The following is a 288358-nucleotide window of genomic DNA, read 5'->3' as shown; positions in this document are numbered from 1 at the left end:
ATCCCAAAATCCTACCCAATCCCATCCCCTTGTATCATCAGTAATATGTTGCCTCATCCCCCTACACCCCACATATGTCTCCCTTGTCACCCGACTTACCTTTTCTATCATAATCACTCATCTTCCCCCTATTTTTCTTCATCACTCACCTTGGTTGCATTATTTCTTTACATCTCCCCTCTTCTTCACCCTTTGGATCCTTCCATCATTAGAATTTCTCAATTCGCTTTCCTTATCCTCACACATTGAGTTCATTTTAATTATCACACTCTTACAAATCATACATCTCTAGGCTATGGTTTCATCACCATCGATTGCATTCTTTATCCTATGATTGCCATCCTTGATTGAGTTTATTTCTCATATTTCTACATTATAATTTTTAATTCCTTTAGCATATTTTAGCATCATAGCTTATGTTTATTTTTCCTATCCACCATCATAGTGTTGAATTTTTTTTTACCATATTGCATTATCATAGATTGTGTTTATTTAACATGTCTATTATCATAAGTTTGAATTTATCTCCTCATATTTCACCATCATAGATTAAATTCATTCATTAGATGTTAGGTATGTTTCTCATGGTTCATTATCCTAATCTGTAGTTCACTTAACATATTTTCTTATCATAGCTTTGAGCTCCTTTATCACATTTTATCAGCACAATTGGCATTCATTTTTATTATCTTTTCATCATCGTAAATCTCATGCTCACTTTATCATAGTTTGTGTTCATTTCATAACAAAACATCATCCTAGTTTATTTTCTTTTTATCATTTGTTATCATAGTTTAAAGTCTCTTTTTTAGCATAACCATCATCATAAGTTTGCATCCACTTTTATTCCTTTCTTTATCTTACATTCATATTTCGTTTCTTGGGTCATGTTTTTTTTAATATCATTATTCTTTTCTAAAAACATTCATTTCCAATTATCTTTTTCGAAAGTCAAAACACATTACATCCCTCTCTTAGGTTTGTCTGTTCATTATTTTTCTTTGTTATCATAAATATCATCATAAGTACATTTTTTTTAAAAAAAGAGCTCATCATAAAGCACATTATGTCCTACATCACAAACATATCAATACTTTCCAACCAAATCACATCATGAACACCACATCCTACATTGCAAACATATCAACACTATCCATACACATCACATCACAAAACATCAAAATCCCACATCACAAACACATTAGCACTCTTTAAACAACTCATCATAAATGACATATCTTGCAGCATGAACTATTAGTAACATAATGTATCTCATAAACATCACATCCTACATAACAAAACATCAGTCTCTCATCTACATCTAATCATATAAAAACATCCACATCATAAACCAAATCATGACATCATAAATCTATGCATCCATATCCCCCCCAAAGAATGATCCAATATATATATCTCTAAAACCCAAAGAATAAAGAATAAACCCCACATCCCTACAAAAAACCAATGTCCATTGTTCAGATATCTAGTATCCATATCATACAAAATAAGTCACAACAATACATTGGGTCTATACCTATAGCAACATACATCCAATGGTAGATCCAAAAATAATATATCAAAACTAGCATATAACTAATCTCCCTCATCTACAGCATCCTCATCATGGGACTCATAGGTGTCCCTCTCTGCCCTTGACATTGCTGGTGGTGGAGGTGGTGGCCTCATCTATCCTCCTCCCATACCTAATCTCTTTGCCTCATCCCTCCTCCAACTCATCCCCCTATCTTATCTCTAACTCTGCCCTATCTTGTGGCTCTTCCCTATGCAATGAGACCCACCTATCCTCTGCAAGCCCCTAGTGCTCCATCCACTCTCTCCCCCTCCTCCCTACATGCATGTGTGGATCCCAGCTATCCTTGACTATTTCAGTCATATGTAATGCTCAATTTGATCCACTAGAATTTCTACATGATACCTCCCCCAATAAAATCTTGCTCTCTCCCTCAACTCCTCCAACTCCCCCTGCAACCTCCTCAACTCATCCATCCTTCCACCCACTACCATTTGTGCCCTTAGGGTCAGCAGCTTCACCACCAACCTATCTCTCCCCTCCTTGATCATGTCCATCCACACCTATAATGCCTATCTCTCTAGAGTCACCACCTCCAACCTCCCCTCCAATTGCCTACCCTCCACTTGTAGTGTCCCCATCTTTATCCCTACTCTGTCTTCCTATCCCTACACCACATCATGCTCATGATGTAGTTGATCATGCTCTAACCTGAGTTGATCTCTCTCCTAATAGGTGTCTTGTAGCAACTAGTTGGTAGCCTCATGTATTTTCTATAGGGATGTGTATCAGCCCACTAGTCCATCATCTCCTCCTCCTGATAATGAGCCCCCTCTCCCACTCCCATCTCCTCCACCTACTAGCCCCTATGGCCTTTACTCCTCCTCCCCCTGTGGTCTCCTCTATATTGCTATCCTCTCCTCTCTCCTCTCTAGCTATGCCTCTCTCTCCTCTTTCCTCTCCTCTCCCCTCTACCTCTACCTCACTGGCCCCTCCTCCTATACCACAACCTCTACCCACTATCACAATCCTCTCACAATATATGTACTATGTCTAGCTGCTTAGACTATCTCTCCTGCTTCCATTATGGCTCTCGTCACCTGTGCTCAACCTACTAGCCTCAACTGCTCAAACCAATCTCAGTGCTCCTATATAGAGCTTGCATCTACTACTTTTGCAAACCAATCTCACTATTGTGGCACTAACTCTCGCTAGGCGTGTAATAAACCCTCTCTCTAGAGCACTAGCATAAACATAGACACTAGCTTATGTGTGGCTTGTTTATACCAGTTTGGCTCCCCTAGAGGCAGCTGCACCTATCCAAATTGCCACAGAGCCTTATCTGACTAGTATTGCTTAGCTATATACTCCCACCACCCAAAAATGAAATATGGTGATATGGTGTATGGGAGATGTTGTCCCTCCTCCACCCATGGTCCTAGACCCATATATGGTCTCCATACCACTGCCTTGATCTCATCTAACTAGACTCACTAGTAGTCCACCTCCTCCATATAATGGTGTGTCAAAGGCTCTCCCTAGCTATAATTCGTTGGCTCCTCTACTTACCTGTGTCTGTGCCCAATCAGCCTGAATGACGTGATGTGCTCCCATGCCCATACCTATAGCAATGTCAGGAACCCTATGCTCCTCCCCTATCATCCTACCCCCCGATACACTATCTAGTGTAGATCTTGGTACAACTCTGCCAACATCAAAGGCCCACATGCCATAGGGACTCCTGCATCCACTATCTGCATGATGGTCAGTATCAATGCCAAGGTAACTCCTATCCCACCTATATATTGGGCAATGTACCCTGATACTAGTTCGTATACATAAAAATATATCTGGCTCTCCATAGCTACCCAATCCAAATTCTCATCTAATGAGAACTAACCCCTTTGTATCTAATATGCTACTCTCAGCCCCACCACCCCCTGCACTATTGCCTCCCCAATCATCTCTCTCATTGCTATAACTGACATCCCTCGCACCAGTAATTTGAATATCCTATACACATAATCTAGTGTCACGGTCATCTCTCTTGTCAACAAGTGGAATGTGCCTATCTCACTATGCCAATGCTCACACAAGGCAGTCACCATTTCCATATAGGTCCATGTATGGAGTAATCTTGCCATGTACCCTAGGCTGATGGCATCAACCCTCACCTAGTTTGCTAGTGTAAGCTACTCTCTGGCGTGTAGTATGGCCACCCATCACTCACATGACACCAAAGCATCTAAGGACCGCTGTACACAAACCACTCACATGTTAGTTTTCCTTTTCATATTTGCATTTCCTAACTTCTACTCCGCATCCTTCTACCAAATCCATCCTTTTCCTATGTACTTTTACCTTTTTTCCTTTTTTTTTCCTACATTCCCGTCATTGTGTTCTTCTGACCCCTCAAAACTCATAGTCCCACTAACACAAGTTATTACGAGATCACTCTTTAACACTTTGACACCCCAAACCCTAACCCACATTCCCACATGATTTGAACCCTAACAATCTCATTGACCCCACTTATCATAGGATCACGCTTGGACTTTACCCTCCAAGTCAACCCCTCACTCATTCTCACATTGACCTTATCCGTTGTAATGAAATCATGTTTTCGCTGTGTGAAGCACATTTTTTCTTATGGGATGACTTTCTTGCTACAATATCCTCAATCCCACAAAATTTTCCTACCCAAATTTGCAATCTCACAAAAGATTTTTTTTGAGCCTTTTTTTACCCCTCCCCCTAGCCATTTTTTTCCCTGCCCATCCCTATAGCGATCTTGTCGGACCCATGTGTGTGGGATCATGTTTTCTACATTGTGGGAATGCTAAAAATGCTATAAAATAAAAATTTAAAGATCATTTTTTTGGCCCTACCAATCAATCTAGAGTCTATCACACCTGTACTCATCATACTACATTCACTCAATGCTTTGGTCATTCAAGTGCAACCATCGTATCCTCCAAATTAGAGCTCCTTTTAGTAATATCTCATTGTCTGTATGAAAGAAAATAACCCTTTCTACCCCCTCAAGCCCCTTATAGGCCCCCTAGGGTGCCCTATCTTTTTCTCCGACTTCTCCAACACCTTCCTTTTCCCCTAGCCTTCTTTTTAAATTTTATCCTCCTTGCCCTTATTATTCCTTTTATGTCCTTCTGCTTGCCCTAACTTACTACAACTTTGCAAGAAGTCATCAAGCCTCGTGTTCTTTCCCCATTGACTTCTTGAGGAGGCATCACATGGTCCATTCTATCCTCTTCTACTCAAAACTAGGGCAACCATGTTGCTTTAAAAGTCTTCTTCATGTTGTTTATATTCAAACTTCTTTGAAATAATGTTGTTGCAACACTATGTTAAAGAGGGGCAAAATGTACACACCTAAATCTAATTACATCACTAGGTAATCTTATTTATTCATCTCCTAAGACATTACTAATTACATATTTATTATTTAATTAATTAATCGTCATACCCTAGTTAATTAATTAATTTAATTAATTATAGTCCAATTGATAAAAATCAATATTTATCAATTAAATCCCTATTCCTCTATTAAATTAAATAAATCCTCAAACCTATTTAATTTAATCCCACATCCCCCATTTGATTAAATAAATCATTTAATAAATTATCCAAACCCCTAAAAACATCCCTAAACCCAACCTTTAACCCTAATCCAACCCATTCACCCATACTAACTCACTTAGCTACCTAACTAACCCATCCCATCAAAGCTAAGCCACTTTCCCCCAACCCCCTTTCTAAACTAAGTGTAATCCCCCTCCTAAACATGTGCACAACTTTAAGCAAGGCTTAAGACTTGCTAACACAAGCCAAAGTCAAAAAGTCTCCCTTATCCTCTTCCATCCCTATCCAAAAGCATTTATGGCTCTTACATACCATTAATACCTCTTACATGCCATTAAAATCCCCTTACATCCCTCTTACACTCTCATCCTCCCTCATTACTCCCTTTAACCAATCATTATCCCATCCCCTCACACTCATCCTCCTTGTGACAAGTGCCACTTTCCTATTGGCTCTAAATAAGCACAATCCATGTGCTTCCCTTTGAAAGCATATTAGCCCTTCCTCACCATTATTCCATCCTTGCATCTTGACCCTCCATTTCACTATCCCTTAGCCTATAAATAAAGCCCTTCCCTCTCACAATCTATCATCCACTTTTATGAAAACTTATAATGCCCCACTAACCACTACATCACAACCATTTTACACCATCACCATGGTGAAATATATCCACACCTCTATTGTTAAAACCCTCACCCATCTACACACTTCGTGAAAACACCTTCCCATTGAAAGCTTGAGCACAACATGAGCATACATCTCCTAACCACCAGGGACATATCTACATCATCATAGGTTACACCTAAGGAGCTTACCATTCTTGGCTTTCCTTCCTTTTGGTGGTAACCTTGTCTTATCATAAGTGTTTACTTATTTAGTTTTTTGAATGTTTATATTAGTTAGTATTCACTATTACACTACTAAATTAGGTGATATAATTGGAAGTAGAGACAAAGGTGTGATGATGAGAAGCAAAGTCAATGAAGAACTATGTTTGCAAGAATGCAAATGAAGCATGTAAAGATGATTACTAGAAAAAAGATATGAAGGAGGAATTGGATCAAATACTAAAGAATGAGACATGGGAATTGGTCCATAGACTAGTAGACAAGAATGTGATAGGAACTAAATGGGTATTCAAGAACAAGATGAATAAGCAAGGCAAAGTTATAAGGAATAAAGCAAGATTGGTATATAAAGGTTACTCATAGAAAGAAGGAATAGATCATGATAAGACCTATGCTCCTATGGCTAGAATAGAAGAAGTAAGATTATTCTTAGCTTATGCAACATGAGATAAATTCAAAGTGTATCAAATGGATGTCAAATTAGAATTTTTGAATGGAAAACTTGAAAAAGAAGTGTACATTGAGTAGACTGAAGGTTGTCCTTTGACAGATGAAAAGGACATAATATGCAGAATTAAGAAAGCATTATATAGCTTGAAGCAAGCACCTAGAACCTAGTATGAAAGGTTGGACAAGCACTCCACCAAGCTAGGATATAGCAAAGGTATGGCAGATTTTAATCTATACTAGAAAGAAATTGATGATGGTTTGATGATTTTGGTAATATTTTTTGATGATATTATATTTGGAGGAAATGATGATGAAGTGACAAATTTTCTGAAGAGATGAAAAGGGAATTTGAAATGAGTATGATAGGAGAAATGAAATATTTTTTAGGATTACAAATTGTACAGAATAAAGAAGGAATCTTTATTTCTTAGACTAAGTATTTGAAGGATTTATTGAAAATGTTTGATTTGGAAACATGCAAACCCATTGGCACACCTATGGTAATTGGATAGAAGTTATCTACAAAGGATGAGACACCTATTGTTAAGTAGAAGAAGTATAGATCTATGATCAAAAGATTGCAATATTTGAATCACACAAGGCCATATATAGCAAATGTAGTTGGAATTTTTGCAAGATTCCAAGCTGATCCCAAAGATGCACATTATGTAGCAATCAAAAGGATATTTAGATATCTGAAAGAAATATTTGATTTGGTATGATAGATCTAATAATTTCAATAGATCTAATAATTTCACTTTATGTGCTTATAGTAATGCTAATTAGGCAGTTAGTATGGATGACAGAAACTGCACCAATGGTGGAGTATTCTTTCTTAAAGGAAGATTGGTTTCTTGGCTAAGCAAGAAATAGGATTGTACCTCACAAAGTAAAATAGAAGCAAAATATGTTATAGCGAAAAACAATTGTAATCAAGTTGTTTGGATGAACTAGATGTTGAAGGATATAAGGATAGAAACCAATAAACCTATTTTCATACATTGTGACAACACAAGCACAGTAAATATGTCTCAAAATCTAGTTTTGCATTCAAAGACCAAGCATATTTTTATTAAGTATCACATGTTGAGAAGAAAATTTATAAGAAGAGAAATTATATTGGAATATGTGAGCACTAAAGATAATATTGAAGATATATTCACTGAGCCTCTTTCCAAAGAGACTTTTGAGTATTTGTGAGGTATGCTAGGGGTTATGCCCCTTCCTACATCAGAGTAGAAGATGCAAGAGTCCAGTGTAATAGAGCACCATTGTTTGTCTAGACTAAATGTTGATGCTTCCTATATGGGGGGAGTATCTATGATGGAAAAAGTCATCTAGGACTCTTGTTTGATGTTGTTTTGAATAGTGTCTTTGGACACTTGAGCTAGTAAGAATCAATTATCGTAGAGTTTGATAGTTGCTAAAACCTTTGACATTGATGTCAATAGGGGAGAAGTTTGGCATGAAAAAAATTATGATAAAAAAAAATCATGAGAATATCATGAGGAAGAACAAAATATTCACAAGATGTATAGCATGGAATGATAGTTTGACAGAAAGCACATTGAGTTATATCAATGGGGAAGAATGATTAATGAAGAGGATTTGAAAAGAAAGATGAATATTCTTTTGTTGGTATTCTTGGAACTAGATTTTTTTCATCTACGTTACCATCAATGCCAAAGGTAGATATTGTTGGAAGCATAAATGTTGATGACATTCCTATGAAGAAGTATTGTAAATATGTTACTATGATGATATGTTACATTTATGATTGAGTTTTTCATTGATGTCAGAATAGTAGTTTTCTATGGTATCTAACAAAAGAACAACTGAAAGATCAAGTTGGTATGGATGGCTAGTTGAGTATTATCACTATCCAAGATTATGGGAGATACTTTTCAGTATCTAGCATATGTAGTTAATGTAAAATGAATAAATGATAAGTCTAGAAGAAGTTATGTAAGTTTTGGTGATGTATGTTTTAAGATAGAGCTTACATAGCCATGTTCTGGTAAACTTGTTATATCTCTTAGTAGAGTTGTTATTCTAAGAATCAAGGTTGAGGATATGAAGAAGACATGTTGGTGATGACATGGCTAAGTTTTCTTGTCATAATATTGCGTGTACAAAAAGTTATTTAAGTTGCAAGATGGAAGATTAATGTTATCACTAAGTGTAACGTGTTCTTAATTTGGTCCTATAATGATTAATTGAGAAGGTATAATACCTGAATTAAGGAATTGTTTTATGGACTCAGTATAAAGGAAGGATATTTTCCTTTATCATGGAGTATGGTAATGTAACCAATGTGAAGTGATTATAAGCAGCTAAGAGAGCAGAATGCAAAGATGAGTAGAGCTGAGCTAAAATGAAGGAAACTTCATTGTCGAGGTTTTGTTGAGTGATTCAAGGTTTGTTATTTGGATCTAAGGTTTGTGATTCGGTCTACAAGGTCTGACAGTGATTGGTTTGGTTGATAAAACAAAGGAAAGAAGAATATAATAGTAAATTACTTATTTGAGCAGTGTGCTCTTCTTGTAGTTGAAATTTCATGTTTGGGCAGTTGGCTCTTCTTGCATACATTGTACTACAACTCCTAATAGGGTTAAAATTTTCTAATAGGGATTTAAAGTCTCCTAATAGGGACTTGTATGTACTAAATTTTGTAATAGACTCCTAACAGGTTCCATCCTCTAACAAGGAATATCTATATTAGTAAATCATCTTGTGGGCATCATTCCCACTAGGGATTTCCCTCTGATCAAGGGTTTCCCTAGTTAACTTATATGGTGTAATTATTTATGTGCATCTTTGTATGGTTTAATTTTACTTTGGTTGAATGGTTAAGTTTATTTAAGGAAGATAAATGTTGTATTTGTTGGATAACTGATTCACACCTCGCCCCTCTTAGTTATCTTGGTGGACTATTGTTTCTAACAATAGAGACAAAGGAAGGAAGTACATTTTAGTTCTATTATTCTATAAGGAATAATAAAGAGATCATTTGGACAGTGAGTTCTTTTATCTTAACCTTGAATCTATTTGGGCAGTAGGTCCAGCTATCATCCACAACTCCTAACATAGTTGGCACAACTCTTAATAGGGTTGGAATCTCCTAACAGGGATTCAAAATCTCTTAACACAAACTCATATGTACTGAATGTTGTAACAGACTCCTAATAGGATCTATCCTCTAACAAGGAATATTTATATTAGTACATCATCTTGTGGTTACCATCCCCACCAGGGTTTTCCTTCTAATCAATGGTTTTCCTAGTTAACATATCTGGTGTTAATTGTGTATGAGTATCTTGTTGTGGTTTTTGTTTATATTACTCACATGGTTAATTTTTTTAAGAGCATTGATTGTGATAATAGTTGGATAACTTATTCATCCCCCCCCCCCACCCTCTCAATTATATCCATGGGCTATATATTCTAACAATTGGTACCAAAGCATCAATTCCTTGAAGATAAGGCTTAATAGCTTTGGGAGATCAATGGTGACTATGTTTAAGAAATATAGTCCAAGATTTGATGGGGCCAACTATGATAGTTGGAAGGAAAAATGAAGACTCGTCTATTGTGCATGGGTCTGAGTTATTAGCTTTTGATGAAAGCTAAGAAGGCAATTGTTGAAGAATCAAAGCTAGAGGAAGGTAGTGAGGGAGAAAGAGATATGTTCATGTGTAACATGAGAGCTAGAGAAGCCCTACTGTCAACTATTCCAGAGAATGAATAAAATGAGGTAAAGACATTTCGAACTTCTCATGAAGTTTGGAAAGCATTAGAAGTTACTTTTGAAGATGATGATCATGCAAAAAGAATGAAGCTACAAATTTGGGTTTGTGCATTTAAAGATGCTAAGATGATGGAAGATGAATCCATCAGAAATTATGTAGGAAGAATATAAAAAATTGTTGTAGCTATTCGATCTCTTGGTGGAATTGAACATGATGATGAGGTTATATGGAAGATCTTAAAATTTTATCACTGGTATTCAAGAAAACAACATAGATGATTCAGCTAGTAATGCCCTACACCAAAGATTTCACAAAGGAAAATTTGCTTGGAAGATTAGAATCTGTAGAAGCGGAAATGAGACAATCTAGACAATTAGCCAGAGTTGAGATAGCTTTCAGTGCTATGCACATTAGACCTAATCTGTCAAGAAGTACAAATGTAAGAGGATATTTTTCTAGTAATACCATATTTGAAGAAGATAAGAAGATTGAAGAAGGAATCGCCCTTCTAGTAAGAAGAGAGAAAGATGGTAAGAAATATTTAAGTGTTGGACTTGTAATGAATATGGTCATTATGCATCTAAATGTCCTAAAAGAGAGAAAAAGTTTAGAGGAAAATTTAAGCCTAGAAGAGATAAGGATAGAAATTTTTTATATGCTAATGAGGATGAAGAATCTAATGAAAAAGATCAGAGTGAAAGTGATGATGAATTAGGATTTGTGGCCATTAAGGAAGATAACCTTGATAGAGAAATTAGAGAAGAGAGAGCTCTAGTTACCCAAGTTGAGCAAAAATCAAATTGGATAATTGATAGTGAATGTTCACATCACATGACTGGTGATATGAAATTTTTTGTTAAGTTCAAAAATCATGATGGAGGTGTTGTTAGAGATGGTAATAATGCAGCCTATCATATTATAGGGATTGGATCTATTACTCTTGATGGTAAAACTAACACTAACAATGTTTACTTTGTTTATGGTTTGAAATATAATCTATTAAGTGTTGGATAGTTGGTAGACAAGGGATATCTATTGCAATTCATAGAGAAAACTTGCATTATAAAGACAAGGATGGTAAGTTGATTGGAATTGGAACCAGATCCAGAGGTAATGTATTTCAGTTGAATCCCATTGAAATAAAATGTTTGGTTGCAAAGGTTGATAACAATTGGTTATGGCATAGAAATTTTTTTCATATAAACTTTAATAATATTGTAAAAGTTAGCAGTAAATTTGCAATGAGAGATCTAACTAAGATTATTAAGCCTACTAGTGTTGTCTGTAAGGAATGTATTTTGGCTAAGCAGAGAAAAGTGTCTTTTCCTAGCAATAAATTCTGTACTACAGGGAAAATGGAAGTTTTTCACATAGATTTGAGTGATCCTACAAAAACCAGAGGATTCTATGGTGAAAGGTACTTTATGATTTTTTTTGATGATTTCACTAGGATGATGTGGGTAGCATTTCTTAAAGAGAAGTCTGAGGCTTTTGAGAAATTTAATATATTCAAGAATAGAGTTGAAAATGAAACTATCATTAAGATTAAGTGTTTAAGATCAGATAGAGGAGAGTTCACTTCTAGAGAGTTCAACATGTTCTATGAAGAGAATGGAATCAAAAGACAATTGTCTTCATCTAGAACACTTGAATAGAATGGGATTGCTGAAAGAAGGAACAAGTCAATAGTAGAAGCAACAAGAGCAATGTTATTTGAGAATGGAATCTCAAAGACATTTTGGAGAGAAGTAGTTAATACTATAGTATATACTCTAAATAGAGTAAAGATTAGAAAAGGTATAAGCAAAACACCCTATGAGTTACACTTTGGTCACTCACCATTAGTCAAGTATTTCAAAATATCTGGAAGTAAGTGTTACACAAAGAAAGATGATGATATAGGTAAGTTTGATCCTATAAGTGATGAAGGTATGTTTCTTGGTTACTCATTGAAAATTAAATCATATAGATGTTTCAACTATAGAACTAAGACAATAGTTGAGTGTACAAATGTAAGGATTGAATGAAAAGTTTGGTACTAAAGAGAAGATGGTAGATTATAATTTTGATGAAGAAGAGGATAATTCTAGATTTGTTAGATAGAATTTTGAAGTTTTTTGAGACTAACAATGATTTGTATAATGAAGTATCTATTGAGCATAAAGAAGAATAGAGATCTGAACCTAGGGAGGAGATTAGAGTTGAGATGTCAACTCCTACTTCTAGCAGAAACATGATAAAGAATCGCCCTCCAGAGAAAAAATTTGGAGGCAAGGATAAAGGTGTGATGACAAGGAACAAAGTAAATGAGGAATTGTGTCTAATTTCTAAAGTGGAACCTAAGAGAACAGATGAAGCATGTAAGGATGATCATTGGATGCAAGTTATAAAAGAAGAACTAAATTAGATTGTGAAGAATGAAACATGGGAATTAGTTCCTAGACCTAAAGACAAGAATGTGATAGGAACCAAATGAATATTCAAAAATAAGATGAATGAGCAAGGAGAATTTGTGAGAAACAAGGCCGGACTTGTTTGCAAAGGTTACTCATAGCAAGAAGGCATAGATTATGAAGAAACCTATTCACCCAATGGCAAGAATGGGAGCAATAAGGATGTTATTGGATTATACAGCAAGCAAGAATTTCAAGATTTATTAGATGGATGTCAAGTCATCTTTTCTTAATGGAGAACTTTAAGAAGAAGTCTATACTAAGCAAACTGATGGATTCCCTCTGACAAAAGATAAAGATTTTGTATGCAGATTAGAGAAAGCATTATATGGTTTGAAGCAAGCACTTGGAACCTGGTACGCAAGGTTGGACAAGTATTTATCAAAACTTGGATTTATCAAAGGTATAACAGATGGTAATTTGTATTTGAGGAAAATTGACAATGGTCTATTTATCATTATAATATTTTTGGATGACATAATATTTAGAGGAAATGATGAATAAAGGGACAAGTTTTCTAAAGAGATGAAAAATGAATTCAAAATGAGCATGATAGGAGAAATCAAGTTTTTCCTAGGATTGTAGATTCGTAGAACAAAGATGAGATATTTATTTCACAAACTAAATATCTAAAAAAATTGGTTTGGAAATTTGCAAACCTATTGGTACACCCATGATAACTGGTCACAAGTTATCCAGTAAAAATGAGACACCTATAGTTGAGTAGAAGAAGTATAGATCTATGTTTTGAGGATTGCAATATCTAACTCACACTAGGCTAGATATAGTTAACACAATTGGGATTGTAGAAATATTTCAAGATGATCCAAAAGAGTATCATTATTTAGGAGTAAAGAGGATATATAGATATTTGAAGGGTACATCAGATTATGAAATATGGTATGATAGATCAAGTAATTTCACCTTGTGTACATCTAGTGATGCAGATTGGGTAGGCGGTATAGATGACAGAAAGAGAACCAATGGTGGATAATTCTTTCTTGGAGGAAGATTGGTTTCTTGGTTGAACAAGAAACAAGATTGTATATCTTAGAGTACAGCTAAGGTAGAGTATGTTGCAGCAAAAAATAATTGTAATCAAGTTATGTGGATGAAATAAATGTTGAAGGATATTTGAATTGAGTTTATAGAATCTGTTATCATTTTTAGTGATAATACAAGTAAAATAAGTATGTCTAAGAATCTCTTATTGCATTCTAAGACAAAGAATATATCCATAAAGTATCATGTTCTGAGAGAAAAGGTAGCAGAGAAAGAAACAAGGTTAGAGTATTTAAGCACTAAAGATAAAAATGCATATCTTTACAAAGCCTTTGCCTAAAGATATTTTTGAGTACCTAAGAGGTATGCTAGGGGTTATGACCCTACCTACTTTAGAGTAGTTGATGCAAGGAGTGCATTAGTCTAGTGGTGCAAAGAATTATGGTTAGACATGACTGAATGTTGATGCTTCATGTATGGGTGAGTATCTAATATGTACTGAGTCATGAAGGACTCTAGGTATTTGGTATTGAATAGTATCTTTGGACACTTGAGCTAATTGATAATTTGAGCAGCTAATTAGCAATTGGTATGTAACAATTGGTATTGTGATTGATACCTTTAACATTGATGTCACTGGGGGAGAGAATGTACATGAAAAACATATTGAGTGAATGTACATAAGAAGAGAAGTACCTATTGAGATGGAAATGGGGGAGAGTTATCTCTTTAGGGAGATTTAGAAAGATTCATGTAAGTGTGCAGAAGGATGTGTAAGTGCACATATGCAGCCAAAAAGTATTGTAAGTTGTTTACTGTGAACAATTGCTACCAATCCTAAAAGAAGAAGAAGAATAGTACAACACTCTAGAAGATCTTAGATTGATATAGAGGATTTGAGAAGCAAAAATAGTAGAGTACAATTTGGTATTCTTAGAATTTAGATGTTTTTCATCTATGTTTCCATCAAAGCCAAAGTGGGAGATTATTAGCATGAATTTTGATGATACTGCATTAGGGGAGTTTTGTAAGCATTGAAGAATATTGATATGTTGCATTCATGATTGTATTTATCATTGATGTCAATAATAATTCAATTAAGACTGGAAGAATAGCAGTCAGTAATATTAGTATGCATAGAAGCTGAGGAAGTTTTAGATGATGCACAGTGGAGGACATATTTCTAAGGTTTTCTTGATGAAGTGGTTCAAAGGACTAAGTCTAATTCTATGTTGTACATACGTTACCCCTATTCTACTAGAAGCTATGTAGAAATAGAGTATTGAAAAATAGAGTTCTATTGATCTATCATAATCTTTCATTTGACATGTAATGAAGGTAATGTGTAGATAATAATGATAGAAGAAAATTGTATGGTGATCCTACAATATGCACATGACATGGTTTCACATGTGTAAAGTTTGGTATAAACTATGAGCTGACAGTGTTATTGTAATTCTAAATTAATTAATTATTTTATTTTAATTAATTGGGAAAGCCTCAAGGCTAACTCAAGGAATTATTATAAAGATATGGTATAAAGGAAAGATGTGTTCCATATTTGGAAATGGAATTGGATTTAGAGGATCAAGTGGAATGCAAAGTATTAGTGCATAGTGCAAGAAAGAGCAGAATGCTTACTAAATGTGTGTAAGTGATCCAAGGGATCATTGAATGCACAGTATTAGATCTGGCTACAAGATTTGAAGGAGAAAAATTTTGGTTGAAAAGATAGAGATAGTGGAAGGAAGTTCATTTCAGTTCTATTATTCTACAAGGAATAATATAGAGACCAGTTGGACAATGGGTTCTTTGATCTTAACCTTAAAGTTGTTTGGGCAGTGGGTTGTCTTCCACAACTCCTAATAGGGTTGGAATCTCCTAACAAGGATTCAAAGTCTCCTAACATGGACTCATATGTATTGAATGTTGTAACAGACTCCTAACAAGGTCTATCCTTTAATAAAGAATATTTATATTAGTACATCATTTTGTGGGTACCATCCCCACTAGGGTTTTCCCTTTGATCAAGGGTTTCCCTAGTTAATATATCAAGTGTTAATTGTCTATGAGTATCTTGTTGTGGTTTCAGTTTATATTACTCACATGGTTAAATTTTTTTTAAGAGAATTGATTGTGATAATAATTGGATAATTTATCCACCCCCCCCCTGTCTTAGTTATATCTATGGACTATATATTCTAATATGCACTTACTATGGCTCAGTTGACACTAGCATCACTCAGCATGTACATCAAAATTATTTTTTCTTCTACTTTTGTTTCTTGGTAAAGCCTATGTGTTTGATCTATCTTTATTCAAACTATCAAGACTTAAGAATTATTGTCTTATCCACTTGTAACATGATCTAAACAATCAATTTTGTCAAAGTCCAATTAATCAAATGTCCATTGGTAGTTCCACTTCATAACTCAATATTTCCTCTAGATTCTTTTGTTATGAAGAACTTCTCAAATCATCTTGATCAATCAAATAGATATGTCACTTTGATCATATAGAAAACTATCTCACCAATAGGTTTGACATCAATGACAACATAACAATAATTTTAATTATAATTTCAAACAATCAAGTATGAGAAAAGGTTCTATTCATTTAGGTAGATATTCCTTAACTATTTTCAATGTGCTAAGATCCTATCAAAACTCAAGGTGATGGAAACATCTTGCTAGAACATACACATTATGAAGTCATATTTTCCAAGATGGGCTTAATTATTACTATCATTTGAATCCCACAATATTTCTTTGTTCCTTGTATGACTATTTTGATAGATATATTTTCTTCATATTTGTAGGAATCTTAGTGTAGTCACTGCCATGCAATGCTTGAAAATTGTTTCTTTTCATTAAACACAAAATAACTTTAAATCAAAAAAATCTACTAAGATAGATAAATCAATTCAAAACTGTCAAATCACACTCTTATCATCTCTAATCTGGGATTTTCATATCCACATATTATCTCTTGTTCTTAGAGACTATCATCTCCACTAAAAAATAGAGAGCCATCAGATTTTTCCAGAATATTAGACATCCAATATTCTCAGGGTTTCGAAATCATTTTCCCTAAACACAAAAATGCTAGATCAAAATTGTAGATTCCTCTAGGAAATGACTAATCCCACAAATCACAAGAAATCAAAACTCTTATTTTCCCTCACTTATAAGGAGAAGAAAACCATTGATAAGATAATCGTACATGAACAACATACTATGAAAAGAATACAACTTTGTGCAAAAGAACTACAACATTATGAGATGATGAAACTTAGTTTTCGTGTCACCAACTTCATCTCTTTCATTAAAATCAATACAACCTTCATAGACCCTTCTAGAGAGACTTACAATGAAGAGTGACCTTAATCTTTCACCCATCCTTAATTATTTTCCTTTTTCATCAATCTTTGGTCTTCCATCATTGTTATAAATCTTAGGATCATTATCATTGAGCCTTTATCATATAGTTCCTTGATTGACCCATATCTGATAAATTCAAGACCAATCCAACTAACATCTTTCTCCTTTATCAAGATTATATCCATAATCCTTAGGTAAAAAGATTCATCTATCTACTAAATTAGATCTTCATCAATAGATTTTTTATTTAATATAGTTTACATTTCTTAATTGAGATCATTTGTCAATCATCAACTATTGAGATCATCCATCCATATCCTATTCTTACTTGGCATCGACAATCCATCTCCAAATAGTAGAAAAATTTAATCACTGAGTCCAATATCCAAATTATTTGCAAAATAATAAGATCTTTGTTTCATCAAGGGTGTCTCAAACCTTTATCTTAATCAAACCAAAATATATCCTTGAGACCTTTCCTTCATCATCCTAAATATGAATCAATAATTATTAAAGCTTTTTCCTCTCAATCCTAGACCAATTAATCTCTTAGTAAACCCCATCCATTCCATTATCAACTTCATCCTTTCATGAATATTTGGCCATACTTGTATCATCTTCACTCAATCTAGTAAATCAACATCAAGCAATATGTCATAATATGATTCAAATATAGAAGCATAAAATCCCTTTCCACATTCATAACCCATTGTAGACAACACTACTCATCAATACATGGTTTATCATCAAGAGGGTCCGAATTATTTTCTAGACATGACTCCATATTGAAATAATTTCTTCAAGACCCTTGTAATGTGAACATGATGGCTAAACTCATTAAATCAAATTGTACAAACATTTTTCTAAATATCATAAATGGTGGTGCTTCTTTCCCTACAAAATTTGATGAGATCATCCTTGTAAATGCATCAGCAAGGTTGGGATTCCTATACAAGATCCACCAAATCCTTTAACTTCACAAGGAAGAAATAAGAAACCTACTAGTAAATCTTTCATTTCTACATCAACTTCACAACCAAAGACCTTTTCATTGACTGTGAAGAATGATCATCATATCATTAGGGCACTACCCAATACAATATCACATAATAGTACTCTACATACTACATAAATTGGTGTAGATGTGAATTTCTCAAACATTGGGAAAACATCTCTTCATCCACCATTTTTTTCACAACCCACTACTCAATACACCCCATTATTTCTTAATATTCAATCTAGTGTATTGAAGATTTCCATTCCACTCATATCATAATCATATAATAACATACCTCCTTCTCCTATATTTTCATCACCTACCACCAATCAAGCCCAATTTAGAGGAGGGACAAAAAACATCCCATTGAGACACCACAATTCTCTAGACTTAGGTCCACAATTTAACAATCTTAGAAGATATTTCTAAAGCATGACACGCAAGGGTAAGAAGGGATTCTCTTTTGAGGAGATGTTTCCTTTTCACTTTGACAAATCTATAAGCATGGTACCTTTTTGTATAGCTTTTGAGATACCCAAGTTTGAAAATTACTTGGGAGATAAATGTTTAGTCCAACATCTCAAAGATTCCTATGTAGCATGTTAAGAGGTCACAGTTCAATGAAAATTACTTAAAGTGACTCTTTTCTAGGAGCCTAAGTGACACTTTACTTAAATGGCTATGAGTCTTCATCATGGGTCCGTATCCAATTTCTCTAATCTAGTAGAGAATTTAGTTGATATGTAATTGTATAACATTAAACAAAAAAAACTATCAAGTGGTCTATGTGACACAAAACAAAGAAATGGAGAATTTTTTTCTCATTTCTTACAAAGGTACAAACACCTTGTAAATTGTATGCCTTAGAATGTACTAGAATCATACCTTATTGATGTTTCCATTAAAAGCTTAGACATTTGTGAGATATCATTCCAAGTAATGATGGAATTTTCTAAAGACTTTGAAACCTTGGTTGAAGGAAAAAAAAAATAGAAGATGGATGCTTGATAAAAAATTCTATTAAACACTATACTTTCTCATCATCTAGAAACAATAACAAAAATGAAAAGCCTAAGTTTGGTCCAAGAAAAAGGCATGTTCAAATTTTCCAAGGTGATAAAAATAATCAAGGTAACCAAAATGAAAATAATCCCAAACAAAATCACAATAGAAAACAACCACCACAATAATAAGAACCAAAATAATCAACAACAATCACATAATTAATCATATTTCTTTTCACAAAATAATAAAATCAATAATGATAACAACAAAAATAAGTGCAGTAATGATTATAAGCATCAATTCACTTCTCTTAAAGAGCCATTATACATCATCTTCAAATGACTCATAGACTAGAGCATGATGGTGTTTCAAAATACTAGACCCTTTAAAAACAACCAATTGAAGCCATACTGCTATAAAGAAAATGAATACTATAATTATCATTGAATCTAGGGATATGATACTAAGAAATGCATGAACTTGAAGCACTTTATTTAGGATATCATATTTAATGAACATAGTTATGTTGAAGGGAATGCACCGTCTACCATTGCTAAACTGAAGATCCACAAAAAACCCTTCCTTGATGATGACAATAACACCAATAAGCCCTTGACATTGAATTCAATTTAATATTATTACTCTACCAACCTTATTAGTTTTTATGTGTTGCATGGTAAAATAAAGACCAATGATGTTTGTGTATTTGACTCTTTGTATGACCACATTGAAGAATTTGACACTCATGTTAATATGATTTGGCTTAAGATTGTAGATTGTAATGTTACTATACATTGGGTAAGAGTTATTTTTTAAGATTTTGGTCTTCCTAATCTCTCATCCTAGAAAGCACCAAATACACTGTCCACTTCAAACCCACTAGCATCCTTCTACGATGTTCATTAAAGGAAGACTAGTGCAAAAATATCTATTCTTGATATTCTCCAAACTTCACTTCTCTACAAATAAATCCTTAAAACTTCTCTCTTAGAGTCTCATATTGTCAAAAATATTAATGTATCACAATTCATATCAATAATTAGAAAGTGTGTAGACCAATAACACCTTGTGTTAACCAAAAAATATTTTTGTGCACAAAACACCCATCATAACATGCCTCTCCATATTGAAGTCTTGATCCATCGATACAAAGTAAAGAGAGTCCTTATACATAATGGATCCAAATTGAATTTTTTATCAGAAAGATTAAAAAATTGTGGGGCTCCCTGGATACCTTTTAAATTTTATTTTTTTATTTTTTATTTTTTTGAATTGGTAAGAGGCCAAAGCCAAGATTAATTATTATTATTTATAAAGCATGCTCGTGAATAGATTTGAACCCAAGACCTCTTCTAAGAGGCTCACAATTTACCATTGTGTTGTAGGCTCTTTCCTAATGCCTCTTAAATGTTACAAAAAGGTTCATAATCAAATAATTTGATGAGAAAGAACAAGAATTAAAGGGGATGATAATTTTCTCACTCTAAGTTGGTTCTTCTTTGATAGAAACATCATCTAAAAAACTTCTACAATAGAATAAAATCTTCTACAAGTGAACCACCTAAGAGTGATATAGAGAGAAGCAAAAGGAAGAGAAGGTTGATGAAGATTGGACCCTTCACACATAGAAACAAGTTAGACATAGAGACATTGGAAAGGAAAAGCATAAGTTTAAAAATTCTTAATCTCAGATTGGTTTTGACAAGTGAGTGTCTATACACATAATTCATTTACTTATTTCATGTCGAACAAGTAACATATGTTGAGCACAACATATAAGTTAGAGCATACCAAGTAAATAGTGAGTGTCAAGTCACTCAAGTGTCGAGCAAATAGTATGTGTCAAGTGATTCAAGTATCCAACAAGTAGTGCATGCCAAGTCATTTAGTTATCAAGTGATACTATTGAAGTCATAGTTAATTCCAAGCACCAAGGACTTCAGATGTCAAGTAGCATAGCTTTGACATAGTTGTTTGTATTGGCACAAACTAATATACAAACTATTTTTGGGCCAACTTAAGGATTAAATTACAATATTTTTTTGATAAGAATGAATCCTATATGTGAATCCCTATGTATTACATGTATCCAATCATATAAAGGGAAGGTTTAAGCGACAATATGGATAAATCACAGTCATTGATTCATACCTAACCTTAAGTCACCTAATTCTTCTTAAGGAGGACAAACCCTAAACTTTTATGAATGATTAGAGATAGAGAAGGAGAGTTTGCATGTGCAAATAGGACATTCATGGTGACCAAGGTATTATGATCTAAATTTCATTGCAGAAGTAGTTCAAGGAGAATAGAGGAAGGAAATAGTGAATAACAAAGAGACATCTAATCAAGAAGGATCAAATACACATTAGTACAGAGGTGATCTATCATCAAGCAATAGAGTGCTAATAATAGGATCATTGCTGAGACATTCTAACAGGTGAATTAGTCAAATCTCTTAATAAAGTGGTCCTAGTAGGCTATATTGAAATCTCTAACAAGGTGCTTACTTAATTGTGAGTTGAAGTCCTTTAGTCAAACACACTTCTAATAGGGTGTTGAAATCTTTTAACAGGGTAACACCTAACAATCTTTGTAAGATTTTAACAGGGCAAACCTTTTACAGGGTAGATCATGTTTTATGATCAAACATTGTAACCTTTTATTGGATACATTTTATTACTGTAGTAGTGAAGATTTGTGGGTATCATCCCCACCCTAGTGTTACCTTCTCATTGGAGGTTTTTTGGGTAATCATATCTTGTGTCAAATATGTGTGAAAGCTCACTTGTTTACATACTTTAGATGTATATGCTTTACATGGTATTTCAGTTTACTTATTGAGTTATGAGATGGATGTATGGTGAATATTTTTATGGGTTAAAGTTTAAAGCATTGATTCAACAAACCACCCCCCCCGCACCCTCTTAGAGTTTACTTTTCCTATTGTAATTCTAACAATTGGTATAAGAGCCAAGTTCTCTAAAAGTAAAGTTTTACAACTTTGAGGAAAGATCTTAGAAATGAAAGTCTACAAGTTGGGAAAAGTCATTGAGAACTAGGAGATTGAAATAAAATTCATTCTACATCAGTTGAATGAAGTAAGAGAAGATCTAAAGATATCATTGAGAAGAAGGAAGGGGGTTGCTATTGAGGAGAATGATACACAATACCAAGAGATGGACACTAATAAGCTATTTGCAAATAGAGACTGCAATGAATTTGATGTAGAAATTGTAGATCTAATGGAAAAGAACATACTCCTAGTTGAAGAGATTAGAAATCTTAAGATAGAGCAAGAATCATAAGCCATATTACTATGTGAGGTGACCAAATAGAAAAAGAAAGCTATGGAAGATAAAGTCATGATTGAAGATGACAAAATATTTTTGACCAATACACTAAAAGAGAGATCATCAGAGGTAACTAGGATTGCTAACATGCAATTAGAAACTTTGGGTCAAATGATGATTGCAAATCATGAATTGAATGCAAAGGATATTGAGATCACAAAAATGAAGTTGTAGAACGAATAGTTGAAGAATGATCTAAAAAGGGAAAAGGAGTTTGTTGAAAGCTTCAATAAACCTAGTGAATCCATCAAGTACTTTGAACAACTGATGAGATCACCTAGATCTAAAAATGATACATCTAGACTGGGATACACTAGTACTCAAGAAAGAGAATCATCCAAAAGTGCTGAAGAATGAAGTAACAAAGGTAAGAACTCCAAAACTACTTGTCATAATTGTGGAAAGATAGGACATATTGCTAATGTTTACAAGAGCAAGAAGCAAAAGAACATGGGTCACCACCACAAGTGCAACAAACAAGGTCATCAAGCACATGAATGCAAAACCAAGACCATGCACACTCAAAGATTTGAAGGATACTATTAAACTATTAAGTGCATATCCAAATCCAACTGCTCATCAAACAAGTAGACAAAGGTAAAGAACAATGAAAAATCTTATAATTGGGATTATAATACAAGGTATAGTTGTCACTAGTATCAAGAGTAAAAAAAATATTCCAAAAAATTGTATTAGAACACATTTCAGAAGTGATTACAAAAGATGGTTGAGTCAAACCACATGTTTTAGCTATTTGAAGACTGGTCACATCAGAAGATATTGTCCAACAAGGTCAAAGGCACCAAGTTGTGAGTTCAACAAAGGCAAAGGCAAGGTAGATATTGAAAATGTCAGAGATGAGATGAACAAGACATGGAAGAGTAAGGAAGATTGTTACACATCAAGTGTAGATGGGACCACTTCACCCAATGGGTCAGGTGATCACACCTCATCAAATTAAGAAATCAAGAGGTATGTGGGAATAATATTTAAAAGGTATAACATACATCAGTTCTAAGGATTTAGTTTTGAAAAGATTACAAATACATGAATAAAGATGCAAAGTGTTGTTAGAAATCAAGGATAAATCTTTAAGTTTTGCCAGTTTTCATCTGAGCATGAAAAAGTTTCATATGGTTGCCAAGTAAAATGTTAGTGGATGCTGAGCTAGAAAATGTGTTAGTTAATACTAAGCTCATAGTGGTTTCCAAGCATATGAAAAGACATGTGGATGCTAAGTGAGCTAGAAATTCAATTGATGTCGAGCTTACAGTTGTGTAAGCACTTAGCATTAAATGCAATGTTTAAAAGGGCTATTTGATCAATTTCTTGTTCATTTGACATCATTAAAATTTGAAGAAAAACATGAAGAGCTAAAGGAAATCTACAGAATTTGATCTGAGCATTTGTAGGAGATTCTAATAGCTATTCAACACCATTTTAGTAGGATTTATAAGGTATTTACCGTGTGCCAAGCTAAACAATTTCAAATTTTGCAAACCCTAGACACATGAAATGGCATCTAGTTCTTCTAAAGAAAAAGATGTAGAGGGAAAAATAGGTTTTAAATGTTTAATTGATTAGAAATGAAATCAAACAACCTATTTTAAAGGTTATCCCAGATATAGCTTATAAATAGGATACTTCTAGTGTGTTATCTAGGATACCACCACAAGTCTTGATGACTCAAGATGTTAGGAATTGTTACTCATACAAGATTGGAAGCATGGGAGACATGGAAATCAAAGAAGTATATGGGAAACTCTACGAAAATGGAGTGTTGAAGGAAGAATTCAAGATTGTTGAGAAGAAAGGGTTAACTTGTAACCTAGATTTCCCCAACATCTTCAAAATAGAGTGGATTAAGATTTTTTTAAGTAGAATTCATGATAGCTTTATATGGTTAAAAAATGGGCTAGTAAAAATCATTAAGAAGATTTTTCACAAGGTAATAGGGTATCCAGCCCTAGATCGGCCAAAGACCATGAGAAGTGAATCAAAGGAAATTATTGAAAAGAACACAGGGGCTGTATGGAATAAAAGGGGAATAACCACTGATACTATCACAGATCCCCTTATACCTTTTGTAGTGAGGGTAATAGAACACAAGTTTTATCAATCTAGTAGATTAAACAGTGTACCTTTCATTGTAGTGGATATGACCTACAAAATTATGAAGAAGGGTCATACCTATGATCTTATCAAGTTGCAATTGCAACAATTGATTGAGAATTTGGGAGCCATAAGGAAAACCAAGAGTGTACAATGTAAATCTAGATCTATTCTGGTATGCATTTTCTTTTATGTGTAGAATACATTTCCTACATTTGGTAAGGTTGAATGGAAGGTGAATAGATCAATTGTAGTTCAAATAGGAGAATTTATTAAGCAATTAGGTGATAAATTTGAGTCAATGATGACTAGTTATTTTCAAGATTTTTAGCAATCAATGAAGAAGAGATTAAGGATACCAGTCTCACTAGTGGAGGAACATTTTGATGATGTTTGCTTCCTAGTTGATATTGATTTCACTTATGTACAAGAAACAATTCCCAGGGTGAGATGGCTAAGGCCATTAGGTTATGAAATCAATGTTGATGAGGCCTCTGCAACAATCACAACATTACTTGCAGAAGAAGTGGATAAGGAAGCCAAAGCATTTGGTAATTATGACTTGGCCAAATAAAAGATCACTATGGAGTTAAAGATTGCTTATGTGATAAGAAAGAAGAACAAATCAGTGAAGAAACTGAAAGAAAAATTTGGTGAAGGATCCGAGGAAGAAGAAGAGGAAGATGATGAAGAAGAAGAGGACACTTAGGCTCAAGCACCATTAGCACTAACACAAGGTCAGGGAGAAGATCAACAAGAGGAGGAAGTAGAAATTGTAAAAGGTGCCAAGGAAGACGAAGCTAATGAAGCACCTATAACTAATAATAAGAAGAAAAGAAAGGAAAAGAATCAAGCAGTGAGAAAACCAAATAAAGTTGCAAAACCTAATCAGCCCAAACCTACAACACCTACCACAAGGGCTAGTACAAAAGTCACTGCACAAGGCTAAAGGAGTAGCCAAGCTAAAGAGAAGGAAGCTGGAGCATAGAAGAGACCAAAGAGGAAGTATGTTGCCCAAGCTGAACTTGATGAGGAGATGACTAAATTAGACAACAACAACCAATTCTAAGTGGTGGGTCATAGTCCCTCCTCAGACCTAGACAATTTATTTGAGAATGTCAAAAATAATGCTGATTTATCAGGCTTCACTCACATTGAGTTTGATAATCTTGGAAAGATTGAGAAGAAAAAAGTAGAAGAGGAAGTATATGTCATGATGGCTATATTTAAAAAGACTCCTATAGAACTTTCCAACTCCATACCTAAAAGTTTATATGATAGAGTTGAGTAGAAATGACATTATTGTTTAGACATTGAGAGACAAATTAGAGAGACAACCCTTTCTCAAGTTATGCTAGAACTTAGTATGGTTGAATTGTCTAAATCAATTAAGAAGTATGTTGTAAGAATTGTGCCAAAATACAAGGAATTTACCATATTGCAAAACAATATAGAGGATTTTGTACAAAAGTCAAAACAAATGTGGAAAATATATGGATTGTCAACATCAAAAGAAGTTGACCAGAGAACTATTGAGGTAGGAAAGGATGAAGAAGAAGATAAAGAACAAGGCACGGTTGAGGGATGCATTGATATGAATATTCATAACTAGGCACCAACTAAGGAAGAGTATCAAATAGAATAGAGTGTACAAGATGCAAAAATGTTTAGTGCCAGCCCTTCTTAGGTGACAAGTGTAAATATTGAAACTGTCAAAGTAAAGGATGTTTCTGATACTACTACTCAAAACATAAATCCCCTTACAAAGAAAGATTTGAAAAGGATACTTATCAAATCCACTTTCTAGGCCAAATTATGTGAAAACCTTGTACTGGTAAGTGTGGATAAAATTTAGAAGATAGAGACTATAACTCCAGGGGAGAAAGTGAAAACACAAGAAACACCTATAATCACTCCTCAATTCACAAGTGTGCAACCTTCACAACCCATAGTTGCATATCAAAGGAAGGAGACAACAAGTTTCACTATTAGTACACTCATGCAAGACACTCTAGTCTTAGGAAATGAACAAGAAACTGAAAAATATAAGGTTGAGATAGTTGGAGAAGACAAGGTGGAAACACCAAAAAATGATGGGACTCAAAGACAAATAGGTTAGGTAGATACACCTACATCTCTAGCACAAGATCAAGGTACAACTGAAAACAAAGAGGCAAAAAAGGACAAGTCTGAAGAGACAAGTTTGACACCCAAGCCAAAGGAGCTAGTAGCAATCCAAGCACTAGTGACACTACCAGAATTTGGTACTCCTAGTCAAGCTCTTTAGAGGCCGAGCACAGAGGCAACTCCATTAAAATTTTCAGTGTCGATTCCTAGCTCATCTAAGGTCAAAGAGGTAATTACTTGTGGAGATATTATCCTAGAAGAAGAGATTGTATTGCCTAAATTTGATTATGCAACAATCACAATTGAGCATATGGGTATATTACAAGAGGCCTTAGCAAAGAAGAAACATCAAGAATTACTCAAAAGGGAGCATACACAAAAGCAAGTTGTGATTGACATCAAAGAGATTTTCTTAGATGCATTCAGTCTGCTTACTTTAGATGAAACAAAGCCCATCATTGAATAATTGACCAATATAGTGGAAAGAGTTAGTGATGCAAACCTAGATACTAATGTCAAACTATTAGAATGCTCTAAAAAGAAGTTTCAAAATAAGGTAAATGAGAAGATATCTAGTGGTATTGCACTAACACTGGTTGAGCTAACAACCAAGATAGAGTGTGAAGAAGGTACTAGAGAACATTTTCTCTCTGTATACCAAACTATGTAATCCTACACTCTTCACACAAGAGGTAAGGAATCACATTATGAGTTTGGAGAGCCAAATGCAGTCATCTGGTGCAACATTGCCCAAGTCTCCAACTCAAAATGAGAAATACTTTAGGAACATCTTGCAATCCCAGAGTCAGTTAGCATCATTACAAGCAGATAAAGACAACATCAAGGCTAAATTGATCAACATCCAGTTGACATTGAATCCTCACATGAAGATTTTACACAAGGAGCTAGGCTATGCAAAAATACTTATGATAAAAGACCCCAATCTTTCTAGGTTAGACAGCTTGGTCCACCTTGCTGCCAAGTTGGCCATCCAAATTAAGTCTTTGGAGGTATCTTGTGATAATTGGGATGCCACTCTTAAAATTATAGTTGAGGATTATAAATCCTTTTTGGAAAAATACAATATAGGTGTATAACCTATTGACAATAGTGTCAAAAAGGGGGAGTAAGATCAATGGGGGACCAAGCAAGTAGAACAAAGAGATATCTATATATCTATACCCAAGTAGGAGTAAGAAAAAAAGGAGTAAGAGAACAACAAAATGAAAAAATTAGTTCAGACAGGAATAGAGAAAGAGTATCAGTTGATACAAATCTACTCAACAAAAAAAAGATTTTGATACAGAGTATAGTATAGAATAGGTTAAACAACACAGAGGTAGTTATGAAATTTTAAGGTATAAGTCATGTTGCAAAATTTTGATATTTTGAAAATTTGTATAGAAGCTGAATAGACATCTATGTTATGCTCATAATAATAAGATTATTAATATATGCCCAAGTGTTTTTGACACTCATGTCAAAGGGGGAGATTGTTAATCTCAGATTGATTTTGACAAAAGAGTGTCTATACACTTAAGTCATTTACTTAGTTCATTCTGAACAAGTAACATATGCCAAGCACAACATATAAGTTAGAGCATGCTGAGTAAATAGTGAGTGTCAAGTCACTCATATGCCGAGTCACTCAAGTACTGAGTAGATAGTATGTATCGAGTGATTCAAGTTCCAAGAAGGTAGTGCATGTAGAGTCATTCAAATTTCAACTGAGAGTATTAAAGTCACAGTTAGTGTTGAGCACTAGGGACTTCAGATGTCAAATAACACAGTTTTGACATAGTTGTTTGTATTGACACAAACTACTATGTAAACCATTTTTGGGCTGACTTAAAGATTGAATTATGATCTTTTGTTGATAAGGATGAATCTTATATGTGAATCTCTATATATTACATGCATCCAATCATATAAAGGGAAGGTTTAAGCGGGAATATGGATGAATCACAACCATTGATTCATACCTAACACTAAGTCACCTAAGTCTTCTTAAGGAGGAAAAACCCTAAAAAAAATTATGAATGATCAAAGAGAGAAGGAGAGTTTGCATGCACAAAAAGGACATTCATGGTGACCAAGGTATTATGACCTGAATTACATTACAGAATCAGTTAAAGGAGAATAGAGGAAGGAAACAATAAATAGCAAAGAGACATTTGATCAAGAAGGATCAAGTACACATTAGTATAGAGGTGATCTAACATCAAGTAATAGAGTGCTAATCATAGGATCATTGTTGAGACATTCTAGCAAGTGAATCAGTCAAATCTCTTAATAGAGTAGTCCTAATAGACTATATTGAGATCCTCTAACAAGGTGATTACTTGATTATGAGTTGAAGTCCTTTAGTCAGGCACACTTCTAACATGGTGTTGAAATCCTTTAAAAGGGTAAGACCTAACAGTCTTTGTAAGCTTTTAACAGGGAAAACCTTTCATAGGGTAGATCATGTTTCATGATCAAACATTGTAACCTTCATTGGATACACTTTATTACTGCAGTAGTGAAGATTTGTGGGTGTCATCCCCACCCCAATTTTACCTTCTCATTGGAGGGTTTCTAGGTAATCATATCTTGTGTCATATATGTGTTAATGCTTACTTGTTTACATACTTTAGATATATATTCTTTACATGGTATTTCAGTTTACTTATTGAATTATGAAATGGATGTGTGGTGAATGCTTTTATGGGTTAAAGTTTACCCCCCCCCCCCCCCCTCGCTCTGCAAAGTTTACTTTTCCTATTGTAGTACCAACAAAAATGCCTTGTGCATTAGAAAACTTCCACTTTCTCCATGATCCTATGGAAAAATACTTAGACTTATTTCCAAAGAAAGATAAGGGTACAATGTACTATAAATAAATAAAATTTGAGCATCAGGTTTCTCCTAGAGACAAGTATATAGGATCTAACATCCTGTATTGGCTCTATAAAGATTGTCAAGATGATCTTGTAGATATTCCCAAAGGTAAATATGTCAAGGCCCCTCCACTATTGAAAGCATGGGATATCATGGCACTAAGCTTGGCCCAAAGAAAAATGAAATAAGGAACCTACTTGAGGTGACAAGCTACCCTTGTGGAAAAGGATTGGGCTCCATTGGACTGAAGACAACCTTCATTGACAATTATTGTTTAGTGGAAACTGGGTAAGACAACGATGAGGAGGAATTTCTTGAAGTTCATTTCAAATACATTAAGGATGATCTTGATAAATATAACCATGTCTAAACCTTAACCACCACTTATCTTAAATCTCCTAAACTCCCCCTCATAAACCGTAACTTGATAGATTGGTACCTACAAGACTCACCTTTGACTCTATAAATTTGTAAAATGGATGGGTCCATGTTGGCCCTTTTTAGCCTATGAGATCTCTAAGATAATGAGCACCAAATAGAATACATTTTTTTAAACATTGGTACTAAATTCAAATATTTCAATCACAAAAGTGAAAACCAAAATAAAAATAAAAAAATCAATAAAATATCCTTCCGTGAAAACCTCTTCTAGGTATCTTTAGATAAAGAAAAAGAGAAAATAAAGGATTTATCTTCAAGTGAAAATCTCCTTAAGGTGCCAAAAGAGAGAGAATTTGAATTCCCTTTCATGTCATTTCCACCTAAGAAGTCTTCTATCATGATAGAGGAGACTGCTGAAGTGAACCTTGATACAACTAAGAATCCTAAGATCACCTATACTGCAGCTACATTGAATGAAAGCAAACAAAAATACATGATTTAATGCCTCCACAAAGGAAATATTAATTTTTCATGGACTTATAAGGACATGTGTGGACTAGACACATTATGTATTGTACATCACCTTTTAGTTTCCCCTAGAGCAATATTTGAGAAATAAAAATTACACAAGACAACCCCTCAAGTAGCACTCTTGGTAAAACTAGAGCTACAAAAGATGTTAGATGCTAAGTTCGTCCTTCCTATCAAATAACTTGAGTGGGTTTCTAACATTGTATAGTAGGGAAAGCTACCGGGGAAACCTATATATGTTCATATTTTAGAGACCTCAATTTAGCATGTCATAAGGATGATTTTCTATTTCCAAACATAGACATAATAGTGAATTTGATAGCCAAACATGAAATGTTATCCCTCATGGATGGTTTCTCAAGGTACAATCAAATCAAAATTGTAGAAAAATATCAACACGACATGAAACTCACCACCTCTTTGGGTACATTCTATTATCAAGTCATGCCTTTTGGCATGATAATGTCATAGCCACATATTAGTGTGAAATGACTACAATATTTCATGACCTACATGTTATAATGGAGGAATACGTAGATGACATCTTAGGCAAATATAGAACATGAGATTCACATATTGTTATCCTTACCACAATATTTGATAGATTGGAGAAGTACAAGGTATGATGTTAAATCCTAAGAAATGTGACATTAGTGTACAATCAGGAAAGCTACTTAATTACATCGTGTCTAGAAGAGGTATTGAGGTAGACTCCATGAAAGTGAAAGATATCTTGTATGTTCCTCCTCCCACATTACTAAAACAATTTGACAACTTACAAGGGAGACTGCACTCTATTAGAAGGTTCTCTTTGTATCTTACCGAAAAGGTTCACCCTTTCTTCCATCTCTTAAAAAAAAATCAAGTTCCTTTGCAATTTATTTTGTCAGAAAGTATTCAAGAAAATTAAACTAGTATCTAACCAATCCACTAGTGTTAGTGCTATTGATCCTAGGCTGACCTTTGATCTTATATATCCCAACCACTACGATTTCCCTTAGTGCTCTTGATGCAGGAGCATCTTGCATGGTAAATTTATTGAAAAAAAAAAAAAATCTGGAGGAGAGAGAAAAGTGACGAAAATTAGAGGAGAAATAATAAAATAAATGGAAAAAAGGAGAAAAGGAGAAATTTCTATTTTCGAGGTGCATAGGTGGTATAATAGAAAAAATAAAATTAAAATGGTTGTCATTCCATTTATCGAGGTGTGTGGGTAGAATTGTAGAAAGTTGTGGATATTGTAGAAGGTTATGGAAGTTGTAGAAGGTTGTGGATATTGTGTAGGTGGAATTCTAGAAGGTTGTGGATAAGTCATGCATTGGGTGGTAAGTGCCTATTTAAGCAAGGCATATGAGCATTTCTAATCAAGCTCAAGGAGAAGCTCGAGGAGTAGAAGCTTGAGAAGTGAAAGCTCGAGAAGAAGGTGAAAGCTTGAGAAGGAGAAGCTTGAGAAGTAGAAGCTTGAGAAGTGGAAGCTCGAGAAGGAGAAGCTCAGGAAATAGGAGCTTTGGAAGGAAAGCTTGGAAAGGTGAAAGTTGTGGAAGGTGAAGCTTGGAAAGCTTGGAAGGCTTCAAAGTGTGAAAGAGAAAGAGGAAGTAAAGAGTGAGATTTCCTGAGTCTGTGGATAGAGTGCCGAATGTGAGGCAGTTTACAGCAAGATTGTGGTAGAATTGTGAGTGTGTAGACAGTGCGCCAAATGTGAGGCAGTTTACACTTGGATCTTGGATAAAGTTGGAGAAGAGCTAGTGACTGCAGTTTAGAAACAAGGAGGTTGCTTGGTGGCTTGCGAGCACAAGTTGAGATCTCAGAGGTTTCTACCAGAGTGTGGATCTAGACTAGCTTAGGCTTGGATTGGATCTTGAGAGATCTTGGAGAAATGTTATTGTAATTGCTAAGGATTTTTAGGTTTAATAAAATTTCTTGGGAAGCATTTTATATCTCGTTGCCTTCATATTGTTGCATTCTTGGTTGTGAGTTGGTAAGGGTGGTGTGGCCCTTCGTTAGTGGTATCAGAGCGTACCTTCATCAGCTCTCCTAGCGTAACTAGATGATAATGGAAAGGAAAAAAATATTTACTATCCAAGAGAAATACTAGTTGGTTATGAGTTGAGCCATTATTTCATTAAGAGAATGCTTGGATGTAGTTTTATATACCTAGAAACTCTATTGTTACATGATTAATTATACAACTCAAGTCATCACCAAGGTAAACTATTTGAAGCATTAGTTATCCAAAGCTACACTCACTGGTTGTGCTACTTAAGTGGGTTATGATTTTACATAAATTTGATATTGTCTATGTAGACTAAAAGGTTATCAATGTACAAGTTATAGTAGATCAACTTGCAAAAGCTCTCATCCCAAGAGATAGTCCTATTGTCTGTAACTTTCCAAATGAATCGATAATGACTATCTCACTCAATCTGTAGTGAAAAATCTATTTTAATGGTTATTTCATGTAGAAAGGATGTGGGGAAGGAATCTTGTTTGTTTTTTATTAAGTAAGATAGGTTTTAAAGGGTTCTTGAAACCCTTTACAAATTAAAAAAAATTGTTGGAGCCTAACCAAAAGATACAATAGACCAAAGGTGAAACAGGTCACCAACCAAAATAAGCTAACTAGGGTGGCCTCACAGATATCAAAGTACACTTCTGCCACCAATTAATACTCAATAAAACCATTTAGGACCCTTTAATACCAAAGGGGTGAGATCTAAGTAGTTGATCAGAGGATTGCTGGGAACATTTGAATTTTTTCCCTTTAACCTTTGTCCAACCTTCCTCCACTAGAGAAGCCTCCTTCTCCCAAACCAAAGCATCGACATCTAACCCTATCAGAGAGAGGAAAAACCTCACTAGATAAAATGCCCAAGGAAACTGACCCACAGAGGGAGGGGAAATTGCAACATCCACATTCAACAACAAATCAATAGCTAGGTTAGATGGGGCAAGGCCACCAGCACTAACAACAACCATAGATGTAGGGGAATCCATAGGAGTAGAGTCTTTAAGGACAAAGTAATGTTAAACCAAAGCCCCAGACCACCAAGAAGATCTTTTATTTGATTTCCTCAATTCTGCAAGACAACGTTTAACAATATGTCCAGTCTCGGAGCAGACCCTACAATGGAAAGGAATTCCTTCATAGTCTAGAGTCTGAATCTAGGAACCATTAGGGACCTCAAGTTTTATCTTCTTAGGGAGGCCCTTTGAAGTATCAACCACAATGAGGATGTGAGCATAAGTAGTATGCATAATATTAGAAGATTTAGAATCCACCATTTGGAAGTCACCAATGGCATCACCTATAGCTTCAAGATTCGAATCTAGCCATAGGTAAAGGGGAAGATTCAAGAGCCTAACCCAAAGAGACATATGAGAAAAAGATTCAGATGCAGGGTCAAAACCCTCATGCTAGGGTTTGGCCAACAAAGGGTAATGATCCTCCCAATTGAAGTGACTACACAAAATAGCCCTCCTATCATCAACAACATCAAATTTGACTATGAAAAAACCTCTAGCCACAGGGTAAATCTGGACAGATTTAAAAATCAATGGGTTTAAGTGCTTTGATATCCAAACATGAAAAGCCTAAAGGGAAGGCTAGAAGCCTCAAAATCTGAAAATAGCAACCCTCTCTAAGAAGAATGCAATCGTATGAGCAATTTATTTAGCGATATCATCCTCTAACTCCAACCGAATAAGCTTGCTAACGAAGACAAGAGTCACAACCGAAGAAAAAAATTGAACGATCTGCAGATGAAACCCCCAAACCATGGGCATCAGCTTTGAAAGCTGCCACATCTACAAAAGAGGCAGCATTGCCACTAGTAGCAAAGGCAAAAAACCTAACCCCTGATCTACCGTTGGATGAAATAGGCTAGGTAGCTCTAACAACCATATTTGGCCCAGACGATGGAGGGAGCAGCGAGAAGGAAATGGGAGTAGCAAGCGGGAGCAACAAGGAATCTTGGTTTTTACTCCCTAAGAAGTGTAATAATAAAATGAGTAGAAAAATGGAACAAAAACAAAATAAAGAAGATGGAAGACAATAACACAAGTATCTATTGTGGTTCACCACAACTATGGCTACATCCACACTCAAACAGGAAATCAATGTATTAATCAATAATTGATGCATAGTACATGACAATCTATCTCTATTCATAAATTTACATATGGCCTTCAAGCGAAGAGCCAAAAAAAATTGAACAGTCACAATGACCATTGGATCTCATATCCCAACAATCTCCCCCTGAAAGCCAACCAGCTAGTTTCCTACATTTCAACTTCAAATCTCAACTAAACCTTGAGAATATCTCAAGATTGCCAGACTCTATTCTAGGACAATTTAGATGAGTCTCCTCCATTTTTTGCAAGATACATTTATTTGTCCTCAAAAGAACTCATAGCATTCTTCACTTTACCAAACATATTTCGTGCACCCATTTTCTTAAGTATTTTTATAAAATCAGTTAACTCTATGATAGTATGCTCCTCACACATGCTCTCCATATGCAGTTGGTCCTGAAGAAGCAAATGTAGCTGGTGGATAGCCAAATGATATGTTGTACATTTTCTTATCTTCTCTACAAGTTCTAATATGAGTACAGTCACGTACTCCTTTAACCTTACATTTTTTTAATTCCCCCATGGAACAAGCCTCTGTCCATTCTTGAGTACTTACGGAATTGATAGTACTTTCTTCATCGTTTGACCAAGCTGAAATCCTTTTGTCCGACTGTTTATCGTACATAGGTTGTGTAGAGTGTTATATCACTTTATGCCTACCATCGCATGAAGTATTGTGGGATGACAATGTTTGCAGAGGAGTTGGAAAGGAGTTACCCAAAGTTCTTCGGTAGACCACCGTGCGTTGATGTGTAGCAGAGCGCATAGGAATGTGAGGACTATACCCATTGTGGGCTGATTCATTGGAATTTCCAGTCGTGTGGGTTCCCAATTTAGGATACAGATGATTCTTACCGCGGTCTACAAACAATGGCACAATACCTTGCATCTCGTACACTAAACCATCATCATGGTGGCCAATATTAATTGAATTTGAATCCCCAAATTTGAATCTAAACAATGGTGTTTCTGCCATGTCCATTGACCTCCTGTGGCTATCCTCAATCTTGGAATTTTCCCGATGGTAAAGTTGTCCAACTGTTGTATTTTGTATCAATGGTGGAGAATGTGAAGGGCCCCGGTTTGGAGGTCCAAATAATCCATAAATATTATTGTTAACCATTCCTTTTCTAACATCTGCAGACACTTGCGATAGATTTTGTGGTGAGGAAGGGCATATATGCTGAGTTTGAGCATGTTGATTACAGTGGAGGGAGAGCATAGCGTGCGTGTCCAGGAGAGACTAAGGACACTCATTTTCTACAGGTTTTGTAAGCCCCTTTTCACAACTCCTTGCCACAGTATACAAAGAGTCTCCATCGTGGCTATGAGCCACGTCCTTTGGTTGTGCAGAGATTCAAATTACCTCGTCAAACAGACCTCCATTTTCGCCAAATAAACTGCCACTTTCACCAAACATACCGCCCGTTGGATTTTGCTGTGGGGTGTAGTGCATAAATTCATTATGTTACCAAATCTCTTTTGTGGCATCTCTGTCAATGTCTTCTAATGATTGAGTGGATAAAGGATGTATGTGTTGGATTGGTGTGAGGTTAATCATATCCCAATTCTATGTCTGCGGTGTTGGAGAGTAACTTGCAATCAATGTATTTCATTTTGCTTCTATTTTTACAAACCTTAACAATAAATCATCAGAGTATTTATTCTTTGACATGCCAAAGGCTTTTGGATCATGCAGAGTCTTGAGCTTCCGGCTCTCACTGGTCATTTTGAGCTTTATAATCCCCCACTCTTTACATGTTTAGTTGCCATGCACCCAAAATGTTCTTGTGATTTCTTTTCACTAAGAGGAAACTTCTCTCTCAATGAGTCATACATATTTGCAAGATAAATGTCATCTAAATTGCCTTTCCCACTATCCTCTTCTTCTTGAAACAAAATTTCTTAAAAAAATTCTCACTCTTTTTCAAAGATATCTTTCTCAATATTCACTATGCGACACAAAACCTCCGACTTATAGCGCATACAAAACAACTCATCTGTCAATATGAAATTTTCTTCCTTCAACCTCATAAATTTTTCTTCTTGATACTCCTCCTCGGTCATATAAGCACTAGCTTCATCAAGTTCATCCTCGCTTTCTTCAACATCCTCCTCTTCAGCCTCAACTTCATCCTCGCTTGCTTCAACACCCTTCTCTTTAGTGGAATCTAAATTTTCAAGAAATTCTTGAATGGTAAAATGAACATCATCTTCTTTTCCCTCCATCTCTGCTCAATCTCACCAGGATCTTATACCAATTTTAAATAAAAAAATGAGCAAAGAAATGGAACAAAAACATAATAAAGAAGATGGAAGACAATAACACAAGTATTTATTGTGGTTCACTACAACTATGGCTACGTCCACACTCAAACATGAAATCATTATATTAATCAATAATCGATGCATAGTACATGACAGTCGATCTCTATTTATATATTTACATATGGCCTTCAAGCGAAGAGCCACAAAAGATGAATAGTCACAATAACTATTGGACTTCATATCCCAACAAGAAGACCTCATTTTGAAGTAGATTACACATATCGTTTTCTTGTGCAAACACAATTTTTGAATACGAAGCCTTAGTAATAGGACTCTATTAGTCTATTCGTTGGAAAAACACATATTTACTTATTTTTGGTGACTCTCAATTAGTCATTAGATAAGTGATCGATGAATATCAATCTAAGGATGATAAGTTGCTACTATATCATAAAACAATACAGGATCTTAGGAAGCATTTTGTAGATAAGATAAGATAAGATAAAATAAATTTATTAATGTCCAACAAAAGACCACAATGTGGGTCTATGGGACTGGAAACTTACAACAAGGAAAAAGCAGACAAACAGAGCACCAAACGGTGTCCAAAAAAGAAAGAACAAGCACAACAAAAGAAGAAGAAAGCAAGAAACATCACGAAAAATATTAGGTATCCATCTTCACAGGAAAAAAGTCCAACAGTGACTGATCTGTGCGGCTACTAGAAGCCCTATGATGAAGCTGAGTGCCACGAGAGGAGTGTCGCTAGCAAAAAGGTCCCCTGCGGGGTCTCACCGATCTGGAACAGCCCGTGTTAGGGAAATTGTACGGTCGCTTCATACCCCGAGCTGGAGTTAAGGGTGAGAAGAAAGTCGTAATAAGCTGTGCTTGGGTCTGACTCTTGGGAAATGAAAGCTATAAAGTATGGTCACGAAGCTGTAAGGACTTGCGGAGATAGAGTGCAATGCAACGCTAATCAGTGTACCTGAAAAAATTTGAGAGAGATCTGTAATCTCTAAACAGACAGTAAAATCTCCCTCTAATCTCGTAGTATATGGGGCATTTGAAAAGAAAATGAATCTCAAATTCTACCTCTGCTAAGGTGCAAAGTGTACACACCCGATCCTCTCTAGCAATATGGTGATCGACCTGAATTCGGAGTTTGTGCGAGCCCACCCTAAAGGAGCCAAGGGAGATATGTAGGGCGTGAGTCCAATATCTATGTAAGTACTCAGGGTGTACAATAATCCCATCTTGGAGAACTAAGAAGTGCTCAGCATAGAAAGCCATCCTTAGACGTAGTCCCTCTGGAGGATCCACCCAGGTCCGTGTGATATACTTCCAGTAAATGTCAAGTCTAACATGCCCCTTCAAGTCCTGCCGAGAAGGGAGTAGATGAGTAGGGGCATCCAATGAGAACTGGTAGGGAGGAAGATGATCAATGTCGATCCCCACTAAACTCAGCAAGATAGTAGCCTGAGCATACCAACCGCGGGCTCTAGTGGTAGGATAAACGTCAGCAATAGCAACTAAGGAGCAGTACGCTAAATAAGGGTATCTGTGTTGGCCTTCCTCCAAGTGAGAAAAGCCACGAAGATGGTGGAGAAATTAGATCAAGTCAAAAATGGTTGCAAGTCTGAATGGGTGAGCACTGAACTCGGCCAAAATAATACTGTGGGGGGTAGAACCGTGACATCTGATAATCTGACAGAGGAGCATAATCTGGGCACGCTCGATCATGGCCCAATCCGAGTCTAAAAGAGGAGGACCCCAAACCACTAAACCATAGAGCACTGCGGGTCTTACTAAGGAATCCAGGAGGGATAGCTTAGACGATGTATCCTGAAAGTGGTGTCTAAAGCACCGTCTCTCGAGCATGGCAAGGGAACCCAACCCTTTACTGATCCGAGGCTGAATAGTTGATCTCAAGCTGAAATGAGATCCAAAATACTTAACCCTAAGGTATGTGTAAGATGATGTAATCTCAACTTCTCGACCCTGGAAGTGAAAATGGAGATGTGAAGTCTTCAGACCGTTGAAGACCATAACCCGAGTCTTCTCAAGGTTTACAACCAGTTGTCTCATATCACAAAAAGATACAAGTCTATCTAAAAGCCTCTGAAGACCCTCAAGAGAGGAAGCAAGAAGAACCAAATCATCAGCAAAGAGAAGGATGGAGATCAATACCTGGTGTAGATGACAACCATCACCTGGAAGTGAGGATTCACTAAGAAAAGCCTGGAGTTCATCAATGTAGATCTCGAACAAGGTGGGCGAGAGAGGGCAGCCCTGCTTCACCCCAATGGTGCTCTGGATAGGATCAGAGAGGCCCTTTGTGGTCTTGAGTCTACCAATCACAGTCTCATATAACCTCATAATAGCTGTCAATAAGATCTCAGAAATACCAATATCTCTCAGTCTCTGAAAAAGGGCTGCTTTGGGGATGGAATCAAAAGCCTTACAAAAATCCCCAAAACAATAGTAGAGTTTCTTCGAGTGATGTTGAGCCTCCTTGATAATAGCTCGTAGTGTAAAGATATGATCTATGGTCTAGTAGTATGTCCTGAATCCGGGTTGACCCTTAGCCCTGCAATTCCTCCTATCAAGCTCACTGGATAAAATAGTATTCAGAGCTGTAGCATAAAGTTTGGAAAATGTATGCCCAATCATGATGGTCCTATAGTTTTCGAGATCAGAGGTCAGCCCAGACTTATGGATTGGGTGAATAATGTGTCTCAACCAAGAGTCCGAAAAACCAAAACAAACCACTCTATTAAAGAGCATAGAGAGATAAGGGCCCAAGATTGTGGTACCGAGTTTGAAGAGCTCTGCCTGAAAACCCTCCTCATCAACCGCCCTGTTGCATCTCATAAGTTTGATGGCCTCGTAAATGCTGGAGGTGGAGAATAAGTGACAATGGGGGAGTGGGCTGGGAAGGGGGGCGAGCTGACCCGGGATGTCATACAATGTGGAGATATGGGAAGTAAGGAGATGAAGGTCGGGGGTGGAATGGGGTTGGCTACGCATGGGGAACATGATGCGCCAAAACAACTTAGATACTGAATAAGTGTGTCTCAGAGGGATCTGCCCTGTAAAGCAATAAATAATCGCTTCTTATGGCGAAGAAAGCATTTGTAAGAGAGCTGTAAATTGGTGAAAGTGGGGGAATGAGTATCAAAAGCCAAGCACAAGGAGCAGTGGAAAGTTTTACAGTCATCATCAATCCACTAATTCATGGGACAAGTATTACATCGAGCCGATCTATGAGTGTTGGAAATGGAGCTGTGAGGGATAGAGAGGAGAGCTGACTCCCAAATCGTGGTAGCTAGTGAGTGAAACATGGTGGACACCTGACTGTGATCCATGAAGCTAGCTGGGCAGAGGAATCTTCTCAAATGAGAAATGAAGAGGTCTTGATCACTATCCTCGAAACAAAAATGAGTGTGGGGGCGGAACCGGGCAGGGTGAGTAGAGATGGGTGATAAGGGTGGCAAGAAACACAGATTGAAAGGCTAAGAAGGGCATGATCAGCCAAGGGAAGATGAGAGATAGTAAAATTTTGGATGGAGGGGAGGAAGGAAGCAACAACAAGGATGTAATCCACCACGCTCGTACCCCCACTATGAGGCCAACACGTAAAAAGCTAAGAACTCGAGAAACAAGAGAGGCCATTCAGAATCACCAAGTTGGAGGACTCACAGAGCTGGAGAAGGTGACAACCATAACAAGTTAGAGGTCCACTATGATCCTCAGATAAATGTTGAAGCCCCATACTAGTAAGATCCCTCTCAGTAGTACAAATCAAATTGGACCCACGGTCATATTGAGGGGTCTGGAGATCTTTAGTCCGTGCATTAAAATCTCCTAAGATGATGATGTTGCCCATAGCACCAAACTTGGAGATGCTCTCGAAAAGGTCTAAAAAAGGGTTCCCATCCTCAACACTATGAATGGCGTAAGGTGAGGTAGTCAGCGGGAAGTAACAAACAACAATGAAGATATCTTTTTGACAGTGATTGGTACCTCCAACTCGAATCCACATAAATCTAGCATAAGTGTCAGAAATAACCAATGTGGTATTACTGAATAGATCATCTCTAATCAAACAAGCAACTCCATTGAAACCACACACACCACCTAAAGCTCGGACCTCCTCTCTGCAAACTAAAAGCCACTTATACCCTGTATAACCTGGAAGGGGCCGAGCAGGACTCTCATGAGTCTTGGTAACAACTAACAAATCAACATCCTCAACTACATCATGAAGTAAGCCTGGCAAAGACCACAGGGAACCATTGCCATTCCAACAGTTGACAAGAAAAGAGCCAATGGAGGGTTTAGACTTGCCAAACTGTTGGTGCTCAAACTGTCATTTGGCTTGGGTATGTCTCTGATCCCAACCCTTGGGAGGTGAGTCACGAATAACTGCCTTTAGATTCCTTATAACTGCCCCTTTCCCGTTACTCCTTGCTTCTACCACAAGACTCCTAGAGTGCTTTACTTCTGCTACCTATGATTTTGTGAGTTCCTCATCAAGAAATATCTTTGTGGGAAGAAGAAAGAGCTTCTTCTTTTCCCCGAGAGCTTGTAGTTGATCAACCAGTGAGAGAAACCTAAGAAAAAGGGTGCCATCGTGTCCAAACCATGCTCTGTCTAATGTAATATCTGAAATACCCAGTTGCTTGTTGAGAAATGAGTAGCTTGTGGGGAGAGGATCAATGGAGGACGAAGGAAGACCTCTAACTCGAAGGTTGAGTTCCCTGAAGCACCTAACTCGGTCTTCTGCCAACTTCTCTTGGACAATTTTTTCAACCACTGGCAGAGGCGTAGTGCTGGAGTTTTTGCAAGTAGAGGCCCAAGTTTTAATTTGTTTCTCTATTTCAGTCAAAAGAGATGATTGTTTTTTAATAAGCTCGGTCTTCTTATCCTTGAGGTTTCCAATGTCTCTGAAGTCTTCAATAATGGAGCTGATATCTTTTGTAATGCCTACCGTTTGTGTAGTAAAAGTTTCAGAAAGGTCCTGGATGCGTGAAGAATTAGCTACAACCTACTGGTTCAAGTCATTTAATGATTGAGATAGGGAGTGAATAGTATCCTGGAGAGTTTGATTCACTGATTCAAAATTCAAGAGCTGCACTAAGAGACCTTGGGAAACTGCTAAGAGAGAAAGAGTTGTGACTTTCAGAGCTGCATTATCCTTCTCTAATACTGCCAAGCGGTCAACTATTTGTTGTAATGTTGTTGGATTGGGTGGGGGTCCATGATTCAAAAAAATACTAAACAATATATGAATAAACAATACTAAGTCGTATTTGAATAAAACAAAGCAAAAATGGTACCGGACATTCTGTCAAATAAATCATGTATGAACTGTCTTGTGGGTCATAATCTGTCTTGTAGTGTAGGTACGGACTGATTATGACTTCTCCATACTTTACTTTCACGTTCACTACAGGGGGATGCTTACTTTATGTCAAAATGTATCCAATCTTGCACATGCCATGAGACCCTGTCACTGGATGGAGACTACCTGTCGTAACCTCCTTGCCTAACGTGAAGTTCAGAAAACTCTTGGGATTGCAAAGCAGAGATTCACAACTTCGTTCAAACCAACGATCTGCCCAACGATGATATGGATCTGAATAAGGAACTGGCGATACTCTGCCATTTTATTTGTCCAAGATCTTAAGAGTTGTTTCCTCAGTCGCCTCCGGCTCAGGTTGTTCTGCAATTTAAAATTTACCTGATTTGGGTTCTTCTCCTAAATAACGCCGACAAAGAGATGGAAATCTGCTGCAAATTTCTTCCAAAATTTCAAGGCTTCAAAAGATCATGCCGAAGATTTTAAATGAGTATATAATTAACCCCTATTATGCAAATGGAAGCACACAACTACTTATCTGTAATAAAGGATACGAAAGCCACAATAACAATAGAAGACCATGGCAACGAAAGCCACAATGACAACGACAATTGATGAACACAAGCGGCAATGGAAGACCACAACAATGAAAGCTACAACGACAATGACAAATGATGAACGCAAGAGACAACGGAAGACCACAACAACTGATGAACGCGAGTGACAAACCCCAAATTCAGACCCGAAGACCACAATTCTTGGAATATTAAAACCCTTACCTGATGCAAATAGAGAGTATTTCAATTGATCCCCTACACAATCAATAAATTAGTTGACACGATGACCAGCATTAGGTATTTTATAGAAATGTGTAGTCCTATGTGCAAGTTTCTTGTTGAGAATCATCTTGCTCCTTCTGATGAATGACTATAATCTAAGCACGTCTGTGAGATTGCTTGTATTGAATCCCCCATGGTATGCCACGATTTACTCTTACCCTTTCCACGATATCATTCCCATAACCTTCACACCAAATTACTATAAAACCTTCACTCTATGCACTTAATGTTATACTATCCTTAGAGATACACTATTCTGAAAACACTTTGTTGGTGTCATGCCCAAACTACGAGGGCAAAAACACACAATTTTTTTTTTTTTTTTTTGAATAATAATTAATAATTAAACATGCTCTAAGTTTGAAATGATTGTGATAGTAGTTTTAGTAAAGGTTCTCTCCATTATGTCTTAAGTTACATAACATGTGAAGGCATACATCATTAGAAAGAAGCTCTCGTGATTAAAATAATATCGACGTTTATGTTGTTTCATATAAATCTTAAAACAATAGATTTAAATTTTCTCTATAACAATATATGAAAATTATTTAAATAACATTTCAAGTGAGTTCGTTCCAAGTTATTTGAAAATATCAGATCAAGAACTCATTAAAGGAAGGAAATATTACATCTACCCATACACCTATATAAACTATTTAGTTATGATCAATAATCAACCTATTAAAGTAAAACTAAATAATATTCAAAGACTAATTTATCATTGATATAAAAATTAACTAATCTTTTAACTACTCAATAAGTTATAACTTTCTAAGTTATTTAAACAACTAAATTAATAATTCCTTATAACTTTGATAATTTAAACTAATTACTAAAATAAACTGACCTTCTTAACTAACAATACTATTAACAAAATCAAAACACAATAAAAAATAAACTAACTAACATAACATAACTTTAACACTAATACTAACAACTAATACTATTTTAAATCAACTTAACACTACAATTTTTTTAAAAACTTAATATTAAAATTAAATTAACTTAAAACTAACATGCTAAAAATCCAAAATAACTTACAATTTAAATAAAATAAACTAAGTTAAACTAAACTTAAACTAACATAAAAACAATGTATCAAAATTCAGTCTTTTAAAACAAAAGTCATAATGATTAAATTATATATGAAAGTTAAAGTTCCTAACTAACTAATATTAACTAAACATAAATTTAAAACTAAACTAATCTTCAATAATAAAACTAATACTAACTAAAAATTACTAAACTATCCTATACTTACCTTCTAACATACATTAACTAAGACTACTAAATAATAAAAAGAAAACTATATACTACCCCCCCCCCCCCCCCCAAACCTAACACCACCCACGTGGCCCCACTAACTAATAACTACCCCTCTTAAAGCTAAGCGCTTCCAAGTGCTTTTTCAAGGCACACTGCCCCATTTACCAAGTACAGACCCTCCTAGAAAAGTGGCGACCAAAGTTATGAAGAGGGAGGGAGATTAAAACAGAGTCACATAAAGTGCCATCGGTCAATGGAGATGACAAGTTGCACTTTCCTATGGAGGGAAATAAGATGATGTCACCCTCAGCTAAAGGACTGATTAGATGTTTTCTATTAAAACATGGCATGGATTGGTTTTGCTTTATAACAAGAATGGAGAAGGGACTGCGTAGACTGATATAGTATTAATGCTATTTGAACTTGATGCCAAGTATGACACCCTGTCCCCTTCTCATTTTCTTAACATTAAAATCATGTTAGTCTCCAACATAAATCAATTATGTTTAAAATAAAAAAGGTCAAAAAGGTCTGCGCCCATTTTTGGGGAAGAGTTAAGTTTCAAAAGTTAATTAGGTGATTAGATCATGCAATGATAAGTTAAGATATTTTGTTTGTTTGTTTTTTTTTTTTAAAGTTTAATGAATTATATATATATATATATATATATATTTATTTATTTATTCAAAAGTTGATGTCATAATCTAAATTCAAAAGGGAATATCTAGAAGAATCCTTATAGATTCTCTGTTACAAGAGGAAAATTTAATATGTTCCCATACAAAAATCAGAGAGTTTTTGCTCTCTTGGGAAATTTATTTTAAAACTTTATTTTTCTAAGTCCAAATTTTGAAGTTGATTTAATTACCAAAAGGGATTGATTTTTTTTTTTGTAAATCTAATAGGACCATTTGCAAATTAATAACCCAATAGATTTAATTATCCATCTAAGCCAAAATGCAAAAATTGATTTAATTCCAATAATCACAAAAACTAATCTTTCATTCATAATAGAATTTTTGTTTCCAACATATAATAAAACTTGAAATTTGCCTAAATGAATCAACATCATTTTCATCCTATTTTTAAAGTGCAACCATTTAAATTTAATTCAGGATTAAATCACATGATAACCAATTATACTCAAACACCAATTTTATTGGCAAACCTGATTCAAGGGCTCAGTCGAGAAAGAATCAAGAAGAAAACCCGATTTCGTTGCCAATCCAACAAAGTTTGAAATACCAATTTACATAGGATATCAATCCCAAATTTCAACAATATAATTGAATTTTCTTCATGACCTTCATCAAGGGATTTATAACGATTTCTACAACACACTTCAAGAACCATAGATGGAACAAAATTCTGATCAGGTGACAACAAGCATGACCAAGAAACATTCAACCATGCATATTCACGCAAGGCTATCACTATATGATTCACAATGAATCAACACTAGGGAAAGGTGGATTCTTCCAACTAGGAGAAGTCAAGCAAAACACCAACAGATGCCCAATCGGGGCTATAAACCAAGAACTTCCGTTCTTCCATTTCAACATACCATAATCATACAAGGTTTGTGCTGACAGGCAGGGGCCCATAACACCCTACCCTTTCTCCCTCTTCTCATCCTGAGAAGAGACTCTACACTGGTTGGAGTCCGACTAAATAGACCTTTCCCAAAATTGGTCACTTCTGCCCTATCCAAGGGTGAGTAATACCAAAACTCCCATGCAAGAAAATCTTAAAATTTCAACATAAACATAAAAAGAAATCATCCAAAATAATATGGTTTTCAAATCTTCCCAACATACCCACAAACATACAAACATTCAAACAACAACAAGGTAGCATAAGCATGAAACAAGAATGAAATCTGAACAAGGGAGATGCGAATTCCAACCTTCACAAAGAGGTAATGGCAATGAACAAGTTTGAGTAGAGCTTTCCCCTTCCTTGCTCCAATCTTCCAAGACTCCTCTCTAAATGTAGAGATTGGGTAACAACCTCCACTAGTCCAAGAAAGGCCTCTAAATAAGCCTCAAACTCAACCACCCAAAAGGATCAATAACTTCTCCCACCCACTTGCAATTCTAGAAACTCCTAACTCAACCCACACCATGGTTAAACACTAAGTGGAGGTGGGGTGATGAAACTCATGGTAGCCATAGTCAATTTTCGCACAAAAGCAAAAAGAGACTTTTTGAGTGGCCTCAAAAGTCAATAAAAGGGACTTAGGGGTTGGAAAAGACCCCTAACCCATACCCATACCCCTTGGGTATAAATATTCCATGTTTTAAAGCCTTAGGAATAGGTTTAGAGCCAAACAAAAGTTAAGAAATAATTAGGACCAACTAACAACTCTTAAAAAAAAAGATTAAGCACTAATCTGGATTAAGGATGACTAAACTCGATTAAGAACCCAATTAGCAAACTGACACTGACTTAATCCGACTTAGGTCCAAAGGGTACATAGCTAACCCAAATCAGCACACTGAAGAACATACACAATTCACGAGTGTCAAGTGACACTAAAAGAACATAGTTACGAACATTAACATTCACTGAACATAGAAAGAAAATACATACATCTCATAGTACAATACTTGAATTATGAACAACAAGGTTTACATAGAGATCAGTTTTGTTCCTCCGTCAGTTTCCTCGACTAAAATATCTGCACACTCATTGCAGACATCAGTAGTCCCGAAAATCACATGTACATATGTATATATACGTATCAGGAATCATATAAATTAAAACATCCATCTATAACAAAAATCAGGGTTCCTCTCATCCTATTCAATTCTTAACCATTTAAAATATCTTAACAAAAATGTTAATCCTACCTTTTTCTTAATTCATCAACATTCATATACATAAAACATTAAATGACAAACATGAAACATCTGAAAATAACATCACACAACATGAAATTAATATAGTATGTTCTAGCATCAGATAATGTCTCAACATCTCGAGTCATGAGTAACAAAAGGATAAAGTAACAACTAAGGGTACGAAGGGTCGGGGCAAGACCTCACAGTTGGAACCCTCATCTAATGTCATGATTCAAAGGAAGGCATGATAATGTTAGAAGAGGTACACCTGCGGGGCTCATTCCAATGGACTCACTTTGGTGAAGAAGATACTTTGAATAGGATACTACTAATTGTCCATGGATTAAGATGCATATCATTTTCTGAAACTTTGCATTCCTTGTCAACAACATGGCGTTTTGATACACACCCCCACACAAGACATTTAACCCACCCTCTCACCTTGGGCCTTCTTCAACTAGGTTTCTGACATTATTGGACAAATATTTCCAAGTTCTTCCAATGGTCACAAGTATATCATTTGGACCAATGAGTAATTCACAAAATGGGCCAAGGATATGTCACTTACTTATCCTACAATAAAACACATTTTGAAATTCATTTTAAACTACTTTATCTATCATTACGACATACCTCATGACATATTAACTAACAATGAACCTCCTTTCACGAACAAGGATGTCACTAAGATTGATAAGAAGTTTGGAATTAACCAACACTTCTCGTCAAAGTATTTCACCCTACAAATAAGACTATCTTGAACATCCTTAAATATATCGTTGATGATGTTGGCCACAACTAGCACCATCATCTTTCTTTTCCTCTCTAGGCCTAACAAATCTCCATTTGTACTCCCACAAAAGCCACTCCATTTACCCTCCTTTCTAATATAAAGGTTTTCCTTCCCATTGAAATTGAGCTCCCTTCCCTCAAAATCCCCCTCAAGAATCCGATGTGTGAAAAATATTGAGTTTCTCACTTGCAAGAGTTGCAACTCCTCAATGAGAGATTACTCAATGCTAGTGCTAGTGAATATGCACTTTAACAAAACCGTCAATTTTTAGCCCTTCAAGATGGATCCATCCTAAGTTTTCTTATCAAATTCATCATTACAATCTCGTTCATGGAAATTTTTGGAATGAATGATTGCTTGCTCATGAGGGTTTTTTGTTGATTTTATTTTTGTGTCAATAGAATTTACTCACAACGACCTCAATAATATTTTGAATGGTTTATATTGATACATGGCATTTATGGTATAATATGCTTTTTTATACTTCATTGCATTTTTGTTGATTAACAATTATGATTATTTGTATCTTACTAGGGACATTGGTTCATACACTTCCACCAGCGTCCCTAAAAATACTTAGGTGTATCCAAGACCTACCTACTAAGCATATGACATTTGTTCCATTGTGACTATGTGATCAACATCTATGTTCTTAAATCTACTTATAGCTTATTTAATTTTTAGCTGTGAAAAAATATTTTGTGGATTATCTTTTATGTTGTTTTAACTATACAACTAAATTGTGTAAAATAGTAATTGGTACCATGAAATTTTAGTTATTTCACTACTTGATTAGGTTTTTTTTAATGACTATTGTGTATTTTAAAAATATATATCCTAGCCAACCCTTTATGGGCCTGTTCACTCAAGTTAAAGGTCATTTATGTGCACTAATTAAGGCAATTTTGTGTTAAGGGCTATTGACTTTTTGCCAACCTATTTAATGGTATTTTTATTTTGTCACAATCATTAGAAATCATACATAGACACATTACTTTTAATACTTTTTTGGTACAATATTACAATTTGCAATAATGAAAGACAAAAAAATCATTTTTATTCTCTTTTAAAATCTATTAGAACAAGAGCTTTGGAGGAGTTAAGAGTCTCTATCTTTTGTGAGAAATAGAATATGAATTTAATTTTTGTAGAAAATAAAAGATGTTCTATGCTTAGCATTTGTATCTAGCTATTTTGATCTAGAGAACATTTTTATTTGTCTATGGCATTTGTATTTACTCGATTTGATGGTCATTTCCCTTTGTTTGTAGCATTATTACCTTGCTATTTTGATTTAAGGCTATTTCTTCATTTGTTACATCAGTATCTAGTTATTTTGATTTAGGAGTTTATATAACTAGCATAAAAGTTACCATTACCACTTCACACTCCACAACCTCTACAAAGAGATTGAGTCATTTGCGGAGGTATAGTGAAAATTTTGACATAATTCAACTTACAGTTTAGGAGATCTAGGTGCACAATGTAGGCCTAGGCAGTTATTAGGATTTTTCCCCTAGACAAATTTCTTCAATAGATTCTCTTCTCTTCGAAACTACTCTTCAAACAAGTGTTGAAATGCACTATACTTCTCCTTTAATCAAAATTTTATCAATAATCAAAGATAGCTCTTAAAACAAAAACGTAAATATAACTATATAAGTTTGAAACTAATTTAAATTTCTAGCCACTCTCTAGTTTTTTATGATAAATTAATAATTATAATTCAATTAAGAAGATAATCTACACCACTAAAAAAATAATCCAACTTAAAATATTTTCTATTTGGACACTAAACTATTATTATAATTATTTTAAGATTTTATTTTGGATTTTTTAATATAAAAGTTAAAATTAGAACTAAAAATATTAAATTATTTTATTATCAAATTAAAAGTTGTTTGATATTTATATGTTAGTTATAAATGTAAATAATTGTACAAATGTATCAGAACAAACAATTTCCTAATTTAAACATTAAGTAGTAACCATTGCAACTTCCATGTATCCTTTATTTTATAAAGAGCCAGAGCCAAGTATAATATAAATGGTATAATTCAAGAGGTGAAGACTTTGGAAAAAAGTAAATAAAGAACTAAAATCAATAAAACATTGAAAAAATCTATATTTTATTTGGTGACCATATGTTGCATATATTTTAATACATTATATGTGTGTGTAGGTGCAGGTACATGTACATGTACATATACAAGTACATATATACATATATATGTATATATACACACATGCACACCCACACACACACACACATATGTATTTATACATACATACATGTATAAATACATATACACACATATATAGATATAGATATATATGTCTGGGTGTGTGTGTATGTATAGTTTATATCAAATACAAATTCTTTTAAGTTTATACATGTGGATGTTAACTCCATATATATTAGGCGGATACTCACACACACACACACACACACACACACAATTTCTTTTAATTTTATACAGATGGATGTTAACTCCATATAAATTAGGTGGATACTATTAAAAGTTACATGGATAGATTGAGTGTATAGAAAAATAGAGCCATGTCAAGTCGACTACCTAGAAAAATTTAATAGTTATTTGCAATTGTGATGTGAAAAAGTTCACATCCCCTACATAAATTGTTAGTCAATTGCTTGCAAACATGTTATTCACCAATTAAAAAAATAGAATTTCTATAAAGAAATTATTTTTCAAATCAAAAGACCCCAAACTTTATGAATCTAGAATTTTGGCATTGGAAAATTTAATTAACATGTGCAACCTAGGACATAAGTTCTCTTCTATATAGATAACGTAGGGACTAATAATCAAAGATTAATAATTAAGAAAATATAACTATTTATAATTCAATTTAATTACACTACTTTATGGAATTATTTTTTAAATAATAGGGAAACATTACATTAAAGCATTGAGTTGCAATTATTTTTTAAATAATAGGTAAATGTTACATTAAAGCATTAAGTGAGTTGTAAGAATCTTACTTTTGTAATTAAAATAAAAAGTACTCACCAAAATGTTGTGCCAACAAGGAGAGGTTGAAATCGAAGGAGTAGAGTGGGACCAATATTGTTAACCAACACATTATTGAGGACCAACCAAAGGGAGGCACTATAAAATGTATGTGATTTTCACATAAAGGATTAAATGACTAGTTAGTGAGCCTGCCATAATCCTCACCTTATCTATTATCTATTACATCTTCAAAAGATTCAAATCTTATAGAATAACATAATCAAGGAACATTTTATCAGCCTCCACCAATAATGCCCAGTTAATCAAGCTACAATGGTCTTGCTAGAAAGATTATCAAATAAAGGCAATGATGCAATTAGAGTAGCGCAAAATAATATTATTTATAGATCTTACTTGTGCATATAAGTTGTGACTTAATTGTATCTCATACATTGTTAGATCTTTTCTATTTCTTTCTTTTTCTTTTGTAGATTTATATTTGTTGTTCTTATACTATATTTTAATTGTCAAAATTAAAAATGGATGATTGCAATACAAAAAGGAAAAGCAATTGGATCAACTATTCTTTAAACTCTTTTTAAACTCATAAATCCTAAAAACCTTTCAATTTTATTTTACAAAATTTTGAAATAATTTTTCATTCTTCATATTTGCTTAATATACATTAAGGGAAATGACCAATTTCACGATCGACAAATTTTAGTTTTAGGAGTTGTGTTGCACAAGGGGATGAGAGTAAATTACCATTCTTAAACCTTATAAGTTCTTATTGTTTCACTTCCCCTCATCAATCCATTTATGCTTCTCAAGCTTGAATCATTAGAAAAAAAATGGGCCATCAACAATTAAAAGAGAATTGCCCATGCAAGACAAAGCTCCTTTAATGATGCAGTCCTCTTGTTATTGATAACGTTATATCTAACAATTAAATGCAAATTTGATTAATAAAGTAGAGGAATAAAAAAAAAAAAAATAGAACAAGACAAAAAAATTTAAGTTGGTTCACCCAAACTTGGATTACATCCACTAAACAAAGAGTCCAATATTATTATGCAATAAATCAAACCAATTACAATCAGCAATCCCCTTGCAACTTAATGTTGTTGCAAATGCTACTATCATATGAAAACCCTAGTCCTAAGTCATTTTATCAAGACTTATGACAGTTACAAAAAATAGGGTTAGAACATATTAGACAATAAAAAAAACAACTTGCAACACCTTTGTAAACCATTGAAAATCCCTACAAGGTTGTTGCCTCTCTAAACCTCACAACAAAGAGTGTGCTAGCAGTGCTACCCCTAGGTCCCACAAGGGGCACTACCCCAAACCCCATTGAATAATTTGGGGGAAGTTGCATTGATAAATGCGGGAAAAAAATAACCTCAAAATTTGATTGGGCTCCATATAACAACACTCACTCCCACTTTGAGACTCATTAGAGTCTACCACAACACTTATTACCATGTCAAACAACAAATAGTCCAAGAATATTTATTCATTGAACATTATCATGTAACCCAATGCTTATTCTAGTTAGTGTTTTCCTTCTAGATGAAATATGCAATCATCTTGATTTGTTAAAATTAATTAAATGCAAATTTGATTAATAAAGTGGAGGAATAAAAACACAAAAAATTGAACAAGACAAAAAAAATTAAGTTGGTTCACCCAAACTTGGGTTACATCCACTAAACAAAGAGTCCAATATTATTATGCAATAAATCAAACCAATTACAATCAGCAATCCCCTTGCAACTTAATGTTGTTGCAAATGCTACTATCATATGAAAACCCTAGTCCTAAGTCATTTTATCAAGACTTATGACAGTTACAAAAAATAGGGTCAGAACATATTAGACAATAAAAAAAATAACTCGCAACACCTTTGTAAACCGTTGAAAACCCCTACAAGGTTGTTGCCTCTCTCAACCTTGCAACAAAGAGTGTGCTAGCAGTGGTACCCCTAGGTCCCACAAGGGGTACTACCCTAAACCCCATTGAATAATTTGGGGGAAGTTGCATTGATAAATGCGGGAAAAAAAAACCTCAAAATTTGATTGGGCTTCGTATAACAACACTCTCTCCCACTTCAAGACTCATTAGTCTACCACAACACTTATTACCATGTCAAACAACAAATAGTCCAAGAACATTTATTCATTGAACACTATCATGTAACCCAATGCTTATTCTAGTTAGTGTTTTCCTTCTAGATGAAATATGCAATCATCTTGATTTGTTAATTTTTTTTTCCCACTAATTTTGCATGGCCTTGATTTTGATTAGTGTTATTTATGAGTTATTTCATGGACTATAGCTTAATTGTGTTGTCATGGGTTTAGGCTTCATTGTAGCTAAGTGAGTGAAGAGCAAGATAACTTTTCTAAAATATATTGAAATCCCTATTTCAACTTGCATTCTTTAAATCTCATTGGTTAACTTGTATATTGACCAATGTCACTGTCAATATTACAACTTAATAAACTTAGGAGTATTGTGGATTTTTCTTAAAGAATAATACCAAAATTTTGTATATTTGACTATATTACAAAAGCCAAAAATTGATGTAAGGTAATGTTCTATATATGGGCTTACGAATTCTTAAACAACCCCAGTCTCCACGGCTGCTTAACTCCAAGTTTTGCTTCAATTTAAGCAGTTATAGTGCTGCCATGCATATTTTAAATCACAGAAAAATGATAAAACAAAATCTTCTCTTATTTTAGTGGAGCAGCCACTACTTGAAAAATAAAAATAAGCATTTAAAAAAGTGGGGCAGAGAATACGCAGCCACTACTAATTGGAAAATATAATGGCTTCACAATTTGTTTTCCCTCCTTTTATTTATTTCCAGTTTTTTTTCTTTTCTAAATCATTTTTATTAATGATTTTATTTTAAAATAACTTTTAAGCTAACTCATCAAACAATAAGCAACCAAAATTCATAATCATGGGGCCACCAGCTCCGCAAATAGCTGCTAAAAAAATTTAGCAGCAGCTGCTAGCCAAAATAAGCTTAGGAGTGCATGGGGACCTACCCTAAAACATGCTAATCTCTACACATTGGATAGCGACACAAAAAAGGTGCTTACAAAAGCAATCCAGAAAAACAATGCATCCAGTGACTATACATGAAATTATGTATATCAGAATCTGAGTTAGCTATGCATTTGATTTAATCTGTGATAATTGGTCAGAATCCAAAGCAGGCTTCTTTAACAATATTGAGATCACTCTGTTTAGCTCATCCAATGCATCTTCATTGAAACTGAAATCTGATTTCCATGCGATATGTTCATCTGGCCTAACCAAAATTGCACCTTGATTTGGCATTTTGCATAATTCCCACCATGATCCTGTGATGTCCTCAGCATCGATCAGAGATTCTCTGTTCATTCTGCTCCAGTCCTCTGCAACCACAGAACCTCCCTTGACTACTGATTGCCTTTGTGGTGTCATCAACATTTCATTGTCATGATATTCATGTATGGATTGGTTACAAAGGGCATTGAAAAAAGACTCTGGTGGCCACATTATACACACCTTCAAAGGAAATTTGCATGCCTTTGCAATTTTAAGTGCAGCATGAGCCCAACAATAGGTTCTTTTATTAGGTGCAATTATAAGAAGAAACTCAAGCATATGTCCGGGAATCAGATCCAAAGTTGAACAAATGTCCTGTCAATGTAAGATGGAACTGCAATAATGTGAGAAGCAGAAACAAATTTTAAAATGGATACTGCATTGACTATAATGGTGGTGCAACAACCTCTCAACCCTTTAATAATTCCACAAACAATCCCTGATATGCAACAATAAATTAACAAGATAAAAACCTCAACAAATCAAATAGTTCATTTTCTGCCTACTTCCTGCCATTTTAAAATATCTGCTTTCTGCCGTATGTATGATTCTTCAATTGTTGCAAATCAAATCTAAATAAGAAACCCAACCTATAAACTACTATATAGAGGAGATAAATCATCAATTGTCTACTTTAAAATCTTAGTGTAGGACAAAAAAGATGAAAGGCACATTGTGGAAGGAAAGCAGAGCAGAGTAGCTAAAGAAGTTGTCCCAATCCTAATTCTAGATCCTGTATAAAGTTGATTTCCCTCAGAACGTAAAAGAATACTGTATATTGATCAATGGCAGTTTGTTTTGAATTGACGTTCCATTACCAGCAGATCAAAATTATTACAAGGCCATATATTCTTTACATGTAGCTGTGAAATGATCATCAACATGCTATCATACAGTTGAAACAGACCATGTGTTGCATTTTATGAAGTTTAGGAAAAGATTGGAAGTATTTTGAAATCAAATGCAATGAAGTAGATCAGACAAATCTAGGCCAAAGAATGAAGTCTAGAAAACCTTCTAGTCAAAACAAGGGAACGTTGTACCCCCTTCAATGCCACCCATGACAATAGAATTATGACAAGGAAAATGTTTACCATATTATAAAACATTGAACAGATATTTACCGTGGTCAGATGAAATTTGTTTTGACCTACAATCCTTATTTGAGTGTGTGGCAAGCGTGATCCAGGCTCAGATGACGGAATATAACCTCGACACCTTCCTGTAGGGTTTTCCTCTAATGTATCATTTGACATGTTCCTTCCAGGAACCAGACAACCTCGTTCATATCTGCACAAAACAAAAATTAGATTTACTTTTTTACTAAACTTTAACAACACCTAGGCAATGCTTTCAAGATATACCATTAACAGACACATCTTAAGATACAGGTACAGCTTACATAATACTTACGTTTCAAACTTGTGAATCGATATCCCATATAGAAGCAGCAGAAGGTAAAAGAGAAGACAATCATGCAATGTTAAAAGTTGTTTAGGGATGTAAGAGCATACCTGAATCCAAGATCTTCTGCAGGAAATTGGAGCTGAAGACTCTGACCATCTTCTAAGATACGTTTCACTCTTTCAAGCCTTGCAGATCCTAATGGATTATACCTGCTGAGGAGAGGAGCTGACAGTTGTGCACGCCCTAGTGCAAAAATGCTCTCCAAAAGTACTGTTTGTAACCGACTTGGGAGAATGGAACCAATCCCATTCACTGTCTGATGCACTATCCTAATTCAGTAGAACCACACGTTTAAAGAAATCAAGCAATATAGTTATGAATTATAATTATATATTTCCAAATGATTCAAACAGGTGAGGAGACTATTAAAACTCTTCAATAAACTAGAAGGTTTGCGGCTACCTGAATTTGCAATTTTTGGGTTAAGACCCAATGCTGAAGGAATCGAAATTGCTGCCTTGAAATTTGCCACACTGAGTGCTGTGTTAAATTCTGCTATCTGATCTCAAAGGAAAAACAGAAACATTTTGTAATTCTTTTCTGCATTATTGAGGTTCCAATCACACATGGTAAAGTGAAAACAGTGAAATAAATAATACATAATTTCCAGAATGTCTCCTGTACCGGTTTGCGCTCCATTTCATATGTTGTGAGTAAGTCAGGGGAGGCAAGCCCATTCAAGACAGCAGCTAACTTCCAAGCTAAATTATGAGCATCCTGTATGCCTGTGTTCATTCCTGCAATTGCAGTAGATCAACATAAGCAAATGTGGAACATAACAAATGTCATGGAGAATAGCCTGGTAATATAAAACATAAAGCTAAAATGTTGTAAATAATAACAGGATAATAAACATAGTTCTTATAAAAACGGACAAAATTGGAAATTACTATCAAAAGTGACAAAACATTAGATGCAAACATATCACACCAACCACCATAAGCCTGGGAGATGAGCACAAAGACCAAATCAAAATAGAAGCAAAAGCAGGTCCAAATAAGTACTGCAGTTTCCTGTGAGGGCTATGAAAAACTACAGAAGAATTCTTATTCTAATTGAGAAATACATTAGACATCAAGATTATTAAACTACCTTGGGATTGATCCTCTTTCAGAAGATGTGCCTCTAACCATATGAACCACATTTTGGTTCTTCTATCTTGAATTTTAGGTCTAATTCCACATTAAAAATGTATTCATCAATTTTAGCACAAACCTTTAGTAGCAGACTGTACTGTCTTCTATGTGCAAAGAGACTTTTTCTAGACCCCAGCGAGTAGGAAAAAAAATAACAATAATTTCAAGATCTCAAGACATAAAATTTACTTCCTAATGATATGCAGATAAATTCTACTGACCAGATCCCAGAATACGGACTTTACATTTCAAGCCTCAAGAAGAAAGATAGCAAAATTGGCATTATGTAGAGGCCACATTATTTTTTAAAGAACCCTTGAAACAAAGTCACATAAAAAAAAAAGTAAATGGCAATAAGCTAGGATTTTAACTTCTCAAAGGCATTGGTAGTTTAGATTTTCCACTTTCCAACTTCTTTCCAGTGCAGATCTAAAGGAAAAATCTAGTCAGAACATAAAATATATTAGACACAACAGAAAAAGAATTTTGATGATTGCATGCAAAAATACTATGACACCAGGTCCTCCTGGAGAGGTTTTCAAACCTAGGAAATATGAGTTTGATATTAGTTCAGAGCCAAGAGGCCCTAAGTATCACCCAAGACTCACCCCAAGCCCACTGGGGGCGTCTTTGGGTGGACACAAGAGGGACCCATAATTCACTAACTAAAACTGGTAAAAATAATTACTCCTATTTTACACAAATTATAGTTAACTAATATTTCCCTAGAGTGCATTCTATTGACTCCTTTAGCATAGAGTCAGTGATTCATGTCCTCATTTCACAAGCAGAAGAGCACAAAGTAGCATTTTGCTTCCAAGCTGCCATTTTTATTGTTGTTGAAAACTTGAAGGCCAAATGAGAGAGATCTATCAAAAATGAGTTACTTGTGATATTTTGAAGATCTTTAGTGTCCTTTCAAATTCTTCAAGTTATTTTAACTTTTTGAAAATGATTTTAATCTTTTCTAGAACTTTTGGAGACAATGATAATATAGATGTTCTAAATTCTAATGCCTCATTTTTTTCCTTAATGCAGTGTAAGGTTGTAATTTCCTTTTGTTTTGTTTCATTACTCGTGCAGAAAGAATGGTGGTTTTTTCCAGTTGTCTCAAAGGTAGCCAGCCCATTTAAAATTGACATGTCACTCTTCAGCAACATGCATGGCTGAGTGAGGGGCTTATTGTTTGGGTTGTGGCCAGTACATGATCAAGTATAAAATCTCACATGGTCAAGTCAGAGCTCAACTATGTGCTACAACCAGCTTAATGATAAGCGTTTCTCCAAAGTCAACTAAAAAAGAGTTGCCAGAGGAACAAATTATTGAATATATTAAGGACACAAAAGGATGTCAACATTATAAATAATGAAGCAAGGCAAGAGCACGTCCTCTTTCAAGGAAAGCACCATGCAAGCCTACTAGTAGCTTAATAGCTAAGTTGCCAGTTCTGGTGTGAGATCGGGTATGGGTATGAGATTCTGGTATGCAAGTACAGGAAAATATTCTTGGGTACAATATGTTTGGGTACTGGTATTGTGTGTGTAGGTGCGAGTGCAAAAGAATTTAAAAAATACAGAATTGTGGATACATTTGATAGTATGATTCACCATCATTGATCAATAGTAGCAATAACGGTAAATGTCAACTGATAGTTCAAGATTTCAATATTGTGGCATATATTATGCCTATGACAATTCAAATGAAAATCATTGCAATTACAAATTTTGAAACAATTAGAATCAGACATTTGTATGCTCATCTTCAATCTTCACCAAAAGATCTAAATCAAGGCCATCCGTTGAACCACAACCAAATGAAGTGCCACTCTCACTAGGTACATCATGTGTGTTGATATTTTTCAGTGATAATCTACAATTAAAGATTTCACTGTTAATGTTGGACAATCTATTCTATTTGGACTGTGTCTACAAAATCATATGTACAAGTGGCTGCAAGTGTCATAAATATTCTCTATTATTTGGACTGTGTCTACAAAATCATATGCACAAGTGGCTGCAACTGTCATAAAGATTATCTAATCTATTTGGACCGTGTCTAGGAAATCATATGCACAAGTGGCTGCAGCTGTCATTAAAATTCTCTACTTGAAAAAGACAAAACAAAGAATGTCTTAGAATTTAACTGTCAAATGTCAGAGAATGTATTCAGCAAGCTGACAACAGTAACTGATAAAATGGGAATATTTTTTTGATGAATATGTTTTTAGGGGATGTGGATAAGTATATATATAACAAGTGTTGAAAATTATAGAGTGAGTTCAATGAAACGAGGCTGAATGGTGCAGGAAGAGATCTTTTCTGAAGTTTTTAGGTGGTAGCATTCAAATAGGGGGTTCGTCACTAAAGCTCTATCAGTGATATACACATTGAAACAAAACTGAAAACTGGCACCTACCTTCTCCATGGCAAGATCAGTTCAAATAAAGGGACTGGCCCTATTATTTGAAGGCGTTCCTATCAGTGATGTGCCATTAGTATGGTTGTGATGCTCCCGTTGTTTTTGGTGGCTGTAAGAAAATAAACATGGGTAGCGTAATGAACTAAGAAGGCTGGAAGTTATCCTTAAATCTGAATAGTTTAAAAGGACTTCTCTGAGAGAAATGACAGAGTTCCACATTTTAAAAGGCATTTAGTTGAAGTACATGCTGTCATAGAGTTCTCTGAAAGGTAGTCAATGATATGACTGTTGTTAGCTGTGTTTCTAAATAATATTTTCTTATAGTAACATCGAGTTGTATCTATAAGGATTGAAGCCATGCAATGAGTTAGAGTTGTAGCTCTTAGAAAGGTTGGAGCCTGAGATTGAGTTGTGAAGGTTGAAGCCTTTGTTGTCTTGGGTTGCTGTCCATCATTGACTGATTAGTGAACCGTGGTTTTTACCCTAAAAGGGTTTCCACGTCATGTCCCTTTTTTTTTGGAGGTAATTTGATTTAATTAATTTAATTAATTAAGTTGTCCAAAATAATGAATATTTTATGAGGATGACTAATTAATTATTTTAATTAAATAAATAAGTGGTATTAAGTTAATTATTTATAAAGTTATCAAATAAACAAATATTAAAAGGTAACTTTATATTTAATTAATTTAATAAAGTGACTTGAATTATAGAATATTTTATAAAGTCACTTAATAAATAAAATAATGTTCTAGAAGTTTCTGGAGAAAGTGGAGAAAAAAAATAAATAGGCATCCTGGGCTTCATTCTCATCAGGGCAGATTTGATGTTGTTGTTGTTGTTGTTGTTTCACTTTGTGGAGCCTCGGGTTTTTGCAAATTACTTCTTTGTCATAGGAAACGAAAAACTTCCTATTGATAGCAATTTTGAGGGTGTGAAATATCACTTGAATTATTGCAGCTGGGAGGAAGATACTTCAGTCTTCTATTTGTGTTACATTGAGAAAAAAACAAATCCGAAAAAACAGATCCAAAAAAACAGTCCAAAAAAGCAGAGCGAAAAAGCAAAGCGGAAAGGCAGCATTGGTGAAAATTATTACAGCCATCTATAATCAAGTTCCTTTGGATATTTCATGCATTTTTCTTATCATTTAGATGAATATTAGAAGGTAAGGCTGTAGATGAAAGTTTGTAACAAGATTTAAGATTATTCTTGCGGATGTAAGCCAAGAGTCTTGGACATTTCATACTAGCATTGTAGTTGACATTTTATGTGCAATAAAGGAGACATAAGTTGCTGGTCTGATATAGTGTAATTGAATATGTATTTATCATTCATGATCAGCTTATTAGTTTGCATGCGAATTGTTTGACAAAATGCCAATTGGCTGTAGGTTCTCTTTTTGGCATAAATAATGTTATAATTCTGCATATCAAATGTTTGTATTAATGCCACTTGGCTATAAGTGCATTAACGTCATCATAGGTTGCATCCAAAGTGTTTGTCATAATTACTATTTGCTGTAACAGCATATTGCAAGTATTTTTTAGTCATAGTTCCAAAAATCGCCATGAAATTGCCGAAATCGCGATAAGATTCATGGCTCCCGATTTTTTTGGAATCGGAAATCGTTGGTGGTGATTTTTTCTTGTGAATCGCCAAAATCGCTATTGTGAATCTCCAGAAATCGGCCGTTGCAGCAAGGATAGAAAGTTCAATTTAAAAAAAAAAACACATGTTTTATTTGCTTTCTAAGTTGACTTTCCTCTTTGTTATAACCCTAAAGAGCCTTCTATTTGCTTAGTATGAGTAGAAAAGAGGAAGAGTGAGAGAGAAGAAGAGAAAAGAGAATCCATAGGTTTCCAACCAGCAAGAAAGAAGAGCACCAAAGAGATCAGAAGTCCATTTGGGGAGGCCATAAATTGCATTGGGAGCATTAAGGAGTCAATATCAACACTCCTCAACTCATTTGCAAGAGGTAAGTGTTGGTTTTTTTTTTGCATGTTAGTGTAGTATGCATTTTTTGTTAAATATTTTTAGTGTTCATTTGCAAATCTTGAATGTTTTTTATTTTTACTAAATTGCAAACTAGGGTTTGTTGTTTTGTAGTTTTTGTTTATTAGTTGCAAACTTTGATTTTTTACATGAATTTTTTTATTGCAGCAGCCCTTTGCTTTCATTTTCCAATTTCCACAATGGGTAAAAAAGATGAATGCTGGAAATATAATGAAGAGTTTCCTAGGAGAACCAAATATCAAACAAAATGTATATTTTGCAAAGAAAAAATAAATTCGGGAGGTATCTATAGATTGAAATACCACATTGCTGGCATACCTAGCCATGATGTCACAGTTTGCACTCATCAAACCGCTGAGGCAAAACGCTCTTGTTTAGTGGCATTAGAAAAAATTGAACAAGACAAGTTGACTAAGAAAATGCAACTTGAAGGGTTAAGAGGTATTGGCTCCCGTGCTCCCACATCCGCAACCGCATCTACATCTGCAAGTGCATCTGCATCAGCTTCCGCATCCGTAGGTTGTGTTGGAAAGGGTTCTTCTAGGCCTCCTTTTCATCCTAGTGCTAGTGCTCATGTGAGTGTTAGTGGTAGTCAGTCTCATACTGAGACAGAGTCCAACACCAACCTATTGCGGCCTAGAGTGTGGAAAAGCAGAATGGATAGTTACTTTGTGCCCCGCACTACTCCTGGCTCCCAACCCACGCTTGAGGGCATGGGTTTGAACAAGGAGATTCATGATGCTGCCAGAAAAGAGATTTGCAAATTCTGGTACTTTTGCAACATTCCATTTATTGCAGCCAGGTAATTGATTCTTTTTTCTTTGTTATCTTCAAAGTTAAAGTTAAAAGTAAAAGTAAAACTTTAATTATATCTACTTGTTTTATGATTTTAGTTTTTGACATCTAAGTTTTTAATCAATATCATTATCTATTTGTGACAGGAATCCTTATTGGCAGAACATGATAGATGCAGTTACCATTTGTGGTCCGGGGTTTAAAGCCCCAACTGAGGCTGAGTTGAGTGGATAACTCCTGGAGGAAATGGTTGAGAATATGAGGCATGAGCTTGAGGACAACCGAAAGGAGTGGATCGAAAAGGGTTGCACCATCATGACTGATGGTTGGACAGATAGGAGGGGAAGAACACTCGTCAATTTTCTTGTATCCTGTGGAGGTGATTGATCATTCTACTTTCCTACATACATAATTTTGAATCGTGATTGACTATTTCAAATTTTGATTTGTTGATTGCTAATAGTAATTATAATTCGTTATTTTGTTACTTGTAGGATAGACCATGTTCCTCAAATCCATTGATGCTTCTGCTCATGTAAAAAACGCCACATACTTATGTGAGGTTATTGAGGAAGTTATAGCAGAGGTGGGGGAACAACATGTGGTGCAAGTGGTGACGGATAATGCAGCAAGTTATGTTGCTGCAGGTAAACTTTTAACTTTTTAAGTTTTGAAAATAAATTTATTTGAATTTTGAACTTTTTCTAATTCTAACTTAGAATTTCTAAGTTTCCTAAGTTCTAACATGTTTGAAATTTGAATTTCTAATTATCTTAAATTGTTGTAGGCAAACTTTTGATGGAGAGGCACCCCACCATATTTTGGTCCCCTTGTGCAGCACACTGCCTTGACCTCATGTTGGAGGAAATTGGAAAACTTGAGTGGGTCAAGTCATGTGTGGAAAGGGCAAAAAACATATGCAAGTTTATTTATAATCATTCATTTGTCCTTAGCACAATGAGGAAGTACACAGGAGACAAAGAGTTAGCTCGTCCAGGGATCACGAGGTTTGCCTCGAATTTCATCACCTTGCAGTCCTTGTTGACATCAAGGGATGATTTGAGGAGCATGTTTGTTGGGCGGGAGTGGATTTCATCTTCCCATGCTACGACCACTACAGGGATAGATGTGGTGGATTGCATATTTGATGATGATGGTTTTTGGAAACCTGCTAGAGAAATCCTTAAGGTAATTTTATTGCAATTTAACATTTAATATTTTACAATTTACTATGCTAATTGTTTAATGATTTAGTTTTACCTTAAGTTATATTATTGAATTATTCTATGTTTAAGTTTTGACTCAAATTTTTGTTTTACTTTATATGTAGGCCACTGAGCCTCTTGCATCTCTCCTACGAACTGCTGATGGGGAGAAGCCCTCTATGGGCTACGTATATGAGGGCATGGATAGGGCCAAGTCGGCCATTAGAGCTCAGTATGCAGGAGTGCAGGAGAAGTATGCCCCTATTTGGGACATCATTGATAGGAGATGGCAGAATCAACTCCACAGACCCATCCATGCAGCAACTTACTTTTTGAATTCGGCATTTCGTTTCCGTCCTGACTTCAAGGCGGATGAGGAGGTTCTCACCGGATTATATACAGTGATCCAGAGGTTGAGTACTGATGAGGATAGCAGTGCTGCAGGGTAGCCATAGATGCTCGGGAAACAATACAGCCAGGTAAAAATTAAATAATATATTCAATGTTCATGAATCTAGATTCTAAACTTAAAGTTGATTATGTAATTTTAGAGTTAACTTGTAATTTGTAAATGAGACTAATTATTTTTATTTTCCCTTATTTCAGATAGATGGTGGCAAATGTTTGGGGCCACAACCCCAAAACTTCAAAAAATTGCCATTCGTATTCTGAGTCAGCCAAGCAGCGCTTCTAGATGTGAGCGCAGTTGGTCCATGTTCGAGCACATCCACTCGAAGAGGAGAAACAGGTTGACAGTGCAGAGGTTGAATGATCTTGTCTTCGTTCATTACAACCTCTGTCTTAGGATCAGACAGATTTTGGGCACTGACTCCTCTCCGATCATTCTGGAGGAGATTGATCCAGAATCAGAGTGGCTCACAGAGGTTGTAGATCCAGTCTTCACTGAGGAAGACCGTGCGTGGATTGACCAGGTGGATATAGAGGCTGAGGCAGCTAGAGCACGTTCTTCAGGCATTGGTAGACGCACACGTGCACGCACAGACACAGGCCCTAGCGACATTCGTGAGCCCATCTTATATGCGGGAGATATGGCTCGACAGTCCTCTAGGACCTACATTAGACGCCTTGCTACTAGGCAGACTGGATACTCAGAGGCTGAGGCTAAGGCCGTAGCCGAGCTTGAGGATGATGATGACTATGAGCCTGAGGCTTGAGCTGGAGCCTTGTTTTTATATTTTGTTTACAGATATTGATACTGAATCATTGATAGACATATGTTTCAAACTTTCATGGATCTTCATCTTAGATTCTTACATAAATTTATGATTTGATGTCTTATGGATCATCTTACATACATTCTATGATTTAAATCATTATGATCATTTGATTTCTATTTACTTCAGCTAGCCTACAATTTACATTTTAGATAACATAGTTACGTATGTGATGGATTTTATGTTCCATGTTTATGTATGTTAAGTTTTAACTTCTATTTGATGATGTTATAGTGTGCTTAAGTTATATTCAATAAAGGGTGCATGAAATAAGTTTTAAATTGTTAAAATCTTTAAATTTAAAGGGTTTTTTCAAATTTGCCGATTCATCGCCGATTCATTGCCGATTCACGATTCGATTCGGCCTTGCCGATTCCGATCCGATTCCGATTCACGTTTCTTTGTTTTTAGTACATATATGCATTGAATATTGTCAAAATAAGTTGCACATTCATGTTAGGTCATTGTGTAGTCAATTTTGAGTCTTTTTCCAAAAGATTTTCATTGATGCAAATTGAAGAAAAGAGTCATTAAAGTAAATTGAAATACTGTATCAGTCATATGACCCTTGTATGCAAAGTGTTTTCTTGAGCTTTTATCAGTATTTTGGGATCAGATTGGAGCAGGGACATTACATTCCATGTGATAAATTGTGTGTGTCATTATCTCAAATCATTTCGTGTGAATCTGTTCTATTTGTTAATAAATTTTAAAATACCGATCACCTCCTCTCCCTTTCAGTATTTTTGTGTTTTCAATTGGTATCAGAGCCAAGCTCTCTCTTCAAAAGCTTAAATGCCTAAGGGTAGGTCTGTCCTGTATCACCATGAGTGCCTTAGAAGGTCTAGCCACAAATTGTGCTCCTCTATTTGATTGGAACAATTAGGCTTTCTGGAGTGTTCGTATGAAAACCTACATTATGTCTCAGTTTTGATGTTTATATGAGTGTGCTCAATGGATATACTATTCCAGCTTTAGCCCCCCATGGATGCTGATGGAAAGATAAGTTTGAAAACATTGCTTAAGCCATGAATGCTCTTTTATGTGGTTTGTCAAAATCTGGGTTTGTTAAAGGGACACATTGTACTACAGCCAAGGAGGTTTGGGATAAGCTGTTCAATGCTTATCATGGAGATGATAAAGTCAGGAGCCCAAAAGGTTCAAACTCACAGAACTGTTTCTAAAGACATTCCCATGAAAGAAGATTAAAGTATTGTTGTTTATTTTCTCAGGGTTGATGAAGTTGTTAATGCTCTAAAAGGTTTGGGTGAAACAGTTGACGAGAAGACTATAGTTCAAAAGATTCTTCGCACTCTTCCTTTGAGATTCACTGCCAAAGTTTCTATTGTAGAAGCAATGACTGATTTGGATATTCTTACCGTAGACAAATTGCATGGTATTTTAACAGCCTATCAAATGAGGACAAATGTTGAGAGCACATCTCAAAGAGAAACAACATTTAAGGATGCAAAAATTGGCAAGGAAAAGGAGCAAAAACAGAGTGAAAGTTTAAAGGAAGGCTCAAATGATGAAATTGCAGACCTTGTGAGAAAACTGAAAAAAGGTCTTGGAATGCACAAAAGTAAGCTAATTTTAAAGTGTTTTAACTATGGTAAACTTGGCCTTTTTGCATCAAAATGTCCTTATGAGAAAGAAGATGATAGTGCTGATGAAAGAAATTATATGTCTAGGAGGTCTAGAAAATTAGAAAATTTGTAATAGGACATTGGAAATCTAATAAAGCTAAAAATATTCTCTACTCTAAGGATGGCAGCAATGCTTCTTTCAGAAGTGAGGATGATCCTCAAAATGATGAAATATTGTTCACGGCAATAGATGATTTAAATTTGGAAGAGCATGAAAAAAGTGGGGTTCCTAAGTTTGATGGGATAAACTTTACCATTTGGAATTTTTGGATGATAATTTACATTAAGTCTCTTGGTCTTGATGTATGGAAATTATTTTAGCTGACTATGTACTCCCCTTCGAACTCACACATCTTGAAAATAAGAAGTCACCCAATGCAAAGGCAATGAGTGCTATCCTAAGTTGTTTACACAGTGTGACAATTACATGCATTTTAGTACAGCCAAAGAAATTTGGGAGCAACTACATATAACTCATGGTAAAGAACCTAAAAGTTGTAATGTTCCATTTTAGGTACGTGAGGCAAGTTTCGTAATGTTCCCCTTTCCGGATATACACCCGAAGGTTGAGATGCTGTACAAACCAATGGAATGCCATACAGTCAGAATTGAGACACTGTACGCTGGCAGCAAGGTGTCGTATGATCAAGAAGGGAGGTCATATTGTACAGGCCAGAGATGGCCGTACGAAAAGCAGTCCGTATGGTGGGAAAAATCCCTATATGGTGAAGGGATGAATCTGTACGGCCCTATTTTGAAACTCCTCTCTATTTGGTGTCTATCAGCGTACTTATTTTGTTGATTCTGTGCCCATTGCAAGTTTTCCTTCAAGTAATGTAGGATGTCTTGTCCCTCCTGAAGCCAATCCCTCGCCCTTGGTGCGCAGTTGTCTCCCAACACTGTATCGATGAAGGAGAGGGGTTCATACTCGTACAGAGCTTTGAATGGTGCCATCCCAATGGACATGTGATATGTGGTATTTTAACAATATTCTCCTAAGTGTATCCACTTGACCCACGCCCATTGTTGTGTCGAGACATAGTTTCGAAGGTAACCTTCGAGCCATTTGTTCACAATCTCCGTTTGTCCATCTATCTAAGGGTGGTAACCAATACTTGGTGACAATTCTATCCCTGCCAATTGAAACAGTTCCGTCCAGAAGATACTGATGAATCGCCCATCCCGATCACTGACAATGTTTCAAGGTAACCCATGCAGACAAAAGACTTCTCTAAAAACCAAATCGGTAACTTGTGCGGCCTGAAAATCTGAGGGGATGGCAAAGAAGTGTGCATATTTTGTCAATCTGTCAACAACCATGAAAATACAATCCTTTCCATTCACCTTGGGGAGCTCTATTATGAAATCCATTGAGATACTTTCTCACTTATGTTCTAGAATCGACAGAGGTTGCAGTAACCCAACAAGTTGAGTATGTTGGATTTGCGCACACTATCTTACATATTGCAACACATCCCCTTTAAGTCCTTTCCATGAAAACCTCTCTCGGAGACTTCCGTAAGTTTTGAAGAAACCCAGGTGTCCTACCAAGGGTGAGTCATGTACTTCCTTTAAGATTTTCTGCTTCAATTTGGATTTTGGCACTAAAAATATCCGATTCCTATAGTAGATGATGTAATCCACCACTTTGTACCGATAATTCTGGGCGTTGCCATCCATTAGCTCATAGGAAAATTTGTTTTTGGAATATTCTACCAACAGATGTGCCTTACAGTCAGCTGAAATTTGGTTTAGTGAACATATGGCGGGTTTCCTGGAGAAGGCATCTACAACCACATTGTTCCTTCCCTTTCACATATTCAATGTCAAAATCAAAAGCCTAAACCTTGCTTACCCATTTTTGTTGCCTCTCATTCAAATCCCGTTGCTCCAGAAAATATCTCAAATTGTTGTGATCCATCTAGACAACAAACTTGGCACCCACCAGATACTGCCGAAACTTGGTTAATACATGTACGATGGCCTACATTTCTTTGTCGTAGATGGAATATAAGCATTCCATTTGTGTAAGCTTCCTGCTCTCCTAAGCTATGGGGTGTCTATCCTGCATCAATACCACACCAATGCCTTCTCTAGATGCGTCGCACTCCAGAATGAATGGTCAAGTGAAATCAGGTAATGCAAGTATGAGACAAGTGCTCATTGCCTCTTTCAATTTATCAAAAGCAAGTTGTGCCTTTTCGTTCCACTGGACAGATCCCTTCCTTGTCAGATCCATTAAGGGTGCACTGAGCTAAGAGAATCTTTAACGAACCTTTGGTAATAATTGCATAGTCTGAAAAACTTTCACAAATCCGTGAGTGATTTTGGGGGAGGCCAATCAAGGATGGCCTAAATCTTTTCTTTACGAACTTGAACTCCATATTTACTAACAAAATGCCCCAGGTACAATATTTTTGTCATACCAAATTCACACTTGGATTTATTGGTGAACAAAGACTGCTCCTTCATGATCCTTAAGACTTCATCCAAATGCTTCAAGTGCTCCTCCCATATCCTGCTATAAATAAGAAGATCATCAAAAAATACCAATAAGTACTTGCGCAATTGTTTGTTGAAGATGTGATTCATGCATGATTGAAATGTAGCAGGTGCATTTGTCAATCCAAACGACATGACTAGAAACTCATAATGCCCATAGTGACAACAAAAGGCCATCTTTTTTACGTCTTCCTCTCTCATGCAGATCTTATGGTATCCAGAATAGAGATCTATTTTCGAAAAATAGATTGCGCCATGTAATTCATCCAAAAACTTATCTATCCTTGGAATGGGATATCTATTCTTTTCTTTTTTTGTTCGACGCACGGTAGTCCACACACATGTGCATCGTCCCATCCTTCTTTTTGACCAATACCACCGACGACATGAAGGGGCTAGAACTGGGACGGATCCATCCTTCCTCTAACAATTCCTGAATCGTCCTTTTAATCTCATCTTTGAACTTCTTGGGATGGCGGAACGGTGTGGTTATGACCAGTTTGGCTTCTGCTTCTAACTCGATAGTATGTTAAAACCCTCGATGTGGTGGTATGCAAGCAAGAATGTCTATATAAACTTTATTGTAGTTTCTCAAAATCTTCTGGAGATCGTCATCCTGGAGAGGTATCCATTGCCCTTTTATAGGTTCTATCGAAACAAAACAATGTGCAGCCCAAGCAACATCATCACGCCAAAAAATTGTCTTCAACCGATGCACAGAAACTTCCTTCGGACCCTCATTTGCCATTCTGAGAAGAACAACCTTCATTCTATCGACAACAAAGGTGATATCCATCCGTTTGAAACTATAAGTGTATTCATCAAGTGTCTCCATCCACTGTATGCCTAGAATAACCTCCATATCATCAAAGTCCACTATGAAGAAATCCTCTGTCACCATGTGATTTACCATTGTGATACTTAGCTGAGGAACAAGGTGCGTGCATGGCAAAAGAGTCCCTCTGGCAACCTTGACTTGAAATCCTACGTGCGTCTTCGTAGGTAGACCTCTTCGCTTCACCAAAGATAAGTTTATGAAATTTAGAGTGGCTTCGCCATCCAGCATCACCATAATCCTTTTTCCTTGGAGGGTTCCCCGTACATGAAAAACTGTGCACCTCGAGCTATCGGCTAGGGCAATAGTTCCTCCGCACCGTACCAAAGATGCGATTCTTTCCATATGGTTTAAACTAACCATGTTGTTGTCATGAGGTTGGTTGTCTTCGACAGGTATTTCTTCCTGTTCATCCTCATCATCGAACATGACCACAATGTAATGGATCTTCCCTTTTCCGAGGCATTTGTGGCCAAGCTCCCAATGTCCCTTGCAATTGAAACATAGTTTCTTCCTCCAAAGTTCCTGTCTGGTGGCTTTGTCCAACGACGACTTTTTGGGCGGAGGTTTATTATCTCTGTCCCTCGGAAACATCAATGGTTTGGAATAAGGGTAACTTCGCGAGGATGATGTTAATGATGATGCCATACTTCATGCCTTCTTAATGGCCTCCGACAGGGTGGTAGGATTAAACCCCTTTACCCAACCTTTCAGTAGTTCTGTTAATCCATCCATGAAGAGCACTACCCGTCGTCTTTCAAAAATGTCTATGACCAAAACAAAGAGTTTCTGAAATTCCGCAATGTACTGGTCGACCGATCCAATTTGCCTCAGCTATGCCAAATCTTTGAAATTGAGTTCCAGATCTTTGCCATCAAATTGATCTATCAATCTCTCAGTGAATTCCACATAAGTATTTATTTGATCCTGCCCCAATGTGATGGTGCCATGATGCCACCATTCATGCGCAACTCCCTCTAAGTGCAGCGCCGCAAATTTAATTCCTTCTAGTATGGGATTAAGCTGGAAGTAAGTATCGGCCTTCATTACCCACGCTTGTGCAGATATGGATCCAGATCCGTCAAATGGAGACAAATTTACTTTACTCAACTTTCTTCTGAGATCATCGTTAAAATATCCTTGATTTTCGCCTCCGAATATCTCATTCTTAGATCCGCGTAGTCTTTGTAGAATATATCTTCCTCAAAATTCACATTCTTCCAGTCTTCTCTCAGTTGTTCTTGCATCGCTTCAAAGGTTGGTTGTTTCCCTCCATGTGGTGCCTCCGTCCGTGGGGGAAAAGAAGGCATGGAAGGTCAAGAGCATGTTGGATTAGGGTTTGAATTACCCGACACCGAGTCCGCACTGTGACCATTTTGTTCTCCGGATATTTTATTGTCTACCAACTTCTTGAGTCTCTTCCACGAGTCGTTGAATATCAATGACCTATACCTGATTTCTGGCCAGTTCTCTCAGTAGTTCCATGAGTTCGGCAGCTGTAGGTTCCAGTTCGGCAACCATTCTATCAACAGAAGGGATTCTTTGTCTCTTCCGACTATAAACTCTCGTTCACTATTCAAAGGCTAGCAAGATCGAAACGCTTTGATACCACTATAATATTCCCAAGTGCAGAGGTCTAGTGACGCCCAAGTTCTTGGTCGTACAAACACCTAGGATGAGGGTCGTAAAGAGTGGGGATCACAATAGTGGTTGTACGGAGGCTGTATTATAGTTGTACAGTGGATGGATTGCAAGGGTGCAGTCCAGGAGGCTGTACGATGATTGATGTGTTTCGTACGATGGTCAAGGATGACCATACGGTGGTTAGGGTTGACGTACGATGGAGGGGGAGAGAATGGCATACGAGTGAGGCTGAGATGGATGTGCGGCAAGCTGTACGTTGGATTGATGGAAGACAGGAAGGATGTATGAAGGTGTGGGTGGAGGGTGAAGGCCGTATGACCAAGGAAGAAGTAGTTACGAAAGAAACAAAAAGTGGTACAGATAGATATCTGAGCCCTACGGTGAAAACATTCTTGTTCATTCACAAACACAAAGATTTTGATGGAATCTAGACGAGACTTGAATATAGATAATTCCTTCAAGAAATATATATGCCGAAAGATGATGCTCCGATTTGTCAAATCCGAGCGAAGTATGACATGCAACAATGGAATAGGGTGAGGGTTGAATCCCACCGAAACTGCACAAGCCAAATAGTGAAGATCTTTTAGTTTCAAAATGGCGAACAATACAGAACTCCAACAGGAATTTGTAGTACATAGAACTAATCCTAAAGCATGCTTAAAGACTACCTACAAGCCATGCTTAAATACCCGTTGGGAAACTTTTTGAGGGTGTACAAAGGTAGCCGACGGCGACACAAACTATGGATCAAAAATAAAATGAGTCCAAGATATATTAAATCAATTGGCCCATTAACAATAGGTTGATAAATGATTTATTTTATAATGGGAACATTACATCCTAAATTTTATGAACTCCCCCTAAAATTTAAGAACCTTGTTCAAACACTAGAAACTCCTCCAAAGACCTTGGCTCTGCTCTATAATCCCTTGGAGGACTCTCTTTTCATCTGTCCATTCTCCCTAAAGTAGATTGCCCTAAATTTTAGGAACTACTCAAAATGACTCCCAAAGTCCCTGCAACACTCTATGAGTCCCCTAATCATCTCATTGGCCTATGGGAACTCAAGTGATAGGTCAACCTGCCACTTATGTCCTATCACCTAGAAAGAGGATGCTACATTGGTGAAATGTCTGTGTTAAAATTGTGAAATTGTGAGTCCAAAACAACAAATTTTGGTATGGATTATAAAATGTCCCCATTTTTGCCAGTATCAAAGTTTGAGAGATTAGCCTTATTGTCAATTAGGATTGCGCCTATAGCAAGATGCAGAATCTAGCCATCCTGTTGAAACATGGAAACTCTCTTGGGTGGTGGGTTGTCCTAAAACGAGAGATGAATCTCCGAAAGCTAGGCCGATTCCTAAATAGTGATCACCTAATCCTAAATTATACGTGAGATAAGGGATGAGAAGTGAATGACAAACAATGAGTACTAACCTAAATGAGGTGATACACCGATGGTTTTGAATGTAACTTTAATCAAATCAACACGAATTATGAAAGACACAATTGATTCACAATACTCAAACAAACATGCAACCACAAAAATGTTTATATGCAAGGACCAGGATCTTCTGCTTTGAAAGGGAAACCTAGGTTTCACCAATTTTCTGCATAAAAAACAATGATCACAAACAAAGACCTGTAATCACACGTATCAAGATTCAAATTTGCAATAAGGAATGTAACTTAAATGAAAGCGAACACAACATTAAAGTAAAAAATTCACAATATTGCACGAGAATCAATGAGAAGGAACCACTGAATCTCTATAACCAATGCTGAAAAAATCTCTGCTACAAATTTGCTCTTGCAATCAACTCAAAATTTACAATGTGCAAAAAATCTGAATCTGAAAGAAGATCCTCATAATGAGGTTAAGGTACAATATATAGAACTCATAACCCTAATTCGGATTCCAAGATCATGCCTAGAAAAAATCAGTCAAAAATGATGGAAACTATGAAGAAGCCTCTGAAAACTACTCTCAACCACCTACCCAACTGATAGATAACTGGAAAACTGCCTCTAGCCCCTCAAAATCATGCATAAAACCCAAACTCGGATCCCTCAAATAACCCAAAAATATAGCATGTAAAACTCATAATTTTATGCAAAATATGCATAAAATAGGCTCTCATCACGTACTGCATGCATAACTGGTCTTAACTGCTCCATAAATCACCAAAAATAGCACTATTTTGCTCCATTACTGCATAAGAAACTAGAACTGCCCTTAGCCTCAAAAATAGCTCCATACTCAACTCCATTACTACATGTAACGTTCAGTTAACTCAAACAATTCACATTTGCTAAAATAGAACTCATCTTTGCATGAAAGAGTTAACTAAACGTCTCTAAAGATATCCACTAAACACTCTCCTTGCATTTAGGCATTAAGATATTTGAAACTCCTCTTAATTCCCTTCATTTAATTAATAAAATCAATGGTTTTATAACTGCACCCATTTGATATATTAATTTTACAATCATATCTTCTTTTTATTATATTTATTAATATTAATGTGTTTAACGTTATTTTTATTAATTTTAAACACATTAATCTTAATAGATATAATAAACGGAATATATAAAATATATCTTTTATAAGTTTTATATATATTAAATGATCGATAATATATCACTCATTTAATATATATAAGGCTTTATAAAAGATCTTTATTCTAGATTAAGTTTTATATGCATTTTATAATATTTTTATAATGTTTAATGCATATCAGACATAAAATAAATAAAGAATGGACTTTTCAAATGATAAAAGTGTTTAACTCCTATGTATGATAAAATTAGAGTTTCAAATTAAAAATGCCTAACTCCCATGGATCCGAAATTTTATGAAATGTGACAAAGGGCGACCAAAAAGGGAGGCATAAGGTTATTTGCTAAATTTTTTGTTTCATTTTGGTGTTCACGCATAGGAAGAATGAGGGTTTTCAAACCCTAGCCGCATGGATGATCTTGCTGGTTCGATTTTCCTAGCTTACTTGGACGCCATATTTGCTCTATCTCTGCTAGCAGTGGTCTTTTTTTGAGCTTCCTGTTTCTTCCATGCTTTGGACGTTTTTATCTGTAGTTATTCTCCATGCTTTGGACGTTTTTATCTGCAGTTTTTCTCCATGCTTTGGACGGCCTCTTGTGGTTTAGACACCATTATGTTTTCCTGCAATTTTGGGTGTGTTTCTTGCTTGGTAAACGGCTCAAATTTGAGCTTTTAACTATGAGTTTGATTCTCCTATTGGACGCCATATTTGCTTGGACGGTTGTTGGTCTAGTTTGCAGTCTTTACGTCGTGGTTACTGATAGCCATTTTTCATTGTGAGCTCACGAGTTGTTGTTGGATGAAAATGGCTTCCTTTTCGTTAGTTTTACAAAGGTAAATATGAAGTTTTCTTGTTGGCTAGGTTTCGAATATATTGATGGCTATGACATTTTAACATGCCTATCCAAATCTGATATGGGTTTTACTTGGAAATAATATTACTACTGTAGATGAACTTTCCTTTCATGGTTTTATCTTTTATTCGTCTTCCTGACCAAATATATCATTAGATTCATGTGTTTCTTGTTTGCTCTCTTGAATCCATCTAAGCTCAACTAGAGTCAAGGCACTGGCCACCACTAGCATTATATACCAATGGACCACACACAGCCTTTGGATGTATTGTGCCAGGTTAGTACTCAATTGCCATGTCTCTCTGTGCTGGTCATGCACTATATGAACCTCCTGCAGTCTTGCTACTTGCTGCTAACATTATCCTTTATTTCCTCTTCAGTTTCTTCATCTTCCACAAATAGACTTAAATCCTTCCCTATTCATGTCATTCTATTGTCCCCATAGGATGATTATGTCTTGCTTAAGCACTCTAGCCGATATTTAGTTGTTCTATTGCCAATCTACTCAGCCAAATTTGCAAAAAATCATCCTAGTTGTATGTGCACATTCTCTTGACTTCCACATAGGCTCTGCCACTTTCTTCTGGTACACTTGCATGCTATATGCTTCTAGGTAGACTGTACCAATTTCTCCTAGAACACGTACGTGATATATAGTGTATCTACACTCTAGAATCAGAATGTATTCTATAGAGAGCAGTCTGATACTATGCCACCATAGGGGGAGTCCCTTAATATGCCTTATGCTATGTACAAAAATTTGCACAGAAAAGTTGCAAAGCATAAAACCTAGTGGTTTTTGCACAACTTCATCTAAAACCATGCAGCATCCATATAAAGTTGCATTGTCAGCTACCTTCAAACAAAATATAATTGATAAATTGTTTTGCTTGAGCTGCTCTAAATATTATCATGTAACCCACAACCAGAGTTGCAACATCAGAAATCTACAAGCCCATAACTCCAGTAATTGTTAACAGATTCACAAGATTTTCATTTTCAAATATAGTTGAAGGTTTATCTTGCTGTGTTGAGTGCATCATCAGATTTTCTGCAAATGATTGTCATTCAAATGTACTTACACTTGTGACTAGAAAAAACATTTGAATAATTGTAGATTGTCCTTGACTTGATGATTGCTTTGACATTATCATATACATGAAGTGCTACTCCTTCCTTTGTTTAAGCATTAAAGTTACTTGTTATTTTTCTATGTTTATTATCTCACATCTATTATACTTTAACGTTTGATGCTTGCTTACAATTTATTTGTTGATTGAGTATCTTCCCCATCATAAGATTCTAATATTTCCTGATCGCCTGCTGCTATAACTGGGTTTTCATGAGTTGTTTGAACCTTTTTCTAACTTAAATAATAGCAATGACCATATGAATGCCTATATTAAGTTTATCAGCAAACTCCTTTGTCAAAAGTAAAAGATCATCTATTGCATTCATGATTTGCCTCATTCCAAACCAAACCTTGATACGCCAATCGGCAGTGTTATGCAAGTTCTTGTACAATTCCTCTTGAATCTTTAAGCCTTATGGAGAAACTATAATACATGTACGTCCCTTTAACAATCTCCTTGTGTCTTCAATCTCCTGCTATGGTTCAACTAGAAGGTCCCATACTTGTAATTTATGTATGCCCCCTCAACAATCTTCCCATGTCTTTAATCTTCATCTCTACTTGATTTGACCAGAAGGTTTCACGCTTGTAATTTATGCATGTCCCTTCAATAGCATCCTCAGTCCTTCAGTCTTGGCCCTGACATGATTCAGTCGAAAGGCTTCAAGTGTATAATTTATGCAATATCCTTCAACAACCTCAAACATCATACCTGTATTTGCACATGGAACAAACTCATTAGCATAAACATGTTTTATTTTTCAGATTTCTCTATTGCCTTCTTGTCTTTTAATATAGTTATCTGAATAACCATATTATAGGAACAGTAGAGTATAGATGATTGGAAAGATCTACATTGCTTAGTTCATATGAACTAACCCTCTTCTTCTTTTATATTTTGCAGGGCTATTCCCAAACGGAGATGCGGGCTCAACCCTTCGACATTCAACTCAACAAATCTTTCATTCAGATAGTTGATGCCTTTCCTCTTATCTTTTTCAGTACTTTTCTGTTTATACAATGTGTTTATTCAGATATTATGTTAGGAGCTGAGAATGCTTGTGTGATATTTGAATGCATTGTATTTAAGTATTGTGTAAAACTTGAACACTTTGTACCTTATCAAAACAATTTTGAATATTTCCATAAAAATGTACTATTTTGGTACTTGTATTTTGAATAAAAGTGATCAATTTTCTTGTTTATTGATTCCTGTACTTTACTTTCTGCATTCTTTTCATTCTGTAATATGTATTCTTAGCAACTAAAAAAGACTTAGTCAGCAACTAAAACACACTTAGTTCAGCATATAACATAGCAATTTAGGAGGTATGTTAAATTGGTAACAAGCCTATTATTGTGAACCTCGTAGGCTAATTATTGTGTATAGAGGGTCTTCTGATGCAATGGCTTGGCTTGGAAGGATCTTATCCTCTCCAGAATTCATCAAGTTACAGGTTGGTCTTCGTTTGGCTCATATCATACTTCATTTGGGCTTAGTTTTGTGTACTTACTATTTGTGGTAAGCTGGGTGTTAATTGAGATGGACCCTTTCTATTTTTGGATAGTGCATTTGGTCACATAGAGAAATAATAGGCATGACTCTTATTTCAGACGACATATTTAAATGATGAGTATTTTGGGAGTTATAATATTTTTAGTGGCCACATTATTATTAATCATTAAATGATTTATTATAAAGTTATAATTTAACTTTATAATATCACTTAAGTTGAGGGTTGAGTACTCATTGGAAGGGGCCATTAATATTATTAATATTATGCCAAGCTAAGTATTAAATGTTGCCAAAAGAGTCAAGTTGGAAAGTCTTAAGAGTTGAGTTCTTTTGGGAAACTTTCAAAATTTCAGAAGTTGAATTCTTTTGGAAACTTTTGTCAACAAAGGCATTATAAATATGAGCTCATTTCATTGGGAAAAGCATGCTTGGATATTATATTTTCTTTTGATGCTTTTGTGGCTTTTTTCTGAGGTTCTGAAGTTTGTGCCTTTGCTGAAGTATAAGGGTTTGTTCTAAGGATTTGTTATCCACTACTGAAGAATAGTGGAAGATTTTTTGAAATTGGTAGTGCAACTTGCTGCTGAAGTACAGCAATTTGATTTGTCTTCTTAGCTATATTAACTGTGCAAAAGAAGTTAATATTTGTGAGTGAATTGATCTGATTCGTAAGGGTTTGGAGATGGAAATTATAAGTTGCAGACCTGCATTTTCGTTTGGAGTTTGATGTTTTCTTTTATTGGGGCAGCGTCTATTAGATGCTAACTGCGATCTGCCTTAAGTTGGAGGAAGCATACTGTTGTATGTTGTTCCTCATACAAATCTGCTGCAATTTGATATCTACAGCACTCACCTACAGGTTCTTAATTTAATTGCAAATGTCGTGAGAGTTGTAGTTATGTGTTTCAGTCATTAGATTGTATGCCAAGTGTTTGTATAAATATCTATTGGCTGTAGATGCACATTTCACAGGATGAAATCATATGTATGTATTTGAATGGTCAAAAAAAGATAGCATTTGTACTTCAGCTTCTTTATTTGGACATCTAACAACCATTTGCATGCGTCTAAACTAAATTTGAACCATTACAAGCAAGTGGAAATAATCTAAAGATAAAAGACAGCAAGATAGAGATTTCATGCAAAATGTTTGACAAAATGTCAAACCATTAATCTTGTGAAGGAAAATTGATGTTTAATTAAGCTATCACCTATTGAGGGTTATTACAGATTATTTCAGTGGTATCAAAGCATACAACACACCGTCTAGTAGTATGATATGAAGAGTTGTTGGCATTTTTGGATAGCGAAGAGTTCCTATTTGTTCATCCAATGAATCATAGCGTAAGAAGAAATGCAGGCTAACAATTTCATCTCCCAATGCCAAACAAGTTTAATATAAAATGAGGAACAAGACAACTGATGTCATTGGAAAAGTTGTCTTTTCTAATATCGATCCATTCCATGTTACTCACAATCCATATTATAAGAAGATTGTAGACGAGATTATTAGAACACAACATTTGCATGTGCCACTATGATAAGAAAACAAGGATTAAAATTTCAGATAACTATTTCAAGATAAACACTCCTATTCAAAAAATAAAGGCCACATGGGTTACAAATGGATGTAGCATTATCATGGTTGTGTGAATGGATATCACACACGCCAACTCATCAATATTGTGGTGACATGGTTATAGGGTACTTGCTTAGGGCTATTGACTATTTGAGGCATCACTAGTCAGAGGACTTTTAGTTTCAAATCCTCAAAGATGCTATTCGGGACATTGACCTCAAGAATGTGGTGCAATCATGACAGATGCAACCTTTATGTAGAGGGCTTTGAAGCAATTGGTCAAAGTTGCCTACAAATATATGTATTGGACCCCTTGTCTGTATGGCATGAACAAAGCATTTAAAGAACTGGTTAAATCTGCCAAGGTCAACCAAGTAGTACTTGGCGCAAGAGATGTGTAGATATTTATCTACAATCACTAAACAATGCATGTACTATTCTAGACCCTCTCCAAGAAATTATTTCTCAAAATTGTTGAGACTAGATATGTCTCATCCTCTTAAAGAGTGTGATTGAGTTGCAAGAGTTCTTGCAAATAATGTTTGCAATCATAGTTAAAACATTTAACATTCCGACTTGGCAACTTCTCACCAAGGCCTAGAAAGAAACTCGAAGAAAACTTGGAAAAAAACTCAGCAACTTGAAAATTTTGTTAAATTTAATTACAAATGCAATTACTTTTCAAAACTCAATGATGAATATAATGCATTAGTAAATGAGAAAACAAAAGAAACAAGTTGAGTCTAAATATATTTAAATACAAATTGGTTACAAAATGGCATCCGTGGAATGTAGATGACTGGTACTGTGATATTCTAAAGCAAAAATAAAATAGCAAATTGTCTTTGTAAAACTAAAAGTAAATGCAACATCAAAACAATTTACATCTTGCTCTTCCCACCTCTAGTAAAAGCTAGGAAAGAGGTAGAGGGTCTAGTCCTAAGAGTATGTAATGTGCCCAATATTAAATGTAATAATTTAATTTAATTAATTAATTAACTAGTCCCAGAATTTAAATAATACAGTGAAAGGACCTTTAATTAGTTTAATTATTTAATATGGGGTCCAAGTTAATATTTGTATGTGTGGTTCCGATTGATTTAGTATATCTTGGACTCATTTTTGTTTAAGTATCAATTGGTAAGTGTTGCCGTCGGCTATCTTCGTACACCCTCAGAAAGGTTCCCCAACGGGTATTTAAGCATGGCATGTAGGTAGTTGTTAAGTATGTGATTTGGATTATATTTCTTTGGACTACGAATTCCTGTTGGGATTCTCTATTATTTGTCATTTCGGAAGTGAAAGATCTTCCCTACTTGGCTTGTCCGATTTCAGTGAGATTCAACTCTCACCCTATTTCATTGCATGTATACCTCGCTTGGATCTAGCAAATCAGAGCACCATCTATGTTCCATCTCCATTCATGTTTTGGCTTTATTTGATGAATTTGGATCTTTAAGTTCTAGTTGCATTATTAGTCATTTTCCTACAACCTATACACCATCGACTTCACAACTTGATCTTCACTCTGTACCCTCCACTCTACAACGTACAGGTATACACTCTACTGTACGGCCATCAAGGTAATACTGTACGAGCCTGAGGCACTAGCCACCCGAAGCACTAGAACCCAAAGCATTGAGGGAGAACTACCTAAAGCGTTGACCTGAAGCACTGGCCACCCGAAGCATTGAGGGAGAACTACTTGAAGCACTGGCCACCCAAAGCACTAAAGGAGAACTACCTGAAGCACTGGCCACCCGAAGCATTGAGGGAGAACTAGCTGAAGCATTGACCTAAAGCACTAGCCACCCAAAGCAGTGAGGGAGAACTACTTGAAGCACTAGCCACCCGAAGCACTGAGAGAACTATCTGAAACACTAGCCACCTGAAGCACTAAGGGATACTATCTGCAACACACAACCAGACTATCTGAAGCACACGACAAGACTACTTGAAGCATACTATGGGACTTCACAAGGCAACTCTAGAACAGAACATTAGAGAGTCCACTATGGTTGTGCCTCCTCATTCAAAACGACTAGTTGTGGCTCAATCTCTATCCTAGTAAAAATGGGATTAAATCTTGTTAATTAGACTCTAAAACAATTTGGAGTACTAAAGAAATGCCATTAGAGAGCTTCAACAAACCTAGATGCGACAAAAAGGAGATGAAATAATGTTCAACACCCATTGGGGGACGAGGGGACATGGGGCAACTCAATAGAATGACTATAAAACTATCAACTTAATTCAACACAGTTTTACCCATCAATTTCTTCTTTTTTTGTGAATTCAAAAGTGGGGGTCTAGGGGCAACAGCTCCCCCTTGCAAGGTCCTAGGCCAAGCACATTTTCCTTATTGCATGGCCTTTGGATTCTTCATTTTTGAAGCATTATTCTCCCAGAATTTGTGCGTTTAGACTCTCTTGGAAATTCACTTTAAATTTGCTTCAATTCCACTTCAAATGTGCTTCAAATCTGCTTCAAGTCAACTAAAATGCTTGCAAATGACCTTGCATAAGCTTGAGGGGGTGTTTTCTGGCTCAAGCAGCAAACAAGAACTCGAAAAATAAATGACTGTAAGATCAAAATCCTTATATGCTGCTGCAGCCGAGTAATTGGCGCAGACTTGCTGAGTTTTTACCGACTTCTCTGCGAGTTTTTGCCAATTGCTCAGCGATTTTTCTGTGAGTTAAAGTGGTAAAGACTCACCCACTAAAACTACTTGCATAGTTTTTGATTACTTGCTGAGTAGTCTACGAGTTTTTCAACCATGGTCATGATATAGGAGTGTAATGAGTGGGTCAAGTCCAAGTAAGGATTAGTGAAATGGGTGAAAAAAAAATGTGAATGAGCAATACTTTTTGGGTTGATGCCAAATATATCATTTGCATCATATCTACAAATTTCAGGGGAATCAAATTTATGGACTCAAAAAATCTAAATGTCAAGGCATTGTATGAGGAGACCAACACCATGTATATCCAAATTAAGGCCATTGTACAAAAAGAAGACCCCACCTTTCAGTTTTATAATGAACACATTCGTCATATCATTCAGCAGAATTAGGAGACGTCGCTTGCACATTTATAATAACTAACTATTAAAGTACTATATCTCATTTGCATTGTCATCCCCAAATTTTGGTCCATAGTTGCCCTATCCCCAAAACCCATCCTGATATCCCTTATACCTTTATTTCAAAACTCCATGGAACTTCAGAAATTCTCTTTGTAAAAATTTTGTTTAACTGATGGATACTTCCTATTTAATTGTTATAATATGTCATTGAACTTGCTGCTAAAGAAAATATATGTTAACAAAGATTTAGATTTCTAGTCAAACATATCATATATTTTGATATCGCTAGGTAATGTTTTGTGTTCCAATGTTTAGAGTCTGCCTCTGGACCCCTTTTCAAGAAAAGTACAAGATTAATATTGCTCTTCAATAATACATACTATGTCTTTAGACCAATGATTGATTGCCTGTACTTGTTAGTCAAACGACAAAAACACATTTAATGCTAATTAATTATTATTGATTCACATTGTCATTGGAATAATTGCTAATGAAGACATGTTTTATTGTTCTCTTGTCTTTCACCCATTTGATTAATTGACAAATTTGTCATTAACAGGCATTAAGATTATTTATTTATTTCTTATAGATATAACTCCATTGATCTTTGCTAAACCACACAAGCTCAAAATAAGCTATATCAAACTCAAGTTCAGCATCTATTTGATAATTAAAACATTTAGCTTTCAACCAGTTTTAAGGTCATTTTATGTATATATACGGATGGTGTATGGTCTATGAAATTACCAAACCCCCCTGCAGGAGGAAAACGATGAGCAGCATCACCAACAAGCATGACGCGACAGTTGCCACAAATAAAATTTTCAGCAACTTCAGCATTCATAACCCATTGCTTTATGGATTTTATTTCCAAGTCTACATGGTCATAGCCAACCAGATTGAAAATGTGTTCCCTGCATGCCTGCATAGAATACAAAATCAAATACACCATATGTTGAGCCCATTCATTTTGTAACTTTGCTACTTAACTTAACAAAATGGTGTTTTGATTAAAATAAGAAAACAACAATAGCAGTCTTTTGGCTATAAACTTGTGAAAAGTAAGCTAACAAATCCATCTGAATCGAACTTTTGAGCACAGGTACAACTCTATATTAAGTTATAGTTCATGTAGCGGTATGTTGAGTTCCATTCAATAATACAAGCCGTCTGAATTACATCTGTAGGTGGCTATTATGCCATAATAATACTTTTGTTAATTAAAGGGGTAGAAAAATAAAATACTTGTTTCCAAGCAATGCTAGCAAAGGTTGGCAAACTTAACCAACCGTCAGGCCTATTTGTATCCAAGCTGGAGCAATGTAAGGTTGTTGGGTATTAGAGATTATTATGCTATGAAAAGCTGTGATATCCCCACTAGTAAAAGATTTATATAATTAAATCAATAATTACTATATAAAGAGAGATAATATACCAAACAATGATATAATTAAAATCATATTATAATATGATACAATATATTACATAATAACAATGTAATGTATAATGAAATAATAATTAATTCTATAATATGTAATTTACATAATAGTTATATTAAAATCTAATTGAAGATTTAAAAAATTACATATATACATAATATAAATATTAATCAAACATTATTACTAATAGTAAATAACAATTATAATACTAATATTAATAAACAAATATAACAAATTAAATAAAAGGACACACCCCCTCTCTAAATAAGATGCATAATAATATTACACACCAAAAAATGGAAACATCAACGAAAGAAATGGGCAAAAAATTGAAAAGATCAAGTAATGGCAGACAAGAGTCATTACAATTGGTATTAGAGCTAGCATCCTGCCAGCCTGTAAATCATGAAGATGTCTATTAATATATAGCTATCCGCACACTTATTAAAGTTAATTCTAAAAATTCAGCACCTACTTGTGAGGAAAGGTTAGAAGAATAAAATGTTGCAGAGTTAAAGGTATTGCTCCAGTGGGTCTGTTTGTAAGCACCCAAAGAAATGCAAATATACAACCATTCAATCAGTATATGAGACGACCTCCATATTAGATGCATTCGAGACTTAACAAGAACTTGATTCTACTCATGATGGAGGTCCAATACCGCAAGAAAATCAATAACAATGTCAAGAGCATGATTTTGGATGAAGACAAGCACTCCATGTACATTATTTCAACAAAAATTATAAAAAAGAAACCGTTCAATTTCCATTTTACAGTCAGCCGCAAGTAGTGCTTGACGAACATTTTGCAGGATACAATCAATCACTTTATTAGCAATGGAAATAAGAAGATAAATAAAATTTGTGACTTCGAACACTAAGGAAACCATTCCATTGCAATTTGTTTAATATTTGACTAAACAAGCACAATGAGCATTTTGTAAGGAATAAAAAAACTATAGCAAAGGAACGAATTACAAATAACTGTAGCAACGCTATTAAGAAACTCATCGCATGGGCAAACAGATTTTCAATAGAAGAGCTGCAAGGATAATTACTGAAGAGTTTGGCGTGTTCAACGTATTGGTTTTACTTGATAAAGCGATTAGGGGAATGACTCTTGTCTTAGCAGAAAACATCCAATACACAGACAAAGACCACTGAATATCATTCAAAGACAGAGTATTAAGGATTAACAATGATTAATATAAACACTAGACATTGCAAAGTTTTTATTTGTCATCTTTGGCACTAATGTAAACGAGTGGAGAAAGGATATATATATGTTTCACAATGGAGAATAAAGGATGCAATGAGAGGGATTGAATATGAAAAGCACAACTATTGTATCTTATACGACAATCAGAGAGGCAATCAGTTCAGATCGTTCGCTGGAATTGAGCAAGGATGACTCAAGCACCACAAATAACATTCATTCAAGCTCCTCCAATAATTGCATTATGTATATATAACTATCGACTGATATATGTTTACCGCACAGGGTAAACGGTTTATTAATGCATTCAAAAAATAGACAAGAACATGTAACACAAAAGTATTCCTTTTATTACTCGCATATATACAAAAGATACTACAATATTCGATATGATTCATTACAATGATGATTCCAAAGTCCATTCCGGCTGATGTACATATACCTTCCTGAAGAGGTGACTCAACCGTCACATGCCCTTTTGGATACTATTCTACCCATCAGCTACAATATAGATTTTACCGACAACATCATCCCCCCCAAAAGAAAAGTCGTCTCCAGACAACAATTACAAAATATCCAAGACAAATTAACAAAACAGAATACAGTAACTGACTAACTATAACAAGATAGATTTGTTTCCATCACATCACTTTCACATTCTTCTTGTGCCTGCACCAAACTAGTCTCCAAAACACATTGCATATGTAACCTCCGCTAACACAATACTATCACCTTAGCCAAGCTGACCTTGATAGCCACCTGTGTCGCCTTCTCTACTTCCAATGCCTAGGTACATTGACCCAAGTATCGCTCTATTGCCTCCAACTAGATGATCAGCTCCTCTCGAGCTCTCTATGCATCCACGAAGACAGCCTCACGTCAAACACCTACTCCGAGTGCCTCAAAGTGTAGCATCCCTCTCGAAAGGCTTGCTCTAGTGCTCTCTCGACCTCTGGCATACAAACACTCCATGCCTGCAGCAACTCTAGGTCTCATCAACTGGTCACAGTTCCCACGACTGATAACTAAACTGACTAGGGGTCTAGGGGGCATCGCACCAGCGAAGTCGAGGGGCAATGCCTCGCAGGGTCCTGAGGTAGAGCCCCTCACTACCAAGACCAAATTAGTAATCTCAAACCCACACAAAAGTCTATGGAACACACCATTTTTGTGATTTTCTTCCAATCCCACACTCTTTCTGCCAACCGCTTATGTTTTCTTCATTACCTATTTATATTTGTCCCTCCAGTACTATACGTTTTCCATTCTCAACTGTTTTGATCTGTTGTCATTTTTTTTTTTTACACTTCCTATCCCCTTTGATCAATCACCTCTACCCCTGTTTTAATAATGGTCGTTCTGTCTTTTGCAACCCTCTAACTGATCATACAATAATGCTTCCTTCATTCTCCCACTGATCCTGCAAGGGCCGTACAGCCACTTCTTTCAACTCTTGGGCGTACAGTCCAACTTTGCTTTTTCAATTATTCAGGTCGTACGGCCATATGGGGCTCTTATAGGCTTCTTCCTCCAATCTCCTAGCCGTGTGCACTGCATGGGTGTACGGTATTCTCTTTTTTCCTTAAGCCATATGATCATGTCCATACGGTTGCCGTACAGCTCAATAACCCCCTTGTCTTTGTTTTCGTACGATCCATACAGTGTTGCTCCACATGGTGATCTCCTATTGACTGTACGGTATGTCTTCTTTCTTGCTCTCCGTACGTCTCCCTTCCAATTTTCCCGTATAGCCGTACGGTATCTTCCTAGTGTCCACTTCTCTTTGTTTTGGCCATACCTTTTCCTCTGCTTCTAGTGGCCATATGGCTCTCTGTTTGGCCGTACAGTGTTTTGTGTGGGCCATACGGTGCTCTCCAAGGTTCTCCTATGTCGTACAATCTACTGTCTTCTGCTACCCTTTGAGTTTCGTACGGTGATGGCTTCCTTCAGTATTTTCATAAGACCTTTCCCAATGCAAACTTTCAGCTGTATAGTCTGAGCTCTCCCTTTGTTGTGTGTTTGTACGATCTTCTCTCATCATACAAAATGTCATACGGTCCTAGTGTTTTAGCTTTTTTATGTATAGTGCCTCTTTCCCTTTGTCCATACGGTCGTACGGTCAAGCCTCCTATTTACACATGTCCATACGGTGAGCTTATATGCCTTCTTTGTTTTAAATGTTCTCAAGACCGTATGCTTTGAGTCCATATTTCCTCATTACATATATTAATATTTATCTCTTTTCTTCAACTTACTTCTTAAAAAATATATATATATTCTATTTTACACTTTATTTTACATATATACACCAATATTTACTATTTTTAGACTCTCTCAGTTGCTCATCCACGGAGGTGCATTATTTCTTTCATGATAACTTTCAACATCGACCCATTCACTGCATCGGCTACTTCCTTCCCATCGAGCATCCATAATTCTATTGCTCTGTTATTGCCCACTTCGCGAATTTTATATGACCCAACCCACTTTATTTTAAATTTGCCTAGTTCGATCTCGTTGCACCCATTATACTTTAGCACTAGTTGTCCCGATTGAAATCTGTTCAACTCAAGTGCTTGTCATGCCATGCCTTATGCCTGTTTTGTATAACCTTCATGGCCCATTGTGCTTGTAGTCGTCGCTCATCAAGTTTATTCAGGTTGTACAATCTCTCCCTTTGGCTCAAAGTAACAAGACTCGGACTTGGCTCAGACTCAGCAAGGATAACTTGACTCGTAACCCGGCTCGGACTCGACAGTGACTCGGTAGTGACTCGGCAAATTGATAAAACCCTTAAAATTTAGAGATTTTTTGGATTTAAATTAATTCCATGCACCCATTATTGAATAAAGATTAAAGACACAATAACATTATAAAATAGAAGGTAATTTGATCACATACATAACATATATCAATTACGTAACTACAAAGGTTAAAAAAAAAAAAATCAGCCGAGTCAGATGAGTCAGCCAAGTCACCTAGGTGAGTCAACCAAGTCTGCCGAGTCAAGTGAGTCAGCTCAGTTCACCCGCCGAGCCAGGGTTGGGTCATTTTGACTCGGCTGAGGCAACTTGACTCACCGACTCGGACGACTCGCCCAACTCGCGGCGAGTCTCATTACTATGCTTAGGCTTCCCATGTCGCCCAGCTTGTTCTCAATTGCTATCCTCAAACTCGGTACCATGAACTCCATTAGGTGCCACTCCTTGTTGTCAATAATTATATTCTTGAATTTAGAAGCTTTACTCTGTGTTGCTGAAGTTTTTATTAAGCCCTTCCTCTTTGTTTCCTGTGCGGACCATATGATGTGTTTTCCTCGATACCTTTCTACTAAGTCTGTGGTGTGGCGTAACATTTTCTTTCCGCACAGTTCATTCACTGTGTACCGTATGGTGGAATCTTTGCTTTTTGGGTTCGTACGATATGTTTTTCCCTTCAACTTCCGCCATAACTATCTTTCCTTCTTCTGCTTCTCTATATTCCTTCGAACATTCATTTTCCTCTCCTTTCTCACCTTCATCGACCCTTACCATATTATAGCTCAAAAAGAGTTCGTAATCCTCCATTTGTCAGTGAAATAGACCATTTACCGAATCCAGATCATCGTCCTTCGATCCACCTTCTAACCGTAGGACTCTTCCTCATCTGGTTCCATTTGCTTCTTACCTTTGTGCTCTCCTTCTGAATCGGACAATCCGACTTCTTCTCCCACCATTTGTGTGTAAATCAATAATAAATCTCTGTCCTCTACTCTCCATTGATAGTGTATTCTTCTTCTAGTCATGTTTAACCTTTTTTTGTATGAGCCATCATCGTCCAAGAATGGAGTCATATCCCCTTCTTTTTAGTGTGATGACTACAAAGTTGAGCAGGAACGGCTACATTCCAATAGTTACTAGTTGCGCCATCAAGATCCCTAGAGGCTTAATGCCATGTTGGTCTGCAATTAGCAATTGGAACATGGGTGACCACAACGTCGGCTGTCCCAACTTCTTCTAGATATCTTTTGGTAGGAAATTTACGCCTAAACCTCCATCCACAATTGTGTCTGAGAGGATTGTTCCCAATATACCCATTTCTACAACCACCTGATGCCTTCTTGATGTGAGGGCTAGCAGCATTGGGTCTATTGTGCTTGTTTTGATCCCTTCTCCTTCCTAGGTTCTTCTGGTAGTTAAGCAACCAGAGCCATGTTTATGAGTGTCGTTCGTAGTTGGGGCATTGTGAGCAGCAAATCATTTAATTTTACTGGCACTTCAATTTGTAATATACGCCTTATGATGCTCTATTTTGCATAGTTCCTCATTAAGGTACTCGCAGTGTCCCCCTTCTCCGTTTGTGATTTCTCTGTCTGCATCCCTCTCTCAATTTCGGCCCGTGCTTCTTCCAGTCTCTTCTTTTCTTTCGTTGGGTCTAGGTACAACTTTACCTATTTATGTGTAATTGCCAGGACTTCCTTTTCATCCATTCCTGATTCGGTACTGATCAAATTCACTCCTGGTTTCGATTTCGGGCACTTGGCATCTTCATGGTCTTGAAGACCACACCATCTGCATAACAACTTCGGTGCATTCGCCATTGTACAGTTCTGTGCAAAGTGGCCCCACAAGTTGCATGCTCAATATTGAACCATTGGTCGATCATTCGCATCATACTAAATCCGACTACGACCCCCATTATTATTGTTATTATTGTTGTTGTCGGTGTTGTTTTGTCTCCTATTGTTTCTATACCCACCCGAGGTGGCACCGTCATTATTTGTGTTTCCGTTCCCTCCTAACGTGGAAACTTCCTGTGTCAGGAGCACTTGTTGATGCCCTCTTGTTTTCATATTGAATGGGCATTCCTTTGTGGAATGTCCCGCAATTTGGCAGATATCACAAAACTGATTCTTCTGACAAGATTCCTTAGTGTGACCTTCTCTCTTGCATTTTGTGCACCATAGCTCATTTTCTTTGGTCAGGCTATTCCCTTTCTACATATTCTTAAACTCTTTCATCATCCTGATCATATCCTTCTGGAGGGCTCGGACCTTCTTACTGCCCTTTTCATCACTACTGCTATCCTTAGAAGAAAAACAGATCATCCGAGTCAGATGATCTGTTTTTCTTCTTCTTTTTCTTTTTTTTTATTCACTCTCTAAGTCCATCACTCGATTGTACGCTTCAATGTACGACGATGGCGATACAATCTTCATTTTCCTTTTTAACTCCAGGCATAATCCTTCTATGAACTATCTCTTTTTCAGCCCGTCTGCTGGCTTACTTTCCATTTTATTTGCTAATTCTTTTAGTTTTCTAGCATATACATGGATTGTTTCATTTTTTCCTTGTTTTGTGGTGTAGATTTCTGCTACTATCTCGTTGTCGTCTCATAGCAGTTGAAACTGTGTAATAAATTCCTTCTTTATGGTTTCCCACGTGGTTAGCTTTTCCGGATCGGTGTCCGAAAACCAATTGATTACTACACCTCGTAAGGTGGCTGGAAATTGCCTTGCCCATTCGTCGTGGTCGCTTTCTCCATTCGCTGTCCAAATGGTTTCGCAAGTTTTACAATGTCTAATTGGGTCAATTGTGCCATCCCCGTCAAACTTTGGTAACTTTTCCTTTGGATTGGCCATCGGTACCCTTTCTTTCTTTTGTTGTGCGTTGTTGTCAATACCCGCGTTGTTTTGTACTTCTGTACCGCTCTGTACACCTACGTTACGGACACCTACGTTCTCAAGTGGCGTGAAAGCTTCCTCAAGGACTTGGTTGTTTCGACCAAACTATATTTGCTTGTCAGGTGTATCAGGGATGAAGAGTTCACCCCACGCTTGTGTTCCTTTGACACTCCAAGCCGCGCTGGTCCTTTCCCTTCCGTCCGGATTCCCCCTTGGTGTATAACAGTTTGCCAATTCTTCCTTTGTTCCTTTGATCACCCTTTGCCTTTCTCGGGCTTCTTCTATCAACCTCTCCCTTGATCAACTTGGTGACTGCACTCCATTCATCAATGCTCCCATGGTACCATGGTCACCTCTTGTGCCACCATTGCCATACCCTTCGGCGAGTTGTTGGAGTCTGTGCCTCTGGTCACTTTGTTGTGTGCGGTTTAATATTTCTCGTGCCACACTTATGCAGTCATTTTTTGGATTCTTATTTCTATCTTTAGTCAATGTGTTCGACATTTATAGCACTCGGTTCTTATAGGCAACGGCACCAAATGTTTACCGTACAGGGTAAATGGTTTATTAATGCATTTAGACAGTAGACAAGAACATGTAACACAAAAGTATTCCTTTTATTATTCGCATATATGCAGAAGATACTACAATATTCGATATGATTCATTACAATGATGATTCCAAGTCCATTCCAGACAGTTTACTTATACCTTCCTGAAGGGGTGACTCAACCGTCATGTGCCCTTTCGGATACTATTCTACCCGTCGGCTACAATATAGATTTTACCAACAATAATATAAGCAAAGTAGATATATAAGTATTTGAAGATTACTACCAAAGATAGGAGGCTGCAGCAATCCCATGTGTATGACTACGATCTACGTAATAAACTAAATGATTTTTTGTTCGTAGAAAAGAATTGTTATTTGATGGATGATTGCAATGATGTCACCCGTCCATCTTAGAAAATCGAGATCACTTTGACTTGCATGCAAAGGAGAAGACAAGCAATCGAAAAGTAGTTATGACAAAAGTCAAAATGCATAAAGTGAAGTACAATGGATCAACTTCTAACCGCCAATATTAGTCTGGACAACAATAGGTATTAGTATCATACGATAGCAGTTATGGTAGAATGGAAAGGTAGCTCAATGTTAAAAATAAAGTACGATGCACATTAAATAAAGATATTTTCTAATACTGCCACCAGGAAAAATAAATAGGAAAAAAGTCATATTTGAATAGAGGGACTTCTTATTGGCCAGACCACCATTCGGGTAGAAACAAAAAGAGCCCATCTTACATGGGAACCAAACAATATTATCGGAGCACTGTGACAACCGCCAAAATAACGGGGGGGGAATGTAAAAAGTAAAATATAATTGCCGCCACTATGTCATGTCAAAGGAAGCATGAATTAAATACCAAATGTGTTTACATTTCAAACCATTAAATTATCACTGAATGTGGAGTAAGGGAATCGCATGTTTAAATGAAGAGAGTAACATATGAAGATAACTACAATTGCTAATACCACCACAGGGAAGAGAAATACAAAGTACATACAATACAATATGGAATATATTAAAATAACTCTAAGCACAAAGGCATTAAATAAAAGGGAAGACGATTATTTCCAAATTGCTCCTATTCACCAATGATCAAAACGAAGACTGTGGCCTTTGGGAGGTATATTGTAAACAAAGATAGTTTTATAATATATGGATATATAAAAAGAGATATATTTGAAAGGATTAAACTTATCAAACATATATATATAATGTTGTGGAAATTAAGATAATATTGGATAGGAATCTCCTTTTGTCTTATTACATAATGGATAGGAAGTGTGCACAAGGGGAGGAGTAAATCAATCGCGTTGGGGCAAGAGAATCCCAATATGGATAAAGATCTGAGGGAGCCCCAAGTTGAGTGTGACCAACCTCGAGAAGTACTAAATCTACCATCCACATCAAAATTAAACATGTTCTTAGTGGGTAGGGAGTGTGCACAGGGGAAGGAGTAAATTGGTCGCGTTGGGGCAAGAGAATCTCAATATGGATAAAAATCTAAGGGAGCCCTAAGCTGAGCATGTCCAAACTCGAGAAGCAGTAAATCTACCATCTACTACAGAATTATACACCCTATTATAGTACTAGCTATAGAAACTTGTTAAAATATGCATCTTCAAGAACTTTTGATTTTGAGACAAGGGAAAGGAGCACAACATTCTCGATCAAAGTGGTAAAACACTTCCTTACATTTTCTTATTTTAAATTGTAAGCAAGATTCTAACATGTATACTATGTGTCTACATGGTGTCTTCATGCATTAATATGTTTGCTTCGTGTCTTCTTTGTGTCTTCCTGTATTCATGTGTCTACCTCATGTTTGCATTGTGTCTTCTTGCATTAATGTGTCTACTTTGTGTCTTCATTCATAGCCCATCATATACTAACATGTGTACTTTGCAAGTATTGTAACACATGTAGGCAAAAGAATGAATCAAAGTTATAAATTGCTTGAGGACAAGCAAATTCAAGAGGGGAGGACTGTTATATCCCCACTAGTAAAAGCTCTATATAATTAAATTAATAATTACTATATAAAGAGAGATAATATACCAAACATGATATAATTAAAATCATATTATAATATGATACAATATCTTACATAATAACAATGTAATGTATAATGAAATAATAATCAATTCTATAATATGTAATTTACATAATAGTTATATTAAAATCTAATTGAAGATTAAAAAAATTACATATATTCATAATATAAATATTAATTAAACATTAATACTAATAGTAAATAATAATTATAATACTAATATTAATAAACAAATATAACAAATTAAATGAAAGGACACACCCCCTCTCTAAATAAGATATATAATAATATTACACACCAAAGAGTGGAATCATCAAGAAAAGAAATGGGCAAAAATTGAAAAGATCAAGTAATGACAGACAAGGGTCATTACAAAAGTTATATCATTATGCCATATCTCGCATTATGGTTTTTGTATTCTCTCTGGTTATTTATGTGATGCCATCAGTGATTCAAATCTGGTGTTATTGTTGAATGAACTATAGTTGCATTGTAGTAGTTAATACATCTCGAATTAGGCATCTAACATTTTGGCATTGTTGCCTAAGTTCAAACCTAGAGATTTGAGGATGTGAGGATAGGCGGCATAATGGGTCTCACCTTTGATCAACAAGTAGTGGTAACTAACAGTGACGTGGAGGGCAATACTGAAGTGAATCGAGAAGACCAATTGACATAGGACTTGGTTCACGCATGGGATGTAGCAGTAGACGAGAACATGGAGTGAGAGGCAGAGCAAAGAGCTCTATCAACTAGTACGGTACGTGTCGAACTCATGATGAATGCTTTCGTGTGTGATCTTCTAAGCGGCCTTTCAAGATTGTTAGCTTGCACATCACTAGAGTTCCAAGAAGAGCATGAGGCAAGGAACCTGAGCATCGTAGACAACAAATACTACAACAATACAAAGAAAGGAATAGGAGGGAGGAGGAACCATGAGACACAAGTAGACGTCATACCTCTGGTAATTCCAAAAACTATTGCCCTTTTTGCCAGATAAGGACAGAAAGCGTCCAAAGGAAGAGGCAAAAATAGAGAAGTAGAAATTGTTTGTAAGAACATCACTTCAGATTCAAGAACAGATTCAAAGACAACAACAGTTGCAAGAGTTAATCGAAAGGTATTTCAATCTATCCGACTAGAGTGACACTTGTGCTAACACTCATGCGTCACCCACAAGGCAGGAGTGGGAGGATTTTGCACACAAACTACCACTTCTAGGCATCCTTTGGGTGCAGTAGGGGGACAGTGAAGAGAGCAATTCCCTATGAAATGAACCATCCATACACTTGGAGGATGTCAATGATCAGGAAAAAGATCTTAAAGAGGACGTGGTGGACCAATTTAAGAATGCTCTATGAGGTATTAGAAGCCTTGCTATATCGAAACAGTCGAGGATGGGGGGAACACAACTAGAAACACTCAATAGAAGAGAGTATCAACACTATCAAGGTGTGGACAACAGTGGTGGAACGCAAAAGGACTCATGAGAGCTTGGAAATGCAACGAAAGCACAAGGACACAAAGGAAAAACCAACCCACCAAAATCCAACAAAACATTTCAGAAAAAAAAAGCTTCCCAGATTTAGTGGCAACGGATCTAAGGATTTGGCTACCTTTGCAAAACATCTGACCATATGAGAAGCCAACGTTCAAATGGTGAAGACTATTAATTGAAAGCATATCCAACCACCCTCCAAGGTATAGCAATTGAGTGGTACACAGCCCTCGCAGCAATAGAGAGGGAAAAATGGAATAATTTGAAAATACCTTTAAAAAGGAATTTAGACTACTCCGCAATGATGACAAGGTGATAGTAGAGATCTATAATATGCACCAAGGGAAAAATGAGACAATTGAGCTTACCATTGTAGGCTAAAGGAATTGATTGGTATGCTAGACAATCAGCCAACACATGGTTGAAGAAGTGACAGTTTATAGGACTAGCACCCCCCATCCTAAAGAAAATGAAGGTAGTATCCCCATCCTTCCAGAATGAGGCATTCAATCGGGCAATGGACATCGGAAGCAACAAATAAGGCATTAAGAGGGAAGAAGAGGGTCAATGATGATGACATTAATGATGACATTAATGATGACATTAATGATGGCAAGAGTGAAGGAGAGTTTCAAACAATCCAAGCACTCTACATCCATGATGAGGATGAAGGAAATGAGAGAAGAGAAGGAGACAAAGGAGAGCAAGGAAGTATGGTGCTCATAATACTAAAGTGGGGGACACGTGGGAGCTAATTGTCTAAAGAAATCGTTTTGTGACATCTATCAAGTACTCAAACACTCGGTCAAGGAGTGCATGCACAATATGAAGCGAAGGAGCATTCAAGTTCTATTGACAAGGGAAGAGACCCCTGCCCACCACAACACCAAGACCCATCAATTCTAATGCTTCCCCAAGAGGATACTTTAACATTAAACGAGGGAGCAATAGTAACAGAAATAATAACTCACCAAGAAGTTGCATCCAGTACAATGCAAAGGGGTCACATGTGATACAATCTTGAAGGTGTAGTGAGGGGGGCCACTTTGCACGAGACTGCCAAAGCAAGCAAGGTGGTGGAAGTATGCTATGAAGATGGTGTGGGTTGGGGAAACCATGAGGACATTGACTACCTTAAGGGAAAGGCAATAAACATGATAGGGGTAATAGGTCTAGAAGATAAGGTTCTGGCAATCCCTAGACTCTAGGGGAAGAAAGCCACATACCCCGAACCACTTACAAAGAAAGAAAGATTGAAAGAAGCTAGTAGGCAAACAAAACTAGCCATGGAGAAAGAATGAAGACACGCATGGAAACAAAACTAGTCGAGCAATGAAAGAAGGAACAAGCAGCTAACTAGGAGAGCTAGGAATAGAACCCATAGAGAAAATCAAAGTCGAAAGAATTGAAAGACCAGATAAAATGCTAAAGAAAATAAACAAAGGGTGCTTTAAAAAATTCAAAGGGAAATATGCAAAAGCTAAACAAGAAGAGCGAGGAGCACTAAAGCAAAGAGAACTAAAAGGTATGAGGATTTCCAAAAATATTTATTTAAGTAAAATTAAACAAATTAAAGTAGAACAAAATAAAAAGGGAAAAAGGTTCGGAGAAGCAGAAAGGAAAAAGTCCTTATTAATAGCTAATGAAGGGATAATAGAGGAAGTAAGAAAAAGAAAGTTAATGATTTTTTATTAAAGTTGTTGGTAACCTAACCCTAATGAAAGCCTACAAAAGACCCTTGTGATAAGAAGAGTAACATCATTCTACAAACTCAAGGCAGCATAAAGAAGGAAGGTACTAATAGGGGACCATACAGTAGAAGCAAAGGATGTTGTATGCCTTGTGCAGGTCATACATCCTTTATTGATGGAATGTTGCAGGGTTGGACAAAAGGAAAAGAGAAGGAATTAAGGAAGTTCATAGACAACCTTTCCTAGTCTTGTACGAAGCCTCACCATTTCTTTTGTACAAACTATATGGTTCATACTACACACAGACTTGCCAGCCCTCTATACACAGTGTATGACTTGTTATGCAATCTCTATCCAACAAGAGAAATAGCAAGTTGTGAGTGAGCATATGGGAGTTGGAAGTGAGCATGCAAGGGAAGTGAAGAGTGTCATACGGCATACAACAGGGAGGCCTCATATCATTCGTTCAAGTCATACGACTAGTTGCGAATTTGTCCCTCCAATCCTATCTAGTAAAAGGAGAGAGTTCACCAGTTGGAAGTAAGAATTCACAAATTAAGAAAAGGAGTCACGAGACCTACTCAACATGGTAAGAGGAAGCTTTGAAAACCCTAAAAACGGCAATTACAATATCCACTACAAAGCCACAGGTATAACCAAAATTTCATTACAAGCACAAAGCATGATAGCAACCTCCAATAAGAAGGGAAAGACGCAAAAAGACAAGGATGAGCAAATCATAGCAGAAAATATCATGTTCGAAAGTGTCACTTGAAGTGAATCCAGCGCATAGTGTAAAGGAAATCCAGACAAACATGATTTCAAGGCATCCCTTTGCAAGGCGAAGGTAGACAATGTTACTTTTATGCCCATTCTTAATCTGAGAGGTTTTGAACCAGTATTACACAATGGTGCATGGTTATAATAGGAGCTTACATAGGTCTTCAATAAGGTACTTTGATCAAATAGTAACTGTGTCCTATTCAACAAAAGAATTTAGTATTTGGCGTGCCAAATAAAGAGCATTCAACATCCAAACCCTTCACAAAAATGTCCGTGGAGGACAAAAAGATGTTGAAATATATATGCAGGAAAGATCTTACAGCTAATCAATTAGGTCATCTATGGAGTAGTAACAACAATTGGGAGCTAAACAATCATTCATAACCTCCCCTAAGTGGAAGTACATTTTGTATTTGTTAAAAAGTAAACTTGCATGTGTAAGTAGAGTTTCCAACATCACCATCCGAAGGCTACATATTTATAGCCAATATTTGTTAGATTAAATCAAAACACTTTTTCAACTCATACACAAGACGTTTTATATATTGCATCATGTCATTGCCTTGTTCCTCGATGCACTTCATATACAGGTGGAACCACAACATTGGCATAACTTTGTGCCTGCTAGCCGAGTGGAGCCATAGAAACCTGCATTGCACTACTGGTTGCACCTCGATGCTTTCACAACTAGTAGCTTTGAACCTTAAAAGAAAAGGATTAGAGAAGAACCCGCAACAAGCATAGAAGAGGGAGAGGAAGAGGATGGTATCTTAGAAGAGGAAGGTGAAACAGAAATGGCACAATACACATCATCTTCATCTAGCTTTGAAGATGGAGTGTTTAGGATAACACTATGTCATACCAAAGCACCATAGAAGGCAACACAAAAAATAGAGCTAGGGGAGACATCAAAAGAGATTTATTTTATACCAATGCAAGAAGGGTAGTAACAGAAGAGAACACCTCACTTGAGGTATCGGATACAAAGACCTTATGGAGAGAGGTAGATGCTTGGATGTAGGAGGTGCTTTCCCTTATGGGTTAACAAAGATTAATTGCACACATAAGTAAAGTACTCAACAATGGATCTAAAGAGCATATGACAGTATTGTATTCATCAACTGATTGCTACATACAAGAATTCTCCATATAATTGTGTCTCATTCCAAGAGAGAAATGCATACATATAGTGTCTGACGAGATGCGAGGCAAACCGTCGCATCTGTGTAACTTCCTCAGAAGGACCAACCATCTAACTACCCATTTTCTCGACAACATCATCCCCCCCAAAAATAAAAGTCGTCTCTGGGCGACTCAAAACTTACAAAATAGGAGACAACTATATAAATATATCAAGAAAACAGAGACTAAGGAGGAGGTTGTGTCCCTAGAGTGTTCAACAATTTGCGCAATTCGTAGACTTGATCCATGCGGATGCGCAAATCCTTTTGAGTCCTCGTGTTGACCTCTGCAACCTCTTTCAGTTAGAGTGTGGCCTCTATGGCATGAGCTTCCCTCTGCGTACAGGCTCTTTAGCCTCCTCTAGCTCCTTTTCTACCTACTCCTTATCCAATAAGAGCGTTGCTTGCTCTATCGCCCAAGCTGCATGTTGGCTAGTTAAATGAGTAGCCAGCTCCTCTTGAGCCTTCACCTCAAACTCTCTGGACCTCTCAACCACCACTTTGTCTGCCTCCACACACCGCTAAGCATAGTAGTCGTCTTTTTATGCCACTACTATCTCGTGTGCCAGCCTCTCCATGGTGTTGGTAACTGGTCACAACTCGGGTTCTGTAGCCCAGTCTGCCAGCATCTCCAGCATCTCTACTGCTAGCCACCCTCTTGCCTCAAAGTAAGAGTGGAACCGCTCAGGGCATATTCACCTTATGTAGACCCCGATCAGCTGCATTTTTTGTGTTCTAGTCAAGGCATGTTGTCCAATCACCCGACCTCTTTCCAACACATTCTCCAAAGCTCTAATGTATGCCCTAGATCTCTCCTCATCCAACCCATAGGAAAAGCTCTCCTCATCCTCCTGCCCAATCTGCTGATCTGACTCAACCTCCATAACTCCTATGGCAGAAACTTCCACTTCTGGTTATTGCCTCTCTCGTAACACCCCACAGTAGCCTTCGTGGTCTCCTTCAGTTAAATAGTCAACTAGCCATCCTTCGGCAAGTTGCCTAAACCTTCATCGGCGTTCTACTTGTTGGGCAAAAATTAAAGCATCATGTATGGCTTCTAAGGCATTCGGCTATTGCTCGTTATTCTTATCTTTGTTTAATTGATTTAGCATCAATCTAATCAAACATTATAATCATCTTAAAGCAAAACGTAGAACACTTTTATTGATTCATATTTATTTACAACAGATCAACTTTGTGATCTCATTATTATGAATTTTTCAATGTTCTTTATTCTTCTCCCCGAGGCTTAAAGCTAATGGGTTTGTTCTTCGTCGAATGCCATCAGACTCTTCCTCCTCGCAACGGTTACACTCTCGTTCATAAAAGTCCCAGAGGATTTTTTGTCAGCACTGCTCACGCTCTACTTCCTCACTTCAATTCCTTTATGCTATGGCTTCTTATGCCAACAAACGAGGTAGTTAATGCAACAACCTATTCATCGTAGGGCTAACGTGGAGCATATCCAACTCAAGGTTTTCGTCGACTTCTCATACGGCTTCCCTCCATACGAAAGTTGCAATCACTGTGTGAAGTGAAACAAGGAATTCAATTTTCAGAGCATGCTCTCCGTCAAAGTGTTACGTAATGCCTTCAGCATTGGTCCTCACATTCCGATTTGCCTCAAATGGTAATCCCATTTATCTACTCATTTTGTTGTTTCCCAAATTCGATGGGCAACAACACCAAATGTTTTCCCTCGTGGGTTAATAGAGATTAATGGCACACATAAGTACTTAACAATGGATCTAAAGAGAATATAACAGCATTGTATTCATCGACTAATTGCTACATACAAGTTTTCTCCATACAAGTGTCTCATTCCCAAAGAGAAATGCATAAATAGTGTCTGAGGGGATGCGAGGCGAACCGTCACATCCGTGAAACTTACTCAGACGGACCAACCGTCTAACTACTCGTTTTCCCGACAATAGGAGGCACATCAGAAGATTGTAAGGGCAACTCAGTGGGAGGTAACAGCGGTTGACAACTACAATGCAATTGGTAGTCAACTACAATGCAATTGGTAGTGGCATTCACATGGCAGTTAGCAGTGGCATGGTAGTTAGCAATGACACTCAAATGGTAACTGGCAGTGGTACTCACATGGCACTTGGTTGCGGCAATCACATAGCCTAGTAGTGGCAGGGCAGCTAGTAGTGGCACTCACATAGAAGTGGGTAGTAAGACGACAGTTGGTGGTGAGATGACAGTTGGCAGCAATATGGCATACTACATGATGCGCCAGGAAGATCACCACCCTTTCCAAATTGGGAGGCAAAACAAATACAATTCACAGTGCCACAACTATCATCAGAAGTACACATAGTGCCTATAGAACAACTACTACAGCTGAAGGTATTGGCTCTTAGATCTCACAAAAAACGGAGCCCCCACTATTAGGATCACTACCTCTCATAGAATTGAGACAACACAGTCAATGTCACTTCTAGTCACACTAGCACTAACACCTCCTACTCGAATAAGTACCCCATCCACCATTGTTCATCAATAGTGCCACCTACACCTACTCCACTCTTCGACATGGCAAGAGCAGATCACGAAGGGGGGGGGAGAGTAGACACGGAAGATAACAACCTATTGGTCAAGTTCCAAATGGAGGTACAAGACATTCCCCCACCCCCACGCACCCTCATGAAGAAACTACCTAGGATCATCCAGGAACAGGGATAGACAAAGGTGGTTAACACATAAGGAACAAGAAGTAGGAGTCACAAAAGGTGGCAGTGTTAACATATCAGTCAAGTTTGTTATTAGTGACACACACTTATTCAAATTTTGTATGGCTGCTGAGCTCATTGAACAAACTACAATGTTTTCCATGTAATCCAGTAGCTACAAAGAATTTCAGTGGTTACCATGTATATTCAGTTAGTGTGAAGCTCAGTAGTTCAAACTAAGTAGATTTAGTCTAGCAGTTCAACCCAAGTAGTTCAGTGGTTACCGAGCATTACAGCTTCTATCGAGTTTGCAGTTCATGGAATGCAAAGCTAGTGGTAACCGAGTTGTATGATGATTAGTCTTTACTGAGTGCAGTCATGGTAAACAAGTAACCCAGTTTATGTTGAGTTACACAGTATCTATCGAGTCAGCAGTGTAGACCAAGTTCACGACTACTTTGAAGTGATCATTATGGACCGAGCTTCTACGTCTACCGAGTGCATGATGATGCCAAGTAATGACAATGGACGCCGAGTATCAGAACTTCACCAAGTCAGTCTTCAAAACCTGAGTGTCTTCTTTTGGGTCGACTTTGTAATATTGGTGTGAACCTGTATGATGGCCGACTTTGCAATTTTGTAAATTGGATTGGTATATATAAGTAATTTATTGTATCACATCCATGTGTATGACAATGAACATGTAAGAATGCGAATGTGAATAATTGAAGCTAAGCAGTAGATAAAGAGTAAATTGTGAAGGCCATATCAAAAGAGGAGCAGCAAAGACATATTTATCACAAAAAGGTGATCAGTACAATCAAGGAATCTCTATCAACAATCCAGTTGTAAGTCAGAGATCTACTGTTTCATCCTAACAAGTGAACCAGTCAAAATCTTTTCACAAGGTAGACTTAACAGTCTTTCTTAAATCTCTTAATAGAGTGCATACTTCATTGTGTGTTTGTAAAACCTCTAACAAGGTGGACCTAACAATCCTAATTGCTCCTAACAAGGCAGATCATCAGAAGTGATCAATGTAAGCCTTAATAGGCCAACTTTATGCTGCAGTATTGAAGTTTTGTGGGTTTCATCATGAGCCCAATTTTACTTTCTATTTGGAAGATTTCTGGGTCACCAAATCATTGTGTTCAAGTGTTGTGGATGCTTTTATATTTTCAGTTTCACATGCATGCAATTAGATCAGATGTGATAAATTAAATGTTAAGTAGTTTATTGGATTCATAATTGAAATTGGTGTAGAAATTTTAGAAGTTATTGATTCACCCCTCCCCTCTCAGTAACTTAGCATAGTCTTGAATATTTCCAACAATTGATATTAGAGCTTTGTGGTTCTCAGGAGAAAGTTTAACAGCTTGAGCAAAGATCAAGGATATGGAGATATTCAGACTTGATAAGGCAATTGACAATGAAAAGTTGGATCTAAAAATGGCCATTGCACAACTCAAGAAAGCTAAGGAGCAACTTACCCAATCCATGAAAAAAAGGAACTTGCAAATCAGATGAATGATCATCAGTACATTAAAGAAAGAATTGAAGACTTTTTCCCTTCAAGCAGTTCAAATGAAGCAAATGATGCAATCAAAGAACTTCTAGAGAAGAATGGTTCCCTGCAAGAAGACGTAGGAAAGCTCAAAAGAGAACAAGAAATTCAGTCAGTAAGGCTATGTGAAATCTTGGAACAGAGGAACAAGATAAGACAAGAAATAGATGGAAGAAACAATGAGATCCAGAACCAATCCCTTCAACATGCAGATCTTACGGATCAAATCTCCAATGCAAATGAGGAAATCATGAGCCAAAGACAGATCAATGGAAGATTAAGAAATGATCTAAATTTGGAAAGACAAATCAATAAAAGAATAAGAAATGAGCTAAGCTCTGAAAAGCAAATCAGTGAAAGATTGAAAAATGACCCAAACACTGAGAAGCAAATCAATGAAAGAATGATGAAATCTCAAACAAACATGATTCAACAAAATGAGCAAAATCTCTATAGGCAAAAAGGAAAAGAAGGAATTGGATACAAAGAAGGTGAATCCTCCAAACAAGGTGCTCAAAGGAATCAAAGACCTACTTGCAATCACTATGGTAAGTTAGGTCATACATCATACAAATGTTGGAGTAATAGTAAAGCAAAATTTAATAGAAAATGCTACAATTGCAGTCAGCATGGTCACAAGGCTAATGAATGCAAACAGAAACCAAAATTTGAGGGCAAGTGTCACAAATGCAAGAAAAAAGGTCACAAGGCATCAGATTGCAGAACTAAGTCATTCAATCTAGCAGAGCAAATTGTGAAAGCAATATTTGGTTGGGACTACAACACTTGGTGTAGATGTCATTACTGTGGAGAATATGGACACATTGGCATGAATTGTGTTAAACATCACACGAGGAGAAGAGATACCACCATAAGATGTTTCAATTGTACCGAACTTGGTCATCTAGCCAAAAATTGCATTAACATAGGTAAAATTGAAGATGAAAAGAAGGTAGAAGCAAATAACATTTGAAAGCAGATGAGGCAGCAATGGATCCCTAAATCTACCGAGGATGCTAGTTCAAGTAATGATGGTCATGTTACTCAAGAAGTGGGTGATTCCACTATTTTCAACTAGGTTTCCAAAGGAGAACTGCAACTGCATTATAAGGATCACATTCAAACAGTTCCAATTGAAAGGTGACAAAGATACAAATCAGTATTCAAGATACAAAAGGATCACTGAGGAAGATCAGTAACAATTATCACCGAGTTGTCTTCTCTACCGAGTAAGGTCATAGACTCTACTAAGCAAGGTCGGGAGTAACAAGACACACATGGTTACCGAGTCATGGGGCCTTCACCGAGTAATCAATAGAATAGTGGATGGCAGTGGGTCAAGCATGATGTCAAGCACAAAGTCAACCCAGCTACCTTCATACTGAGCATTAATGGCGAAGTTTTAACAAAAGGCATGAAATCAAATTCATTTCTCACCATGAAATCTATGTGCTATTGCGAAGAAGCGATTTACAGTGCGATCAAGCAACCATAAGCGAATTTGCAGCAGATTATCAAGGTTCTCATAGTTTACCAAGTACAATAGTATCAGGCAGCAGCAAAGTGAAGAGAGGGTCTGAGATGTTGGTTTGAGGAGTCAAGTGGAAAGTGTTGGATTTTAAACTTGTGCCCACAATTGCAAAAACCCTTGACTCAAGCGGAGCTCAATCGCAAATTCCTCCAAAGGTACTCCTTATTAACAATATTCATACTCATTTCAAGTGTTCTATTCAAGAAATTGGAACCCTAGAAATGGATGATGCCCTAGGTGAATTGTGTGTTAATGGAATTCTTAAACCCGAGCATAAGCATTTGGAAGACAAAGATTTAAAACATATTCCCCACATGCCGCAAGGTTTTCAAATTAACTAGATTGGATACATTCTAAGCCGAGTGCATAATGGTCAACTATGGCTTGAACAACCAATTGTGATTACAAAGAAAATGATTCATCGCGTCACCGGCCTTCCCATGCTCACCAAAGCTAAAACTACCAAAACCCTAGGTCAAGCTGAGTTGGAAAAGAAAACCCTAGCTGAGTGGGATGGCAGAGGGATGAAAATTAGCAGTGTAACTGATGCAGAGCTAAAATTTGGGATTCATTTTACAGCACATAAGATATACAATTCGAGTCGTCTCAACAGTGTATCTTGTGAAGATGTGGACTCGGCTTACAAAGTGGTGAAAAACAAATTGTCCTATGACCTCGCCGAGTTGTTGTTGAGGCAATTCAACAAGAATATGAAAAGTATCAAAACCTCAAGAATAACCGCTGTAAATTCGGTTCACTCTTGACATGTTTGTTCTTTTATGTTCAGAAGTTCTTCCCTTCCAAAGGCATGGTAATATGGAGAAAAGATGTGCCTATATTATATCAGATAAATGAATACATTGCAGAAATGGGAGAGAACTATGTTAGCATTATGAACAACTACTTCGAAGTGTTCAAAGAGAAAATGAACAATAGGTTCAGGATACCTAAGAAGTTAGTTGAGGATTACAAAGATAATGTATGTTTTATGGTTGATTGTGATAGAGTTTACATTTAGGCAGTGAAGCCAAAAATTGTGTGGGTAAAACCTCTTCCTTATGAGGTAAATATTGATGAAGCAAAGGATATTATTGAAGCTCTAGTTAATGAGCCTATTGATCCAAAGGCACCATACTTTGGAACCTATAATGAGGCCAAGGCAAGGATAGAATTGGAAATAAAACTCCCTCGGGTAGTTAACAAAGGAAAGAGGAGGATAGCTATACTGAAAACTAGCACACCTCTCATGTTAAATGAAGGCAAAGGAGAAGATGTAGAAGAGGCAGAGGATGAAGAGGAATCAGAAAAGGAAAAAGAACCTGTGAAGAAGAAAGGCAAGGTGATCATCACCAAGCCACCAAAGCCATCCACTATAGTCTTCACAAGGAGGTCTAGGAAGAAAGGAAGTGATATTGTCCTTAGCAAACCTCCTCCCACCTTCCAGATAAAGTTGAAACAAATGGAAGAAGGTGCAAGTATAACAAACTTCAAATCTTTGAAGTATGAAACAAGGATAGAGGCAGAGAAGAAACAAGTTGAAGAACTAGTGTTGACCAAAATGGGAAAATGGAAGTATTCACAAGATCAAATAGCCTCTCAAATCTCTAATAAATTGTTAGAAAAAATAAAGCCAAGATGGGACTTTGCAATGCAAACAGCAAAAGACATTTATGCACAAACCTTGAGGCAATTGCTACTGAGCATGACAGATGCTGAGGCAAAAGAGTCCTTCAAGAAAAATGAAGATAAAATGACTGTTAGATTTAATACATGTTTAATTTTGATCAAAGATATAGAGCATGTGGTTAAGAATGCCACAAACACTTGGAAGAATGTTTATCATTTGCATAAGCCAAGTAAGCAACTAGTGGAAATAAAACATGATGACGATGACAGTGATAATGATGAAAAAGAAACTTATATTGAGCCTACACATTTTGACAATGAGGAAGATGAAGAAGATAAAGAGGAGGAAGCTACCGAAGAAGATAAAGAAGATGATGAGGAAACTGACCCAATGAAGATAGCAACTGCGGTCATTGCCTCACTTCCTCATTCTCCAAGAAAACCAGTAGCTATATCAAGCTCAGAGACAACTTCAGTAGGTTTGGTTGTGACAACCACAGACACTTCAAATGTCCAATCACTCTTCGCCCCCATTTGTCTCAATGTGTCTATAGCAGAAGTGACTTCCACTTCATCTACCGAGTTGCAACCTCTCACTTCTTCAGCTACAGAGTCATCAGTCATGAATACAGTGTCTTCTACAATTTTGAGTTCTTCGGCAGTAAGTACTTCAGTTTTGAATACTTCAGTTATGACTTCTTCAGTTTTGGATTCAACAAGCATTCCTATTAGTATTCCATCGGTTAGTACTATATCAATTTTCACTGCAAGTCTTAGTATATCTACAATTGTTTACATCCCGGATACAAAAGCATTAAGTACAAGGACAGTTGAACCTAAGGCTCAACCAAGTACAAGATTTTTGAGTAGAGGAAAGGAGATAGAGGAGGACATAGACTTCGATGAGAAAATAGAAATTCCCAAATGGGACATTGATAATCTTACTACGGACCAAATGCATATAGTTGGTGAACTCCTCCAGAAGAAGGCAAAATAGCAAAAATTGGGAGAAGAAAGAGATAGAGAGTATACGATTATTGATGATGCTAAAAACATTTTGTCTAAGACAACAGGTATTGAGGTAGATTCTTCTCAACCTATTTTGTTGCAATTCGTAGAAGCAGTCCAATAGTTCAATGAGGACACTAGTGGACAGGATAAGCTAATTGAGAAAGCTGAAAAGAAATTTGATAATAAAGTGCTTGAGCACATTGCTCAGCAAATTGCTATCCATCAAGTTGAGCTTTCGTCAATTTTGACCAATCTTGAATCATCTTGCACCAATGTGACATCACTTTTTGTGAAGTTATGTGATGTTTCCGAGTTCACAAAAGAAATAAAGAGCAAACTGTCAAAAATCGATTAGGATCTGAAAGCCAATGCTCAGCAGTTGCAACTTGACCATAGTTCAAGCTCTGCACATCACATGAAGATCAGATTTTTGTCAGACATGCAAGCAGAGTTGTTAAGAGAAGAAGCAAGGATCCGATCATCACTAATTGATATTCAAAATATGATCCTTCCCATCATGGATACAATGTAGAAACATATTGTTTACTCAAAAACCTTGATCCATGACAACAACTTCTCTATTGCGGATCACATGATAGAACTCTCTACAGAAGTACAAATTGTCCTACATACATGCAAGATTTTGCAAGAAAATTGGGATAAAACCTTGGCACTTATTCTTAAGGTACATTCTGATTTTTTATCTCATATTGGTGTCTCCATGCAGATAAGTTCTGAATAATTCTTTGGCATTATTTTCAAAAAGGGGGAGATTATTGTTGAGACACATGGTATGCTATATATAGTGACACATAGTATGGGGGAGAAACATGCTATGAGGAGAATGTATATAATAGATGATGTATAGTATACCTTACAAAGATAAATTTTGAAAAATCTCACAACAGTATATTCTACTGAGCCAGTATCACATGGTGATGTATATAAGATTTTGGCTAATAAGTGTTTTTGTCACTAATGCCAAAGGGGGAGATTGTTGACATATCAGTCAAGTTTGTTATTAGTGACACACACTTATTCAAATTTTGTATGGCTACTGCGCTCATTGAACAGTCTACAGTGTTTGCCATGTAATCTAGTAGCTACCAACCATTTCAATGGTTACCAAGTCTATTCAGTTAGTGTGAAGCCCAGCAGTTCAAACTGAGCAAATTCAGTCTAGCAGTTCAACCTGAGCAGTTCAGTGGTTACCAAGCATTACAGCTTCTACCGAGTTCGCAGTTCATGGAATGCGAAGCTAGTGTTAACCGAGTTGTATGATGATTAGTGTTTACCGAGTACAGTCATGGTAAACAAGTAACCCAATTTAAGCCGAGTTACACAGTATCTACCGAGTCACCAGTGCAGAGCAAGTTCAAGACTACTTGGAAGTGATCAATATGGATCGAGCTTCTACGTCTACCAAGTGCATGACAATGCCAAGTAATGACAGTGGACGCCGAGTATCAGAACTTCACCAAGTCAATCTTCAGAACCCGAGTGTCTTCATTTGGGCCGACTTTGTAATTTTGTAAATTGGATTGGTATATATATGTAATGTATTGTATCACATCCATGTGTATGACAATGAACATGTAAAAATGCAAATGTGAATAATTGAAGCTAAGTAGCTGATAAAGAGTAAATTGTGAAGGCCATATCAAAAGAGGAGAAGCAGAGACATATTTATCACAAAAAGGTGATCAGTACAATCAAGGAATTTCTGTTAGCAATCCAGTTGTAAGTCAGACATCTACTCTTTCATCTTAACAAGTGAACCACTCAAAATCCTTTCACAAGGCAGACTTAACAGTCTTTCTTAAATCTCTTAATAGAGTGCATACTTCATTGTGTGTTTGTAAAACCTCTAACAAGGTGAACCTAGCAATCCTAATTGCTCCTAACAGGGAAGATCATCAAAACCAATCAATGTAAGCCTTAACAACCTAACTTTATGCTACAGTATTGAAGTTTTATGGGTTTCATCCCCACCCCAGTTTTACTTTCTATTTGAAAGGTTTCTAGGTCACCAAATCATTGTGTTCAAGTGTTGTGGATGCTTTTATATTTTCAATTTTATATGCATGCAATTAGATCAGATGTGATAAATTAAATGTTAAGTGGCTTATTGGATTCATAATTGAAATTGGTGTAGAAATTTTAGAAGTTACTGATTCAGCCCTCCCCTCTTAGTAACTTAGCATAGTCTTGAATATTTCCAACAGGCCGTGCGGAGAGTCACATCCCTTATTTTGGGGACTCAACTCGGAGCTTCCTCGTAGAGTTGAAGGCTATGGCATCAACCATAGAAGACATAAAAAATCAAGCGAAGGAGCTAGATATGGGGTTTGTGACCCTAGCAGTTGGGCATTATTGAGGTTCATGATAGAGAAATGCCATATAGTATTCATTAAGAGCCTCTCAGAGCAAGGATGGCTAGACACCGAGATGGAGGAAAAAATGCAAGAATGGAGCACCCTATAGGTTGTGACAAGACATAGGGGGCATGCAATCATGACGGGCACCCTAGTCAAGATGAAGATGACTTTTAGAGACACATTTTTGCAGCTACAAAAGATTACTTGGTGGGCTTGAAAAGCAAGCAGAGAACAGGTCACTCTACATAGGAAAGTGCAGAAGCTTGACATCAAGTTGGCATAGGAAAGGTCTACACAGGTAGAAAGTGACCATAAGTTGGCCACTGTTGAAAATAACCGCATGGATGCTTTAAGGTTGCCAAAGGAACCTAGGGAGAAGCAGTTGATTGCAGAGAGGGTCTTGAATATTCTTTGACAATAACTTCCACATGCAACCACCTCTACTACTCCAACGACTCCTCTAACCCATCCTAGTAGAGGTTTTTTTTATGTTTTGTTTTCTATTTTCTAGAAGCTTCTATATTGATTTGTCTTCTATAGAAAATCAGCATAGCAGCTTCTTTTCCATCAGACTCTTCATCGATAACACCTTCCACAATGAAGCAGGTCTACTTGTTCTCCTTAGATTTCTTTTCCATATCATTCTTTGCTTCATTAGGACATTTCAAAGCAATATGTCCAATTTTCTTGCAAATAAAGCACTTCAAAGGTAGGATACCCTTGTACTTGCCACTTCCTCTAGGTAGCTTCCTAGCAAGTAGCACCTCTAGTTCTTCTTATTCTTTCTCTTCAGTTAAAACAGAATCATGACCATTAGAACCATAAATAGATGAGCTTCTTGAACCATCCCTTCCTCTTCTTGCAGGAGCAAGAGTTGTAGATGCATTGAATGCAGCTTCTATCCTAGGCATACTATTATCAAAGTTACTTAGCTCAAAAGTTGTCAACTTGCTTATCAACAAATCCAAAGTAACTACACCAATGCCTAAAGATCTGACCTCTGAAATAGTAGACTCTAATAGCATATTTATGCAACTAGTTCTAAGTATTTTTCTTACCACATCCTCTCTCCAAGTGTTCCACCAGCACCTCTTATAGCAACAACTACATCCTTGATACCTTTGGCTATACTACTCGATGTTCTCGTTCTGCATCATTCTCATCTCATTAAACTTTCCTTTCAAGTTGTCCATCTTTTCCTTTTGCACATGTGCATCTCCTCCATACACTATCTTCAATTTCTCCCACATATCATAAGCTATGTCCAAGTCTTTGACATCAATGTATTCTGCATTTGAAAGAGTGATTTTCATTGCATCCATTGTCGTTGTGTGTTCTTGTTGTACCCTCAACTAAACTGCATCAAGAGTTCATACAAGAGTAACATATGATGTGACCACATGATTCAAATACTACTCGCCTCTTCCGAACTTAGGATCCTCCATCATCTTGGATCTTTACCTCAAGCTCTTAAGCTTTCACCACAATTAAGGACCAAAGCTCTGATACAAATTGTTGGTCCTAAATTATTAGATAACTAAGAGAAGGGTGAATCAACAATCAACCAAACAACCAAATTTTTCACCTTTTGACCCTCTAATAGATAACCAACTTAAAGCATCAAATAAAAGCATCCATTGTATGAAATCATTCACACATTTAACATAGATATTTTGGTTACACGAAAACCCAACTTGGATCAAAACCACAGTAGGGATTAGTACCCACAAATAATATGTACTCTTCTGAGTACGCCATATTAGGAGTTTACAAAGACACTCTAAGCTGTCACCCAGCTAGAGAATTTGCCTTTAGCCCTGTTAGGAGCTTTACCCTACTAAAAGTAGCCTTGTTAAAAGACTTTGAACACTTGTTAAAGTATCACCCTATTGAAGGATTTATAATAAGGACCTGTTAGGATCCACCCGATTTAGGGATTTCACCTATTGCAACTGTTAGGGAACAACAAAAAGATTGATTTGTAAAACAACACTACCTCTGACTAATCAAGTCCACTTAAGCTCTCTTTCTCTTCTCAACTCACTTTTCTTCTTCTTGGTTGGACCACACCTTCTACTTGTTCACTTATACAAACTAGACCAAAATAAACAACAAAGTTGTCCTTCATTTACTTATTTATACTAGTTTTTGTCACTTTCACTAAATTAACCAAACCCTAAATGTATTACTATTGGGAAATGCTAAAATCTCGATCAGATCCAAATGCCATAAGATGATAAATTATGTTACAAATCACTTCACATGATCACTTCAACTAATTCTTAGTACTGTGCGCTAGAGGTCAATACTTTTTGAACTGTCATAAGCTTCCTCTAGAATCTTCTCCACAAACACAATCTTAATTAGTGTGATGCTAGATTGTCACTTCCACGTGTACATCCACATCACTAGATTACAATTGACTCACTCCAAATCATTAGAACCTTCTCACTTGTCACCAATTCAAGTTGACCAATCATCACTCAAGAATTTGTTCTTCATTAACCTATCTCTTACGTCTTTAACCTGTCTGTCACAGCTTCACCGATCACCTATCTAACCTGTAACTGTCTCACCTCTCACCTTTCCATCCTAGAAATGCTTTTCCTTTCATGATAATGAGTTGCTATCGTGACTATATCAACTTCACTGTCTAGTGAACATCATTCATCATGGACATGATAAACCAATCAAATCACCTATTGTTTGTCACTAGTTGTTCTAGTAGTTGCAATATTATCTCACCAATCAACTTACTCTTCTCTTGACCGGCAGCAATCAACATAGGCATCTCAAGAGATGGCCCCAAAGATCTCTTCACGATAATTATGTCTCTTCGTATTAAAACCCACATCAAAAGGATGAATCAATATACAGTAATGTTAAAATATCATTCAGCAGTGAGTTGAATATTCAAAGGTTTTTAGATATGTGTCAGGTCAGGTAGACAGGCAAGGAGGAGACTCAATGTGTTATGATGATTGAATATGAGTTGCAGGTCGAGCTAAACAAGGACCAGAATTAACTTTATTTGAAATGTTGGTGTTTTTAACATGAACCAATGCCTCTTTTAAACTATCTAAGATGAAGTGTTGCCACGTCAAACTAATTGTTTGGATTTAGCATGTGCGGATGTATATGTTTAGACTCTTTAGGCATGATTAGTTTACATTGAACGTATTGACGGTAAAATAAACAGAGAATAATTATAATTGTTTGCTCTCATCATTGCTATATAAGTGTAAGACTTGGTGTCTTGAAGGTTAGAAGAACAAGAGAGCGTTCTGGAAATACATGATATTCACCAAATACTAAAAATGTTCATAAAGTATGTGCACACGCATTCTCATAAATGCTTACCATATAAACATCCACCATGCAAAGTATAATCTATCATGATCTGCATAGACATCATAATAGAAAATTAAGTTATTGTAAGATCGTCACCTTTCAATAACTATTGCAAATACAAGTGATGATCATTTGAAAGTTGTCACTTCCTCATGATATGCACAGGGGGTAAGCCCATTAAATCATGCAATCACACACATGATACCAACAGTTAACATGAAGTCAAATACTCCCTTTGATTATTACAACTGAGATCACCAAAGGTTGACTAAACCATATCCTCTATTTGCTCCCTCTCTTGTCAAGGTTACTAGAAATATCAGTCTTGCTCTGAATCTCAATCTCAATCTCCCTCTTTTTCCTGCAAGAACATTCTCAGAGGAAAATATCAAGGCAAATAGCTCTTATAGTGTATATAGAAATGAAAATGTGTGTGTGTGTGTGTGTGTGTGAGAGAGAGAGAGAGAGAGACTACAACAATGCTCAATATAAGATCTTTTCAATAAAATGTAGATAATTGTAACCTAACGCCATTCCCTCTAACCTTACTTTGAGAATGATCTCCATTATTCCAAGATATCTAATTTAAATATATACATTGAACATATATGTACATATATGTTCCATCTTCTATGTATATATCTTTAATCTATATTTTCAATATGATATATATATATCCTTTTCATAGAAACTAATTTGAAATAATTTGCATACCTCCTTTTACCTTGTACGAAAGTCATATACAACGTGGTCTTTATGCTTAGACCAAGTCCCTTAAAAAGTGGTCGTTTGCGGGAATGACTTTTCCCTCCTTTTTTGCATGTTCTTAATGTTGCAATATGATTTTAGACTGTGTACTTACAACTCTTGGTTCAATCCAAATAAGGGTCTGCCGAGGATATATATATATATTTCCATATTTCCTTTTGAGGCCTATGTTTTATAGAACATCGTCTTTTAGTATGAATCTACTCAAGGTATATGGTGGGACCTTCATTACCCATTCACCTGACCTTGAGGTTTGTATTTACTATCAATCACATTCACAGCCATGTGTTCAATCGACATTGTACTTTGTTATATGTCTCCTTATTAGTATAGAACCATTTTCATAAAAAAATTCTTTGATAAATCTGATCTCTTTACTTCCTTTTTTCATCATTTCTATCTTTCATTTGTCGGTTGAGCACTCAAACCAATCACATGCATTTTATCTTGCTTCTAATGCATTCCGCCCATTTCAATATTTTCAATCTTTTCGGCTTGTGCAGGGTTCATGTCACCTTCGTATCAATCTACTCATTAAATTTAATTGTCTTATATATAGATTGTTGCTTATCATAAATTCCTTTTAATATTCTTTTAGAGGTAGCATCTATAGAAATGGCTTGAGTAAACAAGCATATTTGTGACCTCTGCTCTATCTCTGTTCAACATTTTTGTGTGCTTCCATTGACTTCTAATGAAGGAGGATGACCCCAATAGGTTCTTGCAATTTCTGTTAAAGATGTTGGCAGGGGTCACAGGGACTGCCCTTACTAAAAACATGCCAACAAAACAACTCAATAGCTTCATTGTCCGTTGGGCCACTCAGTTGAAGAACTGAATCAACCTTCACGGGATTTAGTATATGTCGGTCTCAGGATGTAATAATGATTTTGCTGCCACATCCAAACCGATCTCCAATGACTGTATCCAAATGGCTACCAAATTCACATTGTCCAAGATGACAAGGGCACCAACTCCCCACAATCGATTTCTCATTCTGCAATGCTTGAATCTTCTCCACCGTAACTTACTAGTCTTCTAGAATTTCCCATTGCAAGTCTAAAAGGATAGTATTTCTCTTTGCAGAGCAATGAACATTTGCCTTCCACATATGCGTGTGGATTCCAATACTGGCGCAAGCTTTGGCAATATGGGTTTCGTTCTTAATATAATTAATTTTTCCAAAATATTCTTACATCTTAAGATATCAATCCATTAGCGAAGCACCACAGACACTAATATTACATGATGCAGTGCATTTGTAGTCATAGATCAAGCTCCAGATGCGAGACGCATTCCTGTCCATAGCAAGCCAAATTGAAGTGTGTTTAAAGTTGTCTTTAAGATCTGTTAGTCTAAACAAACAAGACAGATTCAATAATATCTAATTTTCCACCTCCTATATCCCTTCGGATGATGATCTAATTGCTTTGAGTTTGTATGCCTCCTCTTCTCCTTTCGAAGCCCTGTGACGCATCTATGTTGACTACCAATTATCAAAGTTCATTCCATTATGTTCTCCACAATGATATCCCTATTCCAAGAATATTATAGAGTTGACAAATTTTACTCCTTGTTCTTTTAATCATATACTCGTAACTCATTCTTCTGAGATATTTACTAAAATCTCTTATCCCAAGTATTTGTAGCTGCTCTGATACCATTTTGAGTTTCCTAGAGGATGTAAATGCACTAACACTTTGTAACTTTTGTGTCTTACGATTAACATCCAGAATGCATATGTCTATGCCATTAAAAAGGCATGTCTCCATAGAGACATGTCCCTTTAACTCTCATTAGTAATGAATAACATTTGTTTATTATGATTAAAAAAGTGATAAGAACTCTTACACACACACACACACACACACACATTTATTTTCAATGAGTTTTATCCAACAGAGGCTACAAAACATTAACAAATATTGCTTTGTCTCATTTCATTCAAGGAGATATACAAAGTGCTGACGATGCATTTAATGACAGAGATTTAAGATGGAATATAACCTATTCTCTAACTGATTGTTAAGTTGATGCTCATTGTGAAGGAGTTGGTGCTCTGATGGTAAGAGTTGTAGCTCTAAAAACAAGGAGTTGAAGCTCCTAAGTGTTGTAGCCTTTAGACAGTGTAATTGATTCAGATTTGAGGCTGGATTAGGACAGTGGATCCTAGCAGCCTTTGTGTTGGTGGTTTTACCCGAGTTGGGTTTCCGCATTATATCTTGTGCATAGCATTTTGTGAATGCTTTTGTATTAACTGTTATATGATGCTCACAAAGTAAATCAATCAGTAAATGAAATTGGATAAAGATTTTCTACACTACTAATTCCCCCCCAACCCCCTCTTAGTAGTGTTTGTGTTCTACAATTGGTATCAGGGCCAGTGCTTGTCAATACATTTAACCAATCTAAGCAGATCTTGGTAATATAACACATGGCCAATTTAGAAGGAGCGACATCAAACAAAGCACCCGTTCTTGATGGAACAAATTATGCCTTTTGGAATGTAAGGATGGAAAGTTACATTGTGTCTATTGTATAATGTGTGGATGTCAGTTGAAAATGGTTGTACCTTACCTAAAGCACCTTTAACTGATGCTGCAGAACAAAGAGATTATCAAAGCAATGCAAAAGCAAAAAATGCGTTATTGTGTGGTTTAGCTAACAAAGAATTCAGTAAGGTTATGCATTGTAAAACTGCTTAAGAAATTTGGGACAAACTAAAAGGTGTTTAAGAAGGAGATGATAAAGTCAAACAAGCTAAGTTGCAAACCTATATAGCCAGACTTGAAGAACTGAAAATGAAAGAAGAATAAAGTATTGTTGAATATCTTCTGAGAGTAGATGAAGTCGTAAATGCAATCAAAGGTTTAGGTGAAAAGGTGAAAGAGTTAACTATTGTTCAAAAAGTTTTGCGGTCTTTACCCACTAGATATAATGCTAAAATATTTTCTATTGAAGAAGCTAGAGATTTGACAAAACTTATAATAGATGAAAATAGGGGCATACTAACAGCATATGAAATGAGATTGCTAGGTGAAATAGATGTAAAAAGGGATGTAGCTTTCAAAACTACTAAGAACAAAAAGGTAGATAGTTCTGAATCAGAGGGCTTAGAGGAAAAGTTAGCAAATTCAGTAAAAAAGTCCAAGAAGTCTAATAAGAAAAAATCTCCCATGAAATGTTATAACTGTGGTAAAAATGGTCATTTTGTTGCTAGATGTCCTAAAGCTAATAGCGATGAAGAAGATGTTTTAAGAATTCATACAATTATGAATCAAAACAAAATTTAAAGAAAAAGAAAAGTTCGGTTATAAAAAATAAGAGTACTAACAATGGTGATTCTGATAATGGTAACCGTAAAACATTGTTTACGGCTTTAGGACCTTGTGCAACAGATTCTAGCAATGGTGATTCAAGCAGCGGTTTAGAGGATGAAGTGGATCTTGAAGCAGAACTGGTATGTGCTCTAAAAGAGATCAGCAGGTTGAAGAAAGTTATTTCAGGTAATAAACTTTCAAAAGATACTGACTTTAAGGTAGAAATTATTACAAACTTGAAACTTGAACTTGAAGAGACTAAGAGAAAAGTTGATGTTGTGAATTTTGAACAAGCACTTAAAACTGAAAATTGCTGCAAGTTGGAAAGTGAAGTCGTTGGTTCAAGAAATGAGATTAAAAAACTCAATCTAATATCTGATAAGCAAGTAAAGTTTGCAAAAAGTTTTGAAATGCTTAGTGACATGCTTGCACAACAATGTGATTGTAGTATCAAAACTAGTGTAGGCTTTGAGAAAGCTGAAAGTTCAAACAATGCAGCAAACAAAATAAATTCAGTAAACAGATGGTTTTCTAGGAGGACTTACTCATTCTATGGTTACTGTCATTTTCACAAATTCTTTGGTAATAGAGCAGAACAAATTGCACGATTATGTTAAGACAAAGAATTAACTTTATAAGGCCAAACTCTTTTGGTTTATTGAATAACTTTAATCTAATTTGTTTATCAAGTGCAAAAATCCATGACATATTGCAAAGAACTGTCAAGTGTATAATCAGAAATAAATAAAAGTCTGGAGCAAAAAAGAATACAAATCACTTGTTGTTATAGCGTTGCTGTAATGTTCCCATTATTAAATAAATCATTTATCAAAGTATTGTAACGGGCCGATTGATTTTATGTATCTCGGACCCATTCTTATTTTTGTTTCCATAGTTTGTGTCGCCGTCAGCTATCTTTGTACACCCTGCTCATACTCACCGTACGACCCAATGAAATTGCCCGTACAACCTTGCCTGTACTCACCATATGGCCCTCTGATATCATCTGTACAGACCTGCTGCATCCACCATATGGCTTGTCCAAACACCACTCCGTATGGCCATCAAAACTCTCCATCAGCACCGTATGGGCTGCCCCTTCACACGTATGGTCAAGGCTCTCCCGTACGGCCAAACTCTAACTACCATACGGCCTATTGTGCCCTCCTGTTCGGACTCCCTACCACCCCTCTTCATACCATACGCCATACAGCAATCCGTACGACATTCTCCTGTAAGGCACACACCATTATTTCATTGTTTTGTTTTATCTCAGAGGAGGACAGGAACATTGCAGTTGAATGCAACCAAAGATAACTTATGGATTGCAAACAGTGGATGCTCAAATCCTATGAAAGGAGACGAGCAAGTTCATTAAATTTACTGATTGGAATGGTGGTCCAGTGAAATTTGGAGATAAATCTATAGTGCCAATACGACGTAAAGGTTCGCTAAACATTAATGGTATGTTGGAAGTCAATAATGTTTGGTTTGTTGATGGACTAAGATATAATTTGTTGAGTGTCAGTAAGTTATGTGATCTTGGATATTCAATAAACTTTAATGATCAAGGCCGTGAAATTAGAAAATCAAATTCAGGAGAAATAACAGCAGAGGGTAAACGTAATGACAGTAATGTGTATGACTTAAGAGAAGTAAAGAGTAGAAACTACTTATTAAGTCAAATTAAAGAGAGCTGGTTATGGCTTCAAAGATCGGGTCAAATTAACTTTGACAACTTGGTAAAAATCGGTTCATTAAATTCAGTCAGATACAAGCCTAAAATAGTAAAGCCAAGAACATTGTTTGTAAGGAATGTCAGCAAGGTAAACAAACAGAGTCCGTTTTAAACTTAAATAATATTCAACTTTGCAGCCTCTTGAATTAGTTTGTACTGATTTGTGCAGACCTACCAAACTAAAGGGTCCAAAAATGAAAGATATTTTATGCTATTTGTCAACGACTACTCCACGAGGACTTGGGTGACATTTTTGAAAGAAAAATCTGAAGGTTTTGACAGGTTTAAGGTTTTTCATGCTATGGTTAAAAAAGAGATAGGTTATGAGATTAAATGTATTAGATCAGATAGATGTGCTGAGTTTTTGTATAACGAGTTTATTGATTACTGTGAAGAAGGAATAAGAAGACACTACTGATAGCCAAAACACCTCAACAGAATGGGTGGTAGAACGAAAAAATGGTACAGTAAAAAAATGGCAAGAACATTACTTAATGAAGGAAAAATTTCTAATAAATTTTAGGTAAAAGTTGTTCATACAACTGTTTACATTCTTAACAAGATACATGTAATGTTCCCGTTGTAAAATAAATTCTAATTAAGCTATTGTAATTGGGCCAGTTGATTTAATATATCCCAAACCCCTTTTTATTTTTGTTTCCATAGTTTGTGTTGTCGTCGGCTATCTATGTACACCATCGAAAAGTTTTCTCCGACAAGTGTTTAAGCACAGCTTGTGGGTAGTCATTAGGGATGCATTTTTGGATTATTTCTTTGTAGTGCAAATTCCTATTGGAGTTCTGGTTGTTCACCATTTCAAAAGTGAAAGATCTTCCCTATTTGGTTTATCCGGTTTCAGTGGGATTTAACCCTCATCCTATTCCATTGCCTGTAACATTTCACTTGGATCTGGCAAATAGGAGCACCATCTTTTGGCAAATATTAATTGAAGGTTGTTTGTGTTCTAATCTCCACTCTTGTTTGGCATTGTCTGATGAATTTGGAATTAATAATTTACAGTGTAGTTCTGAAATCATTCTTTCCGCCTCTCACAACACTTTGTGCAACTACCGTTATTCAACTATACGGCCTCCAAGCTAAAGCGCACTGCCTCCCAACCAACTGTACAGCCTCTATATGCTCACCGTACGGCCCCATAGTTCCTACTATACAGCTACTCTGTTCATTGCACAACATCACTTCACTGTACGACCACTTATACCTCCGTACAACCAAACTGCTCACTGCACAATCGTACATCATCTCTCTCCCACCGTACGGCACATTCAGTGTCCAATGACATATCGTACGACCTTTAGCCATCTCCGTACACCTTGTTTGGTATCCATACAAGTGTTTCAAACTTCCATATTGCACTCAGCTGACCACACGACTTCATTCTAGTGGTTGCACATTGCTTTCTAGAGTAGTAGGTACGGGTCATTACAGTGGTATCAGAGCTTCGATCCTAATAGCCTATGGACAGTGAATGAGAGTTTATAGTCGGAAGAGAAGAAGAACCCATTTCGTTGATAGAATGGTTGTCGAACCAGAACTCATAGTTGCCAAACTCGTGGCACTACTAAGAGAGCTTGCAAGGAATCAGGCACAAATCAATGATACTCAGTGACTCATGGAAGACTCTCAAGAAGTTGGCAGACAGTAAAATATTTGGAGAACAAAATGTTCATAGCGTAGAGTCGATGTCGAGTAAAGCAAACCCTCATCCAGTACACTCTCGACCTTCCATGCTGTCTTTTACCCCACAGACGGAGACATCACCTGGAGGGAAGCAGCCGACCTTTGAAGAAATGCAAGAACAACTGAGAGAAGATTGGAAGAAAGCAATTTTTGAGGAAGATATATCCTACAAAGATTATGCAAATATGAGAATGAGATATTCAAGAGGCAAAAATAGAGGATATTTTAATGATATGATCTCGGGAGGAAGTTGAGTAAAGTAAATCTGTCACCATTTGACAGATTAGAATCCATATTTGTGCAAGCGTGGGTAATGAAGGCAGATACTTACTTCCAGCTTAATCCCATACCAAAAGAAGCAATTTGCAACCTTACACTTGGAGGGAGTTGCACATGAATGGTGGAATCATGGCACCATCACAATGGGGCATGATCAAATAAATACCTATACAAAATTTATTGAGAGATTGATAGATCGATTTGATGGTAAAGATTCGGAACTCAATTTCAAAGATTTGGCACAACTAAGGCAAACTAGATCAGTTGACCAGTACATTGCAAAATTTCAGAAACCCTATGTTTTGGTCATAGACATTTCTGAAAGAAGACGAATAGTGCTATTCATGGACGGGCTGACAAAACCACTGAAAGGTTGGGTAAAAGGGTTCAATCTTGCCACCTTGTTGAGGACATTAAGAAGGCAAGGAGTATGGCATCATCAACGACGTCATCCTCACGAAGTTACTCACATTCCAAACCATCAGTGTTTCCGAGAAATAAAGATAACAAACCTCCACCGAGAAAGTCATTGTTGGATGAAGCCACCAGACAGGAGCTCTGAAGGAAGAAGCTATGTTTCAACTGCAAAGGACTATAGGAACCTAGGCACAGATGCCTTGAGAAAGGAAAAATCCACTATATTGAAGTCATGTCTGACGATGAGGACGAACAGGAAAATATACCCTCCGAAGACAACCAACCCCACGAAGACACCAAAATGGTTGGTTTGAACCGTACGGAAAGAATTGCAGCATTGGTGCGGCACAAAGGAACTATCGCCCTAGCCGGTAGCCCAAAGGTGCATGGTATTTCACGCATGGGGAACCCTTCAAGGACAAAGGGTTATGGTGATGCTTGATAGTGCAAGCCACTCTAAATTTCATAAACTCATCTCTGGAGAAACGAAGAGGTCTACCGACAGAGACGCATGTAGGATTTCAGATCAAGGTTGTCGAAGGGACTCTTCTGCCCTGCACACACCTTGTTCCTTAGCTAAGTATCACAATGGAAAATCACACGGTGACCTAGGATTTCTTCATAGTGGACCTTGATGACATGGACATTATTTTCGACATACAATCAATGGAGATACTTGATGTTTACACTTAGAGTTTTGAACAGATGGTTTTCACTTTTGTTGTCGATGGAAAGAAGGTTGTTCTCTGCAAAATGGGAAATGAGGGTCTGAGGGAAGTTTTTGCACATTGGATGGAAGCAATGTTTCGACATGATGATGTTGCTTGGGCTACACACTGTTTTGTCTCAACAGAACCTATAAAAGGGCAACGAAACATCCCCAGGATGATGATCTCCAGGATATCTTGAATGATCCCAATCAAGCTTTTATAAAAATTCCTCCTGGCATACCGCCTCATCAAGGGTTTGAACATACTATCGAGTTGGAAGCAAGAGCCAAGCTGGTCATAACCACACCCTACTGCCATCCAAAGAAATTCAAAACTGAGATCGAAAAGACTATTCAAGAATTGTTGGAGAAACGATGGATCCGTCCCGGATCTAGCCCCTTCACGTCATCAGTGGTATTGGTCAAAAAGGATGGGACAATGCGCATGTGTCTGGACTACTGTGCGTTGAACAAAAAAAAATAAAGAATAGACATCCCATTCCAAGGGTAGATGAGTTGTTGGATGAATTACATGGCGCAGTCTATTTTTCGAAAATATATCTTCGTTCTGGAAACCATCAAATCCACATGAAGGAAGATGTGGAAAAAACGGCCTTTCGTTGTCACTACGGGCATTATGAGTTCCTAGTCATGTCGTTCAGATTAAAAAATGCACTTGCTACATTTCAATCATGCATGAATTGGATCTTCAACAAACAATTGTGTAAGTACTTCCTAGTATTTTTTGATGATATTCTTCTTTATAGCAGGACATGGGAAGACCACCTGAAGCATCTGGACGAAGTACTACGGATCATGCAGGACCAATCCTTGTTTGCCAAGCGATCCAAGTGTGAATTCTGTATGATTGAAACATTGTACTTGGGAGCATGTTGTCAGTAAATATGGAGTTCAAGTTCATCAGGAGAAGATTCAGGCTATCATTGATTGGCCTCCCCCAAAATCACTCACAGAGTTGCGAGGATTTTTTGGACTGTGCAGTTATTATTGGAGGTTTGTAAAAGGATTCTCTCAGCTCAGCACCCCATTAACAAATCTGACAAGAAAGGGTTCCTTCCAATGGAATGAAAAAGTACAACTCACTTTTGATAAACTGAAAGAAGCAATGAGCACTTGTCACGTACTTGCATTGCCTGATTTCGCTCGACTTTTCATTCTAGAGTGCGACGCATCCGGAGAAGGCATTGACACGGTACTAATGCAAGATAAACACCCCATAGCTTATGAGAGTAGAAAGCTTACGCAAACAAAATGCTTATATTTCATTTATGACAAAGAGATGTTGGCCATTGTACATGCCCTAACCAAGTTTCGGCAGTATCTGGTGGGTGCCAAGTTTGTTGTTCATACGGATCACAATAGTGAGATTTTTTCTGGAGCAACGGGACTAAACAAGAGGCAACAAAAATGGGTAAGGAAGGTTCAGGTTTTTTATTTTGACATTGAATATGTGAGAGAAAAGAACAATGTGGTTGCAGATGCTTTGTCTAGGAAACCCGCTTTCTGCTTACTGACTCAGATTTCAGCTGACTGGAAAGCATATTTGTTGGTAGAACATTCCAAAAACACATTTTCCTGTGAGCTAATGGATGGAAACACCCAGGATGATCGGTACAAAGTCGTGGATGACATCATTTACTATAAGAATCGGATATTTTTAGTGTCTGTAATGTTCCGAACCTGCACTGCAAATACCAAAATAGTCGTACAAATAGTTACTAGGAAGGACGTCTTACTTCAATGAATGTTGTGGATTTCAAAGAGTTCGTACGACTGTGTTGAGACTAGAGAAGATGCCAAGATGACTGTACGTGTGGAAGGTTAGCCGTACGGATATTTGAAGATGTTGTACGGTAGATTAATGAAGCAGTACAGACTATACAGAAGGTCGTACGGTTATTGAAGGCCATACGAGATATGGACGTTGCAATTGAGGGTCATACGGTGACTTAGGTGACCATAAAGGGTACAGGGAGGAGTGTGCGGTGAAGGGGAGGTAACTAATGAAATAGCCGTATGGTATATTGTCTGTATGGTGATGTTGCCTAGCAAGGGACTCCGTACGAAAGGTTATGTGCAGCAAGGAAGCCGTAAAGTGCCTAAATGAAGCCATACGATTAGTGTAAGGGGTGTACGGCAGCTCAATTAGAGAATTCGAAGACCAAAGTTGAACAAGAGGGTAAAGGCAGTATGGATAGAGGGCTGGGGTGGAGTAAGTAGAGCGAAAACACACACAGTGACAAGAACACAATGTTGCATGTACATACACAAAATGTTGATTAAATCTACACAACAAGAGAGAGAGTCGAATGCAAATGTTGATTACCACCAGAAGATAATACTCCAATTTGCCAGATATACAGAGATATACACCAACCAAATAGGGTGAGGGCTTAGTCCCACCGAAATCGCACCCGCCAAATAGGGAAGGTCTTTCACTTCCGAAATGGCAAACAATGCCGAACTCTAACAGGAATCCGTAGTACAGAGATATAATTCAAAGCATGCCTACAGACTACCTACGAGCCGTGCTTAAATACCCGTCAGGAAAAGCTTTCCAAGGGTGTACAAAGTTAGCCGACGGTGACACAAACTACGAAAACAAAATAAAAATGGGACCGAGATAAATTAAATCAATAGGCCCGTTACAAAGCTTAATTAAATACATTTATTTTATAACAAGGACATTACAATCCTCCCGTCCCAAAATTTGCTTGTCCTTAAGCAAGTGCAATGCCAGGTGCTGGAGGATATGCTCACCTTCCCACGTTGCGTCATCCAATAGTAGGTGTCGCCAACGTACCAAGTATTCCCTTAGAGTGCGGTTCTATAGGACCTTTTCATGCACTTCGAGAAACTCAGCAAGTTCTAGAATCAACTTCCCTTCCTCATTGAGTGGTGGAAGGTCGGTAGTGACTGTGACATTTTACCCTATAGCCTTCTTCAGACAAGAAACATAGAAGACATTGTGAATGCGGCTACCCTCTGGAAATTCCAATTCGTACACCACCTCACCAATGCGTCGGACAATGCGATAGGGACCATAAAAACATGGCTTCAGTTTCTCCTTTCCTGTTCCCTTTAATGAAGACTGTCGGTATGGCTGAAGGCAAAGATAGACTAGATCCCCTACTTCAAAACTCCGCTCTATATAGTGTCTGTCGGCGTACACCTTCTGTCGATTTTGTGCCTGCTTAGGTTCTCTTTCAAGCTCCTCAGTATGTTTTTCCCCTTCTGAAGCCAATCCTTCACCCTTGGAGCACGATTGTCACCCAAAAGTGTGTCAATGAACGAGAGGGGTTCGTGCCCATACAGAGCTTTGAATGATGTCATCCTGATAGACATGTGATACGTGGTATTGTAGCAATACTCCCTAAGATGTATCCATTTTACCCACGCGTGTTGTTGTGCCGAGACATAGTTCCGAAGGTAGTCTTCGAGCCATTTGTTCACAATCTCAGTTTGGCCATCTGTCTGCACGTGGTAACTCGTGCTCGGTGATAATTTTGTCCCTGTCATCCGAAACAATTCTATTCAGAAAATACTGACGAATCATCCATCTCAGTCATTGACGATGTTTCGGGGTAACCCATGCAGGCGAAAGACTTCTTTGAAAAACAGATCGGCGACTTGTGCAACCTAAAGGTCCGAGGGGATGGCGAAGAAGTGGGCATACTTTGTCAATCTGTCAACCACCACGAAGATACAGTCCTTTCCGTTCACCTTGGGAAGACCTGTTATGAAGTCCATTTGATATAATTTCCCACTTATGTTCGGGAATTGGCAAAGGCTATAACAGACCGGCAGGAAGAGTGTGTTCGGACTTGTTCTGTTGGCAAACCGTACATTCTCTTACATGCTACAACACATCCCCTTTCAGTCCTTTCCATGAAAATCTCTCCTGAATACTTCTGTAAGTTTTAAGGAACCCGAGATTTCGAGACAGAGGTGATTCGTGCACTTCCTTCAGGATCTTTTGCTTCAATTTGGATTCTAGCACTAGGTATATCCTGTCTTTATAGTAGATATTATCCACCACTCTATACATATCATCGTGGATGTGGCCATCCATTATCTCACAGGCAAATGTATTCTTGGAATATTCTACTAACAGTTGTGTCTTCCAGTCAGCTGAGATCTGGTCTAGCGAGCAAATGGTGGGTTTTCTGGACAAGGCATCTGCAACAACATTGTTCTTCCCTTTTACATATTCAATGTCGAAATCAAAAGACTAAACTTTGATTACCCATTTTTGTTGTCGTTCGTTCAAGTCCCGCTGCTCCAAGAAATATCTCAAACTGTTGTGATCTGTACAAACGACAAATTTGGCACCTACCAGATACTGCCGGAACTTGGTTAGAGCATGTACGATGGCCAACATTTCTTTTTCGTAAATGGAATACAAGCGTTCTGCTGGTAAAAGCTTCCTGCTCTCATAGGCGATAGGGTGTCTATCTTGTATTAGAACTGCTCCAATGCCCTCCTCGAACGCATCGCATTCCAAAATGAACGGTCGGGTGAAGTCAGGCATGGCAAGAACTGGGCAAGTGCTCATAGCCTCTTTTAGCTTATCAAAGGTGAGTTGTGCTTCTTCGTTCCACTGGAAAGCTCCCTTCGTCAAATCTGCTAAAGGTGTGTTGAGCTGAGAAAATCCTTTGACAAATCTCCTATAGTAACTGTACAATCCGAAGAATCCTCGCAAATCCGTAAGTGATTTTGGGGGAGGCCAGTCAAGGATAGCCTGAATCTTTTCCTAATGCACTTGAACCTCCTATTTACTAACAACATGCCCCAAGTACAATATTTCTGTCATACCAAACTCACATTTGGACTGCTCAATGAACAGGGACTGTTCCTCCATGATACTCAGAACTTCATTCAGATGCTTCAGGTGCTCCTCCCATGTCCTACTATAAATAAGATCATCAAAGAATACCAACAGATACTTTTGGAACTGTTGTAGAAAGGATGGATCTGTCCCAGATCTAGCCCGTTCACGTCATTAGTCGTATTGGTCAAAAAGGATGGGACGATGCGCATGTGTGTGGACTACTGTGCATTGAACAAAAAATAAATAAAGAACATATATCCCATTCCAAGGATAAATGAGTTGGTGGATGAATTACATGGCGCAGTCTACTTTTTGAAAATAGATCTTCGTTCCGAATACCATCAAATCCACATGAGGAAGGAAGACGTGGAAAAAACAGCCTTTCATTGTCAGTACAAGCATTATGAGTTCCTAGTCATGTCGTTCGGATTAACAAATGCATCTCCTACATTTCAATAATGCATGAATCGCATCTTCAACAAACAATTGTGTAAGTACTTACTAGTATTTTTTGATGCTATTCGTATTTATAGCAGGACATGGGAAGAGCACCTGAAGCATCTGGACGAAGTACTAGGGATCATGAAGGAACAATCCTTGTTTGCCAAGTGCTCCAAGTGTGAATTCGATATGATGAAAATATCGTACTTGGGGCATATTGTCAATAAAGATGGAGTTCAAGTTCATCAGGAGAAGATTCAAGCTATCCTTGACTGGCCTCCCCCGAAATCACTCACAGAGTTGCGAGGATTTTTTGGACTGTGCAGTTATTATTGGAGGTTTGTAAATAGATTCTCTCATCTCAGCGCCCCATTAACAGATTTGACAAGAAAGGGTTCCTTCCAATGAAATGAAGAAGCACAACACACTTTTGATAAATTGAAAGAAGCAATGAGCACTTGTCACGTACTTGCATTGCCTGATTTCGCTCGACCTTTCATTCTGGATTGCAATGCATCCGAAGAAGGTATTGACATGGTACTAATGCAAGATAGACACCCCATAGCTTATGAGAGTAGGAAGCTTACGCAAACAAAATGATTATATTCCATTTATGACAAAGAGATGTTGGCCATTGTACATGCCCTAACCAAGTTCTAGCAATATCTGGTGGGTGCCAAGTTTGTTGTTCATACGAATCACAATAGTGTCAATCTGTCAACCACCACGAAGATACAATCCTTTCCGTTCACCTTGGGAAGACCTATTATGAAGTTCATTGATATACTTTCCCACTTATGTTCGGGAATTGGCAAAGGCTGTAACAAACCGACAGGAAGAGTGTGTTCGGACTTGTTCTGTTGGCAAACCATACATTCTCTTACATGCTGCAACACGTCCCCTTTCAGTCCCTTCCATGAAAATCTCTCCCGAATACTTCTGTAAGTTTTATGGAACCTGAGATGTCACACCAAAGGTGATTCGTGCACTTCCTTCAAGATCTTCTGCTTCAATTTAGATTCTGGGACCGGGTATATCTTGTCTTTATAGTAGATGATATCATCCACCACTCTGTACCAATCATCGTGGATGTGGTGTAATGGGCACCCCTGAATGTCCCAAAAACTAAACCAAATTGCTGAAAGGAATTATGTCAAACAATTTGCATTCAACCTCTTATTTCTCTGTTTAATGTTTTAAACCCCTTATAACTCCAGAAATCAAACGTTTATTTGTTTGTTGTGTTTTGTGCATGGAATTGGTATCATACAACATAAACAAGAAAGAAACTACAATAATATGCAAAGTGGAAATGAACTGCTGCCAATAAAATGTTATTTTCAGAATTCATAAAACCAAATACATGGCAGATTTATCAACTCACTAATTACTTCAGCATTATTGACATAATACTCCAGCGCATGCTTTCGAACTTGCTGCTACAGTACTTTGTCCTTCAATCAGTCCACTACCTTCATAATATCATTCCCTCAAAGCGGCATAAGCGTCGGACAAGTAGTGAAGAAGATATGAACAAAATACCAAATTGGCCTGAAGCCGGAAATGCAACTAAACTGCCTGATAATGAAGCCAATAACAAAGAATTCCAAAGGCCAAACCCCAAGGGAATGATGTCTAGAATGTTACAAGAGAGGAATAACGTCCTCAAATGCCAAGAACAGAGCTGCAACTCACACACCAATTTCTTTTCATATTCAACCTGCCTAATGAAACCAGAAATTCTTCCTTTTATTCTATTTCCAAGGGTCCACTCAACTCATATGGGCAATGTCGGATAAAAGATGTGTAATATATAAAACATATATTAAAATGCCCCTTATGTCTCCCTTGGGTACACATCACCATAAAATAAATATTAAAGTAACACTTTAATATTTTACAATTAAATTAGACGTTACTTTAACAAAACTTCAGGCATTAAAATGTATTAGCAATTGGACTCCGAATAATGCGAGTGATAGCTCATCGGAAAGCTCTCACCGAGGAGTATTGAATCCAATCACCAAAATTGACCTGCACTGTGTCCTGCCGACTCACTAAAAAATAGTAAGTATGCCTAAAACTGAGTAACTCAACTTCATTTTGGCCCAAACTGGAAATGACTACGCCAAAACACTCCAGGATCCCATTAAACACTTCGTTAGCCCTTGGGACCATGTAGAACAAGGCTAACGCACACACACTTGGTCAACTACTAAAAGAACGTGAAGGCCAAAAGATGGGATCATTACATGTGGCCATCCATTATCTCACAGGCAAATGTATTCTTGGAATATTCTACTAATAGTTGTGCCTTCCAGTCAGCTAAGATCTAGTCTAGCGAGCAGATGGTGGGTTTTTTGGACAAGGCATTTGCAACAACATTGTTCTTCCCTTTTACATATTCAATGTTGAAATCATAAGATTGAACTTTGCTTACAAATTTTTTGTTGTTGTTCGTTCAAGTCTTGCTGCTCCAAGAAATATCTCAGACTATTGTGATCCATATATACGACAAATTTGGCACCTATCAGATACTACAGGAACTTTGTTAGAGCATGTACGATGGCCAATGTTTCTTTGTCACAAATGGAATATAGGCATTCTGCTGGTGTAAGCTTCCTGCTCTCATAGGCGATGGGGTGTCTATCCTACATCAAAACCGCTCCAATGCCCTCCCCAAATGCGTCGCATTCCAAAATGAACGGTCCGGCGAAGTCAGGCAATGCAAGAACCAGGCAAGTGCTCATAGCCTCTTTTAGCTTATCAAAGGTGAGTTGTGCTTCTTCGTTCCACTAGAAAGCCCCCTTCTTCGTCAGATCCATTAAAGATGCGTTGAGCTGAGAAAATCCTTTGACAAATCTCCTATAGTAACTGCACAATCCGAAGAATCCTCGTAGATCCATGAGTGATTTTGGGGTAGGCCAGTCCAGAATAGCTTGAATCTTCTCCTGATGCACTTGAACCCTGTATTTACTGACAACATGCCCCAAGTACAATATCTCTGTCATACCAAACTCACATTTGGACTACTTGGCAAACAGGGACTATTCCTCAATGATACTCAGAACTTCATTCATATTCTTCAAGTGCTCCTCCCATGTCTTGCTATAAATAAGATCATCAAAGAATACCAACAGATACTTACGAAACTGCTGGAGAAAGGATGGATCCGTCCCAGATCTAGCCCCTTAATGTCATCAGTGGTATTGGTCAAAAAGGATGGGACGATGCGCATATGTGTGGACTACCGTGCGTTGAACAAAATATATATATATATATATACATCCCATTCCAAGGATAGATGAGTTGGTGGATGAATTACATGGCGCAGTCTATTTTTCAAAAATAGATCTTCGTTCTGAATACCATGAAATCCACGAGAAAGGAAGACATGGAAAAAACGGCCTTTCGTTATCCCTACAGGCATTATGAGTTCCTGGTCATGTTGTTCGGAATAACAAATGCACCTGCTACATTTCAATCATGCATGAATTGCATCTTCAACAAACAATTGTGTAAGTACTTACTAGTATTTTTTGATGATATTCTTATTTATAGCAAGACATGGGAAGAGCACCTGAAGCATCTGGACGAAGTACTAGGGATCATGAAGGATCAATCCTTGTTCGCCAAGCGATCCAAGTGTGAATTTGGTATGATGGAAATATTGTACTTGGGGCATGTTGTTAGTAAATATGGAGGTCAAGTTCATCAGGAGAAGATTCAGGCTATCCTTGATTGGCCTCCCCGAAATCACTCACAGAGTTGCGAGGATTTTTTGGACTGTGCAGTTATTATTGGAGGTTTGTAAAAGGATTCTCTCAGCTCAATGCCCCATTAACAGATCGGACAAGAAAGGGTTCCTTCCAGTGGAATGAAAAAGCACAACACACTTTTGATAAACTGAAAGAAGCAATGAGCACTTGTCATGTACTTGCATTGCCTGATTTCGCTCGACCTTTCATTCTGGAGTGCGACGCATCCGTAGAAGGCATTGACACGGTACTGATGCAAGATAGACACCCCATAGCTTAATAGAGCAGAAGCTTACGCAAAAAAATGCTTATATTCTATTTATGACAAAGAGATGTTGGCCATTGTACATGCCCTAACCAAGTTCTGGCAATATCTGGTGGGTGCCAAGTTTGTTGTTCATACGGATCACAATAGTGTGAGATTTTTTCTAGAGCAACGAGACTAAACGAGAGGCAACAAAAATGGTTAAGGAAGGTTCAGGCTTTTGATTTTGACATTGAATATGTGAAAGGAAAGAACAATGTGGTTGCAGATGCTTTCTCTAGGAAACCCACTATTTGCTTATTGACCCAAATTTTAGCTGACTGGAAAGCACATTTGTTGGTAGAACATTCCAAAAACACATTTCCCTGTGACCTAATGGATGGCAACCCCTAGGATGATCGGTACAAAGTGGCGGATGACATCATTTACTATAAGAATCAGATATTTTTAGTGTCTATAATGTTCTAAACCCGCACTGCAAATACCAGAATGGTCGTATGGATACACTCACTTGGAAGGACGTCTTACTTCAATGAATGTTGTGGATTTTAGGGAGGCCGTACGGCTGTGCTAAGACCAGAGAAGATGCCAGGATGACAGTACAGCTGGAAGGTTAGCCGTACGGATGTTTGAAGATGTCATACAGTGGATTAATGAAGCAGTACGGACTATATAGAAGGTTGTACTGTTATTGAAGGCCGTACGGGATATGGACATTGCAATTGAGGGTCGTACGGTGACTTAGGTGACCGTACGAGGTACAAGGAGTGTACGGTGAAGGGGAGGTAACTAATGAAATAGCTGTACAGTATACTGTCCGTACGGTGATGTTGCCTAGTAGGGGAGTCCGTACAAAAGGTTGTGTGCAGCAGGGAAGCAGTATAGTGGCTCAATTAAGCCGTACGTTTAGTGTAAGGGGTTAATGGAGAAAATTGAGTAAGGAGAAAACAGAGGAGGATACTTTAACGATGATCTCAGGAGAAAATTGAGTAAGGTGAATCTGTCTCTATTTGACGGATTGGGTCCCATTTCAGTACAAGCGTGGGTGATGAAAGCTGATGCCTACTTCTTACTAAATCTTATGCCGGAAGAAGAAGCAACCAAATTTGCCGTGTTGCACTTGGAGGGAGTTGTGCATGAATGGTGGCACCACGGCACCATCACATTAGGGCAGGATCAAATAAATACCTATGCGGAATTTACAAAGAAACTAATAAAATGATTTGATGGGAAAGATCTTGAGCTCGATTTCAAAGAACTAGCACAACTAAGGCAAACCGGATTGGTGGATCAGTTCATTGCGGAATTTCAGAGGCTTTCTATGTTGTTCACAGACATTTCCGAAAGATCGTGGGTCTTGCTCTTCATGGATGGATTGGTAGAACTACTGAAAGGTTGGGTGAAGGTATTCTGTAATGACCCCAACAGGTTATAACTTCTTCAAACACCAAAAATCTTTATACTTCAGTTGTTTGACATTTCGTCAAACACTTTGCAAGCAAGCTCTGATACCACTGTAATGACCGTCCTCAAATCTGCCCTCAAAAATGCTGATGAAAGCTCAAGGAATTTCATAAAACAATTCACATGCAAGGGACGTATGACTGATATAGTATTTCAGCTAGCTTCAAATGACTTTTTCTTCAATTTGCATCAATGAAAATCATGTGCTAGAAGACTACAATGGACTACACAATGACCTAACATGAGTGTGCTACTAATTTTGACAATATTCAGTGCATATATATGAGCTAAGCATGAGAAATGAACACCTACAGCCAACTGACATTTTTACAAACAGTTGGTATGCAAACTAACTAGCTGATAAATAATGAGATTGAATTGCTTAAATGGCACCAGCAACTATTATCTTTTTAATTTGCAATAAAATTTCTAATACAATGCTCATGAAATATGGCCAAAACTTTGGCATTTACATGGATTACAAAATGACAATGTTGGTATAATGCACACTTACAGCTGAAAGCTTATAACACCCTAAAAAGCAATACTAACAAAAGAACCTGGTTGTAGATGGCTGTAATAATTTCCTTCAATGCTGCCCCTTCTACTTTGCTTTTCCAATTTGCTTTTTCGACCTGCTTTTTTTGGTTCTGCTTTTTCGGACTGCTTTTTCGTACCCGCTTTTTCCGCCTGCTTTTTCGGTTCTGCTTTTTTCGGACTGCTTTTTCGGTTCTGCTTTTTCGGACTGCTTTTTCGTTTCTGCTTTTTCGAATTGCTACCCTGTTGAATCTCAAGACCATATCTTTCAATGGCGTCAAGATTTTCAGCTTGAAGGGATTTCGTCCTTCAAACTATTGAGACATAACCTCCAGAAAATTCTCCAATTTTTTTTATATTTCCAACCATCCATAAAAGAAGCTCTTCCATTTCTTTTATAGTGTTCTCACAAGAGCTCCATCCTTTGTTTTCTCAATGTGGGATAAAACATAACTCCCTTTATGTAACTTATGTCTCCAATGTGTTATAAAATGAAGGGGACTTTTAATTTAAATATTTCCCACAAACTATAGTCTATGCATTAATAAAGTTAAATATTTAGATTTAACTTTATAAAATAGCTTTATCAATGCATAACAAATCTTGTCAATGATAAACAAGTCTTCTTGTCGATTTTAAACAATTACCATCGACATATCGTTGCCACTGGATGTCCACCCATGCGCAAGATGACTTACTATAAATAGTAAGTATGCTCAAAGTTGCCTCAAAACCCCTCAGAAAGACCTACAACTGAAACTATCTAGGCCAAATGGCCTCTAAGCCCCTTTAATGTCCTGGTTAGCCTACGGGACTGTGGGGAAATAGGCTAACGACAACATCATGCTATAAATGCTAAAAAGGGGACATTACATATTCAATCCGTACACCTTACTCAATTTTCTCCATACACCCCTTACACTAACCGTACAGCTTCCCTATTGCACACAACCTTCCGTACGAACTCCCCTACTAGGCAACATCACCATAAAGACAATATGTCGTACGGCTATTTCATTAGTTACATCCCCTTCATCGTACACTCCTTATACCCCGTACAATCACCTAAGTCACCATACGGCCCTCAATTGCAATGTCCACATCTCGTACGGTCTTCAATAACTGTATGGCCTTTTGTATAGTCCGTACTGCTTCATTAAGCCACCGTATGGCATCGTCAAACATCTGTTCGGCTAACCTTCCACCCATTCAATCATCCTGGCAACTTCTCTAGTCTTAACACAACCATATGGCCTCCCTAAAATCCACAGCATTCATTGAAGTAAGACATTGACTATATCCGTAATCTGTGCCTGATTCCGAGCAAGTTCCCTCATAAGTGCCACAAGTTCAGTGTCGGTCGGTTCCCTTTCATCAGCCATTCAATCAATGGAATGTGTCCTCTTCCGGCTATAAACTCTCATTCACTACCCACAAGCTGGCAGGATCAAAGAGCACTGATACCACTGTAATTTTCTGAACCCGCACTGCAATTACCAAAATGGTCATATGGATACAGTCACCTGGAAGGACGTCTTACTTCAATGAATGCTGTGGATTTTAGGGAGGCCGTACGGCTGTGTTGAGACTAGAGAAGATGCCAGGATGACCGTATAGGTGGAAGGTTAGCCATACAGATGTTTGAAGATGTCGTACGATGGATTAATGAAGCAATACGGACTATACAAAAGGTCGTACAGTTATTGAAGGCCGTATGGGATATGGACATTGCAATTGAGGGCCATACGGTGACTTAGGTGGCAGTACGGGGTACAAGGAGGAGTATACGGTGAAGGGGAGGTACCTAATGAAATAACCGTACGGTATACTGTCCGTACAATGATGTTGCCTAGCAAGGGAGTTTGTACAGAAGGTTGTGTGCAGCAGGTAAGCCATACGGTGGCTCAATGAAGTCGTACAGTTAGTGTAAGGGGTGTACGGTGGCTGAATTAGAGAATTCGAAGACCAAAGCTGAACAAGAGGGTGAAAGCAGTACGAATAGAGGGCTAGGGTGGAGTGAGCAAAGTAGAAACACACACAGTGATAGGAACACAATGTTGCATGTACATACACAAAATGTTGATTAAATCTGCACAACAAGAAAGAGAGTCGAATGCAAATGTTGATTACCACCAGAAGATAATACTCTGATTTGCAAGACACACAGAGATGAACACCAACAGAATAGGGTGAGGGTTGAGTCCCACCGAAACCGCACCAGCCAAATAGGGAAGATCTTTCACTTCCAAAATGGCGAACAATGCTGGACTCCAACAGTAATCCGTAGTACAGAGAGATATAATCGAAAGCATGCCTACAGACTACCTACGAGCCATGCTTAAATACCCGTCGGGAAAAGCTTTCCGAGGGTGTACAAAGTTAATCGACGACAACACAAACTACGAAAAACAAAATAAAAATGGGATCGAGATAAATTAAATCAATCGGCTCGTTACAAAGTTTAATTAAATACATTTATTTTATGACAAGGACATTATAGTGTCAAAATCCAAATTGAAGCAAAAATTCTTGAAGGAAGTCCACGACTCACCCTTGGCAGGACAATCGAGCTTCGTCAAAACCTATAGACGTCTTAGGGAGAGGTTTTCATGGAAGGGTCTTAAAGGAGGCGTATCGCAGTATGTAAGAGAGCATGCGGTCTACTAGCAGAACATATCCCAACATACTCTACCCGCCAGGTTACTACAACCTCTACCAATTCTAGAACAGAATTGGGAAGGTATCTCGATGGATTTCATTACTGGACTTCCCAAGGTGAACGGAAAGGATTGTATTTACGTGGTGGTTGACAAACTAACGAAGTACGCACATTCTTCACCATCTCCTTAGACTTTCAGGCCACACAAGTAGCCAATCTATTTTTTAGATAAGTTTTTCATCTACACAAGTTACCCTGAAACATTATCAGTGATCAAGATGGACGATTTATCAGTATCTTTTGGACAGAAGTATTTCGACTAGAAGGAACAGAATTGTTGCCAAGTACTCGTTATCACCCTTAGACAGACAGGCAAACGAAGATTATGAACAAGTGACTTGAAGGTTACCTTCGGAATTACATTTTGGCACAACAATGAGCATGGTTCAAATGGATGCACCTAGGGGAATATTGTTACAATACCACTTACCACATGTCCATCGAGATGGTACCATTCAAAGCACTATACGAGTATGAACCCCTTTCCTTCATCGACACAGTTTTGGGTGACAGTCATGCACCAAGGGCGAGGGACTGGCTTCAAGAGGGACAAGACATATTGAGATGTTTGAAGGAAAACTTACAATGGGCACAGAATCACTAGAAAATCTACCTGACAGACATCGAATTGAGAGAACTTTCAAAGTGGGAGACTTGGTCTATCTCAGACTTCAACCATTACTGGCAATCCTCATTGAAGGAAAAGGGAAAAGGAAAATTGAAGCCACGATTTTATGGTCCTTATTGCGTAGTTTGCAGCATCGGTGAAGTTGCCTATGAGTTGGAACTTCCAGAGGGGAGTCGTATTCATAACATTTTTCATATCTCTTGCCTGAAGAAAGTTGTGGGACAGAACGTCATGGTAGTGGCAGACCTTCCACTGCTCAATGAAGAAGGAAAGCTCGCATTGGGACCAGTCGAGATCATCGAAGTACGTGAGAAGATCCTGCAGAATCGCATGACAAAGGAATATTTGGTATGTTGGAAACACTTGCCGTTGGACGACGCGACATGGGAGGGCGAGCACATTCCACAGCATCCGGCATTGCATATACTTGAGGAGAAGCAAAATTTGGGATGGGAGGACTGTAATGTTCCTGTTATAAAATAAATTATAATTAAGCTATTATAACTGAGCCAGTTGATTTAATATATCTTGGACCCATTTTTATTTTTGTTTCCGTAGTTTGTGTTGGCATCGGCTATCTTTGTACACCCTTAGAAAGTTTTCCCCGACGGGTATTTAAGCACAACTTGTAGGTAGTCATTAGGGATGCATTTTTGGATTATTTCTTTATACTGCAAATTCCTGTTGGAGTTTTAGTTGTTTGCCATTTCGGAAGTGAAAGATCTTCCCTATTTGGTTTATCCGGTTTCGGTGGGATTTAACCCTCACCCTATTCCATCACCTGTAACACTTCGCTCGGATCTAGCAAATTGGAGCACCATCTTTTGGCAAATATTAATTGAAGGTTGTTTGTGTTCTAATCTCCACTCTTGTTTGGCATTGTTTAATGAATTTGGAATTAATAATTTAGAGTGTTGATCTGAATTCATTCTTTCTACCTCTCACAACACTCTGTGCAACTACCATTATTCAACCATATAGCCTCCGAGCTAAAACGTACTACCTCCCAACCAATTGTACCACCTCCATATACTCATCGTACGGCCCCATAGTTCCTACCGTACCGCTAATGTGTTCACCGTACAACTTCACTTCACTGTACGGCCCCTTATACCTCTATACGGCCAGACTGCTCACTACACAGTCATACATCATCTCTCTCTCCCACCGTATGGCACATTTGGTGTCCAATAACATACCGTATGGCCTTTAGCCATCTTCGTACACCCTATTTGGTATCCGTACAAGTGTTTCAAACTTCCCTATTGCACTCAAGTAACCATACGACTTCATTCCAATGGCTGCACATTGCTTTCTAGAGGAGTAGTAGGTACAGGTCATTATAGTACAGCTAAGAACTAATAGCAAAAAGACTACTTATGAATTATGCTATGGTAAAACAGCATCAGCAAAGTATTTTAAAAAATTAGGTGTAAATGTTGTATTAAATGAGACGGAGTTGATACGTTTGATTCAAAATGTGATGAGGGTGTGTTTCTTGGCTATTATATTCATAGTAAAGCATACAAATGTTATAATAACAGATTTAAAAAAATTGTGGAATGTATCAATGTCAAATATGATGAACAATTACACAAAGATAATGATGATGAATGTGTAAATAATGCTGAGAATGTATTTGAAAGTTCTTCCAACAAATTGGTCAAATAAAACAACATCAACAATAAGTTCTAATGGTAATGTTCAAGTTTGTTCAAAACATGCTCAAATATCTTTTGATAATATTGATGAAGATAATCCAACTAAATGTCCATCAGAATTTGATAAACGCGATCACCTTGAACAGCAGATTATAGGTAACAAAGATGATGGAATTCAGACTAGAAAAAAGGTTGTAAAGAATTATAATGTAAGATGAACATTTTGAAGAATCATATTTGTCATTAATCTCAAAAATGGAACCAAAATCCTTTAAAGAAGCTAGTACTAATGATTGTTGGATTAAAACAATGAAAGAAGAGTTACCACAAACCGAAAAGAATCAAACGCGACCTACTGATAAGAAGGTAATTGGTGCAAAATGGGTGTTCAAAAATAAACTAAATGAAAATGGTCAAATTGCTCATGATAAAGCTAGACTTGTTTGTAAAGGCTATGCACAAATTGAAGGAGTTGACTTTGAAGAAATATTCACTCCTATAGCTAGACTAGAAGCTATTCCTATGTTTCTTGCATTTTCAACATATAAGAAATTTAAAGTATGGCAAATGGATGTTAAATCAGCCTTTTCGAATGGATATTTAGAAGAGGAAATTTACATGAAACAGCCAAAAGGTTTTGTGTGTGCAGTGTGTGTGCAGGAAAAGAAGGATATGTTTGCAGGCTTAAAAGGCACTATATAGTCTTAAACAGGCACCAAGGGCCTTGTAGTCCAGACTTGATCGACATCTTATCCAGCATGGTTTTCACTGAGGTAATGCACGTAGTAATATGTATTTCAAAACTGTTAATGATCAGATTTGTGTTGTGGTTTTTATGTTGATGACACCATTTTTGAGGGTAATGATAAAATATGTCAAGATTTTGCTACTCAAATGCAGTCAGTGTTTGAAATGTCAATGTTAGGAGAACTGTCATACTTTCTTGGGTTTCAAGTTTCTTAGCTAGATAATGGTATTTTCTTATCTCAAACTAAATTTACAAAAGAAATGCCTAAGAAATTTCATATGGATTCTTGCAAACCTGTTAGTACTCCTATGATTACTAGTTGTAAACTTAGTAAAGATGGTGAATCCCTTGCAATGGATCAAACTCAATACAGGTCAATGATTGGCAGTGTGTATGGTTGTCACGTTTCAGGCATCTCCTAAAGTATCTCATCTAAATGCAGTGAAACATATATTCAAATATTTGCAGGGCACTCTTGAATTTGGTTTATGGTATCTTAATAATAAACAGCTTTCTCTTGTTGCATATATAGATGTTGACTATGCAGGGAGTTTGGATGATAAATGCAGCACTAGTGGAGGAGCTTTCTGTTTGAGTAACAGGTTAGTTGCACGGCTCAACAAGAAACAGGAATCCATGACCCTCTTTATTGTTGAGTCTGAATATACTGCTGTAGTTGCATGTTGCACTGAAGTTTTGTGGATGAAGCAAACGTTGATGGATTTACAGGTTATTTTTGATGGGCCTATTCCTATATATTGTGATAGTACAAGTGCAATAAACATTTCTAAAAATCCTGTTCAACATTCTTGTACTAAACATATTTCCATAAGATATCATTTTCCTAAAGAGTGTGTTGCTGATGGTGAAGTATGTCTAGAATATGTTAGTACTAAACAACAACTAGCTGATATTTTCACTAAGCCTTTACATGCAGCTACTTTTCAACATTTTTCACGAAGCCATTGGAACTCTGGCTTTGCCACATTAAGCTCTTGAATAGAGCATGAATTACAGGGGAGTGTTTATTGTTTTCTCTATTAATCCCCGTCCCTTTGTCATTAATGTTAAAGGGGGAGAAGTGTTTCTGTTTGGAGGACACTGATGTAGACAGTTTGTGTCAGTGATTCACAGGTTTAGATGTTCAGATGTCACAAGATGCTCAGATATGAGGTTTAGATGTGCTTTATCAGAGGTTAAGATGTTACTTCATGATTCAGATGTTATGTTTTCCAGTTTTTGTGTGGTAACTTTCACAGGTTCTCATTATAGCTTAGTGCACAGATATTTTCCAATGTAGATGCTTCACAGGTTCAGTGACAGTAAGATTGCTTTTTAATGTGACTTGGTTCAGCTTGTAGATAGTGTTTTGCAATGACGGGGAGATTGTAGGTGTCATTGATGTCCGGAACACTACTAAGAAAATAAGAAAGTACATACCTGGATATGGTTACAGACTGAATGCAATGAATGATGACACTCACCCATGGATATGATTATCAGAACTATGACTATGCTCTGCCCATGAATCTATTTCCCACTTTCGATAAAGTCATAATGTTAAAGATGAGAGTTGTAAGTTTTCTGCAAATCCTGAAGATATAATACTGATGGAGAATTAATATCTTGCTGCAAATCGATCTACTATAATTCTGGACTGAATGTTATTGTTCTGGAAGTTTGCAAAATATTCTCGAAATTATCTTTTATTTCTGTACTAAATCACCAAGGAGCAGATTGCTAGAAGAGCAGACTTAAGATTGTGTTGTGTATCTCGATCCACAATCTTGCTCCTTCTTATATATTAACCAAGGGTCTTGTCTTTTCATAAGACACAACCCCTTCAGGTCGGCCCTCCATGAAACAACCTACTCTCCACAAATCAGCAGCCTTTGTCCATTAACTAATAGTTAATTATTAATTAACTACAATAGTCAAATACAAGGCATATAAATGTGCCTAGCAAATCGCCAACCTATTCTAGGGAGATGCATTTATCATGAGGCCATATATAAAGGAAATTACATGCATTATAGATCTGTCTAATCTGAATAATCAGAAAATTAATATGGTCAAGTTATCAGGATTTCACACTCCCTCTTAACTTGATAATATAAATGAGAGAAACATATCTAGCAACATTGTTAAGCATAGATTTGTACTCTATTATCTATTTGATTCTTCCAAGCATGTAGTATCATGGTACACATGATACTTTGTCATATTACTAAACCTGTAATATGAATTATCACTAATACTTGTGATAACAGTATTACATGTGATGCAATACACAAGATGAAATTCGGAGAATGATTAATTTCTTCCTTTCTCTAAATTGTGACTCATAGACACTGACAAGCCTATATCACAATATGATCTTGAATTAAGATCTGCAAGTACACAGGATAAAATCTGGAGAATGGTTATATTCTTCCTTTCTCCAAATTGTGACTCGTAGACATAGAAATGTCTATAACACAATATGATCTTTATTTCATCCAGATCTGCCAATAGTTCCCTACTATTATAGAACATTATCTTAGAGATCGTCATCTCATATAATGTCGATTTATTATCGTAGAGATTGTCACCTCTTTAGATACAAAACACAAATGGTGAAGCCCATAACAATCAATAGCCTAACAATAATAATTTAATACAAAATTATATTATTAACAATCAAATAATACAAATGAGTTATAATTCAACCATACCAAGTCCTTTTTTGAAGTGATCTATCTTCACGAGAGAGAGAGGTTTGGTAAGAATATTTGTTGTCTAATCTGTAGTACAAATGTATTTTAACTTGATAGTAATCATGTCTACCATAGCTCTTACATAATGGTAAGGAATTTCAATATGCTTGGATCTGTCATGAAAAACTAGATTCACAGAAAGCTTGATGCAACTCTAATTATCACAATGAATGATAGTGGGATTCATGGGCTGACCAAATAAGCCCACAAGTAACTTTCTAAGCCAAACTGCTTCCCAAGAAGCCATTGCAGCTGCGATGTATTTAACTTCTGTGGAACTCTGTGCTACTGGTGCCTGCTTTCTGCATATCCATGATATCATCGTTGAGGCTAAACAGAAACAACATCCTAAAGTGCTTTTCCTATCAATAACACTTCCAATCCAATCTAAGTCTGTGAATCCATGTAAATCCAAGTCAATTTTCTGATACTTGAGCCTAAGGTTAAGAGTGCCTTGTAAGTATCTCATAATGTGTTTGACTCCCAACCAGGTGAATCTCCTTTGGCTCACACATAAACTGACTTAAGGCATTAAAAGCATAGCAAATATCAAGTCTTGTATTTACCAAGTACATAAGCGACACAATCATCTATCCATAAAGAGTAGAATCTGTGGAGGGTGATTCTGTTGCTACTTCCTTAAGTTTGTGTAGATTAGTCTCCACTGGAGAAGACATAGGTCTACAGTTTCACATTCCAAAACTCTACAAGATGTCTAATGTATACTTTCCTTGATTAAGTATGATGTTGTTAGAGTTTTGTCATACTTCCAGTCCTAAGAAGTAATGAAAGAGTCCTAAATTTTTCATATCAAATTCTCTGATTAGATCTTTCTTGCATTGATCTATAAGATGATCATCACCTGTTATTAGTAAATCATAAACATGTAGTATCAAAATTATCATATCATCTTTATCCTTTTTATAATAGAGATTTGGATCAGCTTCATTCTTGCAGAATCCTAAACTAGTGAGATACTTATCAATTCTTTCATACCATGCTCTTGGAGCTTGTTTAAGCCCATAGATAGCTTTCTTGAGCCTACAAACAAAGACTTTAGGGTTATGAGTTTCAAATCCTTTGTGTTGTATCAAATATACCTCTTCAAAAATCTTTCCATTCAGAAATTTGTTTTCACATCCATCTAATATACTTTCAATCCCTTCGATGTTGCAATAGCTAGGACTGCTCTTACAGAGGTGTATCTAGCAATTGGAGCAAAAGTTTCTTCATAATCAATTCTCTCTTTCTAAGAAAATCCACGGGCTACGAATTTGGCCTTATATTTTTCAATGCTACCGTCAGCAGCATGCTTGATTTTAAATATCCATTTAGAAGAAACACCAAATTTTCCCTCAGGCCTTGGAACAATTTCCCAAACATCATTCTTAATAATGAATTGGTATTCTTCTATCATAGCATCCTTCCAAGCTATATGTTTAATAGCATCTAAAACATTGGTTGGTTTTGGTATTCTTCTATCATAGCATCATTCCAAGCTGTATGTTTAATAAATCACTCATGTTTGCAGCATAGCTAGAGAATCTTTTGGGTCTTTTGCTTTCTCTGAAGGTTCCTTCTGGTGCAGAGAAGTCTTGTGCTTCTTCTATAGTATTAGAGGCCCAAAGTGGCCTTTTCTTAGGATTTTGAGATTCCTCAAGATTAAGATTTTGAATTTCACCTTCAATTTCTTCAATGTTCTCCCTCTGAAACTCAGGTTCGTGATTTTCTTCAGAACTAGGTGTATGTAAAGGATCTTCAGAACTTGGGGCTCTTTTCAATGCTAAATCTTCTTCAAATATTACATCCCTACTAAGTTCAATGTTTTTCGAACCAGGTATGTAAATTCTATATGCTTTGGATGTTTCATTATATCCAACAAAAATCCCTCTTTTGCCTGAAGGTTCAAGTTTAGATCTTTTCTCTTTAGGAATATGAATATAAACAGGACACCCAAATATTATAAGATGACTAATATTTGGTTTAAAATTAGAGAAGACTTCCTCAAGAGTTTTATCTCCGAGGTGGGAGTGAGGTCATCTATTTTGAATATAGACAGCAGTAGATTTGGCTTCTACCCAAAGATAGGATCCTAAATTTTGGTCAAGTAGCATAGCTCTTGCAACTTCCACAATTGTCCTATTCTTTCTTTCTACTACCCAATTTTGCTGAGGATTGCAAGGAACAGTACACTCCCTCTTACTCCCTACTTCTTTACAAAAATCCTTAAACAAATCTGAAGTATATTCCCCTCCATTATCAATCCTAAGAGTCTTAATTTTGTGTCCTGATAAATTTTCAGTTAAGGATTTGAATTCTTTAAATCTTTTAAGGATTTCTTCTAATTCTTTACATTTCAAGAAGTAAATCCATGTCTTCCTAGACAAGTCATCCATAAAGAGTACATAGTACAAAAACCCTCTAACAGAAGGAACAAGCATAGGTCCACAAAAATTTGAGTGGACTAATTCTAAAAGATTGTTAGTTTTTCTAGTGCTATTTTGAAATGGACTTTTGGTGTTCTTACCTAGTGTACATCCTTTGCATATGCTTAAAATAATCTTTATTTAATTTAGGTAAATCAGTAACCATCTTCTCCATAGTCGATAAGGCTTTGAAATTTAGGTACCCTAACCTTCTATGCCATACTTTGTTTATATCAGCAGCTTCATGGATTAAGGCTTGAATAGGTTATATATTTAATTCATACAAGTATCCCTTTCTTTGACCAATCAACTTTGATTTTTTAAATGAAGAGTTCTTAGACCAAGGCATTACTTTACCATCTATGAATGCGACCGTATATCCATCATCTTCAAGTGTTGTAATAGAGATTAGATTCCTATTGATTCCTAGTACATAGAGTACTCTTTTGAGATGAAGAGAAATACTCGACTTCAGTTTCAAGGTGCAGTTCCCAATTCCTTTGACAAAATGAGTCGAATTATCACCTATGGTAACTTCGTCACTAACTTCTTTTGATATTGAGTCCAGTACTTCTTTGTATCCTGTAATGTGTCGAGATGATCCACTATCAATTACCCATGCTTTGCTTGATACTTCATTTGATAGCATTGAACACAGTACATAATTTTTAGGATCATAGTCTTCTTTTGTCTTAGTTACCTCTGTGAAATTTACTTGTTTCGTATTATCAGGGCAGTCTGACTTATAATGTTCAAGTTTCTCACATTTGAAGCATTTGACTTTACATATGTCCCTCTTCAATTTGTTATTGCCTTGAGGGGCCTTCTTCTTCTTAAAGTGTTTCTTCTTTCCTTTGTAGGAATTTGTATTGAGAACATGAAGTTCTCCATCTCCAATTTTCAATTTCAGTCCTTTCTTAAGTTGCCTAGATTCTTCTTGAAGGCAGTCTGTTGATGTCTAGGAGCTTGTCTCTAGCACTTACTCTTTGTGAGAATGTTTCCCATTAATCTGGTAACCCATCTATAGCCATAAATGACAGCTCTTTGTCTTCAATTATGGTCCCTATACTTGCAAGTTCATCTCTTAGACTAGCCACCCTTAGGAAGTATGAATTCATAGATTCTCCCTTATTTTTATATGATTTAGTTGCCTTTTTAGTGCAAGGGTTCTAGTTGCATTGTTAACCTCATATGCATTTAATAATGCACTCATCATATTAAATGTTGTCTGATGTTTCATTAGCATAGGTACTATTTCATTTTTAACTCCATCTAATATGATTTTCATGGCTTTCCTGTTGCCTTTAATCCACATAGTTTTATGAGGATCAACATCAGGTTGCTTGGATTCCTTATCAACAAACTATATTACATCATTGTCTTCAAGAGTCATCATAATTCTTAATTTCCATGCAAGGAAGTGCTCTTTTCCATCAAACCAGTCTTCAGGTTTGATTGCGTTGACCATTGAAGGTAGAAGGATGTTGTTTAGATATTTTCAAATCTGATTGTCAATTTGCAGAGCCTAGGTTCAACAACTTGGCTCTGATACCATGTGAGTTTTCTGCAAATTTTGAAGATATAATACTGATGGAGAATTAATATCTTGTTGCAAATCGATCTACTACAATTCTGAACTGAATGATGTTGTTCTGGAAGTCTATAATAAATTTTGGAAATTATCTTTTATTTCTATACTAAATCGCCAAGGAGCAGATTGCTAGAAGAGTAGACTTAAGATTGTATTGTGTATTCTCTATCCACAATCTTGCTCCTCCATATATATTAACCAAGGGTCTTGTCTTTTCATAAGACACAACCCTTTCAGGTCGGCCCTCGATGAAACAACCTATGCCTCCACAAATCGGCGGCCTTTGTCCATTAACTAATAGTTAGTTATTAATTAACTACAATAGTCAAATACAAGGCATATAAATGTGCCTATCAAATCACCGATCTATTCTAAGGAGATGCATTTATCATGAGGCCATATATAAAGGAAATTACATGCATTAATCTGAAAAATCAGAACATTAATATAATCAAGTTATCAGGATTTAACAAGAGTTCTACAGAGATAACATGAAATTCCTTCATTGAATATGTCAACAAAAAAAGCAGAAACCCTTATATGTGCACCAGGATTCAATTTATGGTGGGCAACATAAAATGCTTGTATGATGTGAAGGTCAGGGACATATAGCAATTAACAAAGGAAATATTATTTGATCCAAGGCAATCATTTGGGAGGCACAACGTCTTTGACATGAGCCAAAGTTTGAGTTGGGCAACCATGCTTTCACATGCAGCTAGTTCCTTTTTACTGCATGAAAATCATTACAGTATTCAGATGGTGGTTTGAAGTTGCTAAGGAGAGGCCAATCATGATGCTCAATTATTCTGAATGAGATTAGGGGTATACTGAAAGACAATGAGGAAATCACAGTAGGACTCAATTTGAGTCTCTACACTGGAGATACAAATGGAGATTCCAAAGTATTATTGACCCTTAACAAAGACAGAAAGAAGCAAGTCAAGAGAAACCAGAAGGTGAGATGATAATGCTGGAGAAAAGTAAGTAAGCTATCTTATGAATCAGTGGAGTAATTAAGAAAAAGTATAAAATCTATGATAAATAATGACAGTTTACTTTATGGTATTGGATGGCTTGCCTAGCATAATATGCCAGCCTCCCCAGCCAAACCTGCAGTAAATTTTACTTAGATACTTCCATGGTTAATACAGTAAAAGAAAAAGGGTTACAAAGATTTATAAATCCTACGAAGGGTTGCGCAAAGTTTCGGTTTGTGATTGTGATGGTCACTTTCTATGTCACTCTTTCTATATCTTATTTAGTGATATGAATATGTATTCTGTAGTGGACGAGCCTGGTGTGAGAAATTTGCATTTGTCCAAGTTGATGGAAAACAACGAAAGCAGATCTATAGGAACAATGTTTGGAGTTGACTGAGCAATTGAAGAAAGAAAAGGTATACAATGGAAAGAAGCTAGGTAGAGTTAAAGTTTGTTTATTTACTTTTAGTAATGTGTGATATCACACTCTTCTTGTGCTCCAAATAAGCACAACGCAATTGATGACAACTATAACAGTCACTGGGTATTACACCAAGGAGGATGGAGTTGAAAAAAGGGCATTATCTTAACACCCTTCTGTTTCATTCAGTCATATTCAGTAATAGCAGATTTTCTTTGTGAAAAATACCAAAACAAAAACCCTTGTTAGTGTAATCCAAATTGACACACGTCCAAAAAATGATATTCAGAAAGGAATTCTTGAAAGCTAGTTCTATTTGAGAAATGGCCTGATTTTCTTAAGCAGGATTGCCAGAATATTAATAGCATGTATAAAACAACATGAACACTTAAGTGGAAATTTCATATAAGTGTGAAAAAGAAATGCTTAAGCCCTTCCATTACCTCAGTACTGTAGTCTTCTAAACATTGTTGAGGAGGATAGAAAGGTATCTACAAAAACGAAGCAAACAACATGATGTAACTAAGAAGGAAATCGCAAGAACATAAAACTATCCAAGCTCATACATAAATTATGCAACAAAGAAATTAAAATAATTCAGTTTTAAATAAAATGTTTTCTGGATTTGATTGTGTTTTTTTTTACCATCAACGTTTCGGATCATACTACATGATCCATCCTCAAGATGAGAAAGTGCAGGATAGTAGAGATATGCAGACTGAGCCTTTCTCAAGAGATATAAGAAGAGAAGGGGAGAGCACACAAATTCGTGCAAAGAACAAACAAAAAGTGAGAAGTGCACCACCTAATGAAATAAATGAGACATGAAAGATAAAGGGCACAAAATAATTTAAAAATATAAAAATAAAAATAAAGGGTGATGAAAATAAGAAATTAGAATGAAAAAAAATACAAACCTAAGAGAACCATAAAACACATACACTAAGAGAAAAAGAAACAAATATACATGCATAAGCGAAAGCATATATATATATATATATATATATGTGTGTGTGTGTGTGTGTGTGTGTAGATATAGATACATATATAAAACCATAAAACACATACACTAGAGAAAAAGAAACAAATATACATGCGTAAGCGAAAGCATATATATATGTATGTATGTATGTATGTATCTGTAACTATAGATACAGATACATACATACATACATACATACATACATATATACATATATATATATATATATATATATATATATATATATATATATATATATATATATACTTATATATATATATTATAAGTATATACTATTATATACTATTATGTACTATTACATCCTATTATATACGATAAAACACATACACTAAGAGAGAAAGAAACAAATATACATGCGCAAACGAAAGCATGTATATATATACAAATATATATGTGTATATATATATACACAGACATATATATGTGTGTGTGTGTATATAAATATTGTATAATATATATATATATATATATTGTAAGTATATACAATTATATACTATTATTTACTATTACATTCTATTATATACTATTATATATATAAGTATATACTATTATATAGTGTATATATATATAAATGTGTATATCTGCATGTGTCCATACATCTATATACGCATACATATCCATATATATGTTTAAACATATATGTGTATACATATGCCTATATATGCACACACCCACACACACACACACACACACACACACACACATATATATATGTATTTATATATATATATACATATATATATGTGTGTGTGTGTGTGTATATATATATATGTATAGTATATATATATACTATACATATGTATATACCCACATATATATAATGAATATATACATATTTATATATATAAATACATATATATAACAAATACATATGTACATGAATATATACGTAAATATATATATATATATATATAAATGCATATGTATGTATATATATGAATACGTATATGTATATATATATATATATATATATATATATATATATATATACATACATACATACATACATACATACATATAGATATATATGTATATGGTAACTAAATACATAAGGAATCATCAACAAGAAGAAAATACTTAGACAAAAGAGTAAAGATAGATAAGGAACTAAGAAGACAATCCTAATAAAAACCAAACAACCTAAACTCAAGCACCAAAGTAGTGTAAATAAACAAGAACCCGATTAGACATACATGCACGACCATGATGCATGGTTTGTGTGTGCTTATGTGCGAGAGAGAGAGAGATCAACACAAACCAAGGAGGGAGGTAGACAAGAGCAACCATACTGATCAAACGACAAATAAAAAGAGATGGAAAAAGGGAGGGTAAGAGTGAGAGAGAGAGGTGGAGGGAAAATGGGGGAACACCACTACACAAAAAACTAAAAGAAAGCACACAAAGCAGAACCGCGAGAGCATCAAGGATGGTGGGGTGTGTCAAGCATGCTAGAATGGAGCACCATGTATTGTTGATGGACCACCCATCATCATGGTTAAGGTTAATGGGATGGTAGGTAATGGCAATGGCCTCTTTCAACTTCCTCTTGAAATAATTGTCCTCCTTGGACACAATTTTTGGTATTCTCTAGACAAATATGATGTTTGGTAGAATATGTGTTCTGCAAGAGCAAATTTTTGCACCCTCTCATGCTTGATGTTGGCACTGTGCTCCCGGATCCTAGTGATAATAGAGCGACTGGTTTCCCCAATATAGGGCATGCGGCATGAGCACTCGATCTTGTAGACTCCAAAGTCTAGAAGAGAGTATAATTTCTTAATTTTGTGCCCTTTATATATAATAGCATAAATTAGTATATAATAGTATATACTATATAATAGTATATACTTATAATATATAATTTATATAATATAATATATATATATATCAAGGTTGCATGGGTACGTGGGTACGGGAACGGGAACGGGTACGGGAGCGGGTACGGGTACGCATATTTTTCAAAATAGGGGACGGGGGTACGTGTGTATGCCTGATTTTTTTTTTATAATTAATATTTTATAGAAAATATAAAAATCAAAATATCTGTCATGAGTCATGACATTGAGCATTCAAAACAAAAAATTTGAAAATATAAGCCATAAGTCAAATATATGTATATATATATATATGCTATTGCTGAATGTTTAAAGTATTTTTCATAATAGGGGACAAAGGTACTTGGATATGTCAAACTTATTTAAAAATTACACTTTTATATTTATAAAAAATCTGATTTTATGAGTCATGACAATGGTTTTTCAAAACAAGAACAGTGATAAAGTTTGCAAATGTAATGTACTGTTTTCAGTTTCAGATTTGCTATATGTTTGAAATAATAATACATGATAAATGCTTAGATGCATAACAAAGAAGGCAGACTTTAAACATGAACAAGAAGATCCTAAACCATATGACAATGACATATTGCAAATGATAAACTTTTGACTTGAACAGTGATAGAGTTTATTGTTAATGAGTATCAAAGTTTCAAACTGATTTGGTATTGAATTAAGTTTGATAAACAACAAGCTAATACAAAAACAAAAAACCAAAAAAAAAATCAGAATCTTAATCAAGGTCCTTAGCTATGATGCTCTCCACCGAGTACCCGGTACGTGGGATACGTGTACCCGGTACTTGGGTACGTGGGTACGAGTACCAGGGGTGTGGGTACGAGTACCCATGCAACCTTGATATATATATATATATATATATATTATATAATATATACATATATATATATATATGTATATATATACATGCTTTCACTTACACATGTATATTTGTTTCTTTTTCTCTTAGTGTATGTGCTTTACGGTTTTCTTAGGTTTGTATTTTCTTTCATTCTAATTTCTTCTTTTCATCACCTTTTATTTTTATTTTTATATTTTTAAATTATTTTGTGCCCTTTATCTTTCATGTCTTGTTTATTTCATTAGGTGGTGCACTTCTCAATTTTTGTTCTTTGCACGAATTTTCATGCTCTCCCCTTCTCTTCTTATATCTCTTGAGAAAGGCTCAGTCTACATATCTCTACTATCCTGCACTTTCTCATCTTGATGATGGATCATGTAGTATGATTTGAAACATTGATGGTAAAAAGACACACACAATCAAATTCAAAAACCATTTTATTTACAAAAGGATTGTGGAAATCTGATAATGTTAATTGATACCCTTCATGGGAGAGAGCTATACCACAAATCTAGATAGCTGGAAGTGTTGAGGATCAACCTTAAGAAAAAAATTGCAAACTTAGCCTTTCTCAAACGTTGCAAGGACACTAATCTAATTCCAGGTTTTATTAGTATCCACCACCATCTATTGAGCGTGCACACTCAGCATATTTTCTTCCGAGCAGGTCTCTCCCTTCTCAAATCTGTCATACACTCTACACGGAGGTTGATCAACCATATCAATGCCAGACTTATGCCTCTTCACCTGGAGCTTGTTGCTTCCCTTCATCCAAACCTGTGGATACATCTGGACACTTCTTCATTTTCCAAAGCTTTAGGACACCAAGCGGAGAGCATCAAAAGACAAAAGAAGAAGTTTTTTGCTTTGTTACATAGATCTCATAGTTGGCATCATTCTTCTGGTAGCATCCCTCATTCTATGTGCCCTCTCCCTTTGGGCATTCCTAGGGGTTTGAATCACAACCCCTCTTTGTCTGCAGACTTGTCTCTCCTTGAGACATCTAACTCCAATGGGGCAGCAACTCACTGTAGTCGATTCAACAACAACTACTCCTCTCCCAAACGTCCTCTTCCTTCGATGTCTTCTATAGTAGAGGATACGTGTGAAAGTAGCTGGTTCAAGTCTCCTCACACAAGCGTGGTGTTCATTAAAATGGACTCTCATTCTCTCCCGAAGGCTCACGCACGACTGTGTCCTCCCAACTGCATGGGTGTCAATGACAAACTGGCATAGAGATGGCTCTGCTTCTCTCATCTGTTAGGCAAGAGGTTCGAGCTCGATCTGAAGCAAAAAGCATTGATCTTCAATGTTCACCTACTCGCAACAGCTCCTTACCAGTTCACGTAGGTACATATATCTATCCCTCTTCTTCTCTTTGCGTGTATGATGATTTTGTCATTAATTGCTTGGATTTTGAATCCTAGTCTTGCCTCTCATCAAACCCCCCGCTTGATTGATTCGGGTCATGTCACCAGCTGTAGCATTGAGGAACATCTGCAGTGGTCTCATAAGGTGACTATAGTCAACCTGTCTGACCCTTCCATATCTCCATTGTATCCTCCTCGAATCTGATGCCATATCCCTCTTCTCTGAATTATGGACCTCAAACTTTGTATAGCCACCACGTTGGTTCGTCAACCCCTTTTTCAAATTGACCCTCCCACCACCCAACCTCGAAACTTGGAGTTTGAGCCCTTGGTTCACTCGAAGGCCTCCTCTTTGCACTCGGTGTTTGATTGGGAAAATAAGTTGGTAATTAACCTATCCAGTACCACCATAGACCCCATCTCTTTCAACTTGTTGAAGTGAGGCCTCAACTTTTCCCGTTCCCCTCGCTCCATCCCTCACGTTCATTTTCTTCTTGAGATTGAGAATGCTATCCAATTCCTCCCGTCTGGTGTTGCTGGAGAAGTTAGGCAAGATTGTGTCGTAGCTCTGCGACATGCCAAACCACCTAGATACAACATCTCTAGGGCAAAGTCGCAGGCTTTCCATGATTTTGTCAATAACAATGATATTGTTATTACTAAGGCGGACAAGGGTAATGCCACAATCATCCTGAATAAGCAAGACTATATCTCTAAGATGCTTGACTTACTCTCAAATACTAGTAGCTACAAGATCCTCTCTCACAATCCATGCTCTAGGATCTTAAATAAAGTCAAAGCCTTAGTGTCCAACTCCTCCTTTAAGGATGTGATCAAGAGAAAATTAGTCCCCTCTAAGGAAGTGACCCCCTACATATATGGGGTTCCGAAAATTCACAAGGAGGACATCCCCTTGCATCTTATTGTTGATACCATTGGATCCCCAACGTACTCTTTAGCGTCTCATCTTGCCAAGATTATCTCTCCTTTACTGGGGCATTCCGACTCTTTTGTCAAAGATTCTTGTCATTTTGTCCAATTTATTAAGGACGCAAAGTGGGAACAAGGTGATATCTTCATTAGCTTTGATGTGGTTTCTCTCTTTAGCAAGGTTCCTATTCTTGACTCTGTTCAAATTGTGAGGCGCAAGGTTGGAGATGAGATCGCTAGGTTGGTTGACTTTTGCTTGAGATCCACTTTCCTCTCTTTCCAAAATGTCATCTATGAACAAGTGGAGGGGGTGGCAATGGGTTCTCCCCTTTCACCCATCATAGCAAACCTCTATATGGAGTATTTTGAAGAGATGGCTCTCCATTCCTTCCCTCTGAAACCCAAATGGTGGAAGCGTTATGTTGATGACACCAATGTTTGTTGGCCACATGGCTTGGAAAAACTTGAGGAATTTCACGAGCACATCAACAATTTAGTCCCCATCATCTCCTTCACCAAGGAACTTGAATCAAACAACCAGTTGTCATTCCTTGATGTTCTTATCATGAAGAAGTCGGATGGTACCTTTGGTCGTCGGGTGTTTCGTAAAGCCACCCACACCGATTTGTACCTCCACTCTTCTTCTCACCACCACCCTTCCCAAAAAGTTGGTATCCTCAAGACTCTTTCCCTCCAAGCCTATAGAATTTGCAATGTAGAAAACTTACCCCAAGAGCTTGACCATCTGCGTCAAGTCTTCAAGTTCAACAGGTACTCTCATAAGCAAATCTCTAAAGCTCTTACCCAAGCCAAGTCCTCTTATCTCTCTTGCAGTAGTCATCAAACCCCCTTAAAACCTCCTCCTCGTAATGTCTCTCTTCCTTTTGTGGAAGGCATTTCCAAAAAAATTGGCAAAATCTTAACCAAAAAGGGCCTTCGGGTTGCCTTCAAACCCCTCTCAAAATTAAGAAATTATATCCCCCTGCTCAAGGACTCGCATAACTCTCTTCTAGACTCTAGAGTCTACAAGATTGAGTGCTCATGTTGCATGCCCTATATTGGAGAAACAAGACACTCTGTTATCACTAGGATCCAGGAGCACAGTGCCAACATCAAGCATGAGAGGGTGCAAAAATCTGCTCCAGCAGAACACTCATATTCTACCAAACATCATTTTTATCTAGAGAATACCAAAAATTGTGTCCAAGGAGGACAATTATTTCAAGAGTAAGTCGAAAGAGGCCATTGCCATTACCTACCATCCCATTAACCTTAACCATGATGATGGGTGGTCCATCAACCATATGTGGCGCCCCCTGCTCGATTCTCTTGACAGCCCCCATTCTGGCATGTTTGACAAACCCCACCATCCTTGATGCTCTCGTGGTTCTCCTTCGTGCTCTTTCTTTTATTTTTTTGTGTAGTGGTGTTCCCCACTTTTCCCTCCCCCTCTCTCTCTCGCTCTTACCCTCCCTTTCTCCATCTCTTTTTATTTGTCATTTGATTGGTATGGTTGCTCTTATCTACCTCCCTCCTTGGTTTGTGTTGATCTCTCTCTCTCTCTCTCTCGCACACAAGCACACACAAACCATGCATCATGGTCGTGCATGTATGTCCAATCGAATTTTTGTTTATTTACACTACTTTAATGCTTGAGTTTAGGTTGTTTGGTTTTTATTAGGATTGTCTTCTTAGTTCCTTATCTATCTTTACTCTTTTGTACAGTTTCTTGCTGTTGAAGATTCCTTTGTATTTAGTTACCATATGTGTGTGTGTGTGTGTGTACATAAATATTTGTTATATATATGTATTTATATATATAAATATGTATATATTCATTATATATATATATATATATATATATATATATATATATATATATATATATATATATATATATATATATATATATATATATCTATGTTTGGGTGTGTGCATATATAGGCATATGTATACACATATATGTTTAAACATATATATGGATATGTACGCGTATATAGATGTATAGACGCATGCAGATATACACATTTATATATATACATAGATATATATATTTATATATATATAAGTATATATATATATACATACATATATATATATAAGTTGGTAATATATATATACTATATAATAGTATATACTTATATATATAATAGTATATAATAGTATATAATAGGATGTAATAGTACATAATAGTATATAATTGTATATACTTATAATATATAATATATATAATATATATATATATATATATATGTATATACAGATATACATATATATCTGTATATATATATACACATATATATCTATATATATATAGATATATATATATATATACATGCTTTTGTTTGTGCATGTATATTTGTTTCTTTTTCTCTTAGTGTATGTGTTTTATGGTATATAATGGGATGTAACAGTACATAATAGTATATACTTATAATATATTATATATATATATATGCTTTCGCTTACGCATGTGTGTGTATATATATATATATATATATACATGCTTTCGCTTACGCATGTATATTTGTTTCTTTTTTTCTCTTAGTGTATGTGTTTTATGGTTTTCTTAGGTTCGTAATTTCTTTCATTCTAATTTCTTATTTTCATCACCTTTTATTTTTATTTTTATATTTTTAAATTATTTTGTGCCCTTTATCTTTCATGTCTCATTTATTTCATTAGGTGGTGCACTTCTCACTTTTTGTTCTTTGCACGAATTTGCGTGCTCTCCCCTTCTCTTCTTATATCTCTTGAGAAAGGCTCAGTATGCATATTTCTACTATCCTGCACTTTCTCATCTTGATGATGGATCATGTAGTATGATCCAAAACGTTGATGGTAAAAAAACACACAATCAAATCCAGAAAACATTTTATTTACAAATGGATTGTGGAAATCTGATAGTGTTAATTAATTCAGTTTTGCCATACTCAAATTTTCTAGGCATTATATAAATTTAGAACAGAACAAAGTAGTGAGAGAAACGTGCTGTTACTCTCGGGTATATCTTGTCTATCTGTACATTACCTGAGCCACAAATTCTCCTTCATTTAGGTCATGAGCAACAACCACACCAATTATTTTGGGATTAAAAACAAAATATAGCATTCCAGGCCTGTTTTTTGAGAGAATACATCCAAGCTCCTTACTCATGAAATGTACGCTTATCAATTTCTGCATGTCCTCTTCACCTTTCAAATTTATTCCCATCAATTTTCTCACAGTACTTCCTGCTCCATCTGCTCCAATTAAAAAACTGCAGTGAAATTTTTTCAGAACCTTTGATCCGTTATTGACACAATAAATTGCAGCCTCAATCCCATCAGATGTAGGATTTATGGAGACACATTCATGACCAAAATTAACTTTCCCAATCGGCAATCCAAAATTTCTATATCCTTCATTTAATTGATTGTCCCCAGAGCAAATGCTAAAACCAAGCTTTTTCAATCTTTTAAATAGCAGAGGAACAAGTCGATGCTGTGAAAAATGTGCAACAGATGTTGGGCTCCTTGTTTGTCCTAAGTCTGGATGACTCAATCAACCATAAGTCCACCAGTTAGAAGGCAAATTTATATTTATGCGACTATTCATCTCCAGAGATTTAACTTGAGTCTTGCAACTCCAAACAGCCCAAATTACAGATAACAATTATTTTGACACCCATAAAACATTTAATTAACTAGCAAATCCAAGCCACCCAAAGCATACATTACAAAGGGTTGCGAGAACATCAAGAAAGCAAAAATGAAGCATACCATTGGGTTGCATGTGATCAACTGCACCCAACACAGTACCAGATAGAGAAGTACAATATATGAATCTTCTCCACTGCTCCACTGAGGGTTGTAGTTCTTCTATCTCCTTAGACAAACCATCCAGTTTACGAAAAATCTGTACCAAATAAATCAAATGTTTATGTCATAAACGAAGTTCCAGAAGAACAATAGAACAAATAGACACGTGATTCTAAACATTTGTACAATTTTGAGAATATGAAAACAGTTTTCCTACCACAGAAAGTATATCATCAATATTGACCCTATTCTCTTGATCACCACAAACTGAATGGATAGGACTATCAATACGCATAACGTCCTACTTAAAATGAATTGACATTTGATAAAGAATGAGAACAAGCTGGATTGCTTTTAAAAGCTGAAAAATCTTCACAGCAAGATGTCCTCGAGACTATTTGTTAGAAGTTCTCTATCAGTGTTTCCATGAGAATGATTTGTCCCATAGAATTCAGTAGTGCATACGTTATACACCAGATTGAAAATGGTGACTAGGAAACTAATTACCACATTCTTCAGTCGGATGGCCATGTCTACAGAGAAAGTAGTCATAGATCTTAATAATTCACAATTGCATCTTCAGAGCACTATAATAAAATCAAAGAAATTGCACTGTACCCTCCACTTGTCATGATTTTTTTGTTTTTTGTTTTTGCTTGTCATGATTTGATATCATAATTTGTCAAATCGATGTATGCAGCATGTAAGGAGATCGTGAAAATTGAGAACGTGACTAACTAATCAACCTAACCTGTCATGGGATAGCCATTTCTCTAGGAAAAAGAAAAAAATAGACCTTAAAAATGTCAACAATGTGATACATTTGTTGTGCAAGAATGCAATTATAACAGCACTACCATGCTCTCTGCTTGCTGGATTTAAAATCATATATCTTAGCTCATTTTAATACAACAGGTATATGATTTCATTTGTTTGAAATCTACACTAATGTGTCACCTCAGCATATTTGAAATTCATCCATATTGATGCAGCAATAAATATATGGCCCAGCGGTTCAACTAGTCTAACAGAATAGTTCATGAGTTCATACCCAATGTAGATGGCAGTGTTGCCATAGTTGCCAATAAACATAGTAGTTAGAAAATAACCAGTTCTCAATGTAATGGTAATTACTTCCAAGTGGTTGTGGGAGGTTGCTGATAATTGGTAATGATCTAATAGAAAAGCAAAAACGTAAAGCTGTCAAGGTGGCAAGTAAAATTCGTGAAGAATTTAAAAACATGAAAGTGAAACATTATTTTGCAAGGGTAGCAGTTAAAGAATTAGATACAGAGAGAATAAAGAGAAGGTGGCACTTAAGCAAAATATTGCAATAACAAAATACTATTAAAAGGACAAAGGAAATATTTATGCCAAAATAAAAAAATAATCCCCTCTTGCAAATATAATAAAGTTGAAAAAAAAAAACTCCATCTAAAACACGTGAGCATGCTATAAAGGGGAAATAACATCCGTCAGTAAGGATTATAGGCAGGAACAAGGTTGGAGATCTGGAAGGAACTTGACATCAAGCTAGAAGGACAGAGCATACTCAGAGACTTGGGAAGCAATTGGCATCTACCTTACAGGTGAATGAAGGCATTGTTGAACACACACTACTATACAGGTTTCCTTAGAAGACTGCCATCATAGAGAAATGTGTGGCAAGGAGGACTTTAGGCATACTGTTCAACATTGTACAGAAATTCAATGCACTGAGGGCTTTTAGCATACAACATGGAAGGCAAGAAACCATAACAACACGGAGAATTTCATGTGTGTACAGAAAATACAAAGGCTATTCAAAATTGGTCCACAGAACTGGATTGTGCAGAAGCTTTTTGATGTAAAGTGTTTTGAATCCATTAGTGTCATACGGAGTTGATCCATACGAAGTTGTGTTGTATAGAGATCCAATGTGGGTTGTAAAAGGAATTTTATCGTAGTCGTATGAGGCCTACACCTCACTGTGACCATATGAATTCTCACTGTTGTCACTGTATGGGAAATTGTCTTGGTCCTCTATATTTTCGTAGGAACCTATTCTTGCCATTGGAATTCTATTGTATGGTTCAACTTCATACCAAGACATCCTCTTGTCCTATGAGTTTCCCTTGCCACTTGTTTGGAGCTATCAAAGAAAAGTAGAGATAATTAGTATGCAAGCTGAATCAATTACAAAAAGCACGTAAGTTTGGGTTATTGACAATTAAATAGCAGGTGGTGGGAGTAAATGTTGTTAAGTTGGGACAACCAAGACATTATAATAACCACCAAGAAAAATATAAGGCTCAAAATCTTCATTCTCCAACTTTAAGAATGGTGATTGGTAGCAATACAAAAACAAAGGCATGGTCTCGAGTGCAGCATCGTGAAAAGTATAGCAGACACTCTCACTTGGGACAGTTTGACTGACATTGATTGTTGCATATGGTGGCAAGAGTGAGACAACGACCATGAAATGAAGAAGGTTTTGAAGCATGCAAAGCTTTATAAGGCAATACAAATGCCCATCTTTAATGTGAGAGAATTTAAACTAATGGTCAAACCGATGGTATGTGCGGCAATAGACATTTGCATAAGACTACAATGCTCTACTGCAGCCATCACAACATTAACATATCATTCTAGTCAACTGAGTTTACACGAGTATTTGGAATACCTTCAAAAGTAGTTAAGGTGGCAAAGCATCAAGAATGATGTTGGTAAGGCACAAAAAGGCCCTCTTGATGATGGTATCATGATGATGTAACACCCAACAAGTGGGAAAATATTTTGAATAATAGCAGTAGGGGTGTGAAGAAAACTTTACTAGCGACACCAGTGTGGAATTGTATCATGGATGACATCAAGAGTTGACTCATGCAAGCCAATCATGCCTAGCTGTATGGATGATATATCTCATGGTAATAATAAGCATTAGAAGGGTGTATGACTGGGCATCACCACTTTCCAAATGAATGCAAGAGTTACTTACTCTACAACACAAGTGTTTCTATATGGCACAAAATGGCATCAACTTGTTCGTTAATGTTGTTTGGATTCTCATTCCACCAAACAAGTGTGTTAATTATCAAGCACTCAGTTGTGTGGAGCCATCTATGCTAGCTAATTCTACAAGACACACTTGAAAACTCTATTGGAGGTGACCAATTGACTAATAAGATGCAATGGTAGCAGCTATAGCATGATCAAAGGTCCAACAATTCAATTATTGTAAAGGAGGAAGGCACCATTGAGGTGTCTTTTGTCTATGAGATTGTCATGGATATAACTTTGGAAGCCATGGGAAGGTACAAGGAGAAATCGCTACAGCTATTCTACTAGCCACATCGAAAGTAGCTTTTGAGTTGTCAACAATACAAATATAGTTACTACCAATGCCATCATCACCACCTAACATGACACCATAAGGGGAAGCTGCACCTTCAACCGTACAGACAATAGAATTGGAATTGTCACTAGAAACAACATTGGAAGGAAGGTGCCATTGTCACTGAAAGTACTATCACCACCAAGACCTATGTGTCTAATACAAGAGCATCCTGGGTGTAAGACCAATCTTGCATCACCCAAAAAATAATTTCCTTTCTATTTCTTGAATAAGGGTTGTCTCAGTGCAGATTTTCTGTCTGTTAAGGCTTTCTACTTAGTAAGTCGGTCATACGAGCTCAAAATGTCCTAATTCCATGGGTGGGTGTTCATCTTAGATATAACAGCCTACCAGTTGAGGCTCAGTGCCATATCATGAGTATTCGTGGAGTTATTGTGAATTTTTTATGTGCAATTTTGGTATAAAAACTTCAGGCTCAATGTTGAAGGCCTTAGAGGCCTCAGATGGGCTTCAAAATAGGGTCGAATGGAGCTTGCGCGAGTAAGGTCATTTAAATCAGAAGCTGAGGATTCTATAAAGGGGATATAATAGCTAATCAAAGGAACGGTTCAAAAGTTATGGTCTTCCGAAGTTGGGCCGACCAAAATTTCCAAAATAAGTGTCAAAGGTGTATCGGGCCGACTCCATATGTAATTTTAGGGTTAGTCAGTCTCAAGGGTTTAGGTTTGATGTCTAGAAACTTCTCGGGCGGTGTAAAATGCCTATTAAGGAATGCCCATATATTGTCTAGGATAGCTCTAGGTGATAGTTCGCAACTCTGTGTTGCAAATTATTGTAAGGAAGGCGCCCATAGGGGTTAGCATATTGTATTTCAAAATTATGTAATTATGTATTGCAGCAATAATAAGAAGCCCATATTTTGTTCTCGCACATTGCTGCTATTTTTTTGTTTCTGTTATGTGCTTGTGGTATTAAGGGGAGCACCGATCATCAATGTCATCCATGACAGCTCCAAAACTACCACTGGCATCACCAATAGAATAGCTGTAATGATATTCTCCTCCACGTCATCCTCATCATACCTTCCTATGGCCACCAAAGTTTCATACACAACACTCTCAGTAGCAGAAGACACCTCAACGGTGCCTTCCTATTCTACACTACTTCCGTTGTCAAACTCTTGTTATATTTTTTTTCACTGCCTCTTTCTAGCTGGTTGGTCACCTACAATTAGAGAGAAAATAATTGGTGTGGACAGGTCCATGCAGCTAAGTGGTTGGTAATTACCCCAATGGTACCATGACCCGCACAACATCAAGGCACAAGCCAATGACATACTATGTCATATAGAAACACTTGTGTTGCAGAGCAAGGAACTCTCAAATTCTTTCTAAGAGTATTGGCAGCCAATTGTACACCCTTCCAATGCTTATCTTAACCATGAGATATATCATCCATACAACTTTATCAATTAATTGGCTCCTATGAGTCAACTCTTGATGACGTGATATACTTCCACTTGGTGATGCCAAGGAAGTTTTCTTCACACCCCTGTTGTTGCTATTGTTCCAATTTGTCCCACTCTTTGGGTGTTAGATCATCATTACACATCATCTTCATATTGAAGCTAGGCATCTATATCACCTTATCAATCTCTACATGCTTCAAAACCTTCTTCATTTCATGCTTATCATATCCATCTTGCCACCGTATGCGGCAATCAATGCCACTCAAACTCTCCCAAGTGAGAGTGTCTATTGTAATTCACTCCTCTACATGTTGCACTTAAGGTTGTGCCTTCTTTGTTTTTGTATTGCTACCAATCGCCGGTCTCAAAGTTGATGGAGAATGAAGATTTTGCGCATTATATTTTTTGTTGGCATTTATTGTGACAACTTCTTGCTTGTCCTAGGTTACCAAAAACTTACTCACCCTATTGTTTAATAATCAATAACCCAAACTTACATGCATTTTGTAGCTGAGTCAGCTTCCATACTAAATATCTCCAATTTCTTGGCATTATTAAACCCCTTTAATAATCAACCAATATGCCAAACACAGTTTCTCTTACCTAGCAAATCTTAATTTTGATTGAATTAAAACAAGTAAAATAACCCATGATGATTAAATGATATTGTCATGGCTTCATATATCCCGTGACAAGGCATGATGCCAAGCAACATCACTTAATAAATATCCTTTACATTTTACTAATGCATCACTTCATTACTAATTGTTGTATGCAATTGATTATCTATCTCTATTCTTATGGTTAGCCTGCTTTCTAATCAGTGCTTGCTGATAATTAACCATTTCCATGTCTTTCTCAATCGCTAATTATAACCCAAATTATTATATCCCCATCCATTAATTGGTTATTAGTTCTTTGAAAATACTATTTATTTGTTCTTCATCAACTAGCCTTCTAATTGATGTCCTCTTACACAAATCAATGGTAACTAAATCAGTATTCTTCAAATAAACAATGTCAGTTATTATCTATCCTCACAAATAATCGAATGATCAACCATATGATGCTTACCAATGTCATAGTTCCCCTACACATCATATCATTACTTATCTTTGACCGTCGTCGATAAAATCAGTTCTTACAACTCGATATCATCAATGTATTCATTAATTTGTCAAATAATATTAGTTGTTGTGTTCATAACAATTAGTGTTATAATAAACACATTCCTTAGTCTAATGCATCAACTAATCTTCTTCCACATTACAGTATTTAAGGAATTATAGACTTGATCACACGTCGATACAAATAGTTTTGTTTGGTCTTTTTTATTTAAATGTTATGTATATTAACGTATATGTGATCTTATAGCTGCAAATCCCATCTTAGATTGACCAGTGTATGGAATTCTAAACATTGTCTTATAAGGTTGACTTTATCCCACACCAACTACATTACCATGCCTTGGGATATGATATGATTTCTAAATAGTAACTCTATGTCTTTCACTTTGATAACTCCTACTAAAAATGATAGTGTATGTTATTTTATTTATTTCCCTTCTTATTCTTGTCCAATACTCCCTATGCATATTCCCCATTTGCTATTTGTATACCTCAGACCTATACATTCAATGATGGGGAAAAGTCATGATATTCAGAAGTTGTGGCCTAGAAATTATGCTTTATTATTTATTTATATTATATTGAATATATATTTAGTTGATGATTATAAATAAATAATTGTATTTATTATTTTTAGACTATAATATATTAACAAATATATGATTATATTCAATGTTCATGTTATTGAAATGGAAAATTATATATATAAAGTTCACATTATATTTTTATTTTTTTGCTAAAAGCCATAAGCCTGAAAATTTTATTAAGAAAAGGAATGAGGTATATCATAATGTTCAGAAAGCGAAATCCACAATAACTTAAACATAATGCTGTGACAAATAACTATGGTCAAACCACCCAAAGACCATTGCTTGATAAACTGATTATATAGCAGTCTGGTAATTGGTAAACCTGTCATCCCCATGAAAATTACTGAGTTCTTTAAGATAAGAACTTAAAAACTGCTGCAAAAGCTGTCAACACATATCCCAATACTAGTAACATTAGAGGACTTTGACAAGGACAATGTACCTAATTCGAATAACAGATTTAGCCTGTATCAATTTTCTGTAGATGTAGTGGAGCTACTGCGATGAAACTTTGAGCAGTTTCCTATTAAGATTACAGCATTCATGGGAGCCCTTGAGTTTAATACCATCTCTTCATATTCATCCTCTGGATCTGAAAGAGAAACAATAGCTCTTCCAGCTCCTGTTGAAACTTCTTCTCTATTTACTACAATACTTCTGATAACAACATTCAAACCAAGAGTTTGATTGAAGGAGAAAAATCATATAGCCCCAGAATAAACTCCTCTTGAAGTATTCTCAATAGGGTTAAGGATCTTCATTGCTCTTAATTTTGGTGTTCCTGGCATTGACCCTCCTGGAACTGCAGCTCTCACATTCTATGGGGCTGATTCTGCTTCTTTTCTTCCCTCTAATTGTGCTCACCAATGTATTCATTGTTGCAAAGGATTCCACATCCATAAGACTGGGTACACGCACAGTCTCTGGTTCACACACACGACCCAGATCAATCATTAAAAGGTGCACAATCAATAGAAATATTACTACAGCGTAATAATAAGTAAATGAACAACAAAGCTCTTACCAACCCCATTTTCTCAATTCTCTATCTCTCAACTCTTGAATCCACTTGTCCTAAAACTTGGATTGAATACAGAGAGCTGGGATGTGAGTATATAGCCACAAAATTAGAGATCAATGAAAGCAGTCATGTGAAGCTACGGGGACCTCCTAGTGATTACTGTTTATTTTCTAGAGGATTTGACTACTCTAGACCCTCGCAGACCCTAGCTAAATGTCTAAGTCATCTACAGAATAAACACGCAGTGATGCCACCTCAGCATCAACCATTTCTCCTGTAGCAGCATCCTGATCATAGTTCTCTGCAGCTGCTACAATTCATCTTATTGAAGTCTAATTTGACAGTGTGAGAAGAAAGCTAATAAAACTTAGTCCAGAAATAATTCCCTGAACACTTCACCTGAGTTGGCAGTTATACCACATGATAGAATTGCTTGTAAATCTGAAGGAGTAAAAATCAATTGATATTGCTGCTGATCTAGAGCCAAATTGGCTAAGATGTCAGCAACCCTATTTGCCTCTCTATAAACATGATTAATCAAAATATCATTAAATCTAGGTAGCAATCTCCAAAGGTCGTCCAGTATATAACCAACATGCCAATTACACAATTTATAAAAAATGAGTGCATTAATTATAATCTGAGAAACCCCATCGATATGCAATTTCTCTACATTCATTTTGAGAGTGAATTTGACCCCAAGTAAAAGAGTGCCTGCCTCTGCTAGGTTGTTTGAGCCATTTGGGAGAATTTTGGATAATGCTGATGTTCACATTATCATTGTTTATCCAATATTTTAGTTTATTTATTAATTATATAACATTATTTTATACTGTATAATCATACTGATATTTATATTATTTAATATCATATAATTATTTATCTATAATATTTATTAATTTACATGCATATTATATATTATTGATTAATGTTATTAATAATGTTGTTGTCTATTTTAATATTATTATTTTATTCATTAGAAATCTGTAATGGGCACCCTAGAAATGCCCAAAAAAACTGAACCAACTGCTGATAGGAATTCAGTCAAATAATTTTGCATCCAACTCTTAATTTCTCTGTTAAATGTTTAAACCCCTTTATGGCTCTAGAAATAAAATATTTGTCTGTTTTTATGTCTTTGCGCAGATTTGAAACCACATAACATGAACAAGAAGGAATTTATAATAATATGCAAACTAAAGATTGAACTACTGCTGAAATAATATTAATTTTCAAACTAACAAAATCAAATACATAATAGACTTTTCAACTCACTAATTACTCCAACATTATAACATAATGTTCCAATAATGACTTCCCATCTTATTGCTATAGTAATATGAATAGTGGCGTGCTATAATGACGTGAATAGTGTCACGCTACAGTAACATGAATAGTGCTGCACTACAATGCTGCTATAGTAAAATCTATCTTCAATCAGTCCAAGACCCTCATAAATTCATCCCTTTAGAATGGCATAAGCATCGGACAAGAAACGGAAATGATATGAGAAAACACCCAATCCGCCTGTAGCTAGAAATGCGCCCAATCTACCTGTTAATGAAGCTAATAGCAATGAATTCTAAAGGCCAAACCCCAAGGGAATGACATCTAGAATGTCACAAGAGAGGATAGACGTCCTCTAATGCCAACAACGGATCTGCAACTCACACATCAATTTTCTTCTCATATTCAACCTTCCGAATGAAGCCACTAACACTCCCTTTTATTCTTTCGCCGAAGATCGATTCAACTCACATGAGCAATGTGGGATAAAAGATGTGCAATATAAAATATATTAAAATAATCACTTATGTCTCCTTTAGGCGCCCCTTTTGATTTACACATATTCCCATAAAATGTAATATTAAAGTAACACTTTAATATTTTACAACTAAATTAAATATTACTTTAATAATACTTCAGGCATAAAAATATATTAGCTATCGTATTTTGAACAACACGAGTGATAGCGCGTCGGAAAGTTCTTGCCAAGGAGTATCAAGTCCAATCACCAAAACTAGCCTCCCTTGTGTCTTGTTGACTTACTAAAAATTGTAAGTATGCCTGAGACTGAGCAAATCAACTCCGTTTTGGCCCAAACTAGAGATGACTAGGCCAAAACACTCTAAGATCTCTTTAAACCCTTGGTTAGCCCTTGGAACCATGTAGAACTAGGCTAACACGCACACACTTGGTCGACTGCTAAAGTGGGGACATTACAAAATCTTATTATTTTAATGATTATTTATTATTAAATCCTCTTTTAGTAGAGGCACATTGTCGTCGGTAAATATTGTGTAGCAGACGAGTTGATGTCGTCGGTGATTTTGTATTCTGTAGCCGACGTCGTCGGCAAAGATTTTGTAGCCAACGGGTAAATAGTTTGTAACGGACATAATGTTTGTGGCCGACGGACTCCTTCAGGAAGGTTCGGCAAATAGTATTTATATCCTGTCTAGGATCATTGTAAATCATCATTCATCTTATCTTATGAAGCATAATGTAATGTTCTGGCATATACGAATATAATAAAAGGAGTTTGTTGTCCGTGTTCATTATCTGTGTGCAATTCTTAATTAACCTATGCGGTAAACATTTGGCGTCGTTGCCCTCTGAACCTGGAAGGTGGGAGGAATGAAGATTAATGCCAAATCCAGCTTAACAAGGATCGAAATAAGGCCAAGGGAAAAGATGGAATCCATACTGCACAAGAACATTTAATTCTGGCACAGCAGGCAAACCGTTGAAGGAGATTCCAAAAGATTGCCGACGGAAACAGGAGCACGGAGGCATTGTTGGAGGAGACTCAACAGTGGGTGGAGTTGGTGGAAGAAGCACGGAAAGAGTTCTTGAATTTGTGTTCGCCGAGGGAAGAGAATTCAGCCGGAAGAGCATTGACTCGCACGGCTCGGAGTGCTGAGGAAGCACGAGCGTGGAGTGACCTCTTCGTCTGGGATAAACTTCTACAGGAGACAACTTCAGAAGATCCTTTTTCTTCACCAAGGTTCGCAGCTGTTGAGACCGCCGGTGTTGGAGTGCAAACCGCCGGTGTGAAAGAGCAGATCACCGGTGTTGAAGTGCAGATCGTCAGTGTGGGAGAACCGTCCACCAGTATAGGAGAGAAGACCGCCAGTGTGGGAGTGCAGTCCGCCGGTGTGGGAGAACAGTCTCCCAGTGTGGGAGTGCAAATCGCCGGTGTGGGAGTGCAAAGCCATGGTGTGGGAGTGAACACCGCCAGTGTTGCAGGACCGACCAGTGCCTGTTTACAAAAACCAATTGTGATGGCGAAACCAAAAGAAAAACTGTTGAAGTTCGATGGTGATGGTACGGCCGATCCCATCCGACATTGCAAAACATGTGAAACGATCTGGAAGGCAAATGGGATAACTGAAGAGACAACTGGATGAGGCAATTTTTGGCCACCCTACAAGGTGTGGCAATTGACTGGTTTACTAGTACAGATCCACAGAAGCTAGACAGTTAGAACAACATCAAAAAGGAGTTTCTAGCTAAATTTCAACTGTTGCGTGACGATAATGAAATTGTTGCAGATATCTTCAATACCAAGCAGGAGAAGAATGAAACTATCTGCATCTATACCAGGAGATTAAAAGACTTGATAAACAAAATGGAAAACAAGTCGGCAGACGAACTTTAGAAAAGATGGTTTGTGGAAGGCCTATGCTCCAAGTTGCGGAAGAAAATGAAAATTGTGCCACCGTCGTCATATGCGAAAGCTTATGGCAGAGCATTGGACCTCGAAAGTGAGCAGAAGACAAAGAAGAAGAAGAAGACTAGCTCATCTGATTCTGATGACGACAAGCCTACCGGAGAAGATAGTAGCAACGATGAAGGCAGCAGCAAGAAGGTCTGCACCTTACAGAAGGACATGATCCGCATGATGGAGTTTAAAAACATGCAGGAGCCAAAAGGCAATAAGCTGTGGTGCACGGAGTGTAAGACCGACAGTCACACTAAAGGATTCTGTCCAAAGAACCAATTCTGTGACATTTGTCAGATCATGGGCCACTCGACAAAGGAATACCCCTTTAACATGAAAACCAGAGGATCTCCGTAGGTGCTTCTTACACAAGCAGCTTCCACGTCAGGAGGGAATGGAAATGCAAACATTGATGGTGCCACTTCGAGTGGGTACAGGAATAATAGCAGAGGGCAAAATAACAACAATGCGAACAATAACAATAATAATGGCAACCAAAGTCGAATCCAGTATGATGCAAATAGACGGCCGATCGTTCAATGCCGAACATGTAATTTGTGGAGTCATTTTGCGCGGGATTGTACAATGGCGAATACACCCAAACTATTATGCAGATGGTGCGGACCCGACGATCACGAAGATTCGAAGTGTCCAAAATCTGGAGTTAACTTGATCACGGTCGGGACGAAGGAAGAAGAGGTTTTGGCAATTACGCGGAAACAAGGAAAAGAATACCCTGACCCCGCCGAAGAAAAGAGGAAATTTGCAGAAGCACGAACGGAGATTGAAAAAGTATCCGAAGCGATAACATCTCAGTTGAAGGACATTACCCGCACCTTGGCAAGGAACTCCATGGAACAAAACATCGTACGACAAATCTTACAAACGGAGGTACCGGTCAAGATAAGTGACCTCCTCACAATGCCCCAGTTACGAACGGCCATTTTGAATCATACACCATTTTCGAAAGCAACGGAGGACATAGGAAGGGACAATAGGGAAGTGATGACAACAGACCCAATGCTGCTGGCACTCACATCTGGACGGCATCCGGTGGTCGTCAAGATGGGGATTTTGGGAAATGTTCTGACAGACACAATTGTCGATGGAGGGTCCGGCGTGAATGTGTTGCCGGAGGATACTTGGAAGAAGTTGGGAAAGCCGACGTTGTGGCCACCTACATTCTAGTTGCTCACGGCAAACCAGCACGGGATCAAACCATTGGGAACCTTAAGGGTGCAACCGGTAACTATTGGAACACAACCATTTTTATTGGACTTCGTAGTCATTCCATTCAAAAGGAAAGGATATGATGCTATTCTGGGACGGAATTGGTTGGTGCAAGAAAAAGTAAAACATGATTGGAAACGAAATACCTTATCAATGGAGCGTGGGGGCAAAAGATTCATAATTGACCTGCACACAAAATGGTAGGTGAGGACGTAGCATCGCCAAACTTAGAAGGTGAAGGCGACAGTGACGACGAAGGAAAGAGGAGAATGGAACCGGACGAAGGAGTATTAACACTAGGAGGATAGAATGACGATGACCTAGACTTGGTGAATGGCATTCTCCACTGGCAAATAGAAAACTACGAATTGTTTCCGAGTTGTAATATGTTAAGAGTCGATGAAGGTGAGAAAATAGAGAAAAATAAATGTCTGAAGGAATACAGAGCAGCGGAAGAAGGAAAGGCAGTTACACCTGAAGCTGAGGGGAAGAACATATAGTCCAAACCCAGAAAAAAGAAAGATCCCACCATTCGGTACATGGTGAACGGACCGCACAAAAAGAAAAGAATGCATCGCACCATAAAATTAGGTGAAAGGTGCCGACAGCAAGGAAATAATCTAGATGCGCAATGACTGCAGCCACAGTGGGCGACGAAGGTGACACAGAACAGACATAAGGCGTGGCATGAAAAACTCAACAGGTTTCAGCCGAGGCAGTTGGTACTCAAGTACGACAGTCAGAATGAAATCAAACAGAAAAGGTTTAAGGCAAGATGGATTGGACCATATCAGATTCGAGAGGTCGGCGACAATCGAGTGATAAAGTTGGGGACGTTGGACGGGCAAGATGTACCTCACATAGTCAACAGATCCTACCGTGCCAAGAAGATGCCGTCGCAGTCACCATCACAAAATGATCAAATGATTCCCTCGTCGTTGTCGTTGCAAAACGGCAACGCCTTGAGGCAAAATTAAGGTGTTGCAATTTTTTAATTGTTTAAAATAAATATTAAAAAATTAAAATTAAAATTAAAAAAGGGGTTGGCAGACTGCCGCGGGCAAGTTGTCCACAGAAGGTGTCCCACGGGCCCCTATCTGCGGAAGGTTGCTCCGTACGGTCCACGAGACTTTCTCCGCGAGCACCTATTCGCGGGAGTTGCTCTGCGGGCCTGGGAGTGCGTGTTTGAGCTAGAGATTCGAAGTGCCGAGAGTGAGAAAGGTGTGTGGAGGACTGAAAATTTTTAGTTGGAGGTGTAGGAGGATTGGAGGAAAGAGGTGTGTGTGTAAAGCCTAGTAGCTACATGGGAAGTAGAGGAGGAGAAAAAAAAAATGACGACGAATTGGGGCAGTTCGAAATGAGTAGCAGATGATGCCAAAGGGAAGGGGAAGCATCACTGGTTGCTAGAAAGAGTGTGGAATCGGCAGAAAATGACAAAAACAGTGTGTTCCATGCAGTTTTGTATGGGTTTCGGAGTGCTAATTTGGTCTTGGCAGTGAGGGGCTGCCCCTCAACCCCGCCCTGTATTGCGACAGGGAGCGCACCTGGGGCACTATCCGAGGACCCCGCAGGGGCATGGCCCCGTGGACCCCCAGTCATTGTGGATATCAATCGTGAAGTGTGACTAGTTGAGAAGACTTAAAGCTGCTACAGGCATGGAGTGTCTGTGTACCAAAGGCACTAGGAGTAGGTGTTGGCCGAGAGGCTGTCTTGGTGGATGCATAGAGAGCTCGGGAGGAGTGGGTCATCCAAAAAGCAATACAGCGACACTTAGCTCAGTGGACCAGTGTTGGAAGCAGAGAAAGCAACACGGGTGGCTATCAAAGTCAGCTTGAGGAGACAGTATTGTGTTAGCAGAGGCTACAGATGTAACGGAATGAATGTGGAAGTGATGTGACAAAAGCAAATTTTTCTTGTTGTAGTCACTCTGTTAATGTATTTTGTTTGTTAATTTGTCTCAGATATTTTGTAATTGTCGTCCGGAGACGACTTTTTCTTTTGGGGGGATGATGTCGATAAGTATTGTGTAGCCGACGGGTTGATGTCGTCGGTGATTTTGTATTCTGTAGCTGACGTCATCGATAAAGATTTTGTAGCCAACGGGTAAATAGTTTGTAGCAGACATAATGTTTGTGGCTGACAAACTCCTTCGGGAAGGTTCGGCGGATAGTATTTATATCTCGTCTAGGATCATTGTAAATCATCATTCATCTTATCTTATGAAGCATAATGTAATGTTCTGGCATATGTGAATATAATAAAAGGAGTTTGTTGTTCGTGTTCATTATCTGTGTGCAATTCTTAATTAACCTATGTATAAAAAGACATCACAGGAGACCCCTTGCCTTTATTTGATACAATCTCAACAATGACCATGTCATCCCCCTGATTACCATTGAAGTCAGGGACCCAACATCTTCACGTACTCCTCCAAGTGAATCTCTTCTTCCTAGTCTTCATCGGGTACTCTTCATTTGCCACTTGTTCCTCCCTTTTCTTTTCAATTTCTTCATCCATACCATAGGTCATGTATCCTAGCTACACTACCTCGTATGGCACATTCTATACCCAATATTCCAGCCATGCACAAAAGTACAAATGTATCAATAATGCATTGGTAAGGTGTTTGTGAATATGCAGGATCAAAAATGCAAATTCTTCTTATTCAATATAATAGTATTACAACTGCCCTCAAAATACTTCCCTGCCAAGCTTTTCTCATTGCAGTAAACCCAATCTTCACATAACCAAGGTTGCGATTGGATTATTGGATCCTCTTCCAGAACTTCATCTCATTTGATGGTCTAGTCTCTACGAGTGGCATACCCCAACATATTTATTCTCAGTCCTTTCCTTTCGTGATAAATTGTTTGAGTCATTCTCAAGTTTTTGGATTGATCTGTCATCAATTGTTGCAAGTTTGATTGCTCCACCATAACCCATTCTCTCACTTTATAGGGTCCCAACCAATGGACTTTGAGCTTCCCAGGGTTGATCTCCTTATGACCGATGAAACTAACTAGGCTTATGGTCAAATTGAATGATGGTTTCTTTACCTAAGAGATAATGGTTTTAAAAAGGGTGTCCATCCTGAGTGAAGTAAAGTATCATGTAACAAACTATGCATTAGTTTTAATTTTCAAAATGGGTGCAAAGTGAAGTTTAGCGTTACATTTTTAAATGCTTGAAATCGCATGACTGTCCACTAAAATGATGACTTAGATCACATAACTTTACACAATGGCCAGAAAATCTGCAACAAACCCAATACAAACTGTCACCAGAGATTTACAAGTGTGAAAAAAATTGACATTTATGTGTGACTATGAAGACATCCTTTATCTTTTATGAATATGATATTCTCACAATCCATAAAAGTAGGTTAGAAGCATACAGAGAAACGGTGTAAGTTTATTTTCATCCACATTTCACATTACACTATGTGATTCATCATTAGAATAAAAATAATATGAAGGTTGCATGACTCATCCAATAAATAGTGACTGATGTCTTTAGGAATATAGATTCCAAAGGAAAAGAAAGAAAACAACGAAAAGGATGTTTTTCATCAAAAAGAGAAAAATCAAAATAAAAGTGTACTAGCTAACAAGAGAAGTGGAGGAAGCAAGGTTGAGTTAACAAAACAAACAATAGAATACAATATAATGCTAATGCTAATGCTAATGCTAATAATAGTAATAATAATAATGCAAAAAACAAAGATAAAAGTTATAGTACTAACAAAATAAAATAAATGAAAAACAAAAGGACATTTTAGTGAAAAAAGATGGGAAACATTCAAACCGAAAGGCAAAACATGAAAATGCAAGGCTTGAACTCAAAAGTTCCACAAAATGGACAATCTTGTGACCTTTACACACCAACACCCCATTGCAAATTGGGGCCTTACTCTTTTTTCTTTGGCTTGTACTAGGTGTCATCTTAGTAGTAGTTTGGCAATGTTTCAAGTCATGAAGGTTTTAGAAGCCCAAGTCATAGAAAGGATTGAGGTGAAAGTTGTCTTGTGCTGATGTCCTATGACAAGTGGAGAATGTCCAAGTAAAAGCAAGTGCCCAACCTTTCATTTAATCTAACACTTGGATGAGTTATGAGCATGAATTGATAGGTCAACCCCTGCAAAGTGAGCACCTTCAGCTCCAAGCATTTCTTGGAGCCCTCAACAGGTCCACTTCTGTTCAAGGCGAAGCATATGAGCTGAATGATTAGTCTATCTCTGCCTACGCATAAAAGGTAAGAACTCCAAGGTGAGGGCGAGGATAATCAGCTTGTAGAAAAGTGAAGACAAGTACTAAGCTGAAAATGTAAGGCTATGAACACAAGAATGCAAGTCAAATGCAAATTGAGATGCAAACATGAGAGAGTGGAAATGTGAAACCTCAGGCAATCTGATCTAAAGTTTCAAGAAAGATATGACAAAATCCAAGTCAAGATTACTTGTAAATATTTTTTTCGCCAAAACTTAGATGTTTTGTACTCTAACTACATGTAATTGCACACAATGCTAGAGGAATTTCTGAAAATACAAGTAAATGCGCCCAAGGAGCATACAAAACCCACTTCAAATACAAGGCATTGTGCCCAATATCAGGGTGATTTCTGATGTGAAGTGCAAGGCAAAATGCCCAAACACCACATGAATTCTGATCTGACAAGGTGAATTGCAAGGTATTGTGCCCCACTATGTTGTGAGTTTTGGAAGTACATGAATAATGTTGAGTGGATTGTTTGTAACCAACAGTTTGTTCAAATCCAATTGCAAAATAGGTAGACCAGCCACAGTGTATGAGACAAAGTCTCTCCTACTTTTAAAGGAAAGCTCCCCCTTTTCACCGTTCCTTGAATCAACTCAAGTAAGCAAGAAGTTAAGAGATTTTGAAAGTTTATTACTAATACTCTTTCCTCTTATCTTTTAGGAAAGAATCCACTTACCTGCAAAGCTAACAATGAACAAGATGAAATCTCTAACTAAACTTCTATCTAATGATTGTAAACAATGATACCAATAAAGTAACACCAACTCAAAGGCTGATTAAAAACGTACCAGTTTGGCTCTAAGTCTATTTTTAATCTATTCTATAAAAATAACCTCTACCATTGGGGCACAAAGACTTCCAGAAGTAGAGAATTCTAACTATTTTTGTGAATTGAGAAGGCAACACAAGCTACAGTCAAAACTTCTAGTCTCTGTATTGCCACAATTGCTCCCAGCCAAAGCTTCAACTACGATTGTTTCTTAACTCGTTATGCTCAATTATTCATAACATACAATAACAACATGAATCAAAGATAACAGATGCAAATTACAGTCCAAGCTTCCAATGTGCACTATCACAATTGCTCTCAATCAAAGTTGCAGCTCCAATTGCTTCTTTGTATTCACTTTTCTTCAAAACAGTACTACACAATCAAAGTTATGCTTGCATAATTCTTCAAAGCTTTCTTGTATACAATACAATATAATTTTTACAATAAGAAGGGAACTTCTTATATAGGAAAAGAAGTAAGAAAATGGAGGAAAGAGTGGAAACAACTCAACCACTTTGACCCGGTAAAACTAGGTAAGAAAAATTATTGGATTACATGTCATGAGGACATACAATTGAATTACATGTAATTGCGGCGCATGCAATTCATCTTCTCCAACTACAAACACACTAAAAACTAAAAAGAAGGCTAAGAAAGGTTGAATCAACCCTTGAATTTATCAAGGGAAGCCTTATATTTGGCAATACAATCATGAACCATGGGAAGATCCGGGATCTCCGTTGTCTTTGAGATAGCTTCAATTCTTACTACATACGCATGTGCTAATTTTACAATGTTGTAGTTTTCTGCAAGAGAATCCCAAAAGTGTTTTGTTACAAATTTGTATGTAGCAGACATGTTCATCATATGTGATCCAAATTCTTCAAAACCAAAATCAGCATTGATTCTATCGGTATATTTTGAGGTCATTTCTTCTTGAGTGAACTAGGTTGTCATGTTCAGTAAGGACATTACATCCCATTTGCTCTAGAATACACATGATCTCTGTTTCCACCGTTTGACAACCTTCTAAAGCTCCATGTAACTTTGTCAGAAGTTTTCAAAGTACCTCCTCCTTATAACCCATGAATCCCTAATATCTATAGGACATATTAGAAGATGGAATGACATCACATGAAATCAAGACATGTAGGTGAACGTATGCCATTTGATCCCAAACACCCAAAATTTCTTTCAAGGTATTGGATTCTTGATTAAAAGAGGCAATCATGTCATCTAGTATCTCCTCAACACCTATGATATGTTCAAGAACTTTGACCACATCCTTGATGGATTGAACTCCTTCAAAGTTAACTTCTTTGAACCAAGCCTTTGATGCTTCGGCTCTTCGATTCACCTGAGTTGTTTGAGATGTGATGACTACAGGCTATGAAGATTGTTGATGAATAACTTCATTAAGATGAGCAACCTCCTCCTTTAGCTAATACTTCTTCTCCCAAAGTTTGTGTTTGTTGTTTAACAAATTGGCAAGTGTATCCTAGGCATCCTGCAAACACCCCAGTCATGTATGTTTACAAGTTCAAATTTAGCGAACTTGTAGTTTGAGTTATTGAGCTCCTCAATTGGTTTGTCTACCAAAGGCTCTACAATCTCAGCATACTTGGTCTTTTCAGAATCAACAACAATTCTTGAAATGACCTTGGCTTTCGAAGATTTCGACATTCTTCTTGAAATGGAAATTGTCTACAAGGACTACAACCTTCCTTCTCTTCATGGTGATTTTTCCCAACCATGCAGGCAAACCGAAACCTTCATCTATTGAGACTGAGACAGTGGTGACCACAAACATTGATCCTGATTGTATTTGCGTTGTCACAGTGCATGCTTCAGTTTGCATGGCCAAAACCACGGGTATCCTCTAAGATGACTCAGTCATGGAAATTTCAAACCCTACAACCGAGGTATCAAGTTGGAAAACTTGAGCTTCTATGAGAGTTGGAAATTCATCAAATACATTTCCCAAGTTCTCACAGTGCTCCACTGTGAGGATAATAGGAGTTGTCAAAGAGATGGGGAGTGTTGACATGTCACTTCCAAGATGGAAATGGTAGGCATGAAAACAATGGAGAACGAATCCGCATCGTTGTCTATGGCATACAAGAATGGTCTTTCCTACTTGCTTATTTATTGGTCATGGGGGAGATATCTCTCTCCCTCTTCCCCTTCATTCTCTTCATCAAATTCTTCCTCTGATTCTTGAGCTTGCTTGGGTGCTTGAGAAGATTCTAAAGGTGGTTTTGATCCTTTTTCACTTTTGAGCTTAAACTTGAGAGTTTTAATCGGCACTGAAGATGATGAACCATCCTTGCTTGTAATCTCCACCTGAGATGTCTTTCCAATAGGTCCAAAATGATTGCAATCTACCCCGAGTTTCATAAGTACTTTCCTGAGGCCTTTAATTTTCAGCCACTTCATAGTACTCACCAAGATAGATTGGAATCTATCAAAAATAGAAATGCATTCTTTTTGTTGCCACTAAATAGGGAAAGGACAACGCTTATCAAAACCAGCCTTGTGATACTCTGGATCTAGAATGATGCCATCATCTTCAACCTGAAAGCCTGGTGGATTCTCAACCATGTTGAGGTCAATGATTTTCCACAACAAGAGCCTGCAGTAATTCATTTTCATGATGTCAACCTCCATGCGCAAATCAATCAATACATCCTCCATGCGATGAACATAGGTGAACACTCTTTTGATCTTTGAATGCATCCCCCAGTAATCAAAGTCGAACCTAGCTTTGAATTTCTTTTCATGGTTATAAGTTGAAGTTAGGGATAACTTTAAGAAACCCCCTCCCCGATAAATATATAAATTTGTGGCAATCCAACAATAGTTTTGGAAGGGAAATTAAATTCTATTGGCAAATTTTTTTCTGACGTGAGGAAAAGTTCAATTTTAGATGCGATTTTTCTCTGACCATTAAAAATTTCATAAAATCAAGGTGATTTTATCCCTTGTAATAGAAAATATATATATTATATAAGGCGATTTTTCCCATTTAGTGGAAAAATATATATATTGTATAAGGCGATTTTTCCCATTTATTAGAAAATTATATATATTGTATTAGGCGATTTTTCCCATTTATTGGTAGAAATATATATTGGATTAGACAATTTTTCCTGTCTAGTGAAAAAACATATATAATGCGTTGGCGAATGTGCTAGAAAATGACGTGATCACCAATGAATCAACGACTAGAAATTAATTGTATGTTTTTCAAATTTGTTGTCATATTATCAAAAGATTACGCTCAGTATTAAATCAAAAAGTGATAAGTGAGGTATCTATAGGATGACACATAGATGGAATGTCCTATTGCATTTATAGTAGAGTGGAATCTAGTTGAAAAAAAATTCTTTAAATCGCAGACATCCTAGTCAGTGGTTATCATTATCAGAAATGTAGTTGATTCCCAAAAATGGGGTTACCTGTGGAAGAGGGATTGTCGAATGAAAATCCAAGCCCTCTTGTCAACCCAGATTTGACTATGGAGGAGGATGAGGAATAAAGTGATCTTACTACTAGGCTTATTGCAGCTTCGCAGGTTCTCTCTGCTAATCCTAGGGACATTGTCAAAGAGCTGGAAAAGAAGCAGGAAAAGGCAGATCTCCAAGCAATGTTCGTTGAAATGGGCCTTAACCCTACTAATTTTAAAGAACACATTGCAAATGTTGTGCAACAACAAAACAGGAACTTCAACCCTTTTAAGATGTTGTGAAGGATAAAGGACGCGTTACACGTGTTTACCGTACTAGTAAAGAAATCAACACATACAGACAATGGAACAGAATAGAAGAATTATATTCGCATATGCCAGACATACATTATGCTTCATAATATCAGTAATAGTAGATAAAAGATGATTGATGATTTACAATGATCCCAAACCGGATATAAATACTATCTGTCGAACCTTCCCGGAGGAGTCCGTCAGCCACAAACATTATGTCCGCTACAAACTATTTACCCATCGGCTACAAAATACAAAACACCGACGACAATCATTCCGTCGGTTACAGAAACACCGTCGGGACCATCCAATTGACTGACACCATCCCCCCCAAAAAGAAAAGTCGTCTCCAGACGACAATTACAAAATATCTGAGACAAATTAACAAACAAAATACATTATCAGAGTGACTACAACAAGAAAAATCTACTTTTGTCACATCACTTCCACATTCATCCCATTACATCTGGAGCCTCTGCTAACACAATACTGTTTTCAATTCCCCGGTACCCTGAGCCAAGTGTCGCTGCACTGCCTCTAACTGGATGATCAGCTCCTCCCGAGCTCTCTACGCATCCACCAAGACAACCTCCTGGCCAACACCTACTCCCAGTGCCTCCGGTACACAGACAATCCATGCCTGCAGCAACTTCAACTCTTCTCAACTGGTCAGACTCCCACAACTCATATCTGCAACAATTGGGGGTCCAAGGGGCAACGCACACAGAAATGCACGGAACACAGCATTTTTGTCATTTTCTGTCGATTCTACACTCTTTCTGGCAACCACTAATGCTTCCCCTTCCCTTTGGCATCATCTGCTACTCATTCCGAACAGTTTGATTCTGTCGTCGGTTTTTTTTTCTTTTTTTCTTTTTTTAGCAAACCCTCCTACTTCTGTTTGTCTATTGCTGTTCCGACTCTCTACAAGTTCCTCCTTCCATCGCTTTTGTTTTTCGCGGCCATGTTCTGTACGGAACACCGACAATACCTCTAGCTTAATCTTTCTTTTTCTCCCACGAAAGCTTACAACAACTGAAACTATGAACATTCACCCATCTGCAGACTGGAAAGAGGTCTTCGCAAGGCGTGTGAATACCCAGCGGGAAGAGGACCTCCGGACAGGCTGCCACGGAGAACCTCTTGCGGACCTCCGGACAGGTGCCCATGGACCTCCGGAAAGGTGCCTACGGGACACCTCTGGACAGGTGCTCGCAAGACACCTCCCGTCAACCTCTGGACAGGTGCCCGCGAAGCACCTCCCGGACAAGTTTTTTCACTTGCTTTTTTTCTTTTCTTTTTTTTTCATTTTTTGTTTCAATGTTTTTTTTTTTGACAAAAATAAAATAAAATAAAAAGACAGCACCTCAATTTTGCCTCCAAGCGTCGCCATTCTGCAACGACGACGAAGTCAGCTGGTCATTCTGTGACAACGGAGTCTTCCTAGCACCATATATTTGCAATTTAAATCCATTGACTACCGGAGGCACCTCTTGCTCGTCCAATATCTCCAATTTTATCACCCGATTGTCGCCGATGTCCCGAGTCTGATCCTTTCCTGTTTCATTTCATCCCGACCGCTGTACTTGAGTACCAACTGCCCCGGCTGAAACCTATTGAGTTTGTCATGCCATGCCTTATGTCTGTTCTGTGTTACCTCCGTCGCCCACTGTGCCTGCGGTCGTCGCACATCTAGCTTATTTCCTTGCTGTCGGTACCCTTCAAGTAATTTTATGGTGCAATGCGTTCTTTTCCTCCTGTGCGGTCCGTTCACCATGTACCGAATGGTGGGATCTTTCTTTTTTCTGGGTCTGTATTGTATGTCCTTCCCTTCTTCAACTGTAACCTCCTTTGCGTCATCTGCTTCTCTGTATTCCTCCGGACACTCATTTTCCTCCTTTTTCTCACCTTCGTCGACCCTTAGCATATTACAACTTGGAAAGAGTTCATAGTCTTCTATCTGCCAGTGGTAAAGGCCATTCATCGAGTCCAGGTCGTCGTCATTCGATCCTCCGTCAAGTCTCAATACTCCTTCTTCGTCCAGTTCCATTCTCCTCTTTCCTTCATCATCACTCTCGCCTTCACTTTCAAAATCTGACGATGCTGCCTCCTCGCCGACCATTTGCGTGTGCAAGTCAATTGTGAATATTTTGCCTCCGCCCTCCATTGATAAGGTATTTCATTTCCAATCATGTTTTACTTTTGCTTGCACCAACCAATCCCGTCCCAGAATAGCATCATATCCTTTTCTTTTCAATGGAATAACCACAAAATCCAATAAAAATGGTTGTGTTCCAATAGTTACCGGTTGCGCCTTCAAGATTCCCAACGGTTTGATTCCGTGTTGGTCTGCCGTGAGCAACTGAAATGCAGGTGGCCACAATGTCGGCTTTCCCAACTTCTTCTGACTATCCTCCGGCAACACATTCATGCCGAACCCTCCGTCGACAATTGTGTCTGTTAGAACATTTTCCAAAATTCCCATCTCAACGACCGCCGAATGCCGTCCAGATGTGAGTGCCAGCGGCATTGGGTCTGTTGTCATCACTTCCCTACTATCCCTTCCTGTGTCCTCCGTTGCTTTCGAAAACGGTGCATGATTTAGAATGGCCGTCTGTAACTAAGGCATTGTGAGGAGGTCACTTATCTTGACCGGTATCTCCGTTTGTAAGATCTGTCGTACAATGTTTTGTTCTGCGAAGTTCCTTGCCAAGGTGTCGGTGATGTCCTTAACTGAGATGTCCCCGTCGATGATGCCTTTGCAATTTCCACTTGCGCTTCTCTCAATTTTCTCTTTTCCTCCGCTTGCCTCCGTGTAATTGCCAGAACCTCCTCTACATCTGTGCCGACAGTGATTAAGTTTACTCCAGACTTTGGACACTTGGAATCTTCGTGATCGCCGGGTCCGCACCATCTGCATAATAATTTTGGTGTGTTTGCCATTGTACAATCCCGCGCAAAATGACCCCACAATTTACATGTTCGGCATTGAACGATTAGCCATCCATTTACATCATACTGGGTTTGACTTCGGCTCCCATTATTATTGTTATTGTTCGCATTGTTGTTATTTTGCCCTCTATTATTATTCCTGTACCTGTCGGATGTGGCCCCTGTACTATTCGTATTTCCGTTATTGCCCGACAAGGAAGCCTCCTGTGTAAGAAAGACCTGCGGAGATCCTCTTGTCTTCATGTTAAAGGGGCACTCTTTTGTGGAATGGCCTATTATCTAACAAATGTCACAAAATTGGTTCTTTGGACACAATCCTTTAGTATGACCGTTGGTCTTACACTTCGTGCACCATAGTTCACTGCCTTTTGGCTCCTTCTGCATGTTTTTAAACTCCTTCATCATGTGAACCATATCCTTCTATAGGGCACGAACCTTCTTGCTACTGCCTTTGTCATCACTGCTATCATCTCCGGCAGGCTCGTCGTCATCAGAATCAAAGGAGCTAGTTTTTTTGTTCTTTGTCTTCTGCTCACTTTCAAGGTCCAGTGCTCTGTTATACGCGTCCGCATATGACGACGATGGCACAATTTTCATTTTCCTCCGCAACTTCGAGCATAGGCCGTCCACGAACCATCTTTTCTACAATTCGTCCTCCGACTTGCTTTCCATTTTGTTTATTAAGTCTTTTAATCTCCTGGCGTAGACGCAGACAATTTCGTGCTTCCCCTATTTGGTATTGAAAATCTCTGCTACGATTTCATTATCATCCCGCAAGAGTTTAAATTCCGCCAAGAACTCCTTTTTAATGTTATCCCAACTTAGCTTTTGTGGATCCGTATTCGAGAACCAATCAATCGCCACACCTCGTAGGGTTGCCGAAAATTGCCTGACCCATTCGTTGGCATCTGTGATTCCATTTGCCCGCCAGATCGTCTCACATGTCTTACAATGTCAAATGGGGTCGGCTGTACCATCGCCCTCAAACTTCGGCAGCTTTTCTTTGGGTCCCGCCATCACAACTGAAGTTGGTAGAGAGGCGTTACTACGTCCTGCGCTGTTTACTCCAACACCGAAGGTCTACACTCCCACACCGGAGGTCTGCACTCTCACACCGGCAGTCTGAACTCCCACACCAGCGATCTGCACTCCCACACCGGAGGTGTTGACAGATGCGAACCTTGGTGAAGAAGGATCTTCTGAAGTTGTTTCCCGCGGAAGTCTATCCTGGATGAAGAGGTCACTCCACGCTCGTGCTCCCTCGGCACTGCGAGCCGTGCGAGTTGATGCTCTTCCGTCTAAATTTTCTTTCTTCAACGAACTAAAATTCAAGAACTCCTCCCGTGCTTCTTCCACCAATTCCAACCACTGTCGAGTCTCCAACAATTCTTCGGCGCTCCGATTTCCATTGGCAATCTTCTAAAATCTTCGTCGGCGTTCGGCTTGCTGTGCCAGAATTAATTCTCTTGCGCAGTACAGATTTCATCCTTTCCCTTGACCTTATTTAGATCCTTGTTAAGCTGATTTGGCATTAATCTTCATTCCTCCCACCTTCCAGATTCATAAGGCAACGGCGCCAAATGTTTACCGTACTGGTAAAGAAATCAACACATACAGACAATGGAATAGAATAGCAGAATTATATTCGCATATGCCAAACATACATTATGCTTCATAATATCAGTAATAGTAGATAGAAGATGATCGATGATTTACAATGATCCCAGACGGGATATAAATACTATCCGCCAAACCTTCCCGGAGGAGTCCGTCGGCCACAAACATTATGTTCGCTACAAACTATTTACCCGTCGGCTACAAAATAAAAAACACCGACGACAATCATTCCGTCGGCTACAGAAACACCGCCAAGACCATCTAATCGGCTAACACGAAGAATCATCCATTTAGTTAGGGTTTATTTTGTAAAACATTATCGAAAAGTGTATGAATTTGAAATGTAATTGTTTGAAGCTTGTCGCTTCCCTTTTTGAGGGAAACCACAACCGTTTTAGGTAAATACTACATATATATGAAGATGAAATGTAAAAATACAGGGAATATAATGAAAAGTAAACCCCTTTTAGTTGATATCTGATATTTTTGATATTTCAATGGCATGGTCTTTTCTTTTGGGCTCTAGTTATTTTACAATAATCAGATGATGTATTTAATTATTACTTTCCAAATTTGTTTGAATCGTAATTTCATTTTCTAGTCAGTATTTATTGGTTAGTAGTAGTACACAATACATATGCAAGCAGGAATTGATGTCTGAAGTGATGGCTTTTTGGGAAATGTTTCAAATAACATAGCATATCTCCAACATAGGTGCGTAACCGGTAAAATCCATCTACAAACTCATCCGATGATAATATATCAACAATTGAAGGTTTATTTCAGGCCAAACGTCTCGAACGAAGCCTTAACCTTGTTCAAGTCTCTGTAATGGTGATATGTGTCCTTCACCCTATACCACTTGCAGTTGACATTAAATAGATGTCACATTCCCTCTTCCATCGGCTCCGCACGCATTACAGCTTTTTCAGCACAAACTTGCATTTATGTGAAAGATTTGCAAAGATTTAATCATTTAAAACAATTGAATTGAAACTCAGACGGACAAATGTTTAGGGACCATCCCTCAGCCACTCAGCTTATTTATAGGCAATTGAGCTTCTTCTTTCGTCATTGCTTATCTCATTTTTGGTAGTCACTAGTCTAGTAGTACTTGTAGTGCTTGCTAAATTCTAGAATGGTTTACTTGTTGCGGTAGACTAGAAGTCATTGCTCTGTAATCACTAGTTTGTACAAATTTTCTATAGTTAATTATTTCGTAAATTGTGAATCAAGATGGACACTCCAATTCACATGACATGCAAATTGGAAAAGGAACTAAAGGCCTTTTTAAGCGACGTCCCTCATGAAAACCTCTTGTCAATTTGTAATGAGGTTGTACTCATTGTGGATTTCATTATTCATGCTATGAAAATGGTTCTAGGGTTCAAGTTTTTGGAGAATGAGAATTGGTATTCAATCAATACGGATATTACATCTCGTTTTCTAGCCTCTCTACTCAACCTAGGTGATGAAAGGGTCGACATTTTGCTGCTCCAAAAGAAAACTTTTAAAGCAGATTACACGGGCGAAGACATTGACATTGTTGCTCATGCGGAATTAGGGGTGGGGATCCCTTGGGCAGGTGAAACCCACAAGCTTATGGAACCTAGCCAGAATGTGGCCCTACAACCATTTTAGTTGGGCCTGACTGTTGGGCAGTTGAAGCACCATAAGAAATGGACACGAATTGGCTTGGATTTTCTCTGAAAATGGTATAATATGGATGAAGTGGCACAAGACAACCCATGGCTTCAAGAATTCACAATCTTAGTCGAGTCTCATGCTTTCTACACAAACTAGTACAGTAGTACTAGAGTTTTCCCCTGTAGTTTGGTTTCACTTTCTATTTTGCTTTATCAAATTACAATCATTGTACATGTGTCTTCCTAAGATTGTAATTTTCAAGCAATATCAATAAAAAATTTGGAGTTCCATATAAAATTGTGTGTTGTTGTTATGCTTACTTAGGCAATATTTTGGCATTTTCGAATTTTTCCATTAAATTGTTAAGAAATAGAATATAACATTTAACATTGAATTAAAATTAACATATTGAGGTTTAACATTTAACAATTAATTTAATTAATAAATCACTTACTTCAATGTTCAATTTCACTTGTACAGAATAATAGAATATGTGGAACAGAATCGATATTTACTTTTACTATCAAATTTAATTCTCCATTAGACAGATTTATTTTACAATCAAATTTAAAGTATCATTAAAAAACTAATTTATTTTAAAAATTACAAATATTCTAATATATTTAAGGACTATGTTAGTAATATTATAAAGGTGATGCTGCAATTACCATTGGATGAACAAAGATCAATAGCTCCAGATGTTTTTCGGGCTGAATTCAGCAACAGCCGACTAGTTTTTCCAAATGCCCCGAAAAGAAGTCACGTGGCAAACACGTATCAAGTGTGAAATCACTATATTCATAGTAGCACCGTTTGATCAAACTTAGATCAATGACGAGAGATGGTTTTCAAGCAAATTTGGGTAACGCTCAGCCATTTTTATAAATGCACCCAAAAAAAAGACACATGTCAACTCTAATAACTAATGAATTAATAATGATGTATCATTATTGAATTATTCATATTGTAATAAATTTTAAATTTTAATTAAAACTTTAAGTATGCTATATATTAAAATAATTTAACTATAGTGTATTAGGTCCTTAATTATAGCCTACTATAATTATTGAAGTAGTTTTCTAACATTTATAGTCAATATAATAAATATTTATAAAGTACTCTATTTTCATACAAACACTTTGATTATTTTTTAATCATCATCAAAAGCATAAGATAAGATAATTATTTTGTTAATTTAAATGATTCATTTGAATTTAAAGCACAAATACATAGATTCCTATTTCTATTTAATTTGTTATGAATATCTTCTTATTCAATCACAAAATAATTTTTTTTAAATAACACAAATAAGTCAATTTTTTTCTTAAAATAAAACATAAAACATCTTTATTCAATTTATTTTAATTTTATCTTTAATAAAATTATGTTTTACTCTCCTTAATTAAATTATTACAAGTTCATAAGAGATCTTATATAAATCTAAAATTTCTAAAATTTTAATCTTGGATGTACTTTAGATCACTTTGGACAAGTGTTCATACAATTTTGTTATTATTAAATATAATAATAATTAATATTATAATTATAATTTAATATAATGTCACAAGCGTTAATATAATAAAGGGGATGCCCCGATTACTGTTTGATGAACAAAGATCAACAACTTGAGATGTATTTCGGGTTGATTTGGGCAGCACTCAACTTGTTTTCCCCTCTCAACTTGGTGTGGCACATGTACGGACCTTCTTGAATTGTACGACCATCTCAATTTTTGTCTCCCTCGGTCTGAAATCTGAGTTGTGAATTGGACAAATCCTCACACAGAGGGAACGTAGGGGAATGGATCATCACAAAAAGTGTGGACAAAGTTAGTGTGGCAAAAAAGACCAACTTTGTGGTCTACAATTCACTGTTCAAAATGGAGAGGGGAAAAAGGGCTGGAGAATGCAATTGAGAAGTTAAAAGAAGACCTAGAAAATGCAAAGACAAAGGAGAAAGCAGCAGATAACATGTGCAAAGAACTAGTGAAAAGGATAACAAGTGTTTGCTCTCAAGAAGCAACTACAAAGCTAGGAAATATGGAGGCAGAAATGAAAACTCTGAAAGAACAATTGGAAGAGATCAACAAAAAGCCAAGTGATGTAATTGTGGAGAGAGAAGCAAAAATCAAGAAATGGAAGGAACAATTGGAAGAAAGCAATAAAAAACTTAGGGATAGTCTGAATCATTTTAATATGGATGCAAATGTAAAATTCAAAGAACTCAGGGACGAGTTGCAAGAAACCAATAAACTACTTAATATGAAAGAGCACTTGCAGTAGATATTTTCAAAATGTTGGAGTCTAGCAGACATACAGTCAGCAACTTAAATAAGGTATTGGACAATGAAAGGGAAAAGGAAAAACAATGGGAAGAGAAAGCAAAGGAAACAAAGAAACAAAGTGAAAATCAGTTGTCACAAATGGTGCAAGAGATACAGAGGGAAGAAAAAAATCACGGCCTACAAAAACAGCTTGACTGAGTCAAATAACAAAATTAAAAATTTAGTCAAGCAAATTTTTTTTTTTAAATATGGGGGGCAATTATGTCAAATGTTAAAAGGTTGTGTGATTGGTTTGAATTGCATCACACTATTCAAGCTATTTGTGGGAGTATCAAAGAGTGGATTGAGAAGAACAAAAACCTTTTTAAGCTTGAGAAGACTGTAAAACAGATTATACACATAATCAACACAAACAGTGACACGTATTTGGCCAGCAATAGAATTCATGACTACATTAGTGCATCAATAAGGTCATCATCTATCATTCAAAACTGTCACAGTATAAGGGAAGGAGAGGAATATTTGAACTCGTTTGGGAGAAAGCTCACCAAGATGGATGACAGAGAAAAATTAATGATAAGTCTTGGTTTGCCTAATTCGTGCCCTAGTAACTCATCAACAAAATTAATTAGAAGGGAAGCTTACCAAAAATAGTTGGAGGCCAAAATGATGTCTAAAGTACTCAAGTTCCCTCAAGATACAACTCCTGAAGGCATTTTGAATTGCATCAAACCATTGGCAAATTTGAATGCACTATTGGATATAGCATTGCTTTCAAGTAAATTTTCCAAATATGGATGTCTGACGAAGTTGCGGGTCATCTACTATAACATAACAAATGTTCAAACTCCAAATGAAGCAAAATTCAACATCCTAAAAAAGCTGACTGAAACTTCAATTAGATCATAAGACATCAATCAAAGTATATGAAACTTGGAAAGTGATTTTAATCATCTTTGTAGTGTTTACTTTATTTCTATTTCAAATGGTTTGATATGAGTTTAAAATTTCAACTTTGTTTCTTGAACAGGATAAACATTGCAAAATCCAAATGCTATTTTGTTGAATAGGCTTGTCAAATGCAAAGGCAAAAAACGTTTTTGATACTGAATTTGATGCTACTCTAAGACTCTTCCCATGAGGCAAAACAACCTAAAGCTATTGTTGCTCCCTTATTTCTATATTTTTATAGAAGGGAATTCAAGGTCATTGGTTATAAATTTAATACTTATAACTCATGATTATGAAATTGGGTATTCAAATTTAACTTTTGCAACATGAATTCATTGAATTGTACCAATTATCTGTAAAAAAAAGTAATGAGAATGAATAGGAATTTTATCATTTGAATTGATATATTTTCATAAAAATCATCAAGGATTGTACCATAACAATGTATCATATGAGCATGATAATGCAAATAAGAAACAATAGTAATGGTAAAATTTGAATGAATCTTGATTGATGGCATCATCTAACGTAAAATTTACATGTTTGTTTGACATTAGACCTTCAGAAAATGATATAACTTATTATGCATGATAGATAAATCATGATGAAATTCAAAGAATACTATCCAAAATCCAGAATGTAGACTGTAGTAATTAGTAATAAGTAATTAATTCAAAGTTGACACATCATACTGTAACTGTTAAACTTGCCACAGCATCTCATCATCTGAATCTTTGGATTCCTCGCCATCAAGTTCAAATAGTCCTTCATTATGCTCCATGTTTTCTCCAATCTGCATACCTTTTCTTGCCTGATCATCAACTTCAACATCAATGCTACTAATACCAATACCACTACTTGAGTTAGTGATCTCATTGATTGAAATGTTGTTCAAACCTCTTCTTTGAAATTTCTTCCTCTACAATTTCAATGCCCTTTCGTAAGGAAAATTATTGACTTCATATCTACATGTATGTAGCCTCAAACAATTTTCCAAATTCTTGTCTAGTTTATTTCTTACCTTTGACTTTAGCAACCCCAATGCATTGAAAACTCTCTCATCCTCCAATATCATGTTCAAATATAATTCAGCAAGATTGAGAAATTTTAATATTGAATCCCGCAATACTTCGCTTTGAGCTTATAGGATTTCTCCAAAGTTTGGTTATCGATCCTTTTTCTCTAAGGTTCCGCATAAGATCGTATGTTTCTTCGTTGTAATAGCTAAACGACAGGACTTCTCTCTCAAACGAAATTCATCTAAAACTCCATTTACAGTTACCCAATTGATTTCTTTGCTTTTGCAAAATTAATCTATCAAAACCAATAACTTATCTCTAAAATCTTTAGGACTTCTTAAACTCCAATAATGGAGAAACACAATACACATTGATTCAAGTAATTCGTGTCGAGGCAATCTTTCTCTAATTTCTAAGGAACGATTATAAAAAATTTCCTTCACAAAATCCATTACAGACTCAACAATTTGTTCAAATACTTCCTTTGTAATAGTTAATTTTGGTCGCATGGGTTTCTATCCTTTTCTTGTGGACACAGGTTTTCCATACTAGTGCATTGGTATATCAACACCCTATAGTATATTGGCACATAACTCTCCCTTTGCATCAATCTTTAAAAAGTTATCAGGATTATTCAAATTTGTGATTCTCATTCACCCTAAAAGTGTTTCATCCACAAAAAATGAATTTGGATTTCTATAGAGATTATCGAGGGTCGCACATGTCATTTTATGCAGTGTATTATATTCTGCAATATAAATAAATCTTTGTTGGATCTTCTTTATTATATTCTCATTTCCTCTAGCATGGGGAAAATGAATGCTAACGTTAATAGTGTCTCTACATTACTTACCTTTCAAGTAGCTCACCATATTTCCGTTGACCACCCTGATTGTTGCGAGTTGACTCCATTGTAGCAATGGATATTCAAGAAAAAAAACTTGATGAGTTGGTCCATCCAAAGAGATCCATCTAGTATCATTATCCTTAAGAAGCTATCTCCCATTAGTTAGTCCCTCAGCAAACTATTCAAATTCCCTGAATCGTTTAGGACTTTGACAAAAGTGTCTATAGATTTCTTTGATTAAAACTTCAACTCTATATATTTCTAAAGAGTTCCTGACAATTCCAAAAGCTAGATTCATTCTATGGGCCATGCAATCAATGCCAACAATGTAAAGTGCAAGAAAATATTTTATTTTGTGACAGGACCATTCTTGTGGCCTTGTATTACTGAAGCTACATCTATTCCAACACACACCAACTTTTGGGCAATTGTCATTTCATCTATATCTCCATATCTAATTAGAGAACACTTCACTAGTTCAAATATGTTTTCCGTTGTTAAATAATCCTCATTTTAACATCAGTTAGTAGATTGGGTTGGCAAACAAAATTTTGTACAGTATAGACATGCATGCATGCCCATGAAGTATTGTCTATTGTTGTCACCTCATCGAAAGATAATGCAATGAAATTTGACTCTTTAATTTTTGCTTTGATATTTTCCTTTTCAACCTCAATAAGACAACTTGCCCATTCCCATCCATTGTTTACTAACCAGTGACTCCTTGGATAATAACGAACTTTAAAAAAGTCTAATAAACTACTCAATGATGGGTAGTTTGTCATTGCACGCCCTTTCCTCAAAATTTAGAAGACAACACTTATCTGAAGAACTTTACCCATTTCTTCAACTTTCATTGCTTTTCCAAGAAGAGATTCAATGGAGCCTTTTACTTCAGTAGGCATTGTCTGTATTTTCTCCTAAAATTTTTAGATTTCTGCATTCTAAACACATTGACATTCCTCCTTGGTTTTCCATCTTGTCACTGATTTTTCCGCTCCATCTATGATTTTCTTCTCATAAACTTTACCTATATACTTTTCTATGATGTCAATTTTTAGCTGAAACCTCTTTTACTTTTTATTTATCCTTGTGCGTATTGTACATCTACATTTTATCGAAGGCTCGCCTTCTTTTGGTTTGCATACAAATTCAATGAATGGAGAGTTTGAGGCCTATTCTATTTGAAAATTCCTTATCGATAGATCCCAATTCCGATCTTTTTTGGATTTCGCATCAGTTTTGCATTGTATTTCTTTTTTCCCTATCCTAGTTGTGCATCATCATCATCTTTAGAACTCTCATCCAAGTCTATTATATTATTCTAGCTACTCTAGGTATTGAACTAAAGATCTTCGCTACTATGGGAATTTACCTGAATATCTTCTTCAAGTTCATCGTGATCAAAGATATCAAGTTCACCAACTTCAATATGTGCCAGTGGCACTAGCACTGGCAATGGTTGGGATTCTTGTAAATGTACTTGTGATGTTGTAGCTTCCTGATTTTGGCCACTAAAATATGATGACAAGGTTTTGCGAGTGCGTTTAGCAAGCTTTTCTTGGTTTCCACCACATGTAGAACTCTTGCCCTTATTCATATTCGACATCTCCCAAGAAATATATGTTGCCATAAAATTCAAGTTGTTCAAAAAGTGACAATCGACTATAGTATATTACATATATTTATCTAAATACTATTCATTGGTTGTCCAACCTACACTATAAAATATAGATGTCCTAGTTCTCCCTGGTTATTGCATGACTCAGTAGTACTGGTCACTAGTCCCAGATGATAACTGACCATTAACAATCTAACTTGTATCTACTAAATAAGAACAAACTAAAATTACAGAGAACGGACAAATAGGGCTCTAAGTTACCCATCTTTTCCCAAATTGCAGTTGTCACAGCGGACTCGCCCGACAACTCAGCAGTTTGAGAAATTGCGACTTTGTTATTGATTAGAATTAGGACAACCTACTGATCTATGAATGTATTTATACCACTCTTTTTTGGCGAATTCCATGGGAATATTATAGCACATACAAAATATTTGGCGAAGCCCACATGATAAAAACACATCTTATGGAATTTCCAAGGTGAATATGGTTCGTCCATTATATGGCCATGCATAAGATAGTTAAAGAAATTGAATTAGTGTGTGACACATGTCCACATATTTCTAGGGTGAATGTCCTCCCTCTCCTAAAACATTTTTTAAAACCAAAGGTGAATTGAGGTCGTCCAAAAAGTTTTGCTTCGGAAATCATAGGCGAATGTGTTTAATTTGTCATATGCAAAAAATATTTTTGATTGGCTATTTCATGTTGAAAGGAGATCCGATGGCATAAATCCTATGGTGATGGGCCCAGGTGTGTGACTTATTTTTGGTACTTGGGGCGACATGCTGTACCACATGTGGAAAAAATTCACCAAACCGACATTGGTTGATGAGAATATTCAAAGTTCTGCTTCCATAGCTTTCTCTTTGCATACCGAATTAAGCATTCACTAACCAATTAAGGAGTTTGCCAATGGTAACGTTAAATACTGGCCTGTACTGCCTATGTTGGTATGATTGTACCTCCATGAGTTGTCTAGCCAACTCCATCAAAATAATCCTATCAATAGGATATCTTGGAAAGGTATACAGTTCCCCTTGGAAATAACAAACTCTTAAAAAACTGAAAGTTGGAAATTGAAAAAAGTTGTAGCAGAACTGATTTACCCTCCCCAAAGCTTCATCTGATACTCTTTTGATTACCATCTCTTTGTTAAACTAACAACTGAATTGTCTAAAGTAATGATATTTTCTATGTGCCAATGGAATATGGTAATAGTAGTCCCAAATGGGAACTAAACCTCGATCCCCCTTGGTGGAAAGTCCTGAGAAGACTCCCATAGTTGCATCAATGTAGACAAAGTACGAAATCATGTAGAATGGTGTTAGTGTTCCCACATGAACCAACTGTTCACATAACATTGTGCTTATAAGTTCTCTACAGTAGATGGGTTCCTTGTTATCAAAACATCTGAAGAATAAACTTATATGTAATGTCCCCACTATTAGGGTTAGTTTGGGACAAGTAATACCTACAAAATAATGGTTAGAATCACAACAATAACAAAACTAATTATATTATTTTACCCTCTAATTTAACCTCAACCTTAAGGATGTCTCCAGATCAGGGTTCCTAGCTCATAGCTACCTCGTCGTCTTCCCAAGAGCGCACCTCTTAAAATTCTTCTTGAACCAGCATCCTCTATTCAAGGGTAATTACATATGCATATGTTGACAACATCATAATATTCTGGCACATTGATACTCAGCCATGGCGGACAATGGAGATCTTAATATCTCACATGCTCCATGCTTCGAGTCTCATTGATCTCCATGGTGTTAACCCCATGAGCTAACACAATATTATCCACAAGTATGATTCATTAATATAAATAAATTCATAAATATAATTAAACAAATATAATCCACAAACATACCTTTCTTACCTTCTTTTCTTGGTGCATGTGGTTTTATCCTTAGTCGGCCACTTAATGAATTATCCCTTCTAGATTATCTCAACTCCATATTTACTTGCTAAAATTCTTCCTATTCTAATTATAAAGAAAGGACAAATTTTATTTTTTTGTTTCTTCTTTCCCAAGAGTCAAAACCTTTCATAATACATATTCTTTGAAAAGTCACAACATTTCATAGTTATAATCTTTTCGAAAAGTCACAACACTTCATAACTAAAATCCTTTGGAAAAGTCTCAATACTTTATAATCAAAACATTTTTGGAGAGTCGCAACTATTCATAATTATGATACTTTTGAAAGTTCACATCCTTTCAATATCATTGATATCTTTTCAGAAAGTCGCTTCCTTATTTTTCTCATATTACTTTCCTCTTCCACTTTCCTTTTTAAACTCCTATCTTCTCTTCTTTTTTCTTCTCTCTAAAATACTCTCCTCCCTTTTATATCTTAATTTAAGGAGTCATGTCTATTTGTTAAACATCTCGACTTTTTATTAGATTTAGTTAATTTATATTATTCTATGTTATATTATTTAGTTTTTTTATTTATGTCTTTATTATTATTTATTATTAAATTCTATTTAAAAAGCTCACATACTTTCTACAATATTGTCTCTTGTATTTAATTTTATTTCTTAATTTACTCATTGAAATTTTATTATTTAAAATTTAAAATATCATCCTAAATATTATTTCATTAATAATATAGTTTAAATAATTATCATTTCCTAGTTTTATATTTTAGTATTAGTTTTAATATAGATTTATAATCATTATTTATTTAATAACATTTTATTATCTAATTATTATTAAATTCTATCTTAAAATAGGGATGTGACAGTCCGCCCTTCTTCAAATTGCTTGTCCTTGAGCAATTAGATAATTTTTTCTGTTGAGTTGAAATATATATATCTTTTAGTCCAAATTCTTAGGTTACTATCATGGATATGTTTGAAACATTTCTAATAGTCTTTAACTTTCTACATTAGTCTTTCATATTAATTTTTTTCTAAAACCCCTTTAACCCTACTAGATGGCAAGATTGTGCTCTGATACCACTGTAATGTCTCCACTATTACGGTTAGTTTGGAACAAGTAATACCTACAAAATAACAGTTAAAATCACAACAATAACAAGACTAACTATATTATTCTACCCTCTAATTTAACCCTAATCTTAAGGACGTCTTCAAATCGAGCTTTCTAGCTTATAGCTACTTCGCCGTCCTCCCAAGAGTGCACCCCTTTAAATTCTTCTTAGACGGGCATCCTCTATCCAAAGCCAATTACATATGCATATGTTGACAACATCAAAATATTTTGGCTAATTGATACTCGGCCATGACGAACAATGGAGATCTTAATATCTCACATGCTTCATACTTCGAGTCTCATTGATTTCCATAGTGTTAACCCAATGAGCTAACACAATATTATCCACAAGTATGATTTATTACTATAAATAAATTCATAAATATAATTAAACAAATATACTCCATAAACATACCTTTCTTACCTTCTTTTCTTGGTCCATGTGACTCTATCCTTAGTTGGCCCTTCAAAGAATTATTCCTTCAAGATTATCTTAACTCCATATTTACTTTATGAAATTCTTCCTTTTCTAATTATAAGGGAAGGGCAAAATATACCTTTTTGTTTCTTTTTTTTCAAGAGTCACAACCTATGATAATAACAATCTTTTGAAAAGTCACAACACTTCATAGCTATAATCTTTTCGAAAAATCACAACACTTCATAACTAAAATCCATTGGAAAAGTCTCAATACTTTATAATCAAAATATATTTGAAGAGTCACAACTATTCATAATTATGACACTTTTGAAGGTTGACATCCTTTCAATATCGTCAATACCTTTTCAAAAGTCACTTCTTTATTTTCCTCATATTACTTTCCTCTTCCATTTTTCTTTTTTTAAACTCCTATCTTCTTCTCTTCTTTTTTCTTCTCTTTAAAATGTGTTAAGAGTAAATAATTACTATTTACGCTTTTACTTAAGTTTACTTAAGTTAATGCATTTATTTATTAGTTGTAGTCTAGGAGTTGTTGACAACACGGGAGTTTGTTCCTATATAAGTCATACTTATCTCCTCACCTTGATCGAGGATATTCCACCTTTTGTGGATGTATGCTTAGTTGTCAACCTTATCTTCGAGCACTTTCCAACTTGTTCTACAAGCTTCTTAGAGGCCTTTATATTTGGGCTCTCTCATTGTATTTCTCAACACATTTTAAAGGCATATTGTATAGCAATACATTTTTCTTTGTTTGCAATATCTTCTCTCTCAATCCGTTTAGTGTGTTTCCAAGGTCCGCCTCTTCCTTCTTTGGTTTCCCTTCGACAGGTTATTTACATGCAGGTGATCTTGGCGAGCTATAAAGTTAGCTTTCATCAACTTCTACATGGTATCAAAGCCTCCCTGCTGCTTCTTGGCTGAAGGATTTTTGAAGCCACAATTCAGAGAAAAACCCTAGTTTCTTTGTGATTTTTTTCTTCAATCCGGGGGAAGAGTTTTTTCGGAGCACTTTGGGCCTAAACGGACACTGTCATTGAGTCCAAAGTGCCACGTTGGCATCTGCCATGTGGCCCCTGCCACGTCACCCGCCAACTCAGCTTTTTGCCATGTGGCACCTTTTTTTGCTGCAATGGCTGTCTAGCCGTCAAATTTATGCACATGGACTGCTAAGGTCAGCATGATGTCATCGTTGCATCATCACTTGTAGGCTCTCCAGGGTCTTTTTTGACCTACTTGCAGTTTTTTGGCCATAACTTGAGCATACGAAGGTATTTTTCCAATTCGAAAGAAGCACCGTAAAATTGGTTTCGAGAGGGAGACATTAGTGCAGGTATTTTTCAGTTTTAATGCAATTTTGTTGCCCGTTTTTGCAGTCAAAGTCTGAAGTTCTATTTTTCACTCCGACAATCATATCTTGTGCATCCCATCTCTCTTTTTTGAAAACGTTATATTTTTGGAAAGTTGGTTTTGTCATCTTTTCAGAAATGTTGTCATTTCCTTCAAATTCTGCCCCATGCTCTTTCCATCATGCTTTTGGCGTTTTTTCTCTATAGTGGATATTTTGGGTGTTTCAGGTCCGAGGATCATTTTCATGGCATTGGATCTTTTGTTTCGGGTTGTACTCTCTTTTGAATCAACTTTTTTTCTTTTTTTATCATTGTAGCTATCATTTGTAAGCATCTTTATGCAATCGCATTGAGATAAAGTGTCACTCTTGCATTTCGAGTTCAGGAATGTTGTTTTGAGACATTTGTACTCATACTATTTTATAAAGCACCATGGAGGGGTTAGTTGTTGTCGTTTTTGTGCCCTCTTCCTTTTTCAAGTGTGTGTCCCTTCCACGACATTAGCCTGATGAAGAGTCGGTGACCATGCCTTTATAGGTGTTTGTACCTCTTCAACTCTCTCGTCGTTCTTGGTTCTTTCTGCAGAAGATTTTGGCCCACTTTTTCAATTGCCTATCATCTCACCCCGTCTGCATTAAGGGGGGGTTATTCTATTGTTCTAATGGTTCGATGGTTCAATAGTGTGAGCTATGTATTCAGTACTTGATCCTATATACTAGGTGATTGCAATGGCTGGTTACCTATGCATTTCGGTGAGATGGATCATCTACCATATAGACACTCTCAGTTTGTGCCTTCTATTTTCCATGGAGGATCTTCAGATCAGCAGTTCCCTCTTGACAAAGTTTGTGGTTTCTTCATGCTTCAGTGATGCTCTTCATGATCTTCTCTTTGTCCCTATTTTCTGGGACATTCCTTTAGTTGGAGGCTTCTTCAGTCCTTCATTAGGTTTTCTTCTACCTCTTTTTGGGAGAGGGTTTTTCCCATGTGGTTTTCTCTCTTTCCCCGTTTTCAGAGGTTGCATTTCTTTGCATTGTACATGGGTACCTAACATGGCCTCGTTGCCAGGACCCATTTTGCATTTCATCTTAGTGCTTGTAAGCTTAAGTGCATTCCCCTAAGTTGCACTTAAGGGGGGGTGTTAGAGTAAATAATTATTATTTATGCTTTTACTTAAGTTTACTTAGGTTAATGCATTTATTTATTAGTTGTAGTCTAGGAGTTGTTGACAATATGGGAGTTTGTTCCTATCTAAGTTATACTTATCTCCTCCCCCTGATCGAGGATATTCCACCTTTTGTGGATGTATGCTTAGTTGTCAACCTTCTCTTCTAACACTTTCTAGCTTGTTCTACAAGCTTCCTAGAGGCCTTTTTATTAGGACTCTCTCATTGTATTTCTGAACTCATTTTAAAGGCATATTGTATAGCAATACATTTTTCTTTGTTTGCAATATCTTCTCTCTCAGTCTGTTTAGTGTTTTTCCAAGCTCCACCTCTTCCTTCTTTAGTTTCCCTTCGACAGGTTATTTGCATGCAAGTGATCTTGGCGAGCTGTGAAGTTGGCTTTCATCAACTTCTACAAAATGAATTCTCCTCCCTTTTATATCTTAATTGTAAGGAGTCATCTCTATTTGTTAAACATCTCTTGATTTTTCATTAGGATTTTGTTAATTTATATTATTCTATGTTATATTATTTATTTACTTACTTATTTGTGTTTATTATTATTTATTATTAAATTCTATTTAGAAAGTTAACATACTTCTACAATATTGTCTCTTGTATTTAATTTTATTTCTTTATTTACTCATTGAAATTTTATTATTTTTAATTATTTAAAAAATGATTCTAAATATTATTTCATAAATAATAAAGTTTAAATAATTATTATTTCCTAGTTTTATATTTTAGTATTAGTTTTAATATAACTTTATTATCATTATTTATTTAATAACATTGTATTATCTAATTATTATTATAATTCTATCTTACAATGGAGATATGACAGTGCGTCTTTCAAATTGTTTGTCCCCAAGCAATTATATAATTTCTTCTGTTGAGTTGAAATATATATTTCTTTTAGTCTGAATTCTTAGATTACTTTCATGGATATGTTTGAATCGTTTCTAATAGTCATTAACTTTATCCATTAGTTTTTCATATAAAATATTTTTCTAAATCCCCTTTAACCCTAACGGATGGCAAGATCATGCTCTGATACCACAATAATGTCCCCACTAATAAGGTTAGTTTAGGACAAGTAATACCTACAAAATAATGGTTAGAATCACAACAATAACAAAACTAACTAAATTATTCTACTCTCTAATTTAACCCCAATTTTAAAGATATCTCCAAATTGGGCTTCCTCTCTCATAGCTACCTTGTCGTCTTCCCGAGAGCACACCACTTAAGATTCCTTCTAGATAGGCATCCTCTATCCAAGGCCAATCACATATGCATATGTTTACAACATCAAAATATTCAGGCACATTGATACTTAGCCATCGCGGAAAATAGAGATCTTAATATCTCACATGCTCCACACTTTGAGTCTCATTGATCTCCATGGTGTTAACCCCATAAGCTAAGACAATATTATCCACAAGCATGATTCATTAATATAAATAAATTCATTAAATATAATTAAACAAATATAATCCATAAACTACCTTTCTTACTTCTTTTTCTTGGTCCATGTGGCTCTGTCCTTAGTCGGCCATTCAATGAATTATTCCTTCTAGATTATCTCAACTCCATATTTACTTTCTAAAATTCTTCCTTTTCTTATTATAAGGAAAGGACAAAATTTACTTTTTTGTTTCTTCGTTTCCAAGAGTCAAAACCTTTCATTATAATAATCCTTTGAAAAGTCACAACACTTCAGAGTTATAATCCTTTCAAAAAGTCACAACACTTCATAACTAAAATCCTTTGGAAAAGTCTCAATACTTTATAATCAAAATATTTTTGAAGAGCCGCAACTATTCGTAATTATGAAACTTTCAAAGGTTCACATCCTTTCAATATCATTGATACCTGTTTAGAACGTCACTTCCTTATTTTCCTTATATTACTTTCCTCTTTCATTTTTCTTTTTTTAAACTCCTATCTTCTCCTCTTCCTTTTTTTCTCTCTAAAATAAACTCTCCTCCCTTTTATATCTTAATTTTAAGGAGTCATAACTATTTGTTAAACATCTCTTGACTTTTCATTAGATTTGGTTAATTTATATTATTCTATGTTATATTATTTATTTACTTACTTATTTTTGTTTATTATTATTTATTATTAGATTCTATTTAGAAAGTTAACATATTTTCTACAATATTGTCTCTTGTATTTAATTTTATTTCTTTATTTACTCACTGAAATTTTATTATTTTTAAATTATTTAAAATATCATCATAAATATTATGTCATTAATATTATAGATTAAATAATAATTCTTTCCTAGTTTTATATTTTAGTATTAGTTTTATTATAACTTTATTATCATTATTTATTTAATAACATTGTATTATCTAATTATTATGAAATTTATATCTTAAAATGGGGATATGACATTATACATCCATGGTTCAAAATCACTAGATTCCATTAGGCCGCGGACTCTACTAAGGAGAGTTATCACATCCTTAACTTCTGATTTGAAGTCAGATTTGTGTATTATTTTGAACCAGCTAGAAAAATTGGTTCTCTTATTATCTAACCAGTATGCATTTGTGTCTCTTTGATAATGCAATTTGTTTTGATTCTACAGCTGCAAAGATATCTCTTTAGACAAATCTACGCATTCTAAATTATGAGGAGCTCTGAAGATTTTCGCAATAACATCTAGATCCAAACTGATAATGACCTTGCCATCTACATTCTTGATTGTTTTTGTCTTTGGGCGGGAACATCGAGCACATCCCAAGATAAACTCGATTTCCAAGGAAGCCATGGGAAAAGTAGACACTACATGAATACTCTTTTTGATGTGTCCCATCTCCCTACTGGTAGGAGCTTCAATTATTTGTAAGAAATCAGCCATGTCTATGTGCCCAATCTCCATATCTAACACTTGATACAAAGGAGATGAGATGAGTAGTGCAGTCGTGTGAGCCAACTCCTTGTCATACAAGTATTTAATCTTTCCTTTGGATTTTGATGGCATGGACATGTCTTGTGCTACAACATGGAAATTCCAAAGTAAATAAATCATCAAAATAGATTGAGTCCATGAAGATGTTAACTTTTGATTGAGAAAGGCAAATCTATGAAGAACAAGGTGTTCAAAATATTGATTAGATACTCTAGAACACATGTGATGGCTGGAAATGATCTGTAAAGCATATGTATTTGGATAAAAAGGGTCAAAATGGTACTTAAAAGGATGGAGTGCATGTGGGCAAAGATGTATGGCCAAGAATACAAGCTAGATGCATAGGAATGTATGCAAATGTAATGTCCCAACTATTAGGGTTAGTTTGGGACAAGTAATACCTGCAAAATCATGGTTAGAATCACAACAATAACAAAACTATACTATATAATTCTACCCGCTAGATTAACCCCAATCTTGAGGACATCTCATGGTTGGGCTTCCTAACTCATAGCTTCCTCACCATCTTCCCGGGAGCACACCCCTTAAGATTCTTCTGAGACGGGGGCATCCTTTATCTAAGGCCAATCACATATGCATATGTTGACATCATCAGAATATTTTGGCACATTGATACTCAACCATGGTGGATAATGGAGACCTTAATATATCACATGCTCCATGCTTTGAGTCTCATTAATCTCCATGGTGTTAACCCCATAAGCTAACACAATATTATCCACAAGTATGATTCATTAATATAAATAAATTCATAAACATAATTAAAAATATATAATCCATAAACATACCTTTCTTACCTTCTTCTTTTCCAAGAATCGCACCCTTTCATAATACAAACCCTTTGAAAAGTCACAACAATTCATAGTTATAATCCTTTCGAAAAGTCACAACACTTCATAACTAAAATCCTTTGAAAAAGTCTCAATATTTTATAATCACAATATTTTTGGAGAGTTGCAATATTCATAATTATGACCCTTTCGAAGATTCACATCCTTTCAATATCATTGATACCTTTTTAGAAAGTCACTTCCTTATTTTCTTCATACCACTTTCCTCTTCCATTTTTCCTTTTTAAGCTCCTATCTTCTTCGCTACTTTTTCCCTCTTTCTAAAATAAACTCTCCTCCCTTTTATATCTTAATTTTAAGGAGTCATAAACTCTCCTCACTTTGTTTTGCATCTCTTGCTCTTCATCCTGATGATGGATCACATAGTGTGATTCAAAATGTTGATGGTAAAAATCTTAACACAATTAAATCCAGAAACAAATCGCTCAATACAATGGATTGTGGAAATTTGATCTCTTTAATTCATGTCCATTTGTTAAGAATCTCTTGACTTTTCATTATATTTAGTGAACTTTTATTATTCTATGTTATATTATTTATTTACTTACTTATTTGTGTTTATTATTATTTGTTATTAAATTCTATTTAGAAAGTTAACATACTTTTTACAATATTGTCTCTTGTATTTAATTTTATTTCTTTATTTACTCATTGAAATTTTATTATTTTTTAATTAGTTAAAATATCATACTAAATATTATTTCATTGATAATATAGATTAAATAATAATTATTTCCTATTTTTAAATTTTAGTACTACTTTTAATATAACTTTATTATCATTATTTATTTAATAAAATTGTATTATCTTATTATTGTTAAAATTATATCTTAAAATGGGGATATAACAGCAAATGAAGACTTTGGTATTTAAAAGAGTGACCTTTTACCAAAATCAGGTTCTCTCGAGGTAATTGCATGTGGTAATTACTTGAGGTAATCATGTAATTGGATTCGGAGGATGTGATTGTATGTGTCGGAAAATGGAAGTAGTATGGATTGACATGAAAACATGAAAGGTGGAAGGATGTGGATGCACTTGCATTCTTGGATAAGATTGTTCAACTTTCTTCCAAAAAAGAAAATAAAGCAAGCAACAAACAAACAAGCAAAACTAAGTACAAAACAATTACATACCTCTTGCTATTGACTCGGACATGACAAACTTCAAGACATTCTTCTACATGCAATTTCATTTTCGGAGTTTGGGAGAGGTTTAACATTTGCAAATGAGAAGATTTCACACTTATTTAAAGAAAAATTGCGAACAATATGGGCTGCCTTAAAAAATGGACAAAGATGAGCTAAAAAATGCAACAACGTAACAAAATAAGTAAGAAACATAAGCAAAGTTGGAATTTTCTACTTTACTTGGAGCTCTATGAGCCAAAAATGGAGGAAAGAGTAATGAAAATGAACAAGTTTTCTCCAACATCAGGTTCTCCAAGTGCAAATGCATGCAACAACTTGATAGCTTTTGACCAATTCAATGTTGCAAATGGCAATCTATATGGTCAAATACTTGGACATTTTTGCATGTAGAAGGCAAAATACAAGTTAAAGAACTCATGAAATGCAAAACTTTTTGATGAAATATATCTCTTGGGACACGTACCATCCAAATGCACAAGAACAAGTCACTTTTGGTGTTCTTGATGAAAAACATGATTCTTACATGCCAAATCTTGCAATAATACTCCAAAACGCCTCATCCAAATGCAAATGCATGGGCTGCAAATGCAAATGTATGGGCTGAAAATGCAAATTTCTGGATTTTTTGGTGAAAATGCACCCTTAACATGTCAATGCATAAGGCATTTTCAGCTTTGAAATGTAAAAACGTGGTCTCCAATATCATTTGCATGTGTTTGAATTCATATTCAGACCCTATAGATGCATTAACATATATTATTTTGCCTTGGAATACCCAATTTTTTGCTTGGGAAGCAACATCAAGTTCTAAGAATGCAATACATATTTAAAGTGCATGTATATGTGGGCTGGAAGTAAAATCACACTCTAATGGAGGCATTACATGTCAAGTTGAGTTGAAAATGCATGTGATGGGTGCAAATTGCACTCTCCCAGCCACATTGCATATTTAAAATATGTAATAGATGTCATGACTTACGCGTTTTTGGCTTTGAAATGCAAAAACATGGTCTTTGGATTTCATTACATTTGTTTATAGTGCAACATCACACTATCTCAAGCCCATATCATCTTACATTTTGGCTGGAAAAAGCCCATTACATGCAAATCTTGGTCTTGAAGGCCCATTACACATTTAAAAATATACTTTTTTATTTGCCCAAGTCCACAACTTGGCTTCCTAGAGGAAATCGTACTCTCTAAGTGCTATTACATGTAACATTTTTTTGCATATGTAAGGGTCTTTTCATGTAAATGGACTCTTGGAAGTCCATTACATTTTTAAAATATGCATTTTCAAGCCAAAAACAGGCCCTACAAGTGCACTTGCATGTAAACATGCAAAAAAGACATCTTATTGAGTTTGCACAATTTAAGTGACCAATTTAGCACATGTCTAATTGATTTTGGATTTAATATTACTTAAAAAGGATCAAATAACATATTTACACTATATAGTATATACTATATATATCATGTGCAAATATTATTCAAAAAGTAATATTTAACTTAGATGTTTTAAAATAAAACATAAACTAAAACTCAACATTAAATTAGAACTATCTACTGGTAAAGTCACTTAAATGAAAAATTAAAAAGCAACTCAACAGCAAAATATAACATAAAGTGCACTATAATCACTTAAATGAGAAATTTAAGTGATAAAGTAACTTAAAAACATAACATAAAGTCATTTTATGTTATATTTTTCAAACAATGAATGTCAACATTAAGATATAAAATTGATATTTTAAACATGTGATTGTGCCTGAAAAGTCCACTTTTTGGGCACTTAAATGATCATATCTTTTGACTACCAAGTCTAATTAACCCCTAAGATATACCGAATCGAAGGGAAAACCGAATGCAAGAGATTAGACAAAACAAAAAGACTAAAAACAACTAAACACACACTCAAAAATGCAAGATAGGACGTTGAAGGCCTCAAAAATCAAGCATAGGCTTAATCAAATGAAAAACGAAATGGACTTGACGAAAGCCTTCAATAAAAGGATTCATTATGCAAATTAGAGTCAATTGGTTGATCAGTGATAGTTAATTAAATAATGAATTGTCTCAAAGAAATGCGTAACTAAGTTGAAAAAAAAATGTACTGTTACCTACATTTTGTGGTGACAAAATGCAAGACAACAATTAGCTTTGTCTAGGAAATGTTACTCTTTTATTTTTGGAAACAAAGAGTGACATAAAATCTAATTCTCTAAGTGCATCCACTCCATTGGATTATAGAGTCGGGCAACTAACAAAAACAAAACAAAAAACAAAAATACTATGACTCAAAAAACGACAAAACTAGGTACACGGGGTACTTATTTGATAATCATTGTATGTAATGTTTCAGATGTTGTCCACTGTATTGTAGTGGCGTTGGTGTTCCATCTCGATATGCAAGCTAGAAACTATTTTTGCCTTCAATTTGCTGAATTGTGAAAGGTCCTTGCCAAAGAGAGTCAAACTTTTCATGCATTCCTTTTGGTTCTCGCCTTTTGTACCAGAGTAGAACAAGATCGCCAATTTTGAATTCTATGTGGTTGGCTTTTTTGTCAAAAAGAACTTTGACTTGTTGCTAGTGAGCAGCAAGTTTATCCACCACTTCTTTTCTTCGCTCCTCCAATTGTTGAAGAAACATAATTCTCTCATCCAGTGAGTCTGAATAAATTTCAACTTTGATGGTTCATATTAACTTAAGAGTGAGAAGCTCTAAAATTATCAGAATCTCGACATTGATCCCATATAGCAGCTAGAAAGAAGACATTTTGATTGCTCATTCGGAGTAATCCAATCGGCCCATAAAGCATCAAACAAGCCTTCTGCCCAATTCTTTGATTTGACTCTACCAGCTATTTCATGATAGTTACCAAACTTTTATTGCTACATTGAGCTTGACCATTACCTTGTGGGTAATAGTCTGATGCATGTGCCAAAGTTATCCTGTAATTGAAACAGAACTCAATTAATTCCTCAAAAGAGAAAGCAAATGCATTGTCCGCAACAACTTTGTTGTGATCACCAAAATGTGAAATAATTTTCCTGCTTAAGGAAGTCACAAATTATGACATAGAACCTTTGACTGGAATTGCCTCTACCCACTTGGTAAAGTAGTATGTTGCTGCTAGGATATGAGTATGACCCTTGCTTCAGGGTGGATTAATGATACCAATGAAATCAATTCCCCACTACTGAAATGGTTCCTCAATCACTACCGGCTTCAATGGCAGAGCAAAAAGCTTTTGTTTAATTGTTGACAGTGGACACAATTTGCATTTCCTTAGCCACTAATAAGCATCTTGAAAAAGTATGGGCCAAAAGAATTGAGCTCTTAAAATTTTATGTGCAATAACAAGTGTCAAGAAATGTCCTCCACATGCTTGATTATGGAAAGAATCCAAAATCCGCACATGTTGGCTCTTTTCCACACATTGGAGGAAAGTTTTATCCATCACTCACTTGTAAAGACTATTTTCCTATACAATGAAGCCAAAAGCTTTCAGCTTCAGAGTCCTTTGTTCTTTATATGTCAAATACAAGGGGCATTCTCCATAACTCAGGTAATACACCATATCAAAGTAGCAATCATCTGCAATACTAACAAAGAGAACAATGGGAAGAGAAGGGGAAGTCTCAATCTCTACTTGCAAAAGTACATTTTCAGCCATAAGCTAAAAAAGTCTTTTGCCATGAACTAGCTTGGTTGGTCATATCTCCATATCATATTCCTAGATCTTGGCAATCCAGTTTCTTCTCTTTGAACCAAACTCCTGTTGCATCAAGATGGCCTTGACTGTAGAATCCGGAACTAGAGCAATAATATGCGAGTTGAGAAAGTAGAGCCTGAAATGCTTCAATGCTTTGATAGTAGAATAAGCATGCTTCTCCATTCAACTGTATTCCAACTCATGAGCCTTCAAAGGACAAGTCATGAATGAAATGGGCGATTCAATACCTTCATCAATCCTCTGCATCAGGATGGAAAACTTAGTATGCTCGTAAGCATAACTATACATGATGAAGCTCTTTGTGTATTCAAGACACACCAACACTAGTGCATTTGCTATTGCATTTTTTTTATATGCGAATGTTGTCCTCCCTTCTTGATTCTAGTGAAAGATATATTTTATTTTCATCATATCAACAATATGACAAGTCTTTTGTTGTCAGTAAAAAGTATTATAGCCGACGGGTGGAGTTGTATCAGAAAGGGCACATAACGGTTGAGTCACCCCTTAGGGAAAGTATATGTACATCATCTCAAGGGATTATTGGGGATCATCATCATTATCATTGTAAGCATTGTACTCGGAGTGCATATTGCGTATATGAATAAAGTATATGTTATATGTTACATCTTAGCCTACTGAATGCGATAAGTATCCTTTTACTCTATACAGTAAACATTTGGTGCCATTGCCAATCGAACCTGGAACAAAGGAAGTGTTATGAAGATTAATGTCGAATCTGCTTAATAAAGATAGAAATAAGATAAAAGATAAACATGAGATATGCACAACACAGGAAGTATTATTTTTAGCACAATAGGTAGAGCGCAAACAGAAGCTTCAGCAACTTACCGATGGGCACCAAGGGGGTGAAGGAGCATAAACGAAGAGAATGCATTCACCTAGCAGATTGAGGAGTCCCGAGGAATTGCTTGAAGAAACTTGACAGTGATTGAATTTGGTGGAAGAAATAAGGGAGTTCCTTAACTTGTATACACCGAGGGTAGAGAATCCGAACAGAAGGGAAGTAACTCGCATGGCTCAAAGTGCCAAAGGAGCACAAGCGTAGAGTGAACTCTTTGTTCCCGATACACCCGACGAATGGATACAAGTAGAGAATCGAACAACTACGCTTGAGGAAGATCTTTTCACACCAGGCAACGTGGTTTTGTCCAAAGTAGGGCGGTTGTCCGAAGCAGCCCAGTTGTGCAAAACAACGCAAGTGCTCAAAACAACACGGGTGCTCAGAACAGCACGGTGCTCAAAATAGCGCACGTACACAGCAAGTACCACTAACTCAGTAGAAAATAGCAATGGCATGACCGAAGGAAAAATTGCAGAAGTTTAATGGCAATGCGACGACTGATCCAATCAAACACTGTAAAACATGCAAAACAATCTAGATGGCGAACGATGTAATGAACCAGGATGACTGGGTTCGATAGTTTCCGACGACCCTACGAGGTGTAGCGATTGATTGGTTTTCGGATGTCGATTGACAAAAATTAACTACATGGACAGTAGTCAAGAAGGAATTCATAGCAGAGTTCCAACTACTAATGGATGATAACAAAATAGTAGTGGAAATATATAGTACGAAACAGGGGAAGAACGAACATTCCGAGTATATGCAAGAAGGTTGAAGGAGCTAGTGGGGAAAATGGAAAGCCAACTGGTGGACAGATTAGAGAAAAAATGGTATGTTGAAGGGCTACGACTAGCACTAAAGAAAAAGATGAAAATTGCACCTCCAGCATCGTACATAGATGCATATAATCAGGCAATAGATCTAGAGAGTGAGCAAAAAACAAGCAAGAAGAAGAAAAACAAATAGTCAGACTCAGACGATTCATCTTCCATAAGCAGCAATAGCGATGAAGAGTCCAGTAAGAAGGTTTGAGTGTTGCAGAAAGATATGTTACAAATGACGGAGTTCAAATATCTGAAGAAGCATCCTCACTTAGTGAAAGGGGAACTATGGTGTACGAAGTGTAATGAGAAGGGCCACACAAAGGGCTCCTGCCCGAAAAAACAATTTTGCGATATCTGCCAAATTGCGAGACATTCCACCAAGGAAAGCCCGTTCAATGTGAAAATGAAGGAACATCAGTGAAGGAACATCAGTAAGTGTTACTGATGCAGGAAATGTCCACCTCAAGAGCAGGGACAAACACGAACAACAACGTAACCTTAGAAGGATATCGTAACAATAACCGGCGCAAATGAGGTGGTAACAATAACAATAATAACAACAATGGGGGCCGAAGTTGGATATAGTACGACTCGAGTGGACGGTCGATGATACAATGTCATGCATGCAACCTCTAGGGGCACTTCGCCAGAGACTGTACCACGAAGGAAATGCCACAACTGTTGTGCAGATGGTTTTGTTCGAGAGACCACGAGGATTCAAAATGCCCTAAGCAAGGGGTGAACCTATTAAGTATTAAAACATGTGAGGAGGAGACATTAGCCATCACTCGTGACCAAGCAAAAAAGGCAACGTATCCAAATGCAGAAGAGGAAAAGAAAAGGTTGCAACAAGCACAAGTGGAATTGGAAAAACAAATGGAAGCTCAGAAATTATAAACAAAAGACACTACCGACACCTCGAAGAGGAACCTAGCAAAACAAAATATTATATGGTAGGTAATGCAAATGGAAGTTCTTATGAAATTGAATGACCTTCTTACAATGCCTCAGTTACGAACGGCGATATTGAACATGACACCACTCCCGAAAGCAATAGAAGAGACAGGAAAGGATGGCAGTGGAACAACTACAACAGACCCAATGCTACTGGCACTCACTATGGGAAGACATCCTACAGTAGTAGAGATGGGTATTCTGGGAACCGTACTCACCGACATAATCGTCGATGGAGGGTCAAGAGTGAATGTATTACCAGAAGATGTATGGAAGAAGTTGGGCCAACCTACGTTGTGGCCACCTACATTTCAACTACTCATTGCCGATCAGCATAGGATCAAGCCCTTAGGGACCCTGATGGCATAGCCTGTAGCCATAGGGACGCAACCATTCTTAATGGATTTCGTGGTCATATAATTAAAAAGAAAAGAGTACGACGCCATCCTCGAATGGGGCTGGCTGGTATAAGCAAAGGTGAAACATGATTTGAAATAGAATACTCTGTCCATGGAAGGTGGAGGCCGAAGATTTGTAATAGACCTACAAACACAAATGGTAGGTGAGGAGGCAGCATTGGATTTCGAAGGCGAAGGCAGAGGGGATGACGAGGGGAAAAAAAGAATGGAACCTAATGAAGAGAGAATATTGAGATTGGAAGAAGGGTCTAACGATGATGACCTAGGCTCAGTGAACGGCCTACTCCATTGGCAGATGGAGGACTACAAGCTCTTTCTGAGCTATTATATGTTAAGGGTCGACGAAGGTAATAAAGGAGAGGAAAATGAATGTCCGAAGGAATACAGAGAAGTGAAAGAAGGAAAGACGGTTACGGTTGAAGTTGAAGGAAAGAACATACTATACGGCCAGTACAAGAGAAAGAACATATCATACAAACCCAACAAAAGGAAAGATTTCACCGTACAGTACACGGTGAATAGACCACGTAGAAAGAAAAGGTTACACCACACAATGGACTTAGTAGAAAGGTGTCGGCAGTAAAGAAAACACATCGTACGGTCAACACAAGGAGACATGTAGCAACCAAAAGTGCACACCATACAGCCACCAAGCAGTACTGTACAAATCTCACATGTAGACGCAAAACATGCACCGTATGACAAGGGGAAGAAACTACCCTACACCGTACAAACAGAAAATCATGGACACAAGCGAGGGGGACCAGTTTCAGAAAACCCCGTACGGACTATAGAGAACATTGGAGACAACACCGTAAGGAAGCATTAAAAAGTGTCACCACAAAACAAGAGGAAACCATACGAACGCAAAGAAGCAAGCAACCATACAGACGGGAGAAGACCGCAAGAAAGGGCTATCGTACGGTTGCATACAGTTTGTGCAAAGAAAAGATGCCAAACATCATACGATTCAAAGGAAAATATAAAAGCATTGTGTTGACGTACAGACCGAGAAAAGGAAGCGACTATGCGGACAATATGAACAGCACGGGCGAACAACAAAATCAACTATAAAGTCAACATAGTAAACAAGCATAGCATTGTACCGTCTGAGGAACATCATATGGCCTAGAGAAAGTGGGTTGTGTTGTGCAATGTATGGACAGCGTCATGTCGGCAGAGTGCGCTGGTCTATACCATACGGTCTAAGGTCTACGTTGGAAAGAGCAATGGTTATGGCAGCATGGAATGATGTTAGAACGAGATTAAGTACGGTTTGCATAGGAAACAAAGAGGAAGGGCTTGATTAAAAATTCAACAGTACGGACTAAAAGTTCTAAGATCAAAAATACAGTTATTAACGAGTGACAGTCGAGAAGAAGGTTCTAAAAAAATAACGACCACAAATCAAAACAATTCACAATGAATAATATATGGTACCGAAGGGAAAGACGTAGTGAAGAAAACATAAGTGGTTGGCAGAAAGAGTATGGGATTGGAAGAAAATCACAAAAATGGTGTGTTCCATGGACTTTTGTGTGGGTTTGAGGGTGTTAATTTGGTATTGGTGATGGGGGAGTTGCCCCTCGACCCCGCCCTGTATTGCGATCGGGAACGCGCCTGGGGCCCTGCCCCAAGACCCCGCGAGGGCACTGCCCCTCGACCTCGTTGGGGACATTGCACCCTAGACCCCCAATTAGTTCAGTTATCAATCTTGGGAAACTTGACCAATTGATGAGACTTGGAGCTGCTGTAGGCACAGAGTGTTTGTATGACAGAGGTGAAGAGAGCACTAAAGCAAGCCTTTCAAGAGGGGTGCTATGCTTGAGGCACTCGTAGTAGGTGTTGTTTGGACGTGAGGCTGTCTTGGTGGATGCATAGAGAGCTTGAGAGGAGCTGACCACCCAGTTGGAGGCAATAGAGCGACATTTGGCTCAACGTACCCAGGAGTTGGAAGCAAAGAGGGCAGCACAGGTGGCTATCAAGGTTAGATTGGCTAGGAAGATAGTATTGTATTAGCAGAGGCTACAAATGCAATGTGTTTTTGGAGACCAGTTTGTTGTACGCACGGGAGGAATGTGATGTGACAGAAAAAGATCTATCCTATTATAGTTAGTCACAGTTAATGTATTCCATTTTGTTAATTTGTCTCGGACATTTTGTAATTGTCGTCCAGAGACGACTTTACTTTTTGGGGGAGATGATGTTGTCAATAAAAAGTATTATAGCTGACGGATAGAGTTGTATCCTAAAGGTCCTGTGACAATTGAGTCACCCCTTCAGGAAAGTATATGTACATTGTCCGAAGGGACTATTGGGGATCATCATCATTATCATTGTCAGCATTGTACTTGGAGTGCATATTGCGTATATGAATAAAGTATCTATTTTCTGTTACATCTTAGCCTATTGAATGCGATAAGTATCCTTTTACCCTGTACTAGTAAACATCTTTTTAGCAAATTCTAGCACAAACCTTCTCAAAAGTCCACCTTTCCAAAGAAAGAATGAACTGTTGTCTTGTTTGAGGATAGAGATAGGCTTTGAATTGCTTGTACCCTGTTTGGATCAATTTTAATACCTTCTTTCAACACAGTGTGTCTCAATAGCTTGCCTTCTATCAGACCAAAAACTGACTTATTGGTATTCAATGATATGCGATGTTTGCATCTCTCCAAAACTTGCAAGAAATGAGAGGAATTATCTTGACGTATTTTGGAGAAAATAGTCAAGTCATCAAGGTACACAACGATGCTTTCATTAAATAAAACCTTTAAATGCAAAATCCATGTCTCGCTGAAATGTGGCCCCAATATTAATGAGACGAAAAGGCATCCGCCATTATGCAAATGTTCCCCATGGGGTAGTCAATTTCGTCTTATATTGATCATCTTCAAGGACTTCAATTGGATTGTAGCTCGAGAAACCATCCAGCATAGATAACATCTTTTGAAACAATGACAGCTTGTAACACTTGGTCCATGACCAGCAGTGGATAGTTATCCTTGAGAGATAACTGATTGAAATTGTGGAAATCCACACATATGTGGATTTCTCCATTCTTTTTCCTTACAAGAACTATGTTAGCTGCCCATGATCAATGATGGATAGGAGAGATAATACCCACTTCCAAGATCTTTTGAATTCGATTGACAAAAAGGTAATGCGCCAAACATCAAAGGGATGTCAAGACTTTAGATCTTCGTAGGAGTAGGACAGAACTTCTTTGTATTCACTAAGTAATGCTATGAATTTCTCCTTCTCCTTGTCAGTGCACCAGTTACCAATGTTGACCAGTTTTGGATCCTCTTTGGTCCCAATATTGTACTTCTCATACTGACCCGAGGAACTTGTCCTTGTCTTTTGCTGCTCTTGGACATACCTGTCATGCTTGTCAAACAGCTTTTCCAAGGAAATCAGACCCTTGGGGATCTTATTTCCTTTCAATTGAATAACTTCCTGACCAGTATCAAGATCTTCATCAGAAATCATTTCATTTGGCGAATTTTTGCCACCTTCAAAGTACATATCATCAAATCCTTCCTTAATTTCAAGGAAATTGATGATTTGAGTATCATCATTGAACACTTGTAAATGTTCACAATTATCCAAGACACTTGGTAAACCAATTGTATATCGTATACACCATCTTCAAAATCTTGATGGGGAATGAGCAAAGTGGCTGAAACAACAAGTGAATCAGACCTATCATTTAGTTCCCAAGGAATAACCGAGATATTGAAAGCATCAAAAATCTTGATGAAGTCCTAGACTAAATCACGGTAATGTCTAAGTTGGTCATTTCTGGCTTGATACTAACCCTTGACATACCACTAATTCGGCATCTCCTTTGACATGCAGGTGCAAGATTCCTTTAGGACTCAAAATTCGATCAAAATAACCCAAGAAAGTCGGTCATGTTAAGTGCAAGTTTAATCATTTAATTATAAGCATGTAATTAAGAAGGTCAGCCTAGCCAAAGGTCATACCTCTTGAGTTCCAAGCCTCTATAGCTTGGATGTTCAAATCTATTTCAATGCCCAGCTCAAAATTTTATCATATACAAGTAAAAGCAGATCAACCTCACTGACACAAGCAAATTGCAATTAATTACAATTGAGCAGATCAAATTTATGGGAGATGTTAGACAATTAATTACAATTGAGCAGATCAAATTTGTTGGAGACGTTAGACACTGTTTGAAATCAGAATTGGACAAGTATAAAAATCAAAGCTAATCAGTTGCACAAACCCAAGTCTTCTCAAAAATATCAAACTTAACTAGGTGCAAATTATGTAAACATGTTAAATTTCAATGTAGTGTTCCAACCCACACAACAAATTCCACTACGATCTCTTCTGTGATTCTAGAGGGCAATACGGTGAGATGGGATGGATGTACGAGAGCCAACTAAAGACGTACGGTGGACACAGAGACTAGGTGGAGTATCCATATGGATTAAGGAATGTGCAATTCCGTACAAGAGACAGGCCGTACGGCAGGAAGCAATTTAGGAGCCTGTACGGTGACCACAAGGATGCCGTACGGTGCAGATAGGTTGGCCATACGGTAGGACAGAGATGTTGTACGGTAGGGGATATTGACAGTCGTACAGATGGATATGGTTGTCATACGGTGGCTATGGAAGGAGTATAGTGGGAGTGGAGACTGAATAGCAAGCTGTACAATTCATAAAACTTGTCGTACTAAGCCAAGTCAAGCCTTACGGATGGTGAGAAGCACAATTGATGTCTGACTAATCAAATTCAGGCCGTACAGATGGTGAGAAGCACAGTTGGTGACTGAAACAATATCGTTTATACACAAATACAGAATGTTGAAGGAAGATTAGATGAATTTCAACTATAATAACAAGACTTGAACAGACAAATTCTTCCAAATATGTTTGCCGAGAAAGAGCACTCCAATTTGCTAGATTTGAATAAGTAATATATGCAGGTGACAAAGTAAGGTGAGGGTTGAATCCCATCGAAATTGCACAAGCCAAATAGGGAAGATCTTTCACTTCCGAAATGGCAAACAATCCCGAACTCCAGTAGGAATCCGCAGTACAGAGAAATATAATCCAAAAGCATACCTACTACTACCTACAAGCCGTGCTTAAATACCCTTCGGATAAACATCCCGAGGGTTTACAAAATAGCCGACGGCCAACACCTACGGAACAATTAAATAAAAATAGGTCCGACATATACTAAATCAATCGGAACCCATAAATACAAACATTAATAACTTGGGCCCACATTAATTTAAATTGGGAACATTACAAATCCTCGCCGCCCAAAAATTGCTTATCCTCAAGCAATTCACAACTCTAGGATCCCAAACCGTGGGCTGACACAGATAGCCATATCTGCTGAAAACTCCATGCTTCTTCAGGATCACATGAGCATGATTGAATTCAACTGAGGTTAGTAGACCACCATCAGGATTTCGATGCACCACTCTAATATAAACGTTGTCGTATCATGAGTCAACGGGATCCCAAAGATGCCAGTCATAACATATATCGATGTCATCATTTTCATCAATTTCTTCGTGTATGGTCATATACACAAATGTCGATGTTGGTACAAACACAGCAATTCTAGCTGTAGATAAAACCTTGGCGGCACACAGAACCCTGGTTGAAACCTTGACGATGAATAGAACCTCGGCAATGAGCAATGTCTCAATGATTGTAGTTGCACTGGCAGACACACAATGATGACATCAATGACCATGACGACAACGAGCACAAGCTCGACAACGGACACAGACGCGGACTCGGTGCCGGTGATGGACAAGACAGTGTCGGACACCACGGTGACAGACACCAACTTGACGGACACGATGGTGACGGACATGACAGTGATTGACATGATGGTGACGAACACAACAGTGATGGACATGGACTCGGCATCGTTGACGGACACGGACTCGGCGTCGGTGACGGACACCAACTTGACCGACACGACAATGACGGACATGACGGCGATGAACATGACGATGACGGACATGGACTCAACGTCGGTGACGGACACCAACTTGATGGACACAACGATGACGAACACAATGATGACGGACACGACGGTGACGGACATGGACTTGACATCAGTGACAGACACAACAATGACGAACACAAACTTGACGGACGTGATGGTGATGGACACGAAGGTGACGGACACAACAGTGACGGACATACAACCTTGGCGACAAACATGATGATGGACATAGCTTCAGTGAAAGACACAGTTTCGGCAACAACCTTGGTGACCGACATAACTTGATCTGTACATGTCTTCACAAGATCCATGCAAGCAACTTCTTCAATTTTTTGGTGTTCTCCCCCTGTTGGTGTAGAAGGAAGTTTTAGCAATTCCTCTTGGAGCGGCCCTGTACTAATGTCTTCCTTTTGGTGTAATGCATTGTCCTTATTGCTGCCATCTATTTTCTCCCACTTGTGCAAACGAGATATTAGTTTGTCTTCACAATGCTCGAAAATATGACAAACCAATTTACATGTGGCTATAGAGGGGACACATTCAAGATTACAAATAGCCCATAACATAGATGTGATGGGTTGGGATATTTCATCCATCTCCTCAATGCATGAAATCATAACTCTCTATAGCAACTAAAACCTTAGTATCATGATCTTCCTTAATGGTGACCAAGAAGTGATGAAACATATCATGGACCAAATTTTGCAATTCGAGATCTAAGAGAAGATTACTTACTTTGACATTTGCACAATTCTCCAATATTGTAGATTTTCTGCAAAAGGGGTCGGCACTAATGTCATCTAGACTCTGAAAGTTGTCAACAATCAAATGCAGGACCTTTATCATGGTGTTATCATCATACGGTGCTTCAGGAGCCGAAATTCTCAAGACCTCGCCGAGACATGTTGCAACTGCCAATCTTTTATCCTTGTCATGGTGTCTCAAAAGCCTAGGTTGAATTTAGGCATCCTTAATCGGTGAGAGGATTCTCTGTATAAATCTTGAAGGTAATTGGTCCACCCGACACAAACATACTTCCAATATATCTAATGGAGGATCAATACCCTTGCTGAGTTCTTTGCCAATCTTTTGTAGTGTCTTCAACCACCACTCTTTGTTGCTGCTTGGAGCCATAGCGCTATCCCAATTCCAAAATCTCTCAATCATCCTAGCAGGCTGGCAAGATCACCAGCTCTGATACCACTATAGTGTTCCAACCCACGCAACGAATTTCACTACGATCTCTTCTATGATTCTAGAGGGCAATACGCTGAGATGGGATGGATGTACGAGAGCCAACTGAAGACGTACGATGGACACAGAGACTAGGTGGAGTATCCGTACGGATTAAGGAATGTGCAGTTTCGTACGGGAGACAGGTCGTATGGCAAGAGGCAATTTAGGAGCCCGTACGATGACCACAGGGAAGCCGTATGGTGCATATAGGTTGGTCGTACGGTGGGATAGAGATGTTGTACAGTAGGGGGTATTGACAGCTGTACGAATGGATATGGGTGTTGTACAGTAGCTATGGAAGGAGTACAGTGGGAATGGAGACTGAATGGCAAGCCGTACGATTCATAAAACTTGTCGTACTAAGCCAACTCAGGCCATATAGATGGTGAGAAGCACAATTGATGTCTGACTAAGCAAATTCAAGTCGTACGGATGGTGAGAAGCACAACTGGTGATTGAAACAATATCGTTCATACACATACGGAATGTTGATGGAAGATTAGATGAATTCCAAATATAATAACAAGACTTGAACACACAAATTCTTCTGAATATGTTTGCCGAGAAAGAGCACTCTAATTTGCTAGATTCGAACAAGTAATATATGCAGTGATGGAGTAGGGTGAGGGTTGAATCCCACCGAAACCGCACAAGCCAAATAGGGAAGATCTTTCACTTCCGAAATGGCGAACAATCCCGAACTCCAGCAGGAATCTGCAGTACAGAGAAATATAATCCAAAAGCATACCTACTACTACCTACAAGCCGTGCTTAAATACCCTTCGAATAAACATCCCGAGGGTTTACAAAAATAGCCGACGGCCAACACCTACGGAACAATTAAATAAAAATAGGTCTGAGATATACTAAATCAATCGGAACCCCTAAATACAAACATTAATAACTTGGGCCCACATTAATTAAAATTGAGAAATTTACATTCAAATGCTCAAAACAAATCAAGCCTTGTAACATTTCCAAATCTGAATTTCAAGTTCAAATCTTTTGTTGCACTTAAGGTAGGCATTAGATTGTAAAGGGGATGTGAGTCTATTTTGAAAGACTGAAATTGAACTTAATAAGATATATGATCAAATAGTTTTCAGTTCAAGGTGTCATTAAGTCCAGAAGCAAGGAGATATATCAGATTTCGTGTCCAAAGGCTTTAGGGAGAGAGACATCATAAGTTTTACTTTCCCAAATCGTTTTGATTTGAAATGAAATATGAACTTCAAATGTTTATCAAAATGATGTTGTTTTACAAGGTGAAATGGCTGAGCATAGAAGACAAAGTTCAAGTTTGAACTTCATGTGGAGGTAACCAAGAGCTGAGTGGTTCAAGTGCGACCATGATTTCAACATCAAGGACAACATAGAACCCGCAGGCATCATCAAACTGTAATTTGTTTATCAAACAAACAAGGTGTTTTGGAGTTGAAGATCAAAGTCAATTTGCAAATCAAAGATCAAGTTTAAGACATTCAAAGACCAAGTTACACAAGGAAATGATAAAATTAAAGATAAAAGAAAATAAAACAAACTTGAATTTATTTTAGAAATCTAAGTTCAATTAAAAGTTTCAACTACATGAATTACTTGCATCACTTCCGCAAGTGCAAAATCAAGGCGAGGTACTAGTACAAGCAAGTTCAAAGTCATGACTATGAGAAGGTTTCAAGGTGAAGAAATTCGAAAGGATAAAAAACTGCACAAAGATGAAACAATTTGGGAATATGAGCCATCACAATCAATCTAAGGCTAAATTGTGTTGGGTGTCGAGAGATATTTCTTCATCTCCGAAAAATTGATTAGGTCGCAAGATAAGCGTGTTGAGGTAGCACATACTCATCTTCAACCAATCAAGGTTTGGAATTCCTATTATGCCAATGGAGTTATTGAGACAATTTCTTGATACTTGGAAGTAGGAGCACAAGCCAATAAGTTCATTTAACAATTCACTTCACAAAGTGTATACAAGGTTACAAGCTCCTTACACAATTAATGATGTAGGTGTCAGAGAGGTTTTACTATAATATTTTTGAGTTTGGACTATCTCACATCAATGTTGTAAGGCACTCTCATCCCCCTCTAGCAAATCTGAATATGGCTTATGCCAAGGCAATGGAAGTAACAATCTAGACATAACACATCAGGAACATTGATGTATTTGGGATCATTTTTTGCAAATAATCAAATATTTGGCCTCAATCAGACATTGATGCATCAAGCTCCAATCATGAACCAAGTTCCACAACCTTCTTATGAAGCCCCATCTAATTAGCAGGTGCTACACCCAGGAGCTCCTATTTCTCAGGTGCCTCAATCACAACCAATATATATTCAAGGTGCAACACGCTCTACATGGACTCCAAATAAGGATGAAATGAAGGAGATTGTTGAGCAAATGTAGTTGTCAACTAAAGTCACCAACTTGAGGAATCAAAACAACTAATTACAGAGCAGGTTAAAGACTCATCAAAGCCCACAGAATAACTACCAAGGAAGCTATCAGAGATACATTCAAGGTAATATGGGAGCAAATAACTAGGGGTCCACTAGTAGCAATCAAGGTGATCAAAAGAAGACATGGAATCAACACCCAACATGAAAATGTGGTGTGTCCGTTAGACAATCGTCCAAATTTTAACAACCGATCAATAGACAAGGTGCTCATAGAAGCAACAGCATTACCAAATTGGTGTAGATTGCACTACAGAAATCAGCATTCCAAGATGCAATGTCATGACTTCCAAGTAGTTGCTAACATTCTCCAAAAGGAGAAGAAGAGTACAGAGATTCCGGAGCCTCCTATTGTAACTGGATATGAGCTAATTCACAATATGAAATATGATGAAGCTTTAATTGTAGAATACTTCACGTTTTCACCAGTATGTGATGGTTATGAAGAAGAAAATGGGAAGTTCACACCAGAATCAACTAATGGTCCTGTGGAGGCACCAAACTTTAAATTTCCACCTGCATCAGTGAATGAACCAAGCAAAGAACAAGGTTATGTTTTCCCTCCATTGTATAATAGTATTTTGGTGCAAGGAACCATGGATGTTCATGCCTTCCAATAGAATCAAGCAAATCTAGGACCAAAAGTGTATCACAAGAATAATAGACCAAACGATACATTGAGCTTCTTCAAATAAGATAAGATAAATTTATTAATGTCCAACAAGAGACTGCTAAAAGGGTCCAAGGGATTGTAAGATACAAACAAGGAGACAACTAGCAATAGGAACACCAAACAGTGACCAGGAAAAGGCAATACAAGAAGCAAAAGTGGGGAGGACTACAAGTCCTACATTGGTTGGAAGAAATCCGTAATCAAAGGGTATATACAGGTGCTGGAGGTAGAGTGTTGCAGTCTGGTGAGCACCTAGTAGGGTCTCATGGATCTGGTATAACCTGGAGTGTCACAGTGTGGATGTTTCGTACCTTTGGCAAGGGACACGGGTGAGTAGAAGTCGGTGATACGTTGATCCAAAACCTGGCTCTCGAGAAAAAGCAGTTGCAAAGTGTGATCACAGAGCTGAGTAGTCTCGCGGAGGTAAAGTGCTAGGCAAAGTTGATCGATGTAGCTAAAAAGGCTGACAGGGACCTACAGTCTCTAAAAAGAAAGTGAAATCTCCCTCTGATCTTGTAGTAGGTGGGGCAACGAAAAATGAAGTGGATCTCTATTTTGGTCTCGGATAAAGTGCAGAGGTGGCAAATCCGGTCTGCTCTATCAATGTGATGGTCAGTTTGAACCCAAAGCCGGTGAGAACCTTGTGAACTCAAAAGGAACCAAGAGAGATGTGAAGGGTGTGGCTCCATCATCGAGCTAAATAGATAGGATGCACTATAATCTCGTCCCTAATCTCTAAGAAGTGTTCCACATAGAAGGCCATCCACAGACACAACCCTCCCAGACGATTACTCCAAGTTGTGGTAATGTATCACCTGTAAATGTCAAACATACTCGTTCAACTCCTAACAAGAGGGGAGGAGGTGGGCGGGGCATCTAATGAGAACTAATAAGGAGAGAGGCGATCAATCTCAATCCCGATTGAGCCCAATAAGTTAGGGTCTTGGGTGTACCAACAATGAGCCTTAAACGCTAGATCCAAACTAGCAATCATGACTTAAGGGTAGTACGCCAAGCATGAGTACCTATCACACGCACCAACTGAGTGAGCAAACCCCTATAGGTGGTGAATAAACCAAATCAGATCAAAGATAGCCCTGAGTTTGAAGGAATGTACCCCAAACTCGGCCAAAATAACACTACACAAAGAAGATCTATGACATCTAATAATACGTATGAACTCTCTCAACCAAGTCACAATTGGAAGCTAGGAGGGAAAGTTCCCACACCATAGAACCATATAAGACTATCGGTCTGAAAAGAGACTAAAGAAGGGCCAATTAGGAAGTAGTATCCTAAAAATGATGTCTAAAACATTGTCTCTCCAACAAGGTGGGGGAGCCCATATCCTTAGAGATCCTGGGATGAATGGTCGGCCTCAAGCTGGAGCGGGGACCTGAGAACTTAACCCCGAGGTAAGTATATGAGGAAATAATCTCGACCTTGGAAGTTGAAATGGAGATGTGAAGTCTTTAGGCAATTGAAGACCATAACCCGAGTCTTGCTCAGGTTCACAGCAAGCTATCGTCGATCATAGAACAAAGCCAGCCCATCAAGAAGACGTTGAAGGCCCTCAAGCAAGGAGGCCAAAGAATCACATCATCTGCAAAGAGAATAATAGAAATTAGAACCTGGTGCAAATAACAACCATCTCTAGGAAGGGAGAAAGCCTTGAGAAAAGTCTCAAACTCATCAATGCAAATGTCGAATAAGGTGGGGGAGAGAGGGTACCCCTGCTTCACACCGATGGTGCTCTGGATCGGATCGAAAAAGCCCTCTGAAGTCCTAAATCGACCCACTACAGTCTCATACAACTCATAATCGCAAATAGTAAGGTCTCTGAAGTCTCAATGTCTCTAAGTCTCTAAAATATTGCAACCCGAGGGACGGAGTCAAATGCTTTACGGAAGTCCACAAAGCAGCAATAGACTTTCATCAAGTGGTGACGAGTCTCCTCAATGATAGTCTGCAATGTCAATATGTGACCCACCGTCTGAAAATCTACCTAAAAACCAACCTAGCCTCTCACCCGACACCATCTCATGTCAAGCTCGCGAAAAAGAATAGCATTCAGAACAGTGGCATAGAGCTTAGCAAAAGTATACCCGATCATAATAGTCCTATAGTTGCCTAGGTCAGAAACCAGCAATGTCTTGTGTATTGGATAGATCAAGTGTCTCAACCAAGAATATGGGAAACCAATACAAACCGCTCTTTTAAAGAACATAGAGAGATAGGAGCCCAACACCGAAATACCATGCTTGAAAAGTTCAACCTGGAACCCATCATCATCAGCAGCTCTACTACACCTCAAGGATCTAACGGCCTCACATATGCTAGAGAAGGTGAATAAGTGGCAATGGGGGGTGGGGTGGGGTGGATGGGGGGTTGTCTAGGAATGTCATAGAGAGTGGATGTGTGGGCAGTGAGAGAAAGGAGATGAAGGGTGGAGGGTATTGGGGGATGACGGGGGAACAAGGTGCGCTAGAAGAGCTTTAGGCAGCGAAAAAACATGTCGTGAAGGGCTCTAAACTGAGAGGCAATATACCCTCGCTTCTTGTTGCGCAAAAGGCAATGGTTTGAGAGTCGCAGCTGGGTGTACGAGGGAGCCTGGTCAGTAAAAGAGGAGTGAAGGGAGCAGTAAAGGGCCTTATAGTCATCATCGTACCACTAGTTCATAGGACAAGTTTTCCAATGCATGGTACAAGGAGAGGACAGAGAGGTGTGGTGGTGGATGGAAAGGAGGGTTGATTCCCAGATCGCAGTGGCTAATAATTCGAACACGGAAGTATCTTGGCTAGTGTCCGAGAAGTGTTCAGGGGAGAAGAGTCGTCTGAGATGGAGGATGAAGAGGTCAAGGTAACTCTCCTAGAACTAAAAGGACATACCAAGCCAAGCAACCACGAATGGGGGATGGAGTGGGAGGGGTGGGGGTTGGGAGGAGAAGCGAACAACAAGGCTGAGGAGGGCATGATCAACCATGGGGTGACAGGTGATGATGAAATGACTGATGGAGGGGATGAAGGAGGTGCAAGCAAGGACTTAGTCCACTACACTTGCACCACCGCAGTGGGGCTAACAATAAAGGTCTTGGAACCCAGAAAACAAGAGAGACTATTCAAGATCACCACATTGAAGGACTCACAAAGCTGAATAAGGTGGAGACATAACAAGACAGAGGTCCCTGACAATCCTCAAAGAGACATTGAAGACCTAGGCTATCCAGATCTATCTCATGAGAGTAGGTCATGTCGGTGTCGCGATCGTGAAGAGGACTCTGAAGGTCTCTAGTCGGCAGATTAAAGTCTCCCAAAATAATGATGTCTCCCATGGTCGAGAACATGGAGATGCCCTCGTGTAAGTCTACAAAGGGGTCTCCATCCTCGGGACTGTATGGCATACAGAGAGGAGGTTGGTGGAAAGTATTCCAAGTAATTGTGATACATCATCACACTCAAATGCAAGCAACATCCAAAATCATCCCAATGATTTACTTGAATGCGGGCAAAGCATGAAAAATAATCCTCATGGACATGGATTGGAGAGATTGAACCAATGTGGCTAATTTGGTAAAAAATGTAAATTTGAGAATACCATGACGAACTATTGAAACTACCATAGATTAGTGTTTACCGTATTGGGTAAAGAAATCAATGCGTACAGACAATAGATGGAAATAGCAGAACTTCTTCCTTTATTCGCATATGCCAAAACATTATATTATGCTTGATAAGATGACTACAATGCTTCCCAAAGGGGGTATATATACTCGTCGAAGGTCCTTTCGGAAGGTTCCCGAAGGAACCCGTCAAGCACAAGTCAGCTACATAACAAATAATGCATACTAACCTACCCATCAGCTCATTTACAATTATTTACTGACTACATCATCCCCCCCAAAAAGAACAATCGTCTCTAGATGACAATACAACAAAATTGTGCAACTAATGACCAAGATACTATGCAGCGGGACGGGTCTATGCTCTCGGATCGCTCAGCTCAGCCCAAAGCTTGTAGACCTATTCCTTTCGAACCTTCAACTCTGCCTCCGCTTCCATCTGAAGCTCAAGCACCGACTGCATCATCTCTCCAACTTCTCCCATCTCTTTCTCCTTTTCCACTGCTGCTTGCTCCTTCTCTGCTACCAACTGTGCCTTCTCTACTGCCAACTGCTCCTTCTCTACTACCAACTGACTTTGTCTGACTAACAGGGCTTCCTTCTCGGATTGCTAGGCCACCCTCTCAGAAGCCAACCTGGCAGTTGTCTCCTCCCAAGCTCTCTCAACTGCTACCTGATTGGCTTGACCCCTTCAAAGAGTGTAGTACACCTCCCTATGCAACTTGACTATCTCCTGGAGAAAAACCTAAACCCGGCTGTCCACACCAAAATCTGCCGTGGTGGCCCATTCGCAACGCATCTCATCAATCTCTACATCCGGCCATCCTTGCTCCTCAAAACAAACCGTGAAGGCAGTCAAGCATCCTAGTTGCATAAACGAGATGACTCCCTCCAGCTCCTTCACAATCGAATCCAATGCCTGAGCCATCATCGAATCCAACACCTAACGAGTCTGGGATGCTAGAGCGGTGAAGTCGGCAAGAAATGCCTTCATTCCTATTCCGCACTCTAATGGATGTTCCTACATACCCATAGCCATCTCCACAGCATCTGCCATACGCTCAACAATATTGTGCGATGGTCCAACGTCTGGAACAGGCTCTGCTACCTGAGGCTGTGTCTACCTCGGGAATATCATCTCGCGTAGGAGTCTGTAAATAGGCCATCTGGGGAGCCGGAGCACGGTGGAACCACGTGCTCAAAAAAGTACTGACCTCTTGAAGTCAACTTTCCTTATCCTGCTCAGGTGATGCCAACAGTGCTGCATCCACCATCACCACCGGATCAGATCCTATGACATCCAAGTGTACGCCCAATGTACTCTCTCTGCTATCTCCGGTACTGGGAGGTCTGGTACCTCCATGGCTGTCTCCTCTCCTCTATCTAACACGCTCTCTATTGTAGGTGCCTCAACTCTAGCTAGCTGAGCCACAGCGACTTCCACTTCCACTGCTAGCTGTGCTACAGTAACTCCTCCTGCTGGCTGTACTAAGGCAGGTGCTACAGGAGTGCGCCAGCAGGGGCTGGCAAAGTCTCTCAGATGACAGGCGTTGTTGCCCATGAAAACTCTACGGCAAACCCAACTCCTGACCGGACAGGAGAAGGCCTTACCCCGTACTGCCATGGTGTTGCTATTGTAACTGCCTACTGGGGTCCACCAATCATTAGTACTGGCCACCTTGTCTGTCTAAACTCTGGAATGTGAGCCATGTGTAGACCTGTTGGCACCAGACAGGGAGTAGCGGGTAGTGTAGTGCACAGAAACAAGGGGGTAGCTATGACAATCTAAACCTCTTCATCATCTTCTTCCCCTTCTTCGTCCCCCACACTGTTTTCCTCAAAGGATGTCTCCTGACGACCACTGTTTGTATCACCTCCCGTGTCCATCCGAGGTCTCTTCTGTCCTACAACACCTTTCTTCCTAGTGGCTGAATCCAAGTGTTTCCACCACATGATAGGAGGTTCCCCAGGAGCAAGTGATCCAGGTTTTGCCTCCAACTCGTCTTCTGGAATCATCTGTGTTGCTGCATCGAGGAAAAGACCAATGGTGTAGTGTGGCATATAGAATGTCTTATGCTGGAGAGTCATAAACTCATACATACGCTCAGCCAACACAAAGGCCCAATCATACACTTTTCCATTCATCATAGACACCTGCGGAAATGAGATATCGAATGCCCTAGATGATCATGAAAGCCTGCTCTTAACCAAGTCCATTAGGCATCACCATGGTCCCTCCTAAATGTCGGTTTTCTTTAAACCTCTTCCCTTCAATGTCTCTGCCAATGCCACTTGCTCAACTTCAGTCATATCTCCACATACCAGTCTAATCAAAATTAGCTTTACCTCCTTCGAAATTTTCTTCAGTTGAACCTTTTTGCCCTGCGGCCCTGGTATGCCAAAGACTCGTGTGAAATCGGCTGCCTTGAATGAAACCACGAAGTCTCTGTCCAAGTAATCAAATGTGCTTCTCCGAGAAGCTCTGCTATAGGTCTCAATCATGGCGTGCAGGAAACCTTCATAATCCTGAATGCGAAAAAAAGCATCTGAATAGTCCATTCCACCTGTGCTCTTCTGATACTTGCTTTTACTGGATGCGTATCAGGGGTTTCTTGCCACCACTTTCTGCAATCCATTCCACTCAACCCCTCAAATTGTATAGTTTGTGGTGTGATTTCAACTGTTGCAGGTGTCGGAGGCTTATGCTTCTACTTGCTGCTGTTGGTGCCTTCATTCTAATTACCTGCACTCGACATGTTCATGCCCTTTTCAGATTCTTCCAGCTACCTTTTGTTTACTGCATAGATTAATTAAGAAATGCACACAGATAGTGAACACGAACACGAATAGCAGAACTCTTCTTATTATTCGCATATGCCAAACAGTACATTATGCTTTAATCTTCTCATGAATACAATGCTTCCCGAAGGGGTTATAAATACTTTCTAAAGAACTTTCCCGAAGGTATTCGTCGGCCAAATACATTATGTCCGCTACAAACTATTTACTCGTCGACTACATAACAAGAACTTTCCCAAAGGTACCCGTCGACTGATACAAAAACTTTTCCGAAGGGTCCTGTCAACTGATACACAATTTCTACCGACGACATCATCCCCCCCAAAAAGAAAAGTCGTCTCCTGATGACTAGCAAAATTAGGAGACAACCCATAGACAATAAAAGAAATACTAGAGAGAAGAAGGTGTCCCAAAAGAGTGTTGCTGACGACGTAACTCATACACCTGGTCAGTCCGAAAGCGCAGATCTGTTTGAATCTGTGAATTAACCTCTACGGCCTCCTTCAGTAGAACTGCAACATCCATAGCCTGTCTCCTGGCCAACTGCATTTCATGCTCTGCTGCATCTTTGTCCCGAATAGCCGCATCCTTCTCCTGTACAACTGCTGCCATATCCTTCAATAGTGCTGCCCGCTCTGCTGCCCATGCTGCCTGCTGGTCGGCCAAGTCAGCGGCTAACTTTTCTCTTGCCTCTTTCTCACCTGCTAGAGATCTCTGAGCTGCAACATTGTCTGCTGCCCTATCCACCTCCACGCGCTGCCGAGCATAGTAAACCTCTTTGTACAATCCCACGATCTCATGTGCCAACTTCATCATCGGAGTGTCACTCGGTCCCAACTCGGGCTCAGTGGCCCAATCCGCCAACATCTCTGGTGTTTCAACTGCCGACCAACCTCTATCCACAAAACAAGTCTGAAATCGCTTAGGACAAATCCCACGAATATACACTCGAATCAAATGCCACTCCCTTCGCCGAGTGAGAGCCTGAATTGCCACATTATGCCCCTTCTTTAAAGCAGACTTCATAGTCCTGAGGTAGTCCCTGCACCTGTCTTCATCCGACCCGTAATCCTCCTTGGCGAAGTCCTCCAATGACCATTCCGCATCACTATTCTCCTCCTCATCAACGGGAGCCATGCCCACATCCGGAGCCGCCTCTTCTGTTGTTGGCGCAATCACGGCATGTGGCATTCCCTCCTCCTGAGACTGAGGCTCTGATACAGGTGCTACTCCAGAATAGCTGGGAGACTGAATGGACAGGCCATGCCTGTCAGGAACGAGTCAGAACTGTTCCCTTAGAAAAACACTAGCTCTATCCATGACCTCTGGTTGTTCGGACTGCGCTGGGTCTGTACACTCTACATTCCTTCGTCTGGTACGTTCTCTACTGGAAGTTCCTGAACTTTTGCTAACTATACTACGGTAACAACTGCTGTTGGCTGACTTATGGCAGGCGCCATGGGTGCTGCTACCGGAAGTGCTTCAACAAGGGCTGAAGAAGTCTCTCGGGTGACGGGTGCTGTCAAATGGGCAAAGCCCACTGCAAATCCAATGCTCAGCCGGACAGGAAAAGGCCGTACCCCGTGTTGCCACGATGCGGCTAGTGTGACTGCCTAGTGGGATCCTCCAGTCGTCAATATCGGTCGCCGAGTCTGTCCAAACCCAGGAATGTGAGCCATGTGTAGACCTCCTGGCACCAACTCGAAAGTCACAAGAACCGTAGCACATGGAAATAGCAAGGGGGTAGCCATGACAATCTGAACCTCCTCATCATCCTCGCCTTCCCCTTCTTCCTCCACACTATCCTGCTCAGAAGATGTCTCCTGTCGGTCGCTGTCAGTATCACCTGCCATGTCCATTCGGGGCCTCTTTTGGCCTGCTGAACCCTTCTGCCCAGTGGTTGTGTCCAAGTACTTCCACCGCATGATAGGAGGTTCTCTCGGATGCTTTGCCTCTAACTCATCCGTTGGAATCATCCATGCTGCTGCATCAAGGAAGAGACCAATCGCGTAATGGAGCATATAGAAGGTCTTGTGTTGTAGAGTCATAAACTCATGCATCCGTTCAGCCAGCACAGACGCCCAATCATACACTTTCCTAGTCATTATTCCGTTCATCATGGACACCTGCAGAAATGAGATATCAGATGCCCTAGAGGATCCCATGAGCCTGCTCTTGACCAAGTCCATCAGACATCGCCATGGCCCCTCCTGAATGTCGGTTTTCTTTAAACCCCTCCCTTCGATGTCTCAGCTAATGCCACCTGCTCTGCTTCAGTCAAATCTCCACATACTAATCTAATTAAAAATAGCTTCCCATCCTTTGGAATTTTCTTCGACTGAACCTTTTTTCCCTGCTGCCCTAGAATGCCAAAAACACGTGTGACATCGGCTACCTTGAATGATACCACCAAGTTCCTGCCCAGATACTAAAATGTGCTCTTCCGAGAAGCTCTGCCATATGTCTCAATCATGGTACGTAGATATCCTTCATAATCTCGAATGCAAAAAACAGGCATCTGAATGGCCCATTCAACCTGTGCCCTTTTGATGCTTGCATTGATTGGATGATCATCAGGGGTTTCTTGCCACCATTTCTGGCAATCCATTCCATTCAACCCTTCAAATTGTATAGTCTATGCCGTGACTTCATTCTGGTTACCTGCACCTGGCATGCTCTTGCCCTTTACAACTCCAGACTGTGATAGTTGTTTTTTCCACATACATCTGCTTGCAGACTCCATTTTTCAGTTATATGTTTATCTTTTCCTAACAATCTTCCAAATCTGTATGGTGAAGAATTCTTTCAAACACGTATGGTGAATTGCAACCTTGGGAATGAAAATCCGTACTCTGAAAAAGTTAGAAGGAAAATCAAATAACAAAGCCGTACCACCAGAAGACCACAAATCCGTACAACAGTTTCCCTCCCTAAATCCGTACGGTAGTATTTTCAATGCCCTTCACTGATCAGCCGTACAGGTACCATAGTATGTTGAATCCGACTAGAACTGATATACTGCAAAAACCGGCCTGCTTACTGCTGAATTCCGTACTTTACCCTTCAGAACCTATGATCTCATAATCCCAATGATATGGATGGAAATCCGTACAATTACCTGGCTCCAAAATTCCGTACTACGGAAGAGACCATATACTATTTCCATAAAAATCCGTACCTTGCATTCAATAATTCGTACAGTGAAATCCGTATACTGCTCTTCACAAGGAATCCGTACGCTTGAAATGATGGAAATCTTCTGTATGGGTAATGATTTAACAAGCCGTACAGTGCCCTACAGAGTTGCATATGGTAACTTGACCCTTCCTTCTATTATAAAATCCGTACAGCTTCAAACTTGTGACACTGCCTGTTGATTGCATATGGATGCCTCCTTTCACTTTTCAGCAGACCAATTGTACTATTGCAAGGCAAGGCTTGGGATTTTACTCTGATTTTTCCTGGAGCTGCCACGCACACGGGTTTTGATGAAACAATTTTGAAGGCGTCTTCACTATTTCAATCTTCTAAAAAAGCCGTACTGCAATATCCCACCAAGTCTTCAAAATCCATACGGCCAAATCCATACCATGGAAATTAACAAAATTTGGCTCCAAATTCTGTACGTTAACCTAGAGTATTGCCAAATTCGGAATTTATAAAATGTACGCTCCCAAACTCCATAAATCCGTACGATGAGTAGTGAAATCCGCACGGTGAAAAAGTCCATACATTCTCAGGCTATTAAAATCCGTACAATGGTCCCAATGTGATGTTACAATATGCAGCTCTTAAAAAACCGTACACTGCTTTTAAAAACCGTACACCAATCTTCAATTAAAACCCCTACATTGTCTTCAAATATTAAAATCCATGTATCAGCTTCAAAAAAAAATCGTGCACCATCTTCAAATATGAAAACCGTACGGTACTTAATTTTTTTTTTTTTTTTTTTTGTATAATAATGAATAGCAAAGTCAGTTTTCCCTTCGACCGTCGGCATTGTCGATTTACAACGACGAAAGGGTCTCCCAAAGGCCATTCTGTAACGCAGAAGTCTTCCGGCCGTGGTATACCTTCAGCTTCGAGCCATTCACTACCTAAGGCCCTTCCTATCCATCCAAAGTCCATAATTTTATTGCTCCATTGTCCCCTACTTCTCGGATCTGATACGGCCCGACCCACTTAACTTTGAACTTGCCCGGTTTAATCTCATTCCGGCCGTCGTACTTCAATACCCACTGTCCGGGCTGAAACCTGTTTAGCTTCAAGTGCTTATCGTGCCATGCCTTTCGCCTATTCTGCGTTACTTCAGTGGCCCACTATGCTAATAATCGCTTCTCCTCCAACCTATTCAGTTTATACAGCCGCTCCCTTAAGCTCTCCATGTCACCCAACTTGTTTTCTAGTGCTATCCGCAAGCTTGGTATCATAAATTTTGCTGGTACTACGGCCTCCTATCCAAACGTTAGTTGAAACGGCATGTCCTGTTGTAACTTTATACGCCGTGCAGTAAACCCACAGAGCAGAAGGTAATTTCTCCTCCCAATCCTCCCCTTCGACTGCGCAGGATTTGTATATAATTGATACCAGGATTTTGTTGGTAGCTTCGGCCTGTCCGTTTGCCCTTGGGTAGTATGGAATTGATAGCGAATGATAAATTTTGAACTCCGTGGTAAGCAGTCGGATCACATGATTTACAAAATGTCCACCTCTATCACTCGTTAATTGTAACGAAATGTCGTACCTGGTAATTATTTGTTCATAAATAAACTTTGCTGTACTTACCCCTGAGTTGTCCGTTAGTGCATGCGCCTCCACCCATTTAGTCAAGTATTCTGTCTTGACGACAATGTAACGGCACCTTCTGGTTCTGCTTGTCTTCAGAGGTCCTAGGAAGTCTAAACCCCACCTTTCAAAGAGCTCCTGAGCATGAGAAGGATTCAGAGGCATGAAGTCTCTCTTTAAAGGTTTCCCAGCTGGCTGACATGTATCGCATGCAACAACCCATTCCCTGGCGTCATTGTATACTATTGGCCATCATAATCTTGCTAGAAGTATCTTTCGTGCAGTTGTGTCCGGCCCCATGTGTCCTCCTGCCGATCCTTCATGCGCTTCTTTCAGTACCCGTGGAATTTCTTCCTCCAGGACACAACACCTGAGGATCTGATCGAGTCCCATTTTATACAACAGTCCATTAATCAGCTGAAATGTTTCGCTCCGTATCACCAACTTCCATCTTTCATTCGATGGCATGGTATTTGGAAACTGTCCCGTCAACAAGTATTCGCCGATGCTTGAATACCACTCCGGTAGTGCAGCAATCTGGAACAACTGTGCATCAAGAAAGTCATCACTGACACTATCTGCCGGTTCTCCTGTTCTGATACGTGACAAGTGATCCGCGCTTACATGTTTCTTTCCTGGCCGTATGATGATCTTGAAGGTAAACTCCTGCAACAGGAGTAACCATCGACTGATCCTTCCTTGAATGACTGGTTTGTTGATCATATACAACAGGGCCTGATGATAGATATAGAACACGAACAGAGTAGCTAGCAAGTAATGTCTGAACTTCTGCACAGCATAGACCATCCCCAATGCTTCCCGTTCAGTCGTGCTATAATTTTGTTCAGCTCTTGATAGCAACCAACTGGCGAAGTAGATCGAGTGATCCAACCCGTGGCTTCCTGTTTGCGCGAGAGTTGCTCCGATCGCATAGTTCGATGCATCAACATGCACATGAAACTCCTTATTCCAATCCGGGTATGCTAAAATAGGTGTTGTAGCCAGTCGTACCTTGAGTCCTTCAAATGCTTCATCCTGTTCCCTCTCCCATTTGAACGATTTTGTCTTGCAAGTTAACCTATCCAACGGATACGCTATCTTGGCAAAAATTTTGATGAAACGCCTGTAATAACCTATATGCCCGAGGAAAGATTTTACCTCTGTCACAGTGGTGGACGACTGCATCTCCAATATGACTCGCACTTTGTCCGGATCTGTCTTCAGTCCCTCCTTACAGACTATGTGTCCTAGCAACCTTCCCTGCGGAACCATAAATCTACACTTCTTCGGGTTTAGAGCCAGGCGCACACGTCAAGACCTTTCCATACACTCAACTAATGCTGTCATCTGATGTTTGTCCTCCGCACTGAACACTGACCAATCATCCAAAAATGCCTTGAAGTTTCCGATGGACATCTTATCAAAAATGTGTAGTATGATCCGCTGAAATGTCGCAGGCGCATTGCACAGACCGAACGGCATCCGATTATAGGCATACACCCCATCTTCTATGACAAATGTCGTCTTCAACTTATCCTCCTCTGTGATTGAAATCTGATTGTAGCCGGAAAAACCATCCATAAATGAGTAGATCTCGTGTCCCGCTACCTCCTCCAGGATGTTGTCCGTGAATGGGATCGGGAACGGATCCTTGATGGTGACTACATTCAGGCATTTGAAATCAACACATATTCAGATCTGAATGGAGTTCTTCAGTGAGATCACTATCGGGGATACCCATTCACCGGTCTGCACCTTGAAAATGATGCCGGCCTCTAACATCCGATTGATTTCCTCCGTAACCCGTGCCGCATAATTTTTGTTCATTCTGTAAGGCCTCTTCCGTACAGGTATTGCTCCTTCAATCAACTAAATGCGGTGCACACACAACTCCGGCAGTACCCCCTTCAGGTCCTTGTACGTCCATGCAAACACATCCTTATACTCTAAAAATATCTTGAATGCTGTTGCCTTTAGTACTAGGTCCCAGTTGTCCCCCACCAGTATGTTTCGTGGTTCCGCTTCATCTCCCAAATTCATGGTCTGCAACACGACTTCATTGTATTTGATGGGTTCCCCCTCAATGAACTTATATGCCGGGGTCACATCGAGTGACGCATCTCCTTCCTTCATTTCAGTAAACTCCTTTGGAAATTCATCAGTTTTGTGTTCTTCTATTGTCAGTACGTTGCAGGTTTGAAACAATTCATAATACTCTATCTGCCAATGGTAGAGACCATTTACTGAATCAAAATCGTCATCTCCTTCCAGTCATAGAACTCCCTCCTGATCTGGTTCCCTACTTTGCCCCTTGTCATCCTCTTCTCCTTCGGAATCTGACGATAGGGCTTCTTCCCCGACCATCTGAGTGTGCAGATTGATGACATACTTTCGGCCTTTTCTTTCGAGTGATAAAGTATTTTCCTTTCAATCGTGCTTTGCCTTTGCTTGTATCAACCATCCCCGACCCAGAATAGCATCATACCCTTTCTGCCTTAGAGGAATCACCACGAAGTCCAACATGAATGGTTGTGTTCCAATTGTCACGGGTTACGCTGTGAGTATTCCAATGGCTTGATTCCATGTTGATCAGCTGTTAATAGCTGGAAGGTAGGTGGCCATAATGTTGGCTGTCCCAACCTTTTCCAAGTATCCTCTAGTAGCACATTGACACCGGATCCTCTGTCCACGATCGTGTCCGTTAGCACAGTCCCGAGAATGCCCATTTCAACAACCGTCGGATAGCGTCTGGATGAAAGAGCTAACAACATCGAGTTTTCTGCACTTGCGCCCCCCTCTTTCTCCTTTTCCTGCTCTACTGGTTGCTTAGCAATCGGGACTATATTTGTGAGGGCCGTATGGAGTTGAGGCATAGTGAGCAACAGATCATTTATCCTGACGGATATCTTAGCTTGCAAAATTTTCCGTACAATGTTCTGTTCTGCGCATTTCCGTACAGAGGTACTCGCCGTGTCCTTCAGGTGTGCCATTTCTATCTGTGTTACTTTCTGGATCTCTGCCCGTGCTTCCTCCAGTCTCTTTTTTTCCTCCGTTGGATCGGGGTATATCCTTGCCTGCTTCCGAGTGATTGCCAAAACTTCTTCCTCGTTCGTCCCGACAGTAATCAAGTTTACTCCGGACTTTGGGCACTTAGCATTGTCATGATCGCCGGGTCCACACCATCGGCATAGCAACTTCGGTGTGTTGGCCGTTGTGCACTCTCAGGCAAAGTGACCCCAAAGATTGCATGCGCGGCATTGAACAATTGGCCGACCATTGGCATCATATTGAATTCAGCTCCTTCCGCCATTATTGTTGCCGGTATTGTTGTTGTTGTCGTTGTTGTTGTTGTTGCGTCGGTTATTTCTGTATCCACCTGATGTGGCACCTTCCGTACTAGTGTTCCTGTTCCCTCCTGACAGGGATGCCTCCTGTGTCAGGAACACTTGCTGCGGTGTTCTTGTTTTCAAATTGAAAGGGCATTCCTTTACCGGGTATCCTAGAATCTGGCAAATCTCACAAAATTGATCTTTCGGGCATGATCCCTTCGGATGGCCTTCTTTCTTACACTCTGTGCACCATAGGTCATTGCCCTTAGTCTCCTTGTTCATGTTTTTGAACTCCCTCATCATCCGAAGCATGTCCTTCTGAAGAGCACGAACTTTCTTGCTGCTGCCTTCATCGTCGCTGCTATCTTCTCCTGAAGGCTCGTCGGCATCTGAATCGGATGAGCTGGTCTTCTTCTTTTTTGTCTTCTGGTCACTTTCGAGGTTCATTGCCTGATTGTACGCTTCAGTATGTGTCGATGATGGCACGATCTTCATTTTTTTTCGCAGCTTCGGGTGAAGGCCTTCAATGAACCATCTTTTCTGGAGCCCATCTATCGGCTTATTCTCCATTTTACTGATTAAGTCCTTCAACCTCCTGGCGAAGACCTGTACTGTTTCAGTCTTCTTTTGCTTGGTATTGAATATCTCCGCTACAATTTCATTATCGTCACGCAGAAGTTGAAATTTTGCGATGAACTCCTTAATGTTATCCCAACTGTTTAACTTTTGTGGATCAATATCAGTAAACCAACCAATTGCAACACCCCGTAGGGTAGCGAAAAATTGTCGGATCCATTCGTTTGTATCTGTTATGCCATTTACCCTCCAGATCGTTTCACATGTTTTACAATGTCGAATGGGATCAGTTGCTTCATCACCATCAAATTTAAGCAACTTTTCTTTCGGACCTGCCATTATCATTTTATGTTGGGGGTTTTGTTGTGTACCTGCGCTGTTTTGCACTCCCGCGCTGTTTTGAGCACCCGCGCTGTTCTGCACACCCGCACTGTTCTGGACACCCGCGCTGTTCCGCACACTCGCGTTGTTTTCTACACCCCCACTGTTTCTGGCTTTCGCGCTGTTTTCAACACCCGCACTGTTTTCGGCTTCCGCGCTGTTAGGGTGAAGAAGAGGGTTCGTCAACCAAAGCTGTTTGTTCCGGAAGTATATCTCGGACGAAGAGGTCAATCCACGCTCGTGCTCCCTCGGCACTCCGAGCCGTGTGAGTCAATCTCCTTCCGTCAGGATTCTCTTCCTATGGCTTATGCAGGTTCAGAAACTCCTCCCTCACTTCTTCCACCAAATCAAGCCGTTGTCGAGTCTCCTTCAACAATCCTTCCGCACTCCTGTTTCCATCAGCAATCTTCTGGAATCTCCTTTGGCGCTCTGTCTGCTGAGCCAAAATTAAATTTTCCTTCGCAACGCGTATGTCATCTTTTTCCTTCATCTTATTCTTATCTTTGTTCAACTGATTCGGCATTTAATTCATATCCGCCTACGTGCGTACCAAGTCCATCGAGCAACGGCGCCAAAATGTTTACCGCATAGATTAATTAAGAAACGCACACAGATGGTGAACACGAACACAAACAGCAGAACTCTTCTTATTATTCGCATATGCCAAAAAGTACATTATGCTTTAATCTTCTCATGAATACAATGCTTCCCGAAGGGGTTATAAATACTTTCCGAAGAACTTTCCCAAAAGCATTCGTCGGCCAAATACATTATGTTCGCTACAAACTATTTATCCGTCGGCTACATAACAAGAACTTTCCCGAAGGTACCCGTCGGCTGATACAAAAACTTTTCCGAAGGGTCCTGTCGGCTGATACACAATTTCTACCAACACTTTTGCCACTTATGTTTGCCTGCAGACTCCATTTACCGTTAGGCCAATTATTATGCTTTCCTTCCTGCAAGCGTACGGATCCGTACGGCAATGCCCAACAATAATGTTCTTCAATTCCGTACAGTGCTGATCTAGAATTGCCCTTCAATAATCAGCCGTATAGGAACCATACAATGGTAATTTTAATCCTTTTGAAACCTTTCTGGAAGTCGTACGATATTAACAAGAACTAAGAAACTGAAAATGCTGTAGTGTGGTGAATTAATCCTGCAAAACCTCTTCATCCATACAGCAATCTGTGTTTTCAACAGTGAACTTCAAACGCCAGCAGCTAAACCCTTCCAATTGCCTACTACATTCGTACGGTACAAGCAACAATATACCTTATCGTTGCAAGCATTAAACTTGAAAACCATACGCCAAACTTTCGAAGAGAATCCGTACGTCAATGTTTGGTTATGAAATCCGTACACCAATGTATTGCCAAAAGCCGTACGCCCATCTCCAAAAATACTAAGCTTTGTCTTAGAAACCAACGCCAAGTCTGAGAATTAAATCCATACGCCAAGCCATTGAACAAGTTAAAAAATTGTTTCAAGCACGTGATTTAATCTTAAAAACCGTACGCCAAGCTCAAAATCCATACGCCAATTATAGATTCAATATGCCAAGTGCAGAATCCGTACGCCAAGCTCAAAATCCATACGCCAATTGTAGATTCAATACGCCAAGTGCAGAATCCGTACGCCCAGTGCAGCATCCGTACATCAAGTTTTTAAAAAAATCGTACGCCAAGTTAAATCTTATAAACCCGTACAAAGAACTGGGATCATATAAATCTGTACAGTGAACTAGGCCATTTATAAACTTATGAATCCGTACGATATTCACAATCTGAAGACTTCAAAATCCGTACCACAAATGTGTAAGGGAAATCCGTACGGTAACTTTCAAAAGCAATGCCTTGAAAAAATCCGTACGTTGGCCTGCTGTACCCACCTTTAAAGTCGTACGGTGACTAGTTTTTAAAGAATTCGTACAGTAGCTAGGCTTTAAAAAAACTGTATGGTGACTTTTCACTTCTTTTTTAATTTGGAACAAAAAATAGAATTGCTCAGTTTTCCCTCCCGACTTCGCCAACTTGCGACGGCGAGGGAGACATTCAGGCTGGGTCATTCTGCAATGATGACGAGCTCTTCCTTGCATGGTACATCTCCAACTTCGACCCGTTGACTGCCTGAGGCACTTCTTGCCCGTCCAAGGTCCATAATTTTATTGCACCATTGTCGCCTACCTCCCGAATTTGGTATGGCCCAACCCATCTAACTTTGAATTTGCCCGGCTTGACTTCGTTCCTTCCGTCATATTTCAACAACCACTAACCTAGTTGGAACCTATTCAGTTTCAGATGTTTATCGTGCGACGCCTTATGCCTATTCTGTGTTACCTCTATTGCCCACTGCGCTAACAATCGCTTCTCCTCGAGCTTGTTCAATTTATACAATCGCTCCCTTAGGCTTTCCATGTCGCCCAACTCGTTTTCTAGTGCTATCCTTAGGCTCAGGATCATGAATTCCGCTGGTACTACAGCCTCCCGTCCGAACATCAGTTGAAATGGGTGTGTCCTGTTGTGACCTTATACGCCGTGCGGTAAGCCCAAAGGGCAGAGGGCTATTTTCCCTCCCAATCCTCGCCTTCAACCACGCAGGATTTGTAGATAATCGATACCAAGATTTTATTGGTAGCCTTGGCCTGTCCATTCGCTCTTGGGTACTACAGGCTTGATAATGAATGATAAATCTTGAACTCCGTGGTGAGCAGTCGAATAACATGGTTTACAAAATGTCCACCTCTATCACTTGTTAACTGCAATGGAATAGCATACCTAGTAATAATTTGCTCGTAAATAAATTTTGTTGTGCTTACCGCCGAGATATCTGGTAGTGCGCGTGCCTCCACCCATTTGATCAAGTACTCTATTGCTACGACAATGTATCGGCACCTTCTGGTTCTGCTCGCCTTCAAAGGTCCGATGAAATCCAGCCCCCATCTTTCAAAAAGTTCCTGAGCATGGGACGGGTACAGTGGCATGAAGTCTCTCTTGAGCGGTTTTCCAGCCTGTTGGCAAGTGTCACACCCGCTGACCCATTCCCGTGCGTCATTGTACACTGTTGGCCACCATATTCCTACGAGCAATATCTTCCGCGTCGTGGTATCAGGTCCCATCTGTCCTCCTACTGGACCCTCATGTGCTTCCTTTAGTACCTGTGGTATTTCTTCCTCTAACACACACCGTCGAAAAATGTGATCCGGCCCCATTTTGTAGAGTAATCCGTTGATCAAATGGAAGGTACGGCTCTTGATTATTAACTTATGCCTTTCATTTGGTGGCATTTCACTCGAGAACTGGCCTATCGAAAGGTACTCTCCAATGCTTTTGTACCATTCCAGCAGTACTACGATCTGAAACAACTGTGCATCAAGAAAGTCCTCGTTCACTCCATCCACCGGTTCCCCTGTTTTGATTCTCGACAAGTGGTCTACGCTGACATGTTTCTTCCCTGGCCGTACAATAATCTTGAAGGTAAACTCCTGCAACAGAAGTAACCAACGGCTGATTCTTCCTTGAATGATAGGTTTATTGATCATATACAGCAAAGCCTAATGGTCAACATAGAACACGAACGGAGTGGCAAGCAAGTAATGATGAAATTTCTGCACGGCGTAGACCATTCCCAAAGCTTCCCATTCGATCATACTGTAATTTTGTTCGGCTTTTGATAGCAGGCGACTGGCAAAGTAGATCGGGTGATCCAACCCGTGGGTACTTGTCTGCGCCAGGGTTGCTCCAATTGCATAGTTGGACGCGTCGACATGTACATGAAATTCTTTGCTCCAATCTAGATACGCCAGAATGGGTGCCATAGCCAATCGTACTTTGAGTCCTTCAAATGTTTCATCTTGTTCCTTCTCCCAATGAAATGATTCTCCTTTGCACGTTAACCTGTCCAACGAGTATGCTATCTTGGCAAAAATTTTGATCAAGCGTCTGTAATAGCCTATATGCCCGAGGACAGATTTTACCTCCGATACATTGGTGGACGGCTACATCTCCAATATGACTCTCACCTTATCCGAATCTATCTTCAATCCCTCCTTACAGACTGTGCCTGAGCAACCTTCCCTGCGGAACCATAAACCTGCACTTCTTTGGGTTCAGGGCTAGGCGTGCAGGTCGGCATCTCTCCATACACTCACCCAGAGCTACCAAATGTTTGTCCTCGGCACTGAACACCGACCAATCATCCAAAAATGCCTTGAAGTTTCCGACAAACATCTTGTCGAAGATGTGCAGTATGATCCGCTGGAATGTAGCAGGTGCATTGCACAGGCTGAACGACATTCGGTTATATGCATATACTCCTTCTACAACAAATGTCCTCTTTATTTTATCCTCCTCTGCGATTGAAATCTGATTGTATTCGAAAAATCCATCCATGAATGAGTAGATCTCGTGTCCCGCTACCTCCTCCAGGATGTTGTACGTGAACGGAATCGGGAATGGATCCTTGATGATGACTGCATTCAAGCATCTAAAATCGACGCATATCCGGATCTAGGTGGAGTTTTTTTTTTTAGTGAGATTACTATCGGCGACACCCATTCACTGGTCTGCACCTTGAAAATAATACCAGCCTCTAGCATTCGATTGATTTCCTCTATAACCCGTGCTACATAGTTCTTGTTCATCCTGTAGAGCCGCTTCTGTACAGGTACTGCTCCTTCGATCAACGGAATACAGTGCACACAACTCTGGTGGTATCCCTTTCAGGTCCTTCTATGTCCATGCAAACACATCCTTATACTCCAAGAATATCTTGAATGCTGTGGTCTTCAATACTGGATTCGAGTTATCACCCACTAGTATGTTGCGTGGTTCAATGTCGTCCCCCAAATTCATAGTTTGCAGCGTGGCTTCATTATATTTGATGGGTTCCCCCTGAGTGAATGTGTGTGCAGGAGTCACATCCATTAGCGCATCTCCTTCCTTTATCTCAATGAATTCTCTTGGAAATTCATCAGTGTTGTGTCCTTCCTCTATCGTCAGTACATTGCAACTCTAAAACAGTTCATAGTCCTCTATCTACCAATGGTAAAGACCGTTCACTGAATCCAAATCATCATCTCCTTCCAATCGTAGGACTCCCTCCTGATCTAGTTCCATATGCTACCTTCTTTCATCCTCTTCTTCTTTGAAATCTGACGACAGAGCTTCGTCCCCGACCATTTGAGTGTGTAAATCGATGACGTATTTCCGCCTTTTGCTTTCAAGTGATAAAGTATTTTTCTTCCAATCATGCTTAGCCTTGGCTTGTATCAGCCACCCTCGGCCCAGAATAGCATCGTATCCTTTCCGCTTCAGTGGGATCATGACAAAGTCCAACAGGAACGGCTGTGTTCCAATCGTCACTTGTTGCACTATCGCGACTCCCAATGGCTTGATTCCATGTTGATCGACCGTTAGCAGCTGGAATGTAGGTGGCCACAATGTTGGCTGTCCTAACCTTTTCGAGGTGTCTTCTGGTAGCACATTGATACCAGACCCTCCGTCCACAATTGTTTCTGTCAACAAAGTCCTAAGAATTCCCATTTCGACGACTGTTGGATGGCGTCCGGATGAAAGGGCTAACAGCATTGGATCTTCCGCACTTGTGCCACCTTCTTTCTCCCTTCCTTGCTCTATTGGTTGCTTAGCAATTGGGGCTATATTCGTGAGTGTCGTATAGAGTTCAGGCATAGTGAGCAACAGATCATTTATCCTAACAGGTACCTCGGTTTGTAGTATTTACCGTACAAAGTTTTGTTCTGCGCAGTTCCGTGCGGAGATACCAGTTGTGTCCTTCAGGTGTGTTGTTTCTGACCACATTGTTGTCTGGATCTCTGCCCGCACTTCCTTCAGTCTCTTCTTTTCCTCTGTCGGGTCAAGGTATAGTTTCGCCTGCTTCCGAGTGATGGCCAAAACCTCTTCTTCATCTATCCCGACGGTGATCAAGTTTACTCCCGACTTCGAGCACTTAGTATCTTCATGATCGCCTGGTCCGCACTATCTGCATAACAATTTCGGTGTGTTCGCCATTGGGCACTCTCGGGCAGAGTGGCTCCATAAATTGCATGTGCGGCATTGAACTATCGACTGGTCATTCGCATCATATATCCTAACAGGTACCTCGGTTTGTAGTATTTACCGTACAAAGTTTTGTTCTGCGCAGTTCCGTGCGGAGATACCAGTTGTGTCCTTCAGGTGTGTTGTTTCTGACCACATTGTTGTCTGGATCTCTGCCCGCACTTCCTTCAGTCTCTTCTTTTCCTCTGTCGGGTCAAGGTATAGTTTCGCCTGCTTCCGAGTGATGGCCAAAACCTCTTCTTCATCTATCCCGACGGTGATCAAGTTTACTCCCGACTTCGAGCACTTAGTATCTTCATGATCGCCTGGTCCGCACTATCTGCATAACAATTTCGGTGTGTTCGCCATTGGGCACTCTCGGGCAGAGTGGCTCCATAAATTGCATGTGCGGCATTGAACTATCGACTGGTCATTCGCATCATACTGAATTCGACTCCTCCCACCATTATTGTTGTTGCCGCTGTTGTTATTTTGACTGCGTCGATTATTTGTGTATCCTCTCGACGTGGCACCCTCCGTACTGGTGTTACTGGTGTTTCTGCTTCCTCCTAACACAGACTCCTCTTGCGTAAGGAACACTTGCTACAGTGCTCTTGTTTTCAAGTTGAAAAGACATTCCTTTATCGAATGTCCCATGATCTAGCAAATCTCACAAAATTGATCTTTCGAGTAGGATCCCTTCGTATGGCTTTCTTTCTTGCACTCGGTGCACCATAGCTCATTTCCCTTAGTCTCCTTGTGCATGCTCTTGAACTCCTTCGTCATTCGAATCATGTCCTTTTGGAGGGTGCGGACCTTCTTACTGCTGCCTTCATCGTCGGTGCTTTCTTCTACTAAAGTCATGTCGTCATCTGAATCAAACAAGCTACTCTTCTTCTTCTTCTTTGTCTTCTGCTCACTTTCTAGGTCCATTGCCCGGTTGTATGCTTTAGTGTATGTTGATGGCAGCACGATTTTCATCTTCTTTCGCAGCTTCGGTTGAAGGCCTTCAATGAACCATCTTTTCTATAACCCGTCAGCCGGCTTATTCTCCATCTTATTGATCAAGTCCTTCAACTTCCTAGCGAAGACTCAGACTGTTTCATTCTTCCCTTGCTTAATATTGAATATCTCTGCTAAAATCTCATTATCGTCACGCAATATTTGAAATTCTGCGATAAACTCCTTAATGTTATCCCAATTGTTTAACTTTTGTGGATCTGTATCAGTAAACCAATCAATCACAACACCTCGTAGGGTGGCCGGGAATTGTCGGACCCATTCGTTTGTATCTATTATGCCATTCGCCCTCCAAATCGTTTCACATGTTTTATAATGTCGAATCGGATCGGCGGTTCTTTCACCATCAAATTTAGGCAAGTTTTCTTTTGGTCCTGCCATTATTACTAGATGTTGTGGGTTTTTTTGTGTACCTACGCTGTTTTGCACTCCCGCGCTGTTTTGCACCCCCACGCTGTTTTGCACACCCGCACTATTCTGAATGCCTGCGCTGTTCTGCACACCCGCGTTGTTCTGCACACCCGCACTGTTTTCAACAGTCACACTATTTGGTGAAAAAGGGTTTTCGTCAACCGAAACTATTTGTTCCGGAAGTATATCTCGGACGAAGAGTTCACTCCACGCTCGCGCTCCCTCGGCACTCCGAGCCGTGCGAGTTGATACCCTTCCGTCTGGATTCTCTTCCCTTAGCATATGGAGGTTCAGAAACTCCTCCCTTGCTTCTTCCACCAAATCAAGCCGTTGTCGAGTCTCTTCCAACAATTTTTCAGTGCTTCTATGTCTGTCGGTAACTTGCTGAAATCTCCGTCTGCATTTAGCCTGTTGTGCCAAAATTAAATTTTCCTGCATGGCATGTATTTTAGTCCTTTTCCTTCAACTTATTCTTATTCTTGTTCAACTGATTTGACATTTAGTCTTCATCCATCTGCCTGCGTACCAGGTCCATCAAGCAAAGGCACCAAATGTTTACCGTACTAGGTAAAGAAATCAATGCGTACAGACAATAGATGGAAATAGCAGAACTTCTTCCTTTATTCGCACATGCCAAAACATTACATTATGCTTGATAAGATGATTACAATGCTTCCCGAAGGGGGTATATATACTCACCGAAGGGCCTTTCGGAAGGTTCCCGAAGGAACCCGTCGGGCACAAGTCGGCTACATAACAAATAATGCATACTAACCTACCCGTCGGCTCATTTACAATTATTTACTGACTACAATTAGTAGAACTCTTCTAAGGGATTTGGATGGTAATGTTATTCAAGAAAATGTCAACCAAAATACATCAAGTGCCACACAGAATACATTGAATATTCAATGAGCATCCAATATGGCTCAGTACACAAATGTTGCTCAAAATGTGTAATATGTTGATCATAAAGCATGAAACAGTATTCAAGATAGATTAACTCCAATGTATGTTTCACAAACTTCACAATGCATAATTTGGAAAGCAATAGGGGATGAAAGTACAGAAGGTGAAAGTACAACCACAACTCAAGATGTAACAAGGAGCAAAGTGATTGTCCCAAATCAGCATGCAATTGAGAGTGGAAATTCAATAGTCACAAAAAATCTCAACAAGATAAAAGAAAGGAAATAAGACAATCCCAAGCAAGATATTTACGTTATATAAGTAGGAAAGGATGAGCCAGCCTTGTTTCTTCTCTCTTTGAGAATATTTAGGAAACTTTTACACAACTATTTGGTAGTTTTAGGAGCAACAAGTAATGTAATGTCATTGAACATACACAAAAGATTGGGTTTGATCATCAATATTACAAACAACAAAGTTACACAATTGTAAAAGACCAAGGTCCCAGTAATTGGAGAGTTGAACAATATCTACATGTAGTTAGCTGTTGATCCAAGGATTGAACAATTCATCAATATTTGAAAGGTAGACATCCTAGATAAATACAATATGCTTCTAAAAAGAAATTGGTCAAGAAGATTGAATACATACATGGCAATGAACTTCTCACACATGTGGTTGCCTTGAAGGGGACTAGACCAAATCAAAGTCGATAGCACACTAAAAATTAAAGTTCCAATAAATGAGTATGGAAAAAGCAATGAAATTACATTCTTGGACTTTATCCGACAAAGGTAAAAGAAATCTTGATGTTGCATTATTCATCATCCAGAACAAGCAAGACGACACTTGAAGAATTCAAAAAAAATTCCCTTGAAGGATTAAGGCAAGGAATCGAATTTGAAGATCACACATTAATTCAAAATGTGTTGCCCAGCTGCTGCAAGACTAGAAGTGAAAGGAAAAGTTCCTAATACATTAGGATTCTGGAATTTTAGGCACACAAGAATAGCATGTATAATGCTTAGCAAGACATTCCAGAAAAAGTAAAAGACAAGATTGAATCATAGCAAGAAATATGTGGTGATTTAGATCAAACTCCTATAACACAAGAAGACGACCAAGCACACATGTTACAAATTATTTGACCCTTAAAAGAAGAAAGCAAATGTGAAGCCATGAATGTGGAGATAGAAGGTAAATCGAGAAATGCCTTCAAGGAGATGATTCGTTTAAAAGCAAGGAAGATGCATTCAAGAGTATGAGAAAGTTTAAAGAAGTGAAGAAGTTGCTATCAACAGAATGCTCCACATAGGTCAATAATCAAGAAGACTATGCCTTACTGCTCTAGTTGGTGACTGAGGTAGAACCTATTGCAAAGATGGTATAAAACTACACTGATATGATCAAATCCATTTTTCTTTGTGCAACACAAATACCTTTTAAACAAAATTTTACTAGAAAACATTATCACCAAGCTTGAATGTCCCTATGTTCTAATATATGATGATGATCTTGTGCTTTCTCTTGAATTTTCAAATTAGGCATGTGAAATTGGTATATCTTTGAAAGTGTTAAATGTCATGAAAGAGTTGTTAAAAAGAATTGAAAGATTAGCACACGAAACTGAAACACACTTTTAGGAGAGGTAAAATTCGAGCCCAAACTGCCTTTGCGATCACACCTTATCATTTGGAATATGGACAAGATACAAACTTGAGTGATAGAATAAAACATCAAGAGGTTGAGAAGCGTTGGGACAAGCAACATGAGAATGGAAGTAAAGTTGACAAGACGTGTGAGAAAAAAGAACACGATAAATTTGATAAACTACGAAGAGGTCCATTCTGTCACTGACATTGTCAAAGATAATGCACTAAAACACAAGATTTTAATTGGTGAGGATGTCTCATTGCACATCAACGGGAAAATCCCCAAACACTAGTCCTTTTTATAGATAGTTAGAGTAGGTTTCCTTTTGTTGTTTTAATTTAGTTTGTTTTGATGAGTCAAGTCATTAATTTGCTTTGAATTATTTGATTCTAGATCTTGTAGTAGTTCTTGCCATAGCGTAGAGGCCTTTATCTTAGATTTCTTAGTTTTTGAAGCAGCCTTAGAGGTTGAAGATTTTACCTTGAGTCATTTGACTCGAGAAATTTAATGTTTAAGTCAGTCGTACTTTGCTTAGGTTTGGCTAACATCCTTCGATTTCAGTGGCTTAGTTAGCTTTAGTTTAGTTTCTTGTTGTAATGTTCCCTCAAAAAGAATTTAATAACAAATAATAATAAAAATAAAATGATGAGATGAATAATGATATAGTTATAATATCATCGTCACAATAGAACATCACAAAATATAAAATATATTAATGTCATATTATAATATAATCTATCAAATAAAATATAATAGTATAACAATAATATAATATATTATTATATTAATAATTTAAAAAAATGATAGTCCAATCTAATTATGATATACAATAAAGTAAATACTACTAGATTATAAACGTAACTAAATACAATAGAATTACAAATTTTGCACTTACAATCTATCAAATCCCGACACTTTGAGCATCACATTTCGCGTATTGTATAATATATCAAAATAATCGACACCATTTATGGGCCTTTGGGGAAAATATTATTATCCTTGTCACTATTTTCTCAATGGAAAATATTAAGTTTGAGTTGGACAAACTCATATTATGTCTAAGAACTCGCTAAGGTAACCTTATTAAGCAAGAGGCTTGAATCAGTATCTCCAACTTTCCAAGGATTGCGGTATATATTGAATATCCAGTATTATATTTGAGCAATTGATCAATCCCATTAGATAAACACAGTGATTTAACATTAATAACAAAGGAAAATGATTCATGGTTGATAGGCATGGATTACGATTAGTCAATAAACAAATTAATCAATACCATAAGCAGCGGATACATCCCTTACAACATATCTTAGTCGATCAAACCACAACATATAAGAGGGAATGAGATAGGTAGAGGCCAGGATAATAAGGAATGATGCAAAAAGAAATCGACTCAGAAATTATATATTGAAAGACATCACAAAGAGGAAAGGAAAACATTATATTAGGTTGGCATTTAGAAATTATTCACAATCGGTGGAGAATCCAATTGGTGTATAACCAATCAACACATCAATAGAAATTATATATTACTCACACTTAATAAGGCATCATTTACATTTACATTCAATAGCTATTTGAGCAATATATTGATATTAAAATGAACCCCTCATTCTGCAATAACAAGCTTCATAGGGCTCAAATAAGTCATAACCATATCAATCTTTGAATCAGGAACCCTTAATAATCCAAGTTATAATAACATTGTCCCTAAATTACCAAGCAATCTGACAAGGGACATTACACTTGCTCTCTACATTTAGGTAAGCGAGATCTCATTTAAGATGATTCTCAAGGCACACTTTGGTTTTCTCCAACTAGGTATGTTTGGTTTATTTCCTGGATATCTTTTTGGGGGTTCTTTTGAATCAGAGGTCGTTCTTATTATTGTCCTCAATTTGGAATGGAGTCATCCATTGTACTTTGAATGCCCAAGTCTTTTAATTACCATATATTTTACAATTGATTATTTGCACTAAGTCATTGGAGTTTCTTCGAAAAAGTTGTAGTTAGTCAAAATTCTTAACTCCTTCAGCACCATTGTAATTCTCAAAACCTTGTGAGATTCACTGCTTGCAAGCCAATTAGAATTGACGGAATGTCTAAAAAATATGAAAGAAAAGAAATATCAAAGAGAAGAAATGATAAAATGGAAAAAAAAAGATACATAATGAAATTAATTGGTGTTGGGAATTTATGAATATCTCTACTTCGGCTATGGACACCTAGCTGGCAATAGAGCAATGTTTGTGGGAATTAAAGCAATAACCTTGTTGGGGCTATGAATATCTGACTAGCAACAAAACTCTATCCAGTGTGCTTTTGAACTATGAAAATCTTACATAGCTTAAGACAATGGATCTTAGGAGATTTTCAATGGTACACGTGTAGACAATCAAAGATGAGTGCTCTTAGCTCAATTTATGGTATCTTCCATTTTGAATGCATTTAGTGGTTACTTGATAAGTGAAAAGTGATTGAAGGTTTTAAGTTCCAAACAAGTTTTACCCCTGAAATGTTTAGGACATTTCCTTACTAGAGTTGCCAAATGTTGTGACCTTTTCCTTCCAACACTCCATTGCAAATGAAGGTCCCCTCTTTTGCTTTGGCTTGAAGTAGGTGTGGTAGTAGTGTTAGTTTGGCAACGTTTCAAATAGTAGAGATTTTAGTAGTCCAGGTCTTGGAAAGAATTAAGGTGAAAGTTGCCTTGAGAAAAACTCTTACAGGAAGTAGAGAATGTTAAGTACAATTAAAGTTCCCAACCTTCAATTAAACTCCTCATGAAGTTGAATCAACTTCAGCCATCTCCATACAAGTGCAATCAAGAGGAAGGTGAGGTTGGCAAAGGTAAGCAAGTTTGGGCAAAGGCTAAATTTGATTTAGCACTTGGCCGAGTGATGAAGATGAATTGACATGCCAAACTCTACAAGTGAGCACTTTCTATTCCAAGCATTGCTTGGAGCTCTACAACAGGTCCATTTTTGTTCAAGGATAAGTATATGAACCCAATGATTAGTCTATCTTTGCCAAAGCATAAGGTAAGAACTCCAAGGTGAGGGTGAGGATAATCAGCTTGTAGAAAAGTCAAGACAAGTCCTAAGTTCAAAATGAAAGGCCGTTGCTTGATGTTAAGGTTGAGAACATAAGAATGCAAGTCAAATGCAAAATAGGTGAGACCCAAACATGGGAGTGTAGAAATGCGAGACCCTGAGCAATCTGATCTGAATTTCAAGGAAGATATGAAAAATCGAAGTCAAAATGAATTGTACATTTAGCTTGTCCAACACTTAGATGATTTCCACTCTAACTACACGTAATTGTGCCCAATGCTAGAGGAATACCTAAAAATGCAAGTAAGTACACCCAAGGAACATACAAACCCACTCCAAGTACAAGGCATTGCTTAATACGAGGGTGATTTCCGACCTGAAGTGCAAGGCAAACTGCCCAAACACCACATGAATTTTGATTTGACAAGGTGAAGTGCAAGGTATTGTGCCCAACTATCATGTGAATTCTCAATGTGCATGATAAAGAGCCCAATTCAGGTGCATTTTCTGCCCAAACTGAAAATTTATTTTGCCCAACTAACATCTGATTTCTGAAAATATACAAGGTGAAGCGCTTAATATAAGGACAGATATTGATTTGAGAAAGCCATGTAAAAGCACCCAATGAACATAAGATTTCTTCCCTTGTGCTCATTTAGCAATAAGAGGTCAATCAAAACAATCCAAACAGGACGGCCACAGTTTCGAAAAGGAGTGCTAAGTCTATATTTGATGATTAATTAATTATGAGCATGTAATTTAGGAGGTTGGCCTAGCCAAAGGACATACCTCTAGAGTTTCAATACTTATATAGGTAGGGTGTTGAAATCCATTTCAACACCCAACTCAAAATTTAACCTGACATAAGTAAAAGCAGATTGATCTCATTGACAAAAGCAGATACAAGCTGTTATGATTGAGCAGATAGAATTTGCGGGAAATGTTAGACATTGTTTAAAACCAGACTTGGACAAGTATTAAAATCATGACTAATCAGTTGTGCAAACCCAAGTCTTGTCAAGAAAAATCAGACTTGACCAGGTGCAAATTATGTAAACATGTTAAAATTTCAACTGCTGAAAATGAATCAAGCCTTGTTAAATTTCAAGATCTGAATTTCCAGTTCAGAATTTTCGTTGCACTTTAGCAAGGCATTAGATTGTAAAAGATCTGTGAGCATATTTTAGAAGATTAAATTTGAACTTAATAAGATATGTGATCAAATTGTTTTCAGTCCAAGGTGTCATTAAGTCTAGAAGCAAGGTGATAAATCAGATTTTGAGTTCAAAGGCTTTAGTGAGAGTGTTGTCATCATAAGTTTTGATTTCCTAGCACTAACTCCTTTTGATTTAAAATGAAACAGAAAATTCAAATGTTTAACAAAATGATGCTGTTTTGTAAGGTGAAATGGGAGGCTGAGTGTGGAAGACAAGGTTCAAGTTTATAACTTGAAGTGGAGGTAACCAAGGGCTGAGTGGTTCAAGTGCAAGGATGATTTCAACATCGAGCACAAGATGGAGACCTCAAGCATCATCAAATCATAAGTTAACCATCCAAAGAGAAAGGTGTTTCTGAGCTGCAGATCAAGTCAAGATACAAATCCAAGATCAAGTTCAAGACATTCAAAATGAAATTCACAGTGCAAGTTGCACAAGGAAGTGAACAAGTCAAAATATACAAGAAGTTAATACGAACTTGAATTTCCTTTGGAAATCCAAGTTCAATCAAAAGGCTCAACTACTTGAAGTACTTGCATTACTTCTACAAGAGAAATATCAAGGCAAGGTACCAATACAAGCAAGTTCAAAGTCATGATTATGAAAAGGTTTCAAGGTGAAGAACTTCAAAGGATGAAAGACTGCATCAAGATGAAGCAATTTGGGAATATGAGCCATCACAAACAATCTAAGGATTAGTAATGTTGAGTATCAAGCGATATTTTTTCATCTCCAAACAATTGATCAAACCTAAAAGATAAGCCTGCTAAAGTGGTGCCCACCCATCTTCAACTAATCAAAAAAATTCAGTTCCACGTGTCCAAGATCAACCAATCAAATCATGCCAAGTGTACATGTAGAATCCACCTAATGTCATTACCAAACTAATTTTCTCATTGGTTCTCAAAAGCAATGTAATTTTTTCATTGACCAACATAGTGGTGCCCAATTGTAATTGATAAGCATTAAATAAGTGTACCCAGTAGTTTCATTATGGCTTTGTTAACTTGATCTTGGCCCTTGATTTTAAATCGATCTTGACCATTTATTGTAATTGACCTCCCTATATAAGGCAAGGCCTTCTCATTTGTTAAAAGGAAGAAAATGGAAGAAATCGTTGCCTAAATACTGCCAAAGTAATTGCTTATTCATTGCTGATTTCATGATGGATTAATTAAGCTATTTTGGAGTGTTGCATGGTTTCTTAACTCCTCAGTTTTATCTGCTTAAGTTGGTTAGAACGTAAAAGTAGTTGAATAGTTTAATAGAAGATGTTGTTGTTAATGAGTACATGGTTAAGCAAGTGACCATACCTTTTGGCATTTGTTGATTGCAAATGACAATGCAAGGTTAGTCTAGACCCAATCACTGGAAATTCAACTTAATTATCATTGATTTGCATTACTTATGGTTTTGATGAGCATTGGTACTTTGAAAATCATACTTGCAACCTCTAAAGATTGCACCCTCTTTAGCGTAGCTGACTAGGCAAAGCAAGGACTGATTCATTCTGACCACAATTTCAACATAGTCTTGCATTGTTATAAGTAGTTAAGCTTTCAAAAATCTCAATTTGTTTGCACTTTGTTTGAAAATAGAAGCTAGAAGTAGTGTGTGCACTCACAACGCTGTATCATTTGTAGAAGAGTTGACAAGTCTGTTTGCCCCATAGGGTGAGTGTTCAAAAAATAACAGTTGCAAGTAGAATGTAACAGTACGCATATGCACAATGTATAGAGAACTCAAATATATTCATTGATCAAAGGATTACAATGCATCTCCAAAACAGCCACAACAATATTACAATTCTAGCATAACAACATCTCACAAAGATGAGTACAACGCTATATAAAAGGGTGTTGACCGGCTGCGAATGGCAACTGTCAGCCAACCACAGACACCTAAACAACAACTAACTACTATTTATCCCAACAAAAAAGTCGACCTGAATGTGTAAGACCCCTTTCATAAACAGAATTACATCAAGCCAAAAGAGCTCATCTCCACATTAAAGTTGCAAGCTTGTAAGTTGTAAGCTTGGAATCGCCTCTATGATCTTTTGTGCAATCTTAACATACGTGGTTTTGATCAAGAGAGAGTGGAGTGTATTGGAAATTTATTCTATATTGGTGCACTCATAAAACACTCATCAATAGGAAACAGAAAGGAAGAGCTCAAGTAAGAAAAAAATAACACCACAATGTCAAAAGATAGATGAAAGAGGTGTGAGACAAGAGTGAAAGGCTAAAGAAATCTTAACAAGAACATAAAAGAGAAAGAAGAATAAACTAAGAAAGACAACCATATGAAAGAAAAACCAGCAGGACTTCACATAAAAAACCACTATTATTTTGGAATTTAAGACAGGATGCCGAGAGAGACTTAGATCAAACCCCTTGTTGTTATTGAGATTGTGTGAGCGCTTGCCAATTATGATGACTTCCCTCAGTTTATATTACAACAAATGTTACACATATGCACAATGCATAGAGAACTCACAGATATATTCATTGATCGCAAGATTACAATGTATCTCTAGAACAGCCACAACAATATTACATTCTAACATAACATCTGACGAAGATAAGTATAATGCAATATATAAGGGTGTCGACTGGCTGCAAGTGCCAACCGTCAGAACCATTGACCCCTCAACAGCAACTAACAACTACCAATTATCCTGACAACAAAGTTTACATGAATATGTAAGACTCCTTGCATAAACAGCACTACATCAAGCCAAAAGAGCTTATCTCCACATTAGAGTTGCACATTCGCAAGTTGGAACCTTGGAGTCGCCTCTATGATCTTCTTTGCAATCTTACAATACATGGTGATTTTCATCAAGAGAGAGTATGGTGTCTTGGCACTTTATTGTACGTTGGTGTGGTTATAAAATGCTCATCAACAGACAGCAAAAAGGAAGAGCTCAAGTAAGATAAACATAATACCACGAAGTCAGAAGATAGATGAAATAAGTGTGAGATAACAGTGAAAGGCTAAAGGAATCCTAAAAAGAACATAAAAGAAAAGGAAGAATAAACTAACAGAGACAACCATATGAGAGACAAACCAGTAGCACTTCACATACAGAACCATTATTGTGTTGGAATTTAAGAAAAGATGCCAAGAGAGTCTTAGACCACACCCCTTGTTGTTATTGAGATTGTGTGAGTGCATGCCAGTTACAACAGCTTCCCTCAGTTTAAACTTTATAATACAAATGTCCTCCTTACAAGCTTCTTGGTGGCATCTACTATTGGATGAATGCTCAATGAGAGAGAGGATATATGATCGTGCTTGATGTCTACACCATGTTGTCCGATTCCAATGCCCATGGAGCAACCTGTTTTGCCCATGTATGGAAGCCCACACAAGAATTCAAGTATTTAGTTACCTTAATATTTGTGCTTCTAATCCACACTTTTTTCCTTCCCTTTTTGGTGTCAGCTATGTCCTTACAACTATTTATTAAATCCCTCTATTATTTTTCAGTTTCACTTTCCATTATTTTATTTTAGAAATATTATTATTATCTTTATTAAATTCATTAGCATCAGTGATAGTAGTAACAATATTATTTGAATTGCATTCTCACATTCAGTTCATTGACCTACTATTTCTTCCTTCAGTTTAAATTAACTGGTACTATTTAATTTAGAATTTCTTCCTTTTCAGAGAAACATCCTTTTTATTTGTTCATGGTTATTTACTTGGGAATCGACACTCTTATAATATTTCACCCCAACCCAATGAAATTTGGATGTTGGAACTTGGAAGGATAGTTCAAAATATCATTATCAGCAACTTATCGATAAGGACAAATAAAATATATTGGGAAAATGTCAGAGATAAATCGACAACTTATAGGGAAAACATTAGGAACTTGTGAATCCAAATTTGCTTTAAAAAATTCTTTGAATCAACTTCAAATCGAAAATTTCTCTAAAACACTGCAAGATCCAAATTTGCAAATCCGCTTCAAATCCAAACAAATTGCTCTAAAACGCTGCAAGTCGCGTTTTTTCTCCTTCAAACCCTGTTTCTTCTCCAAAACACCAATTAACAAACAATAAAACATGAAATGAGTGTTTTTTGGGCTTTCAGTCCCTATTAGTGGACTACGGTCGATATTTTAATAAAATATCAATGATATTTTGGCGATAAGTTCATTTTTTTGGCAGTAAGTTTGAACACTCTTGGCAATATAAATCCATGATAAAATTATGAAGTTTATTGCTGCCCAAAACCTCTCGCAATAAGTTTACTTATCGCAGAGAAGTCCGCGATATTTTAATCTTGGTTGGAAGCATGACTTCCTTGCCTCAACTTAATTATTTGTTGATGCTCTTAATTTGCCATTATTATGCTTGGGTTATCTAGACTGCGTGATTGGATGAGTGTTAGTGATTTTTGATCATTTGATTTATACGTGTTCCTTTATGAGAGGCGTGCTCCTAATCGAGCGAGATGGTGCTGTCTTGCAAGTACGGAGAGAATGCAATGACGTGGACAAAGGTTATGAAGTCAGTAAGCAACTATCTCTAGTTCTAAAGGATATGATAATGCCCTGTATATGAGGCATTTTTATGAATGCATTGCTTTAAGAGTAGCTTTTAATCCTCTTTCCAACAAATAGGGATAGGATTGCAAGTGACTATTTTAAGGGAATGTTTTGTTATTATGTTATACTTTATAGATGCCTCTAGAGAGCTTATAAATAAGTGCCTTGAGCACATAATTCAGATAGTAATTGAAGCCAAACTTGTTACCTCCCAAATTTTGACCTAGTTTTAAAATGGCTCATAGCCGTTGGATTTAACAGATTTTTCTTTCATGATAATGTTGTTTACCATAAGGGGTAAATAGTTTAATGCATACAGACAATAGACAAGAACATGTAACACAACAGTACTCCTTTTATTATTTGCATATATGCTGAAGAGATTAAATAGTGCTTCCAATGATGATTACAACCATGATCCAAAGTCCATTCAGAATGGTGTACAAATACCATTCTAAAGGGATCACACGTCCTTTCGGATGCTAATCTACCCCATCGGCTATTTATAACTTTACCGACAACATCATCCCCCCCCCCCCCAAAAAAGAAAAGTCGTCTCCAGATGACAATTACAAAATATCCACCCGTGCTGCTTTCTCTGCTTCCAACTCCTAGGTACACTGAGCCAAGTGTCACTGTACTGCCTTCAACTAGATGATCAACTTCTCCCGAGCTCTCTATGCATCCACCAAGACAGCTTCACATCCAACACCTACTCCAAGTGCCTCAACGCGTATCACCCCTCTCAAAAGGCTTGCTCTGTTATTCTCTCCACCTTTGGTACACAAACATTCCATGCCTGCAGCAGCTCCAGGTCTCATCAACTGGTCATACTTCACACCATTTTTGTCATTTTCTTCTGATCCCATACTCTTTCTGCCAACCGCTTATGTTTTACTACCCTTTTATGTCTTTCCCTTCCCTTCGGTATCATACGTTACTCATTCTGAACTGTTTTGATTTGTCATCTTTTTTTCTTCTTCTTCTTTTTTTTGGAACACTTCCTATCCCCTTCTATCAGTCACCTCTACCCCCGTTATAATAATGGTCATTCTGTCTTTCCCTCTGACTAATCGTATGGAAATGCCTCCTTCACTCTCCCACCGATCCCACAAGGGTCGTACAACCACTTCTTTCAACTCCTGGGCGGATGATCCAAACTTCTTTTTCTTGGCCGTACGGATCTTGCACTTTTCACTTTCATGTATGTTGATAATATACGGTGCTTGATGTTTTCTTTCCTTGAGCTATATGGTCATACGAAATATCTTCATATGGTCGCTTCCATGTCTTTCTGTTGTTTTAATTGCTCCTCCATATGACATACGGTACGTTCTTCCTCCCAATAATGCTCCTATATGTTCGTACGGCCCTATGTTTATCTTCTACCGTACAGAAGGCTGTACGATGCTTTCTCCTTCACAATCAGTGCATGTGTGTCCGTATGGTAGCCTTTTCTGGTCATCTGTACAGTTACCTTGTTTGACCATACGGTGTTGTCTAGTAATATGTATTCCCCCTCTGTGGCCATACGGTGATGTTGTACTCCTGTCCGTACGGTACCATGGCTAGTTCGTACGATCTTTTCTTGAATTCGTACAGTTGCTTTGTCCAAGCCGTACAATACATCCTTGCCTGCTTCTAGAAGGCCGTACGATGGTAGCTCTTTGTCCATACGGAGCCTCTAGTCTGTACGGTATTTTTCCCTTGCGCTATGCTTGCCATATGGTGCACCTCTAGGTCTCTTCCTGCAAATTTCCAACCGTATAGTGTATTCTTCTCTTCTTCACATGGGACAAAGCTCTCTCTTCTCCTCCCAATATGTTTTTTGGTTCAATATCATCTCCGAGGTTCATGGTTTGTACTGTGGCCTCTTCATATTTTATCGGCTTATCTTCACTTAACGTATGGGCTAGTGTTTCATCCACCTACACTTCTCCTTCCTTTAGTTCACTATATTCCTCTGGGAACTCGTTTCTTCCTTTTTCTTCTTCGACGCCCAACATGTTGCAGCTCAACAAGAGTTCGTAATCCTCCATCTGCTAGTGAAATAGTCCGTTCACCGAATCTAGATCGTCCTCATTCGACCCTTCTTCCAATCTCAATACTCCCTCTTCATCAAGTTTCATTCTCTTCTTCCCCTTGTCATCCCCTCCACCTTTGCCTTCGAAATCCGACGACGTTGCCTCCTCACCTACCATTTGTGTCAATTATGAATCTTCTGCCTTCGCACTCCATTGATACGGTATTCTTCTTCCAATTATGCTTAACCTTTGCTTGTACAAGCCATCCTCGCCCAGAATGGCGTCACATCCTCTCCTCTTCAGCGGGATAATGACGAAATTGAGTAGGAATGGTTGTGTTCCAACAGTCACTGGTTGTGCCATCAAGATCCCCAGAGGTTTAATGCCGTGTTGGTCTGCTGTCAGTAATTGGAACGTAGGTGGCCACAACGTCGGCTGTCCCAACTTCTTCCAGGTATCTTCTAGTGGGACGTTTACCCTAGAACCTCCGTCCACAATTGTGTCTGAAAGGACCGTTCCTAATATACCCATCTCTACAACCCCGAATGCCGTATGGATGTGAGGGCTAGCAGCATTGCATCCACTGCACTTGCTCCGCTTTCCTTTTGCCTTCCATGTTCTCCTAGTAGTTTAGCGTTTGAGGCTATGTTCGTGAGTGTTGTCCGTAGTTGAGGCATTGTGAGGATCAGATCATTTAACTTGACTGGTATTTCAATTTGTAATATCTGCCTTATGATGTTTTGTTCTGCGTAGTTCCTTGTTGAGGTACTAGTAGTGTCCTTCGGTTGTGATTTCTCTGCCTGTGTTGCTTTCTCAATTTCCGCCGTCGCTTCTTCCAATCTCCTCTTTTCTTCCGTCGGGTCAGGGTGCAGTTTTGCTTGTTTACAGGTGATTGCCAAGACTTCTTCGTCGGCGCTGATGTTGATCAAATTCACTCTTAATTTCGGGCACTTGGCATCTTCATGATCTCCAGGACCGCCCCATCTGTATAACAACTTTGGTGCATTTGTTGATGTACTGTTTCGTGCAAAGTGGCCCCACAAATTGCATGCTCAGTATTGATCCATCGAGTGGCTGTTCGCATCGTACTAAATTCGACTACGGCCCCCATTATTATTGTTGGTATTGTTGTTGGTATTATTGTTTTGTCCCCTTCTGTTGTTTCCGTTCCCTCCTGATATGGAAGTTTCCTGTGTCAAGAGCACTTGTTGATGCCTTCTTGTTTTCATATTGAAGGGGCATTCTTTTGTGGAATGTCCCATTATTTGACAGATATCACAAAATTGGTTTTTGGGGCAGAATCTCTTCGTGTGACCTTTTGTCTTGCATTCTGTACACCATAGCTCATTTCTCTTCGTCTCTTTCTGCATATTCTTAAATTTCTTCATCATTCTGGAGAGCTCGGACCTTCTTACTATCATTTTCATCACCACTGCTATCTCCTTTTGAAGACGAGTCATCTGAGTCGGATGAGCTACTTTTCTTCTTTTTCATTTTTTGTTCACTCTCTATGTCCATCGCCCGATTGTATGCTCCGGTATATGATGATGGTAGCACAATCTTCATTTTCTTCCTTAACTCCGGGCGTAGTCCTTCACAAACCATCTCTTTTTCAGCCCATATGTCGGCTTACACGGACTGTTTCATTTTATTTATTAATTATTTTAGTTTTCTGGCATATACACGAACTGTTTCATTTTTCCCTTGCTTTGTGGTGTAGATTTCTGCTACGATCTCATTGTCCTCTCACAGCAATTGAAACTTGGTGATAAACTCTTTTTTAATTGCTGCCCAAGAAGTTAATTTTTGGGGATCGACATCAGCAAACTAATCAATTGCTACACCCCTTAGGGTTGCTGGAAATTGTCGAACCCATTCATCTGTGTCAATTACGCCATTTGCCATCCAAATTGTTTCGCATGTCTTACAGTGTCTGATTGGATTGGCCATTCCATCACCATCAAACTTTGGCAGTTTTTCCTTTGGTCCAGCCATTACTTATCAAGTTGGAGGTCCCTATTGTGTGCCCACATTGTTTTGCACTCCCGCACTGTTCTGAACACCCATGCTGTTTTGTACACCCGTGCTATTCTGAACACCTACACTGTTTCAGACAGTCGTCTTATTTCCCACAACCATGTTATTTGGTGAAAAAGGGTCTTCATTAAGCGAAGTTGTCTGTTCCGAAAGTGTATCACAGAGGAAGAATTTACTCCACACTCGTGCTTCCTCGACACTCCGAGCCGTGCGAGTTAATTCTCTTCCGTCTAGATTCTCTTCCCTCGGCATATACAGTTTAAGAAATTTCTCCCTTGTTTCTTCCACCAAATCCAACCGCTATCGAGTCTCTTCCAACAATTCTTCGATGCTTCAGTGTCCATCGGCAATCTGTTGAAACCTCCGTCTGCGCTCGGCCTATTGTGCTAAACTTAAAATTTCTTGTGCGGTGTGTATTTCATTTTTTTCCTTTATCTTATTCTTATCCTTGTTAAGCTAATTTGGCATCAGTTTCATTCCTATGCCTTCATTCTAGGTCCATTGGGCAACGGCGCCAAATGTTTACCATAAGGGGTAAATAGTTTAATACATACAGACAATAGACAAAAACATGTAACACAGCAGTACTCCTTTTATTATTCACATATATGCCAAAGAGATTACATAGTGCTTCCAATGATGATTACAACCATGATCCAAAGTCCATTCCGGACGGTGTACATCTACCATTCCGAAGGAGTGACTCAACCGTCACGCGTCCTTTCGGATGCTAATCTACCTATCGGCTATTTTATAACTTTACCGACAACATGCTAATTTACCCGTCGGCTATTTTATAACTTTACCAACAACACATGTGAAGTAGGTAGTTATTTATATCCATTGTATTAATTGTTAATGAAGATGGTCGTTAACAATTATTTGTTATATGATGTTTAGCAGTTGCTTTATTTTGGAATTATGGTTAATAATTTAAAGTCTTTTAAATGTTTATATGAAAATTATTATGGAATTGTTATTATGGTGGAAGTGTTTCATGGGTGATTGCAAGAGAAGATGAGGGGGGGAAGCATTGCTAAACGGGATCATCGAAATGGAATACTTGCTTAGTCCAGTGAACAAGATTGACAGGTATGACCTTAAACTTTTTTTGTAAGGACCTAACCACTTGAATTCAAGATGCATTTGTAGGACCCGCATGAGCTATTAAATAAATAATTTAAGAAACATAAAATAATTTAATTAAAATCTAATACGTACCTCAAAGGATTTTAAATGATCTTTCACCATATTATTATAATACATATCTATGTGCGTACACATAGATATAAAAATGAAGTGACACCACATATTATTTTCTTATAATAAAATAATGCCACCTCACCAATATATTTACATGCACGTATATAAATATAAATCAAAATAATTTTTGAATTATAACCTTCAACTCTTTTTCCATCTTTTTTTTTTATTTTTTTGAAACCGATTGAACACTTGGCGTTTTTAATTGACAAATATTCTTTAAGATTATGGAAGCCAAAGAGTCTTTTTAAGACCTTTTTATATCTTGAGTCGGGTGAGACAAAGACACAAAAACTCCCATTCCCGATTTCTTTTGAATATCGCATTCTTCCTTGCTTAATGCGGCATCCTTCACCATCGATACTCTATTGAATATCTGCAAGTACATTGAAAACCTTTTCCATTTCAGTGCCATCCTAATATACAATCTATCGTATATGCTCTCACCTTACTTAAGATTAACTATTTTCCACATTGTGGTTACGTCTACAAGCAACCAAAGAAGAGCTGATTACAAATTGGTTTGCAAGACTTCAGATAGTTCCGAATTTATATCATGTCATGTGATAATCATTTCCAAATTAATGTTATTCCAATGTTTTTACAAATTGATTTCCATAGCTGCAATTGTAGATTTTTCTTCATTTATAACTAAATAACTCTAGGGAGTTGCTTACCAATAAGCATAGTGAAATATCTATAACATGGAATTATAAGTTATCTTTGCCAATAGACCTTGGAATCGGATGATAGTTATTTCTTCAATTATTATTTTTTTAAGAACATAATCATGTAATCACAAATTGTGAAATGCTCGAAGTATATAATCTTCATGAATCATTAAGAGTTGGCTGCTCTGAAATTCCGAACACCTAGGACTCACCGATTGTTTACCCATAGAAAAGGTGAAGAGGTGAGATGAAATCTGCAAGGATAAAGAAAGTGAAATCAGACTTGATACATTAATTAAATAAATATTACTTAATAGCTCATGCTCGTCCTTATAAATGTTTCCTGTTGTCAAGTCGAGCAGTGATGATCAGGTCGTTGAACCCATCAAAAAAACCTTGGCCAAGGTAGTTTAAAGGCATGTTTGTCATCTAATGATCACTTGATGTTAGTGGTGTCAGTTATGCAAACATGTCCGTCCATAACTATGCGGACATTCTAAACACCAGGATGCTCAAATGGTTGAACTAAAAGTATCCCAAGCCTAATCCCGAGGTAGGAAGGACCTTTCTAATTCAATAGATTGTGTGGAGATAAGTATGGTCCAAGGTTGGGAAGTTAAGTCTATGTCAATGCTTCTCATCTTACCAAAAGCCGAGGCTTACACAACCAGCTAAAGACCCATTGGATGATACTTGTATGTTTCATTTCTTCTTTCCGTGATAAGCATTTACTTACTTGTATGTAGAAAAGATAGTTAATCGTTAATTCAGTTATTTCAGTTGATCATAGATAAAAATATTTTCAGTTAATTGTTAATTCAATTATTTCAATTGATCATAGATACAGTTATTTTTAGCTAATCATTAATTCGGTTATTTCAATTGATCATAGATACAATTACTTTCAGTTAATTGTTAAACTAGTTATTTCAGTTGATCATTGATATGGTTACCTCAGTTGAACATGGTTATTTCAGTTGATTGTTGACAGTTAAAACTATTAGGAATACTTGATATTAAACAAAGATCAAAACAATCAATATGTACAAAAGGAGAATCGAATAAAATAGAAACATTCTATTCTAGACTACACCTAAATATTAGAAACATTCTAATATTTACAATAAGCTACAAGAGTGAGCATTAAAGATTATTCTAATACCCCCCCTTAATGCTCAATCTATTTACTACACCAATAGATCCCCTGAATTTAACAAACTTGTCAGGACCAAGGGGTTTTGTGAAAATATCTGTTGGTTGCTCTGAGGTAGGGACGTAGAGTAACTGAATAGATCCATCTTCTACTAACTGTAGGATATAATGGCAATGAAGCTCGATATGCGTGGTTCGTTCATGAAACACTGGGTTTTTGGCAAGTTCGAGTACTGCTTGATTGTTTGTAAACAAAGAAGTTGGACTTGCTTGAAAAATATGCATATCTGCAAGCATCTGACGCAACCAAACTGCTTCACAAGCTGCCTTGACAGCTCCTCTATATTTTGCTTCTGTAGAGGAGAGTGCATGTGCCTGTTGCTTCTTACTGGTCCAGGTAACTACTGCAAATCCGATACTGAACACATAACCAGATGTAGATTTCCTGTCATCAACTGAGTCGGCCCAATCGGAATCGGTGAATCCACTGAGCTGAGGAGTAGTACTCCTTGTGTAAAGAAGACCATAATCTATAGTACCATGTACATAGCGTAACACACGTTTCGCTGCAATCCAATGATCAGTCTTGGGGTTCGTCATGAACTGTGAGATGTAGCTAACTGCAAAACTGAGATCAGGTCTAGTAGTAGTGAGATAGATGAGACTACCTACTAGCTGCCTGAAGAGTGTTTCATCTACAGGAGGAGAATCAAATTGTGCTGACAATTTCAGACCAGTCTCCATAGGAGTGCAGGCAAGTCTGCAATCCTGCATTCGAAACCTATCAAGCAAATTTCTGGCATACTTGGACTGAGACAAAAAAGTACTGTTGTCAGTCTGCCAAACCTCAATACCTAAACAATAATGAAGCAATCCAAGATCGGTCATATCAAAAGTTCTGCACAGATCCTGTTTGATATCTGAAATCAAATGTTCTGAACTCCCAGTAATGATCTGATCATCCACATAGACAACAAGCAAAAGAATATCATTACCAGAGTGTTTAATATACAGATTACTATTTGACGGGCTGCGTTGAAATCCCTGATTAACCAAGTACTGATCAATCTTTATATACCAAGCCCTAGGAGCCTGTTTAAGACCATAGATGGCCTTCTGGAGTCTACATACTTTTGGTTCTGAACCGACAACCTTAAAACCTGGGGGCTGTGTCATGTAGACTTCTTCTTGTAATTCACCATTGAGAAAGGCACTCTTCACATCCATCTGACGAACTTTCCAACCATACTAAGCTGCAATGGCAAGAAGAATGCGAATAGTGCTCATCTTGGCTGCCGAAGCAAATGTCTCCTCATAGTCAATGCCTTCATGCTGGGTGAATCCTCCAACAACAAGTCTAGCTTTGTATTTTTCCAAGGTACCATCTGCATGGTACTTGACCTTATAGACCCATTTATAGCTAATGGGTTTCTTCCCAGGAGGGAGATCTGAAAGAACCCAGGTGTAGTTCTTTTGAAGACTCTAAAGCTCAGCATCCATTGCTTGTTCCCATTCTAGAATTCCTTTGGCCTCTGCATATGTCTGGGGCTAAGGGATACTGTGGATGTTGGCCATAAGAGCTATATTAACGGTGTTGTGCTGACTGCTCTTATTTCTGGAGGTTCTACCCTCAATGAGTTCATTAGGACGAAGATCACTAATCATTTGAACCCACCATTTTGGCTGAAGAGTCGAGGAGCCAATATCAGATGCAGTCGGAATAGTTGGATAAGGAGCAAGAGCAGGAGTTGTATTATCTGGAAGTGGCTGAGGTGGTGTATCAGTAGCATTAGATGACTCATATAAAATAGAAGAACCCAAGTCAAAGATTGCTGAAGACTGAATCTCAGAATGCGATGGGTAGTCAGAGAGCAGTAATGGTCCGAGTTCCTCATCAAACACAACATCACGACTGAAGATTAAACGATCAGTATTTACATCAGTTAGTCTGTAGGCCTTATGTGTGTGATTGTATCATGTAAACATAAGTTTTTGGCTTTTGGAATCCAACTTAGTGCGTTTGGCATCAGGAATCCATACATATGCCAGAGAGCCAAAAACTTTCGAATGGTTGATCCTAGGTTTGCAACCAGACCAGGCTTCCTCGGGAGTCTTATGATTAACTGCAAGGGTGGGTGACCGGTTAAGGAGGTAGACAGCTATGGATACTGCTTCTACCCAATATTTTTTGGGAACATTTCTATGTTCTAGCATAGCCCTAGCCATTTCTGTGATAGTATGGTTTCAATGCTCTACAACACCATTTTGCTGAGGGGTGTGAGGTGTGGTGAACTGACGTCTAATGCCATGAGTAGTACAGAAGGCAGAGAAAGCAGAAGAACAGAATTTTCCCCCATTATCGGTCCTAAGTGTACAGATGGAGGAACCAGACTCTTTTTCTACTAGAGCTTTAAACTACTGAAATATAGGAAAAGCATCTGATTTTTGCTTAAGAAAATATACCCACATTTTGCGACTAAAATCATCCACAGAGTAAAAAATACCTGTTCCCAGTAATAGAAGGAGTATTCATAGGACCACATACATCAGCATGGACCAACTGGAGCACTCTAGATGCCCGCCATGATTCACCATTCTTAAATGGTGTCCTATGTTGCTTCCCTGCTTGACAAGCTCCACAAACGCGATGGTTCTGGGTCTGAATATAAGGTAGGCCATGGAATAAATTATCCCAAGCAAGTTGTGCTAGATACTGAATGTTCAGATGATCGTATCGCTGATGCCAGAGACTGTTGAGAGCGGATGATTCGGCAATGAAAGCATGCTCAAGGGAATCGCCTGAATCTACAAGTTTATAAATACCATGATCCTCAAGACCGACAGCAAGGGTAGTGCGAGAAGCACGATCAATAATCGAACACTTATTTCCACTGAAAACGACATCCAACTGAGGAGAGTGCTTCATAATCTAACTAACAGACAGAAGATTATGTTTCATGCCAGGAACATAACATACATTGAGGAACATGAGTTTTCTTCCTCCAAATTGAATCTGAATATTTCCCTTGCCGACAATATTGTGTTCTTCGCCACCTCCAAAGATTACTAAGTCAAAATAGGGAGTGAATTCAACAAACCAATCATGCTTATGAGTGAAATGTCGGGAGGCACCAGAATCGATGTACCAAGCAGAAGATTTCACATGATTTGCAGGTATGCTTGCCATAAAGGCATGGTAGATAGATTCTTTCTGCTCTGAGTGTTGGGCAGCATGGGCTTGCTTTTTAATTGAGTCTGACTTCTGATGTTGCTGATATAGATGCTCAAATGGCACAAACTTCAAGGTGAGAAAATGAAAGACCCAAAAAAATTGGAGAAGTACCCAAAAAAGAGCTCGAAAAACCCAGAAATAAAATGTTGTCGAAATTCGGATCCACTAGCTCGAAAATCGAAGCACAAAAAATGAGACACCCAGAAAAATCTGACGATAACCCATTTGAGATCTCGAAAAACCCACCACAAATATGAAATCAAAAAAATTTTCGAACTCAAAAAATTAGGGTTTCGAAGCCGAAACTCAGTCGGCAGCCATGGAAGGACAAAGACAATAGAAAATGTCGATTGAAAAAACCAAATCTATTTCCCAGATCACGACTTCAAGCTGAGACGATGCAAAAACACTGAGTTTGACCTCCAAATGGTGGCAGGAGCAGGGGTTTTGTAACACAAAGCCGTGAGTTGGAAGGAAGCCACGAGTTTTAAAAACCAGAGCCTCTGTAACTGAGCCACGGATCTCCCAAAAACGGCACCAAACACAAAAATCCGTTGCAAAGCAGAGGTAAATACCAATCGCGAGCCCAGAACCAGAAATGAGCTGTGATTTTTCGCCAAAGGTAAACCCGTGATTTTCAACAGCAAAAAAAACGAGTCCCTTAGCCACAAATGTGAGTTTCAGAACATGGGAGCAGAAAAGAAAAACCTCGAGTTGCAAATAATCGTCCATGATTTCCACGCGTTTTGCAGATGACGGACGTTGCAGAGAAACGTGTTTGGAAGTCACGATTTTTAGGGCAGACTGGTCGAAATCTCAGACACAAAAACCTCAGACAAAAAACCTCAGACAAAAACCCTAGTTGAAATCTCAGGGTTTTTAGAAAGCAAGGATCACAAAATAATTTCGAAAATTGGCTCTGATACCATGTTACAAATACTTGATATTAAACAGAGATCAAAACGATCAATATATACAAAAGGAGAATCGAATAGAATAGAAACATTCTATTCTAGACTACACCTAAATATTAGAAACATTCTAATATTTACAATAAGCTACAAGAGTGAGCATTAAAGATTATTCTAATAAAAACAATTAATGTCATATGAAAAGGAATTCAATTATCTATTCAATGAATCTCTTTATAAACTGTCTTGTTTTTGTTATGAAAAACTGTTTGTTACAAAACTAATGCTCTAAAAACTGATGTTTAGCAAAAGTTAATGTTTTTCTACATCCTATGATTTCATAAAGTAAATTGAATTGAATAACTTTATTAAACATTGAATGGATGTTTGATATTGATATTCATTAAGTCATTGCTTTCTATACCTGTTAGCAACTTATTTTCTGTGATTATGTGATCTTCATCTATTTAACTATTTCCTATTGATGTAGATTTGTTGGTGTCTACTTTCATCTGTTGAAAATTATGTCTATTTTTCATTCGAATATTGTGTTGCAACCAAATATTAGTTTTCTTTTAGATCGTAGAAAGTTGTACGTTTTCATACTTCAATTGGTTATCCTCATTAATATGAAAATCTTGTCAAACCTTGACTATTAACAACCTGAAACTTGCATTCAGGGTGAAAATATAATCAATCAAATATTTACATTGATGCAAAAACCTTCATGAGATATTGTACAATGTGTATACTTGTAAATTTTAATGATTGTTCTTACACTTAAGGCTTAGATAGATCTCACAGAACCTCCCTTTGACAAACAGTTGTACCATATGTTTTCCATTTTGTGTTGTCTAGCAACAGACGAATTAAAACACAACCAAATTTTGATGACTATATCTGGGATGAGATGCAAAAGGTTGAGCTTTCAAACAACAAATCATTTTGCCTCAATTGACATATTTTCATCATGGCTCATAAGGTATACACCAGATCACATATGAAGGCAACGATTGATAATCTTACTTTCCAAATGCCCATTCAAGTGAAGGTTTATTTTGTCCAATAGTTCAAGAGCTCAATGATTCTTTTGCAGGAAATCAGAATTCAAAAAATGAACCATTAGAGGCAATGGGTAAAAATGACCATGACAACGATCAAACTCCACTTCTATTTCCTTGGAGAGCCACCATCGGTCTTTTGGCACTTGTAGCTCGCTATGATTTTCCATCAACCTCAAGGAAAAACATTCCATAATTTAATGGTAATGACAAACAAATCTTGATGAGCATATAGTTGTGATTAGCAGGGGGAATATGTTATTCCAAAAGAGGACACTTATGCTGCTCGCCAACACTAAATATAGTTTTCATAGTTTGATACTTTCATACAGAACTCTTGCGGTTTTTGCTCCATTGGGACTGCCACTTTATTCTGCTATTTGGTTCGAACTTCTGGTCTTGGTTGCAGACTAGAATGTCCTTTTGAGCTTCCATGTGACTTTATTTTGGTTATTTTGGGCTCGTCTATGAGACATTCATTGCAATAACCCCAACCGATTATAACTTCGTCAAACACCAAATTCTTCTTTAATTCAGTTATTTAGCATTTCATCAAACACTTTGCAAGCAAGCTCTAATACCACTATAATATCCCTTGTCAATTCAAACCTCAACTAGTTGATTTGTAGGTCAAGGAAAATTGTCAAACACTTCCAATACAATCTCTGTGCTTGTTGTTTCTGAGTTTCAGACTAATTATGCTTGCTTGAAATGATATCAAAGAGAATCTAAAAGCCTATAATTACTATTATATCTAAGAAAAGAACTAAATGCATATGCAATTCTCTTTTGGCTTTTCAAATGTATATAGATGAATTCTAAATGAAAAATGTGCACTTATAGCCAATTGGTATTTTGTCAAACACTTAGCATGCATACTATTATGTCAATCATGGAAGATATAAATATGCACATTACATCAAATATATAGACCTGCAACTTATTACTCCTTTAGTGAGATATTTTCTAATTCAATGCTTAACATAATATTCCAAGGCTCTTGGCTTTGCAACCCCAAAAAAAACTGAGTAGAAATGACATTATAAATCTGATATGAAAAGATGAGTCAGTGTGGTTTACGCCATTTAGAAGCTTGGTGAGCAATCTGCTGCAATAACCTGGGCCTGATGAGCCCCATCTACACCTGTGCCAAGATTTTGCCCAACCATTATAAGGTCTATAGCTACTTGTGACAGCCACCTTTACAATGTCAAATGACCAATTTTAATGATGCAAATTGATTGTAGAACCTGATATACAAATCGCCCAATGAAGGAGATGAAATTGCAATCATAATTAAGCCAAGTACTGTAGCGCAGGTACTGTTCACGGCACTATAGCAACCAGCAATAAATGTATTCTCCAACTTAAGCACAAATAGAACTCCAGAATGAAGCTCTCCTGAATGCCAAATTCAATGGATATTTCACCACCTCAAATGATTGCAACACTGAAGAATTGACGCTCTTCAATGGCTAACTGAAATCAAAAACCCTTAGTTTCTTCTCTCAAGTTTATATCAAATGCAATTGACAATAATCGGATGCCTAACAATGAAGCACTCGCCTCTATTTATTCTTTTCCTTCACCCTTCTAGAAGCAAATAAAAAAAAATTTAATTGCACTCTCTAGAAGCTTCCCCCTTTCAAATACAATAATTAGTTGTGCTTCTAAAAAAATAAATTAATTACATATAAAGTCACCTTTAGATTTATTTATTTATTGACTTTAATTTAATTTATTTAGCCTTCGGAGAATGAAAAGCTAAGACTCCATTGAGGGTCTAAAAGATGGGAAACATTACATTCATTTTTAGACTGCAGATTTCAATATTTGAAAAAAGAGTTGGGCTCTCATGTTGCATATGTTTCAATAGATATGATGAACAACTCGAGTGAATAACAAGAAAATTCAAAATAACCTCCATAGTTCTGTTGTTAATGAAGTGAGCTTGAGGGTGTTGTTTGAACTGCTGACTTTTCTCTATGACTGCACATTTGACCCCTGCCCATCAGCACCAATAACCCATCAGTTTTCATAATATCTATGGGTTCATTACATCCAGCAATAATTTTAAGAATCAAGTTTAAATGACTACATATATGCAAGCCAAACAGTGGTAAGGCCTCTGATTTCAAAAAACATTTAAGACATGCTAGAACTACAATTAGAACCTCACCACCCCACAAATAACCCAAATACAAGCAGGTGTGTTCTAGCTGTTACAAAGTACCAAGTTATACCAAATGCAACACTCGCAGGACTCTTCAATAAGAATTTTCAATTTTCCAAGCACCTTACAAGAGCAACCCCTACCATACAAGGTTGAAGATGATTGTAGTTTATGCTTTTACAATTCAATTACACATCTGTCTGAAGCTTAGAAGCAAGAAACCTGATCTGAAAGATGAGGCTCATTTTTCACCAATTCTTGCATAAGTTAAGTTATATATCCATCCAGAATACAGTGCAAGAAAAATGATCTCAAGGCTACAGCTCTTGTTTCATAATCCTTCCGCTGAAGTAGATTCGTTAAAAATTTAAAAAACAAAAAACAAAGCATACTAAGGCTTATCCTTGTAGCATGGGGGATCATACTCATAATGAGTTTAATCAAATTTAAAAAGTATTTCATCCTATTCTAACAAATGTCATCTAAAATTGTTTACTTTATATTTTGCCCTCACAATTATATATTACCTCTGTATTGACCAAAATTGGTCAATGACCATGCCAAAAAGCACCCTCCATGACATCACAACTCATCTCAAGATAACTGTGTTGGATGAGAATCAAGTCTTGGCAACAAATCAGAAAATCAAAAGGGAAAACAGAAAACAAAACATATCTTTTTTTTTTTTTTTTTTAAATCACTCAAGTAAAATGTAAAATTTTAGGGCTTTTGCTAGTTCGATTACTTTCAACAGCTTCAATTATGAGAATGATCTAAAAAAGTCCTGAAATGTGATGGTTCGTAATGAACATTTGGTTCTTTTTGAATTTATTATATACATATTTAATCCACTCTATATTTCTATCCAACTTTTGTAGCATGACATTGAGTGACTACATAGCACAAGGTATCAAAAATACATGTAAAAACCATGCCTCAACCAACATACCAGATGTTTTGCAATCTTTGTACTCTCCATTATGATTTAGAGAACACTTCGAAGACCCATTTTCTGAATGCGTTATATATGGATGTTAGCAATAAACTATGCATCTTTCACTTGCCCCTCACTAAGCACAACTTTCAAGAATATTTCCCCTTTAGGGCACACTACAATCACATTGATCAATAACTGGTTTTTTACACCTTTCCATCCAATGAAAACAACAGCGCCCTTAACTATTTTGATAAATTCCTAATGAAAGCCGATGAAGTTTCTATATTGTTTATCTCTTTTCAAGATAAAATTTTGCACAGATTTTCATGACCTGTGCCCATGCACTCTTAGGCGTTATTTTCTTTTTCCAATATATATTGCCAATACAATAATTAAACAATATTGTGTTGGGATCAGCTAGGCTTACAAAGCAAAAAGACCAAACCACAAATCAATGAGCACACAAAATAAGCCTAATTGATAATCAAAGAGTTAAAATAAAATATGGAAAAAGGTAAGTCGGACACATTAACTAACTATCCTCCCAAGGATAAGACACGTGTTAACTGGAAAGGTGTTCTACTAAGTGGCATGTCTGTATTGGCTATGTGTCTCCCTAAATGAGGACACGTGTATCAACTAGATCAAATTAGAAAAAATATTAAAATACCTTAGCAAACTTATGCTTATGTGTGAATAGGTCAATCTAGAAAGTGTAAACAGCTAACTATTTAGGTAATGAAACTATTTATACTAACACCCCCTCAGGTGCAACTTAGCAAGTAATATGTGAATGACGAAGGATCCCTGCTACTAGGCATTTTATGTACCCATGTGCAAGTTTCTCAAAAAAGTGGAGTAAAGGAGCAAACCCATGTGGAACAAACCTCCTCTCCAAAAAGAGAAATGATAAAATGATGAATGTACAACTGACAAAGATAGATTATCAAGGAAAGGACTCATGGTATCCCCGAAAGAATACTTCTATGCACTACTACAGTGAATATTTCCCTCCATAGGAGAGAAATGAAAACCCATTTAGCCCACTCCCCCCGTACTGTGATGTATATAGATCCTCGACAGAAGATGCTGAATATGATCCACACTCACTGATATACACCAAAAATGTGTGCAAAAGACTTCCCATTCCAAATATGTAGGAAGTCATATTAATATCTCTCAAGTTTCCAAAGACTGAATTGTGACATGCTGGTTTTCATACCTACAATGCTGGAAACGGGTATGCATATCTTGTAAGGAATCACTCATCCTTTATATAAAGCATTTCAAGGTTCATGTGTGGCAACAAGTGATGAAATCACAGTGCATGTCAGTAGACTAAATAGTTCGTATATATATATATATATATATATATATATATTCTTCAAACTTTACTGATATCTTAGTTGCAACCTTGATGATTTATTTTTGTATCTTTTGGCTTCTTACTTGTTCAACAATCCCATCAAGCTGTACAAATGCTTCAATGGGATTTTTCAAGGTCATACCTACCCAATGGGTGGTTTCAAGGCCTAATTAGAAGTAATATGATTAAATACATACACGTCTTTAATGTTGTTGCATGATTGAAAACTTGGAAGATAGAAATAAATAATAAATATTGGCGATCGCCTTTGATGTAATATTTGGTAACCCACTAAATTTTTGGCGCTTTAAAACTTAGTGCTTTTTACAATGCATCAAGGTCCATTGTGTAAAGAATGTCAAAACATTAACTTTTGCAAAAAGAAATGCTCTATTTCAAGCTGCCATTGAAAAGTTATTCAACAGACAATTTCTTGCTAAAATGACCTATTTTAATTACATTTGCACAACAACCAAAAAAGTTGCTCTAAGATGGGATTCAACCTATATGCTGCTGCAGGAGCATCCTTGGGCAGTTGGTAATCCTGCATCATTCCTTAGTTGTGTTTTCCTGTACTGTTCATATTGTCCAATCTGAGAGATTTGGCTGATGGTTGAGTTGGTGATCAAATTAATGGGTACTATCATAGCTTTGTGTTCTGGAGGATACTTGGGTCGTTCCTCTATGACCGCAATTCATTTGGTAAATTTTGGTTTGAGTTATAACTGGTCTATTGGCAGGTAGTCTGTTCTGAGTTCTTGGTGAACAGCTCATAGGGGAAATTTGGTGGTGGTCACTTGTTTTGGCACTTCATGGGTTGTGACTGTTAAATATGATTAAATTTCTTTCAGATTTGATCTATCTATGGCTTTTCAATTTTCAGAATCTGATTGTTACTAATCTCTAAATTCTATTTTGCAGGATGTAATTAGAATTTGATCTTTGACAAATGTGTATGCAAATGACAATTCAATATTGATAAATACTGAATATTAATTTGTAATTCTGAATCTAAGATTTGTAGTCCTCGAACTCCAACGGGTGGAGCATTTATTAATTTCAATCTCTTTCCTTGGGATCAGATCTGCATTATATAGGATATGAGAAATGGATATGTCCGCTCATGAGTATGTCTCATGAAAAGGTGCCTCTTCATGATCGATCTCTAATCAGGTTTCATCCCTTAACAAAGGGAAATGATTTCCTTCATTAAGATCAAAAGTGATCTTGCACAATCATTTAAATGTTCAATCCATTTCTCATCTCCAACCATGATGCTTGGTTGAGATTGGATCTGAAACATCAATTAACTCCAATCTGCAATTTAATAGTCTCTAAATGCAGATTGATCATACACCTAGAATATATAGTGTTTCAATCAAATACAAAAATAGTTTTTCAAAAATATATGAAGTAATGATATGACTGAATGCAGTATAAATATGTATGTATGTATGTATATCAGAATATATAGAGGCTGATATACATACAAACATATATATAAATTATCAAATCAATCATCATTTCAATATCTGACCAAAGCTACCATTTATTCAACACTCCCTCTTAGCTAGGGAAGATAAATCCTTTTTTTTTGTTTTTTTTTTTTATTTTTTTATGGAGGGTTCAGACCTACGAGGCAGCCCAGCAAGGCATGAAGCCTGCAAGCTACCAACCAGCGAAGGCCACCACTAGACATTTTAGGAACCCGGTATGGGCCCACTCATGCCTGAAACCTCTTCAGCTTGGAGCCAAGGACTGAGGGGCATCCACGCCGTCGAAATCACCCAGGGCATGATCCCAGCCTCATCCCTTATGATGTCTGAGCCTTGCACTCAACAAGACTTGATCCCTAGTGGGCTCTTTGTAAGCCATTCAACTTCACCAGTAGACCAAGGGCCCATTGATTGGAAGATAAATCTTGACCAAGTATAGATCACAACAATTGGCTCATCTATTGAAGGATAAAATATCACCTCACTCATGATATTACTGCATATAATATGCTAAGGAATATCAAGTCGCATGACATTCTTCATAAATATCCAAGTTATGGTATGTGCACTAATATCAAGTCCGTGATGTCTACCATAACAAATCATGGCATATCCACAGAAACATTTATCCACCATGATTATCTCATAAGGAACATAATGATCTTCAATTGATATCAAGTCCCTTGATATCTATCAAAATGTCCAAGAGATACTAACTAGCATGACATGTGCACGAATATCAAGTCACATGATATCCATCATGAAACTAAAACTAATCATTGTAAAGTCGTCACCTTACAATGTCAAATACAATTGTACATTATCAGACAGATCGTCACCTTTCAATAATGTGCACAGGGGGGGCATAAAGTCATGGAGTCACACACATGACAAAAGAGTTTACACATTATATATATCATAGTTTAAAAAAACTTATAACTCGTGATATCTTGCGAAACATTGGAGGCATCAAATATATCGGCGTAAAACTCAGCGTTGAGTTAAAGGAAAATAACGTAGCAATACATATGCAAAAATAACACCTTACAATGAAAATCGCCCAAAAACTCGTTGAAAAGTCTAACAAATTGGATCGATGCATTTTAGGGTTTTTTTAGCCTCCTCTTCTATCGCTGACCCAAGGATATATTTTATTAATTTGTTTTTCTTTCTCAGTGACGTTTGTAGCAACTGAAGCGTTTTTTTTGTAGTGGAGTCGAAGAAGACAAATTAACTAATAAATTGTTTGCTCAGTAATTTTCCTACCCTGTTGCCCAACAATCTGCATTCTGCAATTCGCATTCCTCCCCTGTTGCCCAACGAAAGACATTGTCGACATTGTAGATTGGATACGCTAAGTCAGAGGCATTGACAGCATCCGGAGTAAAAGACATTGAAGAAGCAGGTGCAGGTAAATTTTTAATTTACATTGTAAATGTTAATAATAAATAACAAATATATATAATATTTTTTTTTTAAAAAAATTCAAATGTTGATAAATTATAATATAATTTATAAAATTTGATTTTATTGGGAAAAAATATATTATTGTTATTAATTATAAACGCTAAATTGAGGCAAGAGCCTATAACACAATGGTAAATTGTGAGCCTCTTTTCTAGGAGGTCTTGGGTTCAAATCTACTCGACTTTAACAAATAATAACAATAATTAATCTTGGCTTCGGCCTCTTTCCGACCAAAAAAAAATTATAAATGATAAATATTAAATATGAAAAATAGAAGTTTAAAATTGTGAACTGCTAAATTTCAAAAGTTTAAACAAATGCAAGATAAATTCTAAAATCTAAATTTAAATAATGATATTTATAAATATGTGAAAAATAAGTAAAATCATAAATCTGTCATTTATTAAAATTTATATACTGATATAGAAATAGTAATAGTTTGATACCTATTATATATTATTATTTTCAATTTTAAGAACTATAAAATTATAAATAATAAATATAAAATATATAACACCATTTTCCATTTTAATGTGTTTTAATTTTTAGTTATTAAAATTTAAGAGATTTATAAAATATTAAAATTATATAAATTAATGCTTAAAGTTAATATATTTCAATAGATCTAGCATCTATGATTTATCCCTATTAAATAGACCTCATTCCAATTTATTTTGTTAACCTCTGCTTTTTAGGAATCACACCTGATTAGTGCTTTCTAGTTTCATTATTTAAATGTGATTTGCGCTTTCTAGATTCATACTATTTTATAAATTGTTACAAATAATGTTTGATCTCAAACTTATCTAACATTTGATTTTTCATTCTTATACTTGGACAATGGACTTGTGAGTGTCACTGAAATACGATGACTAGTGATGGCAAACCAAAGGACCCTTTATGGAAACATGGCATCCCAGGAGCAAACAAAGGAGATGTCCAATGTATCCATTGCTTTAAATGCATGACTTCAGGCATAAGCCAATTGAAATATCATCTTGCGAAGATTTCATGCAATGATATTACACTGTGTAACAAGTGTCCAGAAGAGGCTACGTGAGAGGCTTTGACAAGCCTTCAAAAATATGCACAAAGTAAGGCCACAAAAAAGAGGACAAATGAGGCCATGGCAGCCCCAATGGGGACTTTTAGTTCTACAAGATCACAAACAGGTGGAGAAAGTTCTTCTATTGGGTCTCAGATAGGAGGATCAGGAAGTGTGAGTGGGTCTTTAGCAAACTTTTGGGTTCTATGTAACACTCCTGGTGCTCAACCCAGCTTACTAAGTACTACATGGAACAAAGAGATGCATGAGAAGACAAAGGTTGCAATTACGAGATTCTAGATCCGCAAGAAGATTCCCTTCAATGCTTTATGTAGTCCATATTGGGATCAAGTGGTAACTTCCATTTCTTTGTCTAGTAAGGGGTTCAAGCTCCCAACTCCCTATGAGGTGAGTGGGTCGTTGTTAGATGGCGAGGTAAGAAACATTCATCAGCTTGTGGAAGAGCAAAGAAAAGCTTGGGAATAGAAAGGTTGCAATATTATATCTGATAGGTGGACAGATCGCAGGAATAGGACACTCATCAACTTTATAGTTGCTTCAGGGGGGCAATTGGTATTTCTAAAATCAGTTGATGCCTCTGATCAAGTAAAAAATGGAGAAAATTTGTGTAACATGTTGGATGAAGTGGTAATAGAAGTGGGAGTGGCTAATGTCATCCAGATTGTGACTGATATGATGGAGAGATATCCCACATTGTTTTGGAGCCCTTGTGTTGCCCATTGTCTTGACTTGCTTCTTGAGGATCTAGGGAAACTAAGTTGGGTCCGAAGATGGAAGGAATATCGCGAAGTACATCTACAATCATACATGGGTCTTGAGACTTATGAGAGAGCATACTAGTGGTAAGGATCTTGTACAAGCGTCATTCCATATGACTCTCCTAATGTAATGTTTGCATTGATTTTTGTAAAACAAAAACCCAAATCCACTCCTTGCTTTGTACCATAGGCATTCAGACCGGCACCTGATTCTAATACAACTCAAACCTAGGAATGCTGAATTTTTCAGCCAATCAGTAACATAGATAAAAATCAATATAAACTGTTTGGTAACTACATTTATACCCTAATTCGAATGACACCCCATCAACGTATCCATAACTGTTGCCCCATGTCTCCAACTAGCTATCGTAAAAATCTATAACTTTATGCCCAATTCATCGACGGAGAGATGAGTTAACCAAAAGTTTACAGCTAGATTAATTTTTCCCCTATTTTGGGGGTGGGTGCTATGTGTGGGTCCCATAGGCTGCCTTAGCCTCGTGGACATTATTAAAATCTTTCATTTCATTCAGCTGCCTGCTCTTTAATTGTCTTTTTAAATAGGTTGTCTTGAGAGAAAAAACTAATCATAATAGTTAATATAGAATCCTCTCATAAATAACAGAGAAAAGTTATAATTTAGGAACTAGAATTTTTAGCTGGGAGTTAACAAGGATGACTAGAATAATGCATCCACAACTTAATCATATAGCTCTTATTTTTTCTTCCCTTTTTTTTAAGATTTCCCTCTAGATTTTACTTCCCAAAATGAAAACAAAATGATATACATTAAAACAAAAACGTTTACAAACAACCAATAAACAGAAAAATAACAAAAATCATGAAACGACTAACCAAAAAATAATTCTTAATCTTTTGAGCTGCCACTGCTAAAATAATTTAGCTAAGTGACGGCATGGGCCTCTATGCTAAGCAGTCACATTTGCAAGAAACCCCAATTCAATCCCCGTTTCCAGTGTTGGCAACTGTCGTCTGGACCATAATAAGCATTCTAAATATACTATTTTATTACATATAAACTGTTTACTTAGAAATAGTCCAGAATATTATATGATCTCCTTACACCTGTGGCGTCAATTCTAATTTTAACAACCAAAAATATGCGCAATGCATCTAAGGGACCGTTCTGATTCAGGGTATAAAAGTTGTTTTCACAACTTGGTGGCCATGAGTTTGATTTTGTAAAGTCGCACTGCTTGCAAGAAGAATTTGAAAATGAACGAGAAGCACATGGAAGGAGCAAATTTACCTAATTTGGTGAGCAGAAGAGAGAGAACAAGGCCAACAGGGCCTGCTCCCACAATCAGCACAGGCACATGTTCTTCTGCACTTGCACAGCTCATCCCACGAGAGATTACTCTGTAACTTGTCCCTTGTCCTTTTAAAACGTAAATGAGAGACAAACGCCCACTTCCAGCCATCCACGCCATCACCTTTACTCTGCAAAAATATTATCAGTGCTCGTGGAAAAGTGACGCCCAGCAAATCTCAGATTGTAGCATTTGAACGAAATGGAACGTAGAGCGAAATTAAACCATTAAATGACTGCCAAATGTATATGGAGTATAATTTCTGAACAAATAAATTTACAAATGATTTAATATTTGTTGTGTTAGGATTAAATTATATGTAGCTATATACATGAAATTAAATCTAAATAGAATATTTAGATAAGACTTGTTATTTTATTTATATACATATATTAGTATTATTGTGTCAAAGTCTATCGAAGTTCATTTGACTCATCAAACATATCTAACATATATGTCCTAATACTACAATTTCCCACTAAAATATGATTGCATTAACACATTGATGTTTTTTGTTTCATATGTCTAGGTGAACAACACAAGTTATTGATCACTCCATTGCACAACTATCGGTCAGATCACATGCATCCACCACAACCAAGCTATAAGGCTATGGTTTTCCCTATGAAAACAATTCAGATCAAGAGAATCATTCCACCAAACCAATCAACTCATAAATAATGGCAAAAATATATATGTTGTGCAAATTAAATGAACATTCAAATTTCCAATTTGAAACAAGATAGAAATTAAAGAGCTCATACCAAACAAGAACCAAATGAATCATATGGTTTTAAAATTCAAATAGCTATAAAATCCTTTCATTGTGCATGTATTTTGGACTTAGTCACACAAGAAGAAGACATTGTGACCTAAGAAGAGGAGAAAGAAGACATAATGACCTAAGAAGATGAGGAAGAAGACTAAGCATTTACTCATGTTCCAATTTCTCTAATTTTCATTCAAAAGATGTAGTCCCAATTCATTGTGTGTATATGTTAATATCCAATTTTTCTAATTTGTATATGTTACCATTTTATGTTTTGTATTTTATATTTTATATGTTGGAAATAATTCTTTAATTGTATATTTTCATTGATGTTTCCACAAATGTCAGTATTAACTGAGCAATGTAGAGTTTGTAGTATTAACCTTGCATATCTCAATATAAATCGAGCAGTCAAATAAAGAACTTTCCAGTATTAACCGAGCAATTGGTTAATAAAAGGAATCATGCTTGCAGTATTGACTAAGTGGTCAAGCATCAAAAGGAGTGCAGTAATGACCGAGTGATCGAGCATTGAAGGAGTCACATTGTCAACTGAGCGTTCAATCTTAGTATTGACCAAGTGACGGCAGAATGCATTTACAAAATATTTCATTAATTGAGGTCGACTATTTGGATGTTTATTGATGTTTTGAAAGGGTATTCAAGTAGACTTTTCCTAGCTTAGGATATACAAGAAAGGTCAAGTTGTGAGGATAAAATAGAAGAAGTGGAGATATGAAATAAGATGGATATGTGAGCGAAGGAAAGGCAGAGCAGGAAAGTATGGAAGACAAGTTGTAAAGAACATCTAATCAAGAAGGATCTAGAGGTCAAGCCATAATAGAGATCTAAATTTGCAAAGAAAGTTGCTTCATAAATCAGGTCAAAATTGTTGTTAATTTCTAACCATTGTAGCAGTAAAGAAATCTCTTAACAAAGTTGACTTAACAGACATATTGAAAATCCTCTAACAAGGTGACATTTCAAGATTGAAGTGTTTGAAGACCTCTAACCAAGCCACTCCTAATAGGGTGATCTAAATCCTCTAATAGGGTCATACTTAATAGTATGTTTTGTAACCTTTAATAGGGTTGGCTCCTAATAGGACTCACTTCAGAAGAGTGAAAATTATTGTGACTAATTGCAAGGTGATTTTTCCCAAATCAAGTTTCCACATTAAATCTTGGTGTCATCTATGTTCATGTTATTTGCTTATGCTTTATGTTTTTGCAAATAAGTTACTAAAGGTTATAATAGATTAATAATCTTAAGATTGCTTGATTAACCGAGTGATAGTAAAATTCTAATGTTAATCGAATTGGCCAGTATTACATGATCTATGGAAGTTTGTAGTGACATCTAAGGGACAAGGATTTGTTTGTGGTAACTGATTCACCCCTCCCCTCTTAGTTATCCTCTTACATTTCCAACAATTGGTATCAGAGTTGTTTGTGCTTGCAGGAAAAGGTTTTAAGGACCTAAGCTAAAGATTTGGATATCTTACGGAAGGGAGATCCCTAAGCTAAATAAAGAAAAAAAATCATCATAGCAAGAGTTGATGAAACTATTGGAAATATTCTTAAAGGCTAAGTTACTGAGAGGGGAGGGGTGAATTAGTAACTTCTAAAACTTTAATCCAATTAATCCAATATGAAAATACTGATCTAACTGCATGCATGAGAAACTGAAAATATGAAAGCATACATAACACTTTGGCACAAAGATTTAGTGACCCAGAAAACTTCCAAATAGAAAGTAAAACTGGGGTAGGGATGATACCCACAAGCTTTAGTATTGTAGTATAAAGTTGGCCTATTAAGGCTTACATTGATCACTTATGATGATCTGCCCTGTTAGGAGCAATAAGGACTGCTAGGTCCACCTTGTTAAAGGATTTACAAACATACAATGAAGTATGCACTCGGTAAAGAGATTTGCATAAGACTGTTAGGTCTAACTTGTTAAAGGATTTGACTAATCCACCTGTTATGATGAAGCAGTAGCTGATTTTTGATCTGCAACATGGTTTGCTGAATGAGATTCCTCTGAGTGTATAAATCACCTTGATGTGATAGATGAATCTTTGTTGCTCCTTATACTATTTTAGCCTTTGTAATTTGCACTTTTTTCTCTTCTTGATGATCATTACTTCCATTCATATATTCTCACACCTTGGATGTAATACAATATATTACATATATACCAATCCAATTATACAATTACAAGGTCGACCACAATACAAGTTTACACAAATATTACTAAGTCAGCTCAAATGTAGACACTTGGGTTCTAAAGTCTAACTCAGTGAGGTTCTGATACTCAGTATCCACTATCAATGCTTGGCATCATCATGCACTCAATAGACGTAGAAGCTCGCTCCATACTAATCACTTCTAAGTAGTCTTGAACTCGGTCTACACTGGTGACTTGGTGAATACTGTGAAACTGGTCATATAAATTGAATCACTTGTTTACCATTGCATAACTCAATAAACACTATCACCTTGAGCTTGGTATAAACTGAGTCACTTGGTTAATACTAAGTAGCTTGGTCAACACTAGACTCACATCACATTAACTGTGAACTCGGTAAGCATTGCATAGCTTGGTTTGCACTAGTAAACTCAACATATACTAAGATGCTCGATTTACATGGCTGATCTTCACACTAACTGTAACTGCTCAATAAACACTTGAATTTTTCCAAAGGACTCTTTAGCAACTGTAGAACTTGGTAACAACCAGAATGCTTGGTTAACACAATTAACTGTACAATAAGCTTGGTAGATACTTACAATATGAATAAGTGTATGTCATTAATAACAAACTTGATTGATATGTCAACAATCTCCCCCTTTGGCATTAGTGACAAAAACACTTATTTAGCCAAAATTGAATTCAAAAAGTTCCCGAATATCTTTATCCATCATCTTGTGATTCTAGCTAGGTAGAGTGTATTGTTTTTGAGATTTTTCAAAATTGGTTTTGTAAGATATATTTATGTACATGGTAAGGCTCCTATATAGTATATTGTACATACTTGCTATACATTTATCTCACATCCATCTCCCCCATTGCCTTTTCAACTTATGTACCAATTTTTACATATTTCTCCCCCATAACTCATTATTTCCATATCTTCTCCCCCTATATCTTTTATGTCTTCTCCCCCATATCTTCTTCATATCTTCTCCCCCTTTTTGGCAATAATGTCAAAGATTTATTCTATATATTTACATATTAATGCCAAAATGAGACAAAAAGTATGAATGTACCTTGAGTATGATAGCCAAGGTTTTGTCCCAATTGTCTTGCAAGACCTTACATGTGTGTAGTGCAATCTGCACTTATGCTGACAACTTAATCATGTGGTCTACTATGGAGAATTTTTTGTCATGGATGATGGTTTTGGAACATGCAATGAGCTTTTGTAGTGCATCCATGTTGGGAAGAATCATATTCTGAATATCTACTAATGTAGATCTGATTCTGGCATCTTCCTTAAGCAATTCTACCGAATATCAGTCAAAAATCTAATCTTATTGAAATGTGCAGAACTTGAACTTGGGTCAAGCTGCAATTGCTAAGCACTCACCTTGAGGTCTTTATCAATCTTGGACAATTTGTCCTTTATTTCCTTAGTAAAATTTGAAACATCACATAGCTTACCAAAAGTAATGATACATTTGTACATAAAGTTTCCAGAGAGCCCAATATGGTAGAAAGTTCTACTTGATAAATTGTAATTTGCTGAGCAATGTGCTCTAGCACCTTATTTTCAAACTTTTTCTTTGCCTTCTATAGTAATTTATCCTATCCATCTGAATCTTCATTGAACTTCTGAACTGCCTTTGCTAGTTGAAACAAAATTGGTTGTGATGAATCAACCTCTATACCTACAACCTCTGCCAAAATATTCTTGGCATCCTCAATGATTTTGAATTCTTTGTCCCTTTCCTCTCTTAGCCTCTATTGTTGTTGGATGCCATCTTCACTCGGTAAGGTTTTGAGAAAATTTGAAATTTTTTGGTAATAATTCGTTCAAATTGCTTGGATGCTCTTGAAGATTGCACTGCGCAATAGCTCTTGAAATTTCACAGTGAAAATGACTTCGATTTCATTCCTTTTATCAAACTTTGCCATAAATTCTTGGTACAGATGCTAGATCAAATTGACAAACTATCATCCACTTCCTTGCATTGATTACTCAATAGAGTCTTCCATCATTTAGTAACCATATGAAATTTAGTTACTCCCGACCTCACTCGGTAAGGAAAGTAGCCTGGTAGCAACTGGTAACCTTTCACTCGGTGATCCCTTTGTATCTTGAATATAGATATGGATCTTTTGTCCTTTTAATTGGAACTAATTTGGATGTCTTCTTTGGTAGCCTAGTCTTAGTTCTCCTTTGAGAAATCAAGTAGAAATTGTGGAGCCACCCAATTCTTGAGTGACTTGTTCATCATTGTTTGGACTTGCATTCTTGATAGACTTTTGGAACCCATTGGTGTCTCATTTATTTTCGGATGTTATTAGCTTTTGTCTTCTTTTCATCTTCAATTCTACCAGTATTCATGTAGTTCTTGGCAAGATGACCAAGTCCAGTACAAATGAAACATCTTTTAGTAGTATTTCTTTTCCTCAAATGATGCTTTACAAAATTCATGCCAATGTATCCAAATTATCCACAGTAATGACATCTGCACTAGGTGTTGTAGTGCCAACCAAATATAGCGTTTACAATTTGTTCTACTAGATTTAATATCTTGGTTTTGCATTCTAATGATTTGTGCCCATGCTTCATACATTTGTGACATTTGCCTTCAAATCTTGGTTTCTCTTTGCATTCATTAGCCTTATGACCATGTTGATTGCAATTGTATAATTTTCCATTGAATTTTGCTTTTCCATTGCTCCAACATTTGTTTGAAGTATGACATATCTTACCACAATGATTGCAAGTAGGTCTTTGATTCTTTTAAGCTCCTTTCTTTGATGATTCTCCTTCTTCTATATATCCAATTCCTACTTTTTCTTTTTTTCTATAGAGATTTTGCTCATTCAACTAATTCATGTCTGCTTTAGATTTTATCATTCTTTCATTGATTTGTCTTTCATAGTTTAGGTCATTCTGCAATCTTTCATTTTCAGATCTTAGGCTCATGATTTCTTCATTTGCATTGGAGAGTTGATCAATGAAATCTAGTTACTGAAGGGATAGGTGCTAGATTTCATTGTTCTTTCCTACTATCTCTTCTCTTATCTTGTTTTTCTCTTCCATAACTTCACATAATCTTACTGACTAATTTTCTTTCTCTCTTCTTAGTTTTCTTACTTTCTCTCTTCTTAGTTTTCTTACTTCTTCTTGCAATGAACCATTCTTTTCTAGGAGTTCTTTGATTGCTTCATTTGGATTACTTAAATGAAGGTCTTCAATTCTTTCTTCAATGTAGAGATGATCATTCATTTGAATTGCAAGATCTTTTCTTCTTTCAGGGATTGAGAGAGTTGCTCCTTTGCTTTTTTGAGTTGGACAATAGCCATTTCCAAATCTAGCTTTTCATTTTCAATAGCCTTGTCAAGTATGAATATCTCCATGGCCTTGATATTTGCTCAAGATGTCAAACTTTTCTTTGAGAACCACAAAGCTTTGATACCAATTGTTGAAAATTTTCTTCAAGGCTAAGTTATTGAGAGGGGGGTGAATTGATAACTTTTAAGACTTCTAAAACTTTAATCCAATTAATCCAATATGAAAATACTGATCTAATTGCATGCTTGAGAAATTGAAAATATGAAAGCATACATAACACTTTGACACAAAGATTTGGTGACCCAGAAACCTTCCAAATAGAAAGTAAAACTAGGGTGGGGATGATACCCACAAGCTTTAGTACTGCAATATAAAGTTGGCCTATTAAGGCTTATATTGATCACTTATGATGATCTACCCTATTAGGAGCAATAAGGACTACTCGGTCCACCTTGTTAAAGGATTTACAAACATACAATGAAGTATGCACTCGGTAAAGAGATTTGCATAAAACTGTTAGGTCTACCTTGTTAAAGGATTTGACTAATCCACCTGTTAGGATGAAGCAGTAGCTGATCTTTGATCTACAACTTGATTTGTTGAATGAGATTCCTTTGAGTGTATAAATCACCTTGCTGTGATAGATGAATCTTTTCTGCTCCTTATACTGTTGTAGCCTTTGTAATTCATACTTTCTGCTCTTCTTGATGATCACATTACTTCCATACATATATTCTCACACCTTGGATGTAATACAATACATTACATATATACCAATCCAATTATACAATTACAAATTTGGCCACAATAAAATTTTACACAAATATTACAAAGTCGGCTCAAATGTAGACACTCAGGTTCTGAAGACTGACTCGATGAGGTTCTGATACTCGACATCCACTATCAATGGTTGACATCATCATGCACTCAGTAGACATAGAAGCTCAATCCATACTGATCACTTCAAAGTAGTCTTGAACTCGGTCTACACTAGTGACTTAGTGAATACTGTGAAACTTGTCATATAAACTGAATCACTTATTTACCATTGCATAGCTTGGTAAACACTATCACCTTGAGCTTGGTATAAACTGAGTCACTTGGTTAACACTAAGTAGCTCAGTTAACACTGGACTCACATCACATTAACTGTGAACTCGGTAAGCACTGCACAACTTGGTTTGTACTGGTAAACTCGGCATATACTGAGATGCTCGGTGTACACTACTGATCTTCACACTAACTATAACTGCTCAGTAAACACTTGAATTTTTCCAAAGGACTCAGTAGCAATTATAGAACTCGGTAACAACTGGAATGCTTGGTTAACACTGCTAACTATACAATAAGCTCGATAGCTACTTACAATTTGAATAAGTATATGTCACTAATAACAAACTTGACTAATATGTCGATAGAAGCTACATATAACAAGCATGAGTGATATTGGTGTGTTCTACTTAGAGAATAAATATGTGCCACCACCCAAACTTATGATTGTGGAGCAAATAAAAGAGGCAAAGGATCACAATATTATGATGATTGATATTGCATCCTCTTTGAACTATTTTGAATTCGATGAAGTCAAAGATTTTTCTACTGCATTTGACATGTGGGCAAAGTTGTAAAAAGTCTTTGGAGGTGACAAAAATGTGCAGAGAGCCAAGGCGAGAAGTTTAAGAGGTAAGTTTGATCGATTGAAAATGAAAGAAGGTGAGAACATTACCCAATACAGTGAGAGGATCAAAGAAAGTGTAAGTGCAAGCATAGGTGCAAGAGGTACCATTGATGATGAAACAATAATCAATAAGGTACTAAGAACTCTTCTTCTTATTTTTACAATTAGAGTTTTAGTTATTCAAGGATGAGATGCAATCCAACACATGATTTAACCCTAGATACTCTTGTGGGAAGATTGACTACTTTTGAGTTGGATAACTTTGGTAACTACGCTCCTTCTTCTAACAACTTAAATTTGCATTCAAAGAAAAAACTAACCCTTGGTAGAAAAGGAGGCAACTCAAAAGGAAAGCAAGTTGATAGTGAAGAAGAAGATGAATCAAATGAAAATCTTGAAGTCATTGAAGCTCTTCTAGCAAAAAGAGCAGTAAGACGAAAAGGAAAATTCAGAGGTAAAATTCCATTAATTTTTTTCTCATGTGAAGAAGTTAGTCACATTGTTGCAAGATGTCCAAATGAGGAAGATAAAGATGAGAAAAGGTTCAAAAAGTTCAAATGCAAGAAAGAGTTCAAAAACTATAAGGACTACAAAGGAAAAGGTAAGAAATCATGTTAAATTGGAAAAGACTCTGATAGTGATAACGATGAAGATGAAACTTAGTTTATATTGTTGTTAAAGATGAATTTGATGATGAGGAAAATGAAAAGATGGAACTTATCTCTCATGTTAGAAAAAATAATACATGGATCATAGACAGTGGTTGTTCTCATCACATGACTAGTGATAAAACTAAATTTGAACATTTGGAACACTATGATGGTGGAAGTGTTAGATTTGGAAACAATGAACCATGTTATGTAAAAGAAAAAGGAATCACAACATTAACTAATGGGATCAAATGTGAGAATTCGTACTAGGTTGAAAGATTAAGAAATAATCTACTTAGTGTAGCATAGTTGAACAATATAGGATACAAAGTTGAATTCATAAATGTAAAAGGCAAACTATTGGATAGAAAAGGAAAACTAGTTGGAACTGGCAATCAAACAAAAGGGAATTTGTTTTGCCTAGATCTCATTGAAAGTACATGTTTGCTAGATCAGTTAGAAGAAATTTGGATATGGCATAAAATAATGTGTCATGTTAACTTTGATACCTTGATCACCATAAATACCTTGATCACCATAAACAAGAACAAAAGATTAAGAGGCATGCCTTATTTGAAGAAATCTGAGATGGGCATGTGCAAACAATGTCAAATTGGTAAAATGAGTAAAAGAAGTTTCAAAAATAAGTCCTACAACTCTGAAGAAGTTTTGGAACTTGTTCATATAGATCTCTATGGGCCAGTAGGTGTGGGAAGCTACTATGGAGATATATATTTCATTCTATTTGTTGAAGATTATTCTAAGATGATGACTGTAATGTTTTTAAAGGATAATTCTAATGCTTTTCAAAAGTTCAAATGGTATTTGGCTAAGTTTAGAAAGAAATAGGGAAGATTCTGAAATGCATAAGATTAGATAGAGGAGGAGAATTCATCTCAAATGAATTCAACGAGTTCTATAATGAAAGAGGAATCAAAAGACAAGTATCAACACCTAGAACTCTAGAGAAAAATGTAGTAGAAGATAAAAGAAATAGATCGATCATGGAATGTGCAAGGGAACTAATGATAGAGAACAATGTTGTACCAAAATACTGGAGAGAAGCAATCAACACAGTAGTTCGTATGCTGAATCGAATACAACTCAAAAAAGGTACAGACAAAACACCTTATGAATTATGGTATGATTACCAACCCAATATTTGCAATCTCAAAGAATTTGGAAGCAAATGTTATATCATAAAAGATGCTTTAGAAAATGAAAGTTGGGTAGAAGCAATAAATGAAGAGATTGCGAAAATATAAAAGAATAAAACTTGGTCTCTTGTTCCTAGACCCAAAGATAAAAATGTGATTGGTACAAAATGGATGTTCAGAAACAAGTTGAATGAGAAAGGGGAAGTAACAAGAAACAAGGCAAGACTTGTGTGCAAAGGTTATGCTCAAGAAGAAGGTATTGGTTATGGAGAAACATTTGTCCCTATTGCAAGACTTGAAGGAGTCAGAATACTTCTATCATATGCAGAACAAAAAGGATTCAATGTATATGAGGTGGATGTTAAATTAGCCTTCTTGAATGGAGTCTTAGAAGAAGAAGTCTACATTGAAAAGCTTGAAGGTTTCATTGATCCAAGCCAAAGAAACATGGTATGTAAAATTCATAAATCTTTATATGGATTAAAACAAGCTCCTAGAGTATGAAAGACTACATGGATATCTAGTAAAAATTGGTTTTGAAAAGACAAATGATAATAGCAAATTGTATATTAAGGAAGGACCACAGGACATGATATTGCTTGTAGAAATATTTGTGGATGATATCATATTTGGTGTACATGAAATGTTATGCAAAGAATTTGCTAAAGAAATGAGAAAAGAATTGGAAATGTCTATGTTTGGAGAGATTAAATTCATTGTGGGCCTACAAGTTCATCAGATGAAAGATGGGATATACATCACTCAATCAAAATACATCAGGGAAACATTAAAAGCATTCAGAATGGAAGATTCCAAACCAGTTGGGACACCTATGCCTACTGGACATAAGCTCTCAAATAATGACTATTCAAAGGAGGTAAATCAAACTACTTATAGATCAATGATTGGGAAACTTCAGTATGTGGTTCACACCAGACTTGATATTGCATTGGCAGTTGGCAAAGTTGCAAGATTCTCTGCTAATCCTAAAGAAAATCACATGATGGTAGTCAAAAGAATTTTGAGATATCTAAAAGGAACTGAAGAATATGGGTTATGGTATAAGAAAGGAGGAAATCTTGAGTGAGAGCCTTTACTAATGTAGATTGGGCAGGAAGCATTGATGACAAGAAAAATACTAGTGGAAGAGCATTATTTCTTGGAAAGAGGCTAGTGTCATGGACAAGCAAGAAGCAAAATTGTATTTCTCAATTGACAGTAGAGGTAGAGTATGTTGTTGCAACAGTTAATTATTCTAATATAATGTGGATCAAACAATTGATGTCAGGAATGGAGGAAGAAATCAAGGAACCAGTGGTTATTTATTGCGATAACACAAGTGCAACCAATATATCCAAAAATCTTGTGATGCACACAAAGAAAAAACACATTGCAATCAAATATCATTTCTTAAGGGAATTGGTTGAAGACAAAGAGGTGAGATTGGAATATGTGAACACTAAGGAGCAGATAGCGAATGTATTTACTAAAGCTTTATCTAAGGATGTATTTATGTATCTAAGAGGTAAACTAGGGGTTATTCCCCTATCTAATGCTCACTAAAGATAAAAATAATGAGGCATCAACCAAGCTCCATTGAAGATCAATCAAGTTGATGCAGCATAATATAGAGCATATTGCATATGAATCAATACAATGGTACATTATAACTTCAAAGTTTGTATCCTTTGGCAATTGATGTCAAAGAGGGAGAATGTGTCAATTTAGTGTCAACATGGAAGGTTGAAGAAAATTAAATATTAATAAGAAAGAGGAAGATTCTTGATATTTAAGAGAATAGAATGTACAACTAAGAGGGAGTTAGTATGGATGAGAATCAGAATGAAACTAAGGATATTATTCAAATGCTCATTCTTCTATTAGTGTATGTTGACATTTATGTTACTATCAATAATAAAGAGGGAGTTTGTTGAAAATAATTCTTCAATTGTATATTGTCATTGATGTTTACACAAATGTCAGTATTAACTGAGAAATGTAGAGTTTGCAGTATTAACCTTGTATGTCTTAGTATTAACCAATCAGTTGGGTAAAGAAGACTTTCTAGTATTAACCAGGCAGTTGGTTAATAAAAGGAATCTTGCTTGTAGTATTGATTGAGTGGTTGGGCATCAAAAAGAGTGTAGTATTGATCCAGTGGTCATGAATTAAAGGAGTCACAGTGTCAATCAAGCGTTCAATCTTAGTATTGATCGAACAACAACAAAATGCATTTGCCAAATATTTAATTAATTGACTTTGACTATTTGGATGTTTATTGATCTTTTGAAAGGATATTCAAGCTGACTTTTCCTAGCTTAGGATATATAAGAAAGGTCAAGTTGTGAAGATAAAATAGAAGAAGTGGAGATATGAAATAAGATGGATATGTGAGAAAAGGAAAGGTGGAGCAGGAAAGTGTGGAAGACAAGTTGCAACGAACATCTGATCAGGAAGGATCCAAAGGTCAAGCCATAATATAGATCTAAATTTGTGAATAAAATTGCTTCAAATTATGTCAAAATTGTTGTTGGTTTCTTACTCTTATAGCAGTAAAGAAATCTCTTAACAGAGTTGACATAATAGTCATATTGAAAATCCTCTAACAAAGTGACATTTCAAGATTGAAGTGTTTGAAGACCTCTAACTAGGCCACTCCTAATAGGGTGATCTAAATTCTCTAATAGGGTCATACTTAACAGTATGTTTTGCAACCTTTAAAAGGGTTGGCTCCTAATAGGGTTCACTTTAGAAGAGTGAAAATCATTGTGACTAGTTGCAAGGTGGTTTTACCCAAATTGGGTTTCCATAT

The 288358-nt window shown here is 37.3% G+C and overlaps 2 protein-coding genes across 3 annotated transcripts; one reads left to right on the top strand and one right to left on the bottom strand.

Annotated features, from left to right (window-relative positions):
• Positions 1–53712: 53712 nt before the first annotated feature.
• EMB2421 (FAD/NAD(P)-binding oxidoreductase family protein) lies at positions 53713–276015 on the bottom strand. 2 transcript variants are annotated; one of them, XM_089797482.1, is made up of 11 exons: positions 275699–276015; positions 267084–267166; positions 156070–156205; positions 155339–155838; positions 146755–146802; positions 82646–82820; positions 56361–56473; positions 56139–56235; positions 55784–56000; positions 55394–55559; positions 53713–54584 (listed from the first exon to the last, which is right to left on the bottom strand). In XM_089797482.1, exons 1-11 carry the CDS (start codon positions 275877–275879, stop codon positions 54069–54071), a joined length of 2232 nt encoding a protein of 743 aa, XP_089653608.1. In that variant the 5' UTR covers positions 275880–276015; the 3' UTR covers positions 53713–54068. The 2 variants fall into 2 exon arrangements, with proteins under 2 accessions (XP_089653608.1, XP_089653609.1); XM_089797483.1 differs by lacking the exon at positions 267084–267166 and having other exon boundaries at positions 275699–275831.
• Positions 63756–64603, top strand: LOC149542583 (uncharacterized). Its single transcript, XM_089796214.1, has 2 exons — positions 63756–63785; positions 63913–64603. The coding sequence occupies exon 2, from the start codon at positions 63927–63929 to the stop codon at positions 64479–64481; it is 555 nt and encodes a 184-aa protein (XP_089652340.1). The 5' UTR covers positions 63756–63785; positions 63913–63926; the 3' UTR covers positions 64482–64603.
• Positions 276016–288358: the final 12343 nt, after the last annotated feature.

The sequence above is a fragment of the Cupressus sempervirens genome, chromosome 8 (genome assembly GCF_028749045.1).
Source record: "Cupressus sempervirens isolate cs-2001-9-10 chromosome 8, ASM2874904v1, whole genome shotgun sequence".
NCBI classification, from domain to species: domain Eukaryota; kingdom Viridiplantae; phylum Streptophyta; class Pinopsida; order Cupressales; family Cupressaceae; genus Cupressus; species Cupressus sempervirens.
The sequence above is the reverse complement of the archived record's forward strand: the minus strand, read 5'-3'. Positions and strand labels throughout refer to the sequence as shown.

Coding starts and splice junctions, on each gene's coding strand:
- LOC149542583 (XM_089796214.1), top strand. CDS start 63,927: ATGTTTGGGGCCACAACCCCAAAACTTCAAAAAATTGCCATTCGTATT.
- EMB2421 (XM_089797482.1), bottom strand. CDS start 275,879: ATGGCGTGGATGGCTGGAAGTGGGCGTTTGTCTCTCATTTACGTTTTA. Junction 155,839..156,069: donor TGATCACATGCAACCCAATG/GTATGCTTCATT, acceptor TGAGTCATCCAG/ACTTAGGACAAACAAGGAGC. Junction 82,821..146,754: donor TAGAAGACTACAGTACTGAG/GTAATGGAAGGG, acceptor TATTCTATGCAG/GCATGCAGGGAACACATTTT.